This window comes from Streptopelia decaocto (genome assembly GCF_964273445.1).
Source record: "Streptopelia decaocto genome assembly, chromosome: 6".
Lineage (NCBI taxonomy): Eukaryota > Metazoa > Chordata > Aves > Columbiformes > Columbidae > Streptopelia > Streptopelia decaocto.
In genome coordinates, this window is record NC_138660.1 from 55,671,875 (window position 1) to 55,957,418 (window position 285,544).

At 43.9% G+C, this 285,544-nt stretch overlaps 1 protein-coding gene across 1 annotated transcript; it reads left to right on the top strand.

The window, feature by feature from the left end:
- Window positions 1-1,320: 1,320 nt before the first annotated feature.
- On the top strand, window positions 1,321-196,661 carry GLI2 (GLI family zinc finger 2). The gene is made up of 14 exons (XM_082056807.1): window positions 1,321-1,384; window positions 50,643-50,805; window positions 127,226-127,331; window positions 154,487-154,689; window positions 156,768-156,962; window positions 167,288-167,489; window positions 169,763-169,976; window positions 171,568-171,681; window positions 175,198-175,329; window positions 178,936-179,085; window positions 182,401-182,565; window positions 186,952-187,233; window positions 190,272-190,608; window positions 191,638-196,661. Exons 2-14 carry the CDS (start codon window positions 50,673-50,675, stop codon window positions 193,992-193,994), a joined length of 4,590 nt encoding a protein of 1,529 aa, XP_081912933.1. The 5' UTR covers window positions 1,321-1,384; window positions 50,643-50,672; the 3' UTR covers window positions 193,995-196,661.
- The last annotated feature ends 88,883 nt before the right edge of the window (window positions 196,662-285,544 follow it).

Below are 285,544 nucleotides of genomic sequence, written 5' to 3' on the forward strand. Positions count from 1 at the left end.
CAAAACAAATCAAGTAACAAGCCCAGTCTGGACAAAGTCCAAGTTAGAACTGCTGCATTCCTCATTGGTATTACTGTTAATGCACCAGATCAGTGCAAAAAGTGAAAATATTCGGACTGGGAGCGGGGCATTTTTTGGAGATTCTTTTTCTGCTTCTTGCAACCTCGGTCCCAAAACACGAGCATGAAAATAGATTCTCATGCTCGGGCTGGGCTGGTTACCAGCGCTTAGGGAACGATCTTTAATGAACGCTTCTCCGCCGGAGATGTTCCCAAAGGCTGAAGCCGCCCGCGTCCGGCTCCCTGCCGGTGTGCGGCCGCAGCCCGGGCCGGGCTGGCCGCGGTGTGGAGATGCTCCGCGGGGTTTCGCTGTCTCCAGCCCCAGCGGGGCGGGGGCTTGCAAAGGGGCACAAACTCCCGTGTAAAAAATAAAATTAAAAAAAAAAAATAGAAGAAAAAACACACACACCAAAGTTGGAGGAAAACCACCCCCCCACACACACCCCAGCTCCATCCCCGCCTTGGCGCGAGTGAATCTGTACAAGGCCAAACTTTTGTTGTTTGGGGGAGGAGGGGGGCTACTTTCACTGAAGAAGGGGGATTTTTGTGGTTTTGTTGCAGATGCCCTCCAGCTGAGCGGGGTGAGGAGGGGCTGCCGGCGGGGCCGGGCTGGGGGAGCGGATCCCTACCCCGGCTGCAAGAAAGCCCCGCACTCAAAATGGTGCGGTTCGCCGCGGAGAGGGAATGATCCAGGACGAAAAGATGGGAGGAGGAGAGAGGAGCCGGAACGGTCCGCTGCTCCCGTGCCGAAAGGGTGGGAAGATTTTGTTTTCCCTTTTTTTTAAAAAAGGGGGAGAGACGGGGCGGGGGGGAAGGAAAGAGGAAACAGACCCTACAGCCAGTTTTTCTCTTGTGTCAGGGCTTGAAAGCTCTCCAGAGTCTCCCCTGCAGGCTCCCCAACTTTAGCCTGTGTGTATGTATGTGTGTGTATATGTAAAAGTACGTATATGTGTGCGCACGCCGTGTCCCGCCGCCGGCCCGGACTGATGGGCAGCAGGAGCCGCCCAGCAGCCGCGGCACCCCGCACCTCTCCAAACTGCCCCTGGCCCTCCCTTCCTCTCTCTATCCTGCCCTCCCTCCCTCCATCCCCGCCCGCCTCCGCGGAGCTGCTCCGCGGCAGCAGCCGGGGGAACGTCGCGCCGCCGCCGGGATTCGCGGCAGCTTTTGGCGAGGAGCGAAGCTGGGGGGAGCGGCACAAAAGGGAAGGACGGAGGGAAAGTCCCTCCCACGCCCCCCTCCCCCAAGTTTATGATGGGGGTCCGGAGGAGCAGCTCTGCTCCGCAGCAACCACTCGCCTGCTGAAAACTTGCTGCTCCGCTTTTTGGGTAAAGTTGATGCTTATTGTGTCTTTTCACTGTGCTTTTTTATTTTTTTTTCCTTTCTCTTCTCTCGCTTTTGTTGGAGGTGCCTTGCGCCGGGGTGCGGTGAGGGGGGGTAGAAATTTTGCGAGGGGGTGTCCTCACAGCGGGTGTCGAGGGGATCCCGTCCCGTGTCCCCCCCCGCAGGTGAGCAGGACGGATGCGGCCGCGTGTGTGTGTGTGTGCGTGCCTGATGTGTGCCCTCCCCCCCCGCCCCGGCCAGACCCCCCCGGGACCGAGCTTCAGGCCGTGCCTCCACGGCCATTGTGTTTCCCGGGGGCTACGGTGACAGTGCCAGCCCCGGGCGGCTGCCGGGACCGCCTTGCCCCGAGTCCCGGCGGACAGCCAGGCTGCCCAAAGCCAGAAGTGAGTTTGCCTTTTTATAAAAAATATTAAGTTGCCCCCCCACCCCTCGTTACCGACCCCCTCTCCGGGAGGGGCAATCTTTCGACAAGTATATTTGCTGAGGAATTTAAAAAATTCCCTGCTGCAACTTGATCCCTGTGTGATGAGGAGCGGCTTGGAGAGACCCGGACTCCAATCCTATTAAGGACTTAGGGAGTTGAGAGTTTTTCCCTCGGACTCGGTGGCTTTAAAACAATTAGGGAGGCGGGGAGGGAGATGGGCTCATCTAGATGCCTTTTCTGCCTCAAGTGATTGCCATCATTTCCTGGGAAACCTGACTTTTCCAGCGCAGGGGCTTAGGATGGTTTATCAGCGGTCCTGCCACTGGCCCTGCTGCCGGCTTTTCCGACGGTTACGGGATATTTATTTTTTTAATATATTTATTTTTATTTTGTTAACCTGGAGCCTGGGCTTCAAAACTTCCAGAGACGGGGCTGCGACTTCTCCGCGGGCGCGGTGGCGGTGCGCGCAAAGCCGTGGCCCCTCTGCGGGGCTGGGCCGGGCGCCGCCGGGGGTGCAGGGTCGGTGTCGGGGCCCGGCTTGACACCCTGGTACATGGGGGCGCGGGAGCCAGTGTCCAGGCGTGGGGCTCACCGCGGGCTGAGCCGGCCAAACTTGTGCCTTCCTATAGAAGCCCTCGTGTTGCGTACAGCTCCAGGTGCTGGAAACCTGTATGCCCACCTTTGTGCGTATAGCAATTAGCATTTTATTGGTGTATCGTGTTTATATTTTTACAGACACAGATAAAGGGACTAGTTGTAAAACTTTGTCCACCCCTGCCAATCCCCTACATTTTTTTTTTTCTTTTTCAGCTAAGGCTCTAGGGATGTACAAGAATTTGAAAGTAAACGTTTGACTAGCATGCTGCATAAAACAGCATTTAAACAAATATTGTATTGGCATGCACTGTGGGGTTGGTGCCAAAAAAGTAAAGCAAATAAGCCATGAAATTCAAAATATACAGAAGCGGAATGGACTGATTTGTTATAAGACTTGCTGATTTGATCTGTTTGTTCTAGCTACCTTGCTTTAAAAAAAAAAAAAAAAAAAAAAAAAAAGTTTGGGATTTTTTTGTCCTAAACCTAGTTCACTTCACTAGAAAAGAAACTACATTCACCTGGAAAAGAGAATCCTGCTAAATAATTGTTTATTCTCCTCGGATGTTTGAAATGCAGGGTAATTGCTGCATATAGCAACTACATTTGGTGTGAATTGGTTTGGTTCAACTTTTCTGATGGGTGGATATGGTAATTTGTATTTTGGCTGGAACTTCAGGAAATGTTGACACCTGTCAAACTTTGAGTTGCAATAAAAAATGTCATATTGAACGTTATTGCAAAACTGACAACTTTTAAGAACAGAAGAAAATTCATTATGGCTTTTCCACTGTAAACAACTCCTGGAAATTTGTCATTTGATTGAAAACATGACCTGTCTGTAGCACTGAGAAGTGCCTGATCCACTGAAGATGAACTACTCATCTACGGGTATGTGTATATGCAAGCCTCTGGTATATGTTTGTGAAAGAACTAATCTTTAAAGCAAGGTGAGGTAAGATTTACTTGATCTTGAATGTTGTTATTGCTTAAAGTACGTGACTTTGAAGTGCCCAGAAATGCAACTGCTGTTCTTCAAAGAAAAAAACAGATCTTGAGGATTGTTTCCAACTTCCTTTCAGTGTCTTTTTTTTCAGTGTGTCAAAGGGGGTGTATACAGATGGACAAATACTGTTCATGTTAGGTTATTTAGAGAAAAATTAGAGCCATGGAAGATTTTGAACTAGATGTATATGCCAGCATAAATCTAGCATAATTTCATTGAAGCTACTCCTGTTTATACTTGTATAAAAAAACCTCCAGGACTTGACCTCAGATATCCAGTACACAGCAGCCTGCATTCCCTATTGTCACACTGAATATTGAAGTTTCATTTAGAAAAGACAGTCTTTTTGTGGCATGCATATATAATGACCAAAATCTTTGGCATTGTTTTGAGCAACAGTTTATACTTTTGTGGCAAAGAACCATTTTTGACTGTAGTTTCTGTGATTCTAATGACCTTAAAGGTTTATACCCCAACTTCCTTTTCAGTGACACATTTGCATAGAAGTTGTCCAGGCTCTGGGGCTGTGTCACCAGCCGTACACTGGAAGGGTTGTGTGATCACTACAGCACTGCATAAGTCAAAATACACTTTTTGTGACACTGATACTTTTATTGAGAGAGTTTGACTTTTACTAATGAGTTTTCCAGTCCTCTGCCCCATCTTTTTTGTTTGAGGATATGGTAGAGCGTCTGACCTAAGATATCCATAGCATTATCCTCATTCTTTGCTTGTAAGCATGGAGAACACTCGGTTAACTGTCTCCCCCTGTTTTTGGTGGGCTACTGTAAGCCAGTTGTTTGCCCTGTAGTCTGAAAGGTACACAGATACTTCATGCTTTTGTACTCTGAGAAGTGCTCTGTTCATAGTGAAGTTTCCAGTGCAGATTAGCGAAGGCAGTGGATTCAGTAAGCAGTCACCAAAATCTGTATGTATTTGTGCAGCAAACACCTATCTATTGCTCCGTCACAAAGCCTCCACTTAATAATCCGGCCAAGGATTTCAAGGCAGCGAGTTTTTTCAAAGAAGCTACTTAGGAACATTAGATGTGACTATAGCATCAAACTAATTAGTTGCCACTCCATTTCTATGAAGCTTCCAGGGCTTTATAGAAATGCGATATTTGCACTTCTCACTTGCTGCTGAGGCATTGAGGTTAAGCAGTCTCTGCTTTTTTGTCTGCTTTTTTGCTGATGGGAAAGATTCCAGGGCATTGTTTGAGAGCTGCGCAACCCCCTTATATACCTGGGTAAATATTTTAAACAGTTGCGCATTTGGACAACTTGCCACAAAGCATTAAGTGGTATTTAGGGTTTGCTTCAGCTCTCTTCCCAGGGCCCTTTTAAAGAAAACCAAAACAACAGGAGGTATTTGGGAAATAATTAAACCAACACTAAATAAAATAGTAGCAAAGAATGAATCCTAGTATGAATGACAGAGAGAAGGCATTGTGTTAGGATTTAAATAATGCACGTGTGCCTGTGCATCTCTGTGTATATATACACACACAAATATTTGTCTATGTATGTCGTATGTACAATTCTTGACCCATGTATACAGCAGATCCCATATATGTGCTTCTTCTAGAATTCACTGGTATTTGGTGTACAGGTAACAAGAAGTGGATCTTGCACAGTACTCTTGGTAGCTGAAGTGGCAAAATTGCAGGTTTCCCTTGTCAATAAGTGACTGGAATGGAAATACTGGGTAACGTGGTCTAATTTTCTGTGGGATAGTTCCAGTTGCAAGTGAACATGTCAGACATGTATGGTCCAGGAGAGGCCGCAGAACTTTTCTTCATTCATGCTCATCTACTGTAAAACTGTACCCCATACCCCATACCTAATTTGGTCTTGTGGACAAGACCAAATACACAAAAGCTGAAATATGCTGCACTGAAGGGAACAGGAAACTTGTCCTCTAATTCAAAAGTTCAAAGCTATAAAAGTTATTTGGGATTTGTGAATATGCAGTATCACTGAAAAAGAGGCCTTGGTGCCTGGAAGTGGTCACCCAAATTAGAAAATATTTTAAAATTGCTTCCTTCAGGCCCCTATTGTAATGAGTGGAAGCATTTCTGGTGCTCTCATGGGCATGGCTGCCCAAAGACATGAGTCACTGGTGAATATTTTCTCATCCTTTCACAATTATTTGTGATTGGCTGTCATCTTTCTGCAATTATAAATATTCCAAGAGGAAACAATACAAATTAGAACTGTAGGTACCAGGATCTTTGTAGTGGATGTATTGCTTTTTACTTTCTAAGTGTTCTTTTTCATATGAAAAGAATTTAGCAGCTTTATCCTCATTCAAGTCTTTTCTTTTTGTATCTGCTGGGGAGAAAACCATTAATTTTGAGGAATAGTGAGAGTAAGCCTTAAGCTGCCTTTGACATTTTAGTTTAACTTGAATAGGTTAATTTTTTTTTTTTTTTTTAAAGAAAACAAGTTGGTGGGAAGTATGTTTTAACTGCCAGCGCCCCATTTCGACCATTAGCATAAGAAAAAAAGTTTTAGTGCATCTACTATTGTATTGAATGAAGAGTTCCAACAGTCAGGGAAAAGAAAGTAAAAGGCTGTAAAGAAATGATGGTCTATTCAGATTATTCAGCAGCCCAAAGCTCTGGTCATCTGCCTCTGAAATCTGTGATCGGGATATCACTTTTATCTTCCTGTGCCTTTCTCTCGCCTTTTTCACATGTTCACTTTTGTCAAGGTTTATTGATCACATTTTCTTCTCCGCAAATCTGTGGAAAATTTAATGAACCAAAAACAACAGAGAAATAAAAGGAACTTTTTATTCATTAGCGCTAGATTGAATTTTGTTCTATAGTCACTACCCTCTTGCCTCCCATGTGTGTCATTGTGTCACTCCTGCAGCACTTACAGTACATACAGTGGGGACGGCTGCATTATTAATTCTGTTCCAGGGAAAAGTTTGTTTAATGTTGCGATCTCATGGCAGATCCAGCCCTGCTGCTTGTCTGTTCTTCTCTGCCCTCCTGACATTCAGATTCTTGACTGTGGTGCTTCTGCCTAAATACCTTAAAGTGTGTATTCCGCAGAACGTTTTAGCCCTTCAAGACTGAAATGTATTTGCTGCCTAGCAATTAAACCCAAATTTAAAGGATTGCAGATTAGTGGTAGTTATTTAGAATCCTGATTGTTTTGGTGCTGTGATACTTGTTCATTACACATCTGCTTTGCCTTGGTGCTGCCCCAGAGCGCTTTGTGATGCAAATGCTTTTGTTAACTTACAAATATTTTCAGTATCTAGATCATCTCAGGTGACATACTTAAGTCTCTCTTTTTTTTTTTTTTTTTTTTTTTTTTTTCCCCAGATGGACTTAAAAAGCTGTAATTAAATGTGGCTTCCAGTATTATTAAGCTTTGCTAACATTTTCCATGGAACGATTTACTTGAACTCTGGCACTTTCTGATCCTGTCACTGCAAGGTTTTTCAATAAAGGGTCTTTTTAACATTCATTTCATTTCACTTAGAGCAGCTTGTAAGTGTAGGGAAATGAGTTAAAATGGAACATACATCTACCTGAGAGATTTCTTGGGTGTTTTTTAATTCCAAAGAACTTCACTGCTGCGCTGTGTTAAATGCTAAAGTGTAAATCCCCGGGGAAAGGAGAGCCATAGAGTTCTGTAGAATAGTCCTAAATACTCTCGTAGTACCATCCATGCTGATACTTCAAAGGGATGAGCTAAAAGCCAAGAAAGGGCATCTGTACTTGAGCTTGTAATTTCAGCTACAGTCGTGGCACATCTGTGACTGCATCTGTTTTTCTGTGCGTTGAGTGACTGTCAGTTCTGTAGGAATACACACCTGCAGTCTTAAACTGCCTCTAAATCTAGAGAAAGGGCTTTGTGCCCAGCGGAATGAACCCTGCTGGGAAAATCTGGCCTCCTGTTTAAAAAAAAAAAAAAAAAAGAAGAAAAAAAAAGTAATAAAAAAGTCTACTATCCCCTGTGAAATGTGGGATTTTATTGTAGATAATTCATTCAAATAAAACTAATGAAATCTCTCCAGAGGAACATGCCTTCTTGAGGATGCTCTGCTGCACAGCAGAATCCAGTGTGTGTCCAGCGTCTTGGTGACGAGCATCCTGTGGTCACAGTCCCTCACCCCTGCCATGAGGAGCCAAGGGGGAACCTCCTGGTCCTCCCCAGCATCTGCAAGGGATGGTCAGCTGCCCAACTTCATTCCTGCTGTAAAAGCAGAAAAACTTCCAGTGTTACAAGTGCAATTCAGATAAGTATGAGATGCGGTGATATTACAGCTCTGTGGTTTGTATTAATCACTGGGAGCTTTATATATCCAGTCTCTGGAAGTTAAATCCTTTTTTTTTTTTTTTAAATATTCTATATATTTAGTGATTATATTCTCTTGGAACAAGTGGATCACCTGGAAATTGTCTCGCACTGTGTTAAGCAGCTTGATTCAGTTAGTAAAATTCATTGAAAAACCTTTGAAAACATCCCACCAAATTTTTTTCAGCTTGGAAAGTGGCACCCCTAGCTAAAATCAGTATATTTCTCCTCTCTACTCTGACCTGTAGAGTCCTATTAGAGCCCCTTTTATCACGCCTTCCTTAAAAGCAAGGTCTGTTGATTGTGACAGTGTTAAAAGAGCATCAGTTCCCAACACCAAGATAGCTCCCTTTCAGAGCAATCCTCAGCAGTGCCTCTTTGTGCACTGGACAATGCAATAAGTCAGACAGGACTTTCTGAGCCACCTCTATAAGGAACTGTAAGGGCTGCTGAAGTACACTTGTGTTAAGTTGAATTGATTGAAATTTAATGGCTGTTAGTAGCTATGAATGGTAATGATTTTCTAGAGTATCTTCACCATGCTTGACATTAATAACTGGAGAGTGTGTGTGTGTGACGCTAGTGTGTTATTCATTTTTAAAGATGCTTTCTCCCAGCCCTCTTTGCCATAATTTAGTTGTTTTGATGCTTCAGGAAAAAAAATCTTTGGCTTCGAGAAGCACGTACATCTTGTCAACATAATTTTGTGCTCATGATTTTTATTTTTTCCAATTCCAACATAAATCAGACTACAATATAGTGAGAGTGATGAATTTGTTTTACATGCCATCATGAATTAATGTTATGCAAATAGAAACTTTACAGGTGCCATGATTTACTTAATAATTTCAAGTTCTAATATTTAAGCTCATTCATTATGTTTGAGTAAAAAAAAAAAAAACAAACACAGCATGTTCATATTTTTAAATGTGAAATGTGAGATTTGTGTGCATTTTCTGTGTGTAGTTGCTGTGTAAGCACATTTGATAGCTAAGAAAGAATCAATCAGTGTTTGCATTCAGCAGCTTATTGCTGTAGATGTTACAGAGACATTTCAAAGAGAATAATCAAATATTTGCATGCAAGGAGAGGAAGATGCTGGTATAACATCCTTCAGGGATCTAAAGGAGCAGCAAACTGCCAAAGTAAAGTTTTTTGCCTTTTAAAAACTGAGCAGAGTGGCGCAGTTTCGCTATGTAAAGTGGCCTTTATTTCATTTGGAAGAGCTCGCTGGGAGCTGCTCCCAGGCCCGGTGCCTTCGCCACACGGTGAGGATGAGCTGGGGAGCTGGTGAGAGCTATAGGCATCCTGGGTCAAAGGTGAACACAAATGTGATCTCAGGGTTTTCAGGCTTTGTTATCATTTTTGGTGTGCTAAGGCTAAGGACAAGGAGGAGAAAGTTTGACACATAAATATATCTTGAATCTCTGCAGATAACAATAGATTTTGACTTTATTTCTCAAAAAATTGAGGTCACTGTGGTCTGATGACAGGCTGAAAGCCCATCACTCAATTTTTTTTTTTTTTCTTTTTTCTGCCCAAACTGAACAGACAGGAGTTTATTTGTGATACATTGTGCATGTTGAGTTAGTGACAGCATATTCAGGTTTTGAAGCTTGTGGCCCTATGGTCAAGGTTAACATCCATGTCTGGGTCTCCCTGCCCAGGTTTGTAACAATTTTACTGATTATGTCACAAAAGAACAAAACCTCTTTAATTTTGTAACACAGATGAATTAGAAGTGAAGCTTTACAAAATGTGTTTGCTGCACATTAACAGGTCTGTGTGTTTCCATGATTGCTACAGCCATTAGTCTTGGGAGTAGGCTCAAGAATTGGTCCTTGACCTCTTCAAGCCCAGGGGACCATTGGTCAGGGAGCAGAGTGGTACTTGGCTTTTAGTAGTTTTGACAACAACTTCTTTTGCTGTGTGTGTTCTTGAAGAACTTGGAGGAGAAATTAATCTTGGTGTGCCATTCAAGCCAAGGATTTAGTTGGGTGCTAAAGGGCCATTTGGGAAGTGGTGCACAGTATATATACCGTGATCAACTTAATTATGTTGCTTTGGCAACCTCAGCTTTGGTATTTCCTGAATAGGCCTCCTTGATGGAGTCATATTCCAATATCTGGCGTCATCAACGTTAAAACCTCTTTCAAAACCAGGTCTGTTTTGTCAAAAAGTGGCAGGAAAAAAAGAGACAAGAGATTATTCTGCCTGTTAAAGATTAATTTTTTTTTTTACAACTAAATGCAGGTACTGTGTTGAAATAAGATTCTATTTAGAATTTTTAAATATAATTCCATTGTAGGAAATACAGTAGCAATACAATTGATTTTCCAGTAGGCTCCAACTGATTGCTTTAAAAGCCCTTTTGTGGAGAATTTAATTATTTCAGGCATTTGTCAGAATTGGAAATCTGAAATTCCTTTGTAAACTGTAGTAACTTTATTTTTAACTTTGCTCTCCCATTCTCTGAACTGTAATACAGAGCTGAGTGTAGTCTATGTATTACTGAACTGTGTCCATGGCTAACTTTTTTGCCTTTGATTTATTGTGTGTGTTGTTGGTGTCTTTTCCCCAATGTTCTTTAAAGAGAAGAGAATGAAGGAGGAAACACTGCATATGTTGAGGTTGTATTGTCTCAACAGATTCTACACCCAGTGACTGATCCTGCTGCAGTGCTATTAACCTCTATTTTCTATTTGAGAAACTGTTCTTACTTTTGCATTTTACTCCAAGGCCTCTGGCAGCGCTTGTTGAAATTTAAACTACGCATTGGACTTATTCTGAGAAATTCACTGGTGCTGGAGGTGGGACAAAGCGCACGGGGGGAGGTGGGCGGTGAAAGGCAGGTCTGGATCTGTGTGGAGGGGATGGGGATGAAACGGGGCAGCGCCGGCAGCCACTGGAGGTTGCACCATTCTCCCAGGAGCATGCAAGGTGAGGGATCCTCCTCCTTTGCTTTCCAGAGGGCATTTCCAGTGGTGCAGATGGCAGGGAGATCTTCGCCAAGGCATTCGTTTCCTTTAATCTCTTCTCAAGATAGAGATACTCAAGAGCCAGATGGCATCCAAGCTCTTGAAAGTGGGAGATGAGCAGGGCATTCTTGGTTGGGGGAACTCACTGATGGTGAGCTGACATCACTCTCTGCTGTCCATTCTGGGTTGGCCCTTTAAGTTACCTTGGGTACCTTTCATACTGTCTCATGGTTTGCTGGGGTGGCACTGCCTCAGATTAGGCTGGACATTTTTAGTGTGTGAGGGACAGACAGATGACAATGTGCTCCAGCTGTCAGGCTGAAGGAAGGGGGCACAAAATAACTCTGGCGTCCTTAGCCCTGGTCATTTTGGTGTCTTTCTCTTTTGCTGTTGAAGATGCAGCTTTGCAGCCTAAGGGGACCTTCTGGCTTCTCCCCAGTCGCCCTCCTGTTGCTGCATGTGGAATAACCAGTACATTCATGGAGTTCACCAGGAACAGATGTTCTCAGTGCAGCATGGAATCCTCCAATGGAGGTGAAGGTGGCAACCACTCAGGATGTCCTCTTCAAAGTGGCTTTTTCCTCCTTTCCTCAGCTGCTGTCTTCTCCTGGCAAAGTGTGGCTGAGGGGCTGCCATGCTGGGGCTGGCTGGATGTTAACCCTTCTCTAACGAAGGGGGAGCAGTTGGGTTTTTGTTATTTAGTTTCCCCTCTTGCTATGTGTTAATAGTTGCTAGGATGAGGTCTGTGCTTCTTGTGCACCGAATGACATACCTTCTGGCTGTAAATCATGTGTCCCCAAGAACCTCCTCTGCAGGCTGGACTGGGAGCAGTGATTCACACAAAGTGCAGTGCTGCAGGTGCTCTTTTGCTGGCTGATTGCTTCAAATGTCACACCTCTACCTAACTTTACATCTGTGCTGTTTCAACATCTCATGAGCTAATGGAGTTTAGGCATCACCTGTTTCTCCTGCTCTCCCTGGAGGTTACAGGCTTCCAGGCACCCTTGAGATGGAGTTTTAAGGTCATTAGTGGCATTTTTAGGTCACAGAACTGCAGCACCCTGTCTTCTTGCTAGCTAATCAAATGACTAAATAGTTCTTATATTGCTGCCGTTATCTTTTTCTCTAGCTTTGGTTCAGCTCTGCAGGATGATCCCTACTAGGAGACAACATCTGAGAATTATTTGCCTGGAAACTTAGAGGCAGGTATGGTCAAGAGACTCCATATGAACAAACACTGATGCCTGTGTTTGTCTGGGTACCTCAATTCATCCAAGTATATTAAGACATCTGTCAAAGCACAGTGTTTTAAAACAACCTTTCTATAAGCTTTCCTATTATTATGGTAGTGAAGATACTAAATGCACAGCACTTTTAATTCCATTGTAATTTGGGTTATTTCCACAAGTTGTTTTTTGTTGTTTTGGTTTGTTGGGTTTTTTGTGTGTGTGTGTGTGTGTGTGTGTGGTTGTTTGTTTGTTTGTTTGCTTTTGTTTTTTCCACAAAAGCAGCTGTGTGCATAGAGTTTATTTTAGTGTATGTGCATTTTTGCATCAGGACACTTCATCATTCATCCTCTGAAATGCTCATAAATAGGGATTTGGGCAGAACAAACCTTTGTGTGTATCACAGCCACACGAACCCACTTTATTTCCCACTTTTCTCAGGTGTTGATGGCATCTGGTTGTGACAGATGTTTTCTGATAAACCCTTCAGATCAACATGCCTTTGGAGACATTCGTGCTCTGTGTTGGTACTTGCAGACTGCTGTATCCAAATACTCTTCTTTAATTGTCTTATTAAGTAGAGAATTAAGCTCTGTGTTTTGACTGTTTTGGTGCCAGTGATTCTTATTGCAGGCTTTGGCACGGCACCACGTTGTGTTTTAAAGAGACAGCATCATTTTAATGATGTGGGAATTGAGTTGGAGGATAAAAATCCGTTGAGAACAATGGCTGACTGAGAGTACGGTACGTAAAATCTGATTTTATGTTCTTCCCTTCAGACTATTAAGTGAGGGGGTTTAGTTCAAATGCCTGCTATGATTTAAGAAATAAAAAGCAGAAATTCTCACTGCTGCCAGACCACAGGCTCCTCAGCGCCAGACTTGCAGACGAATGTCACATGTTGCTGTATGTTTTGAAAGCACACCATGTGTTATTCTTTAGCTGTCTCAGCCCTCCCCCAAGCTATATTATCTTCCCTCTAGCCAATCTCACAGAAAAACTTTTAATGAAATAAACTTTCCTCTTCCTCTCTTCCCGTGCAGACCCAGAGATGTGTTCCCCCATACCTGCCACTCTACATGAAGGTCTCTGCCCACAAACTTGCAGAAATTATTTTAACTTGACTTCATGTAACTCTGCCTCTCATGCTTTAAATCAGGCAATTTTGACACTGATATTGCAGCTTATGTTGTGTGTTAGCATCAAGAGCTCACAAATGACAAAACATATGGTTAAAACTTTTTTTCATGGAATATAATATGTTTCAGTTTAACTCAGCTGTGGGTCTAGATAATGAATGTTTGCCATTAGAATCATTGCATTTCCAGAAACAATTTTTAACTTCTTCTTTTCTACTGTCTTGGATTAATGTTTCCTCCAGCTAATGACAGGACCGGACATGCAAACTAGATTAGAGCATAGTGTGAATAGTATGAGCTGAAAATGCTGGCATCTCATTTTATTGCCTACAAGGTTAAGCGGTTTACTGCGAGGTCTCAAGAAGTAAACTGAAAGCAAACAGGTAAATTAATCCAGATCTCTTGGATCCTTCCCATGGTGAGAGCAGCTCTCAGGGGAATTGCCTCTAAAATGTTATTTGAACCTTCCCCTTGCTTGTCCCCTCAACTCACAGTGATGCAGAGCTTTACCCCTGATGTCCGAATTGCATACAGAGGGGAGGTCAGAGCCCGCCTGCCCATCAGATATTGGGCTGTCACTCTGGCAGCGTAGCCAGGGCTGCTGCTTCTCTTCCTGATCTGCAGGGCCACGATGAATGTGGCAGCAGAATATGTGGCAATGGCAGCCCAGGCTGCTTTGCATTAGAGCCTCTCCCTGGGGATTATTCTGCAGGAGCTCTGCTCCTGATTGCAGCAGGGACAGGAGGGAGCCAACACCATCCCTTGATATCTCCATTAAGTTCACCAAACCAAAAAAAAAAAGGCTTGGGAAAGCCTGATGCTTGGGTTTCTGCAGAAAAGGGCATTTGAGTTGGTCTGGTGGTAGGACTTCAGATCACATCTCAGATAAGCGAGAAACTGTTGAGGTGTTATGTTAAAACAAAGGATAGATGGTGAGGGCTGGGAAGATCAGAGCAGCTAGTACAAGGGATCATACGTGCATACCTACCTGTACTAGTGTACGTTCTAGACCTCTGCTGAAAATTCAAAAATTTATCATATTTAATTTGTATTCCTTCTGCTTTTTTTTTTTCTCTCTTTTAAACACTGCCACAGGTGGGATTTATGCAAGCGCTTGCGTCCAGCCATACCTTGTAATTAATTGTAGGTGGTGTCTTACCAGCTTGGGACCTTGAGTGCTGGGTGTGCCAATCGATGTCCCAGTTTGCAACCATACTGGGGACTGAAAGGGTCTGTATACTAATTCTACTCAAAAGCTTAGATTTGAATCCATAGTGAAAGGCTGGATCCCGGCCTGTGTCTTGGGTATCAGGCTTGGAGTTCTATTTCCAGAAGAAATGAATGATTTATTGGCTTTCTATGAAAACCAGAAAATAATAGAAAGTTTGTGTTTCACATTTAGGTGTAATTATGAGTGTGATGCTTGAATGATGAGGTGTACAGCCTTCGGAAAAAAAGCTGGCACCATCCCATGTGAGTGCAGGGTTTCCACCAGGCTGTGTCTCTGACAGCCTGACAAGACTCGCTGTGACTGGGGCCTCCCTCCTCACCAGTTCCTCATATTTACTGGGGAACTGTAGTGTTCAAACTGGGCTCAGCAACCAGCTGTGTCATAGTATCATAAATACTGCTGGGACATGGCAAATGCCTGTGCTGGGCTCACCAGCCTAGTGGAGAGCAAGTGCCACGCCCTGCCCAGCTGAAATATGTAGCTTGTGTTTATGGGGAGGAAGAAGATCATCTCCATCTCCCATCAGGGATATCCCAAGGGAGACTGCTGGAGAACAGGGAGCAGACTGGGCTTCAGTGGGGTGATGGGTCCACGTGGTATCAGGGTAAAAAGGCAATGGGAAACGATAAGAAAGCAGGAGGAATGATGCCTCTGCGCACAAAGAAAAAGTTGTTAGTTTTTAAGGTTTTTTTGGTTGCTTTTGTTTTGTTTTGTTTGTTTGTTTTTTTCCCAGTTCAGGTCTAAGTTGTGTTGATTGTAGCAAGCTCTAAAATTGCTTGATCTTAGGCTAGTGCTGCTCATTGAGACAAGGCAGGAGGGAATTTGGGCCATATTTGGAGCTAGGCTAGTTTTTGTCCTTGTGGATAAAAGATGTGTCTAAAGAAGTGTTTTAGCCTCTGTCAGGGTACAGCTTTCCACACGTGCAGTCAGGTGGCACTGGTTGCCTTTATCAGTAATTTGAAGTGATCTCAAGAAGATTCCTGTCTGCTGCCATCCAAATGCAGCCTTCGTCCTTCAGAAGAACTTTGCTGTGACAGACCTTTCCTTTGTAAAGTTTCCATGGTGGCACATGATAATCTACCTGAACCTGATCACCTTGATTTATGAAAGAGATCATTGTAAGTTGGGTTATTTCCCATGGGGCTTCTCAGAAAGCGAGGCTTTCCCTGCCCCTTCCTTATCTGAGAGAGGCTTTACTGTGGTCTACAAAGACCACCATATCTTTCAGGGCATTTGTGGGACACGTGTTATGGCTCTGGCTGGTAGTGATGCCTGTGTGGATTATTTTAGGTGGAAGAACTATTGCATTATTTTGTTGGGAGTTCATAGACCTTTTACAATCTATTTTTTTAATGGAGGTATTTGCCTTAAATTCATTGATCTTCAGTGGAAGAGCCAATGCCATATAGTGGAGAAGGCTGGAATGTAAAATCATCAGGTGTCTGCTCTGCTAGACCCGTGGACCAGTGCAAAGCCACATTTAGCTCACAGCCAGCCACGGCGTGTGCTGCCTCTTGGCCCATGTGTAGTTAGGGGACATGAATGAGTCCCAAAGAGGCACAGTCCCAGACAAACTGCTGCCAGCTGGGGTAAATAATGTTGGGGAAAGAAGGGATATAAGACACCAAACCTGTAAGAAACCAGTCGTCATAAGTTCTGCAACCCGGTGGACAACTCGCCCTCTTTTATTAACTTTTTATTACGGCAAAAGTGACTAGAATAAAAACAGTCTAGGTGCCAAGGGGATAAACAGTGAATTAAAAGGATTAAGGTCTGAACATTTTATTGCTTTTAGAAAGATGTTATTAGATTTACTAGCTTAAGTTAAATTTACATGGCTGAATTACTTCTTAACTTAGTAATGAGTTTTGTGAGGAAAAAAACATCTGTTTAGGTGTTTTAGATAGACTTAATTCAGAATACATCATAACTCTTCAGGCCATTATGGAAGAGTAGAGCAGCTATTCTTTCTGTAATAAGCTAAACAGATGCTGACTGGGCATTTAAGTTTTCTGGAAGTCAGCGTGACCTGCACATTGTGTAGGAATTGATAACAACTGCAGTATGTAAGATAGCAAAGAAACTATTCCCAATATTATGTTAGTTCTATTGCCAACTGTGATATTTTAGTTTATTTCAGTTTTCATAAACTCTTAAGACACTTTAAGATAACTTTTTTTTTTTTTTTAAACATATAAAAGCTCTTGTTTTCTTAAGATAGCTCATGGCAAACTGATGGATGACAGTGGCAATTCTGTTTGAAGTCACCTACAATAAACTTTTTTCCTGATACTCATCTACACAGTTGTGTCCAGCCAAGCTCCTGCCCTCTGTAGGGGTTCGGGGTTGTTGGAGGTCTGTGTGCTGGCTTCCTCCAAAATCACTGTGCTTGTGTGTGGCTCTTTTCCCCCTTACAGCTCCTCACTCAGCACACTTGCATGTTGGACAGAGTCCAAATTTCCTCCCTCCTGGGGATTCCTTTGCTCTTAATTTAAGTGGTGGCAAATGCAAACTTCTTGCTAGAGCTTGCTCTGTGTTTTTTGGATGCTTTATTAGCTGTTCCCTGAGGGGTCAGCTTTTGTCGTTCTCCACCATCCTTTCTGCTGCAGGGAGAGAGGCCTTGAGCTGGAGCTGATTGGTCCCACCTGGCTCTGAATTTGTCTCTGACATGGCTTCAGCACCTGAGTGTCTGTCACGGTTTTTGAAGACTTTTGCTTTGTTGTTGCCTGTGCAAAGCTGGGCTTATAATAATGTGAGTGTAATCTTTATCTTAATAGCAGAATGAATCATTCACACCCATGATAGAGTGTGTCTAAGTTCTAAGTCTGCAGCACTGTGACTTGATGATTTCAGACACTGAATGGAAGTTAAAATTAGGGGGAAAAATGACTATTTTTAATAGGTATGCAAAATAGCTTTTCTCTTCAAAAGTCATGTGGTGAAGACATGGTGTTAATATGAGACAGAGTGAATGTGTTGGAGATAAGTGAGTGCCCATCTGCTGTAAGTCCAAACTGAAGATTTATAGGATATCTTCTCCAACTGAGGATGTGCAGATAGATCAGACCTCAGTCTGGAAAAGTGCTCAGTGGCCACAGCCTCCTTCCAGGCAGACCAGCAGCAGCCAGGAGTGTGTGCTGTCTGGGAAAGCTGGAGGGCAGCTCTTCTGTTTGAAGTCATCTGTGCCTTTGCTCACCTCCCTTCAAAGGGTCTGTCATTGTCACCGGAGGGGGCTTCATCGCCTGCCCCGGTGCAGTGCTCTGCTGCCCGGGGTTATTCTCTAGGGCCATTGTCCTGCTGTGAGGCTTGCGCTTGCACAGTCGAGAGCCATTTCAGTTGTGGTTTTACCCCCCATGAGCTATTTTCCAGTTTTGTTGGAGGAACTGTGCAGCAGGATGTGTTCATGGGATGAAAAAGAACAGTGTTGGCTTTATGAATACACAGGTGTTGGAGGAATGTCCATCTGTTTATGCTTTGTTTTGGACTGGTCTGGTGCAGGGCCCTGTGTTTTTTGTGACCATCCAGGCTGGCTTTAAAAGCTAAGTATTGATATTTGGCATAGCACAGAGGTATGTAACCTAAGTTAGTGCACAGGTGGTAAGGCAGTGGTGTGGTCTCCCTTTTCGTGGTTGGTTGAAAGTCTCTGGTGAGAGAAGTGGTGCATAGAGATGCTTTGTGATGGCACCTGGTAGGCAAGTGGAAACAATGGTGAGGGAGTGCTCCAGCATGGCCTCCTGGATGGAGGGATAAACCCTTGAGGCTGGGAGCTGTGTGGCAGGTGGACTCAGCATTTGATCAATTTACCAGGTGACTTGTGGAGAGCACCTAAGCAGCAACACAGCACTTTAAAATGGAATTTAAGTAAAAAAAACCCCTAAACTATCTGAGGAAAAAAAAAACAGAGGAGTAGACATTTAGGATATCTACTATGATACCAGGGTCCTCAGAAAACAACAGCTGAGTATGAAGAGGCTGCAAATTTGCTGCTTTTGGCAACCTAAAAAGACCCAAAGGGGGTTTGGGTGCTTGTCCTACAGTGAAGAGGCAGCTGTGACTGAGGATGTAGCACTGGTAACAGCAGGAAACTTAATGCATTCAGGTCTGCTTCACTCCATTACAACAGAGATTGACAAATTGGAGAGAGTTCAGGAGAAAAAAAAAGAAGTAACAAGAGAGCTTGAGGGATTGACTTATGAGAGAAGACTGAAAGAGCTGAATATGGATAACTTGGCTAAAGGATGACAAATGGGGTGGGTGAGATATAAATCTACAAATATCTGAAGGGTGTAAACACCAAGGCTATGAAGAATTATTTAGAGTGGTACAATGGGGTGTAACTAGAAGTAATGGGATGAAATTTAAGAGAAGGCAAATTTCAGCTGAATAATGGGAGAAGCTTTTTGACAGTGTGATGTATTAGGCCGTGGGATACTCTTCCAGCAGTAGTCCTATTGCTCACTTCTTAGGGCACAACCCTGTTTATTAAGAAGCCAGAGTTTTCCAGAGTCTTTATTATTAAGAACAGTTTTAAATCATGCCTTTGGTATTTTATGTATTTGATGCGGAGGCACGCAAATGGTACACCAAATCTGCTGCGCTCCTCAACACGTGCGCAGCATCGGGTGTGACACTGCGGCTTTTGGTATCATAATGTTGGAGGAGAGGACACAGGTCCAAGCAGCTCCTTGAGCTGCATCCCAACCCAGATGGACCCACTGGCATGGAAATTTCTGCCAGGTCAGTCATGTCTGCTCTTGATTGGGACCTCCTTTTACCTCCCGCAATTCTACCCATCCATGCGTTGTAGTATTGCCGTTTCGGGCTTAGTTCAGTTATGGTCTCTGGAACAGAAATCAAAGTTACCCTGCAGCTCCACGTAAAAACCAAGAAATCTCCCACTTCGCCTCAAACAAATCAGGACAAACAAGATCCCATTGATGCACATGGTCTGCAGTCTTTTACAGATCTACAATACTGTACCTTAGCTTTTTCTTTAGAAACTCCCATTTCTTCTCCTGCTTTTCACTTCACTTGAAATGCAAACTAAGGTCAAAGGATCACTTTCCTACTGGCAGAACACACTACATTGTCTGTCATTTTAAAATGTCTTCCACAGTAACTGAGGAAAGGTTCATTTCTCTGTTCTTTATGCTTAAGAGTGGCTCTCTTGAATTCATTTTGCTTTTCCTTATCTTGAAGGGCTAAATTAGAAAATTAGGCAAACTAGCTGCGTAAATCAAGTTAGAGCATCTCAACTAAAATGGTAGTTTATCTTCGCATGGGGAAGATGGCAGATTCATGTAATTAGAGAAAAAAATGCAGCTGTAGCACTTAGTATACTCTGGCAACTCAGCCATTCTGTTGAAGAGAGGGAGGACAGAAAACTTTAAAGCATTAGCATTCTCGGAGCGTAAACGAGACAGGAGCTGAAAGTGTCTTTTATAATTGTTTTTAAATGTGTTTTGTATTGCTCATATTGTCCCTTAAGAGGTATGTGTCTGTATGCTTCAGGGAAATTTCTGAATTATATCCTCCCTCAGTCTGTGGGAAGAAAGAACCACTGAAGGGTTTCATTCTCCTCTGGATTCAGATGAATATTTTCTTTGCTGAAAAATGCAGTTTTGGTCTCCTCAGAACTGGATCTACTTAGTGAATGCTTTTCATAGGGAATTTTGAATGTGGGGAAATGTCAAAATAATTGTGACTTCATTGCAGCCCTTCCCATTACTGAGGGCTGTGGTGAGAACACACTTCTGGATAGGAGAGCTTTGCTTTGAACAACTTTTCATGTCCACATCAAGGCCCCCCTGTCCCAGGAGAGCAGCATAACCACTAAACTCCCTTAAGTTTGCTACCTTAATCTAAGTGGTTTCCATTCAGCAGAAATAAATCATTTATGTCAGTATGACTCCAGAATTATTTAAAAAAAAATAGTTTGGTTTCACTACTATGCGGGAGTATCAATTATTCTCCCTACCTTATTTCTGAGACCACCTTAAAAAGTAATCTTAATTGTGCAGCTAGGAGTCACTGGTAGCATTTGTAGGATACATGTTTCTTTTTTTTTTTTTCTCCTAGAGCTTGTTTCATGATACTTTTGCACCTCTATTAGTAGACTTGTGCCCTACCTGTTTACAAGGCAGACTTTTCAGCCATGCACTCCTCACAAAGAAGACAGGGCAAACTGTTGCAACTGCTGTTGCAAACTCCCCTAAACCCTATTAGCGAAGTATGTCTTTGCAAAGCCATGTCCTGGAGCACACCAAGGGAAGTGCTTTGGGGTCGAGCACAAGGGGGCCTGTGGGAAAGGTCACTTGAGAATAAAATGCAGCAACTTTTGAGGTCACCATTACAGTCTAGGCCACTTTCTTTGGTGATGGAGGTCTTGGAACATCCTTGCAAAATGTCCATGTGTGCCTGCAGCCTCCTGTCCTTCTCTAACCCCTTGCAGGTGTGTCTGTACCACCCAGTTCCCAGGTTGGTATTTTAGAGTTAATCCCTCACAGCAGGCCTGGGTTATTACTTTGAACATTTGCAGCTGAAGGGCCAGGGAGATGGGTGGGAGCCATGAAGTCTCAGGAGGAGATGCAGAAATTCAGCTCCTAGAGGCCTGGCTTGTAAGAGACAACCCATGCAATGTGGCAGACTGTGAGGCACAGTAAGTATACTTTCATCAGTATAAGAAGGAGAAAAAGTTGCTCTTTCTCCTTATCTGCTGAGGGCAATGAAAAATCTTGAGCCAACTTGTGCAGTGAAAGGATTAATTTGCTAACGGCATTGGACCTGTGTGGATGTTTGATTAATAAAGCAGTAGTTTATCTTCTTACATTTCCCCACAGCAACTGCAAAAGAGTTTCAGATGTGCATTTCCCGCTCTCCTTCTACCGTGAAACAGATGTTTCACTGACTGCCCCTCAAAAGGATAGACCAGCATCCAAACCCACCTTCTGGCAGGACTTGAAGAGAAACTCAAGTTGAGGGAGTCAGCCCAAGTGCAAGGAACACACCTTTCTTTTTCTTCTACCACATGGGAAAACACATAAATTTGTGTGCATGAAAGCCACACTATGGAATCAGATTATTTTGACTTGAAACACACGATTTGTTTTCTTATCAGTGTTTAAAGACTGGGGAGGTTTTAGCTAATTGTACTAGAGGGTTGCACTGATTCTCTGCTGCCTTGTGTCTTTTCTTTCACTTTTACCCCCCATTTCTCCCACACAACTTCCCTGACTTTACCTCCTGCAAATCCTGCTTCTCAGCCCAGCACTGAGGGCCTCTGAGAGTAAATGTTTATAATGTTCATTTAGCTTTTGGTGAAATCGCTTCCAGCTTTAAAAGAAAGCTCTTTAGTTTGGTCTACACAGATGTAAACTTTCAATAAGAGAAATTCCCTGGATTTAACTAATGTCTTCAGGATTCCAATGTTGATGATGTGCTATAGTTACTGGCCTTATATTATAATAACTCCAGGTAAAAACTGTGTGCTACCTATGATTTTGAGTTTAAGCACTCCATAAGAGTGGATTTAGGCCTTCTATACTTGTAGCATATGCTAGCAGCACCTATTTTTGTTTATGTATAAATAAGACATCTCTCCGCAAGATCTGTCAGAGGCCAAGCTTGGGGTTTAAAAAGGAATAAACAAGCAATGGAAGAGTTATTCTGTCATAAGCTGCATGGTGTAAACAGAAATTTATTTTGTTTACCTGTTGGAGTAGGAAGTGCTCTGACTTGTTACAGTTTGTTATTGTTTTCTGTTTCATTGGGTGCTAACATGCCTCTCAGTCACTTCTGCATTCTGTTTTCTTGGGAAAAAATTATATCAACTTCTTTTACAGTTATTTTCCTTGGCAAAAGTTATTATTTTATTTATTGTTAGCTGCCATAGGCTATAGATCAACCAGCTCATCCTTTGAGGTACATAATTCATTCATTTACTTTGCACATTTATTTTAAAAAAATGAAGAAGTAGCACCAGCCACAGGTGATGGAAGTTTTTTTCCATTGTTGCATTCTCATTTCCTAGCAAATTCAGACCAGTAGTGAATGAAGGTTGTGATAACTAAGGGCTGTTTGCTCTGCCCATCAATATCCACACAAGTATTTTCCATCCATACCTTTCTAATTGCTTTTAAAAAAGGCCTGAGCATTCTATGCCAGATGCATGTGTTTAGAAGCTGAATCACAGATGGATAGTTGGGGGTATCAGAACACCTGATAATAGTGTCTGGGAACAGGTACCTTTGGTTCCCTTTCCTGGTAATTGGACCATTGCTTCATGGCACTGTGTGCCTTTTGTTTCCTTTGAGGTCAGATTCTTGGTGAGTGATGATTCCCACCTGTGTCCCACCATGTCCTGTAGAAGCTGAAGGTACATATCGCTCAAGGTCTTGGTCACCTGTCAGCATTGCATGATACTGTATTCTAATGCGGAAAAAATATCCTAGGATTTATTGGGATGTCCAGAAAAAATCAGCTGTCTTTGCAGTATGACCACCCTGGATGAATTATTTCTTGTCACTTTTCTCTGACAAGATGGGAAAGGGAGCGACTGTGACTCAGAGCTGTGTCCTTGGTATCTCTCACGAGGGCCAGGAGGAAAGGACTGCTCTGGAGCTGGGCTCTGTGGGTCTGTGCCTCGTGGTCAAGTGCAGCTACTAGAGCCCCAGCACCTCTAAGCCAGCATCAGATAAACCAGTGATAAGGCAGCTTTAGTGATGTCTTGGCAGCTCACTGGCAAGATCATGCAGCCTAGTACTGGGCTGCCTTGGAGTGGACAGCCCCAGCTTGGAGGTGTCTAACATGCTCTGTTCACAGCACAGACATGTCTGCAAATGATGTCCAGAGCTGCCAGGCTGGGGGTTTTCACTAGGCTAAAGTTCTCTTGGAAATGTATAAATGAAGGTGAAATAATTAGCAATCAACCAGTGCTGGTCCCCTGAATTGATCTTCCTTTGTTATACTTTACAGCCATAAATCCTCATAGCTGTTGTATGGGGGGTGTGTGTGTATGTGAGTGAGGAGAGAGGACAGAACTGCTGGTATTGATCAAACTAGATCTTAAACTCTGGTTTGTGTTGAGCCAGAAGGACTTAATCATATATATTTAACACGCAGTGAAAAGCAGCATGGGACTTGGGTAGACCATGTGTATAAGTGCTGCTTGGGATGATTGAGAGCTGCCGAACCAGGCTTTAGATTTTGGAGATGTGGTTCAGACAGAGAATTGTGCTGGTATCTCTAAACTTTTCTGGTTTTGAATAACATTTTTCTAGCTGAGGTTTTTCAAGTATGAAGCCTGAAGCCAGCTTAAGGAAACTTTATGATGTGAAAATTAAGTTTTCTCTAGTAAGCTGCAGTTTGTCAAAACAACAGCACACATTCCAGTTGGGCTACAATTTGGCAGGATGCAAAGATTTCATCTCTCCCTTTGAATATCCGAAGAAAATGGGAACCTGGCATCTTAGTCTTGCATGGATTTCTACACATCCCTTTCAACAGCTGGGATAAGCTACTCTGCTTTATCACACATTTCCCTTGTGTTATGAATCACCACCTTCCCTCCAGGCAGTTCACATGCAGGATTCTTTAGTCTTTGGAAGCTTGTGTTTGGCTGAGGGGAGCAAAAAAAGGTTGTAAAGGGACTTGCCGAAGGAAAAGACAGATCTCAAATTTGGTTGTCTGACAAGAAAGGAATTGTCTCAAAATTGGAGCTGGTACTAACTGATATTTCTGCTTTTGGGGGAAATATTTTGGGAAAATTCACTCTGTTTCCCAACAAAGCACTTAAAAATGTCTCACGGAAAGGAAATTCCATACGTTTTTCTGCTCTGGAAGCCAAAAAAAGAACTGGTTTTAGCTGATTATTCCAAAATGAAAGAGAGCAGCTGTCTGCCATGACTCCCAGGGCAGGGGACTTAAAGCCTCCGTAAGCTTCATGTAGAGCTTGGACTCACGGAGCTCACGAGCTTTCTGCTCCTGGCAGCACCCTGGGATGGGTGTCCTGGCTCCCAGCTGCAGAAGGCAGCCCATGAGGTGGGGCTGCCTGGGAACAGCAGAAGCTGGAGGCTTTGACTGCCTGTCTGGACAGCTGGTGAGAAATGAGGCAGTTTTCTGACCCATGTTGACTCAAATTGATGCACAACTGATACACAGTTCCCAGTGTAGATAACCTGATGCTTTCCATTGGAAGCCTCTTGTGACAGGAGGTTCATGACCTCTGTTACACGCATGTTGGTGCACATGCAATGTGTAGCATGTCGCTCATAAGGTTGTGTAAAGCCATCAAGATTTGGAGTCTTGCTGGAGCAGAGCTCAGCTGGGGAAGCTGTTTGGAAGGTCACTGTTTTGGATAGGGGCTAAAAGGAGGTGCCAAAGCAGTTGCCAGCAGGTAGTCAATAAACCAGAAAAGTCTAAGTTATTCCCTTTCTGCTTTGTGACCTCAGTATTTTAGAGCTTTCTCCTTTATGAAACTTGCCCCTGTGCAAATTTACTCACAGCTGTAAGAACGATTTAGTTCCACTCATTAGTGATGAAGTAAAGGTACATAATAAAAAAGAAAGGATAATACATCACCTGATGTATTTCCTTGCTGGGCTTGATACCTACAGGGCACTTTAAAGTATTAGTTGTTTCCAGATATAGTAGACGTACTGTTGTGTGTTTTGGAAAAGCTAACTGTCTAAGTAATAGGAAACCTCGGCCATATGCTCCACTATTAAATCTTTGCTGAGAAGTATGGAGAAACTGGTTTGCTCAGTGTGTGTTTGTGTGAATTATGGGCTGTGCAGATCGGTGAAGTGCAAATTAGCAGTCCTCTACTGTCCTGTCATATCTTGACTCACAATAACAGAGTTCAGAAGTTCATTGCTTGGGGGAGGAAAGAAAAAAAATATTAAGAAAGTTTGCTCTGACTTACTCGTGCTTTTATGAAGCCTGTCTGGAGCTGAATAACCCCTGGTGAACTTGTATCCTCCACCCCAGCTGCAGCCTTTCAGCTCCAACAAAGACCACTCACTAAATCCAGGAAATCGAGCGGCGCGTGGGTGAGGGATGGACTCCGCATTCCCGTTGTCCGGGGGGAAAGCTGCTCCTCCATGGCCCCCGTGCACCTCTGTGTGTGTGCGTGGAAAAAAAAATTCTTTACTATCCACAGAAAACTGCACTTTCCATTGAGTTTTTCAAGCAGTGCAGCTTTTAAGAAACCACAATAAAAGCTCCGGGCTGCAGGATTTTTTATTCCTTACATACCTCCCTGCATAAAAATGGACGCCAAATGTTTTTCTGGAAGCAGGATTTCCAGCCATGAGCAATGATTTAGGAGGATGAGAATATCAGTTTTCAAGATTGTTTCATTTGGAAAACTGAGATTTGCTTGAGACATCACCGATCTTTTTCCTCCACTTTGATTAGTCTGCTTCCATATACATTTAGCCACTGGCTGTTGTTCTTTTACCCACCAAAAATCTGTTTTGATGCCCTAAACATCATCATCTCTGTTATGCTAACGTGGGAGATAGAGCACAGTGTAGAGAAAGAGATAAAATCAGTGTTGTTTTATGGATCCTACACAGTGTACTTTTCAGGAACTTTTTAAATACTTTGCACAGAGCTCCTTAGTGGGATAAATGTTCTTCAAGACCATTTACAAAACACAAACAAAAGAGTAGTAGCAAACATGAGTAAGTACAGATTTCTTCAATCACAGGTCAAGAAACAAAGCTCTGTAAAATTTATTCATCGGTACAGGGTCTGGTAAGGGATAAAAATGGGGACGCTGAGCCTGCCGGACCATGATGTCCATGTGTCATGGTAGCTGGAGGGAGATGGTAGTTTAAAGGGACTAAGGAAAGAGAGAGATTTAGTAGTTTGGTCATTAGACTTTGCTTCTTGTGTGACATGACACATTTAGGTGACATGGATTTCTGCCATTGGAGTGTAAAAACAATCCAGGACCTCAACTGCCCCTGCCAGAAGCTGTAATCTTTTGGATTACAGAACTTTACATTTTAAACAAAAATTTGAGTGATGCTTGAAGACCAGAAGTCACCTTGGGAACTTCCATCACTACAGCCTGAGATGCAGCATGTGGGCTGTTGGGCTGAGGGGAAGGTCCTGAAGCAGCCAGTATGGAGGAAGAACACCTTACTGGCCCTGTAAATTCCCTGAGTGCAGCTCTCTGTAGAAGTCCCACTACCTGGTTTGCAGTTTCTGTTAAAACCAGTGGTCGGTGGTTTAAAAACAGTTATAGTAAAGCTCATGAGGAGCAGTTAATGCATAGTTAGAGCTTTGCATGTCTCCTGTTGACTGCTGTCCTCCAGCTGCTGCCTGGTGGCCTCTCGTCAGAGGACTTTCAGACTCGCTGCACTTGGGGATGTTCTTGGTCAATGACAGTTTCTCAGGGACACTGTCAGTAGGGGACTCAGAGCCCACATGGCCTGTCTGAAAACTGAGTCCTCCAGTGCAAATACCAACCTTTGAGAAGTTGAAAAGTTGTCCCAGGTGCCTTGTGGAGGCACATTTGTGGGCTTTTCTGGCCTCTCCACTTGTACTGGGATTCTCCAGTCTCTGCTGCTCATGTAAGAGGACATATTTAGATTTTTTCCTCTGCAAGGTGTTGGTCAAAGGCAACTTAAAGTCATCAAGCTCTTACAGTCCTGTTCCCATCTTTAGCTCTCTGGCACTCATGTGGTCACACAATACAAAAATCAGATTTTTGGTTCATTCCGTTCTGTAAACTGATTGACACTGTAATTGCATAAATGTGAGTGCAAGAAAATGGGACGGAAGATGGGAACAGGAGGGATGATGGGATCACAGCATCCCAGTCTCAGTTTGGTGTAAGCTGCCTTTTTGGTTGTTGGGACAGGCTGCATTTGTGATGGCCAGTGGGGCATAAATTTGAGGATAATATGTGCAGGAAATTGCAGCAAAAAAATCCATTGATTGACCTCCTAGGTCACTGGAGGTAATCCTATATGTCAGCTACTAAACACCCTAAATAATACCGACTCTCAGCCTTTTATTTTATTTTTTTAATCAGTTGGCCTTGCAGTGGTTTCACTCTGTGTCATCTGCACTTAGTCTTGCTTCTGTAGTGTGATCGTGCTGCTTATCAGGGCCTGGGATTATGCTGCAGCTGGAGCTGAATATCTCACGGAGCAGCTCCAGGAGGAGGACTGGTCCCCAGGGACTGGTCTGAGCAGATGTACACCAAGAGTTTCACAGCCTGCAAATGTCAAGCTGATGTTTTTTTCTCTTCTGACTGAATGTTTCTATGTTCCTGTAACTGTAGGTGCAGCTGCCCTTTCTTCAGTCTCCTACAGCATCAGGACAAAAACTATTTTGGTTTTCAGTGTTTACAGCTGGGTGATTTTTCTCCTACCATTTGCACTAGTGTCCAGGGACACAGGCTGACTGTCCTGGTCCAGCCTGCTTCCGAGCTGCTCCCCACATGCTTTAGCTGTGGTTCAGTCATGTCTTGCAACAGGCTTGCCAGTAAACTGCAGTCATCTGTCTTGCAAATGGTCTCATCTTTAATTAGAAAAGCTTTAATGTCTGCAAAGTCACATGTGGGTGCCAGAATTTGCAACTCTGTAATGTAAGTTATGTTGCCTTGCCGTTTTTAGGCATAAAGTTTTAAAAATAATCTCTCAAGCCTCAGGATAACAGTACCTATTGAACCCTGCTAGCAGATGTTCCATGGGTTAATTCTGGCCAAAATCCACCCTCTTATTCCTATTTTTCCCCAGCAAAACACTAAAAAAAAGTTTTCTATTCATTTTCTCATCTTTATCCCCTATGGCCAGCTGTATGTGCAGACGCTATTTTGTTTCCACTGCCTCTTTGCAAGTGCTAGTGTGCTTTTAAAAAATGTATTAAAAAACTGTATTTATTATTATTTTTGTTTTGTCCTGCAGTCCAGTATCTTGAGCCTGTTTGCTCTGTGTCAAGTATCAGCTTGATTTCTATTAATCACATGTTGTTCCTGACTGTAGCTTTTGCTACTTGGATGCTGCCACCAAGATATATCTCAGGTGCTAGGTAGCACTGAGAGAGGAGGATGTGACTCCAAACTGCAACTCCTTTCTGATAAGAGTGCTCTACAGGACTGAAGCCAGTGCAGAAACCATGTAGACTTCTCTTTGTACCCTCTAGATTGCTCTCTTCCATGTCCATCCTGTGTTACGGGAACCTACTTTGCTCCGAACTTAGAAGGAACCATGTAAACGGGCAGCACCTTGAGCAAGTTCTTTATAAATAAAGCCCTTGAACAATTTTCTGATGTTGTAGGAACCAGAGAAGTATGACCATGATTCAGCTTATGGGATTGTGGAGGAGGCAGTTTTTTTCCACTGAGATTAATGAGAGCTGCTCTGGAAGAGATGTAGCCCAAAGCTAGATGAACCACAGGTGTCCTGTTTCCTATGTCATTCCTATAAGTTGTTCCTATATGTTGCAGCATCAAGAGAGGATGCTGCTTCTTTCCAAAGACTAAAACTCCCAACTCTGTCTTTGTGGACAAAGATCGTTGAGTTGTGCAGAGAAGACTATTAATGAAATAAAACAGCTTCATGTGAAGCAACACTTAGTGCTTTGTCTGTGAAGGAATCAGTCTTTCATGAAAGACTTCATGTTCCCCCTGATTTATTTATTTATTTTTCTACTGAATGAGCAAGATTGTTTAAAAAGGGTGCTGGGGAAGGTCACTGGGGAAAAGCCCCCTCCTCTACTCACTCATCAATTCTTATAACATTAAAAAAATTAATTTAAATTGCCACTTTCCTCAAAATGAAGTGTAAAGCTTTCATAGTTCTGTTGTTTAATTTCCCAACTGGATATGAAATTAAGGAAATTGTAATTGTTTGACCTCTCGCATCAGGGAGTCTAGGTATTTTTTCTTCTGTTTCACAGGAGTACATCTGTATGAGACTAATGGCTTCCCTAGAGGCTCCATTTCTTGTAAAATACAATTTAATGAATTAAAATATATCTCCTTTTGTTGGTGCTTTTGCATACTGTGACCTGCCTTGGGTTTGAGTTGGGGGTGGCTCCCGTTGCATTGTCTGCAGGCTCTCTGCATACTTCCTCCTGGTGAATTGTTCTTCCTGAAGTCTGTCCATTGATTACATCCCTTGGATTGGGTCAGTTGTCTTTCTTACATGGTTCACTAATTTCTCCTCCTAAGCATTGCAAATGTGCCTTCCATAAGCTTGCAGCTTATTGAGCTTTGATCCAGGAACCTTTCCAAATTCAGCAAAAACAGCTGAAGAAGCGGGGCTTATTTTTTTTTTCCCCTTTGTGTCCTTTGTTACTGAGGAGGGCTGCAAATATTTAATACCATTTAAATCCAGACAAAAAAAAAAACCAACACCACTCTCTTTTGGTGATTTCTCCAAAACACCAGTTGATTATTGTTGGCAAGGACATCACACTGGAAAGGACTAGCTGTTCTGTGTGGTTTTGAGGCCAGAATGCTGCTGGGAATGTCTCTGATGGCTGGGTGGAGCTCACTGGGCACCTGCCCGGGAGCCATGGGGTCCCTGTGCAGGAAATGGACCTCTCCTGGGGGGCGGGAACAGGTTGAGACCAAAGAACAAAGCTCTTCTCCACTGAAGGGCGGGAAAAAAAGCACACTGAGTATCACTGAGGAAGCAGCAAACATTATCCCTGAGATCTCTGTGCTCTGCATGTCTGATCAGATGCATACAAGGTTTGTCAGGGGATCTAATATACTGTCTTTTAGGGAATAGGTAGACGTGTCAGAGTGTGGGTAAGGATGCGTTCATTTTGAGGGTTCTCGCGGATAAGTTTTTGTCCTGAAGTCAGCACTTCGAGGGGTTTCCCATGTGGTAGGAACGGAGCCTGAGCAGACTTGCCATCAGAGCAAGGATATTTTGCTCTTAAAGTGAAAAGGTGAGCAAATATCAACCTCACTGATATATATAGCTGTCAGTGATTGTAAGGATGAGTTCAACTGGATCTGCGATCTCTTTCTTGCCTTAGTCTTTATTTCCCAAACAGGCCACACAGGTGGCCTTGTACACACCCATTGCCGCTGGTAAAACTCCTCTGCTTGTGCAATGGGAAGAAGTTGGCAGGAGAGGACTGTCAGGGTGGTTTTGCCAGGAGTTCGTAGCAGAGAGGTGGACTTTGTCAAGGCCACAGAAGAGTAGTGTCTGGTCCTGATCAAAAGCTGGGTCCTGCTCTCTCACATTTTGGGTGTTAGAAGCTTTGGCTTATGTAGCACATGTACCTGGGCTCTTAATGTATAAAAATCCTTATATTTGTTTCCATTTCTCCAATCCCTGTTGCTTTAAAAGGAGAGGAACCTTCCACCGTGTTCCAAATAAGAAAGGGGCGTAAAGCAGAGGGTTGGCCATCCTTTCAGGGCAACCCCTTCCAGAGTCGTGTCCCCATGGAGCGGGGGAAGGTAGGGGCTGTGCTGGGCCGCGTTGGTTCGGGAGCGGCAGGGAGCGAGCTCTGCCTGCGGTGGGCAGACAGGGCAGGCAGCTGCGAGGCAGGCAGCGGCAGCCAGCTTGCTGACAGCACGGCTCTGGCACCACGAAGAATCAAGCCCTTTGTATTTAAACATCCAGACCTAACATACTGACATGGTCGTCATCAGATACAGTTGACACATGTTTAAATGGTGCATCTCACTGCTTTGAACAAGTGGGAGTGTGTTCTTGGACTGCTTTGCTCTCCACATTTCTACGGAGTTTCCCACTGTCCATTTTCCATAGTTACTTAGAGCAATTAACAGGAATCCAGGGCTGCAGCGGCTGCACACATAGTCTCTCAAACCCACACCTGTGGCTTTTTTGTGTCACATATAATTCATTACTGAGTGACGCTTCCTGCCTTGTCATCTTTAGTCCTAGATGAATGAATAGTGCAGCTAAATCAGCTTAGCGACGAACTAAAGCGGTGGCTCATGTTTAACTGTGGCTCTTCAACAAGTCGTGCAGAAACTTATTTGTGTTGGTATGGCCGGGTGTTCACTGAAGGCTCCAGCTCTTTTGATATCGGATCCACTCACAGCTTGCATGTCCTGCCGCAGCTTTATTTTCCTGTCCAGAGGCATAGATCCTGCATGAATCACAGTGTCTTTGCAGAGGCTCCAACAGGCAAAGGTATTTGTGCTGAAATCTCACCAGGCTGTAATTAATCTGCAGACGAAAGGAAATGGTTTTGTGACAGCTAAATGAAGACCAAATAATGCGATGTGATGAAAGGTACACTCAGCAGTCTGATGCAGGATCTGAAGTTTATATACATTTAGCTCAACGGTGAGCTGAAAAGTGTTTGAAACAAGAATTGCCTCAAATACCAATTAGTAGCAGACCAAAGTAAAGAGGAAAACCTGCAGGTAATTATACATTAATATACAGAAATCTGAATGGACATTTTAAAAAATTATACCCCATTATTCAGTGTATTTGAAAACATTCAGGAAGCTTACATATAAATTGTATATGAGTGCCATACACAGAGAAACACGTGCTCTATGTGTTAGATCTGTGAGACTGAGGGTATGTTCCAGTGAACAGACCATCAATTCTTTGGGCTTTAGCCAAGATAGATATAGTCTGATAACCTTCTATAAAAAAAAAAATAGCTGACTTTTGTGAATTAAGCTTTTTTGGTGGTAGTGGTCGTTTTGGTTTTGTTTCATTGTGGTTGTTTGTTTTGGGGGGTGTGTGTGGGGGGGTTAATTGTTTCGCAGAAGGAAAGAAGTTGCTGATCATCTTGTTTGAAAGTTAAATGCTTCTCTAGTGAAATGTTTTGGGTCTTAATTTGTTTTGTTTTTAAAGAAGGAAATAATATTTTGAATTCATGTTTCATCTTGTTCATCATCTGTTGTACCTTTGCAGGTTCTCTCACATGACTTCATGTGTAGCTGAGATTGTTTTTATCAAAAAAATACAATAGTAAACCTGGCAATTTCCCTGTAGTTTGGTGACAGTGGCCTTTGGAATAGACACTCTGAAACTGGTTGACACTGAAGATTTTAAGCAGCAGTGAGTCCTTAGCTAACCGGGTGATCTTCCAGAGCATGGAGATTTCTCAATTTGTGTCAAATCACAGAATCCTAGAAATTTTGAGGGGCGGAGACTTGTGGGGACTCTTGTTTGGCCTCCAGCCAGTGGGGACTGTCACAAACACCAGGCCAAGTTGGCCATGGTCTAACACAGTCTTGGGAACCTTCAAGGATGGAGGTGTCACAGCCTCTTGGGGGGGCCTGTTCCAGCACTGCATGACCCTCCTAAAGAAAAAGGTTTTCTGAATGTCCAGATTGAACTTCCCAAGCTGTATTATATCATCTGCCATTACCAGGAAGGGTTTGGCTCTATTTGACTTATAACTGAATATATCGTGTGTGCATGCTTATTTTCAATTTTATTCTAGCTTTTGATAACAAAACAACAGATTGTCTGTATTTAAGCTAAAACAGGATCAAGTATATAAAATTTTTATGAAATCTTGATCTCACTGTGGCTATATCATACCTGTACCTTAGAAGCTTTGTAAGACTGTGACAGTAATGTTATTATGACTACTATTATTATCATCACTATCTCTATACTTAATATGAACATACTATTTCAGATTGCTACCCCTATATTTGACAGCAGAAAGGAACATAATTTTTTTATGGTTGGGCAGAGTTATATACTGGTAGGAATGAGCTGGATTCTCTTATGACTTCAACATCATCAACAAAATGATCAAGTACTGTAAATTTACATTATAATTATGATGTCAGTCAGAAACACTACAACTTGATTTTCAGGTTGGCAGAGAATGTGCTCTGGGAATTTGGAGGGAATATATTCGTCTCATTTGGAAGCTGAATAAGTCCTAACAGAAGTATTTCAAGAATACATATGTAGTTCAATGATGTTACATTCAGCAGGAATTTTCTAATTAGCCCACGTTTTAAGGCCAGAACAACTCATTTTTTGTTCCTGTTTTATTTGCTTGTCCCAAATGAACTCAAGATTCTGCATCTTTGTTTTTTGTTTTTTGTTTTTTGTTTTTTGTTTTTTTAATACAATTTGCACCCTACAGACCTGCAGAAATACTATTTTTTTCTCTTTTGTCTGAGATGTGAATTACATATTCAAGTAAACAGGTTGTAGATAACTTGAATCTTGAGATACGAATGATGGAGGAAAAGCTCTGTTTTCAATACTGTGGTTAAGACATAGGTCAGTATTTTCAAAAGAGTGTGGAGAATTGACTGCTGGATTTCTTAGAAACACTCTGGAACACCTTCTATGTACAAATATGTGCTGAGTACTTGACTCCTCTTGGCTGTATAATTTCTTTAAAACATCCTGACATGAACATCCAAAATCTTCCACGTGTGAATGATGGTGATACCTGAGTTACCTCTTGCCTCTGTTAAAGAAGGCATCCAAAACTATATAGGACAACAGGTGCTTCTCAAATTCACCTGGAGGGGGTTGTTATTCTTCAAAACATATCATTGTACCTCTAGTGACTTAGAGCTTCAGAAGGACTTTATCTTCAAGATCTTTCTGGTTTTTGCTTAAGGAAGGGTTTTCGGAGTTCTCCAGGTTGATTTCAAGGAGGTGGTTAAAGCAAAGGGCATAGTAACATGGAAAACGTTGCTGTCCATCACACCACAGGGGTTTTTGTGAACACATTGACTGTGATATGAAGCAACAGCTCTTCAAACAGCTGGTTTTACTCCTGTTCGTGCTGGTGTCTGATACCAGTCAGCTGCTTTGTGAACAAATAGCACCCACTGGTGCTGAGCACCCTGACTGCACAGCAGCACGGCTCTGTGAATTTGCTTTCTTACCTTCCTGCCCCTCTGCTCCCCTTCTCCCCCAGTTTCTATTACGCTTTCTCTTGTAGATGGCAATATAGGATCAGACTGCTTTTCATTTCCATCACTTTTCCCTGCTGTGACTGAATCTGTTGCAATTAAATTTTAATTGAGATGCACACTGCTTAAATAGACACAAGACAGCTACAGCTATTGCTAATTAATTTTCTTCCAAAATGACAACATTTAATAATTATATTCCATGTCACTTATATTATTTATACAAGTTTAACTCTGGGAATTTTTTTAAAGACAAGTCAGCTGTGAAAGTGCTTTATGGTGTTAATCTCCTATAAGGCAATTGTGATTAACTTGAGAAGTGAAAGTATGTTTATGGTACATTTAGTAAAATAGCATGTAGCTCTTCAAGTCGCAAGGAAGATTGAGCTGTTTCTATGAAAAGGTAATAGTGTTTCTGGTTACAGTATACAAATCCAGAGAAGCCCTCACTTCACCTTGAATAGCACAAAGAGATCATCTGCTGCCCCAGCTTGCAAAATTCCTTGCCCTCTGCTACCTTACTCTAATACCAGGCAATGAAAATGACCTTTTCATATTTTAGTTCGAAGAATCCATCACTGGTTTCTGTCAGACAGGGTATTGGATGAGCAGGACCATTTGTCTGTTGCGGTGTGACAGTTCTTAGGCAGCACTGTGACAATCTGGGGAGATCTGTATGAGAATACACAATTGCTGCGTCATGGCATGACCTGGTGTTTGCCAAGAGGTGCATCATCAACCTCTGAACTTCAAATGTTCACCAAACAGGCAGAAACTTCTTGGGACAGCTGCAAGCAGAATTTTCCCAGCTTCTCCTGTGGGAGTGTACAAGGGTGATGCTCCCTCTGCAGAACAAAGGAGCCAGCTGTCGAAGGTGAGATGCATCAGCACTGGGAATTTATTGGCAGCTCTGGAAGCTTTACGAAGGACTGGAGAATTGGAGGGCACATTTTTTTTCTCAGTGAGGGTTCTGTCTAAAGGTGAGAGTTAAAGCTGGAAGCTACAGTGGAGGGATTTTGTGGGTCACAAAAATAAATCTGGGAGGGAGGGACAGGTAAGACTTCTTGATCCCTCTGAGGACCCAAGACCAATAGAAGTCAAAACTAGATGAGAATAGTGACTGCAGGTGCTTGGTTGTGCATGTTTCCTCCGCTAGCATAGAGTAACTCTTTAGAAATCTCAGCACCTTTCTGGTTGTCACTACCATGTATCAGTATGAAGTTAAGCTGTTCTGGAAACAGAGCTCTAGAAAAGTGTGTGCATTTATTAAGGATGTTGGGGGTTAGTACTGATACGGCACAGCAGAATTAGTTGCATGGTACAACTAATTTCCAAGAAGGCACAACAGAGAAATTTTCCAAAGATGGCATGAAAAGCAATTGTTCTGTGTGGTGTTGTTGTCCGAGAAGGTCAAGATGCTATAGATCTAGAGGGATGATTAAGAGGGCAATCGGAGTGTCTCAGCCAAAGGAAATTCAATTAAATATATTAAATGGATGTATAGTGAAACTCTGTTGTTGGATACATTAGATTATCATATACTATTCACCTCACATAAATTTCAGTGTGTTCATGAAGCTAGTAATTTTTGTTCCTTTATAGGAACATTTTGCTCTCTGTTAAGCTGGGTTCGAATGAAAGGCTATCTAACTGGTCATATGTCTGTCCTCATGTACTGTTATGTAAGCAAAATTGCATTAAAAAAACCCCTTTTAACTGTTACTTCAATTTGTTTTCCCCTCAGCTTTGACAACAGTAAAACAGACTGGGCAATAATTCCATTTTGGCATCTATTTGGTTTATTGTGCACTGTTGCACAGTGGCAGGGTTAGGTACTTCAGGAAACTGCAACTTGTGTCTTTTAGAAGTACTGTAAACGTTTTGAGACTTTATTTTATTGCTTTCCTTGGTAGGTCGTGGCTTATTCTACTCTCCTCCTAAGCAGGTACTGCACTTCATTATGTACAGATTTTTATGCGTATTGGTAATACAGTCACAATTCTTGGCAAAGACACACTGGGGTGGGACCAGGGTGCGTGCAACCCCCTTCTTCCCCAGTGGGCCTGTCCTGAGGCCTGCTCCATTGCACCTGAGGAGACAGGAATCATTTATTCCTCTAACAAATAGACCTCTTCCTCTGCGTGTTTTCCCTGAAGTTATTTACACATGATGTTGTTTGCTTTGAGGTCTCGCACGCACTGTAATTTGTGTATGGTGCTGGAATTACTGGCAGTTTGTTCCTTTGATTGCTGATTTTCGCAGTCCTGAAATGCACCTTTAGCTGCTGGTGCAGTTGTGTAGCTCTAGGGGCTGTAACCTAAAAGACCACAGGTCTGGTAAAATCTGGAAGAGTTTTCTGCAAGACACGCAGTATGAGTGGTCATGTTCAGGACCCAGCCAAAAGACAGGGCAAGAGCCACGTGGCTTTGGGTCTGTTTTGTATCATTGCACTGGCCTGCAAAAGGGAAGGGTTAAACATTAATGACTGTTCACAGCTACCAGTCCTCTGCTCTAAAAATCTCAGCGGGGTGCAGTGATGAAAAGGCAACCCTGTGCATGCTTCAGGTTCATTTCTCTGAAGGCATTTGCCTGGATATATTCACATAAACAAAGACTGATCTTTGGTTACAAGGGTGCTAAGGGAAGACATCTAACATTTTCTCAGTATGTCACTAATTATTTGGGGGTGGCTAACAATTTTTGTTTTCAAAAGATACATTTTCTATAACTGTTTTTTGAATAAACAGCTTATAAGCTAACAATAAATCTGTGAAAATCTGAGTTTGCCGTGGAGATACTGGCTCCAAAATAGAAAGTGTGCTGAGCTGTCTCACTCACATGAAAGGCTGGGAAAAGCCCAAGGGGACAATGTGGTACCAAAGGTTGGGTGGCTGTGGACATCTTTTAAAGACAAGAAATTGTGCGGGCTCAAATGGATGACTGTAGAGATTTATGTTTAATTTCTTCAGGAGAGAAAAACCTAACTTGCTTTTCAGTCAAGTGTTGTGTTGTGACAGCTTTTAGGATGAATACTTGAAGAGGTGTTTCAGTATTTCTAGTGTAAATTTTGAATATTGAGGTGTCCCGACACTATGTGTTATGCAGATAGTAAGGGGATATAGAAGTATGCTCCTTCCTTTAGGGAGGGACAAATGAGCTATGATAAATGAGTTACACAAATGATTATTCACTTACTTGAGGAAAAATACAGTGCAAAGACAGTTAACCAAAGCACAGTAACATTTCTCCTAAAATCAGAACAATGGGTCCTAACAGATATGTTCGCTGTTTCCTGATTCTCCAAGGGGATCTGATTCTAATCTTGGAGTCCTGTGATAGAACCAAAGGCACTCCAAGTTCATATTTTCATTGGTGAAAACTGCTTATGAATGAGACTGGGAGTGGACGGATATCTCTGGTGCATATGACCAAACCAACCCAAAACCTGCATATTTAGACCCTGATGGAAGAAAGTGCATATGCATTTGCTGAAGTCTCCCAGAAGCCAATGAGACTGAAAGTGTAGTGTGGTAGGCTTTGAAGGGCTTTGAAAGAGGAGACAATGGTTTTGGCAAAACAAAAGAACATGCCATCAAAGGATGTAAAGCAAAGTGACAGGAACAAAGTGACAAGCTAGGAAAATGCTCTTTGCTCCCACATTCTGAATGGCTGTGAAATCAGCTTTGTACTCATTAGAGCTGATGTAAAGGAACTTGCTGTAAATGAAAATGAATGGCTTAGAGGCTGGTGTTTTGAGTTGAGCTGTGTAGGTGAGTGGCAGGAAGCTCAGGGAAGCACCAGACTCTGAGACATTGTGCAGAAGGAAGAAGCAGGAGTCAGAGGTGGCCGCCAGGCAAAATCTCACAGTGAGGCTGGAGGAACCAAGGGACCACCCCAGGTTTCACACTGGAGTAACAAACAAGATGCTACCCACCTTTACAGCATTTGGCATCCTTTGCTGCCTTCTAAGGTATTTCAGAGGCAGACTGAGTTTTCTATGTGGTTGGAGGGAATCAGGTCTGAATTAGGTCAATCTATGAGTAAAACGTAGGAAAGACTTAGCATAGAGAAATCCCAGAGGCAACTGTGTACAGAAGATTAGATACATCTTAGCTGTGAATGAGGAAGAAGATGGAATGAGAGTTACAGGCACAAGTGGGATTTGTTTATAGGGAGAGACAGACTGGGTTTGTGAGGAAAAAGAACAGAAGAAAGAAAAAGGGCAAAGAAAGCAAGAAACGTGGCTGTGATGTGGATTAGAAGATGCTTTTGGAGGAGTAAGGTGGTTAGAGGAAAAAAGCAGATGAAACTTTAGGAGCAGGGAGGAAGTTGTAGCTGGGAAGTAAAAGACTTATGCTGTTTAAACTGTTTTCTCTAGAAAGAACCAAACAAACTTGTAAGCAGAAAAAAAAAGCAGACATAGAATATAATTATCATGTGCATTAATATACTACAGAGAAAATGTACAGTAAGTACAAGATAAATAATAACTATTACTAGCAGTACTAAAAAGCTATATATGTGTGTGTATACTCCTATAAAAAAAAGGCTCTGTCCTGAAGAATTTATACTAATCCTTTGCATTTTGTCTTAAATTAGGTAGTGTCAAGCAAGAAAAACAAATAAGGAGGAAGTATGTACAGGGTCTTCTCAGGCTAGCCTCAATGATTTGAGTCTTATGTAATGAAATAGCAAAAAAAAAAAAAAAAAAAAAATTGAAATCTTTCCGTATGTTGTCTAGTGGCCACAGCAGTTACTGTGCCCCAATGTCTGGTACAGCCTCTGAGTATTTGCGGGGACCCCGCAAGAGTGAATGCAGTTTCCAGTGCTCAGCGCCTGGCCTGGTTACCACCACACATGGTTCTTTTGCTTCAGCTGCCCAGTTGTGTACACACGATGTGGTTCCTAAACCATCCCTCTGAACCATAGCAACCTGCTGACATCTATCAAAAGGTTAGTGCTTGCCTGGGTTTTGTTCCAGTACGTTTTGTGGACATGAGATGTGCTGGCATGTCAGCCCAGCTTGTTTTGTGTGTGAAACAGGTGCTGCAGTGCAGCAAAGGATCAGACCTCATGTTTCCAGTCTTCTGTGGAGACAACACTGCTGGGGTGGAGAAGGGAGGTTTTCCCCTTAGGTTTTATAACAAGAGGATGAAATAAATTATAATGTTATTTCTTTCCTTATTTGATGCTGGCAGCTACTTGCCAGACCAAGAAACCAAATCATTTCTTGTAGGCTACCAAGTAAATATTGCATGATATTCTGTTGGTGGATGGTTTTATATCTGTCTCAGTCATCAAAATACTTGTAGCACAGTAGACAAAACTGCATAGTAAAGGAATGTATCCTCAGCAACATTGCCATTGGCAGGACATAAACACATTACAGTTTATCAGTGTTCTGGGAGATGTTTATTACATGAGTCTTAATAAGTCCTTATCACAAAACAAAAAATAGAGAAGCTGGAAGGTAGAAGTTAGTTTTGCTTATCAGCAGAAACAGGCATGGTAGGATTCAATAATTATAAATGCAGATGTTTTGATTTGTGGATGTATAGCAAATCGACCATTTATATCACCATGATATATAGATGCATAAGATCAGAGACAATCAAGGTGCTGAACTAGTCTTTCTCTATGACTTCATCAGAGACTTCAACCCATCCACGTCCGGTGATGAGTCTTGGACTACAGTAGACCTCCTGGAAAAGTATCTGAACAAAATGTCAGCTCTGCAGTGCAAGCGACTCTGTCACCAGCCTGAATCCAGTGCTCTTCTCTGTTGAAAGAGAATCTGAACATCTCTAGTTTAATTTCTAGCTCTTAGTCTTTGTAATTGTTATAGGTAACTGGGATTGGTTTAGCCATAGATTCTTGTAATGTCCCTTACCTCTGGATCGAAAAGCATCTATTTACCAATTTTTTGTTGACTACATATGTACTAATATCACTAATCAAGTTATCCTGCAAGTGCCTCTCTTTTGATTTCATTTTTCTCATGGATGGCACTGGAGCCTTTGCAGTTTTCATTTTTCTGCTTGAATTTTGGGCAGCAGAGCTGGGTGTGGTGTTCCATTAACAGTCAATTTCGGGTTAGACAGAGGCATTATAACCTCCCAAGTTCTGTGTAGACAAACATGTTTTGCTTTAGTTGTTTGGGTACCAGCAACCTCCATAGAACTTGTCAGCCACTGTTTGCCCACCATAAACTTCAAAGTGTCTCCAGTCAGTGTTCCTCAAAACACAGTTGTCATTTTAATCAATTGTTTTCCAGATGTGTGGCTTTGTACATGGTTGCCTTAAAATATATAATCTTTGTATGAAGCCCATCTAGGGATAAAGAGCAGGTCACTGGTACAAAGCAACCATCTTTATTTACCATGTTTACAGTCATTTGTCACTGACAAACTTCATGACTGTATCTGTTTCCAGTCATGGATACACAAAATGATTGTAGCTCTCCAGTCATATGAATGTTTCCACCCGATTCAGCAATACCGGTTACGACTAATTTGTGTATTAAATGAGCTATTCCACTTCTTGTTTATTACTCAGATTCGCAGTGTTAGAGTCTACACAATTAAGGAATCTCTTCTCTTTGAGTCCCTTGGTACCTTGATTAATTTTAATCTTGACATCTTGATTTCTGGCTAAATGAGTGCTCATTTTCACCCTTGTCTTTTGTCATTAGTCTAATACCCTCCTGAATACTTTAGCCTGTCTCCTGAAAGACTTATTCCCTTCTACTGAAATGACAGCCAGTCATGTTGTACAGTCTCTTTTCTCTGTAGAAGATGGACCCGCACTGCTGGAAACGGAGGGGCTCTGCCTTTCACCCCTTGCTTAACCATTTATTTTTGGAATTGTATATAGCCCTATAACTTGAGTCACAGCTCGCAGAAATGAGCACTGTTCAGAGTATTAATTTCATTCTTCCTCATATAAAGTTCCTTGCAAAGACTCTGGGTTGTTCTTGAATTTTTCTTCACTGGTGTGCTTGTGTCCTTGCAGACTGGGCTGGGTTGTGGCTCATGGGTACATCCTACATAGCTCTGTCCTCTCCTACTACATCGACTGTCAGATATTTTGATAGTTTTGGCATTTGCAAATACTCTGTTCCCTGTGAGGAGCGGGCTGGACTTGATGACCTCCATAGGTCTCTTCAAACCCCAAATACTCTATGATCCTCTCAGAAACTCTTCTCCAATTCCCATCTGGATGCATTTTTCTCCATTCTCTCGTTTATGAACTGCCAACCATTTAATGTGGTCTGCATCCTGCCTTCAGCTGGCAACTGTAGTCTTATAAAGACAATATGTGTTTCTTCCCAGTGTGGAATAGCAGCTTGTGTGGTGTATGTGTTCAGCAGAGGAAAACGAGCCAATTCAAGTGTTGCTTTTTTGTTTTTAATTACATTCTTTTTTGCTTCCCAGGCTTCTCTCTTCTACATACTTACACGTGTGCCTCTGGAGGGAGGATTCAATAGCCTGTTGAAGTGAGCTGGAATGCTTAAAAATAAACCAAAATTTTGTAATGAAACATGTTCTGAAAGAACACTGTTGCTATAGGGATTTTTGCAACCTTCATCTTTCATTGCTCAAAATAAAGGTTTTCCTTCCTTGAGCCAAATAGAGGGTTTTCTTATCCAAGCTTTGGAGCCTGCTCAGTGTCATCTGGATGGACTAGTCTCTACAAGACAATATTACTCATCCCACCCCTACATAAAGCAAATCCATTAAACTTCATTGCATGTGGTTTGTGTTTGGGGTTTCATTCATGAAAGTTGAAAGTGCCCAAACTGCTAAAGCACGGAAGTGAAAACCCTGAGAGGATTCTCCTTCAGTCACCACCAGCCAACAAAACATTCACTTCCATCTTCTCAAAAGCTCCCTCAAATCTGATTTCAAGGCAGCTTTTTTTATTTTAGCCAAATGTCCAGTATTGACCCTCATCCACCCTGTGGAAACTGCACGAACATCCCTATTCAGAATCAGAGTTTCTGTTCCACTTGTAGTATGTGCAATTTACTTTCTTAGTATATTTTAGTCATAAACCTGCTGAAAAGTCAATAGGTTAATTATTACTGATTTGTAATTGGAGTATAATTTTGTTGTAAACAGTTTAATTACTGGTCCTCCACCCTGGTCTTAATACAGTCTGTGTTTAGCTGTTACCCACCCTGGTATAACTGCCAAGCACCACAGATGTTTTATCTGACGTGTTAGTTATTAGCAGTTTCTGCTCTTGTTGGAGCACGAACGCTTGATGAAGGGTTTTTCTTTTTTTTTTTTTTTTTTGGTTCTCCATTTAGTTGTTTCTTTTTTGTTGTTGTTTTTTCTTTCTTTTCCTATTTTGGTGTGCAAAGGTTTACTGAAATGAAAATTATATTTTTCATTAGATATGTGTATACACATATAGGTAATATTTATCTTTTTTTTTTAATGAATTTTTGGAAAAAGCACAGAAAATTCTATAACAGGAAATTAAAAACTTCTTTGGATTTACATCAAAAAACCAAACTTAGAAAACTCTTTTGCAAAGTTCTCTCACCCTTACAACAAAACCAAACAAATAAACAAAAACTAAGTGAAGATTCATGGATCAGTTATAATGGTGATGCATCACCTATTAGCAATTTTTGTTTACCTGTTTGCATCCTCCCATATTTTTGCAGCATGTTAACACAGAGTCTGAATGCAGGAGTGTCTTGATTATCTTCTCTGATGGTTTTTCACATGTTGGAATTCGCATAGTATACATTTTCTCATGATAAGACATGTAGGATTGGCTTTGTAAAAGTACAAGCATGACTTTGTTTTCCTGTTCCACCACAAAAGGCTCTTCCCTCCAGCTCTCACTCTTACATCTTCTCAGTTCTTCCAAAGTAAGAAACAAAGATAACTTCTGAGAGAGGGGAGCTAAAGTCATGTACCCCAGCCTGCATGTCTCAGCATGGACCAATGCCGAATCTGTGTCTGGCTTTGAGCTTTTATGTCTGCTTGTATGTTTTGATGATGTATTGTAATTGTTTATAACCCAGCATCTGAAAGATAATTTCTGTTCAAGGCTCTAAGGTTGGCAGCTTGAAAATGTACTTGAAATGGGGAAACAACTAAAATTTATCTGATATTTTATAAATTGTTCTTATTTGTAAAGAAGTAGGAATACTAAAGTGATGTTAGTGTTCGTGAAAAATATGAACAGCAGGCTAAACCCAAAGAATGAGTGAAATGTGAGTTCCTTTATTCAATATCATCTCCTTTGCAATAACCAGACCCCAGAAAGTAAATGGCTTTAGAAAGGGAAAAACCATTTACATTTCAATCAGTGGCCTCAGTGTTGTCATCTGGTGCCATGGGTTGTCCAAGGATAACCTGGCTTCTGGTTGATGCTCCTGAAGAATGCTTATCTCCCGTAGGTCCTGTGCCACATCTGTCAGCCCTGCCCAAGACCAGGTGTCCTCTGTGCAGACCTTGGTGTTGCACCCTTGCTGTCCAGGGCCTGTTAGTGTCTGGTTGCTGCTGAAAGGTCTACAAAGAGCATCCAGCTGGTGGATGCTAGTTCTGGAGCAGTTAGCTGAATGCTTAAAGACCTTCCATATGGTGAAAATTTCTGATCACCACCACTAACTCCACTGGCCTTGTTTGATATAAGTGGAAGGCCACTGTGGTCAGTGCAAGGAGGAACAGTACTCGTGACTCTTTCTGAGGTGTGTGTGACATTATTTTCCTTCATGTGCCTGGCATGATGTGAAGCAGTGGAATGTATACTTGTGTCTAGGTACTCCAGCTTCTAAGAGTGATAGAATGTGCTGGAGCACTGCATTCCTCGGATTTGTTTGTAGGGCATACATCTTCCACCTGAGACCCTTGTATCTCTCCATTTTGCAATTTTCCTGAATGTTTTCTCTCTCTCTTCCCTGTGTGCCATGCCTCCCTGCCCTGTCCCTGCCATGCTAGGTGTCATGTCATGTCTTGCCCTGCCCGAGACGTGTATCTCCATCTCCCATGGTACCAGGTCTGTCTGAAGCCTCTCTCTTTCTCTTTCTCCACAGGATTTGCCATTGCCTGTCTTGTGCCTGTACTTCGATTCATTCATACTCTTCAATAAGGTCCTGCCTACCTTAGTCTGTATGGCCATCCTTCTTTCCTTTTATTTCTTCTCTGTCTTCCAGGTCATTTCCACCTTCAGGAACCCTCTGCTCTTTCCACATCCAACCAACCATCCATGCAAACATCTCTCCTTCCCTCATGCCTCCTTCCAGTCATACACTTTTTGATACTTTGCCTCCTTTCTTTACCACCCTGAGCAGAGTTGTGCCCATTGGTGCCTGCAATATCCCTAGATCTTATGGAGCTGGTTGGAGGAGACATTCTGAAGTTATCACATTACAGAAATGCTGCCAAGCACCAGGCAGTCCTGGGTGCACTTTGACCCCTCACACTAAGGCAAGAGTGACTTCTTCCTCGTGCTTTTGGTTTGCCGTTGCCATATGGAAATGGCAGATGGTGTTGATCAGGAAGTTAATCTAGAAGCATATCCGTTTCATGCTGTATGTGAAAGATTTGTTCATTAAACTTAGAACTCTAATTTAAAGCCAATTAACAGAGTGATTTGAAGAGACTTGTTGTTTTTGAAGTTCAAAAGAGATGCTAAGTCTCTGATTTCAGACTTCGTACATTCCAGAACCTGTATAACTATTGCAGTGTTGCCAGCTCCGTCTCTTTTTTTTTTTTTTCTTCTTTTTTTCTTTTTCGTTCCCTCCTCCCCTTCATTTATTTGAGTGATGCAACTTTTGCCACAGGCTGGAACTGTTTGGAGAAGCCTTATGAACACGCAGCTTCCTTAGCAATTTTAGCCCTACATTTGGGGGTGGGTGGGCAGAACTTGTGTGTCTTTCTATCCTTTTGCTGAAAGCCAGTACAACCCCCTCCTCCCTCTCTTTGGCAGCCCAGTATTGCTCTTCTCTAAGCAGGAGCTGGGAAAGGAGGTAGAAAAATGGAAGGAGTCCTCGGCCCTCCTAATGCCACTTCTGTCAGCATGGGGTTGTCTCTACTTCCTTTCTTCACTCCCCATAACATCTCCCAGAAGCTGGTAGGGACCCACCACAGAAGCTTTCTCATGCTTGGAAGGGGCAGACAGGCAGCTACTGCTCTACACATGCAACGCCCCAGCATACAGCTCTGGTTTCCATGTGTAATCAACCCTGTAGGATTGGCCCAAGCAGACCATTCCTAAGAAATGTCAAGATAGGAAATCTTGTGACAGGAGGAGCCAAAAGTTAGTTATTAGTTCTGAATTAATATTTATTCTGCTTTTACTGAGATTGATATTCTGTAAACACTTGTAGATCCATCAGCAACAGACAGCATATTTGGATAGTCCCAACATTTAGTAGAGGCATGTGTACAGAAAAAACTTTCTTGAGTAATTTGAAGCTGTTGCTGATATAAAAGAAAATAGAGGGGTCAAGTTTTGCTGTGGTATAGAGCCTATGACTTCACCGGGTTAACTGCTGCTCAGACCCTGGGAGACTGAAAAGGATCACAGCAGCCACTGTATTAAGCCAATGTTCAAAATAGTTGGCTCACATTTAATTTCATAAGTAGATCATGTATCCAGAAGGCTTTAGCTGTATGACACAGTCCATTGCAAAAGAAGAGATGGTGGGAGTATCTCTTTGCTTATCTTAACTAGAACAGCACACCAGAGAAACTATCAAATGTGATATTGTACCTACATGAGGGTGATGTGGCAGAAGAGATGAAATATCTCCCTGTGGGTGCATGAGGACAAACCTGGTGAGAGCTGTGCCATGGCTGCCCTTGGGTATCCCAGCTCCTACGGTCATGCCAGTAGCCGGCAGCAGTGGGGCTTCATCCTGGCCGCGCTACGGTGGAGGTGGTGTCTCAGTCAGCAGCCAACACACCTCCAGCATGTCACCTTGCGGGTGATGGCACCTCACTGGTGCTGCTGGGGCTATGCATGAGGAGGTCAGGCAGAGATGGATTTAAAATGAAGGAGAAGATAGACATCGGTCTGAAAAAGCCCACAATATTCACAAAAACTGGTTGCTGGAAGCCTCTTCTGGAAACCCCTTCTTGCCCCCGCATGGGGCTGCCAGGCATGAAGGTGGCATTTGGCAACTGTGGTGGCTTCTGGAGGATTGGAACCGTGTCACAACATCACTGGCGGCGCCTGCCCTCCTGTCAGAGAGGTTTGATCCCATGCTGCTACTTAGTCTTTGAGGAGAGATGGCTAAAATTAGTTATTCATGTTTCACAGAAAAACTTGAGGGGGCAGAAATCTGTGTTCTCCTCTGCCTAGGGGTGGAGAAGGGGAGTTTTCTGGTAAAAGGAAAATCTCGAAGAAGGAAATAATGCCTTTTTGAGAAAAGAGTGTGCAGGGCGTATGGCTAATGAGTATCTGTTTATCCCCAAGTTTGCTGGCAGTCCCACTCAGGCTAATTCCCTCCAAAAGAGACAGGCATTTTGGGACAGCACTTTCAACTATTCCTCAAGGACTTAGCAGGGGGGATTGTTTTATTAGGAAAGTTTATGGTTTCTTGTTTTCCCTCGATGGCAAATGTGACTTTGTTGTTTTTAATTCTGTTGGGATTTCTCCCTTTTAATATACAATGCAGCTGTTAAAATAGCTGGGGTTGTCTAGGGCAAATCATATAGCACTTTCCTTGTTCAGACCTCAGATGGCTGCCTTTTTAGTGTTGCTGCAGAATTATATTACAGGGCATATGAACAGTGCTGGTATTAGTGTCAAAATCAATTACCCAACCTTCCTCCTGCAGAGAAAGCTACAAACCTTAGGAACAATCTGAGTAATCCATTCTGGGTTTCTAATTCTGAGTAATGACGAAGGGCAGAGACTTGTGCTTGAATAAGTGCACAGGGTCTTTCTCCGTATAGCCTCTCCTAAATGCATGCTCTTTACAGGAAAAAGCAGGCTCCCTGTGAAACTCTTTTTCATGCCAAATGGCTCACTGTTAAGATTAATCTGTCATTGAATTTATAAATTCTGTGTGGCACAGAGCAGCGGAAAAAGTTTAGCATTGAACAGAAAGCAAACTATGTATTGCTTAAAAAATGAATGTCGTGCTCCTGGATAGTGTGGATTGACTGCCTCTATCAATATATCTTCTTATAACGGTAATGAAAAGACTTCCATAGCCTTGTGCCTCTGAGGATCTCAAAGCACTTTGCAAATAGGGCAAAGCACTATTTCCTATTTGATGGCTGTGGAAACCGTCTGTGAGAGAGGTTAAGCTTTTTGCCTAAGGACACAGAGGAGACTGCAGCAGAGCCAAGATAGGAACCTAAATCTCCAGAGAACCTGTGCTGCGTCCTGGTCACCCTCTGCACCAAAACACAGTGTGGGAGTCTGCTGGTCACTGACTCCCAGCTATTGTCCATAAAACCTCAGGAGGTGGGATGTGAAGTCAGTGTTGTTGGGTGGAGGTGCTAAGAAGGGCAGGATCTGGCCAGGGAGGGTGCTTGTGTCCTTCTGGGCTGGGATGGTCAGCTCCGGCTGTGGATTCCTGTGGAAGAAGAACAACTTTTTGTTGCTGCTGACTTGGGGGAAAGTTCAGAGCCTTGTACCCAGCCTGCTCTGCCCCAAGCGCCTTTATGAAGCAAAAATAATTGTAGACTTATTACCCTAAATCCTGTAAGATTAGAGTAGTTGCTTTTTTTCTTTTCCTCCTAATCCAGTATTTGAGAAGGATTTACCTGTTTAATACAACTGTTTATTAAAAACACTTGATTTTTTTTTTTTTTAATTCATAGTTTATGTGAAAACAGAGCATACAGATACAAAGGCCAGATTTTCAAATACAGGCCTGATCTCTTGTCAAATTCCAGTTGGATAAATGACACATCTGAAAAACTGGGTTCTTACTGAGGTGTCTGTGGCAGGGATTTAGAGGTCTCATTTCAGGCACCTCTCTGGAAATAAGCATGTTTTACAGGAGGACAATTTCTCTTACTCATTTTTTCCTTCCCCTCCCTGGCTGCTGTGCTCCACAGCCCCCAGGGAACCTCCCCCAGGCATGAGGCTGCCCTGAGGGTCAGGGTAACCAGGGAGGGGGGAGGCCGGGAGGAGTGCGGGGGCAAGGGTTTGGTTTCAAACAAAAGTGCAAAGCCTTGAAAGGAGGGACTAAGAAGAAACAGGTGGGGGGGCTAGTAATATAGCCTCTGACGTTTATTTGCTTAATGAACAGAAGCCTAGGCTGTCAGACCTAGGTCAAATACTCCTCCAGTTTGAGTGTATTTATTTCATACGTGGTCTGTAACCCAACCTGATTTCTGGATTAAACAGCTGTAAAGTCCTGGCCCCCAGGAACCCATCCCGTGCTTGCCATCAAACCCAGCACATGCCAGGGCAAGACCTCAAGGGGCCACCTTGGTATTCACTGGAGCCTTGTGTCATCAGTAAAGCCTGTAATTGTGGGTCCTGTCATTTCCAATGCAAGCTTTTCTGTTTAACAGCTGAAAATGGTGAGCACAGATCCATCACTTAGTTGTCCCATTAATGCAAACTGTGCCTGAAGGCTCCTGGGATAAGCTGCTTGGGCTGCAGCACACAGGTGCTCGGTGGGCCACCATCCTGCTGGAGCCCAGGTGGTGGTGGCAATGTTGGAGGACCATGTCCACCATGTGCCAGGTTCCTCTGGGGTGCCAGCAAGGATGGCTTTATATTTATGGGAAAGTTTTAAGGAATCTCAGAGGAGGAAGTGGTTTAGGACAGCCTGTCTTCAATAGCCATACAACATGGAGGGTATCTAAAGGTGGGTGTGAGGGAGCTGGGAGTACAGGGCCATGCGCTGCCTGTGCTGAGCCACAGAGCTCATCATGCAGAGGGGAAAAAGGGCTTCACTTTCCTGCTCATCCACATCGAAGTTACAGCACAAAACCTGCTTGAAAACCAGCAAAATAGCAAGAGGAAAACAAACAAACAAACCCCCAAACAAACAAAAAACTCCAACAATCACAAAATTAAATGCGTATGCCAGGTTCACAAACAACTAAAGGGTAAAAGCTACAGATCAGATATGGGAGTTCCTGAAATATTTGTGCTTTCAAGTTTTCAGGAGAGTTAACTTTTTATTCCAAGATGTTCAGAAGTCAATCCTTCAGAGTGAAGGGAGGGAAGTTTGAGCTGGCACCATGGCAGTAAAACTGCCCACACAGAAAAAAAAATAATTCTGGTTTCCCAGACATTTTTTTGGCTGATCCCATTAATTCCAGTAAGGCAAACAGCCAGTGTGCTCCAGAGTATCTCAGGAGCTGAAAAAACTTGCATCTGAAAATTTGCATGTGAAATATTGCAGATCTGCATTAAAATTAGAAAGGAAAGGAGGAATTAGTAGTGGGTTTTCCCAAGCCCAGCCTGAGGCCAGTAGTGCCAGCTAACTGTGGGTTCTGTGAAAACAGGAGTCAGGTGGAGACATTTGAAATAAAACAAGTTAAAATAGGGTGAACAAAAGTATTTGTGGTCAGAAATGAAGCATGCCTCCTCATTTAAAAGAAGTCCCATCTTTGTGTTAAATTTAGGATCCACCTATGTTTGGTTTTGGGAGATGAGAAAAGTTTGAGTCATGTAGAACAAACAATCAAGCTAACAAAAGGTTCAGGAGCTGTTATTTTTCATGCAATCCGATTTAAAAGAAACACATTATTTGTGCTTTGATAACTTCTTGTTTTGTGGAGCTTTCATAGGCACTTAATTCACCATTTGTAACGGGGATAAAGCTGTAGCTGATTTTGGGATGGAACCAGTCATAATAGAAGAACTTGCTTGGGAGGGAGAGGAATTGGTGGATACTGGTTCTTACCAGTGAGAGCTGGAAGGGCTCAGACGGAGCTGCCATGGCTTATCTGTAAACACTGATGAAGATGTTCTGATCAGGGCACTGGCTCAGAACCAGTGTATAGGATAAGCACCAACTGGGATGGGGAAACAAACCAAAAAATCCCCTGCAACACACAGCACCTTAAATGTGTTTTTATCTGTATTTTTGTTGAAAGTTTTTTAGCTGACTCAGTTTGTTGCTATGATGAGCTACGTCATGTATGGGATGGAAAGATTGGTTTTATATATGTTAAATTTTTGTGTCTCACTTGTCCTTTAACCCTGGAAAACCCTTTGGGCCCATCAGTTCTATTATACAGCCCAAGTTTAAGTGGGGAGAAAACATATTTGGTCCTGATCCTTTTAGGGTCTTCAACTGCCTGAAGCCAGTGGGATGTGAGAATACCCATCCCTTTGCAGGGCTGTGCCCTTTTTGCCTGTACTGGCTGAGCTGCTAGATCTAGAAACCCAGGAAATCTTTGCTGCTCCCCATTTGCCTTTGAGCTCTGCTGAACCATAAACTGCTTCCTTGTGGAGCTGATTTTTGCCTGTTTTGTGAACAGTGACCAGAATCTGGTTTTGTTTTATGTCCTGTAGGGTTGCTGATCTGGAAGATGCCTGTCTAAGATGGAAACTTCTGCTTCAACTGCTGCTGGGAAAAAAGAAGGGAAAGGTGCAGTCCTGGAGGGGAATGGCTTTACAGAGACGGGGAAGAAACCCACTCCTTTAGCAGCTGCAGGAGCAACAGTGGCACAAGGAGGTACTTTACTTTTTCGACACTTTGAAAGCAGCAGGGGTGTTTTTCATTAGACTGTAAGAATTTAATAAGTACGGTGGCATCTGTCCTTCTGTGAACACGCTGAGTTTATTGGGGTTCTTGGCTGTCAGAGGTCACAGGAGTGGGAAGCTGTGTCACTGCCTGGCATCCAAATGTCATTGCACCGAGACAAGTCAGCGCTGCTCCTAGAGAAGTGGACTGGGTTGAGGGAGAGGATGAGTGTTGAGAGGTGGCTGTTGGAGAGTTGAGGCATCCTGTTACCGCTTGCCAGCATCCACCCAGGGCTGCATGGTGTAGACAGCACAGTGCCTGCTGTTCCTCCATGGAGAAACTAAAGGATGGCTGGAGTTCAGGAGTGACCTGTTATTGTGGATGGGGAGGGCTGTCACCTGCCAGCTGTGATCCTGCTAATGAGCTAAACAAACTGTACCATCTTCAACCATTGTTGCTGGGATTTCATCATTAGGCAGGAGTTTGGGATTGTCCAGCCCCAGTGCAAGAAGAAACACCCCCATTTGTTCCATTCCTGTTAAAGTCAGAAATAGCTCAGGTCCTAATTTCTTTTTCTGTCAGTGTTTTTGGCAAGATTTGGTCCTGTTGGTGTTGAATTGGGAAGCTCTTGTGGACACCCAGGGGCATGTGCTGTTTTTTGGTGGGCGTAACACCAGTGTGCAGGGGGCTGCGCAGGCGCCTTGCTCCTGCCTCCTCTCGCCTGCTGCGGCAGACAAAATACAGCCCCAGAAAACACATTTCTCACTGGCACACATGTGCTGGTGGATCTCCAAATTGGTGCTGGGTCCCTTCAGGGTGGCTTCAGCTGTGGGCAAGGCTATGCCCACCCAGGAGGCACCACACTGTGCTTACTGGGGACAGGGTGTCCTTTCTAGACAGGGCGTAAGGAGACAAACTTAGAAGGGGCTGCACCAGTTTGGATGTGACGAGACACCCCAGCTGTATAAACTTTGCAAGCAGGTTTTTTTTTTCCTCTTTAAAATATACCTTATTGCTAGCCAGAGTCTAACTCAAAATGATCCCTTCCCCTCCCCTTCCTTCACTGCAGGGTGGTTTCTCATCACCCCAGGAGAGCAGCATGACTCCTCTGCGGGCTCCTCTGTTTCTTACACAGCTCAGCTGGAGAGTTTGTGTTTTCTGTTGGCGGAGTTTTGAAGACAGTTCTCAGCCCAGATTGCTTAAATCTGCTTCATCTGTCCTTTCTTTTCAACACATTTGTTACCCAGCTTTCATTTTCATGTTGACCTGGGAGATTCAGATGTACAGAGTAAGGCAGCAGCTGCTAGATTATAATCTATTGTATTAGTTCATGGGTTTGGTAAATTTTTTTAGTCTTTGTTTTTCTTAAAAAGAACTAGAAAAATCTCTTACACAGAGCTGCTGAATGTGTTTGAGCCGCCTTCTGCATGAGCACTATGCAAAGTGGCAGAAAGGAAGGCTCTCTGGGTGGCAGAAATAGAGAAAAGGCAGAGATGGCAACATGCAAAAGTTTGCCATCCTCCAGCAGATTTTGATCCCCATTGAAGAAGCATAGGCTGTAGGAACCATGAGTCATCATCTCAGTGACTGGCAGATCCAAAGGGCTGATTGGCACCAAAAAAGTGCAAGCATAGGCTAAAATTGAAAACCCACAGACGTTTCATTGTGAATAAACAGCTTCTCCCTACTTGGCACTTGCCTTGGGAGTGCCTCTGCTGAGGAAGCAGTCACCAAATTTCCAGAGATTTGATGGCAATGAGGGTGCCCCTGAGGTAGAACATCCATCGGCCCATTTGGCACTCCCAGAGACTTGATGGGTATTTAAGCATCCAGCATTATATGTCCTGTTAGCAGTGTGCTCTTGCCTTCAGAAATGATTTATGGGCTCAATATTTCTCCTTTTATTAAGAGGAAGTAGAGAAGTAAGCGGAGGATTGTATGAAGATGTCAGGAAAATCATGATGAAAGCATTGTGTAATGAGATGTAAAGAGTGAAATCTATGTCATGCTGTGCAGAGAAGTGTTCATAAGTGACCTAAAATGGCTAGCAGGGAAGCAGCGTGTGATCGGATGCTGGCCCTGGGACTCTGCAGGTGATGCATGTGCTCTCGTGGTTTGGACGGCTTTCTTTTGAATTCTGGTGAGATGTAATGCATCCTCTTGAAAGGGACAAACATGGTGTGTGTGCTTTTAAGTAGAAAAATTAATTTAAACTCATTTTATAACATCAGTTAATTGCAAGGTGTGATTTAGCAGATGATAACAAAAAGGCTGGGTAGCAAGGAAACTGTACTTTCACAGTATTCATGCTAATATAAAATAGTTGCTTCACTAAACTAGTGTAATTACTCATAACAGACCAGAAATATACATATTTATGCTCGTATTCTTACAGAAGAAAGCAAATGAAGCATGGAGATTAATTATGTTATTCAGCTTGAGGAGAGAAACAGCTTTAAAGGGAGGGCCTCCAAACCCCCCACCCTGCTTTGGGGCCACATGAACAAGTCTTTATTCTCACCCAAGACAAACTCTTGATTTTATTTATTGTAGAGGTTTTGCTCTTTGTACTAGCATGTGAGAAAGTGGCAGCAAGGCTCGGCTAGTGCTGCAGATCACCAAGCTGCTCAGCAGAACCAAACGAATGTAATTTGCAACACATTTCTTCCCCTTTATTCTACTGAATCACACAGACGGAGTGCCAACATAACATGTTTCTCAGATCATAAGGTTTTCTCTTTCCCTTGTAGAAATGAATAGATTCATAAGATTTTATTTATAATTAAGGTAATTGAAGCAATGAAGTTAAATAATTGAAGAATATTTATTTTATTATGTTATTCTTTAGACTACATTATTATAAGGTAATAACATGTCACATCTCCATTTATAGTTCCGTTGCTTTGGATATTTGTCCTAAATATTTGCAGCCTTGAACAGATTAAGTTATGGCTGTGGGAAAAGAGAGATTGGTATTGTTGATGCTGTAAATGGAGAAAAGTCTTTTCATACTAACAATCTGTCTCATATTTTTAGTCTACTGAAGCTGCCATTTTAGAGATCTTCTGCGACTTTTTTATAGTAACTCATTGATCAGATGCTCAGAAATTGGCTTCACAGAAATGACATCAAGGAAGTCTCTCCTGATTGTCTGTTTTTCCATAAATCATGCCAGCCAAGGAGTCAAAGCTCCTCTCTTCTCTTTTAGTAGGTGCACGTATTTTTGAGTGACAGAGATGGAAGTTGATTTTAATGATAGTATGTAGGAGCTATAGACAGTCAGATCTGCAGAAAAGACTCCCACTTTCAGTGTCTCCTCTTCTGGAAGAGCAACTTATGGCACTTCATGTTTAGAAAACCCTTTTGCTGAGTGCAAAAATGCATGTTGCTGTGTAAGGTAAGAGACTTTGGAGCAGAGCCCCACCAGGAAGACCAAGTGCCTGGCTGAAGGAGAAATTTAAATGAGCCACTCTTTCAAAGGCAGAGATATTTAGGAAGATGGGTTTCTCATCTTGTAATAAAAATTAAATACGAATTCTCCTAAATGCTAACTGCCTGATTTTAACAAGGCCCAGAATGCACCTTTCCCTCTCCACCCCACCCTCAGCATGACACAAACACCAAGTTCCCAAATTGATGGTGTTTATGTTTGAAACATTTTTCTGATGTCTGGCTCTGTCAAGACTAATTTTAGCATTTCTAAAGCTGGGTAAAAATACAGCCTCATTACTTTGATGTCAGAGCATAGTTTACTATTAGTATATTCTGGGGTTTATCATTTTAGTCATGTTTAACACGGCTGCAGCAGGCATGCACTATTAAATCTGGCTTATTTTACATTCCTGTCTGAGATTATTTATTTGGAACAATTTCCTCTCTATCAAAAGACACGGCTAATGCTGAGTTTTAATGTGTTATTTACACACAAAATAACCTATTTACAACTCAGTATCTGCCGCAGGGAGAATGAATGGGGCAGTGCTCCCTTCATCCTGTTGTATCTGAGTTTAACAATCTGGATTGCTAATAGAACCATTTATCACGGGGTGGTAATTTATTTTATGTTAGCTGCACAGGTCTCCCTGCCTCTGATCTATGGAAATACTTTGTATATAATGAAGTTCAACAAGTCATTTGGTGTAAACATGGGGAAACCAAGCTGCAGAACCAGTAAGACTCTGGCTACACTTCTTTTCCAGGAGGTAATGAGTCTCTGATATTAAGGCTTCAGTTGATGAAATACAGCTCTTTGCCCCACGTGTGCTGTAAGGGCAGAGCGTGGGGCTTTTCTGCAGTGGATCAGAGACGGGGATGGAGTTTGGTGACTTGATTTATGGGCTGGCGGGAATGCTTAATGCTGCAGAAGTAGCACACTCAGCCCTTTCATAGGCAGAGGAGAAGGGCAGGGAGCACCTCCCATCGCTCTCCAGAGGTCTTCTATAAGCAAGCCCTGAGTGGCGTTGGCAGGGAGTCCTTGTGCAGTTCAGCTTGTGTCAGTGCTGGATTATGGGAAGACCATGTAAATTAGGAGGAGGAAATGCCAGCATCCCAGCAGACCTCAGCGCATTGAAAAAATATATAGTTTGTGTGGCCTGAGACTCAGACAAATTAGAAGGAGAACAGCCCCTATGAAGTCATCTCCTCTGTCCACCCTGGAGGGGCAGGAATCTTCTCCAAAGAATGTTTTTCATTCAGTTTTCCACATTTTCCAGGAAAATGAATATATCCAGTACAAGGACATTCTTGGCTTCCCTGTCCTGTGTTGCATTGCTCTGTACAACTTTGAGATATGCAGTTACCAGAAAAGTCTAGGTTGGCTGCAGGAGGGAGGGGGGCAAGAGAATGATGGGAAACGCCCAGAATCTAGACTGCTAAATTCTTTTGACAGCCACGGTGTGTCTACTGAACATAGCTCAGTGCCACCCACCTTGGGCAGGGTTTCAGTGCAACACCGCTGTAAGACTGAGAGCAATTAAGGGTTGTATTTCTTCCTTGAACATTTCCATCAGTCTGGCAGAAAAATAATTCTGTTGGATCTTAAAGTAGGTTTCTTTGCCATCATAGCTCTTCTTGGCTGGCCAGATTGCCTACAGGTCTCTCTTGTGTACCCACTTGTGTCCCTTTGGGAAGCCAGAGGTTTCAGATGCTCAAACTGGTGCAATGCTGAGGCCATTCCTCGGTTGTGGGATATCAAGACCTGCGACTAGCTGACAGCTTTGGTTGCCTGATACCTGCTCTTTGAGATAATTTAGAAGAATCCATGTAGAGATAGATGAAGTTAAAGCCACGCTGCACCGTTATGTTCCATCAGCAGTATCTGGTGTGTGGGCATGGCAGAGAGCACCCTGGGAGCAGCAGGTTTATTTCTTCAGCTACATGGGACAGAATTTCAGTAGCTACAATTGCAACAAACTGTGCCGCAAAAAGTACATATTTTCTTCTGTTTGCCCTCTTTCCACTATCTATGGCTTGCAACACTGAGTCTCTCTGTTCTCTTATCTAAAATAGTCAGCAGCGCATCTTTGTACAGTAACCCATTCCTTTGCCTAATCAAGTGATTGGAGTCTTACTCCTTGGCCACTTTTTTTTTGTTTTCCTCTCATAGGTGAAAGCCCCTTCCCGAGTCTATACTGGGCTTTTCTGTGTGGTAGCCAGCGCTGTGGGCAAAGGTGTAACCTCAGAGTAGATAACTACTAATGTTTACAGACTTTTTTCACATTGCGTAGTCCTTGCAGATGATGCGAGAGTCCATATGACCAAAGCATTTGATGATGTGGCAATTTCTTAACATCAGCCAGCATTCACTGATTGTGTATAGCTCTCCCAAACTGCCAGACCAAAAGTTCCTACAATTTCAGCCCATTACAGATGCTGAGGTACTTTGAAGATAGAGCAATTTAATTGTATTCCTAACCACATGGCAGGATTGTACACCAACTTGAAAAGACTTTATGAGTTTAAAATGAAAAAAGGTACTCTTCAGAGGCTGGTTCCGGCACTGGTAATCCCAACAACTAAGTACCCCCTGAAAGACCTTTGTGAATATATTATTATCATGAATAATAATGGTGATAATAATAGCTTCAATTTTTCTATTATTTTATAAGCTCCAAAAGCTTGTACTGGCAAGTATTGATACATCTTCTTTTCTGTGGATCCAGTTTACACTTCAGTAAAGTGCCTTTCAGAAGGTACCTATCTATAACCTTTTTAACTGATGCTAAACTTACTTATTTGTGGGTTGGTCATTTATAGTCAAGTAAGAAAATCCAAGGGTGATAATGGATTATATTTATTATGATGCTTTCCTGAACTGTCTCATCTGTGCTGCCAGCATGTCCCCATAGTTTGTATCTGTAGTCTCTTCAGTAGCTTTTTTGCCCAATTATCTGAGAATTTACACAGCTTTTGTAGGTTAATTCATCCGTTAACTGTAGCATTTGAACCTGTCATGGTCATGGGGGACCAGGAATGGGACTTGTTTTGTCTGAAATGAAGATGCCTTGTTTGTTTCCTTGAGGGTTTCATGCCTGATTTGAGGTGGCTATGTTAGGTCTTCCTGACGTGGCCAAAATTGCAGAGTGGGGTTAAAGCAAGGAACCAAGGTGGGACTAGGTTAATGCTTTAAAGCCTTTAAGGCCCTTCATTCACATTTTGCCTAATGAACAGTCTGAGAGCCCTGGTTGCCAGCTCTGAACCGAAATCTCACCTTGAGGCTTCTCAAATCAGAGGGAAACTCGACACACAAGTGTCAGCAGAGACACAGGAGATGCTTCCCAGAGCTGCTCCAGCTTTACACCAACATTGGCAAAACTGGTGTTTTAACAGCCCCTTCAGAGAGATGGGCAATTTCAAATCCCCACTAAAAAAGACAAGGAAAAAAACCTAGTTAATTCTAAAGGCTACAAAGGACTCCCAAAAATAACTCAAATGAAGGAAGGCTACTAATGCAAAAGTAAATAATTACATTAAGGGAAGCAACTAGAGAGGCCAGTTGTGTAAATCACTTTAAGGGGAACAAGCCTTAGATAAAATCCATTCTTTTATCATACAGATTAAGTCTTCCTTTTGACGCTAAATAATTGATAGGGTTTGGCAGAGCGTTCCACGGCTGCCTGTGCGGAGCAGTGGGACTGCTCCCAGGGTCAGATGAGTGGCAGAGAAAAATGTTATTGGAAATGCTGTGCATCTAGTACCAGTACCAAGAAAATGGGGCTTGTATTCCTGGTGCTTCCTAAAGAACTTCTGCATGGTCTTCAGAAGCCAGCCACGCACCTTGGAGCAAAAGGAAGACTTGGCATTGTCTCTTCCTTAAACTGCCCTCCGTGAAACCAGGTGGTCTGTTTTCAAGGTTTCATGTGGTGATGAGCAAGGCACAGAGGCCTGTAAGGACACAGCCTGTTCCTCTGCACCATGTTTTTAATAAAAAAACATGAACTGTGCTGTCTGGTGGCTTCTAGGACCCCAGGTCCTGTGGGGGGTTCTCTTACGTTGGCTAGCCTCAGTAGTGCCTGCATACTTCAGCCTCTTGTGCTTCTCTCCACACATGAGCATCCTGGTAAAACAGGGAGATATCATTGCTCCCATTCTGCAGATAGGGAGCAGAGAGGATTTTCCAAGGCCAAAGTGGCTGTGATGGGTTTAGCTGTTTCAGAGAGTTGTCAACAACTGGATATTCCTGCAACTTAGGCAGTTTGTAGGTGACACACCTGGAGCATCCATGGTGGTACAGAGGACTTAGCCCAGGTCCCTTGGGTCACTGTATCCACTAGCAAGTCCTTCCTCTCTCACTGATATGCCATGTAACTGTGTTTGAGTGACATGAATTCTCATGTCTGTTTGCCAGATGGTGGAATTGTTTCTTTCCCTTCAGGAGAGTTGAACACCAGTTGTCTGTGCATCATTTAGGGCCTTTGAGAACACCATGCCACAGCAGCCAGTATAATTCCTTTTGGGTGCATAAGAGTATGAAAATGTTCAATAACTAGCTGGATTTTAGTGAATTTAAACTCATTTTCGGTAGTGCCTTTGTCCAGTACCAAGCACAGTGGGCTCTTAATTAGGGGGCTAAAATATTTTCCAAAACCAAGTGGGACATAACTTGCAGAAACCTTAAATTTTTAAATCAGTATCCCATGACTTCTGTGCAGGTTCTGTGTTTGGCAGGATGAATTCTCTGACCTTAATGGTAACAACAGAGAATAAACCTCAGCCAAGATGCTAAATTTAGCTCTTACCATGGAGGAATGAAGTGGATATAACCTCTTCACGCTAATTGGTTTAGGATTATATTAAACTTGTGAGCTTACTTGTGTTTGGAAGTGACCTGGACAGGGTATTCTGCAATTCCCATGGTGGTGTTGAGTTGAAATCAGGTAAACCTTGATGGAAAGAACTGAACAAAAGTTTGGGCACATAGGTTGAGTCCAAAACAAAAATAAATTAAAAAAATCACTAAGTGTGATGCGGTGTGAACACAAATGAAAAATATTTCACACAAACATGTCTGAAGTAAATTCTGTATTTTCCATAGTCTATCAGAGAACTCTATGGGGTTTTTATCCTTTTCTTTTTTATCCTTTTCTTTTTTATCCTTTTCTTTTTTATCCTTTTCTTTTTTATACCTCTTTCCATCTGGAATCTCAGATATTTTTAAGACTGTATTCCATTGAAAATGCTTTCAATTGTAAAGAAATTGTAAATACTAACAGGAGCATTGCAAGCAAAATATTTATATTTACTGCCACTAATATATGATTTTTATTATACAGTAGCATTTGTAAAGATTGAATGGTGCTGTTTTGGCCAGAACACTGTTCTCTTACATGGATCAGCTCCTGACTCTGACAGATTCTAAAAAAAAAACAAAACACAGCTTGCAACAGATGCATCCTTAAGTAAACAGTTAAAGTAGATGTTTTGATTACCTCAGTTGTATTGATATAAAAGATCAGTGTCTGAACATTCCTGGAGACCATCTGATAAAGGATGTATCTTTCTGTAAGCTCCTAGCCCTGTGTTTGCTGCTTCAACAACTTTAGTCATTTAAACAAAACAGAGATACTTCTGCACCTAACAAGATGCTCTGAGCCTAGAGAGAGTGGTAAGCGTTCAGCACTCCTGACCCTGGGTCCAAAGTATTGGGAAATGTTTAGACTTTCTACAAGTGAAATTTTTGCTCTGTTTGTGAGGGGAAAAAAATATCTTTCCCTGCTGTTTTTCTGTTTGAGGCTCACCTTGTTTTACGGCTGCTCTTTGTGGGGTGGGGACAACAGTGACAGAGGAACTGAGCAGCTGCCACTTCTGCGTGCTGGCTGTTGTGAACACTGGTGTCCTGCATGAATGCATGGGAGTGCCTTCTTCATAAGGCTCGAGTTTAAGCTAAATCTTGTTCATATCAACTGACAGGTAGGGCTGGTGACGTTCTTTCTGAGGCATTTACAGCCACACTTTAAAGTAAAAACAGGGAAACATAAAGGTGAGGACTTGAGGCATTGGTTCGCATATCCCCTTTTAATGAGAAGAATTATTATGTGTTGTGGGAAGCTGACCTGACTCTCCGAGGCTGCTGTGTGAAGGTGCCCAATATTTTGGCGGTTTCCTATGGTGAGGGCACAGAACTGAGCCCGGGGAAAATTAGTTGCAGTTCCTGATCCAGCATCAAACTTCCTTCATGATTTTGGCAAAGTTGTTTGACTTCCCTTCGGTCCTCTGTTTATATAATGAACTTATGTTGTTCTTTGGGCCTCCAGGACCATCCATCAGCATCTGGTTAGCATGTTTATGGCATCGGTCACACTAGAAGCACTTAACGGGTCAGACAGCATAGAAGTTGCTGATCCCTCCTCCCTGCTGCCTGCAAGAGGGTGCTGCTGGCCCAGGGTGCTGTGTTATGAAGGTGACCTTGTATATGTCTGAGGTGTCCACCTGCTGCTGTCAGAGGGGCCCAATAAAACAAATTTGCAGGGTTGGGGAAGGTAAGGTGAAGTTCTCATAGCAAAGGTGTTTCCGATATCTATAGCGGAAACTCCTTTTGGGGATTCATAGAGTTGACTGTGTTCCAAGAGGTCATGTTGTGCATTGGAGGAAGGAAATTTTTTGGGTGATCTTACCTGTCAAACTCAGATGAGGAACATAATGTTGTTAATAGCTCTCGTACTGAAACAAGAGAAAAATGATTTTCCCAGTTTAAGAGGGTTTCCTATATATATAATCTATGGGTAAGGTTCATCAGACAATTTACTGGAGTTCAAATACCTGGACAGAGTTTTGGACAGAGCTGGATGAATTTACAGAAACCAGCTCAGAACTTCAGGGTTTCACCGTGACTGAAGCAATAGTCAGTGGCTTTAGCAAACTCTTTTGTAGTTAGATTCTTAGGAAGGGTGTTGTTTTGGGGACTAGGTGGTAGAAGGAGAAGAAAATCACTGACATGGGATGACAGCTTCAGAGATAATCTTAGTTTCAGCTTTCCTTCCCATTAGCCTTCTGTGCATGTGCACACTCCAGTTTCTGTTGGCCACACTACTGTTTGGTGCAATTTTTCCCCTTGGAAAAACTCCAGAGGAACCTTCATCTGCTGTTACAAAGATGTCCTTAAAACGTCTTTACTGCAGGGTCCTGTATTTCAAATGCTGTAGCATAGATATGAGATGGCTAAATGTGTGAAAAACCTTTGCATCTCTCTTTTTGAGCTCTGTGTGTGCTGCTTCACTTCTGTAAGCAAGCTAAAAAGATTGGGATGAAAAAAGAGCTTTACGAAATTTTATGCTCCTTTTAATTCCACTGCAAACAATGTCTTAGAATGTGAAATAAGATCCAAGGTTATTTTTTTGGCCACTTAGAGTCACTGACACTTGAAACAGGCTGGATTTATATGTAGTTACTAAAAAATATATAGCAAAATGAAAGTCTCAGACACTGAGTTCATGTGCATTGCCCATTGTAAAGATAACTAACGACTGTTATAAGATCACTTAAACGGTTACCTTTGGGACATAAAAGGGATCTTTGAAGACACTAAGTCTTAATACAGAAATGTTTACTCATAAAAAATACATTTGGAATGGGGGAGGGGAACACATTTCCTATTAATGTGTATTTTGCCTTTTATGGCAGGTTGTAGCAGGTCTTTAACCTCTGTAGCACTTGAGTGAGGACAGAAATGAGCTTCTCTAAGTATCAGCCCAAAGGGTCTTTCCTCATTGCCTGTCTCTGCAATGTCTCTTGGAAAGACATTTTTAGTTTATTCTTCCATTCTGGGACTCAAATGAAAAATGACTCTTTTCTAACTTCAGAACTTTCCAGTAGTTAAGTCCCAAGGACAGAATAGAAATATCCTCCTGAATTTAGTTCACTTAACCTTGTGTTTTGTGAGGTATGGGGCTGGATGCCCACACCATGCATAGACACAGTGAGAATTTGAAGGCTATGTCAGCCAACTGAGGCATGAGAACAGAAGGCGGCATTGGCCCTTGAATGCTGTGGTTGTAGATACCACAAAGGAGGGATGATGTTTCGCTAGATGCTCACAAAGGGTGCAGATGTACAAACCCAGCAGCATTGCTGATCTGTCTCTGGGTGCACATGAAATGGTGGTGGCTCATGTAGCTTCTGAATTTTCTGGTAATGGTTCTGCAGGTAATTTTGAAACACTTTTTTCTGAACAGTTGTTATGCTCCCAAGGGAGGCAAAAGGTGGTGTAAGCTGCATTCATTCGATCAGTGCTGTGTGAACCCATAACTAGGGAGGATGTGATTTCTGCTTCAAAGTTTTGCAAAATTATTGCTAAATGGGGTAAGACACAATGTGCTGGCAGTTTCAGAGTGGTAGAGAGAGGTTTAGACTCCTTTAAGGAAACCATAGTGGATTAGCGTCAAAAGCCTTTATCTGAATAAAATGATTTTCAGGGCAGGAAGTAGCCTGGACCACAGGTGCACGAGGAAGGCTGAGATGTGTTAGAGGGACTGGAAGGCCTTTGGCCAGCTGTTGTCCGGAGATGTGAGAGGTAAGGCTGTAACAGCACGGTTGAGCCAAAAGATGCCGTTTTGTGGGATCTTCAAGAGGAGGACTGGGTAGCAACAGGAGAAGTCATGAAGAGTTACATGCTCATAGAAGCTGGTTGCAGAAAAACACAAAAGGGAGACAAGCTAGAAAAAAAGTCCATGTTTGTTGTGAAGATGAAATTACCAAGCTGAGAGGCTGGGTTTCTGATGAGCCATTTCTCTTTGCCCATTAGCTCTGCACATGCCAGTGACAGGGTGGGAATATCGGTGGACTTTGTTACTGTTATTCCAAAATGTGATGCTCATCCAGGCAGTAATCCTTTAGGTAAAGAACACAAATTAGGTTTTGAGTCACATATTGACCTGTCTTGCTAGTTAGTACAGCATGTTCTGATCAGGTAATGAGACAGAGGACAGATTAAATGAAAGACAGGCAGAATTTTCATTCAGGAAATTGTTATGGTAATGACAGATATGGGGTCTTGACAAGTTTCGGATAGACTTCATCTAGGCTCTTCAGGTAGCAGACACAAGCACAGCTCTTGCTTATATGCACCCAGTGAAGCATGAGGAGGTAACAAGTTCTCTAGGGAGGCTGGTATTTAATATCTGCCAGACACCTGCCGGAGAATACTAATACAGATCCCAGGTTTATCGTGCCCTGGGAATGCAGATGGTTGGTAGTAACATGTCTGGCCCGACAACCACATCTCCCTTAGCTCCATGACAGAGCTGCCTGGATTTTCATCCCCTGCTATTCAGATTATAAAAGCAATTGCTTGGTCAAAGCTGCCTTTTGCTGACTTTCCCAGGAGATTTTCTGGAGGGTTAGTGGGCAAGAGAGGGAGAGTTGCTGAGACTGACATCAGGGTATTACACCAGTGGGAAGAGAAGCAGCAATATCAGTTGCCCCAGATGTCACTTGGACCATCCTCTCAGGCAGCACTTCAGCCAGCTCCTGTGGAGTGTGCATCCACTTCCAAGAGCACGGCAAGGGGGGAGGAGGTAGCATCCAAGCCTGCCACAGGGCTTGTGGGAAGCCCTGGAGATCACACAGCTTGTCCTCAGCCTGGAGCAGGGAAAGGACTTCTATGAATCTCCCTTTCTTACCAAAAAAGGGGAAGGAAAAAAAAAACAACACCAAAACAAAAACAACAAAACACAACCCTGCAAGGCTCCATATAAATCAGAGCAATAAAACTGCCTGTGGTCACGATCAAATTATACGGTCTAAATCTATATAAAAGAACTGGAGCGGGTTCAGTCCAGCACTAATGTTCTCGTTGCTTAAGCAGTGAATGTGGGGTGAGGAGGAGGAGGGAGGGCAGGTACTGGCCTCCTGACACCTACGCACTGGGGAAACAATTTGCTGAGGTGGTTGAAGTACATGTTTTCAAAATCTGTTTGTGTCCATAAGGGTTTGAGAAGAGGATGTCGTGTGCTTACTCGGTAACTTGTGTGTGGCCTGCGAGTGGTTTCAGATGCTTGGCCAAAACCAAATAATCTGTCCTTTTAGGAAATTTGAAAAGTATGCATGCATCCCAAAAAAGAACGGAGATTTGCAGTGACGTCCCATGCTCCTGCCGCAGCGCGTTGTGTAATCGTGGCACCGTGTGTTGACGAGGTGGATTGTTGAGCCCTCTGTCTTAAAAACAGAGACCAGTTACTATGATTTGGGCTTTCACAGGACTCTGAGTTAATAGATTGTTTTTAGTGGGAGAAAAGACTACCAGGGTATGTCGTATATCTTCAGAATTCAGCTGAATGCTGAAAAAATATCCAAATTAGGGCATGGTACTTACTAGAAGAGAAATAACAGAACTAGTGAACTTTCACAGTAGAGAAGGACTTGCAGATAAAGTTGAAATTTATGATGGTGTAGGAGATTTTTAAACTGAAGGTTTTGGCTTCTTTTCTGAGTACCTTGGCCATGCTGACAAGTTTATAAATCTCTGTGGTGTTTGGCTAATATCCTGAGGGTCTGCACTGTCCTACTCGGAAATGGTAGCTGCCTTCAGTATTAATTAAGGGCTGTATTAGCGAGAGCGGTGGGAGCAAGAAGGGTCTTTCAAGTCTGGCAGCTGCTGTTTTCGGAGGAAATGAGGGGGGAGGCTGCACGCATGCAGCCCGGGAGCCAGAGGGACTCCCCACATCTGCCCAGCAGCCGTGTGGGGCCAGCCCGATGCTGCGACTCATTGGCTGGGAGTAAGGGGGGAACATCAAATCTCCTGGGAAAGAGGGGTGAAAAAATAAAGCCAGGAAGCTGAAAGTAGTAGCAGGTTTAGGCACAATCCATCAAAGACCACTGCAGACTTAAATGAAGGAAATGACACCAAGAAATTGAATAACCTTCTATTTTTATATAGTAAATTTCATCCTCAAAGCATTTTATGAACTTAATGATGTGCAAACTACACATGCACATATCCTTTCATCTGCCAGTGACTGTAGCCACCTTCGGTGTGACACCTGATGATGGTTCCTTTGCAGCACCACAACAATATAGGACAGCAAGTGGAAAATGCCTTAACTGAATTGGGAGCAGGCAACTTTAGGGAGACAAAACCTTTGGGCAAGACGGAGAGATTGAGCACAGTTGTGCTGGCAAAAGGGCATGTATGACAATATCTTCCATGACTACAATCAACCAGTTATTAATCTTATAGAGATCCCACCAAGTAGAGCTTTTTTAGGGAAAGCTGGAAAATTAACCTTAGCTGGCTGGAAATCTGGTACGAGCTTTCCTCAGTGCCACTTGGCGGTCTCCCACCTCAGAAAGTACTTGCTGACTCTGACTCACATGAGCTGCTTTTCCACCCGAGATCCAATGGGATCAAATAATGAGGTTCTGTGGATGGCAGTTAGATGTCTATTTCTTAAAATTTCTCACTTAATGTCATTCTTGTCTCAAAGGAAGGGTGCTTATTTTTAAAAAGGGCCAATAAGCAACCATTAGGAATCCTGGGAGATATACGTGTTGATAGAATTTCAAAGTTGTTGGGAAACAAATAAAAAATGCCACACCAGCATCTTTGCCCCTGTTATCTTCCCAAGGAAGTCCTGTGTTTTCAGGCACAATAGTTCTCAATGTCACCTGCTCTGTAAGAGTTTTGGTGTGCTGTCTAATCCCCCAACTTAATGAGTTCTGCAGGAATGCACCATGATAGCTAAAGATCATTTACCTGAATTGCTTTTTAATTTCTCGAATGGGAAGCTGCTTGTGCAGCAGGATAATTACATTATAATTTACAGCAATCCAAAATCAATAAATTTAGTCATATTGGAATAGGGAAGGAGGGTGAAAAATCCCCCCACTATTAAATTATTTCACACTCAGTACTTGATGTTCCAAGAACTCAACAATAATCTTTGGGGGATGGGAGAAAGGAGTGGAGAACCTTTAGCTTCTTGAGACTGGTCAGTAAATCAGCTTTGCCTGGTGATTTCTGTAGTGAAATAACACATGGTTGTGTTTGCAGAAGAGGGCAAATACAGCAGATAATGTCTTCTTTCTGATTGATTTTAATTCTGAAGTATTAAAGGAGGAAAAATGCTTTGTACACTCTGACCCCTTATGCCAGTGGGGAAAAGCTGATGAACCATTGCCAGCTGCAAGCTAAACCTGGGTGCCCACTCCAGCTTTGCTCCCTGCCTGGAACAGTAGAGTTGAATAATTATTGGGGTAAGGCACTATGGGAACTGATGGGGTTTCAAGCTCTTGCTGTCTTCACGAAGAGATTGGAAGCTTTTCTCCAAGTCAGTATTTTTGTCATGTACAAGCTATTGGGCTTAGTGTGGTGAGAAATTAATGAAGGCCTGTGAAATGTGCTGTGAGGAGAACAGGCGACGTGGCCTCCGTGTTTCCTGAGCTCCAGAGCTTCTGTTCCTCCCTGTCCCGTACCCAGCGGGCACCACACGAGGGATGGTTTTTATTTGGAGACTCTTCGAAACCCAGCAGTGCTCTGGCTGCTGGAAGCACTGAGGGAGAAGTGACCTCGCAATGAGAAGGTTGGTCTCAGGACCTTTGTATCTACTGCCAGCACCTCTTTGGTGCAAGCTGAGCCCTGAGAGCACCAGGGCTGACCTGGCTGACTGCTGGGCCATTGGGCTGCTGGTATCCACAGCGCTCCACATTTTCCAGGGTCCAACCAGGAGTCGAGTTCAGTTCCTGCAAGTGGGAGGAATGGCAAATAGACACAGGTAGCCCAAACACACCCCTGCATGATTTAAGAGAAATATAATATGAGCAGGCAGTTCAAAGGGGTTCAGCTGGGCACATGGAGATTGGAGCTGTGGTTTTGGTTTGGTTTTGTTTTTTTCTGTCTATTTTCTTTAAAAGAATGCTTCCTGGTTGTATTAAATCTCGCCCATGTCTTCACTGAAGTATGGCTTGCCGAATTCATCTCACAGGAAGATGTATTAGGCGTTTCTGGACTTCCCCCCCTCAGACTGACTCGATTTTATTTTTCCTTTGAAACCACAGAAAAGCTGTCGATGCTGCACCCAAAAAAGGATGTTGTATGAAAGAAAATCACTTTGTCTCTTGTATTTGAGGAGGATTATGATCTGGCATGACCTCATTATGGGTTAGGCGAGGATATTTCTGGAAATACTAATTAAATACTTTTTCCATCCCTTGTGCCCTTGTAGCATGTGTAGACTTTATAACAAGAAAAAGAGGAAAAAAAGCTGTCTGGAAGGAATTTTTTCAAGCTCTTTTTCCAATCAAATGAAGAAAGTACAGTTATAGTCATGGTAGCAACATTAGAAGCTATTAAACAAAGTTTTCTTAGTTGCGATGAACTAGAGGAAAATAATTATCTGAAAGAAGACAGTAAAGCTGTAACTCTCCAGGTGCTTTTGTCTATGGTTGAATTTAGGACTCTGAATAATTCTTGTAATTTCAGCAAGATCACTCTGGATTGCGGAAAACATCCTTCCTTCTCTGCAGTATTTTTATTTTACTTTTTTCTTTTTCACATTTAGGTTCAGTGAACAGAAGCAGTAGTGCAAAGCCTCACAAATCATGGCTTTGGCAAAAGCTGGTGGTAACCTTTGCCACAGGTCAGAAATCTGTTATGTTGGCACAGCCAAGGAAGAAATTACCTGGCACCACATCCTAATATATTTATTAATGGATATCCTCCTGTTATTTCTTATGGTGGTATTCTTTTCCTAGGCTCACCCCTTTTTCTCCAAGAGCCGTGTCCTCAACTTGTGGCATTTCAGTGAGTTTTAGCAGCTCTGAATCCAGCCCTGACCGTCTGAGCTGTTTCCTATTGAGGTCAGTGGGATTCTTCCAGTTAATTTCAATGGGAGCTGGACTTGGCTGCTGAAAAATGTCTTTAAAAATTGCCTTCAGCAAATAAGCTGTAAATGTTAGCACTAAAATAGCAATGTGCAGGCCCAAATATGTCTATATTGAGAACACATGCCGTCAGATAGATAAAAATGTGTTCTTACAAAAGATTCAAACATCATCACATGGAGGTTGTAAAGATTTTTTTTTAATTTATTTTTTTTCTTATTGATTGTGAAATGATTTTGATTGTGTATTTAGCACTTTGATTCACTACCCTGTTGTGTGATACTTCACATAGGGTTGGGTCTGAGGAGACGAACCCCTGACTTGTCTGGAAGAGCGGACAGTGGCTTTTGTTTTCAGTTATTGTTCTAAATCCAGGGATGCGGTTCTTATTTTTTTCTGTGAATGTGAGATTTTCTCCAAATTGTAATATTCCACTGGTATGTAACAGTATCCAGCCCTGCATTTTGTTTGAGTCTCTCGGCCCTGGCTGATGTGAAACAGGACTGCTATATCACAACCAAGCCAGGGAAATGGCTGCTTTCTCAGAGTAACTTCAGGAATTGTTCCTTGCCATGCAAATGGCCAGCCTTGCATTGTAACATTGCAAGTGGAGAGAAGATGTGGAGGAATTGCCCACATTTTTAAACTTTTTCTCTCTATGCCCTTCCAGATGCTTAAGGAAAATGAAGGCTCTGGTGGGGTGGCTTGGGGAAGCTGATGAGCAGATCAAGGCTGGTTGGTGACTTTGCACCGCTGTGCAGCTGCCAGAGCAGACCATCTGTCATCAGCATCCTCAAGTGCTACACTTGAGAGAGTGATGGTTAAGGCAAAAGGAGCTGGGTAGAGGCTTAAATGCCTGTTGTAAATTGTCGAGCCCCAGGAGTGGATTGATAACAGATAACTTGACTCGAGGCAAAGCAGGGGCAGCTCTGGAAGTGGTAACTCCATTGGCCATCCCATGCCGAGATGCCTTTGCCTCTCAGTGGGCCAGCAGCACCTGGCTTTCAGCAGAAGGGAATTAAAAGCTTTTATCTCGGCTATCCAGGCTGAGATGATGTGACTTGTATAACCATCTCAGTCCTCTGGATTCAAGTTGATGATGTTTGAATGCTCCTCCCAGCCATGCAGGTGATGCAAATACTGTTGGTACCTGTGTTTCTGTTTCTCTCATCAGAAGTACTTCTCCACAGGGGTCAAAATCAAAGCTCTTCCTATGAAGTCTATTAAAATGAGTTGAACCTGACTGCCTTGAACAGGCAACAGGAAAATATTTGGCAGGGTAAACCCTCTTGGGGAGTTAATGGAAGATGGAACTCAACAGATAAAACATTGGGATGGGCTGGAGTTTGCCAAGACAAACACTTGGACTTTTCCAGACTATGTTCTTGCTTCCCAGGGGACGTGGTCACATCAGAGTGTCCTGCGGGTGGTGGCAGAAGACAGTTTTGGTGTGGCCCCACTCCCTCCTGCAGGACTGCTGAAAGAAAATCTCCTGTTAACTGCAGCCTGGCATTTGCATTGTCTCAGAGAGGCCTCTGCAGCATCATCTGTGTCAACAAACTACTCCAGTGGAGATGAAAGTTTATACCAGCAGAAGAGCTCCTCCTGCAGCTAAAACCCATTCCCCAAACCAGTAGAGACTGCACAGGAAAATGTATGTTTTCCAGTGCCTCTGTCTGTGCTTCTGACTTCAGGAGGGTAGAACAGGGTGTGAGGGGAATTGTACAAGGACCCATCCACTGAGAGGGAGCTGAGGAAATCCACAGTGTTTCGCAAATTGGATTGGGTGGCCAGTCCAGACTGAACTCATCATCTAGAGGAGAAAAACATGCAGAGGCTTCTGCACAGAGATTTCTGCATACCACAACATTTTTGGCTTTGCAAGAGAAGGGACCCCATTCTTCCCTCTACCCAAGGGAATGTTTGAGAAGCTCAAACCTTCTTTCTCCCTGAGTCTTGAGCTGAAATAAGTCTGTACTTTTGGGTAAATGCACCTGTAGGATAAAGGTGCAGATGGTTCCGGTCATGGTCACTGCTGTTTTAACATGCAGTGAGACCACAGCACAGACACTGAGTCCAAGCTGATTATGTGAAAAAGTAACACGAGCAAATTCAGGGGGAGGCAGAAGAACAGTATGGGATTTAAAAATCTCAGCTCTGTTATTAATTTCTCTGGAAGAGGTGAACTAATGATTCTGCTTTTAATTCATTAGTATTTAGGCTAAAAATATGTTGGCTCAGAAAGAAAATGATAGAGTAAAGGGGAAGATGTAATAAAATCTCCCTCCTCCTCTTAAAAAAAAAAAAAAAATATTTTGCACAAAGCAAAGACAATTCACTGATTAGAAATGAAAGTTGTAGTCCTGTGGGGCCAGGCTGGAATTACTGCATACCACTTGCCTTTGAAATCAAGGCCTCCAACCTTCTTAATGTCCAGGTGGGGAATTCCGGTGGCTTTTCTCTAATCCAGGCAAATCTGAAATCCAATCCTGTTGGGAGGAAACAATGTGGGAAACAGATTCATCTTGATCTCGGCTTTGTGCCTTGGAAAACGATTAAGACCAACTGTTAAGCAGCTCCCGATAGAGTTCACAAACCTGCCGGCCTCTGTGTGACACAGCTTTCTCAGTTCAGGCTTCACCCTTTTAAAATAGCAGATGGAAGTGATCCGGTTAAGCTAAAAAGTGGGTTTCCCTTTATTCTCTGGCTGTTAAAATATTATTTCTGTAGTTACAAATGATTTTTCATCTGATTGCTTTGTTGTGATTGATTTTTTTTCACTTTCTATTGTTCCTTTAAAAAAAAAATCAAAACCAAACAATTTAGTGGTGCTGACAGGCAGCCACGCTGACTTCTTTGAGACTGATGCCCTGAGACACTAAATCCCATGCAGTACTGTGGAGGTCACACACATGGTCCGATCAAACTCACGCGGCTGGGTTCCTTCTATACCCTTTTTCCTGTCCTGATCTTAGTGAAGATAACTGGTTTTATAGTAGCTTTTGAGGATTTCAAAGTGATTTAGAAAATCAAGTCCTTTGAGGTAGAGAAATATTTATGTTCTGCACATAAATAAAAGGTGGAAGCAGAAAAGCTGCTCTTTATTAAAGCTTATTTTGGCAAATCCGTGAAGAAAACCAAGGACTCACAAGTCCATCTACCAATATAGTTGTTGGAAAAATTTCCTCAAGGGAACCTGCTTCCGTGAGATTTCAGACCTGGTGATTGCTGGAAGGGCATCCTGACCTTGCAGAGGCTTCCCAAAAATGAACATTATAGGGTTTTGATGTCTTTATACTCCTACGACACTAGTCAAGGGAAGTTATTCTTCTCCCTGAGAAAAGAATAACTGAACATCCGTGTGATCTTTGTTATTCTTATTTTTCTTATTTATATTAATTGCATTTGATTACAATCAACACCCATGGTTAGCAAAACTTGTTGCTGGTTTGATTCTCGGGTAGTTTTGCAAGTGGTTACTAGCAGATTTGTGAACTTTGGCACCTGACTGTGCTATTAAAGGGTGAGATTTTGAAAGTTTCCAGTGGAATTCAGAGCACAGACTCCTGCATTTCTCCGCTGCAAATAAACCTTTTATTCTTTACAGTAGATTTATCATTATTGCAGTTTTGGCAAGGATGTATCACCAAATTTTGTTTAACACCATTCCTCAGCATTCCATTACTTAAAAGTCATGGGCAGCTTTGTTCTTCTCCCTTCCATTTTAGACAGCACATCCAATAGGTGATTTTTAAAAGTGCAATTAAATATGCAATATTGTGCACATCTTTTGCAGTATGTCACAGATAGAGGGATGGATTCTGCTTTTTTTGAGGGGGACCATCAATATTTTGCTAAAGCTGTGTGTGCATGTGTACATGTGTGCCCTGGGCACCAGTCCTGCTTCATGCTGTAGGCATAGTTGATGTCTCCTGCTAGGAACAGGAGGAACTACCAAGCCAGCAGAAGAACCAGTCTGAAAATCTGTTTCAGCCTTAAAATGGCAGCAGAAAGTTTTGTCAGTTTGTCGTGGGCAAATGTTTCTGCCATTAGTAGGGTTCCTCAAGGCTGGCTTTGTTTTCCTCTTTGCCAGTCTCATTTTCTCTGAAGATTGCTCCATTTCACCCCCTGGAGCCTGCCCAGACAGTTTGACACCGCACATCTGAGTTGAAACTGGAACTTTCTGGTTCGCAATCTGGCTTGAAGAGGTGATCGCAGCCCTGTTCCTGGTGCCCAGCAGGGATAAGCAGCCCCAGCGGGTGCAAAGCCAGCACAATCCAGGCAGGGCAGAGATGGTGGAAAAAAACCTCTTGCTGATCTGTTTCAGGGGTTGTGTTTTGCTGCCTGCAGGTGCTCACGCTTCCCCTTGCTCCTCATCTACAGGATTCCAAGTGCCTTCTCCACCGAATTGCATCCCTACCCCATAAGCATCAGCGCTCTGCTTCCATGTGCGCTTTGCTGTTGTCCCTGCTGAGTTTAGTGATATTTAAGCATGTCCTTAAAGTTGAATCTGAATAGAGGAGTTGGGATGAATGGTGATGTCAATGTAAAATATAAGTGTTATAAGGTTCTGGCTGATTTTGCTCTTTCTCTTTGCAATTTTTTTACAGCTGCTTCAGTTAAGTATGGGTGTTTCCTTCTTCTTTCACACTGGGAATGCAGTAAATAAATGCAGGGTGTAAAAGGAGGCTCTGTTAGCACCAAGCCAGAAGTCCAGTCAGATAGTTAAGGAGAAGTTGGAAAGAGTTTGAGAGAAATTCACATCTGTAAATGACTAGGTTTTTACGTAGCAATATACATATTTAATTTATGCTTGCAGCGACAGCAGTTGCATATGCAAAAGCAGGCGTGCAATTACATGTGCACTTCTGCTCGGGATTCCAAACCTTAAGAAAGAAGTGATTATCATTGTAGATGAGTTATGCTGTAACAGTTTTTCATGTTGTATAAGGAGCATCTGTATGCTGCATTATGCACATGTGAAACTATTTTCAAGATATTTATTTTATTTCCAGGGGTGATTGTGTAGTAACTGTTTGCATTTAGTGGCTGCATAGAAACTTGTCTTACAAAGACTTTGCCATTTATGTACACAGCTCTTCATACGCAGAACATGCCTAGATGGTTGACACACCTGTACAGTTAATATTTTTACAATGAAAAATCCAGTTGGTTTGCCCCAGAGATTTTAATTGTAAATATGAACATGCAATTTGCCAATTATTCTACTCAGGTATGTTTCTGGATGAATAACAGATTTGTTTGGTAAGAGTCAGTCCTCTGCTCACTGATTATGAGAGAACGATTGGAAGCGGAAGGCTGCAAAGAAGCTTTTGCTGTTGCCAGTCTGAGTTCTCTGCTTTCCATATTTATTTATTTATTTATCTGTTTTGAACAGTGATTCCCTCTTAACCTTCTCCCCAAGATAAAACTCTTTACTTCTCACAGGATGTAATTTTCTCATTTTCTTGGTTCTTCTGAAGCTTAGGAAAGTATGGTTCAGCAGTTCAACCTGGTATATTGAGCTACCTCCCTAAGAAAAAAGATGCACGAGACCTTGCCTCAGAGGCAGTGGAGTATTTAAACTTCTCCCTTTCCCTTTAACTTGGTTATTTATTGATTGTCAATGTTGTTATCCATACAGATGCTCAAGTGTTTTACGTTTTTTCCTGACTTCTTGTCCACTCTAATTTCTTATGGCAAAGGGTTCACATGAGGGGTCTTGTGTCAAAATCCCTCACACTTGCAAGAGGTAGTGAGTGGTCTGTTACATCTGACCATCTTGATTTCTAGTGGAGACTTCATACAGTGTTGCATTTGAACAGTTGCCTTTGCTTCTGACTGTGCTTTTTCCGAGACTCACAGTTTCCAATTTTCAAATTGCCTCTGTCACAACCGTGAATTTTTTAACTTCAAAAAAACAACTCAAGAGGGAGGGTGTGTGGATGATGAGTTCTCCATGGTTTTCATTCTTTGCAACACAATAGCAGGATAAAGAAACTACATGGGGAAAGATGTATTCTAAATAATTATATCGATTCAGTACACAAAGATATGCCAAGCCTTGCCACAGAGGTACTGCTGCTCTGTTTTATGTGGCTTTTACATAGCATAAAGGGAGCCCAGTAAGCACTGCAACAGGCTTTCAAAGTATTTCAAGGGTTGTTCCAGTATACTACCAGTCCTCTGCCACAAGAAGTGCTCGAGGGGAATGGGGGAGGACAGGGAGATGCCAAGGACTGCAAAGAAAATTCATGTACATTAACAGACTGTAAGAATTTTTGGTGCAGAGTTTAAGGTTATTTTTGGCACTGCTAAAGTAAATGTTCATCTGTGAGTTTTGTTAACTGAATATTTAAACTGTAGAGGCAGTCTAATGTTGATATATATCTCCTTGGTGGGATTTTTCCTATTCTTTTTCAGGCTCTGGGTTTAATAATAGTAAAGTTCTTGTCATATATTTTAGACAATGGTCATCACATTTGCCTGTCTCCATAGGGACAATGTGAAAATTAATTAGCTAGTGTTTATAAAGGAGGACACTCGGATCCTGACTAATTATTCTCTGAACACCAGTATTGATTTAGCAGGAGTGTTTCCAGTACGGGATGGTGTTTTGCAGGGAGAACGGCATCCAAGTCTGGCCAGAAGAGCCTTGGGGATGACATATGGTGCTGGTTTCCTAGCTAGCTCTGAGTTTATTGACAAATACCTGATACTTCAATATGTCACCTCCTCTTCTCCAGGCTCTGCAGGATGCATTTATTGCAGCTGATTATCTCCACAGTTTATTAGACCAAATAAAATGTGACTTGAGGAAGATATCCTCAGGTTTCAGCGTCTGAATGTTGGGGAAGGCAGTATATATTGTAGGCAAAAATATGTATGAGCGCATATGTTTGGGTGCCTAGATAATGTTCGTACATGTCCGATCAGGAGAAATGTATACCAATATGTTTATGTTTTTCCTGATGTAACAAGTACAAACTTTGTCTGGTGGTAAAAGCAGCAGTTTGTAATTGTATTTAGTAATGGGATGGCCTGCAACCAAGCACCCAGAGATCCCAGCACGGCTGGGTTTGGGAATGAAGCAGGTCTCGGTCAGGGCTCTGTGGTGCAGACACATCCCTTCTGCCTCCTCTGTCCTGGCGAGGGCTCTGGCACCCACTGTGGTGACAGATACAACAGCTCCAACTAGACTTTCTGACTAGAGAAACTGGAGCTTCAGGCAAAAATTGGGCCAGGAGAACATGAGCTTGAAAGGAAAAATCTGATTACTCAGCAATCACCAGTTAATACAGTTCCCTGAGTTTAGCTTTTAAAACTGTTGTTCAGATAGCAGCTGCAATTGAACCTCAGCAGCTCAGATTGCAAAACCCTCCTCAGATCTGTGCAGAATTAGCCTGTCCTGACGCGAAACTACCGCACTTTATCTTCCTACCCAAACCAAGGGCAGCTCGCCTCAGCCGCCTCGCAGGTATCAGTGCAGACACGCAACCCCTCTGAGCAAAAGCTGAAAGCAGAGGATTTACACCCAGGGGCTGGAGAGCAAACAGCAATCAGGGGCATAGAGAGGGGGCTGCTAACCTGGGACATTCCTGGTTTCACAGTTTACAGTGCACTGGGACCACAGTGTAGACGGAGCAAGCAGGCCATCTCCTCTACCCAGCTTCAGAAGTCTCTTATCTCATCCTTTGCCTGTCACAAGCCTCTGAACTGAAGTAAAGTTTATCCCAGGCCAGGTACAGGGCAGAAGATACGCATTTCTGCCTGCTATGACTCAGAGGCAAAGTAGCAACTTCGGTCTGGCGGAGGTGGAGCTGGTTGTATGTTGCAGCCCAAGCATAATAAAGGTCTGGAGGCTATAAGTGGGGAAAACCATTCAAAGCCCTGACTTGGCAAAGCTCTTAAAAAAAAAAAAAAAAAAAAAAAAGCTCTTTTCCCCAAGCCACAGAGCCTCCCAAATCTCAGTTGGTTCCCAGAATTCAGACACTAGTGTTCCTAAGAGAAATGAACACACACAGTTCGTTTTAATAAGGATCAAATTGACAACTGCATGGAGTATTAGTTACAAGAACATAATAGACATGATAGAGGGAATTTTTAAGCTATTAAAAGTGACTACAGGGTTGTTCTGTCACTCCTGGAGTCCATTTTCTTTGGCTTCTTCCACATAGTTGTATCATCTGGGCAGGTGAATATCTGAATGTCCTTTCGTTGGGACAATGCTGCTCCTGAGGCTTTCACTGCTTCCCAGATTGCACTAAGGCTTAATATTTGCTGTGTCTTTTAGAGATACCTTTGCTTTTGTAGGCCTTTTCCATAACTGCTCTGCAAGTCTGAATACATCCTGAGTATTGTAACCTGACAGCACAGCACGTAGTTTTTGTGTGGTTCTTGGGATGTTGCCTCATTTAACAGTAATGCGGCATCATGTCAGCTTCGCAGACTGAAGGGTCAGATGTTGTGATGACTCAGTTGTGGCAGGACAGTAATGCTCACCATTATTAATGTTTCTGCCTTTAGGAGCTCTGAATGTGTGCATGAATACATACATTTTCTTGGTTTATTCTTTAAGTAGCCTGAAATCTCTGTGGGTCCTGACTAGATACAGGGAAAGCATACATGTGACTCAATTCTAATTTTCTTTGAGACTTAATGGATTTGCCTGTTGGAAGAAGATGTATGTTGTAGCAGAAAGCCTTTATTTGAGATAATATTCCTGTGCAGCTGAGCACAGAAGCTTTACTGAAACTGCCCTGTTTGGGACACGCTGGTGGTGGTGTGTAAATGAACAAACTGAAGCTCAGAGAGGTTGAGGTTATGGCGTCAGAGGAAGAACCAGTCAACTCTTGAGTTTCAGCCTGTTTGACAGTGTGGAAGAGAATAAACTGAAGTTGCTGGTTCTCCCTATTTGGCACTAAGCACGACTGCTTGTATTGTACTGCTGCAGCAAAGTGTCTTCATCAGAGGTGGTCCCCTACGTAGCCTGGATAAACCACTGAGGATTAAACCACAACAAAATATCCTCGTCACTAAGTCTACAGATCTGGAGGGGGAAGAAATGAGGGATAGAAACAATGGATGTTTTCTGCTGGTTGCCAAGATTTATAACGATGATTACGATGATGATGAGTAGCTGAAGGAATGTTGCTCACATTGTAAACCACTGATCTCTTGACGCTCATCAGCACAGTTTCAGGTCTCAGATGTTTTTAGCGCTGGGGTGTTTTCTAGCCTTATCCAAGTGGTTTATTTAATACAGCTGCAGCCAAAACCCCAGCATGGTGGCTTCCAGCTGCAGAGCCTGCAAGCCCCCACCTCAGACCCCCCCTTGAGCAGCTGCTGTGCTGAGAGCCCAGCACGCGGAGGAGAAGTGGCAGATGTCACCGTGCAACATATCTTGTTTATCTTTTATTTATTGCAGGTATTTATTCAGGGCAAGTTTCTCTGCTCCCTGCTCACAACTTTGCACCAGCGGCGGCTGCCGCTTGCCAGGCAGAGGCAGGAGGAAGGCGAGGGAAGGGACATGAATAATGCAGTGCAACATATTTATCGACATTGTCAAGTTGAGCCTCAGATCAAGTTTAGTGGGTAAAGAAAGGGCTTTGAATTCCTGCCATACAACACGTTAAGATTCAGATAACTTGATTTTGTAAAATAAGCAAGTCCGAGAGGCTGAAACCCAGGAAGTCTGTGTACAAAATGCAGCTCTGTTTTTTTTCTTTCTTTCTTTTTTTTTTTTTTTCTTTCTTCTTGTGTCACTAGTGGGGGATTTGATATGGGGGGTGGAACTTGCCTGCAAATCTTAGCTGGCCGCAAACACAGGTTCTCTCTTTCCTCCGCTGCACGTCTCTCCCACACTGCAGGACTGCCACCCCATGCACGGACAGGTTGTTTCTGTGCCTCCCCAATCCTCCTGCAACTTTTGGCACTTCTTTGATACATGCTGTCATTTGTGATTGTCAAAGCAAAAGTACTAAACAACTCCAAGTCAGTAAGCCGGGACCATTGGACGGACAGTATTTTGACTACTTAAAGCGTCTGCTATGCTTTTGTGAGCACTGACCCTGATTTCAGTGCTCCCCAGAAACCCTGAAACTGCATCTGGTGGTGTGGGTGCTGCCCAGGTCTGTGATGCTCCCTGGACATCATTCCTACCCCCGTCAGCACTGGGAAGCAGAGCTTGGTGGAGACGAGCGATCTCAGACTAAGTCCTCCCCAGCTGATTCACAGTTTCTCTGTTCTCCCACACTGTGCCACTGAGCTGCAGGAATGGCACAAACCAGCCAGGCCTACACAAAAGTTATCGATTTATTTATATTTTTATTTGGGTGCTGGACTAGGACTCTAGAGGTATGGTCTCTCACAAACTGATCCAGTGGTTTTGAATAAGTCATTAGGGCTGGGAGTTTCTTAAAGCAAACAGCAACGGCTCAACTCCTTTGCTGTTGGAAAAAAAGGATGGTAAAAATCCTGAACAGCATAAAGGGGAGAGGAGAAAGAAGCAAAGTGCAAGTTAAATTAGCACCAAGTGCTTCAGAACTCCCCTCTTTTCGTGTTCCTATTTTTGTCTCTGTGCAATGGGAATGATATTTCCTCACATTGCCCACAGCTCCACAACTTAGACCACCTGTAGCTGGGGTGGCTTTGCAATCTGTGGACTTGAAGAACTTATTTCAGCAAAATGTCAGTATATGTTTATATACAAAAGAGCAGACAAAAAATATTTTTAATGGCACTTGCTCGTAACCTAGACAGCATGTGCAGTTTGGGTCCTGGACACCAATGTCCCTGTGCCCCATCTATTTGATGCTAAACCTTGGTTCATCCCCTGGGTTTGGGGAGACAGGTGCTGATCCTGTGCTCTGAGGTAGGAATTCATCCACAGCCATTTGCCTATGGGTATTCATTCAGTAAGGTATAATGCAGGGGACCTTTATTTACTGACACCACTTTTGGCTGCAAATAATAATTGGAGATTTAAAAAAAAAAAAAAAGAAAAAAATACTGGTTTATAGCCCCTGGTTTTGAAATGTCTGTGCAAGGACACCCTGGTGTGTGTGTGTGTGAAATTAAAATGGAATTGTTATTCATCCTGCATTTCAAGCACCTAACCTCTCAGTTTTGAAAGCATCCTTCTGCTTTGTGGGAAAGCTCATACTCCTTAAATTGTTTCTTTTTTTTATTGGGGGGGAGAAGTCCACAGGGAGTTTTGCGGGCAGTTCACGCTGTCAACTCAGCATTTTTACACACTTGAGAAACATAAGTCTTCACGGTCAAATAAAAAAAAATCCCCTTAAGAGATGATCTTAATTCTTAGCAATTTTTTTTATTTAAATGTGAAGGGTCTGGGCTTTTTAAAAAATTTATTTACTCAAACAAATAAATATTTTCCAGAAAGCAAACATAATTTCACTCTGTCTGCAACACACAAGGGAAAGAGAGAAAAAACTACTTGATCCCAGGACAAAACGATGCTCTCTTTTTTTTTTACCCCGTTGTCTGGTTGTGGTGCAGGAATGTGCAATCTGCAATCAGAACTGGCAGATGCACAACTTTTGTTTGTAAAACTGACTTAATTATTCCCACTGTAGGGGTGGGCTGGCCGAAGATATTTGGGATGCTGACAGTTTCTGGCCTTCCTGTTGAATCATCCATATATTTGGCCTGGACTGAACAAGCAGTAGTGTGGCTAAGCTGGGATCCAGGGTCTCTGAAACAAGGGAACAGCTGGCATGTTTTAACCATAACTTTTTGGCACTAGTTCTTATTATCTCAGCATTATCGTGATCTTACTCCACCCCATCCTTCGGTTTTATTTTGTCATCTGCTGAGAGTACAGACTTCTTGGACTGGGGTCATCTCCTCACACTGCGTGCAAAGAGTTGGGCAGAGATGATTTCTAGTGGAGCTTTAGATAGCACTATCATGTTACAGATAACTATGATCTAATGTTTTATATCACCCTAGAGCTAAAAATCCTAACCTTCCACCAGTACTTAGCTATATTTTAGTTCCGATGGCTTTTTCAGCATTATACCTCCTGCCTGTATCACTGTAATGACTGTCTTCCCTTATTTACCTTCTCAGATATCTGACCTAGTCTGAAGCAACTCCCTTAAGGTTAAGACAAAGGCTTTGTGGACAAAAATGGTGTGCGATTTTTTAATTAAAGCCTATATTAATATATGCAAGACAGTCTGAGCAGCCCAAAATTTTGCATTTCTTTTGGAGCTCTCAGATCGATCTCATTTGTCTAGTAAGATAAAACATTTTTTTCCTCATTTTCCAGAGTGAATTTTTGTTGTTTTCTTAATAAAAAACCCCAGTTCCGCTATGCCCAAAAATGATATTTCTATTTCCTTTGCAACCACCCATGGGGTTTGAACCACAGACCTACAGCACTGTAAGAGAGATCTCCATAGTGTGCGAATTAAAGGAATTAAAAACAAAGAAGAGGAAAGCAGCAGCTCAGGGCTGGGCGTTAGAAATGGGGGATTGATGCAGGAACACATCCCCTCCATGGCAATCCCAAGCTGATTGTGCTGTCTCCAGGGGTCACCTCTTGCATCCCACTGTTGCTGATCAGACCATTGACCTTCCCTTTTTGTCGCCTGTCCCCTTCCACATCTCAGCTGGGAACCTTCCCTCTCTAATGCTGTGGGACAGACTCTCTCTTCTCTCCCTCTCTGCTGTTATTTATCCCTCTAATCGTGTAAAATGTTTTGGGCTGCAGTTTCCATGAAGTATGCTATGCAGAATAAAGTTGGTGCTGTATATGTGAAATTGTGATCCATAGTTTATATTTCCTCCACTGTATAACTCAAGATTATTAAATAAGGATGCGACTGGATGCAGTTATTAACATCAAGTAGACAATGCAATTCATTCGTACCCTTTCTGTTTGTTGATCCTTCTTTATTACTTCTCTCACCTGGAAGCACAGAATGTTTGATTCGTGGCTTTGTGAGACTCGTAGCAGTGGGTCAGAGTGGGAGATGGAGAGGAGGCCAGGAGGCTTGATTTGAGTGTCTGTGACTCAAAGTGACCAGCAAACTCCCAGGGAGAGCTTGGTGTCTGCAAATCTCATTAGGTTGTTTATTTTGTCTTACCTTCCTAGTATTTGATAACACTTAGAAATCTTGCACTTCTGAATTGTGTTGTCTTGGGATCTGAAGCGCTGAACAGCTCATTATTATGGCAAAAATCAACTCCTTTGTGTCTCGTAACACTCCTACAACTCAGTAACCTGGGTGGTGGCTCCACCAAGGCCTCTGATCATAATGTTTGTTAGTATAGAGGGGGAAAAAAAAAGAAAAGAAAAAAATAAAATACATTAAAATTAAAGTCTCATGACTGTAATGAAAAGGTTATTTCCTCTTCTCTTGAAAGTTAAGTTCTACGCAATTGCAGCTCACTTTGTCCTGTCCATCTCGTAGTCTCATTAGCTGCTGGGCCACAGAGGAATTGAGGAAAGAGAGTTGGGGGTTTTATCCACATGCCATTCCAGCATGGAAGGTTCAATGAGACGATGGCTTGTCATTTTTTATTAATGAGTTGGAGCCTGATTCATTATAGATGTGTGGAATGAGCTCAGTATGGCTGCAGGGGGAGGGGAAGGACTCTGTCAATGAAGAGTTACTTCCACTATGGGTCTTCTCCTCCTTAGTCTTAAGCAAATTGGCTTTACCAGTGTTGCTTGTCAGTAGGCTAGAGGACAGCTGAGATAACACACAGCTCCAGTTTGCCACTGCCCAAGCCTGCACGTTTCAGTGTATGACAAGTAGCCCCAGGGGAGAAATGAGTATTTAGCGATGCTCAACAATTAGACATTACAAAGAGGTTTCTAAGGGACTGTCCCCTAAGGTCTGGCTGGCTGGCAGATTGGTGGCTGAGGAAAAGGTTTCCAGAGTTTCTGTTTCAGGGAGTAGGTTGGTATGGCGGAGAAAATCATGTCTTTGCCAAGAGAACCAAAAAGCTGTGTGCCTTTCTGTTCTTCCTTACATGCTGGTGGCATGATCATACATATGTGTGATATGTGCATATATAGATATACACATATATGTACACGTACATAAAAGTAAAAAATAACTCTATGTACTTATAGAAAGCCATGTGGTCAGAAAAGCAATATTTGCATTCAGAAGGAGGTGTGTGGGGCAGGCGACCCTCTTGCCCTTGGTGAATCCAAACACCCTGGAGCAAAAGAGGATGCTGATGCTCTGAGGACCACCCAGCTATGCCACCACATCAACCCCCTCTTGGTGGGTGCAGGCAGAGGCAGCATTATCCACCATGGCCTCTGCCGCTTCGCCAGCAGCTCCTGGCTGTGCCCATGATTAGTTCCCCTTCCTCACTGACCGCATGTCCCGCTGCCAGACCTTTCCTCGGGGGGAGGAGGGATTTAGGTAGTAAGAGCTGGTGAATGTTAGAAAACAGGATCCAATACTTAAGAGAGTATTCAAGCCCAGTTTAAAGAGAATTTAAGCCTAAAAAACCCAGCCCATGTTTTCTTGCACAAACTTAAAGAATTCTGGTTTTGGTGCTTCTGTGTTTCTGCCTGTATCTGCAAAGAGCCTTGAAAAGCTGTGAGAGGGGCTTCTCTCTCACACTTTCTTTTTGTGCTAGTTCTATGGGCCAAAGAAGTACAAGTAAATATCCTAGCTTTTGGAAGTATCTGTGACAATAATCTGGCTTTTTGGAGACACAGCAAGTTGTAGGTAGAAGCAGAATGGGCATCATTTAGCTCACCTGCTGTATTGTACATATTATGTGTTTAAATTTGTAAACTCTGTGGTCTTTACAGAGATAGGTAACCATGTAATATTAATGTCAGTGCAGACTGTCAGAAAGAGACATGCAATTGGACTTGTCTTTCGTGAACTTCATCTAAAGTGAAGGTCATTCAGATTGAAGTTAACTGGCTACTCTTTGTACAGAAAAGGGTAAATTCTGTGTGTCTGGCAGTGGTCTCCCACTGAAAAAGTGTGGTATGTACCCATGTGCCATACTGGCACACTGACCAGTGCGTGAGTTTCCTCTTGACATCAAACGACCAACTGGAAGCAATTAAGGAAATATTCTTGAGCATCTTAGAGAGTCGTTGATTTAATAGCTCTTGTTGAATAAGGGAAATTCTTCCTGCTTTGCATTTACACTTGCCCTTAGATAAATTCTGGCTGAGGTTATGTTCTGGTGATCTGCAGAGGACAGAACATGCTGTTTTCCAATATTGTTATTTATAATCATGCAGTGTGGTTTAAATGTTTCAAAGGTAGCTGCACAAATGCATACACATAGAAATAAAGACATGTTGCTCCTGCCTCTGGCGAGAGCTTTCTTTTCCAGCATTTTTTTCAGGCCACCAGTCTTTTCAAATGGTTGGGTGTACTATGTAGAAACTTAAATAAAAACTGAGGGTGATGTTTGTTTTTCTCTGCTTGCAAGGAAAAGAAAAGATCAAACTGTCCTTGCAGTGAAAATGCAGACTTGGAAGGGTTAATGCAACAAACAGTGCTAAAGGAATCTTTTCCCCTTGTAAAATATGCAGCCGGTGTGACAGCAGTATTCCCAGAGTCAAGTTATCTTTTACATTAGTGAATGTTGTTCCTAAAGCTTTAGCTAGGGTAATAAATGATTCATGGTAACCACACCTTTGTGCACAGCCGTCCACTTGATGTTCAGTCCATACACAACTTCAAGAGGCCTTGTGCAGGAGCTCTACAGCTCCAGTTCAGCAGCTTTCTCCCAGTAACTATGACAGGGTGAAAGGCATTTGAGTAATAAATGGTAAGTCGAAGGGAAAGGGTTCTCTTCTGCCTCTTAAAGTGTAAATTAGCAGTGTTTGTTTGTGCTTTCTGTGCAACCCAAGTTTGATGCATGCTCCTGAGAGTCTGGATGTGGAGACGTGACTGAGTTTATTCTCTTAGGAAAACAAGAAAATAGGAAGGGAACTTTAAAAGTTGTGTGTGTTGGTTCTCCAAGCACTTCCTCAACATGCAACTAGTGAAACGTCCCAGTACATCTGCATTGCAAGGCAGTGAGGGAGATCCCCTTGCAGAGAGACTGACAGTCAGATGGCATTTAGTATCGTGCTGGAGAGCAGGTCTCCTGCTACCAGACCTTCTACTCGCACTGATAAATGTCCACCAAGAGACAGAGCTCCTCCAGACCCTTCCACACCCATGTGCAACTGTGGACCTAGGCCCCTTCTTCTGGGAGAAAAGGCTGTCCCAGGTAGGTGGTTAGCTCTGGATTTTGGAAGGCCAAGGCTTAGTCCCTGATGGTTCTTCAGTCTGTCCTGCTGGGGTAGTCATCTGTCAGTCAGTTATGTCACTTGATATGACTTGACCTGAGCATGATACATGGTCTATGCTAAATTGGTTAAGCCACCAGCATAATTAGAGATGCACATCCAAGATGGTTCTTCATCTGATCTGGATAATGGATTGTAAAATGATTGGAAAAATAGTTTTTGGAAGAGTCATTCCACAGACAGAAGGGGAACTAACAAAAACTTACACGTAATAGAGATGAACACAATCTTTACTCTCTCTGGTTGCATTTATACAGCTGAAGAAATCAGGACAGGACATATTGTCCGGCTCTGTGGGCTAGTTGAACAGCACTGCTCACATCCACACAGCTACACTGCCTTCCTCCCCAAAGCAAGGTGGTCTTGTTTGTGCCATGTACGGGGAACAGCCCTGGGTCAGTGCTCTCCTCCCAGCTGCGCCTACCATCAATTGAACAGAACACCCTCATAGTGAGTCCCACATGGTGGGACTCACAGCCCTGCTGATACTTCTCCAATGGAGACAACTGAGAGAGTAACTGCTAGATTTTGAGACCCTGTGATTACTAAAGATAGATTTGTCTAAGCAGTAAGACTCATGCAAGATTACAAAAATCTAGAAAAGAATCTTCTGACTGGGACAAACAAAGCAGGCACAAGGTTTGACTCAGTTGGAGAGTGGACATTGCTACCAGGCCAGGATGCAAGGACACTGGACGATGATTTACAACACTCAAGTTCTGAAATCCAGTGACAAGTTGAGTGGAAAGAGCAGGTATCTAAAAGTAGTCTTGGACTAGCCTGAGAAGTTTCTCAGCAGCTTAGAGAGGAGCTCAGAACTCAGCAGGATAGCAGATATCCAGGAATGACAAATACTAATTAAGGGAATTTGGCCCATGTAATTCACCTTTCTCCACAGAATCACGTGGGGGAGGTTTTTGGTTTTGATCTTGTGTCAACTTCCAAACAGTCCGTTCTTAGGTCAAACCCATTATGACTGTCCCCACGCAAGTGTGACACATCACGCCAAGCACTCAGCTCACTTTCCCAGAGCCTGGTTGCAGAGTACCACAGCTCTCTGGAGCATCGAGCATAATGTATTGGAGACCTGCATTTTATGTATCTCTGTCTCCAGCAGTTCATGAATAGTAAGCACAGTGGGTTTTACAAGGACAGATATGGAATAGTCTTCATTGCATTTGAGTAGAAAGTGCAGCATACAATTGACATAGCTCAGTCTTGGGCATTTGCTGGTTTAAAAAAAAAAACGATTTCCAACAATTGAGGGTTTTTTCTTACCAGACCAATCACAAACTTTTGAAGCATGAAATGAATTTCACTGGTCCTTGCCAATAAGGTTCTTTCTCTGATATTGGTTTTTATGAAATGGCTATAATCTTTGCAGGTAATGAATGAAAGCTACACTATGAAGTCCCACCTAACATTCTTCTTCTTGATTTATGGTGTATTGGTTAAAATAGTAAACTGATAATGATCAGAAAATAGCAATAAATCACTATGGGATGATGTATCAGAAACAATAGAAAATGTTCTGGAGGAAGAAACTTGGAGCCAGTCAGGGAAGAGCTGGGTTTTCTGCAGATATGAAAGATACCAGGGAGTCCACAAAAATACAAATTAAAAGACTCTCTCCTTTTGTTTCTGCCAAGATTGGGCTGTTCCTTGCTTCTGTATGAAATAAACTCGAGACATTTATGATGAATTGAAGTTTCCACACCCCCCCAGTGTATCAAATCTAATTAGAAAGTGCTGGTGGAAATCCATTCAAGTCAAGATCCTGGCTGGATCTGAAGTTTAGATCTGGACTTGATCATGCTATTTTGTACAAATCTGCCGAAGACTGGTATTTAGATCTCACTACTGCCAAAAAATTACCCTTGTGGATAAATTTATGTATGAGTAGTTTTCGAAAGGTGAATCAAAGTACTAGTGCTATTTTATATTGTCTCACCTTCTAGATAATGCATCTTTTTGCTGTCCAGCAGATGTGTTTTCAGACTGTCCATATTTTTTTGTGGGGGTCATATGATCATGATACATCCTGTCCCAGATGTGCTTTGGCTAACGATATTTAGCTAAAAGAAAAGATGGAAAAAATCACCCCTGCCTAAACGTAGTTTGAAGAGTCTGTGATGTCTCCTAAAGCCTCCTGAGAACAAGAAAGTTACCTGATCTTATGGGGACTTGGCCAGTCCCTAACTGATCTTCCTAGAAAGGTTTTGGGTTCAATTCTCCCTCTTGTCTTGTCTTGTAATGGAAACTTTCTGTGGACTTGGTGCTAATCATACCAATGAGCCAGCTCTGATTGGTACTAGCTTGCAAAAGGCCTCTTTTGTTCTTGTTAGAGTATCTAACCTCTAAATCTATTTAATACCCTTTCCCTGGTTGTCCATCATTATGACACATGATTTTCCAAAGGATTTACTATTAGTTAGCAGCACAGGGCTTTCTCCCTGGGGTAGCAGCTACTTGCAGTGAAGAAAATGCATGTTCAATGTAGCAATTTGTCTTTTTTTATATATTTATTATAAGAGTAAATGAGTTATTGTGGGGGACTTCAATATTATTGCAAATTAGGTGCTACAAGCCAAGCCGTGCACATTTGTTATGTTTCCAGGCATACACAGCATGCATAGCAGTTCAAAAATCAGCAGTCATATTATATCTAGGCCTTTTCCTGGGCAGCTGCTACTTTGCAGGTATTTTTGTAGTGTGACTGTTCCATAACTCTGCTTACTTCAAATGAAGGGAGGAGGGAATCTGTCAAAAACGTGATTGCTATAAAAAAGGTTTTGATGAGCATGAAGGCATGAATTATAAAATCTCTCAAGATTTAGTTTCCAAAGTAGGCATGGGCTAATGAATATACAGAGAGCATTGCTTGTCGTGTATTCCTTCTATAATAGTAATTTATGAACTGGGTTGTTTTTTTTTTTTTTCACTTGAACCTTTCTGGATATACTTGTAGGCTGAAAACTTATCGAAATTATAAATTGCTCCTTTATTCAGAAAAATGTATGGAATCAAGCAAACCACATAGAACCAAGTCCTACCCTCTGCTTCAACAGGGAGCTTAAATTAACGGCTGAACCTTAAGTCATCAGAATTAGTCAAATGTTTTGGTTTCAGCAGCTCACCAAAAATGGGGTCGCTGTGTTGGGGAGGGAGAAGAGGGAGTTCTGCCCCAGGCCAAGCTTCTGAGTTCCTGGTTTGGGGTAAATCAGACTTTCGCCAGAAAAATGTCCTTTCACATTATTTCATCTCACTAGAAATGGACAACTAGATGAGAGACTCTTGCTTAGATCCTCTGCTTCTCAAATGAAGCCCTTTTCTTTAGTTTACCCAACAGCCTAATCCTGGATTTACAGACTAATCTGGATTCAAACTCTGTTTCTTTTGATGTTCCTGCAGGACAGGTGGTGTCTGGTGGGAGGGGAAAACATCCTATGTACAAAACAGTAAGGAAAAAAAATCTGAAAATTCTCCCTGGCTCCATCAGCTTTAAGAGGAGAGGAATAGATAAGAAGAAGGAGCCCTTTTTTCCCCCCGCCCCAAGAAGAGAGAGCCCATGTGTCATGTTTCATGTAACACTGGTTATATTCATCATAGGTGACCTGGATCATTTGTACTTCTGGTTTATAGTCTCTCGACATGGATTGTTTTCTCTAGCTTGAAATATAGCACATTAATGAAGTATGTATCTGTTCAGATGTACGCAGTCAGCTCATGATAGATGCTTTGGTAGCGCTTCGACTAGTTTGTCAACAGCTAGCATTTTGGCAGCTGCAGAGAAAAAAAAAAATCAACATCCCAAATTCATACAAAAGACTACGAAAATCTGGCATTAAACTTTCAGAAGCCACATTTACAAGTACTGGAACTCTCTGAGTAATTAGTCATGTTGTAACCTCCCTAATCCAAGTTCCAGTGAAGTCGCTATCACTTTACAATTATTGCACATCCACTTCTGATGGTGGCTATATCCACACTTCTGTTCCCTCTTTGCTGGGAGTGGACTGCAGCTGGTGTAGCCTCAGAAGGTATGGCAGTGCTGGTAAATTACCCCAGGGTTGCATGCTCAAAGTGGTTTGTGTTGAAGAGTCAGTATGGGTGTGTTTGGTGAGAGGAACCAGGGATGCTGAAGGCCTGAGAAGCTGATGCCTGGACTACTGCTGGAGCTGGACCAGGTTGTGACCTCCAGCATGGGAGAATCACACTAGTCTTTGGTCTGTGTGGGACAGCCCATGCAAGCAGTCTGCTCTGTGGAAACCCCTGTTTCACCCATGCTCTCCTGGTGGACAGGAGGAGCTGGTGCTGGGCAGTGTCCACCCTGGCACTTCACTGCAGCAGCTCCCCGCATGCCAGTTGCTCACTGTTCCTGACATTCCTGATCTGCTGCAGTGGCATCATTGCCCTTCCTTACTACAAAAAGGGTCGCTTTTTACTATTTTCCTATATAAGATCTGGAGTTGCTTGATAGTGAAAACAGAATGATTGGGAAGTGCTGGGAATCCTAAATTTAGCTCCTTGTTTGGCCACAGGTTACAGCTTTGTGCTTATATACTTTAGCAGTGCCTTGGAAAGTTGTTAGTGTATGGGTTTATGGCTGTTGACTTCAGTAAACGTTGGACTAGGACCTATTTTAAACATGATATTAGACCTACACGAGCATTTGGAACCATTTGGATTGTGCTTCCAGTTACCAAGGCAAGCCTTTCAGACAAATTTGGGAAGGAAAAAACATTATTGCTATTTCTCTGTCAAACAAAGATAAGAAAAAGGATTTTCTTACTGAGAATTTGTGAGGTTTAAGCAGTTGTGGAGTACAGTCCTATTGCTGCACATGAATGCAACTTTTTATTATTAATATACAATCATCCAGAAAGCTGTCTCAGTTTGGCAGAAATGATTTTATGTGCATGTTAGTGCCTTCTGTATCTGTGGATTACGGGTAGTAATCTGGAGTGGCATACTAAGGACAAAGAACATGAAAAACTACATCTTGGAAGCCATCTAAACTTGGATAGTTCAAGTCTCAAGGGGCAAAACTGTTATAAGTATTCCTGATGAGTAGTAACAAGTAGTCCCATTAAACAGTAGCTAGAAATCAGCATGCATCCGACACAACCCAGCAACATTTATTCAGAGACCGATTTGTGGGTGAGATGAGCCACGGTGTCTTTGTACTTTGCTCTGAAATACTTATCCCCTGAATATCCCTCTGAGCCCCCAGGTTTCCAGAGGCCGAGGCTGACTCTTAATCTTTGTTTACATTCACCTCTTGGAGATCAGTATTTTCTCATTACAAATTGCTGTTCTTTTTACATGACAATAAAGGTAACTTTTAGCCTAGAGATTGAGCCAGTTGTTCCATTTAACTGAACTAGTGATGTATATTTAGAGGTTTTCTGAATCAGAAGAGTTTGTGTGTATATGTTCTTAGGAGAATCTTTGCTGTCAGGGACTTTTTTCCCCTTGTATAGAGACTCTTTATCAGAGCTCATGCAGTATGCTTTGTAGGCGCTGAGGCCATAAGAAGTTTCTCCCAGCTATACAGAAATATGTTTTTTCCTTTAATCATTTAGTATTCCACAGAAATAGTATTGTCGTCATCTTTTTTTTCCGTGCACAGTTCTGATATAAATGCATCTTTTATGTCCGCTGATTTGACCAAACCAGTATGTTATTTCAGCTAATTTTCATTAACAACTTGGGGTATTCTAGCTGCGCAGTAGCTTTTTCATTGTGTTTCTATGCTACTTTATTATTGAATGAAATTTAATACATTGCTTATAATTAGCAGTGAGGAATGTTACCCTATCATCAGTTCACTGCTATGAGGCTTGCTTAAAGATTTTAACAAAGAAATATTCTTTACTTTTGAAATGCTTTGCAGTTCTGCCCAGGCTGCTCAAAATAAACATTGTTTTTGAACTAAATTCTCTCCCCCTACCCCCCTTTCCAAAACAAACAAAATATTTTCAGTAGCCATCAGATAGAAATTTGACTCTAACTACATGCTTTGTCTATTCATGCTGTGTAGTAGGGGTCCAGAGAGTGATAGTTAGAAATTGAATGCACTTTAACATAGCATCAGGTGCTGGCAGAAATACACAGCGTGTGTGTTGAAAGGTACAATGAGAGTTATGTGCTTGTGTAAGCTGCTATTTGCATATGTGAAGTGAGGTGGGTTCTGGGTCAAACTCAGAAGTCCTTACTCAGCTGTAACACCTGATTCACAATATAAATGGGAATTTTGTATTAGCTGAGTTTCCAAAGACCATCCCGTTTCTTGCACCACTATGGGTTTCAGTAGGGGCAAATCTCTAGTGCTCAGCACCACAGTTTTACTTGTCACCTCTTGCTCCAGGATCAGGATGCACAATTTCAAGGGAGTCCCTTGGAGCTGTTGCCTAGGTCTCTTTTGCTTGTTAAGTCACTATGCCATTGCTCACACTCCTGGGCATCACTCTGGGGAGCCCAGGAAGACAGGTGGCTTCTGCCACTCATAGCAGAGCCCCTGTCTGTGGCTGGGTACCTGCAGCACCCAAGGCCCCAAAAAGCATCCCAAAATGGGCTGTCCAGTCCAGCTCTGCTCAGGGGGACCTGCTGCAGAAATGGTAAAGCATCGAGTGCTGTGGTGATTCCTTTGGGGTAGACTGAAGGAACACCTTAAAAATATGATCACATTGGTTATTAATTTGGCTATGGTTTTGCTTATGTTTGTATGCGCCCAAGCCAGGTCAGGCAGTGGCTCAGACCCAGGAGGTGTTGCAGGTTGGTGCTGGTGTGGAAGTGCCCAAATGGAGAGAGGAATCACTCAGCATAAGGACTTGTCACTCTTCCCTGGGTTGTTCTGGCCTTCTTGTACTGTCTTAGCTCTCCTGTCCCACCTTCTTTTACCAAGCTCAGTATGTCACACTAAGGTCCTCTCCGTCACAAACTCTTCTGAAACCCAAATTTAAAATAATAACATTAATGTTGTTTCATTTCCCTTTGGTGGTTCTTTTTTGTTTGTTTATTTCCTTGTTCTGAATTCAGTTTATGACTTTTGTTTCTCTGCTGTATAGGAAAATTTTGTCGTAGCTCTGCACAGACATTACTTCTAGACAGCAGCCTAAAACAAAACAAGAGGGAGAGAGAAAAAGGAGGAGATTGTCTCCTAGTTACAGAACAGATTGTTTGTATTGAAAAAGAGACTAATTCTTAAAGAATGCACTGTAATTTGTATTGTAGATCTAATTTGTGCAAGTCTTAAGTGCAGCCATGCATTAGAGTGTCTGCAAAAATTAAAACTTTGAGATGCTGGAAAAGCTTTATTCAATATGTAATTTGTGCAAACATTTTAATCTCCTGCACCGAAGACCTGTGAAGTCTCTTCAAGCCCAGAAGGTTTAATTTTTCAGATAGAGCTTTTCCAAGGGGGCCCCCATGTAAACAGGGTCAAACCATCAAATGCAAATCACATCCTTGGCCTCTGTGCCTGTTTTGATCAAACTTGCACTTTCCACCTCTGCTATGTGAGCTACCAAAGAAAGAACTGTGGTGGGTCCTGCATGGTCCATGAGCAATGTCAGCTGTGACTTCTGAAGGAGACCTCAGTATGCATCAGCTACAGGTATCCCTGCCTATTCCAGTTCTAAATGGCTTTTAATGAAGTGAAGAAAACAAAGTACAACCAGTGAGCCAGCATTACCATTGGATCCTAGAATGAGAAGGAAGAAATTAGTTTGTCCAACAGCCATGTTAGAGATTCGTCTTTGAGCTACTTTGATGGTTCTGTGACCACTTCAGTCAAAAAGATATACGAAAATGAAGTACCAGTTTATTGGACACCTCCCAGTCCAAAATGGTTGTGCCAGGATGGGGCATGGAGGGATGCCTGTGACAGTTCTGCAATAGAGGCTTTTCAGTGAGAAACATTGACAAAATGAACAGAACTGTTCATTGTAATATGTTCATATTATTACCCTTGAGTGGTGTACCTTGAGGGTCTTTACTGGGACCAGTATTATTTAATATCTTCTTCAATGACATAGATGGTGGGCAATGACATAAAAGGAGGCTTATAAGAAAGGTGGAGAGAGACTTTTTACAAAGGAAAAGTGCAGCAGTTTTAAATGGCTGGAAAGTAGATTTAGACTGGACATTAGAATGAAATTTTTCACAATTAGGGTGGTGAGACATTGGAACATGTTGCCCAGAGAAGTTGTGGATTGCCCCATCATTGCAAGTGTTCAAAGTCAGGTTGGATGGGGCTTTGAGCAACCTGGTCTAGTGAAAGATGTCCCTGCCTACAACAAGGGTGTTGGATTAGATGATCTTTGAAGGTCCCTTCTAACACAAACCATTCTATGATTCTATGACTATAGATTGTCTGGCTTGAAGCACGTATGCTGAGAGTTTCAACAGCATGAGGCACAAGCTGTTGGAAAACAGCACAGACAGCATCTCAAATTTGACTTTAAAAATCTCTTAAAATGCTCTTGAAATACTTCCATGACTGTGGTGAGGCTCTGCTCCATCCTTTTCAGCCTGCTCTGGGACATAGTTTAGAGGTGGACTTGACACTGTTAGGTTAACATTTGGACTTGATGATCTTAAAGGTGTTTTCCAACCAAAATGATCCTACGGTTCTATGACGAAGGTACAGATTTGGAGTGTGGCTTGCCTCAAAGGCACTCTCCCAGACAATTTGGATGCTGTGCTCCTAGTAATACTGAATGGTGTGCCATAGACAGGCTATTTGATGTTTTACACACACACAGTCATCAATGGCTTCCTGCTTGGGAACTGTGGTATTCAGACACATTAGCAGCACCAGCAGCAAAGACACGTAAACAGGTTTACACCCATTAAGTCAAGGCCAGAAAAATGTTGGCTCATTCCCACTGATTTGCTCACTACTGCAGGTCCAGCTCATGTGCTGGGGTGGTTTCCAGAGCAGTCCAGACTGGTGGCTGCAGCCCAAGGAAGCTCCATGACGTTGGGTTTGACTGATGTACGGGCCAATTTCAAGGCCATTGCTGTTCATTCTTCTGCTCTGTTGTGTGCTTCGGGTATGATGGCCATTTTGGTCATAGTTTATTCCTGGCATAATGTTTGTTCCTCAGAGTCTCCAATGGGTTGCCAGTTTCACTGTTCATGACGGAAAGACGAGCAGAAATTATTTTGAAACCCACCATCAGGATATGCTTGGGCAAAGCCCTGTTATTTCATAATTAGCCCTGATGCTCTTGGCCCAGCTACTTCAGAATCAGCTCTAATCATCTTATGAAGCCAAATATCTGGTTTGTTTGGTTTTTTTTCTTGGCTCTGGCAGTGCTCCTGCAGTGATGTTTGATGTCTGGCTCCAGTGATACTTATAGTGAGTTTGCATGACCAAGTGGTCAGGATGGGAACAATCATACCTAGAGTGTCCTTAAACACAGGCATCAGTGGAGTACATTGCCATAGTTTTGTCTGACACCACAGTGTGACAATTCTGTGGCTGCAGTGTATCAGCCTTGCTCTGTATCAGAGCTGGTATTTTTGTGCCTTCATGTGTGCAGATGCCAACAGGCACCACTTTACAGGCAACTGTGAATGGACTGTGCTTACCACTGAAGATTTCCAAAGTGCTCCATAATAAGATCCAAATGGCTGGGAATAGGGGGAGTGAAACCAGATTCTGCTAATTTGCTTGTTAATTGATCTACTGATTGATTTTTAATGTATTTTGTGGGTATGTGTGGGTTTTTTTACAATGCAACTCCAGCCTCAGTAGCCTTAGAGGACTTCTACACACATGTTGCAATTGGGTCTTTGAAGGCAATGATTCATAGGTGGGTTTGGCCTGTCTCCGTGGAAAATTGATTTTGATCCCTTCCAACAAGGGGCATGACTGCTAGTCTGTGTCAGCCAGCACACACTCTGTTCTCCGTCTGCGTATGCACGTTTCCTGTGAACCCATGACAGATCTGAGCATGTGTGTGGCAGTGTTTTTCTTTTCTAAGCTAAAAAATGCAGTAGTGATGGTCCAAGGCAAGCCAAACCTAAGCACTTGGATACTTTGGGAATGTTCCTGTTATAACAGATAGGGAAACTTCCGTGGCGCAGAAGGGATTTTGCAAATCCAAATGAAAAGCAGTGATTGGAAAGCTCATTAGAATATAGTCATTAATTCTCAAGCTAAATTAACAAGGTTAAATATAATTTAGTGGGTTTCTCAATGTAGGTCTGCCCGATCCATTAACAAGAGTTTAAAACAAACACTCTGTGATAACCGCATTTCTTAAGAGCTGCATCAAAAGTACTTTTGCAGAAGGTGAGCCCTGGATCTGTGATATTTTGGGCTACCCTGTGCTCTTGGGACCACTTTCGGTGTTTAACATGCAATGAATAAATAAGCACTCCGTCTTTTTCTTGTTTTCCTTCTTTTTTCTTTTTCTTCCTCCGAGCGTGAAAGGCTCTGAGAAACAATATTGGCAGCAGGAACACCTTGTGCAGATCCGAAGGAAAACCTCTCCTCTGACTTGAGCTGACTCCCACTAATTACATAGCTGGAGATGGACATTTAGGGAAGCTGCCCCATGGCATTGTCTTGGACAATCCCCACCAAATTAGGGCCAGTCAGACCGAATACGAAGAGAGTGGTGATTACCGAGATTATTTTCTTTATAAACATACTGCTTAGCTCTACTTTGCTGGGTGTTGGTTTTCAAAAGGCACTTATAATAAACGTGGGCCATCTATATATAGCTCAACTTTTGTTCGTTTGCACAGTTCAGAAAGCCTACTGTTTGAGGTTAGCCTTGAGTAAACTTGTACCATTTACTTTGGAGCATTTCAAAGGGAACAAAAACACAAATCATGATGAGGCTAATAAGAAGTTTGGGTGTTTAGTTTAAATGTGTACACAGCAATCATTGTAGAGGAAGTCCTTCTCTTTGGGAGTACATTATTATTAAGCAGCATTGCTGTTTGCCTGGTTTTGTCTGATCCGCAATTTGCATTCACTTGATGGATTGCCAGGGTCGGAGGTGCACTACTCGGGAAACACTGAAGTGCTGTCTCAGCAAACTCTTAAGAGGAAGGGAACACTAATACAAGCATTTGCCCAAACTCCTTGAGTCTTCTTAGGCTTCCTTAGGCTGTGCTAGATCAATATGACAGTTTGCTAAGAAGCTTTGGATATGCATTCACAAACTCTCTCTATTGCCTTTCTTGGCATGTTATTCAGGAGGTAGCTGCTAGTGAAACATGTCTTCTACCAGCGCAGAAGATTTATACATGCATTTTCTTCTCCTGCTAAGTGATTTATTTACTAGCAATAATGCCTTGCAGAGCTGCTTGGTCCAGTTTGCAGAACTCATTATGTCGACCCTCAACAATCTATAGATGAATGGGATCACTCTCTCTCTTGTTTGCATTTTAGTGTTTCTTCCCCCTTCTTTCTATCCCCTCTTTTAACATGTTCACATGGCTGCAATCCTCCTGTTCAGTATAATGAGATGATCCCAAGCTGGTGAACATTTCTTTCCATACTATGCACAGAGGTAAGTTCTCTAATGCCACCTGCCTCACAGCAGTGAAGGGGTTTGCTTGCTTTAATTGTAATCAGTTATTTTCTGACTGCTGTCAGTTGTTTGCAAATGGACAGGCCTATATGGGAGACAGTTTATACAGCTTATTTCCTGTGATGCACAAGCCCTGCAAAACAGAGAAAAAAATGAAACATTGTGCAACTTTTTAATGGTGAAATCTTTGCACTGGCCTTTACTCACAGAGCACTCAAATCTCTTCTGTTCTTGGGCCACCAGAGTCTCGCGCTGGTGCCTCTCAGCCTTCCTGCTCCTTGGCTGGCTTTGATTCCTGCTCCTCCTGAGTGCTTGGTGAGATTCAGCCCTTTTGCTTCCCTCTGGCAGAGGATGGGAAATTGGCTCCTCTGACAGCTCTCACTGTCGATCCCTCAGCTGGGAGGTTATGCAAAGGTGACAGATGACCAACTTATTCCCGTTTTGATCTGTGAAGCACTAGCAGTGTTCTTCGTGTCACTGACAGGAGGGATGGAGGCATCCTGGGCTTAGATGTGCACAGTTTTTGGGGCCCCATGGCCTCAGTGTCAGGGAGGTGCTGGCCCAGCTCAGCAGGACAGAGCTCCCGGCTCCTCCATGGCTGCTGGCAGAGCAGGCAACAGGACTTCTCCATCACCTGTGCACCAAGTTTTGACTTAGCAGTGGAAAATGCAATTCAAAATTTGGTTTTCACCATCCTTCTGGGAGTGGGAAACCTTGTCCTGGTCTTCCCACTTCACCCAAGTCTTTGTTTAGGGAGCTCCCCAGCACATTTGCATTGTCCTCTTCCCTAAATGACTGAACAGATACATTATTCCTTGGACATGTAATTTAAAAACATTCCAGGGCATCTTAAGCTGTTTTGCATTTTATTAACCCTGTCAAATTCTAAGCACACCTTGAATAAATTCATAATTGGTGGTTGTGGCGTATGTACCTTGGCTATCGTGGGTGGATAAAAAATGTTTTATAGCCCCAAGGAGCACCAAAAGAGCTAGCTTGCTCCATGCAATGAGAGGAGTGAAAAAGTTGGATTAAATCATGTCTGTCTGCCTGTGGTTGAACTAGCAACGGGGCATTTTCAATCAGAGGTCAGGGCTGTGGTCAAATTTCTGCTTCAGTTTTTGTTTGCTGTAATTTTCCCTCATACCAGATTCTCTGTGAAACTCCAGAAGGACCGAGACACTCTGTGTCTGACCTTTCAGGGCAGAATTTTTCAGACAGTCCTGTTTCAATTGAACTCGCTGCCAGAGCATGCAGGAAGGAAGCGACATGTGTTAGTCATACACCCCGGTGTGTGTTTAGCATCCAATTTGTGTACAGTCCAGGAATAACCCAGCATAATTCGGCAGAGCCAAACTCACGCTTAGGTGTTTTGAAGTTTGGGCTAGGAGGGGATTTCTTCACACATGAAACAGGCTTTCAGAGCTGGGAAAGGATCAATACCTCCCTCCGGGGGAGCTTGGGCAATGAAAATATTTTTGCAATAGATGCCGGAGCTCAACCTGTGCACGGGTGTCTCGGGCTGAACGAGTGCATTTCAACACTGGAGTTTACCTGAGTTTGCCCACCCAAGACAGACCCACTGTGGGTACACAGACACATCACTGTCCCAGCTGCACAGGCAGCACCGTGCCCTGGGGATGGCTGATGTACGGTGCAGGAAGAGCCCAAGTGTGCTTGCCTTACTCACCAGCTTTTGGAAACAGTGCTCGGGGCAGCTGCGCCAGGCTTGACATCTTGAAACAACATTAATTAAAAGTAACTTTTTAATCCTTGAGGGAAGAGAAACCAGAAGTGACAGTCTCCTGGCTACAGCCCTTCGGTTTTAATCCCAGTTTTGACTTTTTGCCTGGGATCGACAAGCCACAGAGAACAAAAACATATTTAAAAAAGTTTCTTTCAAAGCAGATGAATGTTAATCATGAGGGTGGGACTTCTTTTTTTTTTTTTTTTTCCTTTTTTTTTGACTGCGGCCGGTCTGGAGAAACTGGAACAGCAGTCAGCCTTGCTTTGAATGGGTATTGTTCTGCTCCTGTACCTAGGCAGCATTTCTGCTCTTAGGTAACCACCTTCGTACATTGTGTCTGGCTGTTTTCGGGACTTCAGGCTGCCATGCAGGATCAATGGCCCTTCGCATCACACGAGCGTGGTGCTGGGACAGTTTCTGTGAAGGGTCCCTGATTGTGGTAGCCTGTGGTGGGAGGGACTGGGATGAGCCAGTATTTGGATTCATGCAGTTGGATATCTTTGGAAATGGGCTCTTTGAAACCACGCTGGAAGTGATGCAAGGGAGGCAGGACATGCCGTTTCTCTTCTTGCTGCAAGATCCCACCCTGTGCTCCTTCTGACACAATGTACTAGTCAGTGCATCCACCGCTTCACAAGGACTTGTCCTGTTAGCGGTTGGGAATACTTGAGCAGACATCCTCAGCTACCTGCCAGTACAACAAGCCCGGGATTTCCAAATAACCCATTGATCCAAAGATGTGTGTGTGCTGTACCACAATTAACATTCCTTCTGAGTGCCTTGCATTAAGTATCTCTATATGTGTCTTGAAGGAAGCTTCTGAGAGATTGTCTTTTATGGAGGAGTTATAAGAGATTTCTTATGGCTGAGTTCACCTATAGAAAATACAGAATTGTTAGTCTATGTAGTTCAAGAAAGAAACTGAATTAGCCAGACCCAGACAAGAATAAGTTAACAGTACTCACTAAGGAGCCTTGAGTGGAATTAGAAAAGGAAAAAATGTCCTGCTGATAAAAACAAAAGCCTAAAAACTCGAAGAAACCCTTCCTTCCCCCATCCCCATCTAATCAGTCCAGGACAGAGTGGGAGTGGGGGTAGGAGGGAACACAGGATCTGCTTGATGCTAGTGGTGTATCTCCTCCTTCCCTTCTTTATTTGACCCTCTTTTAGAGGAATGTTTAGCAAAGCTGTTTATTTTGCATAAACCCAAGTAATAACGTGGCCCCGGGTGACAGGACCTGAATGAAGATGACAGCAGTTTGATTTAACGATTAGCCACCTGACCCGATAGCACCTCTGGAATCTCAACTGCAGAATAAATTCCCATTCTTCCCTCATGGGCTGCATGTTAATCACGGGAAGAAAAGCAAAGGGTGGTTGCAATAGGGCCATTGTTCCTAGGGGTGAAGGCTTGAAAAGAAACTGCCCGTCCCTGCCTGCTTTGTGCTGGCTTCACGCTGAGTCTTGGACACTCAAGTTTCTTTAACTGCTTCTGTATCCCCTGCCCTCCCTCCCTATGAAATACTGGTTTCCAGTGGGCAGATTCAGCTGGGTTCATTCACCAAGGGACTTGCCTTCTCCCCAGATTATTGCTATATATTTTCTAATATTTGTTTCAGCTGAAAGTCAGTGCTCACAGCGCGGGAGTCTCTCTATTTGCAGAGTTGGCGGAGCAAGTCGCTGAGGGATTCCTGCTTTTTCCAAATGTTCCCTAAAGCAGCTTAGCAAAGTGGTAGGGCTTTGTTTTGAGGGAAACCAATTTGGGGAAAAATCTTGCTGTGCTTTTTGTTCCTCCCTCCCCTCCCCCTGCCCTCCCAGCTCTTTCAAAGCCCCTGCATTAAGCGTGGCTGTAATGGTACAACCCTCGCTTTCGTGGGCTAATATTCACTTACAGTTCAGCCTTCCAGCTTGGTAGCACAGGGAGAGATGTGGCAAAGGGGAATTAAAAAATGATTGCAAAGTCAATGGTTTAAAGAGTAATTACAGAGTCATTAAAGGTTATTACAGGGAAACGTTCAGCTGAGCAGCGATTAGCATTCCTGATACCTCAAGTTCACCACGGTTTAGGGCACAAGTGAGATGAGTTGCAGAGGTCTCAGCTATGAGGGGACAGCAGCAGCTCCCAGCCCTGCGTTTGCCTCCTGCCTCCCCCGGGGCCACCAGCTCGGCTGTCAGCTGCACCTTGGGATCATGCTCAGCTCAGAACAACACTCGCTTGGGTTAGCTTGTGGCTGGCAATTCCAGCCAACCATTCAGAGCCGTCTTGTTCCTGACCGGCTTTCTACTCATGCGTAAACCTTCAGGTGCCGTCAGGATTCAGCTCTCTCACAACATGGGTGGTAGAGGGCTGCATGCTGCCGTTTGCACCTGCAAATAATTTTGGTGGTTAAAACTCACAGCAGGCAAATTCTTAAAACCAGCACCTCAGCATCGCCCTTTCACGGTCACCACGATGCATGGCTGTGTCACCTTAGAGCCCCTGGGGTCTGGGATGCTGTCCTTGGCACAAACAGACTTTGCTCAGCCCTGGTGGAAAGCTGGGAAAGCCTGGTGTCCCTCCATACTGTCACCGTGAAAGTCCTGAAGAGCAGCAGTAGCAGCAAACAGTGTTTTCTCTTGTGTGTTTGTGCTTGTCCATATGCAGTGAAAAAAATAAACACAAATCAAAGTCAGGTCTGTTTTGTCGGTGTGAGAGAAGTAAAACACTGGCCAAAGTCCCTGGCATTTTATAGTTGTGGAGGCCAAGTAAGTATTTAAACAGATAAAACACATATGTAAAATAAAACTAAGTATTAATGACAGTATTAGCAAGTTATAAATATTTAGGTACAAAGCAGGTACCACTCTCATTGCTCAGGCAGTTGGCTTCTGGTCTGTGCTGCTGTTTGGATTTTCTTTTGAACACTGAAAAGGGCATTAATATGTTGCCAGGAAATATTATTTCCAAGGTAAATTTAAAAAAAAAAAAATGAGTGCAGCAAGCCAGGAGAAGAGACAGACCCTGCCAGAGCCCGGCGTCAGGGCAAGAATGCACTTGTGCTTGAAGAAAAGCGATGGACGGACACATCTGAGGTGGGCGCCTGGGCCAGTAATGAAGACTTAGTTGTCCTTTTTTGGGTAAAATAAAATGGGATTTGTTTTCAGGTTAAAAAGAGGTGTATTTTTTTAAAAAGAGGGATGATAAAAAGTGACTTTTTTTTTCCTCTCTGAGGGCAAAAAACACTTAGTCTCCTTATAGACTGACACCTCAGGAAGAAAACACTGCTGCCTTTTTACTGTGTAGCTCTCCATGTCTCCCCTGGACAGACAGACAGACAAGGCACATCCCGCCAGCCCAGACAACTTCTCTGGGGATTGCAGCCCATCCAAGGAGGGAGCCTGCGCTCGGAGTCTGTCCGGGCAGCTGGTATTCATTTCTGTTTTACAAGAAAGCCTCTCACTGCAAATAGCTTTTGCAGATTTCTAAGATGTCGGAGCAGCGTAGGGCGGGAGGCCGCATTTTTGGCTGCATGGGGCTCACCAGCCTCTGTGTTTCCCCTCACATCAGATCTGTGCTAGTCTGCTGCCAACAGGGGGATTTTCATGCTGTTCAGACCAAAGCTCGTCCAAACACATGCAGTTAATTCAGTTGATTTAATTATTCTTGTAGGCTGCTCCCACCCTCTTTTCCTAAATCTTGTGACGTCTCAAATGGGGACTGGTGGAGATGAGACTTTGCATACTGGGCTTTGGAAGCCCAGCAGCAGCAGAGAGATAACCAGGCATCATGGCTGGAGCATGGAGCATGAATGCATTACGTCTGAGCTGGGGGTGTTTCTGAGGCTGTCAGCTTTGCCAGGGTTGAGACAGAGCCTCTCGCTGCTGGTGCAAAGGAGTCAGGTCCCAGACCAAGAGCTGGTTTGGGCTGAGAGTTGGCAGTTTGCAACACACTGAGAGAGCAAGGAGTTACCCTTCAGCAAGAAAAACAGCAAAGGAGGAGCCCCAGCTGCTGCAGGCATTCAGGAATATTTCTCTCCTGTGTTTGACCCCCACTGACGGAAAGAAGGGCAGCCATGGGGTATCTCTTATGTGTAGCCGAACAAAAGATGCTGGAGGTAAGAAAGACCTAACTGGAGCAGGCATTGCCCTCAGCCCATCTGACTGCTCCCCAACCTCCCAGCAGCATCCACGCACCGCCATGCCATGGAGTGGAGCTCCACAAAACGTCGGTGCAGGAGCAGAAGCATCAACTTAGGTCAAGGTCTGTCTACCCCTGGCTCCAGCTTCGAACAAGGGTAAGTGCCCAGTTGCAGGGCAGGTGTGCAAGAAGGGAGCCAGCACGCCACACCGCTTCCCAGCAGAATTCTCATAGCCTTGCAAATCTTCCAGTTCAAGGACTTTCTGAATTGCAGGTGGCATCATTGGATTTTTCTTCCATGAATTTGCAGTCATTTTCTGAAATGCCATATCTTCCTAGTGCGAGCACCATCCAACAGCGAGGAGTGCCACAGCTTAGCATTGCACTGCACATGGGAACATCTTTGATCACCTTAGCCTGCATCCCCTCAGTGTTCTTTGGTGGCTTGCAGGTCTTGTATGGGAAGAGAATGTGAACTAGCAACCTATAGCACTGTCTTCATCCCAGCCACAACTTGCTGAACATCTTTCAGTTGTTCTTTTGCAAACTAATGAGCACAGATCTGCTCACTCTCTGGATTCAGCTTTGTCCCAGGAGCAGAGCTCAGTCTGCCCGACCCAAGGCTCCTCACTTTTAAGTGCCTCAAGTAGGAAATGTTTCTCTCCAGGCCTCCTGAATAGTCAAAGGAGAGAAAAATCCTCTTCCCAGCAGGAGAGCTGGGCCACCCAGTCTGATCCCCTCAACCTTCCTCTTTCTTTCTGCATTGTCTTTATAGGGAAAAACCTTTATGTAGAGACCTATGGTGTTCAGGTGGTGTGATTGTCACCCTGTGAGATAAACAGTTTCTATCTGTGACTTTGAAAAGGAGTGAGTGACTGGGTGCTGCTTGGCTTTTTGTGGCTTCCTACCAGCTAAGATAGGGTGCTGGTTGGCTTTTTGGGGTTGTTTCTTTGTTTTGGTATTTTTTGCTTTTGTTTTTGGATTTATTTATTTTATTCCCAAGGAATGGATACAGTGCACATCTTCAAAAACAGGCTTCTCTGGTTACATACTGGCGATTGCTGGTATCCTCTGAGAATTCAGGCTATACTCTCTTTTCTGTAGGCTGCTAATGGTATGTAGTCCTGTATTCATAGCCAGATATATAGCTTCATGGTGAGAGTCCTTTTTGCCTGTCTTGCCCTGTCTGTTTGTATTTCGGTTGCAGGGGACTTGCAGTCCCTGCCTCAGATGTATCCTCCAAGGAGCAGTATGTTTTCCCTTAGAAACAAGATGCAAACAGAGAGTTGTGTTCCTTGTGTAGTTTGTAACAACGATGACGCTCAGTGCGCTGTGCAAAATGCCCGGGGCTGTACAGAGGTGCTTTGTGTAGACCCACGACCTGCTGGCTCTCCACTTTTTCCCTGAAAATATTTTGTGTGTGTGATGGTGCATGGGAAAAACAGAGGAACTAGAGGAAGGGCAGGAGCCAGGGATATTTGAGCAGGCACCCAGCTCATCTCTACCAGCTCAGCCCCGACCTCTGCCTGCTCTCGCCTTTGCCTGTTCTGTCTACCTGGCGGCGGCGGGGCTGGGAATGCAGGCGGGCGCCAGTGGGAACCTGCAGCCCCTCTTTGAGTTTGACCCACCCGGGCTCTGAACGTGGGTCTCCATGGGTGAATGATCAGTGCCTTAAACAATCACTCTGCTCTCTCCCAGCATCTAATTACCAGGACAAAGCGGTCTGTAATAATGGATATTGCAGAATAGCTTATTCTCCTGAAGGATTTGATCCAAACCCCAATGAAGTCGGTGGAAAGACTCCCATTGATTTCAATAGACTTTATATCAGATTGCCAGCCTGCTGTTGGTTGCTTTGCCGTTAACTGTGATACACTTTTTAAAACTTTTTCATTTAAGGGAAGATCTCAATATCATAAATTATTTACTCAGAGTGAGGAAGTGCCATCCTTTTTGGAATAACTGTCTCTCTATCTTCTATTGTGTTGTTGATTGCTGGGAAAATAGCATCACTTTTGAACATCACCTAGTTTAGCTTTAGCAGTGACAATTGGTAATTGCTTGCATTTTTTTTATTTTCCAGTAAGTAAAACTGTGCAGGAATTGGCCCTAACATCATACCGTATCAGGACTCTGGCAAAATATTTTATTTGCTTCCTCAGCTGAAAGCATAGAGGAAGGTTGACATATACACTACAACACTGTTCTCCTGTGCTTTCACTCCTTGTGGCTACAGTCTCATTAACATTGCTGCATGTAAAAGACTCCTAGGACTTTTTTTTTTTTTTAAATTAAAAGTTTCCTTATCTGATATTTTCATGAATCTCGGGAAAACATTTCGATATAAATTGATGGAGGAAGGGTGCAAATTTTTATTATTTGCATTACATATCTATTTAAAAAAACATGTAATACTTTGAAATTCTTATGATCCTATGGAATTGCCTATCACCACACACTACTCTGGGAAAAAAAAAGTTTATATCCAGCTAACACAACCACATCCCTTCTAATGGACAATTTTCTTCAGGAAACTAAAATTTTAAAAGTTAGTGATGTTATTTTGCTGCTTCCTGGTTTGACCATGGTCAGCAGGAGCATGCGGTGTGACCATGCCTTGGTGAGGGATTTGGCTGAAGGTTCAAAACCCAGAGGGTGAGTCTCAGAAGTGCTGGGGGTGGTGAGACCTGGACAAGCTGGAGAGTTGGGCAGGGAATAACCTAATGAAATTTAACAAGGGAAAGTGTAGAGTCCTGCATCTGGGCAGGAACAACCCCAGGTTCCAGTATAGGTTGGGAAATTACATATTAGAGAGCAGCGTAGGGGAAAGGGACCTGGGGGTCCTGGTGGACAACAGGATGACCATGAGCCAGCACTGTGCCCTTGTGGCCAGGAAGGCCAATGGCATCCTGGGGTGTATTAGAAGGGGGGTGGTTAGTAGATCGAGAGAGGTCTTCCTTCCCCTCTACTCCACCCTGGTGAGGCCACATCTGGAATATTGTGTCCAGTTCTGGGCCCCTCAGTTCAAGAAGGACAGGGAACTGCTGGAGAGGGTCCAGCGTAGGGCAACAAATATGATTAAGGGAGTGGAGCACCTCCCTTATGAAGAAAGGCTGAGGGAGCTGGGTCTCTTTAGTTTGGAGAAGAGGAGACTGAGGGGTGACCTTATTAATGTTTATAAATAGATAAAGGGTGAGTGCCACGAGGATGGAGCCAGGCTCTTCTCGGTGGCAAACAATGATAGGACAAGGGGTAATGGGATCAAGCTGGAACACAAGAGGTTCCACTTAAATTTGAGAAAAAACTTATTCTCAGTAAGGGTAACAGACACTGGAACAGGCTGCCCAGGGAGGTTGTGGAGTCTCCTTCTCTGGAGACATTCAAAACCCGCCTGGACATGTTCCTGTGCGACCTCACCTAGGCGTTCCTGCTCCAGCAGGGGGATTGTACTAGATGATCTTTTGAGGTCCCTTCCAATCCCAAACATACTGTGATACTGTGGTGCAGCATTGACCCACAAGGGAAAGGTGTTGGGGAGGGATGGTATGCATCTGGGAGGGAGAATGGTTTGGGGTGTCTGAGGATGGTGGAGACATGTCCAAGAACAGTGGTGATGTGTCTGAGAGGTGGAGAAGGGATTCGATGGTGGGACTGGCAAGTGCTGACACCCTCAGATCTGGGGATCCCCTATGGAAGGAGATGGAGACAAGCCTGAAGGTGGAAAAATGGGACCCATTGTCATTGTGTTTAGGGAGGTAGAGAGGCCAGAAATTGAGCAAAAAGAGAATATTGAGGCAAGGACATTCAGACCTTCCCCAGAGGAGGGTGCCTGGGAGAGGACATCGGGTGAACGGCTTTCTCTCCTCCAGGCACCACCAGTGAGGGTCAGGCAGCTGCTGAACATGATCCCGTCCCAAAACCAGAGTATCACGCTCTGCTCTGCACTGGTGCAGCCTCACCTGGAGCACTGTGTGCACTTTTGGGCACCACAGTATAAAAAGGATATAAAGCTACTGGAGAGTGTCCAGAAGACAGCTACAAAGTTGGTGAAGGTATTGGAGGGAAAGCTGTATGAGGAGCAGCTAGTCACTTGGTTTGTTCAGCATGGAGGAGAGTGAGGGGAGACCTTGTTGCTGCCTACAGCTTCCTTACAAGGAGAGGAGGAGGGGCAGGTGCTGATCTCTTTAGTGACCAATGACAGAACCCGAGGGAATGGCAGGAAGATGTGCCAGGGGAGGTTTAGGTTGGACATTAGGAAAAGGTTCTTCACCCAGAGGGTGCTGGACACTGGAACAGGCTCCCCAGGGAGGTGTCACGGCCCCAAGCCTGATGATGTTCAAGAAGAGACTGGACAACACCCTCAGACACATGGTGTGAGCTGTGAGGTTGTCATATGCAGGGACAGTAGTTGGACTCAATGATCCTTGTGGGTCCCTTCCAACTCAGGACATTCTATGATATCAAAACCAGAGGAAGAAAGTCAGTACCAGGAGGGAAGGTTACCTGCTGGGCTGATTGGGGGTATCAGCACATGGAGAAATCCTCTTTGATCCCTGCATGGGAACTCATCCCAGCTCAACAGGCAATATTGGGCTGTGTGTGAACCTTAAAATATAACCACTCTTGCAGCTGAGTGTACCGGTCCCAGAGTGCTGCTTTCTGTCTAATGGACAGGCAAGCCTGAGGGATAAGCTGCACCAAGCACCACACTCAGCCCAACATGCCAAGTCCAACAAAAACAGTGTGCTTTGCTGCCAAGAAAGCGACAGCTAAATTTGTCTTCAAACTACAACGATTTGGAGCAGGATCCCTGTGAGGGGAAGCTGGTTCGTCACGGTTCAGAAGATCATTCAAAATGCATGAAATTTGCGTGGAATTTCCTTAATCTGCCTTTACAGGAAAATTCCTTTCCTATTTCCTGAGGGCAGGCCCATATTGTTGAAGACAGCATTCTTTAACGGGGGGATATCATTTATTATAAAGGATCATGGGTCAGAGTATCTTAACCCAGATCAAGGGCAAGGTCTGTGGGGACTGCCTGGAGCCTTTCGTGGTAACTCACAATAAAGAGCCAATTATAGAGCTAGCAGCTGACATCAAACCCATGCCGTGGCTGCACATGGCGAATGCACCTACTTGGGTCATGCATCTTGTAAAGAAACTGGTGTAGATTCAAATTCTTGAGCTGGGTGACCATGGCTAGCAGGCTAATTGTGCCTTTCCAAAGTGAAATCCATGTTGCTTAACACTCGCTATATTTTTCTCAGTAGTTTAACCTTGATATCTTCCCTGGGATTAGAGAGTGATGAAAGGTTGAATTATTTGTCTCTGAACTCCCACCGCGAGCGGTCTGACTGCATCTGTTCAAGTTCCTGGTTTCTCAATATTGGTGTTGCGTGCAATGCTCCAAGGGTGTTAGGCACTGAGATTGTATCACTCCAAACTACTGTTATTCACTTGGAACGCAGTTTGCTGGTTTCAAAGAGACAGCAATTCCAGGAGATGAATAGACAGGGAGGGAATCCGATTTAATTAAAAGAAAATTTGAAAATTAAGGGGCTTACATACACATGCGTTGATTTCTGTTCAAGCTTTTTTGAAGCCATGTGTGAGCACTGGTATAGTTGCTAAAAGGTTTTTGTAAAACTAAGGGCAATCTTTTTTTTCCACTTTGCTGCTGGGGAAACTAAAGGGCATCTTGGAAGGGAAACCTCTCAGAGGTTATTAAATACAAAGGCATGTCCCTGGCTCGGGACCTGAGGTGAGAAATTGCCTGGAGGGAGTACTCTGGACTAGTGTGGTGTGTGTCCTCTGGTCTTGGAGTCTCCTCTGGGAGATGGAACTGCTAGAGATGGGACATCTCGAGTATTGTCTGACCTTGGAGTTTCTTGGGTATTGCTGAGTATTGCTACTGCTGGTCAGAAGGTGGGGAGAAGGCGGCAAAACATACCATCGACTTCTGAGTAATAAAAATCATCTTACTGCGTTGTTTTGGAACTCGAAACAGAACTGCAGACCTGTGTTTCTTTCCTCTTTTGTGTGTACGCTTTCAACATGTCCAGCTGACTGCCCAAGCTGGGTGTTTGCAAATGCAGCCCTGATGCACGGGCAGCCCTGCAGGGGTATGGAGGCTGAGGGAGGTTTGCAATGCGTGGGATGTCTGTAGCTGCTCTGAGTGCCAGGCTGTGCTAGGAGGTACTGTAAACTCTCCCTGTGCCATTAAGGCTTATCGTTGCTACAGACAGTGATTGGAAAAGGCTTTTTGCAAGGCTGAACTATAAGCAATAAAACTTGCATTCTGATATAGGCATAGTGCACTTAGCTAATAAAAATAGCCTTGGTGTCAAAAGGTTTCAGTAAATGTGGCTAAAGATATTAGCAGTTGCTGTGTTCACCTTTCACTTCTCTATAGACACAGGAGGAGGCGAGGTGATAAAAATGGGCTTTTTGTTTCCACTGGGAGCCAAAGTTGCAGAATTTTTACTTAGGATGCTGAGGGAGCAGTCCTGACATTTCCCAGTGCAGATCATTCCCCTGCTCTTCTCCCTCCTTGGCAGCCCAAATATACTCCCAGCCATGACCGGTTCAGTCTCAGGTATCTCAATGTGAGCAGCGAGTTTCCCTTTCCTCCTGCCCCTGGCTGGAGTGTAGGTGACGTGCCTGACATGGTGGATGGAGACCTGGCCCTGCCTTTCTCACTGCCTGTGTGTGACTGGGCTGAGACACTTGCATTGCATCACTTGAGAGAGTTCAGGCTATGAAAAGAGAGGGATAAATGCACTGTGATGGACACGAGGATGTGCATCATCAGTTTCCTGAATTGAGAGCTGTTTTCCAAAGGCCAGATCTGCCATCGAGCTCCAGATGGAGCTCTGTTAACTCACTGGAATTGCTTGCAAACTATGGTATCACCAGACATAAGTAAGTGTAGTAAAACTGGACTTACAATTAATAAATTAAGGGCTTCTTGCGACCAGATGCTGACAAAAAAAAAAAAAGGAACATGTAGTCGAAGACGAGTGCATATTTGACAACAAAGCATTATTTGACAATTGAGCAATGAATGCACCTTATTTGCCCAACTATTAACAGATTTTTTTCATATGATCCCCTAGTCATTTGAGTCAGAGGAAACTGTATTAACCAGTCTGCCTGCATTTCCCAGTCATATGTCAACCCCATGTTGTTTGCCAGGAGAGGTGACGGGGTGCCTGTGAATTGGATTGTATTCCAGAGATCCCTTCTTGGCTGGGAGCTGTGTTCTCAACAGTTTACTGATAATAATTATCACTTATGTACTGGCAAAGCTGTGTTTGGCAACTCTTTTGGGCTATGGATGTGGCTTGCATTGATACCAGGTAAGACAAATTCAAGAAAAGACAAAAACACGCTCTGAGAAAAAACCCAGTAATCTAGAAAATTGCACCTATAAACTCATTTGCTGGCCAACCAAATAACTGAAAATCTCATGGGGAAGTGAATAATTAAACAAAGTTATAGCCATTTGTGGCCATTGTAGTTCAATTAATAATTTAGATATATGCAATAGACTGTCTCCTCCTGTTTTCACATCGCAGCTTTCCCCGTTCTTTTTCTTCATGCTCTTCTTCTCTCTCATCTTTTAGTAAGTGAACGTGGCAGGATCTGTGGTACCAGCTGATTCCTGGAGAAAAGTGGTAGGGTCCTGTGAACCCACCCATGTGGTTACATATCCCATCACCTCGATTGGTTGTGGCTTAGACAACCAGCATGGTGCTGGCACAGCTTCATCTTGGCCTTTTCTTTCCTTCCTCTTCCTCAGCATCCCCAGTGATGTTTCAAGGTGCTAGTGCCTCCCTGGTGCTCTTGGTCCCTGAGAAACAAAGTCACCCTTCCTGCAATGTGGATTATTTGTCTGCCTGGTCCCTGACCCAGATCCTTTCTCCTCTTAAACACACGCAGGTGTGTTTGCCTATGAGAGAAGAGTTGTGAAATCAGGGTTGGTAATGGGAAAAAGTTCATTCACATGTTCAAAGGCATTTGCTGCTGCAGCTTTGCTGCTCAGCTGAGGATGCCGATGGCATTCCCCAGCAATGGGTGCCCCATCCTAAGGACATGTCCAGTTTATAGTGATACCTGCCCTTGTGGGGCTGGGTGAAGGAAACCATCCTGGGAATGGGGGCTGGGAAAGTAAGTGTTTGTGAGAGCACAGACCAGCGAGGTGACGCAGGTGATGTGACATGAGATGACGTGAGTACAGAGATTAAAGCACTGCGGCTTCCTCAGCTGTCAATACGGCCTCATCCACACACATGACAAATTCACTGGTAATTTGCAGGAGGATGTGTGGAAAAGTTCCTCTAAAACAACTCTCAATGACAGTGTCACCAACTCAGAAGACAAGCGCTCATGTAGGCCATATTTGAGTTACCAAACCCAACAGCTAGAGGCAAATGTCAGCTTATCATAACTGCTCTGTAAACAGAAATCATCGCATAATCTTTTGCCTCACATATCACATCCAGGTGACAGCCCAGGAAGCCTGTTAGCAAATGCCAACACGCCTACTGCACCAGGGCGAGCTACATGCCTGGGTTAAACACCACAAGGGGAGTGCAGGAGCCTCAGCAGGGTAACAGCAGTGAGTCACCTCAAGTCAGAGAAGTGCTAAGTGATTTTTCTCGTGGGAAAAACTGAGATCTAACATCACTGTGATTGAAAGTATATATATTTTTTTTTTGAAGTTTCTTATTGAAAATATAATTCATGGTAAAAGCAGAGCACACAAAGAGGGTGCATATACCCATACCACTCTGGATGGGCATATTTCAGTCCTAAGTTTGCAGTGGGAAGACAAATTATAGAGGTAACCAGAACCAAATGAATACCAGAGGCAGAAGTAAAATTGCAAGAAATACAGTGCATACTTCAAAGAAAAGCGCTTCTACTAATAGCCTGATAGCAGTACCCATTTCAAAGTTAGAAGTGTGTTGTCAGTAAAACGCAGTGCTCACAGATGTTTTGATCTGCCAGGACTGCATTTCTGAAGAACTTAATATGCCCGTCTCTGCTGCTGCCCTAGTTCAGGGCCCCAGTACACAAGCGGTTGTGTAGATCCTACCCTGAAATGGCATCATAAGCCTCAAGCAGTGGGTCAAAGCATATCCAAGGGTCTTCCCCAAGCCTCTCCTGCCAGCACGTCTGGTTGTTTTTCCTCTCCTATGCTGCTCTGCGGGTGTTGCTACATTGCAGTTGTTGATTTTATGTCAGACCAACACTGAATACGAGAGCAAAGTCCAATACGATGCTATATCTGATGTGCAGTGGCTTTCCAACTCAAAGCCAGTGCTAACATTGCTTTCAGTAGATGATGAATGAATAAATAATCCCCTTAATGATATCTGAAGCTTCTTGCCATAGAAGGTTCCTCATCTTGCAAATCTCTCAAGTTAGCTTGAAGCTGTCACACATCAGCCAGGCTCTGAATTGAGGTGAGCTCATTTTTCTGCTCATAGAGGACTGATGCTAATAGAGGGACTTGCTGCAGAATTGCCCAACTTGTGTGTTAAACATGGTCTTTTACAGGTGAGGAATTTACTGCTAGTGGTAGAGATTTTTCTTGTTTGTTTATTAAAAGCAATGCATTAGCCACAAATTAATAAAATGACCCCAATTTATGTAAAATATGAGGTTGCAGAGACCTGTTTCAGAGTCCCTTGTGACAGAGTCCCTTATGCCTGTAGCACAAGTCTGATGAGGAGCAGCTGAGGGAACTGGGGCTGTTCAGCCTGGAGAAAAGGAGGCTGAAGGGAGACCTTATTGCTGTCTACAGCTACCTGAAAGGAGGTTGTAGCATGGAGGGTGTTGGTTTCTTCTCCCAAGTAGCAAGTGATAGGGCAAGAGGAAATGGCCTCAAGTTGCACCAGGGGAGGTTTGGATTGGATATTAAGAAAAAATTCTTCACAGAAAGGGTTGTCAGGCATTGGAACAGTCTGGCCAGGGAAGTGGTGGAGCCACCATCCCTATAGGCATTTAAAGGGTGTTTAGACAAGGTTCTTAGGGACGCGGTTTAGTGCCAGAGTTAGGTTAGGTTATAGTTGGACTTGATGATCCTGAGGGTCTCTCGCAAACAAAATGATTCTGATTCTATGATTAAAAATACTCCTTCTGTTGCAAAACTCTTTTGATTGTGTCACATTTTGAAGTCCTTTCTTTTTGTGCATCCTATAAGATTAGATTTTTTTAAGAGACCCTCTCCAAAATGGTTGAGGGTGCAGAGAGGAGGTGGATGTTGATCATTAGATTGTTTCAGTGCAGATGCCATTTGGTTTATTTTAGCTTAGCTTAAGACTGCTTAACTTTAGGCCCCCGAAATTGTTACTTGTAACCCAAATGAAAGAGGTTTGCATAGGTCATCTTAAATAATAGAATGCACATAAATGGAACAGCACAGTTTTTGTGGTTTGATCTAGCCAAAGTGATCTGCTTTACTTCCTGAAGTTATGGGGCAGATTGATTGGCCAAATTAATATGGGGAGTGATACAGGATACAGGAACTCCTGTTGTATTTCATTCTGCTTTTTCCCAACACTAAAATGGATTTGTTCTGAAATCTGGAAAAGAAATAAATAAACTTGGCAGATGTAGCCAGTTTATGATTTATTCTGAGTTTGTAGCCTGATCCAAACACCACTGAAGTCTATGGAAATCTTTTGGGGGATTTCAAAAGGAATCTCATCAGACTTTTGATTAATATGCTGGGGAGTTCAGGGGGCACATGTTTGGGGCCGAGGGAGTCTTTGCATTCTTTTGGTGTACATCCTTTCATGCAAGTCTCTCAGTATTCCCTGAACCGTATGTATTTGGATTAAAAGGTAATATGAGTAGTGCTAGGAAAAGCTGGAGCCAAGTCCCATTTTATTGCAGGGAGGCCTGTAAGTGATGTGAGAAGGGAGAGCGCATCTGACATCTGGGGCTGTGGGAACCTTACTGAGCAGCTGCAATAGAGACGGGGGTTTCTTGTCAGTGCTGTTTCCCTCATGTCCACACTCTTGTGCTCATCTGCCAGCTCTGAGCAAATTCCAGGGTGGAAAGGAAGCAGGGAATGAAGGAGGAGAGGTTTGCATTGTGTGATCTCCTGGCACAAGCTCCGTTGCAAGGGATGTTGTGCGGGTGTCTTTTCTCGTGGTGTGGGCGGACCAGGGTGAGTTGCAAAGCCTGGTGCACTTTGGACCTTGATTTCATGAGGCGGCATTAAGTGTGTGACCTGCATCAAGCTGATTAACCTTGCTGAAGCATCTGGAAATAGAGATGAGTAATAATTGTAGAAGAATTTAGCATGTGGCATCTTTTAACTTTACAGTTATCTGCAGCATTTTCTAGATGAAAATTTCCAGCTTTTTCTAGGATGGGAAAGGCCACTATGTGATTTACGGAAACAAAACAGGCTCTGCATCTTGATTTATTTCTAATCTTATTATTGTGTGACAGGATCAGTTATCTTTCAAGGGGTGGTATTAATTAATGATTACAAAATATTTGCAGTTCTTGGGGAAAAATTAATCACAGAACTGTGTTATTACTTGAGATACTTATTTCATGGCACTCAAGATGTGAAACCTCCTGTTTGTAACTGTCTGCAACCACATTTCAATGTACACTGTGAGCTTTCAAACTCCTTTTGGAAAAGCTTGGCTTTTAAAACCTTATTATTTTTCTTTATTTTTTCCCCCTTTAAAGTGGGAGGGAATCACAGATGATCTTTCACATGATTCTTCCAACACCCGGTCATTCATCAGCAGAGACTTAAAGATAATAAACTTTTTGTTTCAGGCAATTACTTAATCTCGACAAACTCCTGTGTTAAGCAGGGCTATTAACTGAGCAGGCCATAAATCAGCATGTTGCCAGGTGGGTGAGTCTCCTGAACTGCAATCACTCTTCAGGACCTTCCAGAGACCCCTCACAGTCTTAAGCACCCTCATTACACAAGCAGCATGCTAACAACCAGCACTTTGCATGAGCTGCCCAGACAATCCATGGCAAACTACACTGGGACCATTTTTAACACCAGTCAGAAAATTTTCATACCAAGGCAGGATGATACATGGGAGTTATTAGCCTGCAGCAAAACCACAGCTGGGTAAAACAGATAACTTCCTCACCCCTCTCCTCGTCAGACCTTCTGCTCAGTGAAGAGCAGCAGGCTGCCTTATGCTTGGTTAAAAGCCAGCTCCTGCAGTATCCTCTCAGTCTTTATGGACTAGGAGTGCTTTGGGGACTGATGTCCTAAAGCATGAAAGCTCCCAAAACTCTTCTTTGAAGGCTATTGAGGGGTTTATCAGCTGGGTATAACTGCAAGAAAAAAGTACATAGCCACGTAATTTTACCATGACTAGCAGAAAGCAGACATCTTTGCTTACGTTTCCAGAAAGAAGTTTGGTCAGAATGCACAGCAGACCCTGCACAGGTTTTTTCCAGACTCGATTTGTTCAATTTTACAAATAATATAAACAGACTTTTCATATGGGGAGGAAATTTTTCAAACCATTGCCTATAGGAACAGTTTGATTTCAGTTTGTTTTAGTGCCTGGAGAATCATATGCATAAAGAAAGTAAACTCAGTCCTGTGGTTTGGATTGGAGACGTCAGAAATGCCAGCGCTTCATTTGAAGCACAGCCTTGTCCTGAAAGATTTAGAAAGTCTTTGTAGCGCGAGGAGGTCCGGGTGTCCCCGCGATGCCACCAGGCAGCCCTGAGACGGGGCGGGGGGAGTGAGGGGTGTCGTTCAGGTAGGTCTGTGCTCCGGGCGGGCTGGCGTGCCCTTTCGTGTTGGGGCTGGCACCTGAGCTTTCATGGGATTTAGGCGTCTGATTGGGAGGTTTTTTTATGCAAGGCAGTTTTCCAGCTCTTGCAAGTTGTGCTGGCTCCTTGAGCAGACAGTTCATGGTGTGTTACGGGATGGATTTGGGGAAATGTATTTAGTTTGCAAAGGCCAGTCAGCCCAGCTTCTCCATACATGTAGTCTGGCCAGCACTAGAAGCAGCCATGCTCCCCAAGACCAGCACCTGGGAAGCTGGGCTGTGAGCATGGAGCTCACCCAGCTAAGAACCACACCTTGGGAAGGGGAAAGTTATCTTTCAGCAGGATGGAAAAAACAGCCTGGCCACCATTATGGAGAGTGGCACAACATCAGGATGAGTGGCCAAGGGAGATCAGGACTTCTGCTTCCAGTGGCAGACCGGGCTGGAAGCAGTTGCTGAACCGCAGCCTAAGGGCCTTCTTTGCTCATTCATGTACCAGCGTTCTCATGGTAAACTGGTTCAAGGAGTTAATCCAGCCAAAACCCCATGCAATAAAATTTTAGCTGATTAGGTTTCAACTGGATGAACTCCCTGAGCTGGCTCAGTGTGTGATTGCATGAGTGCCAGTGACACCTCTGCAGACGGGTGTGAATGTGTGGCTGGGGGCATGAGACAGGGTCGATTTGAGTGTTAAAAGACAGCCTCATCTGTAGACCTGCTTCTAGGGATGCAGCTTGGGTTAAAGTTCCTCTATAAGCTTTTAAGTGCACACCTGGAAGACTCTTGGTCAGAGCCCTGCTGGACTCACTGCCCGACGAGAAGTGTCATGTAGACAGCACTGCATGATAGCTGATGTGCTCTCTCTCCTTATTCATTCACTAGTTTTGCCCTTTGGTGCTTAAGCAGTCTCTTTGTCTCCAGTCTGTGACTGTTGAACTTCCCTATCCTTCCATATCTCACCAGCAGAGATCTTGGGCTTGGCCATGTTGAATGCAACTGAGGGCATCAGTGTCCTCCACTGCTCCTCCTGCTCACAAATGCCAATTAGTGCTTTGTCCCATAATGCCTCCACCTAACAGAAAATTACAATTTATCATTCTGTTATAGAGGATCTGAAGAAGTTACATGAGCCAGGGCAAAGTTTGCTCAAACGTAAAACCAAGCTCCAGGAGAAGCTGAGCCACATAAAGAAGCATGTTCAGCTGCCTATGAACTCATGCTCTGGTCCTCTGCTCCCCAGAGCCACTGCCATAGGATGCAGGACCTCTGTCAGAACCTCATCTGCACGTGCAGCAAATACATTTCTCTCTCCATGGGGTACTCAGAAAAAGAAACATCTTGGGTACTGGGGACGACAGGAGAAAGGCGGGGGAGATTGGGGAATACTCTGGGCGCTCCGCAGTCAGATGAGGTTCACACTATCCCTTCCACCTGCCATTTCAAGGGATGTGGCTCCCACTGTGAAATGAGCTTTAACATGAAATACACAGGGGAATGAAAGAGGTTGCCATTTGTTGGCCTGGTCCCAAAGCAGTCAATGGCAAATCCCCTTGGCCTGTTTTTTTTGGAAATTGCTGCATCAGCTGCACGTGCAGGCAGTTGTTGAGTCCAGAGTGCTACTGGCTTCCCAGTAAGCAGGATGATAACAATTTGGAGAAAACTTCTCCCTTTAATCCTGTAGGCATTTCCTCTTCCTTGAACATGTCTTTCTTGAGGGATTCATAAGTTTGCATAGGTGTTTTTGACATACTGATTTTTCTCCTACTGGCCATCCAGGCAGGCACAAGCTGAACCACCATCTGGTCTGCCCCCACCTCCCTGCCTGCCTCTCGCATGCCGGGATTTCTTCCTCACTGGTTGGGATTTTTTGTTGTTGTTGTTCTTTTTCTTCTTTCCATTCTCTGGCAGCAGCTGTTGGGAGAACAAGCCCCAAGTTCCATCTGGCCCTTCGAGCTTACCGGGCTGTGTCTTTTCTTGATAAAGCAGCAGTGGCTGCGCTTTCATACAAGAGTTACATTATATAACAGCAACTTGCTCGAAAAGCAAACTGCCTTTTATTCACTTGTGCTGCCTTTCTCCCTTTAGAATTACAGCCACGGCCGAACCACAATGTAGCCTCAGATCTGAGTCAGTCCAGAGAGCTGCTTTTCTCTTTTTCTTTTCTTTTTTTTCTTTTACTCCCCCCCCCCCCCACCGCCGCCTTTCCCTCCTCTGCTTTCTGGAGGAGTTGGCACAAAACTGTGTTATTAGGACATAAGCCAGCTTGTTCTAGTGGAATTTCCTGTCTGATTTTAATTTCCCCCTCTTTTTATTCCCCTCCCCCCTCCTCAAAGTGAGACAGAAAAGCTTTTTAATTGCACTGCCGTAGGTTGGCCTTTCGGGATATTATTATTCTTATTAAGTACTTCCTGTTGGGAGGCGGCACATGAGTAGAAGTAACAAGGATCTTGGTGCAATTGGGGCTTGTGGCCTCTTTGTTTGTTAATAACTGTCAGATTGGCAGCGTCCTCAAAATACATCTTGGCCTGACAGCCTGGTAATTAAGTGATTTTCAAGACTCTGAACATTTGCAGCTCAAGACCTGTGGAATTAATAAGCTGCACTAGGCCTTTGGGTTTTGTTTTCTGCCGTTTGGTAGTCACAGCTCCTCATTCATCTAATAAAAAAACAGCGCTGGTGGGAAAGTCTTGCTCTGGAAATCCTCAACACAGAGGTGGGAACCACTGATCGGGTGGACTGGCATGTCCCAGGTGAGATTCACATCCTGATGGAGATAGTTCCATCCCAGCCTCTGCGGTTTACCTTTCATCAGGCTGGCCATGCCCATGCAGGGGCTCGTGGTGGGGTGCTTCTGGCCATTGGAGCAGAGGGTCCTCAACACCAACCCTGTGTGATGCAGCTCAGAGGCCAAAACCTGGTGACTTCTCCAGCAATGGCATGTGAGTGGAGCAGGTTGCCATGTGCCATTCTGCTGCTGATGTTTCAGATTTTGGTGTGTCCCAAAGAAGAATTCGAGGCTTACTTATCAGAAAAAGGCAATTTTGTTTTCTTTTTAATTTCCCAGGAAGCAAAAATTCTCAGCAATCTCTTTCAGAAGCTTCTCATGTTGGCAGATATTTTTGTAATAAAGCCAAGGCATTTCAAGTTCATCACTTCCATGTTCTTCTTGTAGTCTAAAGTATAATAGATCATAAACCATCTTGATCTCTTCCATGCCATTTTTGACAGCAGCTGCAGGTTCCCGTAAAATGTTTTCTGACGGAAAACTGTTCTGCCTTAAACCTTCCCCCAGCTCAGACTATTTAGGACTGAAGATGACGGCTTGTGGCAGCAAGGCTGAACAAGAGACTTTTCTAATTATTGCGCCTTGGAAAGCAATCAGAGCTTTGGTGTTTGGGCACCCTGCTGCAGGACTTCCTCATGCTTGTGGGGTTCCCTCTGGCTGCAGGCGAGCTCTGCTTTCATGTTATTTACCCTTCCCAGAGGTAAAAAAAATAATGATTTGTCCCCTTAGGGCTACCACATATCAGTAACCTGAAGACCCCAGGAATTCTTGTAGAATAATAAACAAAGCAACGCCTGTATTCAGAGATGCCCACCTGAATGCCTGAAAACACGTCTATAGACATGAATATATTAACCTTCCCAACACCATTTTGAAGTTTTTGAAAGTTTTGGGTACAACCTGTTTTACATGAGCCAGGCCAGAACTTTTCATGTGAGTTGTCCGCAGGCTTCAGAAAATTTCAGGGTTTGATTTCTTAATGACAATTCTATAGTCTTATAGAAAATGTCAATGAACTCTTACATTTTTAATCTAAATTTTCTGTGTAGAGGGAAAGGCTGTTTTTAGCTTCACTGTAATTGTTTCAGCTATTTTTCCCAGGAAAAGACTGAGAGGTTTAACGCCCGTAATGAAGGTCAGGCAGTGCACAGGAGTGAGCTGAGGAGAGATGCCAGAAGCTTCAGGATGACCAAGAATATCCCACTTCCATTAGGACCTGAGTTCATTTATGCACATCGCCTCTTTCTTGGGGTGGGGAGGAAATTTATGGGCTAATTCCTTTGTTGTTGCCTTGAGTTGGCCACGGGGCCATGGGGGGAGCTCGCTGATCTCATCTTGCCCCATCCCAGCTGCAAGAGCCAGCTCGCTCCACAGCCACCTGCCTGCTCGCCCCATGTTTGGACACAGCCTGTGGCTCAGCAGCCATGCCTGAAGACAGAACGGTGGCCAGGCTGAAAGGCATTCCCTGGCTGCGTGGCCACCAGGACCACCTTTCTGCCTGCCACGTGCTGGCAGTGTCTGTGTCTAAATGGAAGCTTTGTAATGGCAGCCCTCAGCATCTTCAAAAGAATTTTCCTTTGTTCTTCTACCTGAGTTGAAGCAGTAGATAAACTTTGTGAGAGGCTAAACTTCTTGGGCCCCTGCCCAGGAGAATGGATGGTTGTTGTAATGGCTCCCAAGAAGGTTTCCTCTGGAATGCTGGAGAGAGGCAGCTTTGCGTTTTGAGTGCCTGATGGAAAGATTTACTGCATCTCATGCTTTTTATAATGGCTTTTATTATGCAGACAAACCCAGGAATTAGCTTTATTCTGCATAAAGTGAGCACCACATCCATGTGGGCATCCAAAGTCTGTGTCCGTCACGGAGCTGAGGAACCACCACATGGTCTCACTGCTGTCTCCAAGGGAGACAAACTGCTCTTGGGTCTTTCCACAGTGGTGGGATGCATGCAAAAGGGGCAAGCCTTCTTGGTGTTGTCCTCTGGTCCTCACTCTGTCCTGCATATGCTTTGAGGTGTCAGTACAATAATGCTTGTCCAAGTCTTTTTTTGGTGATTTTATATCTGAAGGATAACATTTTTAATTTTTTCTTCTATTATCTGTATCCCAGCAAGGTTGCTTCTCCTTCCAACACTCCTATAGGGTATTTACTATTACCTGAGGCATTTGTCCAACAGAAGTTAGTTGTGTGCTCTTCATCACTTACCCGAATGAGAAGCTTGTTTTGCCACACCTACCCCACAGTTAAACTAAGCTCGTTGCCTTCTCCAGCATCCTGACATGTATTGTCTGAAAAAAACAGTTTTGTAAATCAGACTACCACCATCTTTCTTCATTAAGTATGTTAGAATAAGAAAAAGCTGGTTCTGTGTCCCTCTGGATGGAAACAACTGCCTGGATGTGTTTGAAAGTGGCCTGAAATACTCGGGGTGGGAGAGGGGTCTTCTGTAGGTGAGCTGCTGGGAGCCTGCCTCCCATTTATCCCTGTTGTCATGTCCAGAGTGGGCCAGAATTAATATTTACTGTTATTTTATCTGTGTAGTTCCTCTTTTATTTTCGTCAAAGCCACTGAGTAGGTAATAAAACAACGTAATAATTAACCAATAATCATTGGAGTATGCTGAATGAAAACCAAACCAAATACTAACAAGCCAAACAAAAGAAAAGCACGCACGGTGCAGCTCTGTTTATAGTGCTGTCTGCTGGAATCATTACACACGTTGATATAATAATACTGAGCACTTAATTACCACATCATTTTTAAAGTGGTGTATAAACATTAAACAAACCTCTGAGGTAGGAAGGTATTATTATCTCCATTTTAAAGAGGGGAAATTCTGACAAAATGAGGTTAGTTGGTAATTTAGTGTCGTGAAGCCAGGCAGCTGGCAGGGCAGCAGATGAGATTGCAGCTCCACAGCCAATCCACCATGATTTTGGAGACAGAAAAGCAGAGCTGCTGAAGCACCTAAAATGCTTTTTGTGAAATGCACAGTGCTGCCATCCAGGGAGGGCAGATACTCCCCCAGATGTCTCTCTCTGCTTCGAAAATGTGCAGGTTTGTTGTAATTAGCAACCGCATAATTACCGGTTTTTGAGGTAGGCGCACAGTTGGTGTATTTTGCAAAGTACCTAAAGAACATCACACTGAAGCTCTCAAACAGGGGCTTGCCGGGGTCTAAGAGGCAGATGCAGTGGACTTGTGTGGTTGCTCCCTCTCTTCCATGTATTGATCCGAGCAGTGGTTCTGGGAATGCCTTTCCCTGTAAAGCCCTTAATATTCTGCATGGTGGTACATGACTTCATCTGAGGAGAATCCCACAGGCACACCAGCGTGATCTGCTCTGTCATGTTTCTGTGACCCAATTTTCCCCATTCTTTGTCTCAGACCTTCGCTGACCCCAGGCCTATTATCTCTTCCAATAATTCACCCGGGCCATTATTAATGGTGCATTAACTTTGGCTGTGCTTTCAGGGAAGATGTTTCTCTTGTGCTCATTCATTCGCTCAACTCACTTAAACAGTGAGATCATTATTCTGGGGACGTCACACAAACACAAACACATCTCCCTTGCCGACACCTACCGCCCCGAAACACTTTGCCGGAGGGGCAGCCATCCAAATACAACACTGAAACGCCCAGGAGGGACTATCAAAGGGAGTCAAGTAGCCACACACACACTCAGTTGCCCGGGGCCAGTTTGGCTCCCCTGCTCACACTCCAATCACGCCTGGCTGTCTGGGGATGCTCTGGAGGCCACCAAGCCTGGAGGAGCTCTAACATAAGGAAAATCACTGCAAGGATGCTGGAGAGCAAAGTGTGAGTCAAAGTTTGCTGTTTCAAAACAAACCTGATGTTTGCCATCATGGCTGTTGGATGCCAGGACATGTCCCTTTAAAGCATACACTATGAATAAGTAAACTTGGCACTTCAAAAAGTCTAATAAGCAATGAATGCCACCTATGGCTTAATTCTCACTCGATGCTGTGGGCTTCTCTGGGTGATGACAGAGTGAAGGACACCTCATGTTTGTTGTATCTTTAAATTGCCCTTGAGAAGAGAGTGAGATTTGGACATCCAGGAGAAAATGTGGGCGGTGAGAAGGGCCTTCGTCCTGGAGATGGGAAAAACTATTGTGTGTCTCCTCTCATGTCTTAGAGTTTTCCATGTAGTGTCTGATAAAGACAGCATTAATTTTCCTATTATCCTTTTCAAAGAAGCTGGACCTAGGAAAAAAAAAACAAAAATACCCAAAAAAACAAACAGAAGCTCTTGCAAGCTGCCATGTCACACTGAACAGCATCCTACCACCCCAGTAATAGGATGTGACCAGTGACAGCTCAACACTGCTGCTTCGAAAGCACTGGTGGACAATCACTAGCACCTTCTGGGACATCCCCTTCCCTTTTTTTCTTTTCTTTTTTTTTTTTTTCTTCTATTCTTGTGTCAGTTGTTTGTGCACAGCTGCTAATGACACCACAGTGACAGGAGTGCGTGAGCTGTTGTCTGAAGAAGTTTTTCTCCCACTAATCCAATACCCTGGGGCTCTGAAGCCTTTTCGAGACAAAGCTGGAGTTTCTGCCTGCTGTGGCTGAGGTTCACTGGGGAAGCTGCTCTTGTTTGACTGCCTTAGACTTGGGCAAGTTATTTTACGTTATCCTATTTCAGCCTTTGAGTAAAAAAAGTTGTGTTTCAAATGCACGTTTGATTCTCTTCCTAAGGAAAGGTGAAGCTTTGTTAGTCTTTGCAAAATAACTCATGATCCCTTTGTGAAAGCTGTGTCCCATATGTTGTTAAAACCATAAGAAATTAAGCCAAAAGAGATCTCAATAAGTCAGGGTTTGTTTTTTCTCTTTTATAAAATGTTAATTTTTTACGGATGTTTTTTGCGAATTCGTTGGGAAAAAAAAGCACTACAAATACTGTATTATTGAGACAGCAATCTTTTACTTTTTTTCCTCAACAAATGACTTTCGCTGTTGATTGCAACGGTTAGTGCTCTCCTTCTGATGGCAAAGGAGCCTGCTCACAGCCAGGACTGCTTGCTCCTGCACAAGACTGTTGGACATCCATAGGAAACACACATTTTTTTAGCCCACCTGCTAGCCTGTGCAGCACACACGCACTTCAGAAAAAGCAAGGGGACCCCTGTGTATATCGGATGGTACAGAGGATGTGGGGGCCTTCTCGGGGTGTCTTCCTAGCTGGTCTTACTGTAGCACCCCATTTGGAAGTGGGAACAGATGTCCTTTGTGTGCATGCTCGTTTGGGAACTGCAAACCACGGTAGTTTGGGCTTTTCCCATCTGTGCCAATTCCTGCTGGTGGGGGACACTGCCCATATCCAGTTCTTCCCATCTGTCTGACCCTCTTGGAGGAGGAAGGGCTTTCTGAATTATTTTTGTCAAAGTGAACTGCATTTGAAATCAAATTCAGCAGTGTCGGGTCTGATTTCTTTTCTTCTGCTGTGTGTTTTTTTTTTCTCAAGTGATCACATGTGTAGGCCAAAGTATTTGGAATAGGAAAACTTTTTTGACCCTTGCTAATTCTCCTTTTTGGGCTCAAAAAGAGGTGTTACTGTGAGTGATGTCGAAACGGCTTCTTTACTTGCTATACAAAACCATATGTACAGTTTGTATTTCTCTTGAAGCACTGGTATATCTGAGGAGATAATCAAAAGCCTGCATCATCCTCAAAAAATGTCTGTTTCTGGTGCCTCCCTCCCCAATTCCTGGGATTTTCAGCAAACGGACGTCCCCTTTAAACCTGTGTTTCTGCTTCATATCTTTTCTTTTTGAAGCCAGAGGGTTGGCTTGCCTTTGAATAGACAAGGATGAGAATATAGCAGTGGGAGGTCTGTGTCTTGCTCATAAACCTTGGCCAGAAAATCAGCTCCAACAAGCGGGGACAGGTAGCAGCGTCTTTCCCCTTATCAGCCGGCGCGGCGGAGCAGACACATTCCTGCCGGAGCAGGGGCTGGGGAGGTGGGGCTCCCACTCGCCTCCTGCTCCGCCGCCGGGCTTCACCCCAGGACCTGCCTGCTACGGGCTGGGTGAAGAGCCAGGTTAATGCTGTACAAAACACCCTGTTTTCCCCATCGCCCCTGCCCCTTGGGTGCTGCTTTGATTTGTTCTTTGGTTTTCTCTTCCTTCCGCGGGGGACAATGTCTATCTGTTGTTCCAGTGTTAGGGGACTTTAGGAGGTGCCATGTCGTGTCTTCACGCCCCAGTGTATCGTACCGCATGGCTTGGTATGGCCCAACTTTTTTGTGGGGGAAAGCTTTCCCCAGGCCTCCTGCTCCCTCTGTGTAAAACAATCATCATTAGCAGTAATTGGACAGATTTGGGGTTAAATCTGTGAAGATTGCTTGGGTTTGGTAAATCCTCTGGCACTGCAAAGCAGATAATGCTAAACAAAAGATTGCCTTGATTAGATTAAAGTTGGCAAATTCATTACCCTAATCATCATATTGCCCTTCCCGTGGCTATTCAGGAATACATCACCATGACTTACTTGAAGTAATTGAATATAATTGTCTTTTTAGCTCGTACGTGTAAAACATCCATCTTTGTTAACGACGTGTGTTCCTGTCCTGCTGCCAGCTTGCTGTCCTCTTTGGGAGGGGTGGGAAGAAGAAGCAGAGCCGGGCTGACGTTTATGAATTGGTAGCTGATTGCCTATAAAATCATTCATTATTTCTGACCAAGCACCTGGAAGAGGATAAAAAAGGACAGCATCAGCCACCAAAGCCCATAGGCTTGGATGGTGCTCCCAGGCAGAGCAGAGGGGAAGCCTTGTAACGGGACATTGCAAAAGGATGTCACCAAAAACAAGCCTTCCCCTTGCCCTTGGTGACAGAGCACAGAGCACGTGGAGGGGCTGGAAATGAGAGCGGGAGAGTGAAACAGGTGCCCGAGGCAGGGACATTGCTGACCCTCCTGCCATCCAAATAGGTTGAAATGCCAAAACCAAATCAACGGTGCTAGGGGGAGGGAGAAGTTCATGGAAATTTTTCTCCCGTTAATAATCAGAGGTGTGAGGAGAGAGAAATTTTCTTCTGATGTCACACCAACAGATAGCTAGGAAAGGAGGCCAGGCAGCAAACACCCCATGTTTTCTTTTTCTGAGTTCTGCTGAGTAGCAGGGAAAGACTCTTCTAGCACAAAAATTTCCAATATTACCTCAGCAATCAGTCATTTAGAAAGGCAGTTACAAAATAAAACATAACTGGCCTGGCTTTTAAGAGATTCAGTTTTCCCTGGTTTTATTAATGTTTTCATCATTATTCGTGGTTTAAACTGGTCTAGGGAATGAGCCCAAGGATTTAGGATATGACTCTCCATATTATTAAAGCACCATGGCGAACACAGTTTCAGCCCATATCAACTCACACTTTCCTGCAGTTTGGGGGTTAACCCAGCCCTGGACCTGCCCATTACAGGCAGAGTGGCCACCCTGTTTTGGGAAGCTGCAAAACTTCACCTATAGGGATGTCACCAGCTGGGCGGTGTGGGTTGGCTCCAGGACCGCAGAAGAGTCCCTGCTCCTTTGGGTTTATTTGTATGGCCTTAATACATGGTGAGAACTGCAGGAAGCACAGCCCAGAGGCTCAGGCTGGAAGAGATATTTGTGTTGTTTTGTGTTGGGTATCTGTGCAGGGACAGTTGATTTTGTGACCATGCTTGGTATATGATGTTGTAAAACCTGCCTGCCCTGCTGCCTCTCGTCCTCAGAGCAGCTGTGTGTTGTGACCATAGCTGTGGCCAGGGGACAGCAATGTCCCCAGGGAGGAGGACAGCACCTTTAGGTGTCCACCAGCCCTGGCGGCAGTCTGGGGAGACCAGAGGCGGTATGGTGCTGCGCGAGCAGGGGATGGCATGTGACGGCTGAACTCTGCAGCATATCTGACCTGGAAAAACACTGCCTGCCTCTGAAAATGAAGACTCCTTACAAGTGTCCTTATGTAACAGATTGTCCCTACCCAGGACGGTTAAAGGGTGAATCTTCCTTCTGCCAAAGCAAATCCTAAAGGATGCAAGTTTATTCTCCCCCTGAGCTGCTTTTGGGAGAGAAGGGGAGGGGAGCAGAAGCGGGGAAGGCAGTTAACAGTTACTCTACTGTGTCCTGACATTAAGCAAGCTGCAAAAATGCTCCCAGTGTATCAGGTAGTGTACAGTGCCAGCCCTTCGCTGGAGCACGGAGAGCAAGTCTGCTGCGGAGCCTTAAATACTTTCCACCCTGACTACCTTAGCTTAACGCCTTTCAGCAGAGTTGGCAGGAAGGTTGTTTTTGTGTAGTCTCTCACCTTTCCCGGCAGCCTGGCTGACGCGCCTGTGCCACGCTGTGCTTGGGGATTGTACGTTGCAATGGGAGTAGGAGCCTCAGATCCTCTTGCTGATATGCTGAGAAAGACGTATATGGGGATTTCACGCAGGCTTTGCACGACGAACCCAAAAGGAGCACAGCCTCACCAGGTGGAGTCGGCATAGCTATGTTGCAGCTGGAGTCACAGATGCGAAAGGCTGAATTTTAAGTTTTCCGTAGGAAAAAAGTTTGGCGTTTACTGGAGTTTGCTGAGCATCAACGAGAGACTTGGCCCAAGCCTTGACACTTTGGTTTTGGATGGTGCTTCCCCGCTCTACAGAGAGATGCTACCTGTTGTGGAGGCAAGTCGCAGTGAAATATTGAGCGCAGACTGGGTTTTAAAATGCTCACTTAGGAGGTTGGTTTTGTTTTGCTTTTAGTCTCCAGTTAGACAGAAAGGCCAAGAAGCCAGAGAGGGAATGAGAAGAACTGCAACAGTATTAAGTAATATTTATTAAGAACTTCTGACTGTTTGTAAAGGCAGAGCAAGACCAGCCTTCTATCTTTAAGCCAATTGCTGGTACAAATCTAGAAAGCAGCATCATTACAGATGCAATGAGCCCTATCAGAGGGCAATTGTGTGGTATCGTTTTAGAGGCTCTGCTAATTCTGTTTCTTTAGCTTCTGCAATTTTAGCAGGAAAGGCCCAGGTGGCCAGGCAGCATCGTCGGGGGGTGGCGTGGAGAAATAACCTGATGAATTTTTCATCAACTCAACTCACTCAAATATTCTCGCCGTTAACATTTGGGGTCAATAATAAATATTAAAATCCATAGATTTAATAAGTCAATGTAGGTGTTCTCTGTCTTTTGAGACCACTTTATCTTTCCATCAAAGATGAAACAAGCTTCTCAAATGAATAAAAAATAGGGCCTCAAGTGATTACAAGTGAGAGCAATTTGGGCTCCTTTCTCAGAACCTGGCAGTAGGCACTTTTGAGTCTCTTCTGACTGCCTAGATGGTCCGCATTAGCGCTGCTCTTGCTGTTACATTTTTAGGTAAATATTTCCAACCCGTGTGTACAGACCTTCAGGAAAGGTGTTTGCTGCCACTCCAAGCGTGAGGGACGACGCGGGTCTGGATCCCGCCAGGCTCTGTTGAGTCTGATTTGCGTTGCGAGTCTAGTTTTCCTTGGTGCTTCCTATAATCTCCTCAAGTTCAAAGAGCGCTTAGCTGCTTGTCTTTGTCAAAAACCCTGTTGGAGATCTTTTATGTCGAAGATGTAGGATTTCTTCGCATGACTTTGATTATTTATTCATTCCACTTCTCTGGTGTATGATAGCGCTGATATCATGAAGACCCCTTGTCTTGCACTGCTCTTGCTCTGAAATTCATGGAGATTTAGTGCCTTTGAAATTGTTTTAAAAGGAAAGGAAAAGTTTTTGAAGTCCCCTTTTTTTCTTCTTCTTCTTCTATTCCCCTCAACAGTGCCGCAGCACATTTTTCCGGCCTTCCACGCTCCTTTGCCAATTGACATGCGCCACCAGGAAGGACGATACCATTACGAACCTCACTCTATCCACGCTATCCACGGGTAAGTCTTGCAACTCCGCTCCTGTGCCTTGCTAAAACTTCAGCTGCCCATGGTACGCTGAATCCCACTGCTGAGGTCCCAGGGAATTGCTGCCCTCTTGGCAGGCTGACCCTGCTGGCCGCCCTCCACCCCGCTGTTCCCATCCAGTGGCAATACAGACCTGCCTGGAAGGTCCCACTGCTGCTCTACAGCTCCATTAAACCTACAGAAGTGCCATATAACAGCGGGGTCGGAGTACGGGGCTTCTATATTGTTATCCCGCTGTGGTCCCAGGGACAGGCTTGACTTGCGTTTTTGCCCCCACGGTGTTTTTCACATCATGCAGTGCCTGGGTCATTTCTGGCACCATCTAGGCAAAGACCCAGCACTGCTCCCTCCATTTGGAGACTTCACGTACCGTGCTTCCCTGCATGCTGGTTGGAGGATGTCAGCAAAAAGCTGCTGGGAATGCTGTAATTCAGTTCGTTTACACCGGATGACCGCCCGGACAGGCTGGGTGCTGTTTTCTAAAATGTGGTAAAGAGGCAGGTCCTCACGTGGGTGTCCATGTCTGCTATGGAGGACCCTGGGTTTTGTTGGTGACCTCCTCACATGAGCCCTTGCTTTCCTGGGGCAGTGGGTGGGCAGCAACCACAGGTGCCGCTCGGGGTTTGTACCCTGAGAGGGGGGATCATGGTTAATCTCCTCATCCAGGACATGACAGCTCAATAATCCTTGATGCCTTGGAGGACATGTTTATAGAGTGATCTGGGCTCACCTCCTGTAAGCTTTGATTGGGGCAGGGAAAAAGGAGACAGCGAGGATGTGAACAGAGGCTGGAGTGAACAGGTGGCTGGAAGGGTTTTTCCTTGTCTCTGAAATGCACGATCTCCACGGGAAGTGAGGAGCAGCCTGATGGGGTTGATGGTCCCACGACCACCCTGGAATTCTTCAACTCGTGGTTGTAACACAGTGCTCAGCCATCAGCTGAGAGACCGGTCCCAGGGCACTTGGGCACTTGGTGCAGGGGAACACAAAAGGGCTGCAAATATTTTGCAAGAAGAGCAAAACCTCTCATTTCACCCCCCAGAGCCCCATTGCAGCTTTGCTGTCCGACTGAGGTCGCTTTGCAGGAGCCGTTCGTAGAGCTGTGCTTTTTGTGGGTAGGTGTGAGTGGGGGAACGGTCCCCGGGAGGCAAGTAACACAGACGGCGGCAGCCGGGAGATCTGTGGAGTCCCACAGCTACCAGGGCTTTATTCCGCTTCCAAAATGCTGTGGGAAAACAATGATAGGGCATTCCCCTCATCCTACCAGAAGAAAAGTCGTCGTCTTTTTGGCTAACAGTCAGTTTAACTGGATGTTTAAAGGGGCAGAGCAGCTGTGTGCAAAGTGGAAAAGACAGAGCATGTTGCTAACATGCATGCAAGGACATGCAAAAATTGTAGGAAAAGGAAAGACAGATTAATAAAAGAACGTACTGGGAGATAGTTAAAAAGGCAGAGCCCTGGCTAATAAAGCACATACTGAATTCTGAAGGGGGCAATATTGAAAACAGTGGTTAGAAGAGAGGGTGGCAGATGCCCAGATGGTTGGCACAGGTTATCTGTGTGCCCTGCTCAGTGCTTCACTTCACTCCTTGTGAGAAGGACTGGGTGAGCTTCATCTGGCCTGGGGCTCACAGCAATTTCTTCTGTGGGGTCATGAAGCAGGTTCTTCTCCAAAATGCAACCGAGGGCTCACCAGCTGGTGTTATGTACCTGTGAATTATATCCCCCAGTGACGGGAGCCAGTGTTTTATCATATTGAGGTTGTTCAGCTGATCAACCCTGACCAAGTGTACAGTGCTGATAGATTGTTTCCGTTCATCTGTGCCAATACTGACACTCCACTGTCTTAGCAGTGACCCCATTTGTCTGTCAGCAGACCAAGAGTGTCCTGCTTAGTATTTGGGTAGAGTTGTTGGCAAATTCCTATTGACCCTCTTTGGGACCCTTCCACTTCCCAGCAGCATCTCTCACAAAAACTATTTATGAGGTACTGGATAGAAAACTTGGCTACTGGTCTTAAAAGAGGAAACACAGTCTTCTTTGAAACTACCTGGGCATTGCTCTGAAGGGTGCCTGTGGGGCTGGTGAAGTACCAAAGCCAAGCAGCCAACTGCTTCTTGGCTGTGAGGGTCTTCTAGGGTCAAGGGAATACCACTTCTGTTTGACTCTTCTCCAGGTGCCCTGGCCTACAGCACAACCACACTAGGAAAATTCTCACTAGCTGTAGAGGTAGTCTCTCAACCATTTTTTTGCTTTCAGTTTTATTTGCTAACATCTTAACCTCACCTCCTGCCCCTTCCTCCTCTAGTTTTTGTTCTACCTGTCTTTTGTCTTCCTCTTCCCTCCTCCAGTCTCTACTCTGGAGGTCATAACATAGTGGTCACCCTTCTCACTAGAGGATGACTAGTGTGAAATCATCTAGAATATAGTGGTGGACCTGAGCTAGGACGTACTTAGTGGTTGCTTGATTCTTGTTCAATAGGCTGTGTGGACTCTGTGTGCACAGCTGAACCCCTAGAAATTTGTACTCCATCCAGATGGTGCAGAAATACATCCTTCTGTTTAAAGTAAACAACTCAAAAAAAGAAAAAAGGCAAGTGCATATTTTCACTCTAGAAAATTATGCCAAATATTTGGAAGAAAAATTGTGTGACTGAGTTTTGGCTTTATGATTAATGTGATTGGTGCTTGACAGAGAGGCCCCAATTCATCAAGCCCACATTCTAGCTGTCTGCTGTCTTGCTGGTACCAAATTTATCTAATTACATGAACATTGCACAGCAAATTAAGTGTAGTCTCATTTGTTGCTAACTATGCGGCCTTATTATCTGCCTGCTGCCTTATGTCAAAGGTTTGTTTCTTGATTGCTTGATGTGACACAGCAGTGCATTCCCCTTCATCACTGTTTGCATTTGAGAACATCCGTTATTTTATCCTAACTGGAGGGAACTCATCTGCAAGACTGTCTTGAGCAGGACCACCTCTGGGACTCTTTTCTGGAGAGTATGGATAGGAATATGGAAAATTGTTAGTAAAAGACCCATGTGCCAAGATGGGGGCCGGAAAGATTTGCTGCATTTCTGCTCATTGTTATCAGCCTTTATGTCTCAGTGATTTCCTTGTGAAGCAAAATGGCACACAATTTCCAGGACTTGAGTCTTCTTCCAAATCACTTGGCATTTATTATATAGATACAGAAGCAGATCATGTTGAAATTTCCTTGAAGTGTACTTCTAGAGATTTTTTTCAGGGTGTTTTATTGTTTCTCCAATCATTAGGACAACTCACTTTTCAGTTCGAACTCTGTTTTTATTTATTTGGTGATACATTTTTCAAACTTGGTTTGTTTGTTTTTTTTTTTTGACATTGACAACAATTTGGCAGAATCATGGTGCTCGCTTGGCCTGTCTAAGAAAATGAAGTACCTCATTGAGATGGTCCTTGATCTCTCTGCAGTGCAAACCAACAGGAATCTTGTGAATTCAAGGCATTGTTCTGGATTCTGATGCTTGTGAGCTTGTGGTCATATGGAGGATGGTGGGAGAGGCAGGACTGGACCTCAGTGAACACTATGAAAAGATGTAATGTAGAATGGAGTAAAACTGGGGGGGATGAAATGGGATGAAATCTATTGCAGGAGAGTAGAATTGGAGCTGAATGAATAAATGAAATTATATCGGTACATACAATTTTTTTGAGGCATCATTTCCACAAAGCAACATTTGTTGAATATTAAGGTTGCAAACTACAACACTGAAAAGCTAAGAAATTACATAAAAATAAATTTGGAGATTTTGACTCATTTTGTACACCACTGCGATGATGCATTAAATTAGAGAGCCGCATACCATTTTCCCTGAGATCCCTGCCTCTTCCACAGCACAGGATGGCCCAGGCTCTGCGGAAGAGCAGTGGCAGGTGTTACATGTGTTTTCTGCATGCAGCTTTTATTCATTTCTCAGAATTTCACTCTGCACCGTTTGTTCTAGTCAGAACATAGATCAGCGTTACTGGAGCAAAAGTCGTCAGCTAGGGTGTTAGAGCAGGTTCAAAGTTGAACCAATCAAACTCACTTCATAGATTAGAACAGGTCCTTTTCTAACAACGAGGGTGTTTTGTATCTTAGCGAGCTTCTTCACAGAAGCCTGCTCTACCGGGGCCCGGTCTCTGCAATAACTCCATGCAGTTTAAAAGGGGACTCTTACTGTCAGCCTTGCAAGATCAAGCCCTTGACTGCACAGGAGAGCTGCTGGCAGATATGCAGGTGATTACGGATAGTTCCCTTCCACTCCTCACTTTCAGGTGTGCTTAACTACTCTCAACTTTTTATTTTAAAAACACAACAAAAATAACTAAAAACTCCTTAGCGCAGCCTAAAAGTTCCTGCCAATGCAAGAGCCTTCAGGGCTAACCCTTGTAAACAGCATGCCTAGGCTTGACTCAGCAAGAATCTTTTTTAACAGTAGCTCCTAAACTGTGGTTAAAACCCATCAGGCATTACACAGTGTAACAAACAAAAGCAGCCTTGTTTTTCTACCGACATCCTGGTGGTGTTGCAGGATGCAGTTCTGACATTATTTATAAACAAAATATTGTTGTTGCTCTTCTGTGTGCACATAAAAATAGTAAAAAAAAACAAAAAACAAAAAACAAAAAACCAAACAAACCCTGAGCTGATAGTTAAAAATTCAATGGCTTTCAGGAAGACTGAATTATCTCAAAGACTTAAACACAGAGAAGACTCCATCTCCATGATAATGTGGAGTTGCCCTTAATTTCCCTCTGGTAGGGATTTTATCTGGTTTAATCATGGATCGTTCTCCATTTCCCTGAGTTCTTAATATATTACAGATTTTCCCTGATATTCAGCCTACACGTTTTTTCTTTATCTGATCCTGTTACCCCTCCTTGTTGAAGTTTGTTTTCTTTTGACTGTGTTAAAAATTACAGAATACGTTTTCAGGACCAGTTCCAATGTTCTGGAGCTGTTTAGGCAAAGTAATTCACAGGTGGGCAAGGTGACTGTTAAACTTTTCATCATAAAAGGACTATGTCTCAAGTGTTTACAAATTTGCCTGATTTCATGTCGAACCCAAGATTTTCCGTGTTGGATATCTGTTTCAGGATGGTTTTCTCTTTCCTTTGTTGTTTTTATGACATTCAGCCAAGGGAGGCCAAGTGGGGTTAAGGGAAAATATGTTTTTTAGACATACAAAAAATAATTGTTATCATTTTGCAACTGTTCCTTGAGAAAGACCAGTGTCTCTTGCTTTAACGTGGAAATTTGCTATTGTCACAGATGTGCCTTTTGCTGCTCCTATTTTAAGAAAAACACACAAAAAGCTCCTCAATTTTGCCAGATAGAAATCCTTTGAAAAAATCTCACTTCCAACGCACTCAGTGAAGGGGTGTCAGAGTTTTGCAGCAAAATGTTCCACACATGCCCATGGCCCTGACCACCCTCTTGCCGAGCCCTGCCAGAGATTCCCTGCCAGGGCTCCCCATTTTCTGCCAGGGGATTCGTGACCACAGCCGATGGCTGAGAGCAGCCGGTTACGTCGCAGGCTTGTGGAGCTGTCTTTGTGCATATTGGGCGCGTGTAAAGTGCCTTTGGTTAACCTCCGCGGGACATGGCTCCCACGAGGCTGCAGCTTTGATCCCATGCATGGGACCCCAGGTAACATTCAATCCTGCAGCAAGGAGCCTGCTTGGTTGAGCCACAGAACATACACGCCAATAAAACCTGTGTGTTTTCATATTTACTTTGCTACCAGAGTAGAAAATCTTTGGCAGGTCGTGATTGATGGTACTGTGCTGCTTTGGAGATAGAGCAAGCTCCCTCCGGAGTCAAAGCAAACAGCTGCTCAGAGAGACCTTCTTATGTGTTTTGTGAAGTTTTACGACTTTCACCAAATAGATACATTGCTCATTTGGGAAACAGGTTTGGGGGCTCCCACATCCAATTTATTCTGTCCCCTCCTTTCCCACATGCTTCTTCTATTTATTTAAGAAAATAAGAATGTGTGAGTACGCAATGGTTTGCAGAGGTTGGTCCCCTCTAGAATGCTGGTTCAAACTTTTCCCTGGTCTGTAATTAGCAGGAGTGTGTTGCTTTTAGGTGGCTCTTTGGTAACCTACAGGAGGTGATTTGGGGAACTTTCAATACCAATTTCACTATAAAACTACTAGGATTAGTACTTGATGGTCACTTGATCCATCTCCAGGAGACCACAGATTAAATACTGGGTTGCTGCTGTCCTGATTTGGGAGGTGGAAAAATTACTTCAATGCCATCTGTACTTTAGTTTTCCCACCTCCAAAATGCCATTACAGTAATAACCTCCTGATGTTTTGAGAGCTAAGAAAAGTCAGATGGTCTGTGACTTGCTTGGCTACGCAGAAGGGGCTTGTGACATGTTTTCGGTATCGGGAAAGAAGTGCGCAGCGCTCCCTACCTGTGCAGAAACTGAGAAGGTACACGCTTAACATCTTCTGACCTCAGTGGGAGGACAGGTTGATCAGGTCCTCTGAAAATGGGGCAGATATAATCCAAAACAATCATCAGGGCAAGAATGTTTTTGTAGGTTTTTCCAGTCTGATAAACTATTCTATGGGGAAAAAAAAAAAAACAAAAACAAAAACCAAAAAAAAAAAAAAAAACCCACCCAAAAAACAAACCTCAAGCAACCAAATACAAAACGCCACAGCTTTCGCTTGAATTTTGTTAACAATTTCCAGGCATTTTCCACAGTGAGATTTGTACATCTATGCTGTTCCTTAAATCGAGGATAGTTTCATCATGTATGTTTGGTTAAATAGCCTTCAGAATTCTTTGCAAAACTCAAATCTGAAGTCCAGAGGGACCTGAGGTTGTAGGGTTTAGAGTCACTAAATTGCAGTAAGACACAGATTTGACTAAGAAATATTTGGGTGGCATCTTCAGTTGCCGAATGCCAATGGCATCACACTGGAGAGAGGGGCCTTGGTGAGCTCAGATGGAGTCATGACCATTAGCATTTTGTGAAGATCTAGGCCACCGAGTTGCTGGTGCTGTGACACCACAACTTCACTGAATGAAAAACCGCATCTCTAATTTAGCCTAATCACTGCCAGAAGTGTAAAAAAGGCTGAGGTTTTATTTAGTATTGCGAACAAGAGCCTGATCTCTGAGGTCTTTTATGTAAACCTCTGGCATGTGTTCGTTTAATATGATGTCACTCTGTAATCCACCATTGCTTTTAAATGTCATTCTCAGAGCTTCATGTCAGCAAGTCTTAAGTGATAATCCCTTTGCTTACCTCACTTTATAGTAGATTAAAAGTGACTTCATGCTTCCACCTTATCCACTGTTAAGCTTGAGCTTTAGGAAAAATTTATTTGAACTCTATTCTCCTGCTGCTTTCTAAAGAGTTTCTAAACAGAGAGTTCAGTTCTCTCAGAAGCTATCTCAATGGTATTGCCCATTCTCCATTGCTTTCAGCATCCTGTGAAAATGGATAAATGTTCAGTGCCAATCTCCTGCCCTTTTAAACTCCAGTGTTAGGAATTCATTTCTCAAGGTTTCTTTTGACTAAATGTGGAGCATTGCCCCTCCTGGCCTCTTCTTTTTCTTAATCCTAAATAAATCCCCTCTCTAGATGGTGTTTCACCTCTCACCAGCTTCTTACAGTCATGAGGACAAGAGACAATGAGACCTGTTGCAATGTTTCGCTCCTGTGTAGCACTTTCTCCTGTGTAGCACAGGGGTGTGCAGGTTCCCCCTTTCTAGTCCTGTGTCTCCTGGTTAAACTTTTATTTTATGCTGTATCAAATCCTTTCTTAGTATAAAAATCTCTCCATGCAGTTCATCTTCCTAGTCCACTCTCCTTCTTTTCTCTCCCCGAATCTCACCCTTCTGCTCCTAGCCCACCTCCTTGTGTAACATGTCCCTCCAGATACTTGCTGCATGTTGTCATATCCTTCCTCCCCGCACTAATGAACTGGCCAGGCTGCAGCCTGCAGCATATACTCAAGTATCAGTCTGCTCAGCCTGCTCATGTGCACTGTGTTTCTCTGAATTCCTTCCAGTGTGTGTGGAGATAAATGGACAAAACCCATCCTTCCCATTGGCTTGTGAAATGAAGCCTGCGGCACATCACTATTCAGGTGCTGGTTAATCTGGGTTCCCAGCTACCAGTGGCCATGGGAAGCAAATAACACAAGGTGCTGAGAGATAAAAACTAATGGCAGGAACACTGGCTTGTGATACTGGAAGAAAGATGTAGGATTTTTAATGTTCATACAGAGCGGAAATTTTAAAATCTCATCCAAAAGTTCCCCCCACGCAATAAAAAGCAGAGAAGTCAATTTACCCTGGAAGGACGAAGGACTGAGTCAACTCTGCTGGGATTAGAACATGTGGTTCGAGGGATCCTAGGTATTTCAAGTCTGATTCTCAGACCACCCAGATGGCTAGGGAAAAGGAAAAAAAATAATATTAATAATAAAAAAATAAAAGACCCTATTTGGCAGAACTGTGGCTCTAGATACCCTGCCTGCAGCTAACGCAGCACACACACATCTGCACAAACCAAAGGGCAGAACTGGGTCCTGCTACTCTGGCAAATCTCAGATCTGCAGAGTGCTCTGGTGGGAACGTATGCATTTTAGTGAAACTCCTAGGTCCCTGACTTTGACACTAAACCACGTATGCATGTTTTTCTTCCATGTTCCAGACCATTTTGAGAATTTGTGATTTTACACAATTTTCTGTCTTGAACGTTTTTCATGCCTGTTCTTTTATGTCTCACCATTGATATTAAATAGACATATAACAGAGCTAAAACTTAGAACAAGGGTGTTAAACTCATTTCCAACGGAGGCCCCATCAGCGTCAGGGTTGCCTTCAAAGGGCTGAATGTAATTTTAGGAGTAGTAGGAGTAGTTACGTGTATACAGTCCTAAAATTACATTCAGCCCTTTGAAGGCAACACTGATGCTGCTGGGGCCCCCGGTGAAAATGAGTTTGACACCCCTGATCTAGTGCATTACTCAAGGGTCAGATGTTAAAAGTGCTTGTAGGATTTCAGATCACAAATCCCAACAAGGGTCTGGTTAACAAAGTTATTTTGAAAGTAGGTGTGGTGGGTTTCATAGTAGTGTTGACCCTTAGGGCTGACTTGTCAGGGACTGGTAATGCAAAGACACAGTGGGTTTTTTCAAGCATGCTGGATCCCAGTAACTCTCCCAAACTTAGTTGAAACTCAGGATCTCAAAGCCAGCCATAGTAAAGGAGTTAAGTACCTAAAAATTAATAAAATGGCTGGAATGGAGCTTAGAAACACAAAAACCACATTAATGAGGTGCTTCGTGCATGCTTGGAGCGCAGCATATGCATCCAGGTCATACAGCTCCTGTAGGACCGATGGGGATGTTTTCTGCCCTGTGTCCTCTCTGTAGTAGGAATGGGCATGATGGAAAAACTATATTCAAGGTTTAGTTGGTTTCAGGTGGCCAGGCTCAACTTCAAGGGCAAGTTTCCTGCATTCTCTGTGCTCACTTTATTGGCATGTATGAGGTTAGGTTTTGATAGAATTGATCATGGTAGCTGATAGTGAAACCGGAAGATTGTGAGTCTTTGGATGATTTTTTTAAGTGGATACTTGTGGGGAGGACTACCTTACAGCAAGGCAGGAACCTGGGAGGTAGGAGCTGGTTTTTTCCACCCCCTGGGCAGCAGAAAGACCTGTAACATGGTCTCGCTGCTGCTGAGTGTCTCCTGTTAGATTAAATGTGAGAGTTAGGCGGCACCACCACCTCCTGCCCTTCCTACAAGTGCAGTGGTGCGTCAGTGTTTCTTTCACACAGGAGGAGCCACCTCACAGTAGAGGTATTTCTTCTTGCCACAACTCATTTTTTTCTCTTTCTTACACCTCCCCCTACCCCGCACATATGTACCCAATTCACATATAACAGCACCTGGGTGCAGTCAGGTATGTACGAATAAATATGTTAAAGCTGTGTGAAATGCAATCACATTCAGCTTTTGAATTTAAGTCTCTCTGAGAAATAAATGTGTTCCTAAATCCTGTAAGGGCCTTTGAAATATTTTCCTTTCAATCCTGTAAACGCATCCTGGAGAAGAATTTGTCTTATCTTCCTCTTGCCCCTTCATGAGAGACTTCCCTAGCTTGGTTCTGCAACTGCTTAAATTACTTTTGATTTGCAAACCAACTACTGGACATGGTACCTACTAATTGAACACTTCGTCTGAAAGCTTCTTAAGATCCCACAGAGTAACCACACATTCAAAATTACCACTGGTAGAGGAAAGGCTACCAGAGTGTGGTTAATACATTAAAAATAGGAAAGTTTCAAGCTTATGGCTGCAGTAGGGCAATGTTCTTACATGCATATTCTTGTCTGAGACTATTTGTCTTCACTGTGAGATGAAACACTTGATTTTAAATGCTCTCTTTCATCCCAACTCAAGTACAGTATGGTATTTTACAAGAGAAAACTGCATTGCAGATGACAAAAAGCAGGTTGTAGAAAGCTAAGATTCAATCATCAAGTCTGTAAATGAAAGGAAGATCAAACTAATGGGGATTAGCAGAGAAGGAGAAGAGATATTTGTATAAGATATTTGAAAATAAATGATGAGCTGATGAGGCAGAGGGACATAATGTGATCTAGACTACAGAGTTGTTTTTAAGTCTCTGTTCAGGAAAACATCTAAGTACATGCTTAATTAGAAATAACTGCTTAGGTCTGTTGACTTCAGAGGAACTATGTGCATGTTCACATAGTGTCCTGGAGAGAGGTGTTCTGAAAATGCCATAAAATATAAATGTTTACTAAATCCCACTTGTGCATTCCTGCTGTAAAAATAGTTTGTATTAGAGATTTTTCTTGTGTCAATATGGATATGGCAGTTGTCTTCAGACCTGTTACAGTAATTTGTTCATATTCTCATTAAGGGCTTCAATTATGTTTCTTTAGATAATTTTGGCAAAGTAGAAGTCAGGGCCTAATGAAGAGGGACTAGAGCTCTGTGGTTACTTCCACGTAACCATGCTGTGAGTTCAGCATCATCACAGAGATCCCAGAACTGGTGCCAAACAGGCCAACCTGGAGGAGCCTTCTGCAATGGTACCATGTGGACAAAATGTCCTGGTGTTTGCTTCCTAAGAGGGGCAAGTTTTCAAGGAATTAATGATGTTTGAGGTGCTACTTTGGGTAACTGATCACTGCTCAGGTCAGACAGTGTGATGATCCTGCTTGTTTGACAAGATCTTCAAGGAGTCAATGATGTTTTCAGTTCTCTGGAAGGAACTGAAATGAGATCTTTGTTGATGTTTTTACCCTGATCATGGGGTACCCATTTTGTGATGGCGTCTTGTTGGGGTCAGCATGGGAATTAGTATATGGTAGGGACCAGGTGAGGGTAACTTCATAATCTGTAGACCAGTGGGAATGATTTTGTAGTTGGTTCCTGGGGAAGGAATTGTATAAAAGCGGTTTCTAGCTTTTTCCCTTTTTTCCTAGTCTCCAGCCCAACTGTTTCTCTGTAAGAAGTAATGCCAGGAACTGATGAAAAGTGAGGTATCTGTGAAGTTTTATCCAGTATGTTTCAACACTTAATAGTTATTACCTGTTTTTATATTCCAGTAGAAGCTTCTAAACAGAGAAATTATCATAGTGAGATGAGTGTCAGCAGACCCCCAAACACTTTATTTGCTTGAAAAAATAGAAGACTTCCAAACTCCAAATAGATTTTCAGCCATCTTTGGAAAATAAATCATACTTGTGCACATAAGCAAACCAATTTTCGTGTTAGGTCAGGAAAGTTCAAACCCTCCTTTGGGGCAGACGGCTATGAGATGACCAGAATGTAAGAGACTAAAATGAAATTGAGCCAGGTTAGATATTTTACAACCCAGGTCTTTCTTAAGAGTCCCACAGGATCTCTACTGAGGACAAATGCACTGGACTTTTGGGCTTTAGCAGATAAGAATGACAGCTGCTCCGTATTCCACATCAGAGCGTCGTCAGGTAGTGTTGCTTAATGAGTCAGAGGGAAAGGCTCTTCCCCACCAACACCACTTCCTCCATGTCCTGGGATTTTATTTGCAAGTCATCTACTCAAGTCTTGGCTAGGTCTTGACCTCTCTTGGCACGTGAGGTCTAAATCTGGTATGACTCCAGACTTCTCTCGACTGCGTCTGGTTTGAATCCTGTAGGTGCTGAGATGAGTGTTACCGCAAGAATAAGAAACTCCTCAAAGAGTTGTTTGTTTTCTTAAGAGCCGGCTTCTGCCAAATGTGAAGATGGTAGGAACGCTGTGAGCTGTAGCTTCGTTCCCTTGAGGTCCTGATGTGCTGATGGACCTCAAGGATCCTATCAGTCTGGTTTCTCCATGCTTGGTCTCTGCAGAGCAGGATTTGCATTTCTGGTGCATTATGTGACAGTTGCTGATAAGCAGGGATGGTGAGCAGAGACTTCGTCTTGGCTTGTGCATGGATGTCATAGGTGAGTGACCTTTCCCAGGGTGGCTCAGTGAGTAAATGGCACAAACTGAGGGACAGAAAATTCCTTGAGGTGCCTTGCGCTGAAGAGCAGGTCATGCTTCCTCCCAAAATCTTGCATTAGATGCAGTGGTTTCCTATCCTTTCATTTGTTTTTTTGACTACATTGCCAAACCGTCCTTCATCCAGGCTCTAGTTGCTGTAATTGATTTCACTGCTTTGCTTTTCGTAAACCTAACCCCAGCCCTCCTGGCTTCAAGTTCATTGGTGGCTTTTCTCTCAGGCAGGGCAATTTTGTGGTTCACACATTCACCAGCAAAACTGCTGTGATCTATAAACTTCCAGTGCAACAAGGATCTGTGTGTACATGTGTTTGTGTGTGTGTAGTCTCCCTAACTCACCAGTGCAAGGTCTTAACCCAATCTCCTCTCTCTGTTACCACCCTAAGTGGGTGAAAGCTAGGCTGAAGATAATGTCCTTGCCTATAGCGCATCATGGTCTGTGCTCCCCCTCATTGCATTTGAGTTTCAAATGAAAAAGCCTCTGGAGTCCAGGAGCAAATTGTTTATTAAAATGAAACTGGAAACTTTTAGAAGCTGTTCTTGAAGGCTGGTAGTAGAACATAGAGATGGTGCAGCCAGGGAATCTGGCATCATTGGGAGTGTCACAAGAGCTTGACAAATATGCCAGTAAAAATCCATGAGTACAAGCACATGAGCTACATTTGTTGTTCATTTTTGGCTCGTTCAACTTTTTTCCTGCTTCATTGAACAGCAGAATGAGAGCTTTCCAGCACAACTTGGGTAATTAAAACTTATCTCCTGCCCATAGGTCTTTACAACTCTTCTACCACTTCTGTCTCCCAGATACTCTGTAACTGAGCTTAGAAAATGGCCTGGGCATTCTTGTACTTCTTTTATTGGCTACAAGCTCTTTTGTAGCAGGCGTGAAGGGTTGGATTAATTCTCACGGCATTCATGAGTACCAAATATGTACTGCAGTGCTGGATAGGAGTAATTATTTTGCCATTACATTATGAACAGCTTTGCCCTGTAATATGATGCACATAAAGGAAATTGTTAATATTAGAAGTTCAGTTTAGGATAGTTGAATTTCCTTGGTTACTAGTAACACTATAGATTATTTAAACCATAAAATATTTTTAAATCCACTTTATTTTCACCTGTTACGTCAACTTTTTATTTTAACAAATCATGCAGCTGCTGGATCTAAAAAAATCCCAAAACATGCAAAGTGCAGGACCTTAAGTCCTATTTTCAAAGAAAAGTCCAAGCCAGAAATATTTAGACATCAAAATCCCATCAGCAGCCTGTTTCTACAATGAATGTGCGTAGGAGCCTAAAAGGCACTGAAATGAACTTGGGCTGCAAAAGATACTTGAAGGTGCAAAAAGATGACTGGTGGGACTTTCAAAAGCTGCTTCCACATGGAAAATCTTGCTGCTGGAATTTCAGCATAGCTTTCCAGGGTTGGTTTGGATGTTGCTGTGTTGTCTAAACAGGTAAAATAATCCACTGCACCTCAGCAGTTCTGTTTTCTCATTCCCAGACCACAATACAATGGCCTTGTGTTTGTCTTCTCCAAAACTAGAGAGAAATGTTTAAGTAAAATTTTGTGCTGAATTATTAAAACCATTGCAAATGTTTTCATTAAAATTTGAGCATGTTTAATATCCCTTCTCTCAAATTTTAAATAGAAACAATACTTTGTGAGTTAATTACCTGGTAATATCTCTTTTCTAGATTTTTACCTTATATTAATAAAATGAGTGTATTTACATAGTTCCAATCTAAGCACATCTTGTTTTACTAAGTGCACCATTTAAAGGGCACACAATGTTAACACCTTTTGGCTTGCCTGAGACTTTACATCATGCTACACACTGAATCCCATAGTGAGCTTTATCCTATGCAAAAAATAAATCATTTTCTCTATCCATCCTGATAAAATGTTTTAACAAATGAACAAAACAAACCAAAACAACAACAACAACAACAAATAGAACAAACAAACAAAAAACCCCTCTCTGGTAATATTTAACTGTCCCCAAAACACACCTGCTTTCCTTGAGGTTATATTCAGACTACCTGGAATATCATCTCAGATGGACTTTGGCTTTGGTTGTGGAACGCAATGGCTGTAATGTGCAAGCCGAGCACCTGCAGCTGCCCATGCAAAGACAGCAGCTGTCTTTTCCTTGGCTCTGCATAGTTCAAGTGCTTGGCAGAGTGTATAGAAATGGGGCTGGAGATCTCGTCCATCTCTTCACTTAGATACCATAACAGGAGCATGAGCTGGTGTTGGGTGAGATGCAAGAAGGGTGTTCTTTGAGGTTTGTAGAGTCATGAGGAGCCTCCTATTTCTGCTCTGGGTTCAGTAGTATGAACCAGAATGGTTATCATAAGGAGGATGTCTGGGGGCCTTTGCCATGGATGCTCAAAAAAAAAAAACCAAAACCAAACAAACAAACAACAAAACTAACAAACAAAGAAACCCCACAAAACCTGTGATTCCCTGGAAAGAGGATGGTAATGAGGGGCTGTGCCTCTGCCATTGCTATGTTTAGGAGACAAATAGCTTCAGCAACTTGGCATCAACCTGGCACTTTTGGGAATTAGATATTTAAGGTTGGGTTTGGGGTCATTTAAGGCCCATCTGGGGACTGGAGATACTGAATTTCCTGCCTTTACCCAGCTGAGCTTAGTGCCCAGTTTCTACCTGAGCTGAAGGGAGATTTAGGGCATCTAAAAGTGTTGTGAGGCACCATGCAGGCAGACAGGCAGGTGAGAGTAGTGGCCAGGAGGAGCGAGGCCACACCAGAGCTGTGAGGTTGGATGTCCCTGGAGGGTAGTGGCATGGCGATGAGCTGTCCCTTGCTCAGACCTCCTCTTATGCCAGGCTGGGAGCACCAGACCCCTTGGACCCCAACACAACCATGGTGGATGCACAAGTGTGGACTCTTCGGCCTTGAAATGCCATGTGCGTGTGTGCATCACTCTCCAGCTAAGACCACAATAACTCTTTGAAATGTTTTTCTTCATTTGCATTGGATAAGCCTTTAAAAAAAAAAAATCTGATAAGTAGCAGGCAATTGAATTAACCACTGTTGACTGTATTGCTGTCTCTTAACAAACTCCATCTGTATGGTCTCCCTTTGTAGACACAATTTTATAACTTAATTTCCCTACCAAAACATCAGTGTTTACTTAGTAAGAAATCTGTTCTTTGTCAGCTGAAAACAGTGATTTCTTTATTACCACTCTGCGCAGGGAATGACAGCACAGAGTTGGCACTGGAGCAAGTCTGGTTGAGTCTACAGCGTTGTAATGGAAACAGGGTGAACCGAGGGTCAAGTATAATGGGATTTGTATACAGAAATGTGTCTGCATAAGGAATAGCTGCGAGAGATAAGAGAATGAAAGATGAGGCCAGCAGGTCTCCGTTTGCATGGTGGTGGTGGGAGGGAGGTGTCACTGTAGGTATACGGTGCTGCTGACATGGAAGATGGGGTTACCCCTGCACCGACGCAACAAAGATACTTAAATCTCGTGTGCGTGCTCCAGTGCTGGCTGATGTCGGTGGGTGTTGGATGGGTCAGGGCGGTGGTTGGTGATTACTCTGAGAACATTTTGTATATATTTTTTACTGATTTTGGGAAGCATAAGGTCAATGAGGGGTTTCAAAGCTATTAGAGTCTATGGCTTCCCTAAAAATTTTCCAGCAGAGTTATAAAAGTTATAGTGAATTTAGTGAATTTAGCCTGAATAACAAGAGGCTTGCAGGGTTTTTTCACTGTTTTTCACAGCACCTAAAGGATTATCTTGTGATGCCCAAGGGTTTTTCAAACCATAGGTTGAAAAGCACTAGTGTAAACTTTCAGCAGTAAACAACTGGGGAAGATCAGATGCTTATTCCTTCCTTGATAAATATGTTATACTTTCCTGCACCATTGAAAAACTGGAAAAATAGGTGAGCAGCTGTAGTGAATGACACCAGCAGATCTGGGAGAAAAAGGATTTTGGAAGGAAGACTCCTCGGGCAGTACGTATATCACAGAATATAAAACATCTCACCCATGAACAGATTATTTTGGGGGGGAGGGGAGCATCCTGACTCCTTTGGAGTCTGTTGGAGTTGTACAGTTCAGCAAGCAGTGATGAGGTTTTACCACAGGTCTGGGGTTCTGTTTATTGCATTTATTATTTTCTCCTACTATAGAACCTTTCTCAGTCTTACACTGCAAGCTAGAGCTGGTAGAGAACTGCCAGCTGTTTATCACAGTCAGTTGTAGAGACATTCAGCTTTCTCTGAATTATTTGTGTATATTAACTCCCAGCTGAATGTTGTCCAGATCTTTTAAAAATCTGTGTTTCGCTCTGGTTAACTTTCTTCATAATGATTAAAAAAAAAAAAGAAAAGAAAAAGAAGAAGAAAAAAAGAAAAAAAAAAGTGATAGGTTAAAAATATGAAATTAAAATGGAAGAGTTAACTTATTGTTAATTCTCTTATCTTGTACAGAAAACTTCAGACGTTTCCAAGAGAAAAGCTTGTTTGTAATAAAAAGGTTTTTCTCTCTGCAGTCACATAAGTGAAAAACTTTTGCCTAGTTCTGCTTTTCACGGTATAATTGCTTGCTTTTCAGCACACTCATAGCAAAGGAAAGGAGGGTTAGATCAGCCAGCCTGCTGGATCAGATCTTACATTGCATCTTGAGCTCTTCGAGTGTCATTAGCATTTCCTTTTAGAAGTGAAGAAATATTGACAGTTTAGTAGGTTATCTCGCATTTTACTGCACGTTAGGGCACTTCAAAGTCTTTATGTAGTGATGGGAACTGTCATGAAGTAGATGTGAAAAGGGCCTTTGGTCCAACTAAACCTGTCAGCAAGATTTAGGGCAGATGGTTATTATTAGAAATCAATGTATTTATTATATATTGTTCAGGGATATTTCCCTTTGGAGGTTGCCGTGAGTGCTGTTGCTGTTTAAAATGTGTCAGATGCCAGTAGAATTAATTCCTGCAGAAAACCCAGGGAAGCCCGACCAAAAGCTTTGCTATTATAGGAATGTACATCTTTTACTTCTGTGTGCTCTGATGTCCCAGAGGCAGGTACACGTGCCGAGTTCCAGCAGCATGTCCGGGGTGTGTGTACCTGTGCATGTGAGGATGTTTCTGTGCAGCTATCACAGCCATGTCTCCATACAAAGCTGCTCTGACTGCTGTGTCTAGAAAGGCTTTATAGAGATCCGTTCTGTCCCTGTTCCCATTTCTTTTTATTCCCCTTTGTTAACTATAGTTTTCTGGTTGCTTCCAGTTGATTACAACTGCTTACTGCTGCTTAGAGCAAGCACACCTTTCTAAAGCCAGAACACCCTGTACTTCAGAAAAGAGAAGTAGGACATTTCAGGTTTTTTTAACTATTTGAGTGTACATTTTCCCTCCTTGGTGTCTTGCTTAGTTATAAGATTTAAGGACCTTGCATTATGGGAAGAGGACATTCCTAATAGAAAAGGAGTGTATTAGCAGCAACATTAAAACTGGAAATCGCTGTCCTGGAACAAAGATACATTTTCCATTCATGCCATGATTTACAGCACATTCCAACCAAGTGATTTGGCTATGGTCTTCTGGCATAACATTGTTTGCCCTTTCTCTGACATTTTGCATATAAAGAAAAGTTATGGGCTTCTTGGGCATTCAAGGTACCAGGAAATGCAGGAGTCTACCTAATTTGTTAACATGAAATTATAGATGTCAGACATAGACTCTGTTAGTTAATGTTGGGTAGAGTAATGCTGCAGCCAGTTGATTGTATTACAGTCATGATGAAGAGGAATGGTCCTTTTTTGCTTTTCTGGGATATGACGGGTACAGAGCCAAGGCAGATTTAAAGTGTAATGAATGAATAAGCATTTTCTGTGCTTTGCCTGACTCTTCCACTAGCTCCGCTGCTGTGGTGTCACTGCTACTGATTTGCCCTCTCCACGACAGGTTAGTGCCGGCATAACATGGAAAGGGTCTTTTCAGAAGTACTATAGTAATTACCTTTTAAATGTTAAACCCGTCTGCAGCACTTGAATGTTATTTTCTTTTAAGGAAGAAAAGCCCCCACCCAAATGTAACATGGCAAGAAGACACTGGGCAGGGATCAAAAATTCAGATTTCCTCCCCACATGGATGCACTTTCCATTTGTTTTCCAAAGCCAAGTGTCTTCACAGTTACAAGCAAAGTATTCGCTCGAAAGTGCTAATACCCATGTGTCTTAAGGGAAATAATCTAGCTGCAGAGAAACCAGCTGTGTCGCATGTGACACATCTTTCCAACACCCATTTCCCACACGCCCTCACCAGCACGGGATGCTCTCAGATCTCCCTCAGCTTCCTAGTCTGCTCTGCCATCAGGATCTGGTGTCCACACCTTTCCCATCTTATTCCCCACTGCTTCCCACTTTGCTTGCATCCCTCCCCCATCTGCAATGTCACTGCCCTCCCCTCATCCCCTCTCCACCCTGAGCCCACAGCATTTCAACACCCCAGCTCTCGAATTTTGTGACTGCTGGAATCAAGTTCTCATGCCTGGTGGTTTCAGTCTGAAGTTCACATGCCTCCAGGTTTGCATTGCTCCTTCGGTCTGTCGCTGAACTGCTTTCACTGGCTCTTGCACTTTTATCCATGCTTTCTTTCATGCCTTTTCTATAGCTCTCCTTCCCTCTCTCCCTCTCAGCTACCTTCCTTGAAGTTCCCCTTCTTAAAATATGCTTCTTCTCTGAAGGCTTTCATCATTAATCTCTCAAGAAACTATCTTAGAGACTCATCTGCTGTGCTTTGATTTATTGGTTGTGGGTTTTTTTTTGGCGGGTATCTCACAAGAACTGAGCTGGTCATCCTTCTGCCTCCATCGCTAAAGGAAAGCTCGTGTGAAAAGGTGGGCTTTCAGAACTTAAATTAAAAGATCATGTAAGTAAGATAATTGGATAAAAAAGGATATTAGGATCTGAAACAGAATGTTTACTCGCTTTGATGTGCTTTGGGAACATATGTCTGCACAGTGGGCTGTGCGACTGATTAAGTATAAAACAACCCAAGAAAAAATCACCACTATTAAGCTTAAATCAAAGATCTCTCCTCAAGACACTAATTTGATTTGGGTTTGAAGGTCCTGTATCAACTCTAATTTCTACCTTTGATGTCTTGCTTCTTTGCATGTTGTATAATGGAGGGCAACCTTACTTATTAAAAATTTGCATTTTTCTTCCATTTTAAAAGCAAATATTGAAATTGTTGTTGTTTTTGTGTTGCAGTTATGCCTACAAGTGTCAGCCAAAACTAGATCTACATTGTGGTAAATGCAGCATAAATGCAGTAAGAAACCATAGGTAGTTAGGATAGTTTCTAATTTAAGTGCCTATTCCTGTACTTAGGCGTACAAATTTGCTCCCTCCAAATAATGCTGCCAACAATCTGTGAGCTTATTAATGTTATTAAGTTCTGGTGGGCCCTAGATGGAAAAAAAAGAAAAGTGTCAAGGTTTAAACCAAAATACTTTTGATTTCATTGATAAAAAATAATAATACAGGCAAAATTAAATCTTTTGTTGCATTTGTTCTCGATTTTAGATATTTTGAATTTAGGATTGAAGTCAGGTGTGTATGAAAATTGAATGATCTTTTGAAAGGAAAAAGGAAAGATGGGGACAGACTTTTTAAAAGGGCGTGTTACAACAGGACAAGGGGTAATGGTTTTAAACTAAAGGAGGAGAGATTCAGGCTAGACTTGAGAAAGAAATCTTTTACAATGAGGGTGGTGAAACACTGGCCCAGGTTGCCCAGAGAGGTGGTTGATTCCCCATCCCTGGAAAGGTTCAGGGCCAGGCTGGACGCAGCTCTGAGCAACCTGATCTGGTTGAAGATGTCCCTGCCCATTGCAGGGTGTTGGACTAGATGAGCTTTGAAGGTCCCTTCCAACCCAAACTGTTCTCTGATTCTATGTTTAGCTTTTTTTAATCTGGAAACAAAAAAATCGTTTTTCTTACCTGGAGCAAATATATTAAATTGACCTCATACGCTAGAAGTTGCATTAAGTCCTGAGCATATTTTTCTAAGGGATGGAAAGAAAATGTGCTAAGAAATGCCACCCACCTTAGATTACGATACTGTTTCCATGGTGCAGATGGAAAACAGAGGAATTGACAAATTGGAGGCTGTTCTTGTTTCTTCTGCCATCAGTGGCAGAGTTTCCTTTTACTTCAGTGGTACAAGATTAGACTTTAAGGCATGATTTTTAAGGGTATTTAGACAACTACCATTGCCAATGGATGCATGGTGGGATTTTTCATGGTGTCTACCTAAATCCTTCTCAAAGCAGTGCCCGAACCACAAATCTACAAATAAGGGATTTTATATTCAGAGATTTGTGTCTGTTAAGGCCCAAAGGAATTGCCACAGCTATCTGATCTGACATCTGCGACACCGGCCATATGATTCCCCCCTTTAATTTCTACAGTGGGAGAAATTAATCCTTTCTACTATTAAAACTCAAAACATTGCAGTACACTTGGAGTCCACCTATTAGAAAAACATCTAGTTTTGCCATAAAGCCTGCAGCGGTGTTGAATTTACCACTTCCCTCTGTAAATCCACCTAATGGCAACTAGCCCTTTCCGTTAAAATATCTTTTTTATTGTTCATGATTTCCATGCCTCAAAGCCATTTTTAGGGGAAAGGAAAAAATGGGAAATGCTCAAAGTGTGCCCATTAAATTTCTGCAGAGAAGCTTTAACAACTTTTGTCCAGCTTCACAGCATCTTATAACTGAGTTAATTAATTGCTGAATTAAAGAGGTAACTCTGATTTTCTATAATATTCATTTTTGAGGGTATGGAAAAAGAAAGAAGATATTATTAACCCCATTTTAGATTGGAGAAAATACAGGAAAAAGAAATGAAATGAATTGTTTTGAGCATCCCAGCAGTGGAGGGCTGGGAGTTATCAGTGACGTCTCTTGGGTCCACATCCTGATCTCTTCCTAGTGAGACACATAAGTCGGCATCTTTGAGTTGATAGCTCTATATTTGAGAATCAGATCACTTTACTGGATAATTATCACCCTGTTGCAGTGCTGGGGGAGCTGGGAAGTGTGAGTGAGTCCCTGTCTCCTCATTATCAGCTGCCCTGCGCTCCCTGGCAGTGGCGGGGGGGGAGAGGCAACTGCAAGGTGGTTCCATGCCGCTCCTCCTGCACATCCTTCACTCTCTGAGATGAAAAAATGGGATCATATGAATGATCAAATGCCATGTGAGTTCAATAGTTGTGGCCCAGGTTTGACCTCTGAAAGGTACCTTGTTTTGAGGGACCTCATGGGGGTTTAATTCTGAGGGTACCACACAAGTGTCACGACCTCTTGCCCTTCCTGTTGTAAGGGACTTTAAATCAGAAATAAACAGAGGTAAAGTTGAGGGGCTAGTAAGAGCTGTTTAGACTGGATCGTTTAGCATGAATCCTGGGGCATTTTAGGTTTCCTGCTGAATACAGCTTTGGCATCCCCTATGTAGGGTGTCTGCCATGAGTGCAGTCCTTTTTCAGGCATCCATATGGCTCTCCTCCACCTCGTGCAGACTTTGGGTGGTGTTCTGGGTACACAAGAGTTGCAAAAAGCAGAACAGGAAGTTTTATTTAAAATGTAACAAAAGCAAGAACTTTTAAACTTTTATGTGGGGTTTAGAGAGGATTGTTGGCTTTAAAAGCTTTTTTCTTACAGAAAAACTCTACCAGGCTATGATACCCCTCCCCGTGAGCAGCTCTGTTCCTAGCTTCCATCTCTGTGTAGCAGCTATGCATTTTTGTTATTGTGCAGCAGAACAATTGCCTGCAAGGGTCCATATTCCATTAAGCATATGGAAAAGTATTCAGCCCTTTGTTTTCTACTGAATGAATATATTTGGCACATAAGTATTAATTTAGACTAGTCATGGGACATTAGTGCTGGTTAATTGTCCTTATTTTTCTGGGTTTTATTTAACTGATGGAGATTATGTCAGAAATGTGCAACTTCTTTAACCGTTGCATGCGTTGCTGGGTACCTCTTGCAGAGGCTCCAGACCTGCATGTTGCATCTCCACCATGCAAGATTTTGGGATTGCTGGTGCATGACCACGGCGGGAGAGCAGGGGGAGAATACGTCACCCCAAGGCCCTGTTCATAGCAGCCAGCACTGGTTTTGCCAGTTCTGAGGGGTTTTCCTTTCCAGGAGCCCAGCGCAGCTCCTCAGAGATGCTGCTGCTCCTCTGCCATGGGACCACCAGGATCCTTTCTCAGTGCTGTGTCCAGCTGCGATGTGCTGAGTGTTGCACACACACACACATCTCCTGTGAGCAGCGGCACTGGGGGAAAGTGCCTGCAAGGCTCTCAGGGACAGGCTGGTCCAGCTTACTGAGAACCACAGGCTGAATTTTTTTTCCTTGCTTTCCAAAGAAAAACTACCAACTCCTTCCCCCAGCCTTGGGGATGAGACTGGAGCTTCGGACAAGCTGGAGCTCCTTTCAGTAAAACCCATGTTGCAGGAAAGTTCAGCAAATCTCCTTTCCGCTGTGAAGGGTAGTCAAGGAGTGACCAGCCCCTGGGAAACCATCAAATATCTCCTGGTGTCCCACCGGCAGTAGGTGTCACATAGTAGGTGTCACATCTCAGGTGCTGGTAGCTCTCCTTGTCCTGGTCATGCTGCTCTGCTGCTGCATGTACCCCATGTGCTATGGTCCCACTCTGCAGGTGGCTGGAGACAGGCAAACAGTGCAAGGATTTCTGCTCTCTGAGGACAGTTATCCACAGCACTGGTAAAGACCTGCTTGGTAAAGCCTTCAGCAGCATGCATGCCACCAGCATCACCCTAAGGCCCTGCAGCAGCATCAGGTAATATCTCCCTCTGTTAGAGACTGGGAGAGCCCCTCCTGGGTGGAAGAAATGAATCCAGACTCGTGTGCTTCATCAGAGATGCAAATTACTCTGCAAGTCCTGAGCATTAATTATAGAGCCTGGGCTTCTCGCTGGAGCTGCAGGGAAAACAGGTCCCTTGCTCCCATTAACTTTAATGGCGTTTGGACACCCAATTCCCTTAGCCTATTTGAAAACCAGAATCACAGTTTCTTCAGAAATATACGTGGCCAGGTGAAATGCCTTGTCCTGCGGCAGACAGTGAGATTCTTACAGCATTGGCTTCAGCAGAGCTGGGAGCTCTCCCCCAGGCACTGGGGTGTCTTCCTTGTGCCATCCACAGGATTTAGGGAGGGAGCAGGGAGTGATGTATGGATACTGGAGGTCTGGGCAGGGAGCTCTACGGACACATGAAGAAACCCACCTATGGTGCTGTGGTGATATTGCATGGACTGGTTCACCTCACCAAGCTGGAGATGGTCCCACTGTGGGGTTCAGGCGATGGTGATGCGGAGCCCCGACTGCCCAGGAGATGAGCTGGTCATGGGGGCAGAGCCATCTTCCCCCAGCATCGCTCCATGTCTCCCCCACTGGAGCCACTGCCTCTAAAAAGCAGCAGCTGTTGTCCCTTTGCCACTCTAGGAGCAGACCTGTGAGGCTTTGCCTGCCTCTCGCTTTGTATTTGCAGAATGCCGATGCAATGGCACAATCTGGGGATTATATAAGAAATAATGACAGCGGGAAAAGGGGAAAAAAGGGGAAAAAAAATCAGGCTTTGTGGGAGTTAGAAGCAGAGGATACCTCTGGCTGAGTCGTTCCTGGTAGGCAGCTACTGAAAGCCATGTTATTTTGGTATGTGCTGTGCCATGGGATGGTGATTTGGGAAGACTGTAGGTGTGCAATGGTGAGAGGTGATCCTTTCCTGAGAGAGCTTTCAGAGCCAGACCTGCTGACAGTATGTCTGTCCTAGTCCACAGACGGAGAGATGAGGCAAAGAGAGGCTTTAAGCAACGCCCCACAGAGAAGCCTGCTCTCCAACCCAGTCTTTATGCACAGGGCCAGCCTCGTACTGAAACACCACCCAGGTCTCCAGCTGCATGCATTTTGGGTGAATTCTTGATCTTTTTCCCAGTGTTACCTCTTTGAGCAGGGTGGAGTTTTCCTGTTCTGAGGGACTCTAGCATTTCTGCTCAATTTAGCACCGAGAATATGAACAGCAAACTCTCCATATTGTTATACACATTTTAGATGTTGGCCTCACAGTTTGATCAGCAGAGGCTCCAAAGGCTCGTAAACCTGGTAATACATAGTTTCAAGCCTGCATCAAAGAAGTTCACAACCCTTTTGGGAGAAGCTGTGAGTACTGATGAAAGAGGCAACTTATTGTATATGTAAGAAAACTTCTTTCATGGCTTATGTATTAAGGCAGGCTCTGTGGCCCAGGGAAGATTGGGGCTGCTTTTAATTTACATCCCCCCCTCACTTATATTAAGTCTTCGTCAGAAGAAAAATTAGTCAGATGTTTTCTTAATGACATCATTTTTTTTAATCCTGTTTCATTTTTTCCAGATGAGGCGGTGGAGATTATTAGAAATGAATTGAAACTAAATCTGGAACAGAGACTTTGATTCACTTCTCCCTCCTCCCCGGTAGAAATAAATTGGTCGGCTCCGTGCTCAGCTGCCTTTATTAGCAGCCTCGGCAGAAACCAGCCCTGGTGGCCTCGGCTGCAGCTTTCCCGAGCTCGCCGCCGCCATGGCTGATGTCATGGCAAGAGGCACCGGAGAGCGACTCGGAGAGGGTCTTCTGTCGCCCCATAATTTTGGTAATGAAAGGCCATGGTGACGCAGGTGGGGAGGTGATGAGGTCTGGAACAGCCATGCCATCATAAGTTTGTCTTTTAGTGCTGTAAAAGAAAACAGGCTTGATGCTGGTGGGTGTTCCTGTAGCGAAACCCTGGTATGGGTCCGACAAGTGTGTGTGTGTCGTTGGCTGTGCATGTGCCCAAGTCCTTTATACCTGATAGGTTTTCACTGCCTTCTATTTCACACCACTGAACCACAGAGTGCATTGCTACAGGAAAGTAATTTGAACTATAAATATTTTAAAAGCATTTAATTTACCACTCCTCAGCAGAAAGTGTTCAAAAAGCCACAAGGTTTACTAATTTATCAGAAAGACAGAGAAACATGCGGAAGATCAAACAAAGAAAAACATGCTCATAAACTGCTGAATAAGTCTGCAAAGCTTATATTACATTTCTGTGTGGTTTTGTTGATATGCAAGTATTACAGATAAATTAAAATGCACCTGAACTGTTGATAAGGCAGGGTGGGACTGAGATCCTGAGGTGCCGGTGGCATGCCTAAACTGCTCAGACCCTCATGTTTGTGGTTGTCTGTGCATGGAGAGACTCATCTTACATACACTCACTAATGGCATATTTGGATATTCTTAGGGAAGGACCTTTGTAATACTGCCTCCTAGCTCAGCCCACGTCCCAGATCCCTGACCTCTGAGACCCTGAATTTCTGTGGTCTCCCATGCCTGGGGTGCAGCCCCACAGGTGCACACCCATCTCCCTCAGCTTTGCCAATTCACCCAGCCAGGGACGAATATTGTCTGTGCCCTGACCTGCATCTCCACACCAGCTCTGCTTCCAGCACTCTGTGAGTACAGAGAGAGCTAATGCAAAACAGATTTTGCTCTTTCATTTTCCTTTATGACAGTTCTGCCTCTTTTTGGCGTCTAACTCAGATTTTCTGCTTATCAGCTCAGGGAGTGTAACTTTTCTCCCCTCCTTGCACTTTCTAGGGTTTGTCTAAGGATCTGGAGGGTACAATAGGAGCCAAGTCTGGGAGATGTCTGTGTACTTTCTGTTCCACCTTTGCTCACCCTGAGAAAACCGCTTGAGTCCCAAAATATGGCTGTGACTTTTGTTTTTTCTTGTTACCTGCTGAATCCTTTCTGCATTTACTGACTGCTTTCTCAGGTAACACTTGGCCTGAAGAAGATCTGAGGGATTTAACAGAGGTGGCCCCTAGAAAGCATGCAATAAAACCTCTCCTGAACTTTTGCCCTCTGAACTATTCCACCGACCTGTCAAGGAGGTTTGTGCAAGCCATGATGGACGCAGGCAGGGAGAGCTGCTCCGCCAGCGCTGGCTGAGCTGCACATGCTAGGCCGAGCAAAGCACATCACCTCCAGATTGTATAAGTATTCCTTGTGTTTTTTGTATCCTTTCATAGGCAGCCTGTCCAGGGCTTTGTCTACACATGGCAGCACTAAACATCTGGATAACCAGGGCCAGCAGGGAGCTCGCAAACCCTGGGTTTGCCTCAAATGTCTTCACGTAGCCAGCCTCCGCATGCAAGGAGACGGGGTGAGATCTCTAGCACGGGATGTGCTCCATGCAGTCGGCATGTGCAAGTCCTGCCCGAAGCAGTTCACGGCCGTTTTTGAGGCAGCCACGCTGCACAAGTATGTGTTGAGTGCAATGTAGGTGTGGATCTGTGTGAAGCTTCTGCTGGCTTCAGGCCCTGCATATGCCAACAGAGACGTTTTTTCTCACCATGTCCTCAGTCTCCTTCCTCATGGACAAAGGTGGGAGGGAGGGAGAAGTACAGCAGGCGGCCATGGCTGCTGTGAATAACAACATGTCTCTGTTTCCTTCCCAGGCCTCCTTCCCTGAGTGGCAGCCCTGTCATCTCTGACATCTCCCTCATCCGCCTGTCTCCGCACCCCGCCGGGCCCGGCGAGTCACCCTTCAGCCCGCCGCACCCCTACGTGGCACCCCACATGGAGCACTACCTCCGCTCTGTCCACGGCAGCCCCACGCTCTCCGTCATCTCTGCTGCCAGGGGCCTCAGCCCCGCCGACGGTAAGATACTGTGCTACTGGTAAGGCAGCGATTTTGTAGCTCACTAGCATTGAAATTCCCTAAAACCCAGGGATTTACAGCTGTAAAGTCTTTGCAGCTGCTCTCTGAAGTGGGAGAGCTGCCTCCTTTTCTTTTTTTCAGCCCTCCTCCCCCCACTTATACTGCACATTTGTTTTGCATCGTTGCCCTGAGAAAGCATAGCGTGAGAATAGCTATTACTGCTGGATCATATTATAAATATTTTGCTTAAAGTACGTTCCTTTCTGCAGCGCTCTCAGCTCTCTTATGAGCTTCCCTGCTCCTATGTCTCTACTGGGAGCCCTGCTTCCCCCAAAGAGGGTCACAATTGCTCCGGCTGCCTGGCCTGGCTGGGACTGACGTTGCAGGGATGAGGCAATTCTGGCTGGGCTGTTCCCTGTCGACATTGTATCTCCGGGCAGGATGGTTCCCGGGTGAAGGAAAGGGGCTGTACTTTCATCCTCCTTACTCTTGAGCTGTCCTGCAACAACTTTTAGGAGAAGGTGAGGGTCTGCTGGCGTTTGGTACATGCAGACATGGTGATGCTCTTAGAGCCCTGGCAGACCCTGTATTGGGAAGCTGGGGACAAAAACAGCTAAGTAGGGAGAGGGGAAAGAGCCTAACTCTGCTTTCACTTTGGGAGGTGATGTGTTCATCCGAAATGCTACATTACATGATTGCAGGCAGCTGGCTCAGGGAGCAGCCGGGGTTTGGGGACCAGGTCTCTGCACATCAGGCAAACCCCAGTGTCTCTCAGCTCCTGAGCTGCTACAGGGGCAAGCGGTACTTCTCTGCTGCAAAGCAAAGTGCACCAGAGAGTGACAAGGCCCCCGGCTTAGCGTCTGGCAACACGAACTCATCTTCTATGGCTAACAAAAACATTGCTAGGGTGATGGGGAGATGTATGCGTCTTCTTCCCTCCCCCAAAATGTCATCTGAACTCCCAGCCACTCACTGCAGAGAGGTCTGATGGCTGACGTGCATGTGTCCTGCCCCATTCTCCCCTTCCAAAGCCAGTTTTGTCATTATTTGCTATTAAAAAAAAGAGTAATTGTGGTTTCTTTTCTCCTTTCCTTTTCCTTTCCTTTCCTTTCCTTTCCTTTCCTTTCCTTTCCTTTCCTTTCCTTTCCTTTCCTTTCCTTTCCTTTCCTTTCCTTTCCTTTCCTTTCCTTTCCTTTCCTTTCCTTTCCTTTCCTTTCCTTTCCTTTCCTTTCCTTTCCTTTCCTTTCCTTTCCTTTCCTTTCCTTTCCTTTCCTTTCCTTTCTTTCTTCTTTTCTTTCTTCTTCTCTTTTTTCTTTCTTTTTTTCTTTTTTCTCTTCTCTTTTTCTCTTCTCTCTTTCTCTTCTCTTCTCTTCTCTTCTCTTCTCTTCTCTTCTCTTCTCTTCTCTTCTCTTCTCTTCTCTTCTCTTCTCTTCTCTTCTCTTCTCTCTTCTCTCTTCTCTCTTCTCTCTTCTCTCTTCTCTCTTCTCTCTTCTCTTTTCTTTCTTTTTTCTTGTTTTTCTTTTTTTTTAAGGCAGTGGTAAATAAGTTAATGGGGCAAGTGGGTGGGGAGGCAGGTTTGAAAAATTACAGCTGGGAGAAAGTGAGCGTAATTGGCTTTGGCAGCCAAAATGGTTTTATGCTGCCAGACACTAAACCTAGCTCTATGCATTAGACCTTGGCTTTAATTTCCTTGCGCTGCTATCGGGAACTGGGCTGCATTTGTCTTTCCTTCGTAATAGGCAGGGATGTTAATGCTGACAGGGTTACTGCTGCCGGCAGGCTGGGCCCTCTCCCCCTCCCCAGGGTGCCGGCTGAGTCCGAACAGGAGGATTATTAGAAGGGGGAACGAGAGATTGTTTATAAATTTGCGGAAATGGAGGAATGCAGAGGCCCCAGCTTAGTTTCTTTTGTCCGTAGAAGCACGCCCAAGCCCACGTCACGAGAGCCCTACACGGAGCCGTGCGGCCGGGGCTGGTGGGGGGTGTGGGGGGGAGACGGGGCCGCCAACGTCAGTGCTGAATTCTAACGTTGTGGTGGGAACCTTCTCCCCGTGTTTTTCTCCTCACCCGCGGTTCCAGCTGTGGCTCACGAGCACCTGAAGGAACGAGGTCTCTTCGGGCTGCCCCCACCGCCACCAGGAGCCAACCCTGCTGACTACTACCACCAAATGACGCTGATGGCCGGCCACCCAAACCCCTATGGGGACCTTCTGATGCAAAGTGGAGGAGCGGCCAGCACAGCCCACCTCCACGATTACCTCAGCCCCGTCGATGGTGAGTAGTGGTCTGGGTCCTCCCAGGCGTGCCTGAAATTTTGGGTGGGGCTGGATGGGGCTATCCTCCAGGTGAACGTTGCTGTACGTGGTCTCTCTGTCCTGCTGAAACCTACCAGTGCTGCACTATAATTTTTGGTTTAAAATGTTGCCTTACTCCATACATATGTATAAAGTATACATAATTTGAAATGCACACATTGTAGGGTCTTTGGGAGGATGACATGGCTGCTGCATGAGAAGGAGATGGGCTGGTCCAGCAGAAGGGCATTGCTGCCATCCTGCTCCCTTGGCCACGGGTGACCACACCATCCCTGGGGCAAGCTCAATCTCTAGCTCCCCATCCCACCCTGTCTGCCCCCAAGTTTAGCCTGGTTGGTGTCTGGAGCAAAGGCTGGCTGTTATAATGCGTAGCCGTGCTCGGCAAAATGGACTAATCATCTTGGTTGGGACCTCTCAGGTCCCCAAGGAGATAAAATATGTTAACGGGGAGCCACGGCTGAGAGGATATGTTAGTACTTCACAGGAGAAAAAAAATGTAGGAATGTGGTATTTATGCTAGTATCAGGCATTATAAGCCACATAGGTTCTGGCTCCTGGCTAAATGAAGAAGAAATAAAATCAAGTTAGGCGCCGTGGTGCTGAGTCACCCCCGTGGCCTGACAGTTGGCTTGGTGAAATGGGCAAAATCTGTGTGGAAACATATCCAAGGTCCAAGTGATTTTTAGAGATGTTAGAAATTTCTTTCCTTTCATTTCATGCCACGTCTTGTACGAACTGGAGTTGTGCAGATATTACAGAAGGCAGTTTGGGGATTATTTCTGCTGTAAGAAAGAGAAGTCTCGGCTCGACTTTCAGATACTGGCTTCTGTTTCCTGTGCTGCCTTCAGATTTGCCTGTGGACCATTATAATTTTTGGAGTGGAGATCTGCATCGTTTTATTACCGCTTCAAAGTTTCTGTTGTTGAGCTTTTGAGATGAAAGACTTTGAAAGACTTTACAGTCTTGCTGCTTCATAAAGTGACTGGTTTAGAATGATAAAAGCTGCTCTGGTTGTTCAGTGATAGGGGCTTACAGATGTTTCTAACAAAACAAAACAAAAACAAACAAACAAACAAACAACAACACACACACACAAAAAGACAAAACAAACCAACCAAACAAACAAAGAACAATTTCTTACCTGCAGCTGCTGTGGAAGTTTTACCAGTATAGTCATTTTCTGCTGCCAGTTCCTAGACCGACCATGAACCTAGATCCTACTCTGAAAAGGAGAGAACATGCTTGTGGTGCCATCCTGCCTCTAACACCCAAAACGTATTCCGAGCTTCTCTGCTACAAAGTCAGTAAGACTGCTCTGTCTTCCCTCCAAGGGGTTAAAGTTTGTGGTTATAGCAGATGGGCTGAAATCAGCCCTGCCAAGTTCTCCTCAGGCTAATGAACAAGGCTCCTTCCTCCTTGCCTCCTTATTAGTCCATCTCTGACCAGCGGTGCCTCCCTGAAGTGCCAGATAAACAGTCAGTGAGGGAAGCAAACACAACTGTTTTCATGTCAGTGCAGACTGACTCTCAGCACACCAAGATGCCCATCCTCTGGTTTGCTGAAGATCAATCTTAATCTAAAGTTATCTGAGATAGTCACCTTGGCAGAAGACCCTCTTCCTTCTTACCTTCTGAAAACAGCTCTAGAATAAATTGCATATCAAAGGTCCTGGTTTCATGCAGCCAAACTCATAACTATTACTCACTGGAAAACCGGGGCTCGCCAAGCATGTATTTTGGTCTTTCTAGTGAAGTTTTGTTGATGAGTAACTGCAAAGCCTTTTCTGGGCCTTCACATGCTGTGAGTGAGATGAAAACTTTCAAACATCATGAGGATACAACATGAGACACTGGAAGGCTACTTCTTAAAAATGTGTAAAGGAGCAGCAGCCAGTCTCTGGTCTGTGTGTTCCAGTTTATCCATCAGCTGGAGAGAAGAGAGAACTGTGCATTATCAAGGTGGGCGCTAAAATGGATAGCACTGAAGCAGTGGCTGAGGAAACAGAGTCTCCCTCTCTTTTTAGAAAGTTATTTCAAAAATTTAAATCAGCAGGGACTAAGTAAATAGTTGAAGAGATAATGTAATAAAGCATCCTCTTATGGTGCTTTTCTGAGACAAGAATAACAGTAGCATGCATAAAACCCCAGTGAGTCACCACCTCACAGCATCTTTGATTCAGAGAGCCTTTTTCTTCCCAGAGACTACCAGAAAATAAGAACTTTACAATAATTAGTTTACTGAAAATGTGGGTAGGTCCTGTCAAACTACACACAACATATTCATACATTGTGATAACACTGGCACCTGCAAAAAAAAAAAAAAAAAGCCAGCAGATAAGTGTATATTAAAACTGACCTATTCAGTGTCTTGTCAACTCCAAAGATCTGCAGGTCCATTGGAGCCCTAGACACTGTAGTTTTTCCGTAGACACACACCTGGGCTCTGCTTGTCACTATAATTGCATTTCTTGGAGAATTTCTCAATGCCTCCATGTTTGTCACTGCTTTTTAATCCCATCAGGTGTCTAGGGTCTAGAGCATCAGTGCTGGCTAGAGCTTGTTGGTACCAACCATGTGTCAGGTCTGCTGAGCGTTTCAATGATGACTGAGCTAGACTGCCCCAGAGCTGCCTATCTTTAGCAGGGTTTTCACTGTGCAGCTACAAGTGGTTAAACCACTAAAGTAGACCCAGTTTAAGTTTTATGCACCATACTGCTGGGGTCTTCAGGCCAGTGGAGACCCTTCACTTAACTGTCCTGTTTCATTCTCTCATTCAAACAGGGACTCTAAATCCAAGAGTGGAGTTGGAATCCAGGCTTAAATCCATTTTCTGGAAAGCCTACAATTTCAAAGCAAAGCTAACTGCTTTCCAATGTCACAACATTGTTGGTGCTTTGAGAATAATTTATGGGATCTTTTCCCCAGATCAAAATAATCTTTTGCATTTCTATTCTGGAAGTGGATGCCACATGGTGGATTGTTCCAAGTGACAGACTGGTTACACAAGAGCATCTCTGGGGCAGTAAAGACTAGTGGGGAGCTCAGATGAACCTGGAGATGGCTACAGCTTTCTGAGCATGTTTAGTGCATCTCACTTTTTTTTTTCCACAAGCACAAGGGCTCCTGTGATTACCCTCAGCCCTTCAGGAGGTGCCATTTGCCCTCAAGAAGAGCGTATCCAGACTGACTTGATGCTTGTACTGTTATAGCCCTGTACATCAGAAGATCTCAAAGTACTGTGCAAAGTAAAGCTGTTTAATCAATGGAAAATGGAGGAAATTAAATGATCAGTGAGCAGAGCAATGGCAGCTCTGGTAACAGGACCCAAATCTTCAGAATAAGGATTCTCATGGTCAGGGTGAGAAGCAGAGATAATCTTTAAACTCATCACTTCTGTTTGCACAGTGCCAAAAGCGTGCATGGGTTGTCCATACTGAGTCAAGGAATGGGGGAAAAAGCTCTGGAGTTCTACATACGTCCAAGCAGCACTGCACAGAGCTGGTCACCCAGGCCATGAGGACTGCAGACATGTCTTTATGCAACTGTACAGTTACTAACAGCAGGGATGACCCTGCAGTGCTGTCATGGCATTTCATCCAGTTATGGAGCTAGAGGGGAGATCCCTGCTCTGTTTCTTGCTGCCTGGTGCATGACAGTCATGGATGTCTTGATCATGACCAGCAGTTTAACAGGGAAAAGGCTTTGTTCAGCCCAGGGGAACCAACCGGCTAGCAGCTGGCGCAGTTGCCTGGGATGCAGGCAAATCACCAAGTAGGACTTTATTTCCCCAAGGCAAACAGTGACTCAGCTTCACTGGCCTCTTTCAGTCAGTGTTGTTGGAGCCTTTCTACTTCAAGTAAATGATTTAATAACCATCGGGGCAAGAAGCAGGGCTGGCAATGCAGCCCAGTGGTTACTGCATTTGGCAGGCGTATGTCTTTGAGAGGTGATCTCAGGACTCTACTCCAGCAGGTTTATCCAAAGCGATTGCTTCACCAGGATGAATGGAGAGAGAGAGCCCAGCCTCATGGCATCCTAAAAATAAGTACTTTGTCTGCGACTTGGGGGACCAGCAGCTTGGGTTTTGCAGGCTGGATGTGCTGGATCGCAGATGACTTCCCAAACAGGACAGCTGTTGGCTAGTCCGGGCAGATGGCGTGCCCTGTGGTCGCTTCCTTAAAAACTGAAAGATCTTTTTGTTGTTGTTGTTTTCTTTGTCCCAGCACAGAATGGAAACTTGCTGAAATCTCAAAAAAAGGTTCAGAGAATGGGAAACAATTTCCCACCATTTCTAGCCAGCAATGCTGTTTTCTTCCCCAGGAAAATATGTGCAGAAGAGAGAAAACGTCCCAGAGCATCCCATAAATGTTCTGTCTGGAATCCCGCTGCACTCTGGTTTCTAAAGAATTCAATTTACATATGCAAGTTGGGTCGTCTAAACAGTTACCTTGTGGATTGGGAGTAGAAGAATGTAGCCTTGTCTTTCAACAAGGATTTGATGGAAGCATTACCATTCCTTGAACTGTAAAGTTGATCAGGCCCCAGGGAGGGAAGAAAGAAGGGTCCCAGGACAGCATCTGGTGCCAGAACAAATGTCCAGCATCTGCCGCAGTCTAAGTAAGACGTGTGTTGCTGCTGCAGAAGGGGAGAGGTGAATAAGGAACTTGTTATGCGAAGAGTGTTTGTAGTTTTTTGCTGCTGCTTATTGATTAAGGGATCATCCTGTGCATTTACGCTGCCCTTGCATTCAGTCTGGTGGGTGGAGAGGGGGGGATATTTCTTTATGCTTTGGGTGGAGCTTTTTTGATGAGCAGCCAGGAAGAGGGACCATTTTGACAACGCTGGGTTTATCCCGGGGCTTGGCCAGGGGATGCAGGGTAAGTGGTGGCTCTGGCCACGTTTCAGTGAGGAGCGGGGTGAGCCATCTGCAGCCCACGTGCCTCGTGGGCTCGGCTGTCTGGAAGCAGATTCCCCCAATGTCCCTCTGCAATTGAGATCGCAGCAACACGCTTGTCTGTAAAGCGATGCCTGAGATTTCCTTGCCCTGGCAGAGCCCCCACTGAGTACCTGGTGTTTCCTTTCAGGAGGGCTTTGCTGTCACTATTTCTAATACACTACAGAGGTCTGAAATTTCCCTCCAGTAAAAGCATCTATTCTAATGTCCCTCTGATGGACCACAGCCACAGCAAGTGGTCATGGTAGGAACCTCCCGCCTCCCACATGAGCCCTGCAGGATCCCATCCTGATCCAGGACAACAGGGCTGGGAGCAGCTGCGGGAGCCAGACCACGAACTGACATACGTGAGAAAATGAGGCGCTGACCGTGTGGCTCATTGCTGGCCTGTTGTGGATAAATCTAAACTGGGGAAGAAAACCCCAGTTTCTGAGCAACCCATGGATGTGATAATTCGTGGACCCTGTAGGAAATTGCCAAGTAAAGTTAAACCTTTTTACAAAGAAATTTGGACTTTCCTCCCAGCTCTGGGCTGGCTGGAGGACTGGGCTGGGTCATCTGGCAGACATGGCAAATGTCACTTAAAAATTCAGCCTTGAATTCTTGCTAGTTTAGAAATGGGAAATTTAAACCCCTCCAGGAGGGAAATGGCTTTCACTTGAGAGCTGTGGCATTTCCATTTACCCTGCAAAGATAATGCTGCTGTCAAATCAAGCTTTTTCTATTGAAAAGTTATTCCAGGCAGTTTTTAAATGTTTTTAAAAATATGTGGGTTATTTCTATTCTCTAGTGTGTAGAGCTGAGTCTCTGACAGCCAGTGTATCTTGGTCTGTCTATGAAATGGTACAGAAGGGCCAGTGCGCCCCGGTTAAGACACTATAAAATGTATCTGGAATTGACTTTCTGTAAGAAGAGGCAGCAGGGGCAAAGGCCTATGGTAAATTTTTTGTTGAGCTTCGTGGAACTGCCATCCACTACTGCTAATGCTCACAGCTTTGGGCTCGGTCTTTACTGCACTCTTCCCTTCACCACTTCACATGTCTGTTTTAATCTCCTCGTAACTCTGAGAGTGTAGGGAGACAGGGACAGTCTTTTGGCTTAAAATTTCCTGTGTCTTACTTCGAGCTAAAGGATATTTTTGTTGTTGCTTGAAATCTGAGTTTTGAATTCTAGCAGGTATCTTTAGGTTTTGTAAAAGCAAAAACAAAATTGAGTTTCTTCCATTCAGAGCTGATTCTTTTAGTATAGGCCAAATAAATAAAAGCCAAGGTGTTTGTATGTCCAAAAAATGAGCACATAAACATAGCATGTTTTCCAAGTGGGAAAGAATTAGTTTGAAAGTAAAGATGAGGTAGCTCAAACAAGGGTGTCTCTAGGTCAGCTTTTAAATTCGTATTTACTCCATATTCCAAAGTCCATGGTAGTCAATGCAAAGCTTCTGCTGGCTTTAAGGTGTTTATTCAGGATGAGAGGTAGAAGTAGCAGAGCAAATCGATACAGGAAAAGCCACCATTAAAGAACACCCATCTTGGACCAGCAGTAAATATACTTGGCTGGAAGTATTACTGAACACTGCAACAATTCAGAGTACCTCATGGAGTTGTCTTGTTTCTTGTTTTGCTTGTGGGCTTTAGCCCATCACTTCTTTCTGGATCTGGGTGAGAAAGATTTTTCACATCTCTCAGAAGTATTCAAGGGAATGAAACTGAAGGTAAAAAAAGCTTCTGGCTGAGGTAAGAGGCACACAGAAATGATTTTGAAGAAACTGAAACTCTGGCAGGTGAATAGAATTAATTTTAAAATAATTTCCTATTTTTATTTCAATTTGTGACCTTTTCAGTTTCATTTTAACCTATGATGACTTGATGTTTCTCAACAGAACATCTTTTAGAATAACAACATAAAAATACCAGATTTTTTCTTTCAAGAGTGTTGAAGGGGGTACTCTGACAGTCTGGAGAGTATTCCCCTAACAAATATGCCAAATATCAGAAAAAGTCTTAAAATTAACCCAGTTCATTTTGATAAGTCAGCATTTTTTAAGGGGAGCTGAGAGCGGGAGTGCTAGTGATAAATCCTCCCGAGGTTCTTCATCTCTGGATCTGAAAAATGGATCCCTCCTTCATTTACTTCTCTGGGCGCAGTCGTTGCTGAAGAAGTTGTATATGGTTTTGTTTTGAAATATCACTGAACCCCAGGCAACAGAGGATTTTGCTTATGTATTCATGTGGCTGTCAGTCAGCCCATATTGAACACCTTACCTATGTGTACAGTCCTACTAATGCTTATCTTTGCTGCCGCCTGGTATCAATTAACATTCATGCTCAGTGTCCTCAGAGCAGGGTATTAGGTCAGGCCAATTTTACTATTAAGAATGATCCCTGTGCTACTGATCTGCTTTTGAACAATAATTTTGAAAAGATTCCCTCTTCCTAAATGCACCAGTGAGTGCTTCTTCATGTGGTTAAACTCCTTTTCCCAGACTTTTCCCAGATGGTTGCCTTCCCAGGCGCCTTGGTCAGGCTCTTACTGAGGGGAATTTTTCATTCATAGCAGGATTTTAGGTCACAGCTTTTCCTGGAAACCCACAAGGCCTTAAAGTCCTTTGTATAAAGCATCAGCCCAACCTATTGGATCTGCTATCAAACATATCATATAGCTCAAGGTACTCGCAAGTTCTAAATTAGAGCAGACAGTAACACAGTGCATATTACTGGTTTGGGGCTGGAGAAGTCCCAGGTCAGCTTGCAAATCTGACAGCTTCCAGCAGAATTTTACACAGGGAAAAAATGACAGACCTGTGTGCAGCAGGGAGGGGAGCCCATGTTGGATGCACTGCAAAAACCCAGGTTTCTGTTGGACATCAGAACTTCTTCCCCTGCAAATTAATGGCAACCAATGGCTCAACCAGCACCGTGAACATAAATCATGGGAAGGAACAGCAAGAAATGAGTACAAGGCTTTTCTTTTTATTTAGCAATTTATCAAGGGAAGTGGCACATTAATAAACAGATCTCCCTTGAGGTGTGGGAGTAACAGATAAATATGACTGTCAAATCTGGCCTGCTTCCTTCTGTTAGAGAAGGAGGAGACTGTGGGAATGCAAATGTAGAAACAATATCTATATCTGGAAGGATGCATATTATTTGTAGGACAGAAACACTGACAACTCAGCTGAGATGAAGCCCTATTGCACTAGGTGCAATACATACAGAATGAAACACAAACCCTATCTAAAGGTGCTCATCTAAATAGATGACACTGCGAAATAGGGACACAGAAAGAAGCAGCAACTTGCTTAAGGAGATAGGCCTAGAGAGGACTGGGAACAGCACCCACGTCTTCCCAGGTCATGGCCCATTGAATCAAGATGCCTTATAGTCAGAAGAAAAAAAGAAGAGAAGGAGAAGAGTACAGTTTTGACCATTATGGTCTAGGTCTCATGTTGCTCAGTTCAGGGCTCTGGCAGGGCACAGACCTGTGTGTTCTTTCTCTTCGCTACTTGATCCTTAAGTCGTATTTCAAGCTTCTCCATGCCCCATGGGGCTGCAAAATGTGATTATACAAAATACTGTAAGAAGAACATGTTTAGCAGATGTGCAACAACCTGATTTCTAGGAGAAATTCCCAATAATGTCAGTGTTGCATCTAACAACTCTCGAGACTTCTTGGGTATAGGACAGAAGTCACAAGAGTAACAGTTACTTCAAGTACCAACTTACCCTAGACTTCCAGTGGGATCTTGGACAAGTCATTTACCTTGTGCAATGAGGGATGTTATGGGTAATAAGGGGATGGTGGTACTAAAACCCATCGATTACACAGCACCCAGGCATGGTAATGGCAGAGCCATTTGAGTACACAGGTGAGTCATGTGAAAACTGGGAGACTGCAACCCAGCTGCTGGTCTCAGGGAAATGTTGACACAGACTTCTGCAAGCCAACACAAATCAAGGAATAATTTGGTCATGCCGGCAGGATATATTTTACCTCCTTGTACATCCCATTCACCTTCTCACATACCAGCACTGTCATCAGGAGGGGAAGTTGCACTCTTGCAAAGTGCCGGGCTTGTATTTGGTGATATACAACCAAAATCAGTCCCTGCACCAACGAGAGGAAAATAGCACATATTGACTGTCTGGGCAAGTTACTGTTTTATTCACAGTGTTTAATAGGATATGCCCACAGCAAGCTTTCTGGGGATAGCGCCACTGGAAAATCCAGGTAGTAGTACAGTGCTGCACTCATCAAGGGAAGAAGCTGGAGAAGCTGAGCCCTCCTGCACCCCAGGGTTGATAATGGGACTACCAGCCAGACCCCATGGCCAAGTAGCACATTTTCCCGTTAGAAATCTTCTTTAGTTTTTGGGGTTTGTTTTTGTTTTTGCTTTTTTAATAGGCAATGTAAAGGCTGCTCTCATTGCTTTGGAAGGATGATTCATTCCAGGCAGGGCTAGGGCTTGGGCAGGCTTTGGATCTGGTACCCTGGTATCAGGGAATGTTGTGATATTTCCCATCCCCAGCTCCCGTCCATGCCATGCAGGAGATTTGCAGGTGGGCCAGGCCTGGGCAGAGTTTCCTCTGGATGAAGTCAGTCGTTCCAGTCAGCTGTGCTGAAACACTGGGGAAGGCCAAATTTGTATATTAGTAACTTGCCATGTATTGCAGATCCACAAACAGGACTGGCACGGTTGGAAATTACTTCATGCCCGAATGATTGACAATTGCTAATAGGGTCCAGGCACTGGCAGATCCCCTTGGAGGGAGAGCGCTTGAACTCTGTGCCTGAGCTGCCAAATTCGTTTTCTTAAAACTCTTAATTTACGTTTGGGGCTCCTGGAGTCTTGCCTCCTTCGTTAATTGGATGGTCAGCATTGTGCTCGCGCTCCCTTGGTTTCCGCACTCTCTGCACACACAAGCGCCTGCACCATTTCCAACAGTGGCCCCAGCTTCAACGTGCGGTTCCTCTGGCCTGCAGCTCCTGCCACCAAGTCAGCAGCAATGGCTGGGATCACAGAAACCTCGCTTGGCCTTTTCCCTTTTAATTTTAAGTTAATTTAGTGCCGATGAAAAGGCATGATGGACAGGTTTCTGTTTATTCCCCGAGGAGGGCAAAGCAAGCAGGTGTTTGTGGTGCTGCCTGACCCTTGTCACTCAGTGCCCAGCAGAGAAGAAACCTTCCATCAAAGTGCAGTTGGTCCCTGTGCTGTTCCCGGCTCCTGAACATCCCACAGCAGTCACAAGTGCAGCCGGTCTCTTCACCCCCTGCCCTGCTGCGGGCAGGGAGCAGCCCACTGGTTTTGTCTGACAAAGTCTCTCTTTCCTACAGTGTCCCGGTTCTCAAGCCCACGGGTGACTCCAAGATTAAGCCGAAAACGAGCCCTGTCTATCTCCCCGCTGTCAGATGCCAGCATTGATCTCCAGACGATGATCAGGACCTCCCCCAACTCTCTTGTGGCATATATCAACAACTCCAGAAGCAGTTCAGCAGCGAGTGGCTCCTACGGGCATTTATCTGCAGGGACAATCAGGTAAAGCTCTGCAACAGGCTCTGCTCAGCTGTGTATCCATCCCCCCAAAAGGAGTGGTGACCCTCCAGCAAGGGAGACCTTCCCTTTCCCACAACCTCTGCTTTCGTGTATTGGGGCTGCACGGTGTATTAAATCAAAGCCCCCATCTGGTTTCGCATGTGTAAGGGTACTGGGTAGGGATTATTGGTTACCAGCTTTCCAGTAATTACAGTATGATCATGCCTCTGTGCAAGCAGAAACAGAGAATAAATTAGTCTAAAAAATGCTCATTGTAAGCAGTTGGACTGATTAAGAAACCCTCTGATTTAAGAGATTGCCCCAAAGTATTCTACAAATTATTAGTCTACATCCTTAAAAAAAATGTTGCCTGGCTGGATTTAAGAGCCTAATTCTAAAAACATATTTAAAACAAATCTAAGCCCTTGAGTAAAGTTTTGCTCAAACCTTAATTAAAAAGCACTTACATTAAGTAGCTCACTGTTGTCAATTCCTGCTGTGATTGCTTCACCCAAGTTTCACAATGTTATTATTCTTTTTATTACTTAACTGTTAAAAATGTTAGTTCTAATTAACACTGATTTTGCAAAGCAAGGGTTTATAAAGATCATGCACTCCCAAAGTTTGTAGGGGAAAACAGAGACATTGCTATGTAACATTAATTTTATCAGTTACTTTATCTGGCAGCACCATTTAGAAATTGACTGTAGAATCAAATATAATAATAACTTAAACAAATAGCAACTTCTTGTCTGATAATCATATGTTTCCAGTCTTTAACTGGGCACACATATAGCATCTCATACTCAGATTTTAAGCTTTTCAGGGTAGCATCTGGTATATTCAGCAAGTCCGCAGAGTGCAGAATCTGACCCAATGGTCAGTTGTTGGCCTCCAAGGGAATAATCAAGTAATAATACAGAATTTAAAACTTTTCTCAGTGTTTTAAAGGTGTATCTTGAATGCCAGGAATTGTAAAATGGGTTACATATATAACAGGATATCTGTCAGCAATTTGAGGTGAAAATACTTTTTTGTTATTATTTTAACAATGTCTTAGTGTCAGGAATGAAATCCTTTCTCACCCGCTCAGACCCAGATCCAAGTAGCCCTTCAGAAATTCATTTTTGGACTTTGCTGTAAGATAAGAAAGCTGTGCAGCAGCCTGCCATCACACCTCATTTGCTGCAGTGTGTATTTAACTGCCAGAGCTCTTTTACACTGTAGTGATTTTTGCATTTTATTCTTTTGAACAAGTTGTCATTAACTGGTTTGGAACAGAAATATTAATTGTATGGTCACCAGCAATAAGTATTTTCTCTAAAACCAAAATTTGAAATGAAGCATGCTAATTATGGCCCGGTTCTCTGAGCACTCACACCATGGGCAGTTTTAGTGATGTGAGAGAAAATACCATGAGGGTAAAGGTTCAGGGTGGTCACCTCTTAAAGGTGGCAATTAATTGATTTTTAGGCTGAGAGTCCATGTGCACCACTCGCCTAGAGTACAGGGAGCAGAGCATCTCCTATACTTCTCCACCTCTGCCAAGGGGACTCGCCCCTCCTTGTCAAAAGCAAAGCTTCCTTTTTAATGCTGTCAGCTGCTGAATCCTGGCTTGGACCTGCTGCCCCCAGTGAGGGCACAAGCAGCCAGGAGCTGGTGCAGTTTCTGGTTACTGACGACCTAGATGATCAGAGCTGGACCAGTGACCTACATATGAAGGCTGACACACTTCAGCAGTCCCCTGAGCCAGCACTCCCCTCACCTGAATGCAGAGTAAATTGCATGGTTTTGGACTGTGTTAAATGGATAGTTATTCATCCCCGCTGTGATCTGTGCCAGGTGAGCCAGATGATGCTGTTTTTTTAAATCCAGGGTAGCATAACCCCAAGGTTGCAAATCTGCAGAACAGGTCTGCCTGGGAGAACACAGGAGCCTCAGGGGCTGCAAAACCAGATGTGTTCCAGTCCCATCCTCTTCTGTACTCCCTACCAAGGACTTTGGCTGCTTTAAGCATAGGAAACAAAGAAATTACAATCAGTCTGATACATGGGTCAAAATGATTCATAAGTTTGCTGAGGCATACACAAGACAAATCCCGTCTTTGAAGTAAAGCAGGCTGTCGGGATTATCATGGCTTTGAAGGCATCTAGTTGGGACATCGCAGCCTGTCCCCTGGAGCATCCAGGAAGCCAAACTTGAATCGGTCTCTGGCAAATGTGATAAATATTGTTTAAAATATCTCCTCCTCATTTTTCCTCCTTCTTTTGCTGCAGTCCAGCATTCAGCTTCCCTCACCCCATTAACCCCGTGACGTACCAGCAGATCCTGACCCAACAGAGAGGCCTGAGCTCAGCCTTTGGACACACTCCTCCCCTGATCCAGCCATCCCCAACTTTCCCTCCACGTCAGCACATGGCGGTCATCTCTGTCAACCCATCACCAGCACAGATCAGCAACAACAGCAACTGCATCTCTGACTCAAGCCAGGTAGGGACGGCCATCCTGGCTCTCTCCATACATGGCACACGGGGAAATGGAGGCACATTCTCTGTGGGATGAACGCTGCCCTTACAATGGTTGTGGGAGTTTTACCCACTCTCCTTTTCCTCACATACTCCCTTTATGTTGCTTTTTCTTCCTCCTGGCAAAGCATTTCTGAATTAGTCACAGCCAAATTTGGCACCTACCTCCCTTCCTTGACACACACCCATGCAGGAACCAAAGGCATTGATCCATCAAAGCACTGAAGATGATATGTAGGGTCATCTCAGGCAGCAAATCTCCTTGGACATCTGTTATGTGCTATTGAAATCAAGGGAATTCAGCACATGCTGCAGTGTTTTGCCAGATAAGCACCCAAGCACTGTGAACCAAGCTTCATCAGTTCCTTTACCAATCCTTCCTTCCTTTTTTTACTGACATGAACCATGCTGATGGTCTTAAAACACCTTATTCCTTTCCTCTTTACCAAATAAGTGCATGTTGCCTAGGACCTCCTTCTTTTCCAGTAGCTTGCTTTCTCAGGCTATCCCTGCTGTTGATTTTTACTGCTAAAGTTCGCAAAAGCACGGGTCAGATTTTGAAAACTAGGAATGCCATGAGGTGTATGAAATCCCACACCTCAAATGCATCCTCTCAAATACCTGTGAGTTCACACAGACACATGTTTGTGTGTACAAGCCATCCACAGGCACAGAGTTAGTGAATATGTCTAGCACATTTTTAATCATTTTTACTTCCCATTTTCATGCTTTGGAAGTTTAAATTGCAGTTGCTTTTCTCCCGGAAGGCTTATTTCACCTCATTTCACATCCATTTCAAATTGTTGTTTTAGTTGTATCATACTGAACTTTTCAGACTGATTTATTGTTTTAGGGTTTCTCATGGCTGCTGTGCTGCATATTCTGTTTGTTATTGAAGGTTATTTGATTGATTAGTTTTGTTTTTTTTCTTACAAACTGGCTACCAAAATAATGTGACTGGCAGGAGTTATGCCCCTGTTTAATAACTTGCAGGCCAATCTTGAGCAATTAGCAAGAGTGTATTTAAAATGTTAATGTTCCAATTTTATGCACATACAATGGGATGTTTTTTTCTCCTGAAGTTGTTCTCATTTTTTAAGAGCTTAGCAAAATATACACATAGCCTTTCACGAACCCAGCATGCCAGAGCCCTTGCACGTAATCAGAGCACCCCGCTCCTCCCAGGAATTCATTTTCTCAACAAATCATTTCATCGCATTGAGAAATAAAATCATGGCTTGGGCGTTGGTTGCATAAGGCTTTGATGGCTTTGACAGGGACCGGATTGCTCTGAAATGGAGCAGCAGCTGCAAGGCCAAGCCTGCAGAAGCTGATGCTGCCCTTGTCTCTTCCATCTCTCTGCCTTGCACAAACCCACATGGGCTAATCATTTTCATGTGAAACCCAGACCAGCAGGCCAACACTCTGTTGACCCTGGCCACTCCTGAAGTTCAGCTTTGACTGATTTTTAAGTTAATTTGTAATGAGGAGGTGGGCTACAGTCTGTGTTTCATCCCAAACCCCGGTGCCATGTATTGCCTGGTTTTCTTTCCTAGAGCAAGCAGAACAGCGAGTCGGCCGTCAGCAGCACAGTCAATCCAGTCATTAACAAGCGCAGCAAAGTCAAGACTGAAGTCGAGGGCTTGCCCCCAGCCTCCCCAACCACACAGGTAACCTTCCTGGTGGGAGACATGTTGTGGGGCTGAGGTAGTGAGCTGCTGGGTCTCGCTGTCTTTGAGAACGTTACTCTTGGCACCTTTTCTGCAGCAAGGCATCGAAGTCTGCCAGGCAGGCGGTTGTTTCTTAGGGCATGAAGCCCAGCAAGGTACAAAAGTACAGGACAAAGCTGCAGTGGGTGAGTGAAGCATTCGATGGGTGCTTGGGATTCAGCTTGCCATTGTTCTGTTCGGATAGAAAACAGAGAAAAGGAAAAAAAAATGAGGGAGGAAGGGAATGTTTCAAATGTGATAATTTAAAAATTAAGTCTGAGCTTTCTGTGCTGCAAAGCAAGTAGCATTAGTGTCTCAGAGCAAACATAGATTTTGAGGGAATCTTGCATGTAGGTAGAAAGCTTGCAAAAAAGGATGACTTCTTGATTCAACAAGGAATTGCTCCTAGAAACATCCTCTACACTGGTAACACAACATTTGACACCAAGAAGGGCCCGAAGGCCTTTGCTTTCTTTCCAGAGCTCTGTGATTGCAAACTGTTTAATGGCTGACAGTATCCATCTGACCGTCCTTTATCACAACTGTAAACTATCAAGAGTGCTGTGGGCACTTCATTTTCATGAAATATTAGGCCGCGTTATTGTCAAGTGAATGGAAGAGTTGATGACAAATTTCTCCTTCTGCCCTGGTTCAGGAGCAGGTCTCAGCATGATGCATGGGGACAGCAACGTGTGCAGTCATCAGGGGGCTGGTAAAATTGATGAAGATAGCATATCAGGGAAAGATAAACATGCTGTAGTCAGCACGATTAGGGCAAAGAGGCACCTCTCTGGAGCTTTGAGTTTAGAAGTACATACACACGCCGCTGCAAAAGCACATGCCCTGAAGAACCAATCTGGCCGCCACCCAGGCTAATAGGGCCACGTGTTGATTTCTTGCAGCAAATGAAAAAAATATTTGACAGCTATCACCTGCTTTCTCAAAGCATCTGTAACAGAGGAGTTGTGTGACGGACAGCTCCTTTCTCGGTGGCTGTCATCCTTCCTTTGCTCTGCTCTGACATGGAGAGGTGTGCGCACAATTGCAGAGAGGGCTTGGGTAGCATCAGCCTGGCTCCCCCGTGCAGCCCTGCCCCAGGGTTTCATCCATTGGATCTCATGTGAAATAAGCACTGAAAGAAGTGGGGCAGTAGTTTAGAATGGTGCAAGGAGGTTTGGTTAGAATACCACAGTGAAATCAAGGGAAGAAAAATGCACGCTGGTCATCTAATAGTTCCTAATGAGAAGATCTGTGAAGTAATACTCCAATGGAAATGTAGGCTTCAGGCCTTGCAGGATTTCAGTATTGATTGGGATATTACTGGAAAGTACCTTGTAAGAGACAGCCCCTTATTGGCAAGAAGACCTGAACATAGTAGGTGTCTCCTCACCAGCTGGTCTAAGCAACTTGTTAAATTTGGGGATACTGTTCTGCAGGAGACTGTGCTGAAATGTTGAGTTACAGTCAGTTACTTATTGACTGATATATTTTTTTAGAGTATGAAGCTCATCTCCCCACAAAAAAAAAAAAGCATGTATGTGTGTGTTTTGTTTTGGAAATGATGTACTGGAAACACTTCATGTGAGTTGTGGTTTGGGTGTTTAAAATCCTTGGCCAGACAGTATCGCCCATGATCACTTGTTCTATAAAAAACACAATCCAAGCAAGATTTGTGGGACACAGTGGAGCGCCAGGCATGAGAGACCTAAGTTACTTTGCTCTTATGATACTATAATAGCTCCAGTACAGATTCAGATTACTGTTGAATTAGCCAGAAATGAAACAAGTCAATCTGCTTAAACAAATTAAAATAGTTTCAATTCCATTTTTCCAGCAAAAAGAATAAAAATTTTGGCAAAATAAATTTTTTAGTAGAAAATTTCACTTTTCAAGAGACCACACTTTGCATGGAGAGAAATGTTTCAACAAAAATAATGTTCACAGCTCAACCAAATAGGAATTACAGGAAAAAGAAGCTGCTGTTTGAACTTTCTCAGACTATTGTTCTGGGTTCTGATATAGTTTGAATCTCCAGAAGTCTTTCCGTAAATTACTACAGTTTCTCATCCAAAGAGCCACCTGACAATATTTTTTTTTTAATTAAGAGCTAATTAAAACAAATCTCTTTGTCTCCATATCTAAACTTTTGAATTGTAAAGTCACCATTAGCACATATGTCATGAGCTAGTTAATGAAAATCGTTGAACTTTTGTACAGTACATCTCACTTTCCAAGCCATGTAATGCATTAAGTCACTGCAGCCCCTCAGTAGGCATTGGGAAGGTGTTGCTGAGGAAGGAGATAGCAGACAGATAGGTCCAACTGGGCAGGTCAGAGGCAGTTTGAGACGAGTCTGGCTGTGTCTACACACTTATGGGGCCAACTAGAGCACCAGATCATGAGGAAGAGTGTCTGATGTGGTCAGTCACCCCAGACACTTCTGTCTAAAGCTGCCCTGGAGGCGGGATGCTCTGTGCTGGGCAGTGGTAGTATCTGGAAGAAAAGGGAATCATAGAATATTAGAATCATAGAATCATTGAATCATTTCAGTTGGAAGAGGCCCTAGAGGGTCAAAACCTGCAGGGTTTTGTATTGCCAAATTCCCAAGCCAGTATTGGCTGCTGATTTCCTTGTCTGTAGTGCAAGTGTCTGACGCACACAGAGCTGAAAGTTGTCCTTACCTCTGGTTCATACTAATTATGTTGTATGTTACAGTATTGTGTAGGTGTCAATGCTTTAATCCTCATAGCAGCCATTAAAAAATCTTCCGTGCTTCATTTAGCACTGAGGAGCTGGCTAGACAGAGAAGTTAAGGAGAAAGCTCACAGTGTGCCCAGCATTAAACTAACTCATTTATGAGTCCAGAGCTGCTGGAACTCTGCTCTGCAACCCACTCATCACAGGGTTTTGCTCAAGCTTCACAAATTTGCTGATCTCAGAGGGGTGCTCTGGGGGCTCACCACTTTGTCCCTGTGGAGCACCAAGCAGACATATATCTTTGGGTAGGCGTTAGGCATAATTTGCACATTTATGGAAAGATGCAGAAAACAGGAACCCCGCTCCCCAGTCCGTGTCAGGAGAGTGTGGTAACCACTAGACTCTGACTGCTCTGTGGTTTCTTCATGCTCGTTTTTCCCCACTCCCCCCAGATCAGAAGTTTTACTCCAACAAAGGATGAAACCAAACGTCAAAAGCCAGCATTTTCCTTTCTCCAGCCTTTCCTGGAACTGCCCACAACCTGGCTGGAGCCAGGCACCGCTGCAACCGTGGCTTCAGGGTGTTTCGTATCTTGTCATTAACTCTGATCTATTTCTACCAAAACTCTGTAACTCATTATTTCACAGTAATCAAGGATGTTATGTTGCCACAATGAGCACAGTTTTGTGATCAGTTGATGCCTGCCTTGTAATCTATGAGTGATGGAGGAATTCAGACGAAAGAAGTTCACCTTATACAATGCACCGTTGTGTGTTGCAGGAGCATCTGACAGACCTGAAAGAAGATCTAGATAAGGATGAATGCAAACAGGAGCCTGAGGTTATTTATGAGACGAACTGTCACTGGGAAGGGTGCACAAAGGAATATGACACTCAAGAGCAGCTCGTCCATGTGAGTAATGGTTGGGAGGAAACCCCAGCGATAAATTTGAGTTTCTGTGCACTTGTCCTCATTTTTTATCACTAGCTGCTGTACAGCCAGAGCTCACTCTGGGAGCTACTAAAGGTGCAAATCAGAGACACAGTGTGTAAACACTGCCAAAGCAGGTCGCTGCTCCCCAAGGAGTTTAGCTGCAACAAGCCTCTCATAGATTATTTGATGTTGCTGTCTTCTTAGCTGCTGAGGCTGCAGTTTTAGTCTCCCTTGTGCACTGACAGAAGGCTCTGCATAGAAGACCTGCCCAGAAAATGGGGAAGGGGCCTGAGCCCTTCCCTCTTCTCTGGCCATATTCACTGAGTCTCCCCACACACCTGCACCAGCTATGGGTCAGGGATTGTCCATACTGTCCTCAGTCCTTGTCCAGGCCGTGAAAGCCTTATATGCTGCTGTGACATGAGCTGTGGGGCCATATCACTTAGGGGCTGTTGAGCGCCTCAGCTCGTCCGTCCCACATTAACAGAGCACTTCCAGAGTCTGGAGGCATGCTCCAGGGTCTCCTTTGGGGTCCGGAATATAAAAAGTGGATTGTTTTTTTTAAAATTGTGTAACAGGGTTTCTGTAGTCACGGTGATGTCCCCAAACTAGTGTCAAAACTGTTCTCTGAAGGATCCCCAAACCAAGTCATTAATCAGATTTTCAGTTGTAATTAGGTCCGAGATCTTTTTGTGTGCTTTGCTTCACCTGGGAATCCACCATTTGGTTTCCTTTGGCTTCTGGGGTCAAGAAATCCCTCAAACTCAGGGTGAGTGACTGTGAAATCAGACATGATCTGTGTCTAAGTCCCATCCTGCCCCCAGCCCAGCATCCTCCCAGTCCTCATTTTGGGTCTGTGGTGGTGAGCTCCATTTGTTTGAAGCCAGCTGAGAGCTGCTGGGAATTCATCAGCACCAGCAACCCTGCTGCTTGCAGCAAAATGTTGGATTGAGCAAATTTTGCAACAGGACCCACTGTCTTCTCCTTTCCCTCCAGCCTTTTGCTGCCTACCTCAGCTGGGCTCCAAGCCTGCCAGGGGCCACCCATGTGCAACTCACATGTAACCCTCTTCCTGAGGGCTCATGTCTGCTCTCACCCTTTTTATATATCTTCATTTTAGTCATGTTTAGACGCCACCAAGTAGGCGTCAGTCTTCATTTCCCAGGCTCTGCATGCAAACGTTATCTTAGCCCAGAGGGACCACACTCTACATGATAATTTTGGGTATGTGCTCTTCTTCCATCCAAGACTAGCACCTGCTCACCTCTGCCAGAAGTCACTGGTTCAGTGCAGCAAGTCCTTGAGTACAGACAGATTTGGAAACGGTTTCCATGGCCAAATGAGCCATAAGGTGCTTGATGGATTGCACGTTGCATGCCACAGGGCATTGCTTTTCTGGGGTTAAACCACAGGAGTGCTGTTGGATGGGCTGGGCTCACATTTGTCTGGCAGTATTTGTGTGTTTCCCTCTCAGATGTAAGAAAAACTCTTCAACTCTGCCCAAAGCAAAGTGCAAGGCAGAGCCAGGCAGCTCAGCACAATTTATTTCCAGAAAAAACCCAAAGAAAAATATTTGATGGAATGTGCAAGATTTTCCTAAATTTGGAACCTTACAAAAACACAGGCCTCTGTACTATGATTACTAACAACATGGAGTTGTGGATTTGAGATGCCCAAAATACACATTTAAATGAAATACAGATGTTGTGGGCCAACTTCTGAGAAGGTGGCATCCCACCATGTGTGGAAAAACTCTAGTTTGTGTGCAGAGCAAAGTACCTGGGCATGCAGGGTCTGTTCCCCACACATAGTGGTCAACATACTTGTGAGAGGAGTGGATGTCAACGGGGAGCAGTGGAGTGAGGACTTATTTTTGCAAGCACCACTGCTGCTCCCAGTCTTGAAGGTCATGGTCACAATTTGAGAGAAGCCCAAGCAAAGCCTCAGGCCAGGTGATGGTTTGATGGGGCTGTGGAGCTGTAGCTGAAGTGTGGTGAGTTGTGCAACTGCTCCTCAACTGTGTGATGGGCAGCAGATGTTGTCCAGACAAAGAGTTAATAAGCTTGAAGAGGGGCTACAGTCCCATCCCAAAAATGTCTTCCTCTGGCCCAAGCAGGACTGAACAGGTGGGCCTGTGCACTCTCCTACTCCTAGGACTGCCAGGCATAATCTTGGCTGCAAGTCAGACTCCCATGCAAAACAGAACCAGGAAACACATCTTTCCAGTCTGGTCAGTATGTGGTTTAGCACGTCTATGGGTCTCTTGTGGGGTTCACCAGATTTCAACCATCTGAAGCTAAAATCTCCCACTGATGCCATATTATAAAACCAGAATTGTAGGCGGCTGAGCTTCAAACCCATCCAAAATCTCTCCTAAAGCCAGCCTTCCCAGACCCTCCTGGCATGCAGCTTTGGCTCTCAGTTTTTAACGGTGGTTCCTGAGGCATCAGCTGAGCTCCATGCACCTCCTCTTGCTCCTGGGTAGACTTGGTGCACCAAGCAGCAGGTCTCTGTCCCCATGATTGGGTGCAGCACATAAAATGCCAGGACTGGATTCAGCTGGGACCATGAAGGCTGATAACTCTGCTTTAACATGTTTTTTGTGTCCTCGTGGTGCCCCACTGGCCCTAGAAAGTCTTATCCTGAGCTGCACCATGTCTGTCTGGCCTTGACTGGGAGCACAAAGGCAGGGGCTGGAAAAAAATCTCAGCGCAAAAAAAAAAAACAAACCAAAAGTGGTTTATTTTAGGATTTCCTGTCAGTGAATGTCTGCTGAAAACACAGGAGCAAGGACAGGCATTCTTTTTGGCAGCGAGACCCCATTCAGAGAGACAAGGCCACCACAGGAACAGTGCTGCCGACAGGCTGGTCTCCAGCTCTGTTTATTTTTGGCAGGGCTTCTTCTGCCCCAGTCTGGGAAAAAGCAACCCTCGCCTTCCTCCCATGGTGGAAGAAGGCACCCTTCTGATCTGTCTTTTCAATAACCTGCTGCAGGATTTCAGGGACCTAAGTAATTAGCAGTAATTGAGGCCAAGGAGCCTTCCTTGGCGCATAGCTGGCAGATGCTGTCGTCTCCCACAGCCGCCAGCCCTGGGCAGCAGTCGGATGTCTCGGCTAGCTGGAGTGCAGGCAGGCTTGTCTCCTCTCCCCGTCCTCCAGCAGTGTCCCAGGAAAGGGTCCCGGCTGTAAAAATGTAGCACAGGAGGGTTCAGCAGAGATAAAAATTACTCTTTCATCCTCTCCAACAGTGGCATCAGGCAGCCTGTGAGACATTGAGAGGGCTCCTCTCTCCCTGGCACTGTGGGTCCCCATTGTTTTTGCAGCACATAGGGCAAATGTCCCATTTCTAACTGTTTGGACCCAGTGCGCTGGGTGTTGCACACCTTCTCCTGCAGGACACACCAGACCACAACGCTGGCTCCGGTGTCCCTGCATGTTCCTGGTGTTATCTGTGCACCTGGGACCCAGGTGCAACGCCTGGCCACAAGCACTGGGGAGGGAACAGATGGCTTTCAGAGCATCGTGCATGCTTTGCTGGTATCAGCTCTTCCAGGAGTGACCCAATTCTCCCTTCTCTCCTACCAGCACATCAACAACGATCACATCCACGGGGAGAAGAAGGAGTTTGTCTGCCGCTGGCAGGACTGCACGCGGGAACAGAAGCCGTTCAAGGCTCAGTACATGCTGGTGGTGCACATGCGAAGGCACACCGGAGAGAAGCCACACAAGTGCACGGTGAGCTGGCAGGGCTGCACGGTGCGTCTCGGCTTGGCAAGTGGAACATGGGACTTCAGTGGTCACACAAACGTGTGCATACACAGTCATGGTTTCAAGAAGGGCTCTCCCAGGGTACCTGCCAGCACCCAGTTTAGGACCCGTCCAGCTCCCTGTGTCCGAGTTAGAGCTACTTGTAGGTTACACCCTGTGGACAGGGCAAGTGGTCAAGGAGGGTGGTTGAGGTGTTATTGGGCAAAATTGTATTTCCTTGGGGAAACTGAGTTCAGCTCTACCACAGAGATCCAAGGTGACCCAGGACAAGTCACTTGAGGTGGAAAAACAGCTACTTTAGTTGTTTACATCCAAGAAGGAAATCCAGAAACCCCATACTGTGGGGAACCACCTAAACCTGGTTGTGCCTAAGTTGGCATCACCCAGTACCACCGCTGTGGGCTGCAAGTTTCCCTCACCCACATACCGGACTGCACAAAAGCCTCCTTCCAGCGTGGGAAGCCATCTATTTCCACATAGGCTTCAGCCCCTTTTCCTCCCCAAGGTCCAACCATCTTTTGATACCTTCTGCTCCCTGACTTCTCCTCCTGCCAGTTTTTCATACCTCCTCCACTGTCAGCATTATGTCTTTCCTCTCCCCAGAGTGTTGGGGATGAGTTTTTCTTTCTGCTTGGCAGATGTCTGTTCCCTCCTCCCATATATTCCTCCTCTTCTGCTCCATTAGTCCGGACCTGCTCCCTCCCTGGCTCTGCCTCAGCTCCTGCTTACAAATATTAGGATATGTATGATTTGCTTGCTGTACAGCTGCTTTATCAATCTTCTAGCCCTGAAATCATTTAATTTAGAGCGTCAGCTCCCTGGGGCATCGGGCCACGTTTAAATCTCCTAAAGCACTTTGCCCAGTTCTAGCACTTTACCAATCTTCCTTAAAAGTATCAAGGAATATTCATCACCAGTGTGCTACAAAGAAAGCAACAAGGGAAAGGCAGGCCCTGCCCTTGCAGGTAGAGCTACTCAGAAAACAAAAAGAAGAAGGGATTGCATCCTCTTCAATGCTATAATGGAGAAGAAAAATGCACTGCTGCACGCGCCTCTCTTTCAAGCCTCGGTTGTGTCATACTGGAGCAATGGCAAGGTTGTATGAGTTCAACTCCCAAGTCATCTTCTGCCCGCTGGAGAGCTGCAGTCTCTCCATGTGAGATATGTTACCGCAACTCTCCCTGAACTGGAGTATCACTGGTTTCCAACTGCCCGGCATACACAGCAGCTCTGCAGACAGTGCCCTTCTTTGGCAGAGCATTTCTTGTCCAAGCCTTTGAGTGATTTTTCAAAGCGCCATTTGTTTCAGATGAGAAGTTTGTGGTGTACATAAAGCTACAGATGAACCTAATCGCAGCCTTGGATTTGATCAAGGATTATTTCAACAGATGACAGCCAGAACTCCCACTGACATAATCAAATCCATGCATAAGAGAGGGAACAACTGCTTTGAACATGCACAGGCTGCTTTGCTGAGAAGTTCTTATTTGAAAATGTGTCCTCTTAATGACTGCATTTTTGTGTCAGTATCCAGCAAAACCAGAATGGACACATGAGTTGTCTCGTGCTAAGTTCCCTTTGTTTTCCAGCAAATGGAATTATGTATTTCAATAACCATAAGTGACTTGAGTTGTAAAGGACTATTTGCACAGGACAGGAGAAGAAAGGGATCTACTGTGCTGCCTCAAAGTTGCGCCTTCCTCTATGGGCCAAATGGACTAATGAAACTCATCTGGGGAAGGGAAACTGGATTAATCCCACCCCAACCAGCTGTGGAAGGAATCAGCTCTTGCAGGATGCTCCTACTGTCCTTGAAGAAATCTGGGTATCTCAAGAGGGCAGAGCAAGTTTGCATTATGTCCACCATCCGCATCCTAGACCTTAAAAGGAAGCTTCAGTAACCCTACTTCTCTTCCAGCAAAACAAAGTTACGAGGGACAAACCTGTGCCTACGTGTTTCATGAGTTTCATGGACTGCATGTTTGCCTCACTCCTTAGCAGTGCAAGTCCCGTGCCTGTGAAGCACGAGGAGACAGGGACCATTGCTATTGCATGTAGCTGCTTTTGGCCACTGCTCAAAAGGGCCAGACCTCTGGATATGTAGGACAACTCAACTGCCAACAGGGAAATCAGACACTGAGCTGTGGCATGACCTGTCCTGCTCTGATGCCAGTTTCTTCACTGGCCAAAACTCAAATGTAGCAGTGTGAAGTCTTGTCACATCTGGATCAAACTTGTAGACAAGTCTGAGTGATCTGACTAAAATGCATGACCTTATGGCTTCCATGCATTGCATCAAGAGGGACAGCTTCTAGAAATTTAAAGTATGTTTCAAAGTGTTTGCATAGGAAGTGCAGTGTATATTTTTCAACACTCCCAGCAGAACAGCAAGTGCAACATTTAGCTAGAATTTGGAAGGCAGCCTTGCATTTCTTAAAACCTCTTCCAGTGTTTGTAAGTTCCCACTTGTTCCGTCAAAGAGTTTTTAAGATGCCGTCCTTGGTTTGAGGTGAAATCCTCCCATTCTGCAAACAGGGCAGGTGCAGGGAGAAGCCTCCAGCCCAGCCAGAGTGGAGGGTGGCAGGACTTACATCACCCAAAGCCTCACTATGTCTCCTGAGCTGCTCCCTCTCGTTGTGTGGGCAGCTGGTTTCCTTCCAGGAGGAAGGTTCCTCGCCTGTTTTGTCATCCAAAAATCCATCTGTCTTCAAGATTGAGAGTCTTGTTTTTTAAACTGCTAATGTCAGACGGCCTGACCACAGCATCCTCTGAGAGTAGACCCAAGCTGTAATTTGGGAAACTTCAAAGCTTGCTAGATTACTGCTTGTGTGTTAGGGAAATGGTCTGGTCTTTCCAGTGTTGATGCTAGTGAAGTTGCAGGGCTGGTCAAACTGTCAAGAAGCCATCAGTTCTCTGCGTGGGAAGGAGAGGGCCTCCATTTCTGAGTGAGTTAGCTGCGGAGGGATGGCAGGAGGGGCCAAGAGAGCCCTAGGAGGAGTGGAAGGGTGTTCAGCCCCACTGGTAAAAAGAGTCTCTTGTTGAAATGTCAGGTGGGTACCCAACAAGGAACAGCACCTTAAACATGAGTCACTGCTGAAACTCTCAGCCTGCCTAGGGAAGCGAATTCTCCCAACAAAGTGGATGTTGTTCCCTAAAACACAAGCCCTTTAAGGGGAAGGAAAAAAAAAAAGAAAGAATGAGAAACAGATGAGAAGAGTTTAGGCAGGGGGGAAATCAAATTTTTCTGGTTAATTAATCACTCCTCTTGCATTTTTATTTTAGTTTGAGGGTTGCTCCAAAGCCTATTCCCGCCTGGAGAACTTAAAGACACACCTGAGGTCCCACACTGGAGAAAAACCCTATGTCTGTGAACATGAAGGCTGCAATAAAGCATTTTCCAATGCCTCGGACAGAGCCAAGCACCAGAACAGGACGCATTCCAATGAGGTAAACCTGGGCTCACCGCAGTTCAATGGAGGGCTTTTTATTTTTAATTTTGCTGACAATAAACATACACTTTACACTCTGGATGCATGTAAAAAGAAACCTACTGTAATGAGAGGTTTGTCTTATTTTTTAATGGGATTTATTTTGCTGGAGAGCCAGACCACATTAGCTTTATATTTATGAAAGCCATGTTTGAAATCATAAACAGATGTTAAAGTATGCAAACTTTTTAATCGGCTTTGGAAATTAAAGCAAGCATTTTCCAAATATATAATTTTTAATAGCACAAATAGGATTGTACAGTTGTGCATGTGGTGTTTAATATTAGTGTGGAACAGACTTGCAGTAGTAGAGCAGCTACCCTGGTTCCTGACTCTCTGGAAATAATACTCCCTCCATCGTTTGATGTACAATGATAGAGCACAATGCAATGCTTTGTTAACCTTGGCTAATTAAGACCCACTATTAGTAGTTGGGGACCAGAGGAAATTGCCTTTATTGTAACGCATGTGATGGTCTGTTGCAATCAACTGCAGCCAACGATTGAAATTTATATTACCACTAATTAGCTGACAGGGAAGAAAAACAACGCTGCAAAGTTCTAATAGTGTTTGCAGCCATGAAGAATTCAGCCTGTAGCCTAATTTGCAACAGTTAAATATATACTATTGAGAATGGAACACGATTGCTGTGGATGACAGCTTTTTAAAGTGATGCTATGTCTACAAAGGGCTTGTTGGGAGTATTTCTATCTCTGGCATAATATCAGTTAGTGATAACCAAAGCTCTGTAGGTTTCAGAGATTCTGTTGGAATAAAAATAAGGACTCAAAGTCTAGGATGCCCTTCTGTGCTGTGTGATGCTGAGATGGACCCAATGAATGACCTGGATCCCAGTATTATTTGAATTGGTTTGGGTGTAAATCCAAATATCAGGATTGTCCTTCACCAGCAAGGCACTTGCCCAGGAGGACACAGGTTAAAATTAATCCATATCTGCAATGGCACTGGGTAGTTTGGGGGTAGTTTAAGGCTACACCAACCCTGAGGCTAGGAGGGACCAACAATACATGCAAACTCTCATCTGCTCAGCAACCTGCATTCCCAGTAACTGGTGTTTGACTAAAACATCATTTGTTCTCTTCTAAAGCTTCTTTGTCTGAAAGGCAGGGAGTCATGGTTTAACCTCACATTTCAGGTATTAGAAATTTCTTGTTTTCCAGCCCTGGATGCTTTCTGTGCCTTCCTCCAGTGCTGGATCCTATTTACCTTTCATTGTTGCTATTTCCACCTCATAAAACTACAGTGTTTTCACTCTCCATCTTTTTTCTTGTAAGCTAAATAAGCCAGTCAAGCCACTGAAGATTCACATCACTGCAGCAATTTTCCTGTCCTTAAATCAATTCTGCATCTTTCTTCCATCCTGAAGGATTCTGATGTGGCTGCATCAAGGCTTCCGTTACAACTTTCATTGCTGGATACAGACTCACTATGCCCAGTTTGTGCACACTGAAGCAGTATGTGAGCTACTTCTTGCCCATTCATCACTTGAGCTTGGATCCCTAGAGCTTTTCCAGGATCCTTCCTAGGCAGGCCAGAGTTTCCCTGCTGTTGGGCCAGCTGGTGTCCCATGTTCCTACATGTGGAATTTTAGCTTTGGCTATATTATTAAATGTCATTTATTTGCTGGGTTCATTTTCCCAAGTGATCCAGATCAGGACCTGCACTGGATCTGTGATGACTCCTCAAATCATCTGAACAGAGCTTGGACACACTTGAAAGGCTGCTGCTTTGGGTTCCCATTGTACAAGAAGGTGGGGCTATTGGGGAGTAGCATCTACCTCCGCTTCTATGGTGGACCCTGATCTAATGTGCTGACACTTGGCACAAACTGTACCAAACAACACAAAATAAAGACTAAGATAACAGATAGGGATTTTATTCTCTGCTGTTGCTTCTCTTGGAAGATGCCAAAGCCTTCTCTGGTGCAGAAACAGACTAGACACTAGTGGAAGATATGTACCAGGCCAGCTGAGCCTTACCATGGGAACTACATGGCACTGTATGATCTTACATTTTGTGATCATGCTCACTCCTGAACTGCTGTTCAACCCTCCTTGATGCAACACAGGCAAGTCCTGAGACTTGTGGGAGATCCGTATGCTGCATATAATGGGCCACATATTTGACATCCTCTTTTTGAGGAACCTATGACATGATCCTTTGCAACAGATGACATCCCTCATGGCAAAGCTCATTGCATTGGGCAGCAAGCCCAGATGAAGGTCCTGCAGCCAGCTGTGGCCACGACCAGTGAGTGAACAAACTGCACAGAGACCTTGGTTCACAAAACCACATGGATGCAAAGCAGGAGTTTGTGGCTGTGAATATTTCCCATTACCCCTTGATAACTCTATTGTGGTTCCTAGCTACCTACTAAATATTTTCCTCTGCTTGCAGTGTTTACTTGGAATGCACCACAGTTTCAGAGTTAGTCACCCACGTCCCCTCTAAGGGGGAAATTCCAGGTTCCCTGTATTTGTCTCTGTCATTGTGTGACAGGACGTGGGTGTTTGGTCCAAACATGCTAAAGTTCAAGCCACAGTGGCTTTTCTTTGATTGTTGAAATGTCACATGCACTATTTAATTTTAAACTTTCAGTGACAATTTGAATCCTTTCAGGGGATACCTTCAAAGTTACTCCTGAGAAAAGGGCTTTCATCCTGTCACCATTCTCCAGGGCATACACAAAAGTCTGGCATGAATTCATGGCCAGCCAAAGGCTCAGAGAGACATTCTCTCTAATTCAAGCGATACAAGGGTAAACTGCAGAAAATCAGTTCTGCTGAGTGCATGGAGAGCTCTCCAGTTTGCCTATCCTAAGGAGTATCATGCTGTATGTGCATGGGAGCAGGAGGGATGCATCTGAGATATCTAAATTGTTGAATGAGTTATGCCAACAAAACAGCAGCTGTGCTCAGTTCAGATGCAGGAGGTGTGGCCTGATGAACAGGATGGTTGTACCCTGTCAGGTGGACTGTCTGTTGTCCAAGCAACAGCAATTGTGTTATTCTAATTACTAGAGTCTGAAAAATCAGACCTATTGGGCCTAAAGGATCTTTATAAAAAAATCTTTGACCAGTTTAATGGAGGGGTTCTAGCATGTGTGGTGGGCGTTCTGTTCTTTAGTTTTTAATAGCGGCAATAATATTTCCATTATGCCTTGTCCAAAAGGTTGCATGAGATTTATAAACCAGCTATTTTACATTTTGCATTTTGGTTTACCCAGCTTTAAAATACACTAAATATTTACCTCAGGAGAGTGTTATGAGGATTTAGTTTGTTCAAGTGATGTGCCAAGATCAGTCAGGAAGCATGCTTTTGAATGAAAAACAGGCTTTCAGTGTTTTTCCTGTGATGATGTTGGATTTCTGCAAAGAATATGTAGTCCTTTGTATTTTTTCACTTAAGCTTCTGGATTAAATTACAAAACACTTAATAATAGGAATGGTCATTTTGGGTAGCGTTCAAACAACATCTATCTGTTTTTTTTTTCATGGATCTATCCTAGTGCATTGGCAGAAGAATACTTAGAGTAGCTGTGAGACTGAAAGCGGAACTTGTGATGAATTCAGAGCTTCCAGCACAGCAGCACCAGCTCAAACAACTGCAGCACTAATACACTTTGGAATTGGAAACTCTATTAAAAAAAAATGTTGAAAGAAGAAAAGTATCTGTTTGCTGACTTCTGTTTTCAGAAGCATGGCTTCAGTCTTGTTTTCCTGTGGCAATCAATGATTCATGAATTCGGGACTGGAGTGCTATCTTCTGAAAAAAACATTGCATGCCTGTGGTTTGTTTTGCACAATAACAGATTTCAAGGTGACAGGTGCTGGAGTAGTGTGATAGATTGGGTAGGGTGAATCCAGTCAGCTTGGTTTCACTGGAATTCCATCAGCCAGAAGGTCTCAGACATTTCCTCAGTGTAGACTTCCACCTTAGCAGGGAAAATGTGTTATGGCCAGTCCCCTACATCACCTCCCTCTCTAACTGTAATCAGGAGACATTCCTGTGGCCACCCAAGCAAATACATACATGGGAAAGTAGTATTAGGAAAGTATTTGATGAATTCTTAGCTCTCTTTTAATCCAGAAACTGAAAACAAGGAGTTTAGCCAACATCAAATGATAGGCCAGCTCTGTGTGGATCAGCAGCAGCCCATATATCACATCCTAGAGATCACAGTCTTACAGAATCCTGTGGAACAGATGCTTCACATTTTGCTGCTGCCAAATGCTATGCTCATTGTATTTTCTTGGCTCATACACTGCACCTGGAATATTTGGATTTGTTCTAAATATAACCCAAGATTTTCTTGTATTGACAGAAACCCTACGTCTGTAAAATCCCTGGCTGCACGAAGCGCTACACAGACCCCAGCTCCCTCAGGAAACACGTCAAGACCGTGCACGGGCCTGATGCCCACGTCACGAAGAAGCAGCGCAACGATATTCACCCCAGACCACCTCCGCTCAAGGAAAATGGGGACAATGAGGCAAGCGCCAAGCAGAGCAGCAAGGTTTCAGATGAGAGCCCCGAGGCCAACAGCACCACGAGGAGCATGGAGGATTGCTTACAAGTCAAAACAATAAAAACGGAGAATTCTGTGGTAAGAGCAGTTGCTCTTGGTAGAAGCGATGTGGCCCCTAATTTCTCTGACACAGTGGGTGTGTGAAGCATTTGCATACCATTTACCTCTCCGGGCAGTTGTCCTTCACCTGGCAACTCCCTAAAGTTCAAGCCCAGAGATGAAACTGCAGGTCAGGGCACAGGCCAGTACATTTTGCACTTTCCTACCCAGCATCACAAATTCCCACCCTCATAGTCATGGAGGCCACGTGATGTCCAGTGTTGAGCTTGTCCTCTATGTGCTGTGAAAGTGGGTAAAACCCTGAGTGTTGTGGTCAAATGAGCTTTACCTACCTCACCTCAATTTAAACAATTGAGCAATGATCATAGAGCACAGATTGATGAATGCTTCTTGAAGCAGAAGTCCTGGCTTAAGCAGTCCCTTTTCTTCTTCTCCCTGCACTCTTCACTGTTTTTCTTTCCAGGCCTGCACAGCAGTTTTGCTGGCACAACTCTGAGTGCTGTCTGATGAAGCCAATGGGGATAAAAGTAACTGGTTTATTTTTGTTGGGTATCTTAAAGCAGGTTCAGTTCCCTGGTCCTGTGTACAATATGCAGAAGCACAGATTTGTTGGGATTGGCAGGGACTTCTTGAGATCGTCTAGTCCAACCTCCCTCCTCAAGCAAGGCTGGCTAGAGCAGGTTGCTCAGGAGTACACAAGTTCAATACGCAGCTCCCAGATGCCACAGGAATAAACATGGGAGCAATGCCATGGCCCACAGAGTACATGTTTGCAGTCAACCATGATCATGCTTTACAGCCCCATGAGTGGCCACCAGCCGAAGCAAAGACCATTTATCATCCTTCTGGCCATTACAGTAGCTCTACAGTAGATGGTAGTGTGATCAATGATGCTAACAAGGTGTGTATGATGATGAGTCCAAACTCACTCAAGCCTCTTCCACCTCACCCAGGGAGCCCATCTGCTCCTCAGCACACCACTGCTGGTAGAGGACATAGAGCATTGCAACACATGCGTCACTTTTACCTTTCAATGTTTCTCTTCTCCTTCTTACCCAAAGTTCTGATCTGCTGTACCAGCTCAGAGTGGGGCAGGGCATGGGCTGCACACAGAAGACCTTCACCTGCAAAGGAGAGTGTTCCCATAGTCCCCAAACTTCTCACTAGAGCTGAAAGGACTTAGAGCTCCAAAGTATATATTTTCTTGATTTGAATCCAGGCTAAAAGATTGTTATTCCTATGAAACAACGTGCCCTGGAGCTACAAAGATTTTCTAAAAAAGGTTAAGTGATGTGTTGCTGGACAAATTACTGATGAGTAGGATGTTTCAGTTAGGAAGGAACTGAGTATTTTCACATCCAAAGTGTCTCTAATTGACTAAAGGAACAGTTTCACTGCAATGAGGCTCTGTATTGAGTTAAAAAACTGAGTGTGAGAACCACTGGACAGAATGACCTCTCTCCAATACTCTTCCTCTGTGTGTTTTGTTGGTGGTGGTTTTTTTCTGTGAAAACACGGACACAATCACAGCTCTCCACCCCATGTCTCCCGAAGGTGTGTGCTTGTTTTGCTAGGGCTCTGTGCTCCCAGGGTTGCAACCAAGCCGTCTCGCTGGTGTCAGAGCCATGGGTTGGATGTTCCTCTCTGTTCTCCCCAACCAGCACTGTGTGTACTTGACTTGTGCACATCTAATGCACAGCATCTGACCTGGCAGACCTACGTCCAACTCCTGTTTTCTGGTTTAGATCAGGGTGGTGGGAAAGGTGAGATCTTCACTCGTTCCCATCACTCCAAGGCCCCTTGTTTTGACCCAGCTTTGGGCCTAAACCCAAAACTCACAGACACCAGCAGGAAGTCTCTCATAGGGGTTTTTATCTGGGCCCCCGAAGAGGCGTGGCGGGGAAGGTGGGGTACAGGAGAGGGGGTGATGCTGGCAATTTGTGTTGTATTCTACACGCCCTTCTCACTCCTTTTACTAACATGGTCCTTTCTGTTAATGCTGTCTTTGTCCTAACAACCTGTTCTTTATTCCCACTTACCCTTCCTTACTTCCTAAGGACAGTCGGTACTAAGGTGAGCAAATAAATCCTTTGTATTAAAATAGCTGTATAAAGCATGGTCTCCTGCAAACCTCCTGTCTCCAGCTAACCTCTGTGGGGTGAGGCGTGTGGAGTGGTGGGGAGGGACTGGGGATATTTCCTTGAGTGCAGAAAGGGGGAGGACTCAGTGCCCAAGGATTCCCTTGATGCTTTTCTTCCAGCATCACAACTTGCCATTAAATCCTGGGATTGCAACCCAATTGAGAGGCTATGAGGCCAACAGAGCCAGTCAGCTCTGCCCATGAGGGCTACTAAGGAAAAAAGGAAAACACCAAATCACCCTGCACTTCCACCTTTGCCTGGGGCAAAGTAGGTTGTTGCCTTTTCAACCCTCCCATTTCTTGCTGGAGCTGAGCTGAGAAGCCAAGCATCCTGTCTGGTAGCAGCCACAGCCACCTCAGAGCAAGTTCAGACTTTTTAGTGTCTGCTGCAAATAAACTATTCAATGAGAAATGCAATTCCTAATGTAAATAAAATAAATATTTACGGTGCTTAACTGCAAGTGGGAGTTTGCAAACAATAAACCAAGTTTTTATCTGGCTGGGAAGTTTGTCAGCTAGCTTAATTATACCTTAGGGTATTTTAAAGACAGAAAAACCTTGTGTCTGCAGTACTTAGGCCTTGATCCTATGTTAGATAAGCCAGTGCTTGCTGCAGTATACCTGGCACAATGATGTAATATGCTGCTTTTTTTCAAGAAGCATCCGGAAGAAGAGCAGTTGGTTTCTCTCCATCCTCCAGTTGAACTCACCATAGTTTTTCCAGTTGTGGGGTGCTGCCCAGCACTCCTTCCCTGGGGAAGGTGCCCCTGCCCTGTGGTAGAGCTGAGATCCTGCAGCAGGCAAGAATAACAAGAGAGGGCCTGGGATAGGTGAAACCTGCTGGGGATGTTGGGTTCTTGGTTTCTTTCCATCCATGTTTCCATCGGTCCAACTCCTCTTTTTTTCCTCCCTCAAGATGTGTCAGTCCAGTCCTGGTGGCCAGTCGTCATGCAGCAGTGAGCCGTCACCCCTTGGCAGCACCAACAACAATGACAGTGGAGTAGAAATGAACATGCACAGCGGGGGAAGTCTGGGAGATCTGACAGCGTTGGATGACAACACTCCTGTTGTGGACTCAACAGTCTCATCTGGTAATTCAACAGTCAGCCTGCAGCTAAGGAAACACATGACGACAATGCAACGACTTGAACAGCTCAAGAAAGAGAAACTCAAGACAGTTAAGGACTCCTGCTCATGGGTGAACCCAGCTCCACAAGCCAGAAACACCAAGCTGCCTCCCATCTCAGGAAAAGGTAAGCCCTGGGCCACGTCCTGTACGAACCCTAAAGAGTTTGACTCTGGTTCCAAAACCAAGAGTCTGCCCTGGAGGAGGATCATTTCTTATTCCCTCTGAGTCAGCCCTTGCTGGATAGGGATGCCAGGTAAAATGGAGAGCTTGGGTGCAAATACAGACATCTGGTGATGTGCAACAGAAACCCAGATGCTCAGTGCTCCAGGGCTATGAAGGAAGGCAGAGATGTTGAAGTCCTTGTTTCTGAGCTGTCCTCACTGTTCCAGTAGCATCCACAAGATTGCTTGGGTTTGTTCTAGCAGTAACAGTTTCCTAAGGGCTAATGTGCTTCCTGGAAGATTGCTGGAGCACAGCAACCATCCAGACAAGACTCCCCATTGCTGAGCTTGCACTGACAGGCCTTTTGTCGCTTTGAGGGCTCCTGACTATTGCCTACAACTTCATATGCTAGCTTCCCACTGGCTGGGGATTCCTGATGGAGGCATCTTTATGATCCCTTCGGTTCTCCCCTAACCTCACCAAGAAGTCGCAAGGCTTAGGGCCTGGCTTATACTAAACCTCAGGGTTTGGTGTATTGGAGCTTCCTAGTTTACTCTGGGAGGAGCCTTTGAGTGTCAGCTTTTGGACTCTCAGTCTCCTATCCCTGACTGCTGTGCATCTGTCCCAGTGAGCAGCTGCGGTTGTAGCTACATGCTGTCCCTATAGCACTGTTCACACCAGTCCTCCTTTCTTCCTACTAAGAGAAGCCCATGTGGAGGCACTTCCTCAGCAGCTGAGCATCAGCAGAGTACACATTGCAAAGACTCTGCAGCAGGGACTTGTCTTCTCTCTTTGGCCTTCTTGCTCTTTGTGCATGGACACACAGCTGGAGATGAAGCTTGGAATTCACTGGTAGCAAAAGAAATTTACTATCATTCTTGTAAAATATTTGGGGCTGGGTTTGCACGTCTGTATTCTGGCATGAAGAACACTACCAAGTGAAATTTCTCAGCTAACTAAACCTTTTCCTTCCCTGCAACCTTTCTTTCAGGCTCTATTCTAGAAAATAGTGGTGGTTCTTCTGTTACACTGCCTAATCCCAGAATAATGGAGCTGTCTGTCAATGAGGTTACGATGCTGAACCAACTCAATGAGCGCCGTGATAGTACAACAAGCACCATCAGCTCCGCCTACACCGTCAGCCGCAGATCATCAGGGATCTCCCCATACTTCTCCAGCCGCCGTTCCAGTGAGGCTTCACAGCTTGGGCACCGTCCCAACAACACGAGCTCTGCCGACTCCTACGACCCAATTTCAACGGACGCCTCCCGCCGGTCAAGCGAGGCAAGCCAGTGCAGCGGGATGCCAGGTCTGCTGAACCTCACACCAGCTCAGCACTACAGGCTGAAAGCCAAGTATGCCGCTGCCACGGGGGGCCCTCCTCCGACTCCCCTGCCCAACATGGAGAGGATGACCCTGAAGAACAGGATCTCATTAATGGATGGACCAGACCCCACCTTGCCCTCCATTCGTCTCCCACCAGGCCCCAGGAGATGCAGTGATGGTAACACCTATGGCTACCCGTCAGCTGCAGCGTTTCCCCACGAGGTACCAGGCAACTGCACAAGGCGGGCAAGTGACCCGGTGAGAAGACCTGCTGGAGACCCCCAGGCCCTCCCACGAGTTCACCGCTTCAACAGCACCAACAGCATGAGCCCCTTCCATTCTCTGCACCCCACAGACAGGAGGAATTTTGGGCCCCAGGGCTATGGGCGCTCAGATGGAAGCCTCCCCCGGCATACCTACTCACCCCGGCCACTGAGCATCAGCGAAAACATCACCATGGAAGCCATGGCTGGGGACACAGAGGCGCCCATCGGAGATGATGACATTATGCTGCCAGATGATGTGGTGCAGTATATCAAATCCCAGAGCAATGGGACAGCAGCTGAGAGCACTTCCATGGGGTACAGCAACGAGATGCAGAGCTTCCAGGGAAGCGGAAAGCTGCAGCCTCCAACCTTACCTAGCCAGCGCAGGATGGCAGTGGCTGAGGCAAACATGAGCCACTTGGGACCCATGATGGCAGAATGTCCCATGAGCTTTGACACTTCCTCAGATATGAATAAAAATAACATGCCTGTCCAGTGGAATGAGGTCAGCTCGGGTACAGTTGATATCATGTCCAATCAGTCAAAGCAGCAGTTTTCACAAGAGAACTTAGCAGTGGTCCAGCAGAAGCAGAACTTTGGTCAGTACCAGAACTACAACCAGCAGCAGATGCAGCTGCCAGAGAACAATATGAACATAACACAACAGAGCTTTGCACAAAGAAACGTGGGCATGGACGGGCAGAGGCTAAACTGTATGCAGCTGCGGCAGCAGCCGGTGAGCCTAGGCCCTGGTATGAACTCCGATCTGGGCTTGCACACAGGGTATAATCAACCTCATCAGATGCTGAGCCCCAGTGCAATCAGTGGCAACCCAAATCAGATCTCACCTTCCTGCAGCAGCATGGCAGCAAAGTCTGGACCCCACCTTCACCCTCAGCAAATGGACATGGCGACCGACCCTTCTCTAATGGTTGGCAGCAACAGTGAGCGCACAATGCTGGGCCAGGTCATGCACGAACCAAGTCAGCAGAACTATTCATCTCAGCCAACCCACCTGAATTACCCCATGGCTCAGGAGGCCTTTCATCAGCCCATCATGACCTCCAACCAGCCCAGTTTTGAGCCTCAACAGAGCATGATGGCCTCAGCCACACAGGCATATCCACCCGGCATGGTCCAGCCTCGACCTCCACCCGAGCCAAGCCCAGCCAACAGATCCCGGGGCCTCCGCACCGTCCAGCAGCTGGGCTACATGAGAACTCCCCACCCCACAAACACCATCAGCCCAGGCCAGGAGACGGTGGAGGCCATGCATAAAAGAACCAGTGACATGTTGCCAGCACCAACCCAGCAGTGTGCAGATGGCACGAGGGAAAATAATTTGATGTACTATTACGGTCAAATCCACATGTACGAACAGAACAGCAGCTTTGATAATCACGGGGACTGCCAGGTCAGACAGCAGCAGTGCGCACTGAATAGCAAGCCAGCTGCTCTGCCCTCCCCAGGCGTGAACCAGGTGTCCAGCACAGTGGACTCACAAGGTCTTGAGCCTCCCCAGATAGATTTTGATGCCATCATGGATGATGGGGACCATTCGAGCCTGATGTCGGGAACCTTGAGCCCCAGCATCCTGCAGAACCTCTCCCAGAACTCCTCTCGCCTGACGACTCCACGAAACTCTCTGACACTGCCCACCATACCGGCGGGAATAAGCAATATGGCAATAGGCGACATGAGCTCCATGCTAACCACGCTGGCGGAAGAAAGTAAATTTCTAAACATGATGTCATAACAGTAAAGCACAAAACCTTAGTGCTGTCTAAGGGGCTCTGCGTGAAGCAGTTTTATGGATGTGCTTTTCAAAAATAATCTGTTTCAATAGAGTAGATTTTTTTATAAGTATTAAATACATTAAAGGGATTGAAAATGAAAATTTTAAAAAGTCTTTGTACAGAATTATGTAAACTATATCCAGGCAGTTCAGCACTGCAAGGGTGCACCTCTAGTGTTATTTTTTGGCTTGGTGTCCCAGCGCACTGAACTATCACCACCATCCTAGGAGACTGCATGAGCATGGTTAGACACGAAACCCTCCCTCCCCATCAGCCCTGTAAATAGCACTCCCCATCATTTTCCGTTAGCTTCATTCACAAATAATTCCATTTTCAACCCACTCCAGAAAGAAATGGGAGGATGTGGTTTTGATCAGAATAAAAGCCATACTATGCATTCTGCTCTGATGAGAGTAGGGTTTAGTTATGTCTCCAAACAAGCCCTCTGCCAGCAGTATTGTTTTATACCATAAATACCTTTGTACCTTGCAAAGAGCAGTGATTCCAAATGGCTTCTCAGCAAAGTGCCTTACCAAGCTTTCTTGTTAAGTAGCCAAGGCCTCTCTTCCTTTAAAAATCAAATACAGTGTATTGCCAGAAGCGTATATAAAATGTACATTTATAAAAACATAGTGGTGTTTCTGAGAAAACATTGGAAAAACATAGTGATGAGACACATAAAAGGTGAATGCACTCTTTGATCAGATGTGTTTACAATGTGGTTTATATCATGTGCGGAGTGGAGCAGAGGCCTGGGAACAGCAATCACTGGGAAATAATCCCCCATGGCAGGACAGCTCCACTGTGCAGACTGACACACATGCATAACTTTGCGCCCTCTGAGCGCAACGACTTTCTGCAGTGGCCCCATATGCATCTTTGATGTCAGGTTTCTGAAGCACACATTACCATACCCCTGTGCGGCTTTGCAACAATTTCACTTTCTGTTGGGTTTTCCATGCTAGGGTGCTCACACACAAAAGTGATGGTGATGGAGAGAGTCTGATGATCATTCCAGACCAGTCTGCACTGTGGCAGTGTGGTGGGAGCTGGTTTATCTGTCAAGGGTTCATCTGGGTGATATATTCCATGCAGGGCTCTGCCTGGGCTCTGTGCACACAACAGGCACGTGGTTGCACAGGTGCAAGGCCAAGCAGGAGCTGATACAGCCTGTCCTGCAAGGAGACTTGTTGGCATCGACCCAGTGCTGCATTAACACGTCCCACAGTCTTGGTCAGCATGAAAGTAATAACTTGGTCAGTGAGAACCTCTTGGAAACATCCTTGGGGAAGAGGTGGGAGGAGCAGGGCCTCCTAAAGCCAAATCCTCCACCAAAATATAACTGCTAGTAACAACGATCAGCTGTTTCCAGGCCGGTCTCACCTGGCACTGAACTCAGTTGCGTTATTTATTTTTACTGTCATGAGACAAAAGGGTAGAAGTGGTGAGTTGCATGTGCTTGGGAAGGAGGCCTTGTTTAACTTCTGACTATGTTGGATAAGGACAACTTTCCTCATCCTTCTCTCATAGCATCAGATACTTTGTACCCAGTATGTTGGAGGGCAGGGGATAAGCGTGACATCCCTCCAGGTTCGCACAGTTTGACTGGACAAGCGTCTGCAAGAGCTTTACTCTCTCTTTCCCATCTCTTCTCTCTCCCCTATATCAATATGATGTTCTCACTGGAGGCCAACTCCCTCCCCTGTGCAGGACAGAACAGCTCTATAAAGGTGCTTTCTGATCTTCCTGCTTTCATTTGCACAAACTGGTGTCAGACTTATGGTTGCTGGCATGACCAGGGGCTGGCATAAAAATGCCACATTATCTTCAGGCCAGCTTTGTGATATCAGATTTGCCAGCAGCCGTGCTTGGCAGCAGTGGGTTGGGATGACCCTGCTTCCAGGTAGCCCTGGGTACAGCTGGTGCAGGGAGGTGCTGCTCATTCTCCTGCCATCTCACCCATCCTCATCCCAAACACACAGGGTGTGCACAGGATGCTTTTCACCCCTCCAGGCCCCCATGACTCCTTCTGATGTCCAGGATGCATGAGGACAGGAAAGCAAGCAAGGTGCCTGGCTGTTTATTTGTGTCTCTCATGAAAGTTTGTTTAAAGGGATTGTTTTCTAGTCCACTGTATATATTCTCCTGCAGTTACTGACCTTGCCCTTGCCTTTGCATTTATGAAAAGAGGGCAGTACATACTTTAGGACATTGTATGTCGTCCTGGACGCTTAGAATACAACTGGGCATTCTATGTGCTGAGATGGATCAGGCTTTTGTGTCTCCTTCAACTGCTAATCTGATTTTTTTCAACAGCTGCATAGGGCAATGATGGATATTGAGTCCCTCTTCAGAGATATCTCATTAGGAAAGGATCAAATAAAAAAGCAAAACCAAATCTCCAATGACTTGAGATTTCTCAGACTTTCCAGTGGTGGTCTTCCTTCATTTACTGAAAAAGTATTATAATAACCATTCCAGCACTGTATATATTATGTATAGAAGACATCATTACTAAAAGTACTGTAGGTGAATTGTTCTGTCAAATTTATATCTCAAGAACATTTTTAGCTGTTTTCTACATCATAAGAACAGACGTAACACGCTGAACCTGTATATAAACCTTTTGTACATTAAAAAGTAATTTTTTTCATAATTCCTTGTGCCTGTTGTTACTGCTTTTTTTTGGTAATGGTGGCTGGTCTTGGTCTGTCATTGCCACGTCAACACAATCTTACCCTGGTGGTGCTTAGGAACAGCTGGATGTGACAGTCACTGCTGGATGTGCAGTGGTCTTGCTTTGAAGACCTTCCAGTCAGCTATGGGACACCGGTGACAGCAGGAGAGACAGCGAGACCAGGGTACTGCTGCAAGCACAGCCATGATGCCCAGGTGGCTTTCATTGGCCTGGCCTCTTGGCAGAGGTGATTTGAAAGATGATGACAGTGCAGCAGGGACAGCCCAGGAGAAGGGCTCAAAGAAAGCGTTGGACATACTTGAGAACCAGAAGATTCACGGTAAAATGGCTTGTTGACCATCTTTGTCAGTGTCCAAAAGGAGACAGAGATAGGAGAGATCAGCAGAGCTGTGATGCACCGTAACAGTGACAAGCTGAATATTGCATTTGAAGGAAGGAAAAATGAATCCATCCACTATGTATGTGATGGGAAACAACAATATGGTGAGCAACAGATACATCAGTAGTGATCCAGTTAGAAGTTGGTCCTGCCCATTGATAAGAAAGATTTCACTTAACTGCAGCAAGAGTTAGCTCATCCACTCAAGAGGCTGATTCTCAACTTGATTTCATAGAGGTGGATTGGTGTAGGCAGAGCTAGAGCTTTAAGAGAGGGTGGGGAAGATGTTCACAGGTGATCCTTATGGGTACAATAATGAGTTTGGAAGTCAGCTGTTGAGCAAAGCAGCTGGCCAGTGAATCAGCCATGGCACTTGGTACAAATGAGCCAGCAGTTTCACTTAGAAGCAACTGAAGGGGATGGTCTCATCTTCCTCCATGCAGGATCCCTGCTGAGTTGATTGGTAGAATCAGGTAAGTCTGGAGCATGTCCTCACCCTATTACCCATGTTACCTTGTAGCCTGTGGCAGGAGATTGGCATATTCCAAGACAGAATTAATCTTTCCTGTTCTAGACACATAGGATAGGGTGGATTTCCCTCTGAAAGACAGTTGTCACTCTCCTCATTGATTATAGAGAGACACCATGTAGCCATCTTAGATTAGACACCTTCTCCAATAGGGTAAAATGAATCCCGTCTTCATGTGAATCCCTTGCACCAATTTGGTCACCCTCACAACACTCTGAGGTGAGCCAGTGAACAAGATATTGATTAATGTGCTAATGATCCTGTTAGTCCGCATATCCATTAGATAAATATCACACCTCTCTGCACTGTCCAAGAACTACAGAAATCACATTAAAAAAGTTCAATAATATTATCAAAAGGAAATTGTTCAGAACTTTTCTATTGACAAAAGGCTTTGGAGACTCTGATCAGCTCCTGCTTTTCTACTTTGAACACTTAAAGTAGGTTTCAAATCTAGATCAAATGCTACTTTTAGCTGTTATTTCACATTAGAGTTCAATCAGGACACACCTCTGCCTGTGTAAGAACACATTTATTGCTTAAGCTGGGCTAACATTTCCTAGGAGCCCGCCCAAGGTCACGTACCAGAATGTGCATTTTTACTGCTCGGCCATCCTGGAATAAACAGGGATCGAAAGGCCCATTGCTCCAACTGTAAGCAAGTAATGAGCCTTCTGCAACAAATGTTGTTTATAAGGCAGAATGCAGAGTTTATATTACTATGACACATTCATAATGTGCAATTAACCTTCTTATTAATTAATCATATCCCTTATGAAAATGAACTGTCCTAACAGAGCCGATTCCGACCCTCTTTGGTGAGTGTTACCTCACTCCACTCCCAAAACCAGTGGGGGCATAGGAGGAGCAAGATCCTACTCTGGGTAAAACCGTCACAGCTCTTTAATATTGCACTAATATCTTCAGGTTTTCCTGGAGGGGAGAAAAAGCCCATAAAAGCTACTGTTGCTGGATCTGATTGCACTAACTGAGTACAGAGTCATTCCAAGGGCTCTTTATTGCAGTGGTCTCAGTAGGGATGACATAGGAGCTCTTGTTCTTTACGAGCTGTTGGATCTACTTGGAAGAGCATACGTGTTGTAAATAAATGGTGTGTTTTATATTATTGGAAGGACAATTTATGACCAACTAAAACCTCTTGCAGACAGCTATTTAACTTGTAAGTAAAATGACCTAACACTTAAGAAATGTAGAAGCTACAAAACAACCTATGTTGTGGCCAGTATACTGATTTCTCCTTGATTTATGCTTCATGTAAAACTTGAAATGGCTATATTAAATATGTTTGCTGTAAAAATAAAAATAAAATTAAAAAAAAGAATCAAGTGATGCTTTCACACATGGTGAAGGTTTGTGACTGCTGTAGATCCTTCAATTGCACTAGCACCTCTGATTTATCACACAGGTTTCTTCCCCCCCCCATTTCCATTTTCCCCACACTGACCTGTCAGGCAGATATGTAGGGGGCACAGTGCCCTGCCTGCTGTCAGCTTTGAAAGAGCTGTTGCACTCAGCTACAGTGCACTTGCTGGAAATGTCTCTATAAGTATCAATGGCTTACCGAAAAGTAAACTCCGTGGCTGCTATTTTGCCATCACACCCATAGCATCATTTGTAGGGTGGTATCAGCACGGAGCAGCAGACACACCCCAAAAGGCAGCTTCTTCACCATGAAACAGGTCATGGGATGATGTAAATCTTTTGTCTAGGTTGCTCTTAACCTCTTATTAAGTATAGCCCAGACTAGCCTCCATAGAGAAAGGCCATTTAAGGAAGGACTCAAAGCAGAAGCTTAGTCTGATGGTCTGAATGTCTTCTAAAGGAGTCTCTTTCTATTCTTCTTTTCACTCTGTTTTTCCCTTTCTCTCTCCATTAACTATACAGAAAGTCTACAGGTAAAGATAACCTTCACAAGTATCCCCTCATTCCCTGCCTTTTCTGTTCCTCTTTGGGAAGGATCCCAGAGTGCTCTGCCCATACCAACATCCCCTCTGCCAGGGTTTGACAGACGATTGCATTTTTTTACTCAGGAACATGAGGAACAGCTTTCCTAACACCTGCAGAGGGAATCATGCAGAAGAAGAGCACACATTTCACAGCTGGAAGTTGGCCAGAGCACCAAGGTTCGTGCTACAGTGCAGTGCTGGTGTTTAAAAGAGATCACATGAAATGAGGAGAGCAGCAGGGAAGGAAGGGAGGAAAACTCTGCTCAGAGCAGGGCTAATTTTTGTCATGGCTTTATGTCAACCACCTGCAAAATTTCAGGGGCTATGAGAAGTTACTGGCCATGACAAAAGCAAAACAAAGAAGTGATGCTTATGTAGTTACAAGAGGTTTATTTTTGAAGAGTTTAGATCTATAGAGCTTCACATAAAGGGCTTTTGGAAACAAATATTTCATTTTTAGCTTCGTTACGTCTTTTACCCACTACTTGGTTGACCGACTGTGCAAACAGCCATCACCTGAAAGGGTGGTGTGACTGGTGACACAGTGACCATACGGTGCTTGGAGGGCTTCAGCCGCCCGTTTGGGTGGAAATGACTGTGACAGTGACAGCAACCGAGGAACACAGCTGGGACTGATGCGCAGCAAGCTTGGCGAGGAGAAGCAGCCCCGGGCCAGGAGTCTGTAGGTGGCCTGCCCCACCCTTGGCAACGCCAGCATCCTGCCCTTGGCTGTGGACCTTGGAGCAAAGGCGCTCCCAGCCTCTGGGTCTCAGCCAAACTGCAGGAAGCAAACGTGCTGCTTCTTTTCTGCTCACTCTTAGCTTGTAGCAAGAACCTGGTAATCTCCAGGTGGCTTTGTTGGCCCCATTTCCCAGCTGGCAAAGCAGCCCTCTGAGAAGGCACCTGCCTGCTGCATTTACCCATCTGAATGGCATCTGAGCAAAGTGTCTTAACTGACTGAAAAGTGATGTATTAATTTCTTTTTTTTTTTTTTTTGAGCAAAATGTCTTGATGCGAATCATTTAACCTCTGTGTCACTCATCAATAATGACGATAAGTGGAAGTCGATAGTGCTACATAAAATGTACGGAGGATTAAACATCACTCTAGGCACACTGAAAGTGGGCGGTGTTACTGTATCTCGGAGATCTTAAGGAGGGGTGAGAAAATGGGTTTTGCTCTACAGCCGAAGAGGCTGCACCCTGTAACGTCAGTACTGACTGAGGAGGGTGCTCCAAATGGTGATCCTAATCATTTCCTGCAGGCCAGTGAATTTCCCTCATTAGCAGACATCCATCCAAGAACTGAACAGGTCTCACCTTGCTTGAGGAGCTCTCAGGAAATGATTGCTTGTCTTAGCAATGTCAGGAGATTTGTCAGTGAATATGAAAAATGTTTTCAGGGAATAGAAACTGGGGCTGAGCCAGGTGAAGGTTTCTATTTAATTGGGAAAAAAAAAAATAGATTCCACTATTTTCATTGCTAACTGGAAGTAAGTGGGAGCATTTTGAACAGCAGCGGTCTAGGTGTTGAAAACACCAGTGACACTAAAGTAGTTGAGAAGGCTTTTATTAGAGACAAGAGCAAGCTTTTTAGCCGCTGAACACTTCCAAAAAAAATGGCCTGTAATTGCCCAGATTACAAGGGAAATTTAAAATCTGATCCCATTCAAAAAGCATTGCCAAAATTTAACACATATTAATAGTGCATTAGCAAGCTTAGCCTAAAAACCTTCCAAACCCTGAATTTAGAAATGCACGGGGCTGAGACATGACTTCCCAAGTACTCTTGTAGATGTGACATCAAAAGTATTTTCAGCTAAAATATTATCCCTACATTTTTTCATTAATATTTTAGCTGTCATTTACATTTTTAAAAAATACTATGTAGAGAGCTAGGCTGGTTTCATCATGGCTGAATCAGTACCAGAAATGTCACATCCCCCAGGGGCTCATGAGGAGCTGATTTCCACCCCTACTCTTCCTATGAAGTTTTTCCACTTGGGAGAAGTTGAGATCAAGCAGATTTCACAAAAGATGAATATGTAAAATAAAGGCAGGGGCTGAGGACCTTTTACATCACCATAGTCCCTCCTTATAACAGGAAAATCCACATTGTTAGTGTTTAAAATTATCCCAACTAACACACAAAATATTGTACTGGGTTGCAATTATATTAGCTAGGGTAAAATATCTTTCCCAGCCCTCATTTCAGTGCTAACACACAGTACTTCAGGCAAAGTGCTGGTCCACAGATGTTTCAGCAGATTCAGCAGGGCTCAGAAATGGTTCATTTGGGAGCACAGCTCTGAAACTTAGGGTGAACAAAGGGGGTCTTTTTTCCTTTCAGAATAAACCATGTAGATGGAATGGAGGAGGTTTATTTATTTTAAGACCTTTCAAACACCTTCAGTACTACTAAAAAAGACTGCTGTTTCTTGAATAAAAATAACTGCAGAACCATTAGGGCATTGCAGTTGCAAACTTGCTCTTGTGCACATGCATCAGTGCTCTATTGGACTGAGTGAAAACTACTCGAATTAGAAAAAAAAATCCTCAAATGACCCAAACTGGGTATCATGTAAAAAAAAACTGAAGAAGATGCTCCTCTAGCATGCATAGTGCAAGTGAGGCAGTGTAATTTCTTTCATTAGCTGCATGATCACAGGGCTGTCCTGTCACGTGGAGAGCACTTTGACAATGTGAAGACTGGGAAAACAGGTGAAATGTTGAAAGACCATATTTTAACAGAATTATGAAGGAGGAAGTTGAGTACAAGGATGTGGGATGGCATGGAGATGCTGAGCCAAATTCCCCCACGTTCCTGGGCCTTCCTTTATAAAGGAACCTTGCCACTGCCAGTGGCATGGGCCACTTCTGCTGTCCTGGTAGGTTGCTGTCGATATTTGCAACTCTCAGCTGCAAGGCAGGAGTGAGGCTGCTTATTGTGCTACTATTGTGCTGAAAGATGTGGGCCTGAGCTGGTCAAAGCAACAAGAGCATGCCAGACTCTTTGAAAATAGTCTATTCAATGCTCAGACATGAAAACTTGCTGTTTCAAATGACCCATTTGCTTTTACAAGCTGCCTTAGTTCAACTTTTATCTCATAGGGCAACCTCCTGCTTCACTGAGGAGTAGGTTGATGGTTTTTTGAGTTTTACTACTGTATCTTGAGGTTGTTGCCTTAGGGTAGGTTTATATATATATGTGTGTATATATATATAACTGCACAAAATCAGCTATGAGGGAAATTGCCTTTGTCCAAGCTAGTCAACCAGCAATGGGAAAAGGCCAGACCAATTTAGTTTTTAGGTTCAGGGCCAACCCAAGGCCAGCCAGAGGTACTTTCAGTGGAGAAGTTATAGCTTTCCTTACCTCTGTGCAAACTGAGAAAATTCAGCTCTACAGCTCAGAACATGAAGTTCCTGTGAACAGTGTGGCAACTATTAAGAAAAGTATTTTATTTTTTCACTGAAAGTTTTTGGGGGAGAAACAAACATGAGCATGGCATGAAGCATAGCAGAAAGTAGACAAAGAAGCAGGGGTAGGTCTGAGCTTAGTGGCTCAGAAATGTCATGCTTTATCACCTGGGTAGGACAGACAGCTGAAAGACCACTAAGACATATGACACAATAGGTGACAGCAAGTTCCATCCACCTGCAGCCTTCACAGTGTGTTCAAGGTGTCACACAGCGAAGGACAGCTCGCTATGTGCTCCATGTCTCAGGAAGCAGAAGAGGGAACAAGGCAGGATATAACCCAGTTGCGAGGGACATCTAAAAGAGCATAAGAAAACACTGAATGCACAATGACTCTTTGGATAGTGTTTTCTGGCAGTCATGCAAGCTTTTTTTTTCAATGTACAGGATGAGACAATGCTGGTACCATCATTTCTTCAACCAAGAGGCAAATATCTCATTTAAAAGTTTATTTTAATGAAGTCACAATAAGGCCTCCAGCTGGAAAGGTTATTTATTAACCTCTTATTTACAAATTGAGCCCTGATTTGAAAATTAAGGCATTGTAATTTAATATTAACCCACATGTCAGAAAATAATGAGACAAACTACAGGGAAAATTGCATTCCATATTGCAAAAGACCCATTTTATTTATAATGACCAGGATTACAAGTCATGCCAACATTGATGGATCATACTTTAAAAATCTTGATAGCTCATTCATTTCTATAATTATATTTATTACAAATTAAATAAGTTGTGGACACCCTTGATATACAAAGAGACAAAATTAATTTGCGAATCAGTATTAATCTGTCATCAAACTAAATGAACTCTCTTTCTGGCAGCCTACTGAATGCAATGTACTGTACCAGACTTTGTGTGATCCTCAGGACATGAAAGCAGTGGAAGTTCAAGTCCAAGCCATTGAAGGAACATCTCTTCACTTGAATGTATGTCATTTCTCAGTACAGATTTTAAAATTATGAGATCACAACAGAAAAGCCTCTTGGCCAATTTCTGGTAATCAAAACAAATGTGAACATTTCTATGAGGCTTGGTGCGAGGGCTCTTTGCCCAGATAGATACCTTGATGCAGTCAGTTGGAAGAGCTCTGCAGACCTCAGTGCCACCAAGCCCTGCAGCCTGGCCACCACTCAGCCAACAACCAGAACCAGCTGCCATGGCTGCTACGTGCCACCGCTCAGTTCAGTAGCAAAATGCAACATGCAGGGTTTTAGCACTTTTCCTGTGATCCCTAAACCTAGATCGCACTGTGGAAGCTGAAAAGGCTCGTACACTACTGCTGTCCTTTCCTGAAAACGCAGGTCTTGAGTCCTTGGGGAAAAGCCCTTCTGCACACCGCTCGAGCAGCATGCGTGATGTTTGCTCCCCACGGCTGAGGGAGAAGCGAAGGCGGCTGTTCGGCTGCTCCTGGATGAGATTACAGACCCTAATGCTCAACAACTGCTGCTGTGGTTAGCCGAAATGTGTGCCCATCTGCTCTGGGGTTTTGTGCCTGTAGACAAGGAGTTCTGCCAGCTTCAGGAGGACTCAGGCTTTCTTCCAAATTAGTAAATTTGGAGCCAGGGGGGTGGGGAAAGAAAAAGGCTCAGTGTTGCAGGTTAGAGCGCATTGTCCTAGTGGAAATAAGCAAAGCCCAGTAAGACAGGAGGTGGCTGCATGGTAACCTGTCCCGTTGCTACCAGCTTTTCCACCCCAGCATCATCCCCACGGTCAGTGCTGACGAGCTGATGGTTGGGCTGTTCCTTTTCTAAATAGGACACAGCTTGTCTGAGGCAGCTTGCCTGTCTCTTTGGGGAGCGGGGTATCTTCCCTGTGTTTACAGGAGGTTGGTTTTTTTTCTTTCACTATTTTTCCCTTACTTTCTTTTTTCTTTCCCCCTCCACCCCCAAGTTCTCCCAGAGGCAGTTGCACAAACCCATCAGAGGCAAATCTGCAACTCCAGAAGGTTGGACTCTATGCAAAAAATTGGCCAAAACACACTGAACTCCCCTGCCATAGTCTGCTGATCTCTCCATATAATTTAGCAGCTAGGATCAACTAATAAAGTGCAAGATGTAGAAATGTCATTTAGAGTTACCTACCCGTAACTAAATAACTTTGTAATGAATGAAAGACCATTTTGAGCTGATGCCTTAAAGACTAACTTCATCTCCATAAAGAAAGAAATATGACTCGAATAGAGACAGCCTGCATATGGCATTAACAAACCCTCTTTGTGTTTCTGTAGGAAAGACTGACACTGAGTGAGTTGTGCGTTTGCATCATCTTCACCTTATTTTCCTTTCATACTGATGACTCCACCTCAAAATATTCTTACAGCTTTAGATCTGCTTGCAGGGAGCAGGTGGGCCCCTTTGCTAGGAAATAGATGGAAAGGTGTTTCTTAGGTTAACTTCAGTTATAGAACAAGAACAGTACCTGGTTTTGTAATACAAGAGTAATTAATTCTGACTGTTCATAAAGGAAAACTCAGTATAGCCAGAAGAAATGATTTACACATCTTTATATGACAGTGTTTTTCCATTCACCTTTTTTGGAGTGTTTCCTTCAAAAGATGTTAAGCCCATACATTACTATTTAAAGAGTCTAATTCAACCCAGGCAATAATGATCCATAAATATTCATGATTTTGTTTTAACATTAAAATAACATCTGTTTCAAAACATCTGCAATCTGTTTTCAATGCTTCAGTAACATTTAAATTAACTGTAACTAATACAATAAACCACTATTAGGGATAATGATAATGAAAGATGCCCTATTAAGAAACATGAACAACATGGAATTGAGTGAAAAACAAAACAGAGGGTGGAGGGGACGAACCCAACAGTCAGATACCAAAGCTCCTTGCAACTTAAATCCACCATTATGGGAGAATTTCCTCTGTGTAGGACTATCATTTAACCATTTCAGCTGCTGCATCTCAGATCTGCTTGAGTCTTGTTCAAATTTCCACTGCAAGAGCAATAATTTATGGCAGAGGCGGTGTGACTATGTTTAATGCTGGGGTGGGAGGCTTGCTCTCTTCAGCTGAAAGGATCCACAAAATATTTCTGAGCTGGAAAAGGCAGCCGATGCAACGCTCTTCCAGCCAGGTGAGGTTAACAAGTCCATTAACCTCCCCGAATCTCCCCACCGCCCCGCCAGAAGTCCCCAGCAAGTGGCCATGCCCGGTGTCAGCGCTCACAGGTGCCGTCATACTCCAGGGACCAGAGTTAAACAAAACAGTCAAATTCCCCCCAAAAAGGGCTATTGTTTTCTGCTATGATTTCGCCTCTTTTTCTCCTTGTGGCCAGGAGAGATTACATCATGCACATCTGCATATGGTTGCAAGGGAAAGGTGAAGGTCAAGTGTGTGACGATTCTGGGGAGGAAGGTTCCCAACCTTCGCCAGTGGCTGCTGGTGGGCTGACACTTGGCACTCACCAACAAGAGACCCACATGCACCTCCCGCCCATGTCTGTAAAGTTTTACTTTCATGGAAAGTCTTGGTGGGTCAGATCATCAATCATAAATTAGTTTATTTAAAAACTATATTTAGGCATTTTGTGGCTTGTTTTGTTTTTTGTTTTTTAAGCCAGCTCTCCATCTTTGCTTCTCCCACACCCGACAAAAAACCAGGAGGTGTTTTTAATCTCCTGGACCAAATGCAAAGGGAGTAGCAAAAAAAAAAAAAAGGATTACAGCAGCTGGGTTTGCTCTTATCTGATGATTTATTTAAAAACAAAATTTTATGTTAAAATACATTTTTTCTGTCAAAACAAGGCCAGGACTTGCAACACATCTGTGCAACTTCAACGCAGTAAGAGCAGCTGTTTACAGTGCCAGAGTGGCTCCTTTTTACCCCAAAAGCTCTAGGCAACCTAAAGAGGCCATTGCATAGGTACAAACAGCTCCAGGAATAACACCAAAGCTGTTCATCCTCATTGGTCTGCGCACTGCACCCCTGGCACAAACCCTGTGCCCTGGCTGTACTCTTGGCCCCTGGCACCAGGCTGGACCAGTCCTGGTGGGCCACCAGGGAGCCTCCACCCCTTTCCAGCAGTGACAGGAGCCTGTGGAAAGCAGAGCATAAATCCAAACCATTTAAAGTGTGATTAAGACTTCCCCTGATTACTGCTCTGCATGATATTGAATGCTTCAGCTGTCGGTGATTTATTGAAGTAATATATAATATGCTGTATTCAGTTAACGGTCCCCATCAAGCACAATCTAGCTGAACTGAAAAAAAAAAAAAAAAAAAAAAAAAGAGAGTCTGTGCTCAAACTCTAAGAGGAAATCTCCCCGGATTTAAGGGAAATTGAAATATGCACATAGTAATCTGTGTCCAAAGCTCTTAGCACTTCAAAAAGCGCCAGTTGCTAATACCACTGGCTAAAATCAGCATTGGTTCAACAACTAACAGTCCCAATGCCATCCTCAACTGCTCCTTCCCTCTACCACTGACAACGGGCTCCTTCAACCCAGCTGCTTTGAGGCAGGCACTTGACATTTGTTTCTTCAGCTTATGTTTTGGGGTTTTTTTTTCAGTTTTATTCCAGGGTGAAGTTTCAATTTCAGGTTCTGTGGCAAAGGGGAGGCTGTGCAGCTGTGTTTTGTGCATCACGACGAGCTCCAAACTAGAACAGAGAAGGTGAAACTGCTAGAAACTGTAACCTGAAAGTGAATAAACTGGGGCTGACATATACAAAAAAAATCAAAGGAGAAAATAGCAATATAAGCACTCAATATAGTTCCAGTATTTTTAATGTTTCTTAATAGAAGAAGTAGCAGTTAGTTATGCAGGGAAGAAGTTCATTTGTTCTCATGTATGATATTTGGGGTATTATTGCTCCTTTAGGATCTGATTCAATGAGATACTTCCACAGTGGGCTAATTTCAAAGCATCATTTTCAATTAACATTGATCTCAATCACAAGCCTCCCAAAATAAGGTAGCTGCATTAGAAATGCTAAGATTATAAATCAAATGTTTTCTTTGACATTTGTTTTTAAGGATCCATGCCTCCAGGTTGTTGAGTGTTTGTTGCTTTTGTTTGTTTGAGGGTTGGTTTTTTTGTTTGTTTTTTTGTTTTCCACTGAAGACATAACCACAGGAAATAATTTCTGAAAACCAAACACTCCCACTCCACAACCTGGGCCAGATGTGATGACCAGAAATCACAAAGGTTTTCAGTGCCATACTAGAATTTCTACAGCTCACCAAAAATGGCACCTGAAAACACACATGGGGTTTGGTTTCATTTCCTCAGTTTCTAAAACCAGTGAAACTAGGCCCAATACTGAGTCCGAGAAAGACTTTTCTTCAGCTCTGATATTCTTGCATGAAAGTCACAGAGTTGTTTTTTCTGAACCACAGCAGGAATCTGACTTACAGTCAGCGTCTGATGGACGTTGGTGCCCATGTCCGTTTCTGTCCCAGCACAGTCCACCAAACAAGGGAACATTCTTGGCATTGGCCTGGCTCAACCGGCAAAGAGCAAGACTTCAGCTCATGTTTTTAGTTATTCTTCATCCTTCTGGATGCCAGCCAGATATCCTCCATGCTGACTGCAAGGACACATAGCCCCTGGAACAGAGTCCCTGTTGTCAGCTGAGACCCTAAACACATTGCCACCAGCAGATTTGCAAGAAAAGTCCTATTTACTCCCACAGCCAGCTTGATGCAGCTGCGGAGGTGGTCAAAGCACATTTGGTTGTGGATTGGAGCACTCACTAAGCTCATGGAGATGCAGAGTTTGGTTGGGGAGCTCTAGCACCTCTAAAATACACACTGACAAACAGATACATATATATATATAGATATAGATATTTCTTGCAATGAATGATGGTACATGTTGATGGAAGCAGCAAAAGTGCAGCCCTGACCTGAAGATAGGCCCATGCTAACTGTTTAGGTCTTGCTCCCAAGTCCAGGAGCCCTAACAGCTTCTCTGTAAAATGTCTAAGAATATTTTAGCCTGGACATCATATTTTTCCCTTAATCTCACTCAGAATCATTTTAGCTGAAACTTTCCAAATCAAATTCAGCTGGAGGGATGGACCGTTAAAAGTCTGGCAAAGTTATATACTGCTGGGTCTTCAAATGGGAAGACCCAGGCAGCCGCACAGAAAGCTGGAAGTCCCAGCTCTGCTCCTGAGCTGTGATAGCACGCTCCTCCTGAAACCCAGAGGAGCAACACCAGCTCAGAGCCTGGACAGTAGGAACCTCAGTATTGCAGCAGCAAAAGTATTACTATATCTCAGCCCAATAAAGCAAAAAATGCATATGCAATAAATTGCCTTTTTCTGGTTGGTTTTTTTTTTTCTTTTTTTTTTTTTTTTCCTCACAGTTTGATTATCCGTCATGATAAGACATTACTTAAAGCAGTGGTGACACTGTCTAATCATTCTTGTGAAATATAGACTTCTCTCTCCACTTCAGACAGAGCCGACATTAATACACATTTATGCAAAGCAGAGCTGGAGCTGTCAAGGGCTAATCTTTACAAGTATGATAAATGATGTTTATTTTCAGTGATGGAACGAAACACCCTGGCTGACAATAATTGTAATAAAAAGGACAGATCAACTTCTATAAAGTGATTGAATTACCAGTCTATTGCATTAATGCCTGATCTTGGCTATGTCATAAACCTGCTTTAGGTTACCAACGACTGCACATTAGGAAACATCCACCTTCAAATAGGCACTCTGACCTTGACCTGTGGGAATGCAGATGAGTCACTGCTGGATGCAGGTTTTGGCCACTCTTTCATTTGTTTACAGTAAAGTAACGTTTCCTCTTCTCAGGCCAACGAAACAGCATCCAGTGTCCCCTGAGCCTGGCAGAAAACTTGCAAAAGCTCAGCAGCTCTGCATGCCTCCTCCATACACACACGTGATGTCCAAGCTCCCACACGCGGGGTTGAATTTGCTGTTTGTGTCTGCAACGCAGGTCAGATTCACCACCATTCACAAGGATTAGCACCAGCACTGTGGATTGCCAAAACTCCTCGAAGAAAAAAAATGGAAAGAGGTAAATCTTCCCCACCTACCTGGGAGAATGTCAGCATGCTCCACTGGACAGGGCATGATGCAGCCCAGGGCTGTGGAGAAACGGAGGAGATGTGTGTCAGACCACTGAATGGAACACCCACGTCCACTGTGCAGCCAGACCAGCCCCTAGCACAGATGTCCTCCACGTCTCCAGCAAAGAGAAATGTCTAAGATGTAGCCTTGGAGAATAGATCTCTCTTTGCCTTGGTCTTTAATTTTGCAGAGGACATTTTTATAAAATATGGACTCCAGAGAGCCCACACTATGTCTTAGTTTCATCTGTGGGTTTTGCCATGTGGGTGCCACCACTTGATTTTCTGTGGTTGCCCTGCCTGCAACATAAAGGGAAAAAAACAAGGGCATTTAAAGCCCTTTCCGGGCATTCCAGTATATGCAGGTGCTCACATATGGCATGGAAACACATATGTAAAGCAAACCCAAATAAGAGTGGAGCTTCTGGAGCTTTTCCGGGCTCAGATTCAGGACTCGGCCACAGTCCATCAAAAAATGGGTTAGATTAGGAAACCACGTGCTGCCTGCCCTGCCCTACACTTCACTTTAGCATCCATAGTATGACTGAAAACTCTCAGAAATAACTGGGTAAATTGTTTGCTTTGTAAGTAACTCTGTCATAGAAAACAAAAACATTTTCAGGAGGGGACAGATGTTGTGGGAAAAAGGCGGCCAGACAGACAAAGAGAATAAAGGAATGTGCAGTTTTATCTGTGTATGTTTATACAAACATTCATGCATCTATTGCCATGTGTTTGCCTCTAACTGGGATTTCTGACATAAAACTGAAAAGGAAAAGTAAGAATAGGGTTCATAACAATTCTTCACAAAACAGTGTTCTGGAAACACATCGTTTCAGGTCAATTGAAATATTTCTTCACATTTTTTGATTATTTCTTTTATAGGTTTTCCATTCCATTATCTTTATAGTTAGTGTATATTTCATGTTTCAAGTATTCCGTGTTTCTCTTCCAGTCCAGATTTGTATAGTATTGTTCTGCTTCATAATTCATTTTGCATTCTTTCATGTAAGAATTTCTACTATAGTATACATTAATGCACAGTGGTGCCAAAGAGAAGTCATTTCAGACTGAAACTTGAAATGTCCCATTCTGACAGCTGACTGCTGTGAGTTTATTGAAATGAGTTATTCTGATTTTTATCCTCTAAACTTAAGTTTGTCCGAATTGGCACATTCCCATGGGATAGTTTAGTTTCAGCAGAGCGGCATTTTCTGACAGTAGACATTAAGCAGGAAATTTTTAGCCTTTCTCAGTCATGTATTTGTCTGCACGTGAGCGTGTGTGTGGTGCCACAGGGCAGGACCCCCCAGGGCCTGGGAGGTGGGGACCACCGCTGGGCAGCAAAAGCTCTGATCACTGCCCAGATGATGGTTTCCTACAGTCCTGGTTTCTATACAGCTGGTACTGGAAGGGTGGTGGTACTCCTGAAGGTCCTAACAGAGATATTAGTGATTTTGGAGTGATATAAAGCAAGTAAAAACAGTTAATCTAAAGAGCTGGCTGCTTTATTGAAGAGCATCCTCCACATCAATTCCTTCCTGAAATAAAAGTTATTTCTGCTGGATCTCTGTTCCCAGCATTGCTCTTACAAGGTTTCAGCCTCTGCAGACCTGTCTGCAGTCAGAAATGTGACAGGCCAACCTGTAGCATGGCTCCTGTGGGCAGATATGGGCCCATATGGTGTGAAGCCAACAGATGTGGCAGGTTCCTGAGATGATCCTTCAGCCATGGGGAGAGAGGAGGAAGATGGGCAGCCAGACCTGATCTTTCAGCTGGAGCTGTGCAGGAGGCTCAAGGTTGGAAGCACTTCTGACTGACGGATCAGGGAAGAGAGATACATGAGTGCAAATATTCCCTGTCCTACTACTATAAAGGGCAATGAAAGCTGCTACCCCCAAGCCCCTTACTCTCCCTTCCATTTCCTTCTCTGAGCACTGAGATTTGCTAATTACCCTACTGTTTATTAAAAGGTGGATACATGCATAACACATGTATCTCATAAAGAAGGCAGAAACCTGTAAATTACATCATATCCGAATTTTAGATGTCACATAATGCTATATATTCTCCAGGGTGAACTATTGTCAGAGTGAAAATCAACCTCATTGGCAGCTAAAGATTTTTTCACAGAGAGAAAAGATCCAGCACAAACCCCTGATCATCCAGCATTGCCAGTGTCTACACTTCCATGGCAGAAGTGCTTGAGGGCTGAGTCAGAATAGCTATAGCTGCTTCTGTCATGTCCCACACATCAAAAAGACAAGCAGGGTCCCATTGTCCAATGATCCGATAATGTCAACGAGATGCCAGCATCCTCAAAGTATTGCTGACTCCGAATGTCCTGGAACTGGTGAGCCAGCCATACAAAGTGTACTTGTTTAGCTAAAAGAAAGAAGAAGCAAATTTAAACAGATGTATTTTTAAAGTCACGTGTTTGAGATTTTCCTCTATCGGGCTTTAGCTTAGTATTTCTGAGCACACTGAAGAGTGCAGACAAAGCCCTTGGTGGACAACGGGGCAGGAGCAGCCACACACAGACTGAGCTTTGCAAAGAACCCAACAACCCAGACAGAAGCTGGGGCTAGAGAGTGGCCATTCCCCCTGTTGTCCCCAGGGTCTGGCACTGCCACAGGACAATGCCAGCTGGGGGTACCCTCCTGCCCCTGGCTTCCCCATCCCTCCCCTTCCTCTGGGGCAGGAACAGCCCTGGGACAGCTGTCACCAGCATGGCCATGTTCATCTGCCCCAATTATAGGCCACCGGGGTGCTAAAAAAATGTAAAGTGGCAAGAAAACTTTTGGTATTTTCAGAGAAAATGTCTGGCTTGTTTTCTTTGGGTACAAAAGCAGCCAGTCTGCATCCCCACACTGTTCCAGGCAAGTTGCGGGATGGGGCCAGCATTACAAACCTCCCTGGCACTTCCCAGGAGGAGGGCAGGGAAGCCTGAATACTTTTAATTTCTAAAATAACTTGTTTACTGCCATACCAGTAACATTCTTACTTTTGTCTATTTTGTTTATACCAACCAACCTGTCATAAGGAAAACTAACAACACATCCTTGCTTGATGAGAGCAAAGCCATCCCTCTTCCCCAGATGTGCACAGAGAGAAAAACAGTGAAAATCCAAGTAAAGTCCCTGGGTGGTGGGGGTGATGCCTGGGATGGCAGCGGAGATAAGCCGGGGGCTGCGGCACACACCACACAACAGTGCCTGGCCATGGTGTGGGGCAGCAGCTGCCACCACCATCCTGGGAGCACCAGCCTCCAAAGTACTTGTCTTTCAAGAGGGGGCAATCCCAAACAAAGCCTATGCAGGATGTTGGTCCCCCAGCATGAGCACCACCAGGAGCTGCTCGAGGGGTGTTGGGGGCAGAAGGACATGTGGGAAGAGGTTATGTGATAACAGGAACCATGAGTCTGGTCCCCTTAAACCACAGGTCTAGATCTCCAAACACAGAGGGAGTCACATTTCAATACCAGGTGTTGATAAAACAGGTTGTGGTCCCCAGCTCCCCCTTCCACCCCTCCAGCAGGAACTACTGCTCTCGCAGCTCTAACCAAAACAGCCTGACCCACTCACGCTCTGTATGTTATGGGTCTGAACCAACTTGGGTGGGTTTTGCCTGGGGGAAACAGGAGGCACTCACATAACCTGCAGTGATGCAACAACCCCAGAAAAGGGAAAAGCAGGAGGAAGCAGAACACAGAAATCTCATTCACCGGCACAGACCACGACCAGGGCATCTCACTGCAGCACAGAGCAGCAATGTGAGGCCAGGAGAGAGCAGGGCTGGGGTGCTGGGGTGTCGATGTGCTTGCTCACAGCCATTGCACAGTGGAGGAGTCACGTGTGGGGCTTTTGCTGTGGCTGACAGAGCAGGGAAAGAGGTTTGTGACACCTGAGAGCATCAGAAGGCAGCACCATGATAAAAATTGTGCAAACAGCAGGAACATTTCTTTAATAAGTCTCCAGACAGATAAATCACAGCTTAAGGAGAGATTGCAGTGCTATTTATTAGTCATTTGTGCATGATTTGCTCACACCATTGGTAGTGGAATTTCTTTTTCGGGTATTTAATTTTCATCAGAAATGATTTGTGTGCTGCATGGCAGTCCGTACCAACACCACCACCCTGCAGTGCACAGGCACCTGTGACCAACCACTTACAGCCAGCTCCAGTCTTGAAGAAAAATGCTGATGGTGACCTCTAAAGGAGATGCCCCAGTGGTTAAATGCATCACCTTGTACCTTTCTTATTTTTCAGAGCTGTTTGGTTTCCTTGCATGGCTGAGTAATACCCACCAGCAGGTAGCACATGGTCCTTTAAGCTGGATCCCTTATTTCCAGCCATTTCCACATCCTATCTTCACACTGGGAAACAACAGGCTGGGTGGTAATGGGCAACAAGGCACAGAAAAGGCTGGTATAAAGGCAAACAAACACATACTATTAAAAACACACAAATTCCATTTTAGAAGACTCAGTTAAAATGCCACCCCAATTTGTACCTGCTGTTAATCCAAGGGGTTAAGTCAAAGCTGAATTTTCACCCTGTATGGAACACCCAGCAATACAACAGTGCTATGACTAAAGTAACATTGCAGAAGCTCTATAGCAATTACTGCCATACAGGGGAGATCTTGCTATTTGACACTCTCCAGAGCAAACGTTCCCAGCTTTTGGAGAAGTAATTAGCTGTCTTTCCAAGATCTTCATTGTGGGACCTAACTGTGTATTGCTTGCTGGGCAATTTTTACGTTTCCACTAGCAAGAGGGAGAAAAGAAATACCTTGCGTGGTAGCCAGAACCTTTCAAACTCTCCAGGACAAGCAACAATGAAGTCTATCTACTTGGAATAGTCTAACTTACCTACAAAGTAAAAATTATCACTATCTCTTTTTCTTCTGATAGTTCAAGATACATTTATTTCTTTACTCAAAGCCCCACTTACCACAAGAAGCTGCCAAACAAAGGGTTGGGGCTTTGGAAACCATTTTCTGAGAAGTGTGAGGAATGCCAGACTAAGGGTCTGCCATCATGTAAAATCCATTTTTCACCTTATTTAGACATACAGTGAAATTCAGTCCCTTGTCTACTCCCTACTCAAGTCCTTGAACTTGCAAGAAACCTTAGGAGATGTTCATTAGTGCATTGGTAACTACAGAACTGGAGGCACTTTTTTGCCTCCGTATGTGATGGATAATAAATGTTGAAAAGTTTCTGCTAGGGAATAGCACTTTTGGTTTGGGGCCAACCAGACCCACTCAAAAAACACATGTGAGGGGTGGGGGAGTTATGGCCAGCAGTTCTGCTTTGTTGTTTCTATTATTATTAATGGTAAACGTGAGCTGCCAAAAACCTGAAGGTATCTACCCCCTCCCTAAACGTAAGAAATAAGTAAAATTTGAGTGAGACTAATTCTTTTCTTGAGGTTTAATCAAGATTTGGCTGCTCTTGAGTATGCATTTGATGTCCTCCTGCTCCCCAGCACTGGAGCCTGGAGTCACAGCCATCTCACGGACCAACAGCCAAGAGGAGCAAAGCTCACACAGGAGCAGAGCACCATGAGCACCAACCTCACTCAAGGTCACGACACATCTCCCAAACTCATCTTCAGGTTTGCACTTACCTGGCAAATTCAGGCTGTTTTCCTTCCCTGCAATTACCCCTCCAGAGCCCAAGTCCACCACCAGCCTATCCAAAATCCAGCAAACATCTCTAACCCCATGGGTAGCTGTCACACACTACTAACCAGTCTCTTTTAAAAGGAAACAGGTACTTTCTTCAGCATTAAACTACACTGTGTGTTTCCCAGGCTGGCCTGGGACTGCAGACAAAGTAACACTGCAAAGAAAACCCCTAAACTGTGCAGGAGAACAAAGACTTGGTGGTGGAGAAATTGCTTCACTTTGAAAAATGTAAATGTTTAAGCACTTCTTATTAAAGTAATTCAAAAACACAGCACTGGCCCAACAGGAGAGAAGCCAATGCTTCTCCCAAGGCAGCTGTCCGGGCCAGAGCTGGCTCTGTATGTGGGAGTGAGCAGCTCCGTTCAGTCTGTTAGCAGAAAAATAGCTGAAAGTGATCTGTTGGAAGCTGTCTCCATACACACAGACACACACACACAGAGCTTTGATATGTGGGTCTGACTTAATTATAGCTGGCAAACGCAAAGGTTAGATGTGCTTGAGAATGATGCTTGACAAAACTATATTGTGCAAAGGAGAATTTGGTTTCCCAGAGAAAAGTAAAGTAGATAGTGGCCACATCTGGATTTTTTCTCGCTCTCACATCACTCTGCATTTCCTGGTTAGAGATGGGATCTCCCCAAGAGAGGCTTTTCTTGTGGTATTTCTAGCTGGGACTGGACACACCACAAATCTCATGAGAAAGTCTTTCCTTCCAAGATTCATGAGCTGGAAGCTCATGAAGCACAGACAGTTCAGGGAAGTGACCAACTGTGCAGTCGCCTTCCAAGCTCCCAGCCTTTTGGGGGGTCCAGTAGTACATGCAATGAAATAGGGTCCCATCTTGCCACCTTCCCACCAGCACAGACACTTGATGTTACAACTGTCTGGAAAGCTCCTTACTTCAAAATATTAAAAAGGGAAAAGAGAAGTCCTGCTGTGTCAGAGCAGGCAAGGCTTGGAGGTCTGCCTGACTGCTTCGAGGTCATAAAGAAGTCATCTCAAAACAGCTGCTCTAGCTCATAACACACCATGAGGAGATGGACACCCCAAAATCACCCAGCTGCTGATTTCCACTTCCAGGAAACAGCAGCTTTCCCTCGTCCTGGGAAGGGAGCAATGCCTAGCAGGACCCTCAGACCTTCTCTAGCAGGGAAAAAACCCTCAGGCCAATCCAAACCTTCAACTCTAGTCAGTTCCGGGTCTAATCCATCTGCAAAGCACATACCATGAAACCATGTAAGAAAAAAAAACATCTTCAGAGCCCTCTCCACCCTGGCTCACGCCCCTCTGTGCTTGGTGTCTCTGAGTTTTCTGAAAAGGTACAAAACGAGCACTTTGGAAGGCATTTGGCTGATTCTGGGATACCTCAGTCCTGCCTTGACATGGGTTTTACTGCCAGACCCTGGGTAATCTGCTTAACTGATCCATGAACTCAGTTCCCTATTCTTAAAAATAAGAGGGAGAGAGAAGTAACAGCATTTCCTGGCATCCCTGGGATGTTGTGAAGATTAATGCATTAGAGAACAAAGTGTGTCAAGATTCTCCAAAGGAAAAGCAAGTTAGAAAGTCAATATAGCACTGAGGAGTGTGTTTCAACACAATGTTGGTTTATTCCATATTGTTCCTGTCCAAGGAAGATTTGAAAGTTAAAATTAAAGCAAAACAAATGCATCTCTTTCTGTGCTCCAGAGGGGACTGCTCAACATGTGGGCACATAGGAACACTCTCAGGAATAATACGTTTGAAAATTATTGTGAAAACTGTGGTCAAGAAGTGGTGAAACCTGCTGAATTCCCACAAGAAGCCTTTATTGCCAGGTACTCAGTGACCTCCTTGTGGGCAGAAGCTGGTAGACACAGATTTCCCTGATCTCTGACCTCAACGCAAAGCCTGGAGCTGCATAGTCTGAAGAGGCTCAGCCACCAGGTGCCAAAGTTGTCACTCCTCCACCTGGCTCTATTATGGCTTCATGGTAGACCATGTTGAGCCCCCCAAACCCATCAGGCACCTCTGAAAAACCTCAGCACAAACCTCTTGTAAGGTTAGGGTTAGAGACCCCTTTGCAATATAATCACTCTCCTGAAGCACACAATCCTCCCCTTCCTTCCAGTTCACCATCGTGACAGCTTGTAGCTCTGCCCCTCCTGGAGGAAATCTCACTCTAACAGTGTGTTTTGGCACAGTGTGTGTTGGCCGGGGTCATGTCACATGGGGACTGTGGTATTGAATTTAGCACAGGACAATGGGGATTCTAGGACCTTTCCTTTTCACATAGGCAGCGGCTGTTTAAGCTGCGGGGAGCCAGCTGGGAGCTGAACACTCTCCAGTTCATGCTGCATGTTTATTTTCCTTCTGGACCCATGAGACATGAATTCCTGAGAGGGAACCTTTCTCTCTGGGGAAGTTAATAATATGGATTCAGACCTCCTTCAACTGACAAAAAAGCTTAAAATTCAGTTCCACTATCTCCTGGGCTCTATTAGAAAATGTCTACCATCATCATGAACCTATCTGAAGAAAACCAAGCTATTTCTATTTAAGCATTCTCCCTGGACAGCTAAGCGCAAGACACATCACCTCTGAATCCTCATGCCATGAAACAAACCACCTCAGGGCTGCAGGGACCTTTCAAAGTAATTGTAGGTACCTTCAGATTCAAACACATCACTGGTACTTCCACTCAGCTGGATTCAACCTTCATCACAGCCCATCCCAATCAGGGCTATCATGCTTTGGAAATTCACTGCATAGAAATCATAGAATGTCCTGAGTTGCAAGGGACCCACGAGGATCATTGAGTCCAGCTCCCATCCCTGCATAGGAAATGTAGGCATCTGAGCCAGCATTACACATCCCAGTGCCCAGGGTGCACTGCACAAGAATTGGGGAGCATCAAGTGCAGCAAAAAAGATGCAGGTTAGACAGCAAGAAAATCTCTCTAATTATAAGGCTGATGCAGACTGTGGAGAACCTAAAGAATTTCCCCTATTAGAGACCTTTAAGAACTGGTCAGATGAATACATACATGTCAGGCAGGAGCCAAGTGTGTTTGATCCTGCGTGCAGGTGTGACCTCTTCAGGCTTCTGCCACTTCTCTGGTCTTCCAGGGTCCGACGAAGCAACCCAGGCACACCAGTCACCTGGGGGTGCTGTGAATCCCAGCCTTGGGTTGTCACTAGGAGCGCTGGAGATCTCAATGGGAAACGTCACCTTCTTCAGGTGGCAGGGCTCCTCCTGCCAATCTGTTCATCTCTCCATCCATGCTGGGTATGAATCCTACCTGGGAATACCTCACATGCACCTGGTTAGAATTGCTGCCAAAGCAGATGTGTTTGAGTTGTGGGAGGGGAAAAAAAAGGAGAGATACAGGGAGTTAACATCAGTGGAAAACACTAAAGGTGCTGACACGTGGTAAGCAGGCAGCCCAGACATTGGGCAAAGCTCACCAACTCCTTGATGGGCTTTGGTGATGCTAGGCCCTGTTGCAATCAGCACGGATGCATTCTCCCCCCACCTCTCTTTCTTTCTAATAGATACAGCCCATTTCAAAATGTGTTTCCTAAGACCAGTCAGTAAATGGTCACTAAACACCCACAGGTGTCAAAACAAATGTGCTGCCTGTGCCTGGTGCAGCAGGGACCATGGGTGGTGGTGAGCAGGACCTGGGGCTCACTGGGTTGCTGGTACCTGCACCAAACTCACTCCCTGCCTCCACACATGCTGCCTCTCTCCATGCACCCCTGGTTTATTTGGGTCTGCTGGAGTCTTGACTAAAACAGAGGTCTCTAGTTTTGTATGACCTCCCTTCCCTTGTGCTCAGCTATGAGAAGCAAGAGGAGTTTCAGCCAAGCTCTTCTCTACCACCTAGTGGGAAATCAGATTTTTCTCACCATGGCAAGCATGGTGCTGAACAGTATTACTTGCGTGATGCCTGGACAAGCCCTTTGCAACCTGTCTGCCCATGCCTACCGGGGACATCCCAATGGCCGTCAAAAGCCATCAGGTCAATGGGTCCCTTCATGACTCTTAGCATCACACTGGCTTAGGGACCAGCAAGGCATGGTTAAGAGTAGTTGTCCCCTCCAGTACTCACTATTTCTAGTGCAAATAAGGACTATCCAAGCCCATTTTCCAGTCAGTCACCAAGCATAAGGGCACCTAGATTTACCGCACCTCAGTGCCTCTCAATTCAGCAGCCTTACCACAAAAAAACCCTGCCTTTCCACACATGCATAAATTCTCCATGTTTTCCTGCCTCCAACCACCTTAGCCAAGGTTTGGGCATGACCCCAAGCTGCCCGCAGCCTCAGGAGCTGTGACGGCCCCGCAGGACCTGAGCACCGGCCATCGGTGTCAGGTCCAGCAGTGGCTCTTGGAGGAGCAGGGCTCTGGCCAAACTCCAGCACAGGTAATTGTAGTCTGTGTACTTAAATTCCCCCTGCAGATACAGCCGCCTTAATTTCCTGTCCTAAACTGTAGGGTAGTGTTGCACTGTGTTGTTAAACAGCTGCCATGCGCTACCCAGAGGGGCTTGTATTTCGGCAGTGGGTGGGTTCAGCACGCTTCATGGATGGAGAGAAAGCAGGAAAGGAGGGTGCTGTGTTAAGCTGCCACTTGCCCCTCTGCTTCCCCAACATAGTTTAAGCAGCACCAGCTCTCTATGCTCTTTCTCATGCAGCCAGAATCTGGACACCCCATTCACCTTGCCTTGTAAGCAAGCGCCGATGGGGAAAGTCAGTCTTTCCTCCAACTGCTGCCAAAACAGAGGATGCAAAGGGTTAACGGTGCAACTGCTGAGGGGGGGTTCTCCTTGCAAACTGGAGACCCCTGTGAGTTTTATGGGGAGGGCTGGTGAGGGTGGAGGGATGGGGCAGGGGAAGAGAATTTGCTTTATGACTTTGACAGGAACTCCCATCATGGTATAATTATGGAAGTGAGAAGTCTGCGTGTAATGAAGACCATATGCTGTGTTAAAACACACGCACAAATATTAGGCCCCCATGGGGCCTACGGGGGAGCTGGGGGGGATCAGGAAGTGGTGGAGGACCCAGCCCTCTCCTCAAAGCTCCTTGCAGATTCTCCAGCCTGGCTGTGACCAGGGCAGCAGGGATACGGGGTGGCTGGAGAGCCCAGCACAGTCAAGCAGGGCCAGTTCGGTGTCAAAAACATCCAGTTTCAACAACATATTGAGTGGAAGGAAGGACGTCTATGCCAAAAAAAAAAGGAAAGATAAAAAAGGCTTTCACCCCACATTGCTGCAGACAGCCCCTGAGAGCTGGGTCTCCTTCAGCAGCAGTTTTTCTTCAGGTCCCGCTACAATTTTTCCCCTTCCTTTCAAACTACGCCCTCGCTGCTCTTCCCTCACTGGAAAACATCTGCACACAGCTGCCTGTGGAGGCGACCAGCCCTCCTCCTCACTCCATCCAGCTGTGCTGGTAGGAGCAACGCGACGTCCCCAAGCAGCTCCTGGGCTGGGGAAGATGTCTTTGGCGAGCACCAGGGCCACCCAGCTGGTGTTTGAAGTCCCCATGCCATCCTCTCCATCACCCTGCCTGCTCTTTATAATGTGAAGCTTTCTTGGCTACAGCATATTCCATGTCTCCGGATCTTACATGTCTTCTGCTTCACATCATTCACTCTTTATGGATCCTTTTGGCTTCTTTTGAGGCTGTTTCTTCCTTCACAGGTCACACTTGCAGGATTACCTTCTTTCCAGCTTACTTTCTGGGTCTGTCTCCCTGCAAGCCCCTGTGATACCCATGTACGCTCGCACCCAGTGCCAGCCTACCAGCATACGCTCACCATGGCACATTCAACCATCCACCATGCCTCTTTGGGAGCCATTCTCCATATTAACCTTCACAGGGATGGACATGAGCTGTGCTTCATCGGTCTTAAGCCCACTTACAACATCCACCCCCCAAACTTTGTCCATCCTTTTCCCTGCTGACAGGACAGACTCTGACCTGGAGCAGATGACCCTGTTTTTCCCTGCTCTGGAGCAGTTTCTCCCAGCTGGTGGTGCCTGAGCTGGGAGGTCCAGCTCGAGCTGCCTGGCACAGGCCCGTTTTGTTCTTCCAGCTGTTTTGTCAGCAGAAAAGGGATGTTGCTGTTGTGTACCAGGGCTGGGGGTGAGAGCTGCAGGAGTCACTACGGGCAGCAATGCTGCTCTCCTTGCCCAGCAGCACCAAGGGCACCCAGCTGCAGGTCTGGCTGGGGTCAGCAGGGACCGCAAGGCTATGGGAAAGCAAAACTGATGAGCTCAACATAAGGTCTCCTTGCACCTAAGGAGGGCAAAATACATCCCTGTGCCTCTGCAGTAGAAAAGAGAGGTGAGAGGGAAAAATCCCATTCCCTGAGGAAGAAATACCAAACGGACAGTGGTTTATTCCAACTAATTTCACTAAAACTGGCAATTTGCAGGAGAAGAGAGCCTATAAATTGTGTTTGCCTTATCTTTTATACAACCTGCATAGAAAATACTTTTCATTCATTTATGCATATACCATTGTGTATCTTCCTAAAAAAAATGAGCTGCTTTCGACCACCTAAAGCTGCTGCTATAGATTCATTACAGGCACAGGGTTTGGGAACACAACTTCCACAGCATTGCAGGGCACTATTAGAAGGGGGTCACCCACTCCGGAGGGAGAGCGCCCACATTTCCCATTCATGCAAAGGAGATCCACCGAGACTACAGCATAGAAAGTGCCTGGATGAACACTGCTGCCAAATGCATGCTCAATTTATGATTTATCTGTCTGCCTATCTTTATCACTGTAAGTTCCTCTCCCACATTTCCCATCTGCATCTGCTCTCAGGCAAAGGAATGAGTGTTTGGTGTTGGGTTTTATTGTCTACTACATGCAAAATTGTTGCTCCAATTAAAAGTATCCCTCACCATAGTGGCTTAAAAGATGTTAAAGCTCAGGGCTTATTGTTCCCAGCACTCACCCACATGATGCAAACCCTCCCCACCACTGCCTCCACACCTGATGAGAAAGAGACATCCCCAGATGGACCCATCCAGTCCAGCTGTGATGTGGGGAATTTTCCAGGGCTCCTCCAAACTCTTACAGCTGGTTTTACAGGAGAGAGCTGTCATGCAGAGGTGAACCGCAGGTGCAGTGCAAGTAGCCTTCCTCCACCGGGGACAGCAGGGCAAGGAGCAACCTCTTTTTTTCCCGCTGTCTGCTGTGATCCACGATTCCCGTCATGCACGGTGTGTCATTTCCCATGAGTACCTGCCTGTTTCTGCCATCTGCCATGATTTATAGAAAATGGGCAGTGATTAATAGCCCAGTCAATGCCGAGTGAAGTCATTTTCTTTCATTTACCTGCTCCCTGACCTCCCCGCACAGTCCCAGACAGGGGCTGGGAAAGTGTATTAATCATGCACTTAAAAAATATTTAAAAGGGGAGATCGGCCAGGAGCTCGGTGGTATTTATGGAGTTGTTTTCTACAGAGGGTGCAAGCTAATTGCCAGATAAAACAAATGGGCTCTTTGAAATGGAAATGAGCCACTTGGAGGTACTCAGGGTTTGGTTCTTGAGTGATGCCCCAAACCCACACTCCTCCTGGGGCTCCCTGTCACCTACCTGGGACCAAGTCCAGTGGCAGCCAAGGCCATGGCTCTCAGACACAAGGAACAGGGCACAGCACACCAGCTTGAAGTGCAGTCATGGTCCTCTACCCCTGGAGAAGGCTGTGCTCCCACCTTTCCATGGTGGTGGCACCAGTGCAGGATGCTGCAAAGAGACAGAGGGCTCATGCCAGGCTGGAGTCCACCTGAAGAAATCCTGTTACAGGGAAAGGGTATTTGGGGAAAATACCTTGATTTTCTATCATGTAAGGTGTATTCATAGAGCATGTGAAGGCATTTGGACCCTGTCTGGACCCACAGTATGAACAGGCAGCAGAAGTGCTCCAGCACACTGCCCAGGCATGAAGTGAGCATTCCACACCATTTTTGCCAACTCCAAGTGGCAGAATTGGCCCTGGGGCTCCTCATCAACCCAGAAGGACCAGATAACTTTATGGGGATGAGCATGAGTGTCTCTTGTTTCCCCAGTCCCAGGATAGGAGCCCCTGTTCTCCTGTGCCTTCTGTGGCACAGAGCCACAATGCCATTGTCTGGAGTGGCACCCAGCTTTGCTTCAGCTCAAATCTGAAGTTTCTCTCCCTTGTGCTACGTCCCAGGGTGACACTGCGTGCACCATGTCCTGTACGGTTCTGCGGTGCCTCCTGGAAAATACCACTCTGCTGTGGGCCCCCGCAGACAGCTGGGGTTGAGAGCAATAAAATGGAAATCCCCTGTCAAGCCAAACAAAATTATTGAGTTATTCTCACCCGCTGGAGACCAAAGCTTTGTTGACAACTTAATTAACTGTGTTTGTAATGAATTTTTGGCCACATACAACAGACTAATTATCAAAGCAAACCTTAATCTCTTTCTAGGCACATCAAAGTATTGAAAGCGCAAAATATTTACATGAGTCTCAGATAAAATTCTTTGCACTAATTCTAACATAATTAAAATTATGTTGGGGCTAAGGTAATTATGCAAGGTGCTTATATGGCATAACAATGTAATACAAGCCTGTAATTTTTTTCTCCTGCAGTCAATCAGCAAAATCCTCAAACACGTATAACTTCTCTTAAGTGCACTTTCAAATAAGAAAAAGCAGCACCACTTTTAGGCTCAGTTAAGGCATTTAAAACTGCCCACTAAGGCCAGATTTGAGATAATTGGCTTCATTATTTGCATTACCCAAGCTTTTCTTAGCAATAACTGGACATGAGTAAAACTGGTGAATAAATAGCCACTGCAGCATTTCCAATAGTCTCTGTGCAACCAGTGACAGTTTTATTTTTATTTACTTCAAAGTGTTGATGTGAATTTGACGACTAAGTGCTGGAGAGGACTTTGTCAATCCATTCTTTCCTAAGGGGCATCTCTTCCAAGAACAGGTCGTGTGATAAGAAGAGAGAGAAGAGCAGGAGAGGGGAAAGGGATCCGTTTTCTTCTTGGGCTGAGCTGTGACAGGACACCACTTTGCTCCAAAAGGGGAGCCCCTGTGACACAAGGCTGACACCGCTACCACAGGAGATGGTGATGCCTGAACACCACCCAAAAGCCCCAGAGAAGGAAGGGTGTCACGGACCATTCCTGTTATTTCCATCTCCTCTTCCTAGACTCACATGAGTGGCTGTTCCCAAGGCTGTAGGGACTGCTTGGCCACAGTGAGCTTGGTCCCAGCTACACATGTCACCAAGGAACTGTCTGCAGTGCAGCCTCTCAGCTAAGCCTGGGCATGAGAAAATGACCAAAAGGCAAGGCCACTCACAGGTCCCACCTGCCATCTGTGCTGGGAATCACTTCTGTTGTCACAGGAGGTGACCCAGTTTCAGGAAGCAGGTCCCAGAGATGTCACCCTGCATCCCTCAGTGCTTCCTCCTGTCCCTGGGACCAGCACACCTGTGCTGCTGTGACCCAGAGCCTTGTGGTATGGGCCATGTGGAGAGTCTGTGATGACCCAGAAAATCCTTCAGCTGATGAGCTGGGAAGGCAACTTGCCTGGGTGACACACACACACACAATTAAATGCTGCCTTAGATCTGCATCACCAAACTGCAGGCACATGGTTCCAGAGGTTCCTGACACTGCACCACTGTACAGTGGCTGTGAGGACCCAGTCTCAGCACTGCCCCAGCCACAGATGTCAGGGCATATGTTCCTGTTTTCCCAGCTACTAAAACCAGTTCCTTTTTGTGGTCTTTGGAGACATTTGCCAACAGAAAGGCTGCCTTTCAACAGATTTCTGCCTAGGTTTGACTTCATTAATCAAATAATTTCTTGACACAAAACACTAAGGACTTACTGGAGGTGCGAGGCTGGAGAGCAGGGCTATGCCAAGCGGCTCCAAGGGGCTGCCCAGAGGCACTCCCATGGACACACAGGTCCGAGGAAACTGTTGAGCTTTCAGGTTGATCTGCAAAGCTTAAAAAATTAACAGGTAAGTTTGGTGCAACAACAACTACTCCTCCTCCCAGCCCTGTTTTCCCCACTATTGCAGTAGTGCTGGTGGGGCTACAGTGATGAACCCAGCCCTGACTGGTGGGTTTGCCCCCATCTTTGCAGACATGATCACCCCAGAAAAGCACAGGGCAGGACTTGGTGGAAACTCAAGCACATGCCAATGCACCCACATCAGGCACTCCCAGCTCCTCTCAGATGGGCTGAAACCACCTAAACCCACTCCAAACCCCTTGCTCCCTGCAGCTCATGAAGGCTGGGGCACAACCAGGAGCTCTGCTACATTTCAGGCTTTTGCGTCAACCACAAACAATTCTGAAGCCAGGCCAGAGTTTCTTTCTCTGATTGGTCTAGACCTCTGATTTCATATATTCTAGGTTTGCTACCTCTACAAAGCACAGAGCATCAGACTAAACTGAGACACAAACTAAGAGGTGGATGGACGAGTAGAGAAGAAGCTTCCAGGGACTAACATCTTTGCTACTCAGTCTTAGCAGGCAGGTGGCTGAGAAGACTTTTTGCCCAGTTTCCTATCAAGAGAGATGATGAACTCCTCATGGGTAGAAAGAGCTCTAGAAACAGAAACTTACTGATACCAGTATCAGCTGGTGTTACTGTGCACAAGACAACAAACTTTACACTAATAAAAAGAGCAATTTCACATCTCAAGGTCGTCAAAAGGTGAATGAGCTATAGAGACACTATATGGGTTTCTTCCACAACAGTGGGTGTTAGTCTGGAGTTACTCAGGAGACAAACCCTACTGTTTGGTCACATGAGTAAGCAACCAGGTAATTGCCCTGAGACCAATATGAGGGCTAGGACAGAAGAGAGCCTGGTCATTAAATCTGCATGCAGGGGAGAGCTATAAGAGTTTCTCCTCCTGCTGCCTCTCTGAAAAAACAGTTTTGGCATCTGTTCAGCATTTGAGTAGAAGAAGTCAACTCTACACTTGTCAGGCTCCCATGCAGTGCTGCTCCTCAATGCTTGATTGCCTAAAAGACAACTCCCACGTTCCTCAAATTTCTGAGAAGCTTGACAGCTTGACTGCAGGATTTGGGCTTGGTTTCACCTCTGGCACAACTGACAGTTGCTTTAGGAGCTGGAAAGAATTTAAGGCTCTTCATCCTTTCTGCAGAGGCCAGGACCTTATTGTTGCTGCCACCTCCCAGGCAGAGGAGAGGTGCTAGGGGTGCTCTCTAGTGGCAGGCTGCAGAGAGAACAGGAGCAGCATGCAGATGTTACCCACAACATCTGGAGAAGCTGAGATAAAACATAACTAGGGAGGCAGGCAAGCTTTTGGGGTGCAGAGAAAAAAAAGACATATTAGCTAGTGGAGTGGCAGGCTAAAAACTGGCATAAATACCCTCTACTGAGGTTTCTCTCTGCTAAAATATGAAGCATTTTCTAATAGTTCTCCAAGGGAATTCATGACATCTGTTCAACACACTAATTTTTTCTACTTGCAGGGAATGCTCTGGGTGCTCTTATGGTAGTCCCTCATGAGCTCCACATTTTTTTTTGTTTTGTTTTAGCCTCAAAAAACTCTTTTGACTTTAGGGGATATTAACCCCATTTTAGTGACGGGAAACAGAGACAGAGAGGATTAACTTTAAAGGTGTTTTAGCACTGGCATAGAGGAAGGTACTCAGCATCAGCAGAAAAGCTACAGAGTACACTTCTCTGTATTTAGAAGTTAAAATAGCTTCAAAATCTGAATCAGAGTGGAGACAGGGCTAATTTTAAAAAGGTATATTTGTGAACTTTTCATCATTACATTTTCAAGTTCTGAATAATAAAGATTGGGAATTAAACAGACTATTGAAATTCTCCTATTATTTAGCAGGAAAGCAATTTGAACAATTGAGGGAACAAGGGCTTGTGAGAAAATGTATTTAAAAAAAAAAAAATCCATGAATATTTTCCACTTTTAGCCATGAATACTTCAAGTCTTTTTTTCAGAGAAAAATAATAACTCCAAGTTGTTCCTAAATTGTTACTCCCATCATCTTGAAAATGGTGGGAATTGTATATTTTACTAAAACCTACAATATTGCACTTTGGGGTAGAAGGAGATCTGATTCCAGCCACTGCATCCCTGGTTCCAGGCAAGTTCCCAGGGCAGCATCCAGCCATCTGAGGGCTCTGAGGGTGCCCTGGACCTCCTTACCTCCAGCTTACCTCCAAGCCACCAAACTGCTGCTGTCACCAAAAGCAGGACCACAAGGGGACTTGGTTGGTGGGAGCAAGAATTGAGGTTTTCCTTCCAGCAACCAAATCCCCTTGTGGAGGCTGAAACATCTTTTTCCTGGTGCAGAACAAAAATACGAGTCTTTATTCACAAATCCTTAAACTCCTTGTGGTAAACAAGTAAATCTAAGCCTAATCCTTATTCCAGGGAGGAAAATGCACCCGCTCAGGGCCCTGCAGTTCCACTTAGGGATGTGCACAACGACAGCAGGTGGAGCTGCAAGACCAGGAGTGAGTGTGGAGGCGCCTGGTGCAGCTCCTCCCTGCCTGGGGGAAAGAAATATTTGGGTTTGGAGTGGAGCTAAAAAGACTCAGCTCAATGTGGCCTTTAGAAGCATCCCCTCTCTGCCACAAATTAAGAAAAGGAAATGTTTGTTTCAAATCCAGGAGGAGGGAGCCAAGCCTTCTGTCTTTTTGGAGAGAAGACAGATGCTCTGAGGTTAGGATGTGGTGTTCAGCTCACAGAATGTTAGGGATTGGAAGGGACCTTTAAAGATCATCTAGTCCAATCCCCCTGCTGGAGCTCCCAGCCCCACTGCAGGCTTCATGTGCAGCCTTGCCCACATCACTCAGGGAGACACCTGAAATGGCTTTCACCATTTTTCAGGGAACTCAGGCAACTGCCAAGCAAGTAGTATCCCTCAGGCCTTGTCCCCCCTTCCCATGGGAGCTCTCCAAGATACTCTCCATCGTAAAACTTCCTGTAAAAGTTTTCAGTGGTAGATAATGTTGTCCTGCTCATAGCCATAAGGCACAGCCATACCTTACCAAAGACCTTTTTGGTATTCTTAAGGTCACCTCCCAGGGCAAAGCAGGCATTTGCCAGCCTTGAGCCCCAGAAGCCCCAAAGGTGGCACTTTAAAGATATTGCTTTGGTAGGTTATAAAACTCCCTTATTAAGTCAGTGATTACAAGTAATGTAAGATTTATGGATGGGGATATTCTTTGATGGTGTTTGGGTTACAGGAAGGCATAAGGATTGATGCAAGTGTGCACAGGCTGACCCTGCAACAGATGGGGGTCTTATGCATCTCCCTGCCAAATGCTCAATGTACCAATGCACCAGTGCCCCAGGCTGTTAATGTATAGAATAAATAAAACAGTGTAATAAGCTCACACACAGTCCTTCTTAGTTTAATTTTTAACTGTGAGGGTGACAACCAACCAGCAGAAAAACTTCCACAGGAATCTGGTAGATTTGTCATCCTTAATGAATCAGGTCCATTTCCTCCTGTGGGGTTTCTCAGAGGTGGCAACCTCACTTTCTGGGTTAGGCCTGGCTGACACCTCAGCATCTGACATGGTCATCCTAAGAAGAGTTTTAAAAGAAACACATTTAAATAGAAACTGTATTCATGCTGTTAGATTTAACTTATTGCTTCTGCAATAACTGCAGTGCAGTTCCATGTACACTATGCTGAGCTATTATACCATCCTAAGAGTCTGCGCCAGTGCTCAAAGCAGGGCTGGATCCCACCCTGAACTACCAGCAGCCCTACGGACCCTGAGAAGTTTGGCTAAAGCTGTTCTGCAAGCCAAGTCCAGCCTATCCCAATTATATTTTCATTTATGGACTCAGGGCAGCTGAAACAGGAGGATTTTTGGCTCAGGACACATGGGAGCCAACATTCAACTACAATAGCTCTTCCACGCTTTCACATCTCTGGAGTGCTTCTGCCACATGGTAACAGTAGGGAATGAGCTATTTGCTCCACAAGCATAACCGCAGCCTGACATTGCACGAAACACATAGGAACATTGTTCTTCAGCAGGATTTTCATCTCATGGCAATTTCTGAGGGTGCTGAATTCTTTGTGGTTTCTTGTATTTGGGGGGAAGAAAAGCAAAGATCAAAGTACAACACCCTCTGAGATCTGGCCTGGGCAACACTGTTCCCAGATCACTCAGTGGCATGTGACAAGATAACCTGCAAAACAGGCTTTACCAAGGAAAAATGCATGAGCTGTTCAGTGCTCGCTGCCCTGCCACAGGGCTGAGCAGCAGGATGAGGTGGGTAGTGGCACCTGTACCCCCCCAAAAGGCGTCATGGATGGGGTGGCTGTGTCCTGGGTAAGGCCAGCACATGAAGCTCATCCTTTAGGACTTCCCCACTGCATGCCAGTTCTGCCTCCCCTGAGACATACAGTCCCTTCACAGCCCAGCTGAGCCCCTGCTTGCCAAGAAAGGGAGGTTAAAAAATTTTCCTGAAAGAAAACAACCTAGAGGCTCGTGGGCTGGCAGAGGGGACGTCCCACACTGTCCTGCCCACTTCTGCAGCCTGCACAAGTTGTAGGCCTCCAGCACAGGGCAGGAGTGCACAGTGATCCAGGAGCCTCTCTGCCTTGAGAGGCAGGGAGGACATTGCATGGGCTTGGCAGAGGAGCTGTGCACCTCAAGCTGATGCCACCAAACCCACCTGCCCTCCCAGCTGCTCTGTGCTCAACTACAAGCCTTACAAACCCTACAAGGCCCTGAGCAACCCAACCTGACTTCAAAGTGAGCCCTGATTCAAGCAGGGAGTTGGAACAGAGTCATGCTGAGGTCCTTCCAACCTGATTTATTCCATGATGCTACCTTTGTGCACCACGGGAGATTATCCTGGGGCAACATCATGTCTTCCTATGCACCTCTCATGGTGGCTGAACCACCCACTGCTCCAAGCCCTGACACAGACACTCTGCAGCCAGATTTTTCTTGGTATTTAGCTTACCCCTTCTGCTGACCCAGCTGGCACAGATCACTGCCTGAGCTGGCAGAGGACCTAGAAGAGCCCATGCATCACAGCTGACTCGAGCCCAGCCTTCCCATGATTTATTCTCCCATTTGTGCCACACCAACAAAACAAACCCACATCTCCCACAAGCATTTTTCTACAATTGACCAAGCTGATGCAAAAAGCCCAGGGCTTATCTTCTCAACCCCTGTTAAGTTTGCCAGTCTGGAGCCTGAGGGAATAGACATCTAAACCCTTCACACAGCAACCTCGAGAGGCAAAGCAGAATTTTGAGCCTGGGAACTTTGATGGCTTTGGTAAATAACCAGGCAGAGATTGAGAGATGGGAGAAAGGCTCCTCCAACATCCTGGTTTGCCCATAAAATGAAAGAATAGGTCATACATTTAATAACTTTGCATGTTTTATGACATTATTGTCTGTAAAACCTTCCTAGTTTCCTTAGTAATCAGAAAACTGACTCTTTTTAATAGAAAACGCAGTATACTTGCCACAAGAACAGAGAATGAAAATTGGTCTCCTATGCAAATAGTTCAATTATAACCAAAAGCAAACACTGAAAAAGGTCAAGTTCCCAAAAGGATGTATGTTTACATTATAAATAAGGAACTGGGAAATGGGAACAATATGACAGTTTTACTACTTGGGAGCTGTGACTCGCTAAGGTAAACAGCAGTTTCATGAGGGGGCTTGAGGTGCAGCAAATGCAGTGATGGCACTATGAGTTGGTTTTTTGTGTGTGTGTAAAACTGCAAAAACGCTTATTCCTTTTTACAAAACCGTGAGGCTGACCCCGGATAAGTCAGCAGGTTTCTTATTTGGTGTGTGGGCTGGATGTTTGATTAATTGACCTGAAATCAGCACAAACAACTCTGAAGAAAGCAATTTGTCACTTAAACTGTTCACTCAAGATAAAAAAGTATTTAAGATGGATCCATATTCTCTGGGATTAGGATAAATCAGTTCCTTGTAATTATTTTTTAACTCCTTTTGGTTGCCAGTAACAGACTGTTACATTTTGGCTTTAATACACTGGAGGTTTTTTGGCATAACAAAATCAAAACCACTAAATATTTTACTATTTATAAGTAATCTGTTAGAGGCAAGTAATGGAATCCTACTATAGCTTTGAATTAATGTATAACTTAAATAATGGCTAGCTTAGTGCTGTTGTGTTGGTTCATATCCGGGAAGGCTTTAGGCAAAAGCAGGTCCTGGTATGAATGGTTGAATACAGTATAAACAGAGCCTAGCACAAGAAGGAAAGCAAGCCCAGTATAGGGAATTATAAATATAAACCAGGAAATATATAAGGAAATATAAATATAAGAAAGCTTGCTATAAAGGAAGACAAAAATTTCCCTTTGTCACCTCCCAGGAGGTGTCTCAAGTTTTTAGGTTTGCAAGCTAAGCCTACAATGCACCTCCTGATTGCCACCTGTGGGAAGAGGTCAAGGCTGGAAATGATCCACCATGAACATCATCCTGTTAAAAAACATTCAGTTCAAGAAATATTAAAATGAAGCCAAGGGTGCCCAGCAATGAGCTATGACTGCTACAGCACTCTGAATGTGAGAATAACCCTCTCCCATAGGCATCTGTATTTATACTAACACACCCACTTTGAAAGGATGCTCCCAGACAGAAAGCAGTACCTGAATTCCCACCGGCCCATCAGCCGTGCACAGCTCCTCAGAGAAAGATGCTGGAGAGATCTTTCAGGAATTTATTGCCTTCGCCATTTCAAGTTGGAAAACTGGAAGCTCAAAACCTCAGTTATTCTCAACCCCTATATTACCATATCTTTAGACTTACAATTAACTATTTCAGACAAAAAGGCATTCAGCTACACATTCAAAGTAAACAGTCACATCCATATGGTTCTGGTAGAGTTAATTTTGAGAGGGGGCATTTACCTACACTCCAGCCACAGACTGAGTGCTGAAGGCAAGGTATCCATTTCCCTCATTTTTGGAGGTGCAGAACAGTTTCCCCTCCCACCAAGACACCAAGGATACTTCAGGGGAAAAAAAACACCTTTATAATGAGACAAACCCAAATACAGCAAATCAGATTCCCCAAAACTTTGTTGTGTGAAAGCTCCCAGCTCCCTTGTAGAGATGCACCAAGTTTCAGCCATGGTTCAGCAGAGCTTAGCTTGGGTTTTCCCTAGTTTTAAAACAAAACTTTGTATAGATCTCAAAATAATGGATACTTCTTCTATGAAAAGACAGTCAATGCTATTGAATGCAGGATTTCACTACTTTATTTGCCTTTCTACATCAGCCAAAATATGAATGGCTTTTTTGTCTGAAGGTGAGGACTTCAGCTACTTCCCTAGCAAAGACAACCATAAAACCGAAGTAAAGATATTTTTTGACTTGTCAAAACGTATGACATGTGATTGAAAGGCAAGAATCTTGAGTATTGTTAATCCCAAACTACTCTTGATCATTAGTGACCATTTCCACAGAAAGAGCATCATGCTAGTAAAATCAGAAAAAAAGAGGAGATGCACCTTTGCTTTTTAGAGAGATGTTAACAAGAGTTCACCACACACAAGTCAAGAAAGCAACCTGTTTGATCTGAATAAGACCTTCAACAAGCAAGATCTGAAGATGCTAACAGAATAACACTAATCAATGCAAAGAGTAGGGCAGAAATTATTCTGAAAATCACTACAAACCTCTAAAAGGGATCTAGAAGCCTCTGAGCTTACAGTGTAAGAAGATAATTGAACAACGCTATCAAAGAGAAGTTGTACCTATGACACCTTGTCCCAAGGAAGGCAGCTGGAGCTGCTGCTACTCTCCCACTGGCTCCCACTTCCATGGACACCAGGAAGTGCAGCAAAACACCTTCCAGGGGGCACCAAGATCACCTGCCAGCCAGTTCCTGTCCACCAGGCGGTAGGTTGACAGCTCTTGATGGGTCAATATGCATTGCAAAGCATAACATGGAAGCATTACACGTGATCAATTTTATCAGTGTATTTTCAAAGTGTATTATCGAAGTATTCTCTAAGCACTTTTGCAACCATTTTACAGGTGGAGATACTGAGCAATTGAGAAACCAAGAACCTTCACTTCACTTCTGATATACCAAGTCAGATATATCCACTGATTTCAGCGTTTCTTTGGGAAAAACCGGTGTGGGGAAAAAAACTGCCATACAAATGTATACAATCAGTATCAAGTGGCAGAACAAGCCCACATAACTCAGTGGCTCTTAATTCGCAAATCAATATGCCTATCCTCACTTAATCAGGATAACCAATAGATTTCCAGTTGACTAAAATCACATAAACTATTTCAAACTTTCCTGAGCACTCTGAAAGCTGAATGTAATTTCCACTTCCAAACAAGTGCAACAAGACAGTCTGCACGTCCTGCCTCAAACCAAGCTTCTGATGGTGGTGTTCCTTCACCTGTCCTGAATAGGAATTTTAGGCTTGGGGAGAAGTTGCCCCAGATTTGTCTCTGCTCCCAGGTGCATGTTCAGCTTGTAGCTTTGACTGACTGCAAAGGCAGTAGGACACAGATAGCCATACACCAGTGATGCTCAGCTCCTGCCCCTCTCCCCCATTATCACATGCGCTGCTGAGATTTTGGCGCTGCCATCAGTTGCATTTGGCACATCAGATCAAACTGGTTCTTTGCCCTGATGCAGGTGTCAGGAAGGGAGGGAGCGCACACAGGACAAAACTGATTTATTTTAAATGTGGGGTGGTGGGAAGAACCTGTGAATACAAGAAAATTGAAGCCTTGAAAATACCCAGAGGAAGAAAAAGGATGGCCTGAAGGGCTGAGTGATAAAGTGCCTTTTCTCCCATAAGGCTAAAGGAGAATAAACAGACAGAGGTGAGCAATCCTGCTCCAGCTGAAAGAGGGATTAGGAACTGCTTTTAAGAGGAAGGACCCACCTATAAATCCAAAGTGAGATTCAGCAAGAGCTATGGAGCAGGATCTAGGTGACAGCAGTTGTTTACTATATGCTCATATAGATTTTAGTAGGATTCTGTTTTCCTCTCCTCCTATTCTACATGTTACCTAACATCGCTGTGCAGCACGTAGCAGCTGCAATCCCAGATTCCCAGAGGTGATTGCTCACTGGCAGGGGGAATGTGCGCATACAGCACACCAAATACATACCTCTCCCAAAACAGTCTTTGTCTATATATTAACCACAGATCCAGGCTGCTGCAGAAGGACATCTGTGTAACACTCAGTGCTGGTGCTGCACAACCATTTTAGAAGTTCGAGTAAAGTAAAGCACAGATGTTTTCCAAAATCCTGCAGGACATTTTCACTGTTACCAACAGCTGGGCAGGCTTTTGCATGGTAACATCACAGCAGACAGTTACGCAGAAAAAAGGAAAAACTGAAGCCTGCACTGAGCTGCCAGCATTCCAGCAAGAAATGTTATTTCAATAAGGAGCACAAATGTGGATGCTATTTCTGTGCAGGGCAGAAACCCTCCCTACCCGTTCTTCATATGCTGCTTGAGTTATCTAACATCTCTCCTGCAATAAATGAATTTATTTGTCCATGTGATTTTTGCTACTGTCACAATATTGTCAGTCTTGGGGGTTCAGGAGAAAAAGGACTTGCAGGTCTCAGTGTCTCCTGCATCCAGGCCTCCCCATCTGACTGTAGTCCCTTGGTCTGCACGTGTAGTGGAAGGTTCATAGCCCGTGGTGGGCCCTCTGCCATCCAGAGCGATGGAGATGCTGGAATCAGGATCCAACTGAGAAGCCAAGGAAGGCGAACCTGTTGCACACGACTTAAGAGTTGCAGGTGCTCGCAGGCAGCAAAGCTATTCTGTAAATGCTAATGTTTTCACACACTCTGCCTCTCTCCATCACAAAGGCTTGCTAAGATCAGTGTGTTTGCTGAAATGAGCCAAGAGCTAACTTCCCTCCAGCCAAGGAATATCAGCAGAACCAAAGTGACCTCTCTTGACCAGGTCTTCAACATTTAGAGGAATGTGCAATTTTTTGCCACATCATTTGAATAAGTTTGTTTCAAGAAGTGTGCAGAGAAGGGAGGGGCAGTTACTAATGGGCTTAGTTCATTCTATGAAGAGGTGTAATTAAAGGGTGAAAACCGAAGTATATCTCACAGTGTCACATGTTAACACAGCATTTTTGAAAGCTCTGTGATTGTACCCATTAAAAACAAACAACAAAACAAAACAAAAAAACCACACAAAACCACCACACCACATTATAAGAGGAAGAAATGTACTTTGAGCAGTGTAAACTTATATTGTCACATTACTACAACTTCTTTCCACCTGAAAAAAAAAAAAAAAATCATAAGTCAGGGTGGAAAAAAACTTTTTGTTTTTTTCTTTTTTTGTAATTAAGTCTGTCTTGCAAAGAGACAACAAAAACAGGAGACTGGCCAGATTTGTGGGAGAGTAACAGAGAAACCAGAGCTACACAATGCACTTGGAAGTCACTCTCCCTCTTTCTTTGTACTTTTCTTTCCTCCACATCCTCAACTGCTCTCATCAGGCCCTTTACACAGCACCTTAATGCAAATATTCATGTTTTACTCTATCTATTGTGCTAGAATCTAATAGTCTTCCATCACAGGCAGTGTCCTCACTGGGATCAGTGCTGTGGATATGTGGAAGCACAAACTAGCTCCTGACCACTTTTGAAGTAAAGACTGTCCAACATGAAACATTCTGGAGCATCACCCCAGTTCCTACAGAGCACAGTCAGAAATAACCTGTATTCCTTATCTTTAATCCATGAGACCCACAGTCAGAGCATATAGGTCCAGCCAGCAGAGCTGTTTTTTCTGGCCGCGTCACGTCTCTCTGAGATTTGGTCCACTGTCCAAAGTGCTTCTACAGTCTGTTTTAGTTGAAGAAAATGCAGAGAGCGCCTCAGGCTCCGTTTGTACCAACCTGCAAAGCAATTTAGTTATAGTTTAACTCCTGCTTGAAAACGAGGTCAAGAGGTGAAGCCTACAAGCCAAGGAGAAGTCCTCCAGCAGGCAACGTGGTTATTGGGTGCACCACATAAAATCAGCTGCACCATCTCTAAGCATAACCTTATGATTCACCATGTGCAGAAGTCTCTGGAAACTGTTGAGGACAACTATTGTCCCTGGAAATACCAGCTAAATTGGATAAAAACATGGAGATTTCTATTGTATTCATTAGGTGCTTTCTCCCACCAGATGTGGTACTGGGCAGCCCAAATTTTGCCCCCAAAGAAGCTGAATCAGCAAGCCAAAGCTTGCAAGGATCTGTATGCCCTCATCTCAAAGCACTGCACGTTTTCATTCTGCCAGGGCTTCTGGGACTCTCAAAAGCTTCTCAGGCATCTGAGTTACAACATTACAGATTGTGACACCCCCCTGCCTATTCTCTACAAGCAGGGAAAGCCCTGTTGCTCCACACAGGTCCCAGAATGTGTTATTCATCCTGAAATGCACAGAGGGCATCAAACAAGTGAGAGCTTAAGCACAGGGTCACCTGCTGTTGTGAGTCTCATCTTGTTAAAGAGGAAAGTCACCACGAGTGACATTTCCTAAATGTCCAGAGATAAGCACAGTACCCACTACAACGGAAGTGACCTGGGTAAAAGCGGGGTGAGCAGATGTGGTTGTACATCTGCAAGATGCCTTCCAGCAAGGGGCACGTGCTGTCCTTGTTCTGCTATAGCTAATGATGGGACATGAAATTCCTGAAGTTGTGAGGGCTGAGGCTGCTTCTTTTATCTGATCTCACAATCCTGTCACCTTGGTATCTTAGCACAATCTCAAGCTTTTCTAAGTAAACATTTCCACAGAGCAGCCATGGTATGTGCTAACTCTTTCCATTTGCCCTTTGTCTTTCCCAGGGTTGCAAGCTATTTCCCATTCAGCAAGGCTGAGGAGGTTTTGCCACAGAGCCGAGGGGAGGTTCCTTGGTGGATATGACCAAGCATAGCATGTTTTTCTCTCCTTTTCCCTGTGGTGATAGTTCTGCCCTGCCCTTCCCTTCCTTCAGCCCACTTAGACAAGTTGGACAGTCTCCAGTCTGACCTTGCTCTGCCTTCCTTCCCCTCCTGCATTTTACTTTCCGGCACTTAGAGTGGCACAACACAAATGACCGTCTACAGAAAAACTCCGTGGCTGAACACCTGCCCATGGATCCTTCTCAGATCCTGTTTTCAGAGTTGGATATAGGTATCTCAGTAGGTTTACAGCATTTGTGTGGCCTTCATCCACGTCATTGCAGAATGAGTCTACAATCCTTTCTGCTTCCTGAGATCCACAGAAAATAATGGGGATTTGACATTTATATCTGAATGGTTTACAAGATACTTCTGCATCTCTGAAGAACTATTGAGCTTGGGATGTAACTGTCAATCTAAATTACATGTAACTGGAAGATTTCTCCATCCAACCTTCTCTGAACATATGGGCAGATCTTCAGCTGGTGTAAATCAGTGTAGATATGCTTAGTTACTCCAGCTGAGAATCTGGCACATATGTCTTATAGCTCTTCCAATATTAAAAACACACATTCTATGTGAGCTCAAATATTTATATGAAGTCGTTTGGACAATTCTACTTTTTTGGTGCAGATTAGTCTCCCCAAAAGAGACGAGTGTAAGTAAAATGGTTGCAGCATTTGGGCTTTACTCAAACCCCAGTTTCTGTGCTCCTTCCAATTGTTGTTTGCATCATTGTTTTAATGATGTGAAGCGTGCATGAATAAAATCCATGTATGGGAAAGGAATTGATGGAGGATCAAAAGCTGTTTACAGATGAAATACAAACTACTTAATGGAGTTAATGTCAGCAGAGCCAAATACAGCCAGTTGAGTTACATGGGTGCCATTCTAGAGTCAAAAAGCGGACTTTTTACATTTCTAAATCTTATGTGCCAGAGGTACTGCACTGGAATATATCCATTACCATTGAGATAATGGATCTATGATCACTTACATCAGAGGATAAACTGGCCACTTATATATGTGAATTTATTCTTCTCCCTAAGATTATCCCACAACATTATCTTCAGTCTCAGGCCATGTGAAATTGAATTTAAAATTCTGTGTCACCGAAATACCACAGTTCCTCTAAGGATAAGACCCAAGCTCTAAGGGTCTTCTGCAGCATCTGTCTCCATAGCCTGGGAATCTTTTTTCCCCAGCTGTGAACTTCTGCATCAGGAGGGTTTTCTCCTTTCTTTCACTGCTTTTTACATTATTGGTGGCCATCCCTTGAGTACTAGGGCAGACTTGCTTGATGGCTTCTGAATCTTGACTACAGTTCATCACTGTTTTTCACAACAGTTGCTGAAACAGCTCCATGTTAACTACTACATAAATCTCATATTTCCCCAAACGCAGACAGTTTGGAATCCTCTGCTGTGTGACTATAGAGTTTTTCCTTCCCATCAGTCACACTAGAAAAGTTATTAAAAACAGTGTTTTTAATAAACCCCAGAAAGCTATGTATTTCCTGTACATGCCTGGCTAGCAAAAGAGTCTCCTTTTGAAAAGTGCCATATGCAAAGCTTATATCAACTTCCAAGGAAAAAAATACCTGTACACAAAGCAGCAGAAGTGACTGAACTAAAAGAAGAACCTGTGCACATTTCCTTTACCAACCAGCCTCCACCTGGTTCAGAAAAATTACTAGGAATGAGATTTCTACACATTTCTAGAGCCCACAGGATTCCTCTGTCAACACTAAAAAAATCTTATTGCAAAAACCCTCTCCATCTTGTCTTGTCTGCCTACAGAATGAGCTGGCTAAGAAATGCAGTTTGCTCTGTCTGTCGCAACATCTGGAAGTCATATTGACACATACAAGCAAATTAAAGCCAGAGACCAGCAAGTTACGTAAAGAATGAATATGTCTGGCCGACCCCCTCCCAGACACCGCTTTATCACAAGGGGAGATATATGGAGTCCAACAGGGAAATGCAGGTGGAAGAAAAGGACGACATTGGGATACTCGCCTTCATCATGTCAAAGGTCCTGCCTTTAATTTGCATTCAGAAGGACAGCTGAAACTTCTTGCTAACCAATAGGTACATTCCCCTGCAGGAGGTTAAGAGAGATATATAGAAATGCTGTTGTAAACAATAAGTGGGTTGATAACTCCTAAGATTTCTTTTTAGCTCATCAGCTGAGATAGAGTGGTCCAGTCTACAAGGAGACCTTACTACCTTAATAAAAATGTCTGCACTGAAGTGACAACATCATGACTTGCAAATAAGGCTCTGTTTGTAAGTGACATTTCTTCCACAGTGGCTACTGACTGGCAGAATTTTCATATTTTCATGCTGCCTCTTTTCACAGCTCAGCATCACACTGCAAACTAAGATGCTCCAACCTGAGCTGTCTGGGACTAGCATGAACTGCTTGTTAGCAGCAGTTCTCATTTGGTGTTGTCAATTTCACATCTTTTAGGTCACCAAGGAAGTATTGGTGGCCTGTCCTATTCTCTGCATTTGGAGGCCCCCAAAGCAGCACCAATGATAGCTGCCAGGCCTGGGATGCTGGCACGCTCCAAAATATCTTATAAATTCTGCCCTACCATCTGAGGTGCAGTTCAATGCACAGATTTGATCAGTGAGATATCTCCTGAAAGCATAAAATATGTGTTAATAGCAAGTCCATGCTTCAGAGCCATCCAACAAATTGGAATACACTTTTGTTTTCTTGACTTTTAATTGGTGTGAAGTTTAATACCATATTGTTCCCAAAAATCTGTTTGACAACCACTGAAAGACATGATTGACTTACAGTGCAAAGTTATTTCTCCATACAGATGCAGTCACAGAATGGGAAAGTACCTCATTCCTGAAGGTGTTACAGAGATCTTATTGCTGTTTATGAAGAGCATGTACACATCAGCTGGTAGGACAGGTAGCAGGCAGGGCAGCCCAGCTGCAGTGCAGACAAGTGGCACTGCCTCTATATGTTGGCTGATCCCACATTTGACCAATATCACTATGTTCTAGCAGGGAATAACTTAAATTTTTCACACCTGGAGGAAGCAAGGAGGTACCTTAGAGGCAGATCTGGGCCTCCAGTACATATCCCAGAATGAAAACTGCAGGAATTTAAGGCATCACTCTATGGTAGCTACTGTCTAGTTATTGCACTGGATTCAATTCAGGTCGCATTTCAGGAGCCCACCTGAAGATGAATGAGGACTAGAAATTTAGCCGATACCCTGAAGATCAGAGATCAAAGAGCAAATATGGCATAAAATATAATAAATTCCTTCGGTCAGATGAGGGATGGGCTGGTCTTGATTTGACACAAACAGTTGTAGGGCTTTATTGCAAACTACAACCATGCAGGTATTTCATTTGTTTTTACCCTTGGCTGTTATCATCTCTCCAGAGCTGGCTCAGGCAGAACCAGGTCAGTTGGTTCCAGTCTAACCTTTCAGAGGAGGGGGAGGAAGGAGGGACCACTTATTTGCACTGCTAAGCAAGGCCAATCTTTCTATCACCATCTGCCCTGCTCTTTTGTTAGATGGCTTTTAAAAAAAACAACATAGCTAGGAAAAATTCAAAAAAAAATTACTGCATCCAGCCTGCCTCCACTACAGCACTACAAAGCTGCTCTAATCAAAGGTTAAAAATGAACTCAGGCCAATGAGATGGAAATAAAGAATAAACATGCAGAAGCATCTGAGATTTACTACTCAGACAAGACTATTTTCCATAGGATTTGACTGAGAATTCTTGGCAGAGGAATGGAAGGTAAACCTCCCTCTGTCCTTTGAGTGGAATGGGGATTTTCAGGTCTTTCTCTGGCTGAGTGCAGGCATGTGCAACTTTCTGCGGATGTGAGCAGATGTAAATACCATGTTCAGCAATCAAAGGTTCAGCATAAGCCTGCTGCTTTCAGAGGACCTGAGGTTTAAACAAAACCCATAAAGACAGCAGGAACCTTCCTTGACTCAAATGCCTGATCTAAAAGCCCAGTGAAGCAGCAGGTCACCTGAGTATGAGAGTTTTCATTGAATTTATTATGAAGTTCAAAGAATGTTGCAATAATTGGAGCTGAAAGGTGCAAGTTTCCCTTTTTCCCCTTCATTTCAGCTAAGGAACTCCAGGTCTTGGCAAATTCCAGCTCTGCAGCCCAAACACACGGGAGATCTCCCTCAGCAGTCACAACTGTGTATAGCTCTCATGATATGCCAAACTTATTTTTATGCAGGAACTGTCGTCATCAGAGCAGTAACCTTTCCAAGTCTGGAAACACCACGTATCACTAATTGACATGTCACACAGACAGAACATTCTTAATTAAGCCCCATGTAATTAACCATGCTTCTCATGCCACTCCAGGCACCTGAGCTGGTATCTTTGCAAGATGCTGTTCCAAGGCTAACTCTAGGCTAGCTCGGTTACTTCCAAAAACACCACACAGCACAGTCTGATCTCATTCCCACACACCTTTGAAGAGGAAAGACCTTCCATTGACTCAACCAGTCACATGTAGTACAAAAGCTCTTATGTTTTCTAAGTTCTCAGGAATACATCAGTTAATTTATTTAAAAGTTGAGCAGAGGGACAAGAGGAGATTGGCTTCAGACACAGCATAAATATTGTGTTAATGTAGCATAGAAAAATGCCTTTTTTCCCCTATATTCCCCATAAGGAGCAGAGTGTAACGTTGTCTGTGAGGACCTGTTGGCACTGTACTGACCTGTTTATTGAAGCCAATCTTACAAGCTTACTTGCTGTTTTATGCCTGTGAATGTGAACTCCCACTCAGGAAATCCTGATGTCTAATTTCTGTCCACTAAACAGTGTCTCTAAAATAACCACCTCATACTAAGCCCTGCAGCAGGCACATCACAAATGCAGAGTAGGAGTAGTAGTAGACAACATCTGTCAATCTAAACAGCCCCCTCAACCTGAACAAACAAGTGGGCAGTAGAGCCTGTCCATTGCTGGGCACTGCTCTGTCCCCAGCTGGCAAATCATTCACTGCTGGCCATATTGGAGTGCTTCTGAGGATGCAATATCCACAGCTCACAGGCCAGTGATGGATGCTGAGAATCCCCAGACTACCTCATCCCTCCTGGTTTTGCACCTCTGTGAACAATACAGGTGACTTTGCTGTGCTGGGGGCGCTGAAGAGAATCAGTCGCTCCAGTGAAACCTGAGGACAGGAAAGTCATGTTTCAGCATAGAGCTGTTTACCCCACAGGGTGTTACAAAAAGTATCTGGTGTTAGAGGAAAACCTGTAAAAAGCCAGGAAAACACTAAATTGCCAAGGGAAGACTCCACATTCTAAGCTGAGTGTATTTTCCTCAAAACACAGAGACCCAAGTCCTCGACTGGTGTTAACTGGTGAGGTTGTTACATCAGCCATTTATCTAACCAACTTCAGTGCATTCCTTGGGACTGCATCGTGCTTAGCAATAGCCTCCTTGTTCTATATGTGCTCTCAACTAGCACAACCCATGTTCGAATGATGAGATTTCCAGCCAGAGCTTGTTTGAAGTTTGGGATTTGGAGATGGCTCAGCAAGTGAAACATCCCACATGACTTCAGCTCACAGCAGTGGTCAGAAGCAGAGCTATGCATGCTGGCTGTGCCTGAAGAAATCCAGAGCAAACAGAGCAAGCAAGCCAGACCTTACTGAGATTAGCAAAGGGAGGCTGTGGCTCAGTCTTTTACAGTGCACTTACTACGTGGCCATCTGGGTACATAAAGGAAAGATAGTGTGGGAGGGAGAGAAAGACTGCTTGGATATGTTTTCTTGAGCCACGAGAAACCTTCCACTGTGTTATCTCCTTCCTTCAATGTATTTAAATTCTTGATACAGTTGGTCCTATCAAATTGCTTAAGGAGATGAAGAAAGCTCCTATTTTCAAGACATAGTTGCATCGCAGATTCAACTGTTCAAGGTCCTAATTCTTATCAGAACACCCAAATTCCTATCTAGGAATCTAAATATTATTGTGACACTTAATCCAAATTAACCACTTATTTCCAGACCTGTTGAGCCAAACATGGAACTAAATATCCCTTTGAGTCTACATGCAGATGGCTTATCCCTCCATTGTGGTGAATCCATCTATCTTCAATGGGGCATGCAGGAAAATCCAGGCAGCAGGTCTCATGTTCCCACATGTGGGATTCCTGCACCAAGATAAGTTCTCACTTGCAGAAAGCTCAGTTCGGATTTCCCTTGAAAGCATAATGCCACCCAGGTGCTGTGCACACTGAGCTGAGGAACAAGCCTGCTGCACCTTCTGTGCCCACCTGCCAACTTAAGCAGACAACAAATCCACCACTTGCACCTGGCATTTTGCATTAATCAAAGGTGGGGACAATGGCAGCAGTTTGCTTTTGACCCACCTTTGTACATGTACTGCAAATCCAGCAAGTGCTCTGCACACACAGCTGCCTCTTCCCACCTCCATGAGGTGCTCAAGTTCATGGACTGATTCCAGGCAGGGTTTGATCTGAGAGCAACTGAGATTCAACTCAATGGACATTTCAGGACAACATTCACTTTCAATTACCCTTAGTAGGAACTGTTCCTCAATTCTCATGTAAGAGACAACTCTGACTTAATCCAGATTACTGACAGCCTAATTCTGCCCCCTCTCTTCCTGAGCATCAGCAGGTCCAGCAGCAGTTCACGCCCTGGCTTGAGACAGTCCCATTCTAGATCATGATCACTTCTTCCAGTTTAACTCACATCAATCCTGTCAGCATCCAGCTTCTGTTCAAGTCCGTGTCCTCAGAAACACTTTCGTGTTGCTCCATAGCATGTTTACTCTGAAGTTAAAAGCACTGTTTTCTTTGTAATGTGTGTTGCAAAAATTCAGTATTAGTGGGCATTATGAAAACAAATGGGAGTGAAAACATAAATATGCAAGAAGCACTAAGGCTATAGCTGAAAAAAAAAAATCACTTTTTTTATCTTAATGTAGAGTAAATCTCTAAATTTGCATGACTATGTAAGTCTTTGTATACACAACTCGGCCATGGTTTTGAGTGACACTAGGGCAGGAAGATTCTGACGTGTATCACCTTGTCTACAACAGCTACCCTACGTTCATTCCAAAACACCTACCTATCCATAACATTTATCTCCTACTAAGATTGCAAGTTTTTGGATACACGGAGATCATCCTTTTCTTCCTGAGAATACAGGACCCAGTTTCAAGGCAGTAGTGGTTTCAAATTGGGCCATCTTTTTGAAACACCCTGCATTTTATTTGCTCTCAGCCCAGAAAAAGAACCAAAGTGATTTTTCTGCATGGCTAGGATTCCTGATAGAAGGAAAAAATATCCTTCAGTATATGTCAAAATACTTAATAAAGGAGGTCAGTATCAGAGTTCCTGATTGACAGATGGGAAAAGCTGAGGAAGGGACGTCATGCTTATCCTGGTTTGAAAGACCAGGTTTGAGCAGCATAGGCTCCCACTTGCTTGCCTTTCCAGCTGTGGAAAACCCAGCTGGCTTTGCCCGGAGGCACCATAAGCTGCTGTGTGTGGCTGGGTGGATGAGAAAATGCATGGTCTGGATGATACCTCAGGCGTGAGTCACTGGCTGTTTGCATAACAGATGAGGATGGCCTCAAGGCACACAATGCCAAGCAGACTGCTCAAAGACATCCAACAGGCCAGTTCTCAGATTTGAGAGATGGACGTCAGACTCCTGGTCCTGTTCTGTCTGCATCCTTCTCTCTTCCAGTCCACAGGCAATTAAAATCTCCCCCAGCTAATCTATAGAAGTTGTGTTTTCAAGATACTGATATTCAATCTGAGGATAATGGTTCTTTATCAGCAAAGAGGTGACTCGGAGTATCCAGCACCTGTGGTAGTGACATTTTCATCAATATTCCGAGTGACATAATGAGTGAGAAGCTGGAGATAGGTGCTAAGAGGGTAAATATGCCCTGCAGAGCTGTCTCATTCTCTTTAAAACTAGCCCTCAAGAAATGTGTATTGTGGAACAATGGCATTTAAAGAACAACTAAGATTTACCAAAAAAAAATTATTTTTTTTTTCTTGTTCTCTGATGATATCATACCTAACACTATGGGATTTGCTACAGTACATGCTGGCAAAAACTGGACCGTCATACAAGATAACATGCTCTAAGTGCTAAAGGAGAAAGGACATCTGCAAAAGGTAAAGTGTGATGCTTAAATAACAGAAGCTATCATTTAGATATTTGGATAGCAATTCCACTTGTGGTGAAGACAGTCAAATAAAGTATTTGTTTCAGCTCCAAGCAATGCTCTTTACATAAGTCCCTGACGGATCCACTCCAAGCAATTCACTGAATCACCGAATGTTAGGGATTGGAAGGGACCTTGAAAGATCATCTAGGCTCTAATCGTAATTACTATGGGTTTGCTGTGAAGGTACATAAGAAATAAGACTTTAACTGTGCGAGTACATGAAACAATGACACCAGTACTAAGAAACTAATGCTATTGTGACACATACAATTCATGCAAGGTGCCAGTCCTATTTCCTCGATACAAAGTGCTAGAAATGTGTGTATAACAGATGTCAAATATGCTACAGGGCTTGAAAGTTCATTTAGTGTGAACAACTCTCATTCTTTGGATGGGTTCTCTCCTTGGATGAATCACTCTGGACAAAAAGTCCTAATCATCCACCCCAAATCAGATAATGTTCTTCACCTGGCTGCAACCACATGCTAGCTCTTTCCCACATTGAAGTCATCAAATTACCAGTGATTCACCCACTACTGTAACTGGTACAAGTCCAATTGTAGAGGTTACCCTGAATCAATTCAATACTCAAGAAAATTAAAGAAGAAAATTATTCCCAAGTTGGAAGGACAATTATCAGGACAGTATTCAGTTAATTAGGACAAAACCAGCTAAGTTTTGCTGCAAGAAATTAGTCCTCTTGCTCCTTTACCAGTGTGCCCTTCAGCATTTCATCCACCAAAATGCCAGCTTTTTATGTAATCTCAAAGGGTTGGGTTAAACAATTCAAAACTTGGAAAGCCTGTTCAAGTTATTTGTCCTTCTTAAGTCTGCAAGGTCTGGTACCAAATACTTAGTCATTTGCATTTCCAGCCAAAAGTAGAAGCACAAAGATCCACACAGATGAAAAATAAGCTGGAGAAGGGCATGCAGTGGTCACTAGAATTGGTTACCACACTGACTATATAGAACCACAGAAGTCAACATCCACCATTACTTCTCTTGTGACAATCAAAGTGAGATTTGCACACTATAAGACATGGGTGTGACTGCTACCAAAAATCAAAGGGCTTTTCCAATTTGTTTCTGCCCCAGCTCTGTTTTCCAAGCCAACTCCATCTTTTTCGGAAATTGCTCACAACTTTCTTTAAGGATTCCTTTGGGAGATGAAGTTTTCTAGGCTAAGATTCAACCCAAAAGGTTTTAATTTTAGCCAAATTGATCTGACAATTTTTCAGTGGTGAAGGAATGGAAGAAAATACTTTTCCCATATGTTCCAGTTAGAGAAGTATGTTTGCAGAGGAGAAAGAATTCTTGAGGAGACAGAAGAAGAGAGGGGGTAAATATCTCTAAAGGATAATAATATTCCCAGACACAACAACACCGTGAGCTAAGCCCGAATCTTGCGTCAAGGAACACAGCAGCAACAGTATTTGCGTCTACACCAGCTGAGTATCTGACCCATAGGAATAGAGAAGAAAGCTTTCTATTAAAATCTTGGATAGGACGCATCAGAATCTAAACAACATGGAAAAAGGCTCATATGCTAACCCCCTTCTTGTTCTTTCTCAAGACTAAAACACAGCATATTCCAATGCATGGAGAAGACAGCTGGTTGCAAGCCCTGGCTGGATGCAATGAGTCCCTGCAGTAAGACATGCCTGCCCAAACCTTCAGCAAGGCTCAGGATCCCCAAGGACCAGGACTTATTAACCTCAAGAGATCATTAATGGCTGTGTGCTTAAGCAGTTCAGCTGCTCAACCTCTCTGGGTCAGACCAAATCTCCTGTATCTCCACTTGTTACCTCTTAGCTAGAGGGAGAAAGTATGAAGACCAGGAAAAAATTAAACAAAGAGAGTGGGGAAGAGTACTCAAAATTAGAGTTGCCCACATCTTAGCAGTTCTAGTATGAGTGAAAAACAAATCTTAAAGCTGACAACTTCCAGTCTTGACCATGGAAGCCTATGGATCTATACCACAAGAGAGCCCACACTGCAGTGTTACTTTAGATGAATTCTTAAGGCTTGAGGTATCCCACATGAGATAAGAGAGCCAGGTTTCACAAGAACCCAGCTGCACAACATGAAGCCCAGAAATTCAAAAACATAGTTTATTTCTTAACTTACCCTCAATAGAGCCTCCAAGGTTTTCCAGATTCTTGGCATCAAATGCCAAGCCCAAGACATTCCAGATTCTTCAACTTCCAATGAGGCTTTCAATGTGAAATTACCATGGAGCTGTGGATAAAAGAAGCCCCAGAGTCATAAGGAACACACTCATTTTTATGTAATAATAACATCATTATTAAATACCTGTGTCATAGGTACCTCATCAAGATTGCTAGGTGTTACACAAAAGTGTGAATTCTGTGCCTCAGAGCATTTGCAATCTATAAAGACAAAGAGCAAATGAAGGAAGAACTAGGCAAGGACACAAGCAGAGATACATAATTCAACCTCAGTTTGCAGTCTGAAAGTCTATAGGTATGTTAACCAGTACCTATGAATGAACTTCTTCAGTACATCCCCTTTACTGTTGTTAGTCTAGTAGTGGTTCTTTACATAAGTACTCATTACAGACATAGACCTTGAAGGGAAAATAACCTGTTTTGTGTTCTGTTTCCTACAGTCTCCGTTGAAGGTCTGCCAGTTATCTCTGCTGGACACAGGCTCTTTATAAGTGCATGAGCACAGCTGGAGGACACTGAGAATGCTTTAAGTGTTTGATAGGACACAGGTGAGTAGCAGGCAGAGGAACAGGTAATGAAGGGGGAGAAAGAAAAAAAAAAAAGCAAACAAGATCTGAAAGACAAAGTCTGAGACCCTCACACATGGTACAGGTAGACAGAGAAACAATAAAGGAACAGAAATACAAAAATACAAATGTGTGCAACACCAACATCATACATCAGTAGATCTTCCTAGTGATGATCCAACTTCCATGCATTTAGCAGCAGTAGTCTGTAGGAGGTTAAGTGAGAAAAGGAAAGATAGCAGGAGGCTGAGAAGGAAGAGAAAGATGAGAAAAGGGGGGGGGCAGCACTTTGAACATAAGAAAAATGTTGACATAGGTTGTACATATGTAGCAGAAAAAAATAAAGAGGCACGTAAGCTGAGCAGTAGCCATTCAGTAGCCAGGAAGATGGTAAAAAAACAGTAGGTTTGTATCTTAATTCTCAGCAAAGTTTAACTGTAGATAGTCAATGATTATGAATAACCCATCTATATTCCTTGCCATGGATGCCTGGAGACATGAGTGTCTGCAGGAAAATAAGATAACACTAGTCTATTCTAAAAATTTACCTGATCTAACTATATCAGCATGAAGAAAAAAGTGCAGACAGCTTACAAAAAAGCCCTCTGGCTGGGACTGTTTAGCCTGACTGATATAACCCATCCAAACAAAAGGCTTTTTTACCATCTTGCTTTTTAAACAGGAACATTTGTCAGCACAGCTCCACTGGATGTGAACGTATCTAACTATTGCTGGTCCATACACAGGCAGGTTCTTGCAAAACACCTATCTCAGATCCCAACCTTGCAACAAGGTTTCCTGTATTGCAAGCTGCTAATTTACCTGCTGTTGTCAAATCTCAATGAGTCATACCCTCTAAAAGGTGTATGTTTAGGGGAAACATTATGGGGTTCTAAAAAAACGTTAGGTAATAAACACTGGGCTTCTTTTTCACTGCCTTTTCTTTAGGGTTGTCAGTTGTGCAGGTTAGAACTTCCATTACAAATAAAGCTGTTTTTTTCCACCCAGGGAACAACAGCCAGAGCCAGATGTGTAGGATTAGCTCAGTGTATCCCCACACCAGAGCAGCACTGCAAGGTGCACCCGTGGCAGCACCTACAGTTTGCTCAACCAGCCACCCCCCAAGATCCAGCCACCCATGGGGACAGTGTCATTTGCCACATAATGGAGAGACTCAGAATCTGAATGTTGGACAACCTTCTTTCCCAAACAATTAGAGGATTCCGTGGCTGGGTCACAGGATCATAACTCTAGAGAGGACCTGGAGCTCCCTATGTGGCCTTGGCTCCATATAGGACCCTATATGAGCTTCGTGCTGTGTCTCTGTGTCCCGGTTTCCTATCCATCAAAGGGGATAATAATCCTGCACAGGTCTCCAACTGGTTTCTTTCAACTATTCAGAGAAGCTGAAAAGTATGTAAAACAGGTTAAGGTAGGAGATTCACCTGCAAATACAATTAATTCATAGTTAAAAATGCTCTCTCATTTAATGCCACAGTATATTTAATTTTGGTCAAGAATAAGCATACTGACTTGCAGACAAGCAGCCAGGTGCTGAGGTGCCATGGGCAGTACTTTGTTGCTTCAAAAGTTCTTTATTCTTGTGAGACATAATATACCTCTTCACCAAATTCAGCTACACTGTTCAAAACCAGGACATTTCTGAGCCTGTACTGTGAGGTCTGGGCTGTCAGGTTAGCAGGGAAGTCTCTGAATTTAAACATTAGGCATACAGTAATGAGGCAAAGGAAGTGTCATGGAAAGCAAGCCTCAAGTGGGGGAGAGGAAGAAATTAATAAGGTGTTACAGCACTGCAATAACTGTGACTATTTAGCATGTATTTTCTGAGGACCTCAAAAGTCTCTGGAAGATACTGAGTACCATGAAGCTTTATGGGTTCCCCCCTGAAAATGAAATAGAAATGGAACCCATGAATTGTTCCACTTACTTGCTGAAGAAGCACACTCACCTCCATCCTCTATTTCCTATACCCACACACATCAAGGATAGCATTGACCATAGAGCTTCTGAGAGCAATCCTAATATCAAACTGAGATGTGGACAAAATCTTCCCTGATTCAGATTTCAGGACTTCACCAGAAGGGAGCAGGAGAGACCTGCAGAAGAGCTCAAAGTAATGCATTCACTGTGGACAGTGTTGTCCTGCACTTTACTGAGGAGGCTGGCTTTACTGGAGCCTGGCTTTACTGTAGGTTCATCACAACCAGGCTCCCAATAGATATGACAACTGCAAGATTAAGAAATTTCACCAACATCATCTTGTAGCCTGGGAATTGTAGCTTTGCAGTTTTCTCTACATGTGCAAGTTATATGCCTAGAATCATGTAGTCCACTGAAGACTGTGCAAGTTGTCCCTTTCCTTTCCCACTACTCATATACTTAAATACATATACACCAGAAGAGTTCAATCCTATGTAAATAGAACATAAACCAAGTCCAGTTTCACATACTTTTTAAAAAACATAACTGTATCTATGATCACTGATAGGACAGGTTAAGACCAAAATAGAAATGTCTCCCTTCCCTACTGACATAAATATATTGATCCCTGTTCCAAATTTGCAGGCAAGAATTCAGAAAGCAAGTCTTAACTGAGCACCATGAAAAGAATAGCAAGAAGGAATACAGTTTAAATCATATCTAGCTCAGAACAGTATCTCAGAACACATTTCATGGTAAATCAGGACAGTAAATGTAGAAAGCCAAGCTTTTGCCTGGTGCAGAAGAGTTTCCTAGATAGCAGTTTGTAACCTCTGTCCTGGACACAAGGCTTCAGCTGCTGTCTGGCATACAGTTGCAGAAGCAGCCCTGCAGCAAGGTTTACAACTGGTTTCTTGGAAGACCAACATTAACAAAACATTCAATGTAAATATGCCAGTCTTTAACTGCTTGGAGACCTGCTCCTACATCATTCATCTGACAGTAGCTACCCCCAGAGCACGGGTCAGAGCTCTCTACAGCTCTGCTGGAGAGTCAGTGGCTTACACGTGAACTTGACAAATTTGTATCAGAAGAAAGGAAGGTCTGTGGCTTCACATCTGGGTCACAGTCTTTGGGAAGGCTTAAAACTATGGACTTTTCTCAAATCTGTGCTAGTCACTGGTGGATATAGTAGCTGATAAGCCTTGCACACCCAATACAAGCTGTTTTGTTGCATAGAGTCCACCCGTACCTGCAGGAAGACAGACATGATGGACACGATGACTGCACTAAGCCCCTCTTTTCCATGGGTGAGAGTTCAGATTTATGAGATATCATGAATTATTAGATTCAAAACCTGTGTTTGAATGACATTTTCTCATTAACTGCAAGCTGATTAAGGAGTTAAGTAAAAAGTGACTAATCTGCATGCAGGTCCCCTCTCAAGTCCAAGAGTAACCATCCCTGTTGGGTCTAGCAGGAGCACCCATGGACATTTACTGTCCATCTGCCTGTCTTCGCACCCTGGGTCAGAGTTTGGGCTTCCAGAGTTTACCTGAGGCACATGGGCCATCCCCAGGCTGCACCAGTGCAAGACCAGCCACCTCAGGGCACCCCATTCCACCAGATTAAACAGACAATCCCTTCAGAGAGCAGCTGACACTTCAGAATGCACATTACTGTCTATCTGTCAAAGAGCACTGTTATCACATGCTTGGTTTTAGTGATGGCTCTGAGCTAACCCAACTGATTTTGCCCAGCATGAAGGAGGGCAGAATCACATCTGCTGCCAAGGCAGAAGAAAACAGTAACTCAACAGATGATGGTAGGCTGGTGGTCATCAGAGGAGACAGATATCTGTTCCCAACCAAGAAAGCCAACTTTGCACCAAAGTGGCCAAGGAGTGCCCATGAATTCTCGAGTCTGGTAGAGTGATGGAGCCCACTCCCACCAGAGCTGTGGGTCAGCCAGGCACAGGTAATGCCCAAAACCTGCCTGGATATCTTCAGAAGCACGGACAGAAACCCTATGGGCTGACCCTGTTTATCCCCTAAACCCAAAGCAGAGTTAAAATTCATCAAGCTTTCCTAGCAGCTGGGTTATATACACAGGAAACTGGGTGTTGATGTTTACGAAACCTAGAGCTCATTTCTGTTTGTTTCTATGCACAAAGAACAAAACATTTAGGTACTTTCCATGTAGAATAACTTTGCTCTTGTCCTTTTGCCTCAGCTGTCCAAGCATGAGGGCTGTGTGTGACCAAGGGAAGGGAAATGCTTAGAAATCCTTCTCATTCGACTGCTGCTGTTCCTTGCTGACATTTAGCCCAGACAATATGAGCACCACCCTCAGTTACACCCAGCTGGGCTCAGTGATTTCACTGGGAAGCCATGTTGTGGCACGTTTGTAACCAACAGCAGAAACAGCCAAATATTCCTGTGTGGAGCATGAAATTGGTTTCTAGACTGGATTTTTCTTTGCTCGGTGTATTTTGGGTACAATGTAAATTGCTTTAACCTTGCTACACCATTCCTGGTCCCAGGGGTAAGAGCGTAGGGCAGAAGAGAACGCAGCTTGTCCCTCCTGACTCTGCCCCAGGGACAGCTCTCACCTCTGCTCCTATATTCTCATTCAGGGAAAGGAGCCATCCTCACACTACTTTGCAGGACCCTGCAAACTGGAGCTGAAAGTGCAGGCTGAAAAGCTGCCTGGTTTAGTTGCTGGCACACCACCTATTGAAAGTGGTTGTTTTGAAACACCCACTGCAAAGACTGATGGTGTATCACGGAAGAAGACTTAGGAGGGACATGTTAGACCCCATGTAAAGGGAGCAGGGACTCAGATTACCACTCTGCTGATCCACTAATCTCATTTCAGTGCTGCAAATCTGCAAGTCTTTGAAATTAATCTGTTTGGCTGCAACACCAACCCAAACCAAGACAAGTCTGGGCTGATTAGCAAGATGCAGCCACAGGTGGAGGATGAAGGCAGAAGTAGGGGTCATCTCCCCACCAACGACCTCCAACCAGGAGTGAGGGCTCTGAGCTGCAGTACGAGAGCACAAACCTGTGTGCTGGAGGGATAAAACTTCATCCACATCTCCAGCCCTGGCTGTACACTTCCCCACATTGCCCCAGCCCTGGTGTTTCTCCAGGGATCCTCACACCATAATGAGAGTTTAGATCTTGCTGTGACAACCTGACTCTCCACATGCAGATGCTCAAGTCCTGTCTCTGGCTGTGGGTCACTCCCGTTGCCTTTGCCTGTTGCAAAGCTCTTCATGTCAACCCAGCACATTGCCAGATGCAGTACCAAGAATGGAGGAGCTCTGAGCCAGAACCTTTAGACAGCAAAGCCAGAACTCCTTAAGAGTAACAACCAGTTTTGCTTCTTTGGTCATTGGAAACCCTGCTTTCAGTTCTGGCTAGCCTTGCACCACTAAGATTCATGTACCTGGGGTGTCTTGCCATTGCAAGCAGAAGGCAAGGTTTAGCCTGTGGTGCACACCTAAGCACTAGATCTCTGTCTGTGTTTCAGCCTGCCCCATCCAACAAGCACCTCCCCTCACAAAATACAGAAAGAAAAAAAAAAAAAAATAACAGCCAGAATGTCCGAGTTAATGATCAAGTGGGGACAGCTGCAAAACTTCCACTGGAGTGTCTGTGTTGATGGCTGTGGTACACTGACGAGCAGGAATGGCAAAAATAGGCTGATGGCAAGGAGAAGATGGGGCCCGGATGCCGTAGCAGCTTCAGCAAGACTCGGCAGGAGATGGGTTGTCCTCCCACAACAGGAGGCTGGTCCCCTCCATTAGCATGTCTCAGCCCCAAGCTTCAGAAGTTTGGGGCACAGGGCTAGTGACAAGCAGCCTCAGCAGGGCGTGGGCGTCCTACCATCATGGTGAAGTAAGAAAATACAACGTGACTGTGTGTTTTATACAAATGGTTCACTTGCAGCCATGGTTCAGTGCAAAGCAAATGTAAACCTCATGCCTCAATGTCCTTATACATGTGTTTAAAAGCACACAGTATGCTCATAAAAGAGCTGAGTCTCCAAGGCTAACTTATAAGTGCCAGACAAAAATCCATCAAGATTGATGAGTCCTTTTTACAGCATTCGGCACGTCTGACATTATACTGGACTTTGAAAAGCCCCGAAGGAACAGGGACCACTAAATATCTAGAATAAATAGCCAAATAGAAGTTCAGACACCCAGCTGTTCGATTGCATGGGCATGTCCTATACTTGGAAATGCAGTAAACTTTCAAGTCAAATTCCTGGAAAGATTAGCCTAATGCATGACTCCCACATCCCACAGCTCATTAGGAAGAGACACTAATGCAACACCTTCTGAGCATCCCATGTGTGTGCCGGCAAGAGAACTTCTTGCACATAGTTGTTGGAGGCAAAATTCCATTTGGCTGGACTCTGGGTCATTTTGGCTTCAGAGATGGCACCCAGCCACAGACAGTATCCACCTGGCACTACAGAGTGACAAGGAACTGGAAAACCTAATGCTGCCACTCAGAAATGGGTTAGTGAACTGATCCATCTGTGGGAGTAACGTGCTTCATGCCACTTCCTTTACTAGTCCAACAGAAGGCACAAGGCCAGCACAGCACATGGGCTCTTTAGTGATATGTCCTGCAAAGGAAACCCTCCATTGCCAACTTACCTCATTATTTAAAAAAAATAAAAAAATAAAAAAATAAAAATCCTGACCACAGCCTGCATGAAGGCATCTGAAAGTGAAACAGGTCATTTCCAGAATTAACCATTTGTTTCTCTAAAATATTTCAGGAGAGGAATGTCTGTAGAGGCCATTGAAAAGCAGGCTTACAGACAAGGCAGAGTGAGGGAGGGAGATGGTCTCGCTGGGACCATTTTCAGGCAGGCTCCAATCTACAAGCTCAGGAAACACCCTGTTTCTCTCATGTTGAAGAAAACACAGTTCTGTAGACCGACATTTGTTGCAAATAACCCATCTGCACCACAATGATGCCTGACTCACCTTTACATGAGCAGACTTCTCAGTCTTGAGACCATTTCTGCCCCTCAGCCATGCCCAGGCCACCCAGTCACCCCTGCCTGTTTGGGACTGCAAAAATGCTTCATAACAATAATTATCATTCTGGTTTCACCATTGCTTTTCCAAGTCGCTTCTGCCTTTGCTGTTTGGAAACAATGCTCAGGGCTATCAGACCCAGATCAATAAGTCATCTGGGAACAAAAAACACAGATGAAGGAAGCACCTTTTTGTTGATGGAAGGTTTTCCACCCCGTGATAAGAACCAGAAACAGTCGTGGGAACTTGGGCACAGAGAGCAGAGCATCAAGGAGGAGTGCCAGCCACAGTGCAAAGAGAGACCTAGTACTGCAGAACACTGGCACATTTTGCTGACTTTAATGCTCCTCACTGACTTCTGATTCAATCAGCTTAGAACAAAAGATCCTTGTAGCCATGGGTGCACCATATGCAAATCCCAAAGTGCCAGATAGAAAGCTGATGTGTTTTTTCAAAAAGGAAACCCTACTTTGAAAGTTCATGGTCTGGGATGCCCAGGGTTATATAAGACAATACTGGGGGATTTTAAGAGATGTATTTGTTGTGGTTCTGGAGACTGCATGTTATGAGTATTAAGCAAAATGTTTTTCCTTGCCAGTTTTTCCTACCAGCACATATGTGAATTTTTTACCAAAAGGAGGACTAATGAGCTTGCTTGCCAAGAGGTGGAGTACAAAATTCTGTACATCTGTAGCACTGTTACCCAACAACTCAGCTTTCAGCAAATATTCAGCCCAGTATTTTCACTGGGCTGATGTCTCATAGAAAGCTCAGGGTGGGTTTCTCCATCACGTATCCCCATCCTCACTGCACACACACCCATCTCCAAAAGAGGGGAAAGCAGCAAAACAAAATACACATATGCACCTTCTTCCCCAGAAGGGATCGAAGGGACCATCATAGAGAGAAATGCTCAGCTATTATGAAGAATATAACTGCGTAAAACCTGCTGCACATAGCAGAAAGGAATAAACATCAAGCATCAAACTTCAAGCATCTGGCCCAGTACACGCTTGGGTCTTTTCCCAACACTGAACACTGGGGAAGCTATATTGTACATCATAAATTACATGGTTGGAAAAAAAAAAAAACAAAAAACACCAATACCCTGATAGTTCCTTTTGGCTTTAACTTCTCCAAATTATCTTGCTTGTCATTTCTCTTTCTATTTATTGAAATGGCTTTTTCTGCTTAAAGTACTACCTTGGTATGACTAAAATATACTGTTCAGCAAAGACCCCATTCAATAGTTACCAAGAGGCAGATAATCAACCACAACCCATAGTAACTTGGTTAATCAACTTCCCTTTAAAAGTTCTGCTTTATCTGTAAGTTCCAGCAACTCTGTTCAGCTGGCTGCAAGTACTTCATGTCATTGCTCTTTCCAGAATAAAATGGTGTATTGCTCTCAATTCTGTCAGCCTGCCCCACCGTAAGTTAAAAAGACAGAGGGAGTTTCTTTCATCTCTTACTGTACAGAGAGGCTTCCACAATCCCAGTGACTCTTTTGGGGCACTTTTCTGTACACCATTCATTTTTTTTATTTCTTTAAAAAGCTCTAGAGTTGAAAGTACTATGCCAATATCAATCTCACCAATACCCAATGAAAACTGCATAATTCACCTGAACAGACAAATCAGAGAAAAAAAGCTACAAATCTACCGAAATTTTAGCCACACGCTTGACACTTTGCCACCACTGAAATTCAGCCAACTTCCAAAAGTATCACTGGTGCTTTAAAACCACACTTCAAATACACACCAGTTGCTTTGGCCATGACAAAAAGAACATTACAAAGAGCATAATAAAATATAACATAGCATAATACAATATCATTACTAGAATTGAAGAGATTAATATCCCCATATTTAGAAGTACCTTTTTCAATCTTTGAGGGCGATATCTTAAATCCTTTAACAACCACTTAACTTTATGGTAGTGCCACTATGTCTGTGCTGCAGCATGTGATTCAAACTCTCACACAGCCATGTACAAGAGATTATTGTTTGGTTATATTTTAACTGAAGTAAAAATACAAGTCTTGCGGCTGTTCCATACGTAGTACTTCCTTGTTTGTATTATGTCATCGAAGTGCCCTCTGAGAGCTTATATACCTGTTAAAGATGACTTTGGTGAGTAGAATTAGACTACTGGTAAGGAACTGGTTATTAAAATCATTGTGGATGTCTGTAGCACAAGCCACATTAGATCATAAAACCCCAAGAACAATCTTTTCCAGGTCACAGACAAATTTATTTCAAAAGACTGTTGGTTCTACACTCAAAAATATTTTCAGATTCCTTAAGTATCTAATAAAATCTGTATTTCTCAGACTGCTCTGGCAGGGATTTTAAGTTTGTGCTTCCTATCATCACTGTGGAGTTCATAAAAAACATACATCCAAACTGGGCATGCTTTTTCACTCTCAGCCATGCAGTATATGATCCTAAATGCATGGCAGTTTTTCCATGAGTCTGCCATAAGAATCAAATCAAGTAATTCGCAGCTTGTAGCTAGATTAGAAACTAAAGATGAGCAGGAGCAACAACCAGACTGACAACGCACTAATCCAAACAAGATGATCTGATTATATTAAGGGGAAGGTTCTTCTGAAAGCTCCTGCAGGAACAAGGGAGTTCATAGCTATTTCAAAAACACCAGCCTTCAGCTATGTTTGTAATCATCCCTAAATGTAAAAACTGCTGTCAGCACACATAAGTGATGGGGCAAAGCTGCCAGCTCGAACTGCAGGCCACCTTTGCTGGGGGAACCTATGTGGTTTTATACAGCCCACGCGAGGAGAAGCCTGTATGCGTATGAGCATGTGTATGCAAACCATGGGGCTGCCTGAAAACATGACTCGTCAGCTCTATAATCAACTTTTGTTCATGGTTTCTCAGGAAAAACAACTTAGAGTCTCTTTAAATGTGGCACATACGAAATCCTGTTCATGAGTTTTAAATAAAAAAAAAAAACTAGGACAAAGTGAATCTCTGTAGAGGAAGTCAATACTCTGATAGGAATTACATATTGCTGAATATATTGAATATATTGATTTTCAAATATAGATATTAGGAATTTTTTCAAAAATGAGTGGCAGGCCATTGTACTACAGGCACTGTCATAAAGGAAAGACAATATTTTCCAGACAGTGTCAGTGTCTGCACACTGCATATCCTGACTCTAAAAATAAAACAGAATTACAGCCATAAACTTCAAATACCATATCTCTGTGTGAATAATTTCCACTTTGCCACTGAAAGAGCAAAAATTGATATAATACTGAACAAGTGACCAAAACAGCATTAAAATATTATATTTCTGTAGGTATTTGACTCTTGAAAAATGAGTCAAGACTATTTACAGAGAACTATGTAAGTGAAATGAAGTATGCACACAGACATATGCATACATGATGTTTATTATACAAAAGCATATCCAGAATTTCTTCAGCCACATTTATTTGCGTGTATGCCATTCCTTTTCACCATCCTTTCTAAAGAGCATTCTTTGGTTTCAAAACAGTAATGTGCTTTATGGAAAACTGGTTACAACCTGTTCAAACAGGTTGAAATTTATGTCTTTTCTATCAGCAATCAGTCTCTTGCAAGGAAAACTAAAGGGAAATGATCCTTGAAACACCACTCCGGGTGGCTATGGAAATCCTTTTAATTGTACACTACTCCCAAGAGTGACAATAAGTAGATACTATTTACCAATAACATTGATTGCCATCAGTCTGGATTTACTGTACTTTCACACGTATAAACGGCATCTCAGATAACCTATATTTAAAAGTATGAGTAGTTGTAAATGTGTCCTCAGTTGACCTCGGCATCAACTACCTCCCACAAAGCTGGAGGCGGAGGCAAGTGCCAGCCGAGGTGGGACAGGTAGGTGGGGTTCGGGCAGTGCGGCAATGCAGATTCCCTTCATGTTGTGCTCATGTTCATGTGGTCCCTCCTACTGCTAAATCACAGGGACTTCTCCACAGGTGATGAAGCTGGTGAGGGGCCTGGAGGACAAGTCTGATGAGGAGCAGCTGAGGGAACTGGGGCTGTTTGGCCTGGAGAAAAGGAGGCTGAGGGGAGACCTTATTGCTGTCTGCAACTACCTGAAAGGAGGTTGTAGTGTGGAGGGTGTTGGTCTCTTCTCCCAAGTAGCAAATGATGGGACAAGAGGAAATGGCCTCAAGTTGCACCAGGAGAGGTTTAGATTGGATATCAGGAAAAAATTATTCACAGAAAGGGTTATCAGGCATTGGAACAGGCTGCCCCAGAAGTGGTGGAGTCACCATCCCTGTAGGCATTTAAAAGGTGTTTAGATGAGGTTCTTAGGGACATGGTTTAGTGCTAGTTAGGTTAGGTTATGGTTGGACTCTATGATCCTGAGGGTCTCTTTCAACTGAAACTATTCTATGATTCTATGACGTGTGCATTTATTTGTTGCCACTTTAAAATACCAGTAGGAGAATGAGGGTGCCCGATGGCATGTCTCAATCTGAGTATTGCAGAACTGTCCGTCACTTATCACCTTAGACATTTTCAGACAAGTAGCCACACACCAGAGAAGACAAGGAAGATGCAGCAGTGACAACAACATGCTGGTTTAGATGGCCACAGCGAAACCTTCTCGTAACCACCTGGCAGGGCTGGTTGCACCATGCAGCAGGGAGAGAGCATGGCAAGCTGCAGTGACATGCTGAAATGTCATGCCAGAAATTTCCAGCAAACCTTAGTCTGCACAGACTAGCCCAAAGCCTGGCAGAAATCATACTGGTACTACCAGAACATTTTCCAAAGGAGAATCTTATATGCATGCACATTTACAAGAACATCACTAACTGAAGTTAGAAACTAGGGACCCACTAGGTCATTCAGTCCAGCCCTATCCCATCCTTTGCCAATTTTCTTTGTTTAATATCAACAATGGACAAGCAAGCCACGTTCTTTTACCTTCCTTGTGCAATATGGCCTTTTTGTTATTCTGACTGTCCTGGGCATGCTTGCCTGCCTCTTTTCTGGTTTTAGTTGATTTTCCTTGATCGGAAATAACCAGAGATGTAAATCAGCACTACAGAAGAATTGCTGCATGCTAGCTGAGCATAACAGCCAGGAGGTGTGGATATTCCCAGAAAAAGGAAGGAAAGCCTAACTCTACCCCAGTTATGAAGCACAGGAATACATTTTCCTCAGAGATGGTGTGTTCCCTAAATCCTGCCCTACTCCCACAAAGATCTCCTGCCTTCTGCAAATAGCTGCTGCATTTGTCCAGAGGCCAGTGTCCACACCCCTGATGATGCCACCAACCATTTTTGGCAGCAAAGGGTCCTACAGCACTGCAACAAAATGTGGAGGAACAGCCAAAACAAGCCACGGATGTAGCCCACAGCTAGGGTACTCTTCATAGATAATCTGTTTTGGTATAATGCCTCATTAATATATTTTTGAATCGCCCAGTGGCACAGAAGACACATGTTAGCATACAACCTGAACAAGTACCCACGTCTTGAGACCAGTCTTTCTGGGCACAGCCAGCTGGGCAGTGTTCAGAGAGGACAACCAGCAGGTCCCATGCCAGGGTGTAACTTCAACTGCCAGCAGAGATGTATACATTGGGGCTGGAGGACCAGAAGGCAGTTTGTCATGTCTGAGGTGCTGCCCACAACCCTGCCAGCCCCTGCCCTTGGTGCTCATACACCCTGGGAATTCTGTTTATGAGGCAATAACTGTCTTCTGGCTTGAAAAAGTTTGATAACCACAAGCAGAGGACACTAATGGAAAAATGCTATTCCTGAACAAACAGAGAGCACCTCAGGGCATCGTGGTTACAGCTGGCTACTAAAGATATCTTTTGTTCTGACCTCAAACCATCCATACACAGGGGTAGTGGGGGGGGGAGGCGGTAAAGCCCTGAGAAACAAAAGAGCCATTGACACCTTCAGGTATCAGGAAGCTGTGTTTTCCCAAGTGTCGCAGCAGGGTGGGGGCACACAGTACAAAGTTGCCTTCTCTTCAGTGGAGGCACTGCTCCAGGATCCACCCTGACATCTGTGCAGCCACCTCAGGTGTTTCTCAGCCTCTGCTTCCCCGATGAGGATGAGCATGAATGTGGCTCGCTGAGGTGTGCCCCCACCTGTCACAGGCAGTTGCTTGACTCAGAATTTGATGTGCTTCACCAGAAGACACTAAATAATGTTTATAGAGAATGTAGATCTTGATTTAAAGAAAAGCTATCAGATTTTGGAGGACACGGGAAGTTTTGCAAAGAATACTGATGACCAAAGCAAAGCCTGCAGAAAGAAATTAAAACAGCACCATAGTTTCAAGGTACACGCCAGGGAGAGGGAAATAAATGTGGGATGGGATACAGTTTGATTGCAACCAGGATAATCTGCATGATACCATCTGCATAACATGCCCACTGCAATAGGTAAAGAGAAATATGAGAAATCCTAAAGGTGATGAGTGATGCAGAGAAATTTCATGCCCATAAAGGAAACTGAGATCTATTCTGCAGAAGTGTCCAGCAGCTTGAGTAGACAAATCTTGAGAAAGAGTTGGAGACAGTTCACAAAGCACTAGTCCTGCAATAGTACTCAGAAACATTAAACTAAGATGCTTCCAGACACACGAAAAAGAGACACTGAATCAGTCCCCTTTGAGCAACAGCAAAAGTGGAGACAAGTGGCTTGTATATTCACACTACTAACAGCAGTACCAACGTGCTGAAACAGGGAAAACAGCTTTGGCTTAGGGGTAAAAACTATTGCATCCTCATGTACCATACAATCCTCTATTGATCTTTGTTGCCAAATATTGCCCCCAGTTCAGAACTATAGAGATTACTTGTTCTGTAAATTGAAGACAAATGTGGGATAGAGTGAGGGACTGAAAAAAGGGTTTGACAAAAGCAAAGAGAAGCAGAGACCACAGAGACCCTGTATAGGACAGTTATATCAAGAAAAAACCTGTCTGATCTCAGAACAAATAGTAACCACAATTGCCAGAGTTACTGCTGAGAATTAGACAGTAATTAAAGAGCAGTCAGGTCAGGATAGTGTTTTCCCATTGGTTCAAGATGAAAGTTGCAGTAACAGGCAGAGTTTTGTTGAAAAGCACCAACAAGGTGTTTAACAACACATTACAGAAAAATATTGCTGAAAGGATCTACAAAGGTTATTTAAGAATTAGAAATTAAAGAGAAAGTCCCAAGCCATTTTTTGGCCTTAAATGAGCAGTGACATGGAGGACATCAGTTGAGTTTGCAGCATGGGCAAAGGCTTCATGCTAGTCGAATACGAAAATGTGTCCTTCTGAGTGTAATGCACATGCCGTTCTTTAAATTGAATGAGAAATTCATTGATATTTTTATTCTCACTTCCTGAGTTGGAGATAACACAGCCACAGTGATGATTTCACTTCAGGTGTATTTTCACTCAACATAGTTCATCTGACACACAGATGGCACTCACATAGGGTTTTAAAAAACTCAAAGTGTTGTTTAGGCAAATAGCTACTTGGCCCCACTGTTAGCAATCCAAAATGCCACTTGAAAACATTTTTAAAATAATACAATGTCTTCTGAAAATATTTTGAAGTTTGACTGATAAATGTTTAGCCCTGTTAAGGTACACAGCAGTCCCATTAGAGCCTTCAGACATTTTCTGTAACAGAAAAATGAAAATAAAAATGCCTGGAATGGTGGAAACTGACACCAGAGGGAATCAGGATTTGTAAGTGCATTAAGAAACAGCTAACATCAAGCTAAACAAGAAGCCCATGTGAACTGAGGCCACAGGAATGTTCCTACTCTACCAACATCACACTAAGCCACCCATGCAACAAGCACAACCAGGCAGAGACACCCATGGCCTTTGCACGGATGAACCTAGAGAAAAGATCAGGGGCAATTCTACACCTTCCAGAAAAGAGAGGGATACAGTTAGGGAGGATTGGGCTCAGCTACTTCAATCTCCAGCATCTGAAAGGTGGTCGCCAGTGTAAGCTGGTCATCTAGGCTCCTGCAAATCGATGGGTGAAAAGGATTCACCCCAAACTGATGTGGAGACCTGAGGCAGGCTGGGGGAATTGCACCACACTAGCTGACTGCAGTTGGATACGACACCACTAGCTTAGATAATGTACTTGACTTTTGTATGGCTAAAAATTACTCCTAAACATGGTTTGCCATTTTACCTGGAAGGGTCTGAGAGCCAGGCAGCAGAGAACAGCCACAGAACCTGATCTGCTGAGTTTAATCCTCCAAAGTAGGGAGGAACTAAAAGACACCTTCAAATCCAAGATGTTGCAGAGAAAGCTGAGCATTGCTGGCAAACATTTCTGACTCTAGGTGTCTCAAATTTCCTTGATCCTGTGAGCCAATACCTTCGTACAGACAAGAGCCAAGAGACTCATTTGGGGTCCTGAGCCCAAGGTTGGAGAATAAAACAGGCCACATGGCTCTTCTAGCCTTGTCCCCCTGCAGCTGAGCCCTTTCTCTTGCCATGGTGGGACTGGGGGCAGAATGTCTACTGGGAGCGCTCCTCGGTGGGGACAGCATGCAAACTGCCCTAGCCCTTGCCTGGGAGGGTGACAACAGGCACAACCCAGGGCCATGCCAGGGAGTGCGCTCAAGATTAAACAGCATGGACACCAGTGAGTCAGAGCCCAAGACCAGGTTTTGGTGCTCTTTGATTTGCCAGGTCTCATTTTTCTTTACTGGATAATGCCATAGCTCCCTATCATCCAACACACCCAGATCTTCTTCCCACAGAAACCCAGCCCATGCATGTCAAGATTTTGCCTCTGCCAGGCATTGGGACACAACAGGATCAGGCACTAGACCTGGCAGTCACAGATAAACTACTTTTGCTCCCATGTTGTTCCAGAGCCACTGCCTATTTTAAGCATTTTGTTTTCTCAGGCAATGGAGGTGGTGTTTTCTGGAAGGCAGAGTGCCATTCAGAGCTGCATTTCTGAATACAGAGGGTTTTTTCAAACCCTTCTGCCTGAAGTGGCTCCTGAGCCCCATTCAACTTAGCTAAAGTTATCAACAGACTACATCCAAAATATCTCAAGTTCTCCCTCAACAAAAGATTTGTTCTGACCACTGACATTCTCTGTCTGACAAATGTCTTCTAGAAAAGGCAGAGCACAGTAAATTATCTCATAAAACATAGAAGTTATGGATATTCAACAGCCCTGGATATTGAGAAAAATACCCAGTTAAATCAGCATGCTTGGTAACAACAGTACACTGTCACATCCCAGCAGATATTGTTATCCACCAAAATCCATGTCTGTATTCTTGAGTCAAACAATTGGTATGTGTTGCTCTCTGAAGGCTTGAGCCTTGTGCCTCATTCCTCCCACCATCCTGTCTTCCCTGATGTTAGAAGGCATCTTATTCTCTTTGTGCACATCAAAACATTTGCCCCTATTTTCCCCCCAGAAAGGCTTCACTCCTTCTGTCTGTTGAGCTGATTTCCCTCTTTGATTTTCATTGATAACAAAAATCACATCACTAGATACTCTCACGCTGAGAACCCAGATCATGGTTTTGCCTGGTTATACTTTGCTACAACATTTAGGTTTGATGCTCAGGTCCCATGATCAGCTTCACTGTTGACAGACTTTCCTTCCCCATTCCTTGTGCCTTTATGACCTCCTCTAATTTCATTGCTCTCTGGAAGAAGTGGAATTTCAGGGTCAATAATTTTCTATCTTTGGAGCCCCTCCAACTACTTTTTTACTATTTCTTGCAGTGTCCTTGCAACCAGGTTGAGCTGTAATTCCTAGAACAGTTTTAGACTGTTTTATTCTTCCCTTTCAGGGATGAGAACACACACTCCTAGTTCACATTGTCTTGAATTCTGACTTCACAGCACTACACACATTCTCAGCAGTTTCCTTCATTGTAGCTCAGTTGCACTGTCTGAGGATACATCCCACAACACTCTGCATTTTCTCTGCCTTTGTCAGTGGCTGCAGTTAATCCACAAGATGAGAAGTGGCGTGGTAACTCTTGCTTACCATACACAGAAAGAGTTTGTTACCCTAATAGATTTAACATTCTTAAGCAGAAGATTTACATCTTCTGCTGTGCCTGGTGCACTGGGTTGTAGCTCAGATTACATACCAAATTTGAAGGGCACAGCACATTCTCTGATCTAAACAAAGACCTTCTTCTAAGCCCCCCAAAAGGAAGCTGTCAGAGGACATAAATTGTCATGGCTCATGGAAGTCAGTAGTATAGTTTCACCAGCTGGAGTTCAAGCTAACTTCTTCGATTGATGAGGCAATTAATCTATGCTGTCATCTCTTTTTTTGAAGGAGTTCTATCACTTTATTTTAATTTTTTTTAATTTCTGTCTACACTTCTGGTCCTAAAGTCTATCTTCAAGCTGTCAGATGAACTGTTCTCACTTGTTTCTATATCACTGACAAACCATTTTTGGTAACACCAATGATTTATGTGTGCTGGTCTAGGTACTTGGCTTATGCCCTTTCACTACTACCAAATTTAGCTTTGCTGTTATGTTGCGATTGGTGGCTAATGCCATATGTTAACATTCCTTTCCAGTTAGCTTCTCCTCCAAACATATGACAAAGAAAAACCTTTTCTAAGCACATACTGACACACAAAATTAACATACAGCATGGTTTTTGTCTTGAGTGAGCGTGGTGCATCTATGGCCAAAATACCAACAAAGTTACGTCAAGACAATCCAGGAGATTACAACATAAAAGCTGACTGCTGATGTCACAGGTTTCACTTTTTTTTAGCTTAAAGTTCACCCCACTCCCCAAAGCCAGACAACACAAAAAGCTGAGAGAAAAACAAAGATAAAGGTAAAGACAAGAGAATAAGACATGAAGGAAAGGAAGGTGTTCCACTAAAACTCAGCACAGGTAAGACCACTGATCCTGCCCATTCTCCATGTTTGTTTAGGAATATAATGAGATTGAGGGTCAAGGATCTTCTTTTCAATCGTCAGACTCAATGAGACATCAAGAACTGTATTGAAGGTGGCTCATACATATTGCTAAAATGCAAGTCACACCCAGCTCCCTGGCCTCATCTGGCACCAACACAGCAGAATATAAGACACAGCATCATAAAGAAATCTTCCTTCTCCACCCCTCTCCTAAGCTCTAAAGTCTTGTAAATTTACATTGGTCAGAAAAGCCTGAAAAAAAAGAAAGAAAAAAGTCTTTCCTCAAGAACATCAAAGCTTTTGTATAACTACAAATTGTTCACTTTTTTGTGATTGATTTGTACATCTTTGAATTGGAGCCCCATCCCAGAATAAGTCATGACCAACCATAAGTCTCTTAATGGAGAAAATATCCTGTAAACGTGGAGATTATTCAGAAGCCTTCAAGATAAGAAGTTGTAGTACACCCAAGTCCTTTGCACATGTACATTTTCCAAAACATAACTCCATACATAAGAGTTGAGCATCACCATGGTTGCTTTTAATGAAACTCAGTGTTTGAAAGAATAAGATGCAGTTTGAGCATATATAGCAACCTTTGAGATACATGCCCCTTTTCTCCGCCCCAAACAGCATGAGGGAGAAAGGCATTTGAGCAGCTGCCTCAGCCAGGTCAGGGAAGTTCTTCATAGGCTGAGCATTTTCAGCATCATGTAAAAGATTTTCCTCAGATTTTGGGAGCCTAGAGCAACTCAAACAATTACAGAAATAAGATGAGACCTTATGATTCATTATCTTGATAAGCCTGCCCAGCTAAATCCCATCCAAACTACATTTAAGACCCCCATATGCTTTGCTCATTGTTTTTCTAATTCTCCTGTCCCCTAACACAATGACACTGTACAGAGATGAGAGTTGAGCTTTGTCACTGCCAACTGGATTTTAGCAGCAGCCATGAACATAACTCATGGACTAAGAGGTTGATGTCTCTCAAGCAAATTTTTTAGTTTGCTTTACGGAACCTCATGTGTAAGTAGTTGTTCATGACATTAAGAATTTAAAATTCAGATTGCTATAAAACTGAAGGAAGGGATTTGCAGAATTAATAGAAGTTATCCCCCTTGCAACTGAAGTAGATGAGACATCTTGATTCTTTATGTACAGTTACCAAATGTCAGAAGGCAGTTAATCCAAACCTTGTTTTGCTACAAGATCCTGGAACTTCCAGTGAGAAAGAGGCAGCTGACCTCTCTGAATTTCATTGTTCAGCTGAATACCGATGACCATAAGTTTGCTCAAGTTATCTGGTGTGCTTTGTCACATCTGTAAGCCCTGTTAGCTAAAGACTCCCAGGAACCAGACAGGATTCAGTCTGAGAGGAGCTGGATTGCAGCCATGAAATCTGGATGCAATCCCATGCAGCAAATGTCTCACATAGATATATACGTATTTTATTAAGAGTCATGTAAGGTGGCTAGACAAGACAGTCTGAGTCCCACCTTTTTCATGTCTTGTAATAGCTTCTTTGAGGCCTTGCCACTGTTGCCCCTTGCCCAACCCACACTTTACTTGCTTCTTTTCCATGTGTATGACCAGGTGGCCCTTAAACAGTGCTCTTCATATGGCTCTGCATTGCAGACCTGCAGGAGGAGACTGCGGAAGTGGTGGATGCTGGGCTCTATCAGCCATGTTAGCCCCAGCAGCATGGCAAGGCCAGGGCAATGGAGCAGCCCCATCTGCACCCAATCCACCTCATCGTTCCAAGCCTTGGCAGGCAGCAGAGGGCCTGGACTATGACGGGCATAGGAAGCAATCTCCCCCACAAAGGGAGCAGACAACACCCAGAATCACTCCAAGTCATCTCTGAGATGCTGCAGAGATGGGAACACCATGACCAAGTTGTCTAACTTTGCACGTGGCAGAAGTCTGTAACACCAGCACTGGTGCATGAACTGAAGCGATTTGAAAATATGAGCAGATGCTTGCAGGAGGGCAGGCAAGCACTTCAACACCTCTTCTAATAAAGGGTGAAGCAGAGACAGGGAGGTTAAGTAGTTTACTTAAGCTATGAAGCAGAGCCTAGTTAGGCATCCTGGAGCTGGGCTCAAGCCACTGTTAGACCAGCAGATTTCAAATAACCATTCCCACAAATTTCTTCTGTGGTGATATTTCTGAACAATACCATGGAACATTCCATCATAAATTGTGCTGTGTTCCAGTTTCCACATTATAGCTATGATGTAACTCAGTAACACTTTGTCCCATCAAGCCCCAAAACAATAGATTTAATCAGAACATTTGTCTCAGAGAGACAATGGGGAGTTCTGATTATTCTGGCACCAAACACTGGCAGTTGCCTACAAGGGATTTTGTTTGTTTTTTTTTTTTTTTTCTAAATGCTTGCCCTTAGTGGCTCTTCAGTATGCAATATGCCAATCCTGTGGACTGCCTGGAGAGCTGCAAAAATGTCCCATGCCATTTGACATGCAAAGAACATACTTCACTTCAGAAATTAAACATTTCTGCAGAAGTGAAAGGAAGATGATGCTATTCCCCAAACATCCCACCAGCCAGCCACATGAGCATCAAGGACATCAAACCACTGTCAGATGCGAAGGGTCAGAGACCTTGCTGGTAGAAACCAAACTGCAGCCACTGAGCACCCAAAAGAGGGCAGTGGACCAGGGCAGCACTGCCCCACTTCTCTGCAATGGGTTGGCTGGTTCCTTTTGCACCTCTGCTACTTTTCAAGCAGCTCAGATTACAAAAAACTTACAGGTCGCTGCAGAGCGGAGAGGCCCCTTCACATACAGTGCAGATGGGAACCCAGGTGTGAAGTCAAAGCACAGGTTCACTTGAATATGTTGACTGACAGACATCATAGTCAGTCCCCAGAGGTACAGGAACACAAGTTAAAGCCCAGTGTGATCATGAACAAAGGCAGGGCTCAATTCTGCTTCCCTGAATATTTCTGCAAAGACTGAGGTTGTTGTAGAATGGTGTAACCAAGATGACAAGCAGCCCTAACAACCTTCCCATAAAGGGTCAGGACATATCAAGGTTGAGGTCCAGACTTGTTCTCGGAGTGGATTGTCACTGAGCAGTATAGCCTAGGAGGTGGAAATAATTTATATGGGATTGTCTATCTCAAAGTAGCCATTGGCATTTGCAATCTAAGTAAGTTTGACTTATGTTAGTGGGGATATTAAAAAAAAAAAAAAAAAAAAAGAAGAAAAGAAAAAACGTAGTAACCAAATCCTGCAGCAAGGTAACAAGGTCCCAAAGCAACTATCAGCCTCCAGCTCTTGCTCCATCCTTCCCTCTGCTCAGCTCTGCTGTCACTGCAGCAGCACAAAGGAAAGGGGCCAGCTCTGCCACAGGAGACTTGGGTCCAGAGGAAGAAAGGGAGTTTCCCCAGTGCTCCACACCAGAGGAATTATAAATAGCACATTAGCATGACATGAAGGCAGCTTCTCTAATATTTGAGACCAGACAAAATTCCAAGATGCCTTGTTTTCACCAACACCCTCTTCCACTCTCATCCTTTTGCCTCTTTCATGCTTGGCATGAGAAGTACTTCTGCAGTTACAAAAGCTTTTCTGTGTTTTGATGATGGAGTTGAAGAAGCTTTCTCTGGATGGATCTAGTCAGCCAGAGAAGAAGTTTGGGGGTTGTTACAAGCATATTACTAATCTTGGCCAGCCCCCACCTCCCATTCATTTCAATAAAATATGCTTGTTTTGTTATAAATCTTGATTTGATTTTTGGAAAGTCAAATGCCCACCCCTGCCAGGAAGCAATGGTACATTCTACATGTCACCACTATGTCCTTCTCTTCTGAAGAGCTTGATGTTGTAAATAAAAAGATCAATTTATATTAATGCCAGAGTTTTATCAGGTCAAGGCTTGTAAAGGAAGGGATCTGTGTATGGAAAATATATTAAAAATGACAGAGTTACTAAAAGAGCATGTAAGGCACTAGCTTGTTTACAATGCAATTCATCCTAAAATCCCTAATATTCTCATGACAGTTATATTATTGCTTCGTCCACCACTGAAATACCATCCTGACTCTGAGAATCCATTTCAACAGCTCTCAACTCATACAGGCATATCACTAAGTATACAGACAGGAATGGGGAGAAAAGAAAAAAAAAAAAGGAGAAGAAAAAAAAAAAAAAAAAGGGGTGGGGGAAGAGGAAAAGGGGAAAAAAGAGAGGAAAAGGGGAAAAAAGAGAGGAAAAGGGGAAAAAAGAGAGGAAAAGGGGAAAAAAGAGAGGAAAAGGGGAAAAAAGAGAGGAAAAGGGGAAAAAAGAGAGGAAAAGGGGAAAAAAGAGAGGAAAAGGGGAAAAAAGAGAGGAAAAGGGGAAAAAAGAGAGGAAAAGGGGAAAAAAGAGAGGAAAAGGGGAAAAAAGAGAGGAAAAGGGGAAAAAAGAGAGGAAAAGAGAAAAAAAAAGAGGAAAAGAGAAAAAAAAAGAGGAAAAGAGAAAAAAAAAGAGGAAAAGAGAAAAAAAAAGAGGAAAAGAGGAAAAAAGAGGAAAAGAGGAAAAAAGAGGAAAAGAGGAAAAAAGAGGAAAAGAGGAAAAAAGAGGAAAAGAGGAAAAAAAGAGGAAAAGAGGAAAAAAAGAGGAAAAGAGGAAAAAAAGAGGAAAAGAGGAAAAAAAGAGGAAAAGAGGAAAAAAAGAGGAAAAGAGGAAAGAAAAGAGGAAAAAAAAGAGGAAAAGAGGAAAAAAAAGAGGAAAAGAGGAAAAAAAAGAGGAAAAGAGGAAAAAAAAGAGGAAAAGAGGAAAAAAAAGAGGAAAAGAGGAAAAAAAAAGAGGAAAAGAGGAAAAAAAAAGAGGAAAAGAGGAAAAAAAAAGAGGAAAAGAGGAAAAGGGAAAAGAAAAATCTTGTCCAAATGGTTACAGAGAGGTTTGACAAGCAGATAGAGAAGACCCAACCGTACAGACAAACATCTTCTAATATTATTTGGAAGCCATTCAGGAGCTAGCAGTAGTGTGTATATACTACAGTTCTATTCCTACACCATCAGCAGACTAACTGATATGCAATTACATTCCCAACTGGCATTATCCACATTCCTAATTCATGGCATTTCAAGGAGACTGTAATGTCACACCTAGCCTCTTCATTATTAACCATATGGATATTTTAAAACTATCTCCTCAGTTGTTCAGTATCTTCACTAGAGATGGTTTCAAACCAGATTTCTAAAACCTTGGCTTCGGGATCATTCATTATATTGACCTTGGGTCTGTCTCTTCTAATGAGTGAGGCCTACAGAAACGATGTTCAAGTTCAAGCAGCTTTTAGTGCAGGGCTTTTTATATGCAAATTTGGTTCAGGCCTGAGCTTAATTTTTCCATGCTATTGAGAAAGGCACCATCACCAGAAGTGAACCATGCAGTGAAGATGATGCCTGCAGCTGTAAGGAGCCAAGCTCTTCTCGATGGACAGGGTAGAGACCTGGAAATAGGAACAAACTGGCATGGCCTAAAACAGAGTCCCACTGACCAGTCAAGAACAGTTTACACGGTGCTTCTGTAAACAGATATTACTCCCAGAAATTATTCACATGGATAGCCACATCCACAGTTACCCAGTGCTCAGAGGCTTTCAAATAGACAACAGCTACAGGAAACCAGGGTCCAAAGCCAGTGATCCCCAGGTGAGTTCATTTCAATAGGTTATTTATTCAGTCCTCACTCTCTTTAATATTAGTATTTGAATCTCTACTCCCAGATTTTTCCCTTCCATGTGCATTTCTTTTGGAGTCTAGTAGGTTTAATTATTTCCAGATCTCACAGCAAAAAGCGGAATGCTGAAAGAAACCTAAAACATATGATCAGAACATATTTTTCTTAAAAGAGGATGAATAATCCATTACTATTATTTATGTCTTTGGATTGAGTCAAAGTAGGAAAACAAGTATGTCATAAATGACATCTTGATATATTTTGGTATACCACTGAACTGCGTCAATGACTTTTAACTTGTTCGGTTTAGGTCCTGAGAAATCTTATCAGGATTATTGCTGAACACAAGCCAAAGTTGATATTGTTTATATCTTGAGTTGCAAATTAGGAGAAACACAGTAAGTGTTTGGGGTAACTCTAGAAGACAACTAAAGGAGTGAATGTTTTGAGAAGACAGCAATGGTTATGATGGTCTAAGGTCTACCCTGCCTGCTGCTTACAAACCTTGCCCCGATTACCCCTACCCTACAAACCTTCCTATCCCTTCAGGGAATCCAGTTGCTTTAGGTTAAGTGGTATATGAGTGAAATTCAAGTGATGACCTATTGTGAATTAAGATGCATGGTATAACAACAGTTATAGCATATATAAACACCTTTAGATATGTGATGCTGAAGAACATTGCATATCACAACATGTGCCTGCATCACTTTTATAGCAGAAATCATTGAACTGACTTGTCTTGTTTTCAATTTTGAGTTTGCCATCATATGTTAACTCAATCCACTCTTTTTTTCTTTACCAGATATCTGATAATTCAGCACACTCTTCTAGCAAAAAATGGTTCTTAATCTCCTCCAGGAAAAATATTTGTTACATTCAACAAGCAACACTCCTATGCTAAAAACAAGATCAGGTTAAATTTTTCATCTCGGAAAGGCAATTTCCCAAATCTGGTGTGTTGGCGGTTTTTTCCTTCACCTTTGAAAATATGGTTTCTCTACCCTTACGAACTTCCTGTCCCTGAAATCAGTGGTTAGGTTTAGAGGCCTGTGAACAGACTAAAGTAAGCCAGTTCATTCACTCATCAGAAATGGTCAGCACATTAAGGAAAACTTGCACTGCACTCAGTTCAGAGAAGTGTGTGTGTCTTCCCACATATCAGCCATCTGTCCTGAAGGAAGCACCAGGCTGACAGTTTCTCATTTTGCAGCACAAAACAGACAACAAATGAGAATTCAGAAGTCAGTATTAAATAAAAATTATGATCCGTGCTACCTTGTAGAACGACAGGCACTCTGGGTTTGTTTTTTTTCCAGTTAATACCTCAAAAAAACAGTGCAGGGCAAGGCTTTAGTCTATGCACCATTTTTTTCAGTTTTGCCAAGTCACCACATCTCCCAGTTTACATTTGTACACAGCCAAATCCCATGTGCAAGTAGTTTTGCCACAGCAGGGCTACCTGTGATGATTAACAAGCATATGCACTGAGTCTCCTTTGTGGTCATGCTGTCTTGCTAGAACTTCATGCAGTCATAACTCATCTTGGAAAACCAAATTTGATTCAAACCTTATGGAAAAGTCGCGCATAAGAAGCTAAGCAAAATTAGCAGTGCTGGCATCTATGCGTCATTGCAGGTAGAAAAACTTAGGACTTCTATGCACCCTACCAACCTTACTAAAATGACGCATCTTGAATTCTTTAATACATTGGTTTTGGTTAAAAGAAAAACCCACATCAAGCTGCTTTGCAGCTTTATTCTTAAGAACCAATGACACAACGTCTGTTATTGCAGATAAAAATGAGAGCTCTTTGTGTGAGGTTTTCTGGTTTGAGCTATCCTAAAGCTTTACATAGTACGACGTTTCAAGAACTTTCACAATGTCATCAGATCCACATGCAGCTTCCAGAGCCGATGTGAAAATTCCCTATAGAGAAGCAGTCTGGGCTGAGAAGAGAGCAGAAGACAGCAGGGACAGTCACTGCCTCTTGTCCTTCAGCCACAAATGCCTGTGACAGTGCAGGAGAATGCCAAAAGGACAACCTCCACACTTCCAGCTCTGCTCTTCAGGAGGTCAGGCACTTCAGTCCTGACATCTTTTTGACACAGCCACCCTTGACACAGACTGTCCCTGTCCCCAGCACCTCCCTGCCCTGCTGATGGCAGGTTCTGCCATGAGCAGCCTTGACTAATGCATGGCCACAGTCAAGCCACACACCCCAGCCCTTCCTGCTGATGGGCTTCAGCAGTCTGGGATGGACGTATCAAGAAACAGATCAGGTCAGTTGAGAAGAAATGGGAGGGATTAAGAGGGCAGTGACAACCTTACTGTTGCAATATAGTAGGAAGCGATAAAGTTAAACCATCACAGGGTTATTGCTGGAGGCTGAGGGACATGCTGATACATGGAAATCTGGCCTCTCATTCAAACTCCACTGGAAAAAGAAACCAGCTCCCCAGCTCATAATTTTGTTGCTGACCTGTCCATTATTGTCTTTTAATTTTAGGCTGCTACCATTACACTTGAATATTCATTGATTTCCACAGCCACCTCAAACACAATATAACTGGGCCAATATAACTATTGTTGTAGCTATGGGATGAATCAGATCAGGAAATTCTCCCAAGTCAAAATCAGTGAGCTCTTTCTAACCTAGAGTAGTCCCTGTGCATGCACTGGCACATGACACAGACAGTATACCATAGCCCAGGCAGGAGTGGGATGCAGGGCAAGAATATATATATAAGAGAGATGGGGACAGACTTTTTAGCAGGGCCTGTCTTGATAGAACAAGGGGTAATCGTTTTAAACTAAAGGAGAGGACATTCAGGCTAGACATGAGGAAGACATTTTTTACAACAAGGGTGGTAAGATACGGCAACATCGTGCCCAGAGAGGTGGTAGATGCCCCATGTCTGGAAACATTCAAGGCCAGGCTGAACAGCATTCTGAGCAACCTGATCTGGTTGAAGATGTCCCTGCTCATTGCAGGGGAGTTGGACTAGATGAGCTTTGAAGGTCCCTTCCAACCCACACTATTCTGCGGTTCTATGATTCTAATACACCTCACATCAGTGTGGCAGGCAAACACCTCCTATTGCAAGAGCCCATCCCCAGACAACCCACAGACATCTCATCCTGAGGCAAGCAGTGCAGAATCGACAGTAGGAGTATGGCAAATCACATGTAGGAAAGCTGAAAGGAGAAGAAAATGGAGGTAAATATACTGTGAAAGAGAAAGCCATGTGGCAAGCTTTCTCTGTTCTTACCTGTGTGTGCATCAGCTGTTGCATCAGTGGCAAATGTTGGGCAATACAAAAGCTTGGTCATTAACCTGCACATCAGTTCCTGGGACTGTCTGACCAGACTACACCCTAACTTAAGCAGTGTGTAAGCCCAGGGAGAAGGAAGGGTTTACTAAGCAGTGAAGAGCAGGGTCATTGTAATGTCTACATGAGCATTTTATCTCTTGGTTGTTCACACAAGCTTACAAAGCCTCTGAAGGCATGGGAGGCACAGGCTGCAAGTGTCACCAGCAGGTGCTCTGATTACCCACAACTCCTACCTTGTCCAGCAAGATGAAATATTTCTACTGCCTGCAGAGGGCTGGGAGTCCCACCTCCGAGCCCTAAATCTCTGGTGACAGTGGGAACTGGAGTGGCCACAGTTCCCCGCCCTCTGCCCCAGCGACGTCCCTCACTACCTTTTCCCATGTGGAGGGCCCAGTCTGTATGGTGTGACACATTAAAACTGCTTGGTGCTGATCCAGTACTTATATGGCTTCTCTTAGTGGGCACTAACAGCCATGCATGACAGTCATCCAAATACACTCTCTTCCCACCACACTTTCTATCTCCCCAGCTGGTAATTGCACCAAAGGAGGCTCTCAGATAAGTATCAGTAGTAACACTTTCTCCCTCACTTGTCATTGTTCTTCCATGATTCAAACAGCTTCAAATGACAGGTTGGAAAAACAGCCAGGGCTTTTAAAGTGTGGGAATGGAAAATTTCTGAATGCTGGCAAGTGCTTATCAACCCCTGCATTGTAATATCAGCAACCAAGTGGCAACAGAGCTGTGCCAAATTAGGTGGAAAAGGAGCGCACACAAAGAAAGATCAATAGATTTAAAGGCAGAATTGCTATGAGCATGAGTACTCCTGAATAATTTCACCCACTATTTGCTGCAACAGGAGTTTCTCTTCAGTAGCATCTCTAAGTGTTGTTCCGTTGACCCTCAAGGAAGCCAACAGAAACACCAAGTTTTCCATCTGCAGCGCAACATATAACTCACCCAATTTCACAGCTTTTAAGCAAAACAAATCCAGTAGCTCCATCATAGCTATTTGAGGAAAATATCCACCCAGGAACTCTTTGTATCTACTTAAGAACACAGAGTGCTCAGGCAGCCATTCAAAGAAAAATGTTACTGGCTATCAAGCACTACGTAATGCTACAGAAAAATCCTTACTCAAGAATATATGGAGAACATGTTGTTCTGTGTGGTAGGATGCATTCCCTAATCAGTTCTGTAATAGGTAGTGTTGTTTCACTGACCATCATTGAAGTGATGTCCTTGGTTACAGTATATGGGAACCTCAAACACCAAGCAATCATAGACTGCACATCTTCTCCATGTGGTAAAGATTGCTTAGCCATGCTTAACTGATGTGATATTGTCAGAGGATTCTGCCATAACAAAGCTATTTTGGCACTAGAGAGTTTTGTGGGGTTTTTTTTCCACAGAAGCTTTCTGGAAAAGGAAACAACCTTTACTCTCCTGAAAGTACATCCAAGTATTACAGGAGTGTAAAAATTTAATAAATAAATAAATAAATCTGCCCTTCCTCCAGCAACTTTTACAAGAACTAGCACATCTGCCCCAAGCATGGCTGTCGTCTCACGCACTGGGAAAACCCACCCCGACAATGTTGAATTCCTGCCCATGAGATAATCATGTCCTCCTAAGCTCTCTCAAAGGCTCCCCATTAAAGATATATAAAGAAATGCAACATGTCACAGACTCATTAGTAAAGGCTGTGCTTAAACCTAATGTTAAATTCCTGTTAACCCTACAGATCCCAACTGAGCTGTCCCCCAGGATGCTGCAACCATAGCCAGGAGGCATTCAGGTTTATGCAGTGCAATGCCTTCTGCCGTAGGTCTTGTTGATGTCCCTGCCTGGTGCCAGGTGCAGCTACAGCAAAGTCCAGGTTGTACAAGGGCAGCCCTGCACACTCTTCTTACTCTTCCTGAAAGGGAAATGCTTAAAAACTTTGTCCAAGACTAGATTTTTAAAGTCTCTCTACTCATGCCGTATCTATAATATCCATATCTTACGCCACTGATTTCTGTTGTGCATTTAAAGCAGGAGGAGTCAAGACTTGTGACTGTTGCCATGGAAATCAGGAATTGCTGATCCTGGTAAAGAGACCTACCCTGAAGCCCAAGTAATTTAGAGGCTCTAAGTCTAAATTACTTTGGTCTGGTTTCCCCTCACTGAACAAGGGGAAGAGCATGTCCCGGCCACCATGGACACTTGAGAAGAGCCTGGGAGATGGGGAGAGATCACATAGCAGCTAATAAGCTACTTAACTATGAGGGACACATGGGCATCCAAGGGACAAGAAGAGCTACACAAGACAGCTTCCCAAAGTTCAAGTAGTAAAATGAGCAATGCTCTTTGAGGTTTTTGTACTCTTTCTTAGACAAAGGCACAAGGGATATTACACTCATCCTGTCCAAAAACATATCCTCCCTAGGCCAGAATTTGCAGCATGTCAACGGCAATATGCCAGGAGGTGCTTTGGCCAAGCCAGTAGGTTGGGTACCTTTTCAGAGAACAGCTTGCACACTCAAAGCAGTGAGAGCAAAGCATACATGTTAAGTAACTTAATAAGCAAAAATGTACTTTAGGCAATTGGTGTTCTACTGTGCTCTGCTGCCCTCCATTTACTGAGGTGAACAATGAATTGAATTATGCTTTGCTGAGAGGGAAAAAAAAAAAAAAAAGTATTTTGAGCTGTCAGAACATCCCATTTTGGAAATGAGGTAGGAGTATTTTTGAATGGAAAAACCTAAATTTACCACTTGTTGAGGTCGAGTCACAGTTTTGAAGTGGCATTTTCACCCTAAACATAGATTATCCAAAAAAAAACCATAAAACAAACAAACAAAAAACCCCACAACAACAACAACACAACCAACCAACAAAACAGCTATGAAATAGAAAGAAGTCTTCTCTTTCTCAGAACTCATATCAGGCATGGGTGGACTGTTTGAGGGAAGTTTAAAATGAAATTCCACAAAAACATTGACTACTGAAGTAGTGGACACAAGAAGAAGTTCGCTATACAACACTTAAGAAAGTTGCCAAAGCACCTACTAGAATTTCCCGCTTTTTGAAGAAAAGCAAGGCAATCATGCTTTCCTTCAAAAAGAAAGGCATGAAGGTACCATGTACTGCTTCTTGTGCTAATAGCCTATGAGACTTAGCTTGTAAGACCTATCTTGTTTTCCTGGTAGAGACTCCTGCTGATTGTTGCCCCTTCATTCAAATTAAAATGTACTAAAAGAAGACAATTTGCATCTTAATTTACTTGAAGCCTATAACTTAAGGATAAGCACCTCTTATCCACCAACTCTGCAGCCATTTCTCCTGAGTTAATACACCCTCTCACATTTAGGTTACATAGGACACCAGAGCAAGAAAGCACAGCTGGGAATCTGCAGCACACACAGCCAGTTGCACGAGATCCTAGTTTGGATATTTAATGCATTCACAACACAGGTACTGTGAGCTGCTCAAAAGGCAGCACTGACTGCCTTGCAGCATAACGCATGTAGAACAAGAGGCCAGTAGCAATTAATATGTGTTCAGTTCCATTGTAATAAGTTATAAGGTTAACTGGCAACCACATCTTCATAAGAACTGCCAGACTTGGTAGAAAGCGGTTGCCAAGTTATATTCTTTCTATTTGCTGGGAAAAATTATTAAGTAAACAAATATATCCCAATTTAATTTTTAAATAGTCATTCTTAATGGAATGAACTGGAAGATAATTATGACTTGGCGTGTCTGTGTTATTTTACTTTTCTCCCACCCAACAGTGAAAAGACAAAAGCTTTTTTTAGTCAGTGCATTCATAGATTATCTGATGCAAGAATGAGGCTTTACTACCTCTGGTGGGATTTCCTGGCTAGCGCTGGCCACGGGCTTCCCCTTGCTGGTTCCACACAACACCAAGCACCCTTTGGACTGGTCCTGCTCTGAGCAAGGTCTGGGCCAGATGACTTTTGAAGATCCTGTCTCCTCTAAATTATTTTATGACCCTATGAATTTATAGCCTTTATCACTCACAGGTTGACAACAATCACACATTCTGGCAAGATGGTGAAAGCTCATATTAAGGCTGGGAGCAGGCTTCATCCATACTGCCAGTTTTCAAGAGTAATTATCCCATTGAGTGCAAAATCACCAGCCTGTAATTAGTTTAATTGCATCCTTCTGCAGTTTCCATCAATGCCAAACACTACACAACCAGCACTGGGCTGGTAATGGATTAAGTACCCACAGGTCAGCCACATCAGGAGAGATCAGCACAGTTCACAGCAGCACACAATACTTTTAGCTACACCAAGGCTTTGGCTTTATGCTTTGAGGTCTGAAACCTCCTTGCCTGTGTGCCCACTTTTAAATGAGATTAAATTTGCTCTCAGTTGCTCAGGAGTTGTCTCATTTACATGACTGGGTAAGCAAAACCTCAAGTCACACAGACCGTTAAGGAACAAAGCAGAAAGAGCAGATGGAGCACCATCCACTGAAAAAAGACCATCAGGATCACTGGAGGTTTCCATCACAAAACTTCTCCAAACTATGCCACTAGCTTCATTTCTAAGGAAGTAGCACCCATTGCTATAAAGATGTGCACAGCTGGCATGGACCAGGCACTGTCAGCCCCAAGGAAGTGAAAGAGATGGACAGATAAGCAGTAAAAATACTGGCAAGGGTGGGAAAAGAGGAAAGTGACGGGGGTTTTCACATTGTGAGACCTGGGACAGACATTTAAGGAGCATAATAAAGCCCAGCAAGAAGTACAGTACACACTAACAGTTAACAGCACGCAAATTCAGCCTCTTTGGTCACTCACTGGGGATGGGTCCCCTCCTCCTACTTCAGCAGTGCCTCTTCTGCAGCCATCTAGGAGGGGAGGGCAGGTTTATAAAGCCAGATCTCCTAACCAGGTGCAGGGAGGGCTCCTTGTTTCTGCAGTAGTAAGACTGAAATTAAGACTCTCAGAAACACCTGCTGGCTTGTTTGCATGTCCCAGGAACATTCTACCAGCTTTGGTGGAAAGGGGCTTTCCAGCCCTGGCTTCAAGACCTCCCCCGAAGGTCAAATGTGTAGATAAAAAAGTGTCATTCCTATCTAAGGGTCATCATTTTCTTCCCCAACACTTACTAATAAGAGGCTTCCTTGACCTCAACCCACCTGGCACCCTGCTGAAGGTGACAGGCAGAATGCCTGAGAAAGGACACTGGGGTGCAACTTGGAGTCTCTGGGGGTTCAGTGCTCTGCCAGGTTGGGGTTTAGTGTCTTGTACTCCCGACTTCCAAAATGGCCTGTTAATTTTTTACTTAATGCCTTATCCTGGCTTCAGCTATAAATCTCTACAGAAAGAATCGGGTTAAAAATTGTCTTATGCTTAGTGATACACCCTAAACAGACACCTCAGACAACACACATAGTGTCACAACGGATCTCTGTATTTAGGTCAATTATTAACTGAGTGATGTACATGATGTTCTTACTGTTCTTCCAGTACCTAGTGGGTGCTGTGTAAAATTTAATTGGTTTTTCTAATGTATGTATTTTATATTTATTACCTGAACTCACCTCCACACATATTCCCATATTAATTCGACTGGCATTGGTGGAAACCTGTTAGGACTTCAACAGGAGCCCAATTGTTTGAGTTTTTTTGAGATCCGCAATGCTGTAATGTCATGAGAATTTCATTTTAAAAACAAGTTTAAAAGGGCCCCTGATGGCTTTTTCCTCCATCTGATGGACTCTTCCCCTCTCACAGGGCCTGGGCAGTCAGGCTAGTTCTTCTCCACAGCCCCCAGGCCCAGGTTCTCCGTTCAGGCTCCTCGTCCTGCTTTTTGCACCACTGAGGCTCAGAAGCTTTGCACTCAACTATAATTTTGAAGGACTTCCTCACTGAGAGAGACCAAGAGGGTCATCACCTGTGGGTGTGAGAGACTGAAAGGTGACAGATTAATGTCATTTACTGATGTTCAGGAGAAAGGAAAAATTGTTTCATTGTTTCACAGTGGGCGTCTCCAGCAATTGAAAGGCTCATTTACTCAATTGCTTTGCTTGTGTAGCTGTCCAGTACGTGACCGCAGGCATCACCACAATTAGGTGGAAAATTCAACCGTTCGACAGAGAATTGAAAAGTGCAAAAATTGAATCAACCCAAAATGGAGTCCGAAACTGCATCACTCTCACACGAATCAGCAGGACCCTCTTCTGTGTATATCAGACAGGATCACAGAGGTCCCTCCTCCCCCCATAGTGAGACAGCGACAGTTGCCTGAGGCCACGGCACATGGTGCCCAGCTCTTGGCACTCGTGCAGAGCCACTCTCTGTGGTTTCTGAGCTGCACAAAGGGCATGGTGCTACCTCGCAAATAACAGGAGAGGGTGAATGCCCGGCTTGCTTAGTGAGCCATTTGCTACCAGGCAGCTGAGTTTCAAAGTGAGTCAACAGTGTGTTGCCCGTTTGTCCTCATAGTACTAAAAGTGATTCATGCTGGATTTTAAGTGAAAGCCAAGTTGCTTCTTTGCTTTAGTCACCACCCTTGGTGGATAGGCTGGAGACCATTTCTTTAGCTGAGATTCAGCTCCATTCCAGGCAAGGACATACAAATGACTAGAGCACTCCAATCCTGTTTCTACTGTTGCAGTAACATCGTTGAGCTTCACCCTGCTTGTCCCTGCTCTCCATCACAGTCTTTAAGTTCAAGTCCGACAATTATCCACCAAGAATTACTTGGGTGGTGCTGTTAGACAACCCCATGATTACTTTGGGCCACTTTGGCTACCATCATGAAGCAGAACAGCTATTCCGTTGTAACTTCATAGGAGTGAGGACATCCTTACACCGGCAGTTGGTTTAACGCCCTCCCCAAACAATCCTGGAATAGCTCATGTGGTTATTAGTTTTTTTGGGGGAAGATAAGAGTAAAACAGCAACTTCCACACAATTAACATAATTTCTGATGTTAGTTTTAGCTGCATAGCAGTAAAACAGATTTTCTGATGACAAATCAGAAATGCAACCACTCCATAAATAACCTCCTTTAAACATGAAGAGTCACTAGTCCTTAAAAAGGTGCCCAAAAATGAGACTCCAGGGGAAAATCCCACCACCCACTTTCAGCCATCACTTAATAATAGTTTCATGAAATACCCTGTATCATCCATGGACAGACATGGTGTCCTCCAGAAAACAGTATGAAAAACGGTCCAATTGCGAGACTTGAGCTCCCTTGATACAGGCACCCAAGCCGAGTGGTGAAAGCTGGTAATGCAAAACTTTCCTCCCCACCCTCGTTACAAAATTTGCAGACTCGCTTTCTTTGTTTAAACAACAGTGGAGAGAGGTGTCCTGCTGAGCAGGCTGTCAGTAGGTTGCATTTCTGAGCAAGGTGCTCAGGAGGTTGACCCGGATTTAAAACAGCAACCTGGCTGCGTGTATATGTGTTTGGGAACAGGCACACCTCTTCTGCAAACATGGTGGGGATGCTGCAGAGCTATCGGCAGGGACTGGCAGAGCCAGAAGGGAGCCAAAGCTTTTGAAAAAGCAAAGCAGAGTGCTCCTCCTTTTTTTTTTTTTTCCCCAACTAATTACTTCAACAACCATCAAATTTATCCCCATGTTCTCACTTGGACTTTATTCTTTGAGGCCAGGCATGTGACAGTAAACAACTACGGCTGCACAAGAAACAAAAGTTATGGCCACATAGGCACCACCATGAAATGAGGTAGATCTATCGGAAAACGGAAACTGTGGGTGGTTCTGGAATAATTTTGCCCAGGACACTGTTATTTGTCCTCAGGACAGCTGTGCCGAAGCACGCACTTGACTTAACATATGTGGCCTCCATGCTCGGCGCTGAGCTTTCCTTCCCCGGGCTGCTCCAGCCACGCAGCATCAGACACATTTTTGTTCCTGTATAAAGTAATGATGTGCTCATTTTTCACTCAACTTTTCCCTGATTTTACTACCACAGGTTAAATTCCCAAAGTGGTGCCAACCATCCAGAAACTCTTTCTTCTGGGAAATACTAAACTGTGAAAAGGTTTTCATGAAGAAATTCCTCCTAGTTTTGTGTCTGCTCAAGTCTATACAACATAATATTTCTAGCATGTCTCCTCTCTAAAGCATAGTCTTAACTTCAGCATTTGATTTTTCACCCTTAGAAAATTATTTCTCAGTGCACTACTGTGCTCAGCTAATTTTGAATTCCTGCTAATCAATCTTTTTTTCCAGCTATATCATCCTTGCTTATGACTTAGTATCAGTGAAATCAAAACTGAGGTTTTTCTAGGCTGCAAGATGGATAGTAGCATTGTATGCAACAGCTGAAAATGGAGGATTTTCAGATTAAAAAAAATATATAGCAAAAGAAAAAAGAAGTGTATATATTTTTGTAAAGAGCAGCACCTCTAACATATCTATCAGGCACCCTCAGAGGGAAAAAGATAAATCAGGGTCATGTACCTCCGCATCCACAGCAGAGAGCAGCCAGATGCTGCTTTGCAGGTCCAAACATAAGGACATAGGTGATCTGGCACTCTAAGATCACTCATCACCTCAAGGGGACTTTATCCAGGGCGTTGGCATATCGTATTTTACTGCTTCATTTTGTTTTATTTAAAACATTATTTTCTTCCAGCTTTCTGTTTGTTGTTCTTACTCAACAAGCTCCAAAGTGGCTTTTATTTATGCTGTAACTTACCAGCATAGGATAATACTGAGTGTAGAGCCTGATTCGTATCACCGCTCTCCAAGAAATGGAAGGATGTTTTTGTTTTTGCTTTTTTGTTATGAGCCAAGACAAGCACTGCAGCCTGTTGTGCTCTCCCAGGCAGAATCACAGCACTTGGCCCCTTGGTTCCCTCCTGAAATGAGAGAGGCTGCTACATCCCAAAGGCCAGCAGCTGCCCTGCCTCCCTGGGCCATGTATCTCTGCAGAGCAGAGAAGTCTGAAACCCCAGATGACAACAAACCTGCTGTAATATACTAAAATAAATAAGTAAATAAATAAATAAATGAAATTGCAGTGTCGGATCTTTCCTACCCAGCCTAAGCCTGGAAGCAGTTAGCTTCTTTACAGAAAGAATATGAGGGATACTATTTCCCTGCCTGCTCCATAGTTATGACCAATCCTTTCAACTGAAAGACTACATTGTTTTGTAAACTGGAAAATTAATTTTAAAGTGTTTGCTTGTTGTTAAGGATTTAGATGAGATTGGGCCAATGCTTTGGCTAAGCAGCTCCAGTCTTAGGTCTTGGCTCTCCTCACTCTTGAAAAGCTCTTTTCAGCTCCTGTCCAGTCTTAATTACAGCTGCCGCTGTACGCGTCCTAGGAGGTCTTTTCCTTATAAGCTTCTCCTGGTGTGTTTTCCATGAAAATTAAATTGTGCAGCATTATCCCTTTCTCTGCCTTTGAACCCCTACTATTAAGCAATTTTAGGTAAAAACCCTTCCAAGTATTTCTTTTTGCATTTACCTTAGTTTTAATGCCAAGGCTGGCTGCTGGAAGATTGCATTTGCAAACTGGGCTCCATCTTCTCCAATTGTAAAATGACAATGGACATATATCAATCTCTTGAACACGTATATTATTAGATCTATGGCTTAATCCTTACAGGATACCAAAGTGTTCCCAGCCAAACCATTGTGAATACTTCATGTCCAAACCTCACAGCTTCTTGTCTAGTCTAGTGTTGTTTAGTTTAACAGCTGCTAAATGGGACAGAGCACTGCTCCCAGGAAGGACTTTTT

Coding starts and splice junctions, on each gene's coding strand:
- GLI2 (XM_082056807.1), top strand. CDS start 50,673: ATGGAAACTTCTGCTTCAACTGCTGCTGGGAAAAAAGAAGGGAAAGGT. Junction 154,690..156,767: donor GGGCCTCAGCCCCGCCGACG/GTAAGATACTGT, acceptor CCGCGGTTCCAG/CTGTGGCTCACGAGCACCTG. Junction 156,963..167,287: donor TTACCTCAGCCCCGTCGATG/GTGAGTAGTGGT, acceptor TCTTTCCTACAG/TGTCCCGGTTCTCAAGCCCA.